The sequence below is a fragment of the Aphelocoma coerulescens genome, chromosome 27, assembly GCF_041296385.1.
Source record: "Aphelocoma coerulescens isolate FSJ_1873_10779 chromosome 27, UR_Acoe_1.0, whole genome shotgun sequence".
NCBI lineage: Eukaryota > Metazoa > Chordata > Aves > Passeriformes > Corvidae > Aphelocoma > Aphelocoma coerulescens.
Window position 1 is genome coordinate 4,219,598 of NC_091040.1, and position 250,974 is coordinate 4,470,571.

The 250,974-nt window shown below is 52.1% G+C and overlaps 11 protein-coding genes, 2 long non-coding RNA genes, 2 pseudogenes and 7 gene segments (V, D, J or C); 7 read left to right on the top strand and 15 right to left on the bottom strand.

The window, feature by feature from the left end:
- Positions 1–4,439: 4,439 nt before the first annotated feature.
- Positions 4,440–6,590, top strand: DAD1 (defender against cell death 1). The gene is made up of 3 exons (XM_068996326.1): positions 4,440–4,696; positions 5,716–5,865; positions 6,404–6,590. Exons 1-2 carry the CDS (start codon positions 4,486–4,488, stop codon positions 5,844–5,846), a joined length of 342 nt encoding a protein of 113 aa, XP_068852427.1. The 5' UTR covers positions 4,440–4,485; the 3' UTR covers positions 5,847–5,865; positions 6,404–6,590.
- Positions 6,591–12,253: 5,663 nt separating this feature from the next.
- Positions 12,254–161,855, bottom strand: LOC138099168 (M1-specific T cell receptor alpha chain-like). The gene is made up of 7 exons (XM_068996258.1): positions 161,804–161,855; positions 161,039–161,332; positions 38,424–38,477; positions 15,336–15,596; positions 14,852–14,899; positions 13,632–13,741; positions 12,254–13,174 (listed from the first exon to the last, which is right to left on the bottom strand). Exons 1-7 carry the CDS (start codon positions 161,853–161,855, stop codon positions 13,169–13,171), a joined length of 825 nt encoding a protein of 274 aa, XP_068852359.1. The 3' UTR covers positions 12,254–13,168.
- Positions 42,696–50,533, bottom strand: LOC138099174 (uncharacterized). Its single transcript, XR_011146684.1, has 4 exons — positions 49,277–50,533; positions 48,434–48,516; positions 47,675–47,776; positions 42,696–43,105 (listed from the first exon to the last, which is right to left on the bottom strand). It is a non-coding gene; the product is annotated as an uncharacterized lncRNA (long non-coding RNA).
- On the bottom strand, positions 54,751–60,239 carry LOC138099173 (uncharacterized). 2 transcript variants are annotated; one of them, XR_011146682.1, is made up of 4 exons: positions 59,764–60,239; positions 56,269–56,442; positions 55,466–55,582; positions 54,751–55,382 (listed from the first exon to the last, which is right to left on the bottom strand). It is a non-coding gene; the product is annotated as an uncharacterized lncRNA (long non-coding RNA). The 2 variants fall into 2 exon arrangements; XR_011146683.1 differs by lacking the exons at positions 56,269–56,442; positions 59,764–60,239 and adding an exon at positions 55,924–56,257.
- Positions 75,834–88,516, bottom strand: LOC138099385 (immunoglobulin gamma-1 heavy chain-like). Its single transcript, XM_068996580.1, has 7 exons — positions 88,444–88,516; positions 87,355–87,680; positions 80,426–80,549; positions 77,731–78,006; positions 77,009–77,101; positions 76,551–76,667; positions 75,834–76,467 (listed from the first exon to the last, which is right to left on the bottom strand). Exons 1-6 carry the CDS (start codon positions 88,499–88,501, stop codon positions 76,552–76,554), a joined length of 993 nt encoding a protein of 330 aa, XP_068852681.1. The 5' UTR covers positions 88,502–88,516; the 3' UTR covers positions 75,834–76,467; position 76,551.
- Positions 89,865–90,691, bottom strand: LOC138099171 (Ig heavy chain V region 6.96-like). The segment is given in 2 exon segments: positions 89,865–90,228; positions 90,616–90,691. Coding segments are annotated over 2 exon segments (387 nt in total).
- Positions 101,190–116,297, bottom strand: LOC138099167 (Ig heavy chain Mem5-like). The gene is made up of 7 exons (XM_068996256.1): positions 116,222–116,297; positions 115,706–116,011; positions 107,602–107,685; positions 103,060–103,335; positions 102,337–102,429; positions 101,879–101,995; positions 101,190–101,795 (listed from the first exon to the last, which is right to left on the bottom strand). The coding sequence occupies exons 1-6, from the start codon at positions 116,277–116,279 to the stop codon at positions 101,880–101,882; spliced, it is 933 nt and encodes a 310-aa protein (XP_068852357.1). The 5' UTR covers positions 116,280–116,297; the 3' UTR covers positions 101,190–101,795; position 101,879.
- Positions 129,506–130,507, bottom strand: LOC138099172 (Ig heavy chain V region 6.96-like). The segment is given in 2 exon segments: positions 129,506–129,967; positions 130,432–130,507. Coding segments are annotated over 2 exon segments (378 nt in total).
- On the top strand, positions 135,400–137,968 carry LOC138099068 (feather keratin Cos1-2-like; annotated as a pseudogene).
- LOC138099169 (T cell receptor alpha variable 1-2-like) lies at positions 141,147–143,302 on the bottom strand. The segment is given in 2 exon segments: positions 141,147–141,610; positions 141,953–143,302. Coding segments are annotated over 2 exon segments (420 nt in total).
- LOC138099069 (uncharacterized) lies at positions 145,590–148,098 on the bottom strand. The gene is made up of 3 exons (XM_068996130.1): positions 147,762–148,098; positions 146,541–146,911; positions 145,590–145,919 (listed from the first exon to the last, which is right to left on the bottom strand). Exons 1-3 carry the CDS (start codon positions 147,808–147,810, stop codon positions 145,590–145,592), a joined length of 750 nt encoding a protein of 249 aa, XP_068852231.1. The 5' UTR covers positions 147,811–148,098.
- Positions 157,571–158,746, bottom strand: LOC138099170 (T cell receptor alpha variable 1-2-like). The segment is given in 2 exon segments: positions 157,571–158,015; positions 158,358–158,746. Coding segments are annotated over 2 exon segments (408 nt in total).
- Positions 161,856–166,793: 4,938 nt separating the features above from the next.
- Positions 166,794–169,409, top strand: LOC138099083 (feather keratin Cos1-1/Cos1-3/Cos2-1-like). Its single transcript, XM_068996146.1, has 2 exons — positions 166,794–166,863; positions 169,105–169,409. Exons 1-2 carry the CDS (start codon positions 166,794–166,796, stop codon positions 169,407–169,409), a joined length of 375 nt encoding a protein of 124 aa, XP_068852247.1.
- An 11,026-nt stretch (positions 169,410–180,435) lies between these two features.
- LOC138099084 (uncharacterized) lies at positions 180,436–182,200 on the bottom strand. Its single transcript, XM_068996147.1, has 3 exons — positions 182,096–182,200; positions 181,395–181,753; positions 180,436–180,765 (listed from the first exon to the last, which is right to left on the bottom strand). Exons 1-3 carry the CDS (start codon positions 182,142–182,144, stop codon positions 180,436–180,438), a joined length of 738 nt encoding a protein of 245 aa, XP_068852248.1. The 5' UTR covers positions 182,145–182,200.
- Positions 182,201–190,229: 8,029 nt separating this feature from the next.
- LOC138099085 (uncharacterized) lies at positions 190,230–191,991 on the bottom strand. The gene is made up of 3 exons (XM_068996148.1): positions 191,887–191,991; positions 191,178–191,544; positions 190,230–190,533 (listed from the first exon to the last, which is right to left on the bottom strand). Exons 1-3 carry the CDS (start codon positions 191,933–191,935, stop codon positions 190,230–190,232), a joined length of 720 nt encoding a protein of 239 aa, XP_068852249.1. The 5' UTR covers positions 191,936–191,991.
- Positions 191,992–196,016: 4,025 nt separating this feature from the next.
- On the bottom strand, positions 196,017–198,326 carry LOC138099086 (T cell receptor alpha variable 1-2-like). The segment is given in 3 exon segments: positions 196,017–196,122; positions 196,696–197,062; positions 197,917–198,326. Coding segments are annotated over 3 exon segments (522 nt in total).
- Positions 198,327–206,238: 7,912 nt separating this feature from the next.
- LOC138099087 (T cell receptor alpha variable 1-1-like) lies at positions 206,239–207,786 on the bottom strand. The segment is given in 2 exon segments: positions 206,239–206,597; positions 207,452–207,786. Coding segments are annotated over 2 exon segments (408 nt in total).
- An 8,935-nt stretch (positions 207,787–216,721) lies between these two features.
- On the bottom strand, positions 216,722–218,543 carry LOC138099224 (T cell receptor alpha variable 1-1-like). The segment is given in 2 exon segments: positions 216,722–217,204; positions 218,059–218,543. Coding segments are annotated over 2 exon segments (408 nt in total).
- Positions 218,544–234,297: 15,754 nt separating this feature from the next.
- Positions 234,298–234,624, top strand: LOC138099088 (feather keratin Cos2-2-like). Its single transcript, XM_068996151.1, has one exon. The coding sequence runs from the start codon at positions 234,298–234,300 to the stop codon at positions 234,622–234,624; it is 327 nt and encodes a 108-aa protein (XP_068852252.1).
- Positions 234,625–238,449: 3,825 nt separating this feature from the next.
- LOC138099281 (feather keratin Cos1-2-like) lies at positions 238,450–238,755 on the top strand. The gene has a single exon (XM_068996443.1). The coding sequence runs from the start codon at positions 238,450–238,452 to the stop codon at positions 238,753–238,755; it is 306 nt and encodes a 101-aa protein (XP_068852544.1).
- Positions 238,756–240,681: 1,926 nt separating this feature from the next.
- Positions 240,682–243,970, top strand: OR6F1 (olfactory receptor family 6 subfamily F member 1). Of its 3 annotated transcripts, none has more exons than XM_068996445.1 (3): positions 240,819–240,981; positions 241,105–241,180; positions 242,472–243,970. In XM_068996445.1, exons 1-3 carry the CDS (start codon positions 240,941–240,943, stop codon positions 243,414–243,416), a joined length of 1,062 nt encoding a protein of 353 aa, XP_068852546.1. In that variant the 5' UTR covers positions 240,819–240,940; the 3' UTR covers positions 243,417–243,970. The 3 variants fall into 3 exon arrangements, with proteins under 3 accessions (XP_068852548.1, XP_068852546.1, XP_068852547.1); XM_068996446.1 differs by having other exon boundaries at positions 240,819–240,956; XM_068996447.1 differs by lacking the exons at positions 240,819–240,981; positions 241,105–241,180 and adding an exon at positions 240,682–240,754.
- Positions 243,971–246,990: 3,020 nt separating this feature from the next.
- LOC138099314 (feather keratin Cos1-1/Cos1-3/Cos2-1-like) lies at positions 246,991–247,794 on the top strand (annotated as a pseudogene).
- Positions 247,795–250,974: the final 3,180 nt, after the last annotated feature.

Consider the following 250,974-nt stretch of genomic DNA (forward strand, 5'->3'; position numbering starts at 1 on the left):
CAGGGAATTTCCAGGAAAAGCAAGCGCATCTTATTTACCTCATAAGCCACATCAAACAAGACACTCAAATTTCCTTCTCCAAATGCTCAACAAAAAGATAGATATAAAATAGGATGCTACAACCCTTCTTAATGCACTATTCCCATCAAATCTTTCCGCTTAGTGCCCCTTTTCCAGCAAAACACAGGAGTCTATTGGCATCATCTTATGGTTGTTTCTCAAAAAACACCAATACAAAACAACCTCCCTCTCATAAATCATATAAAATATAGGACATATTTTTCAATACCACAGATGGACAGTTATTATCTGGAAGTTGAGAGTGGTCCTCTAAACCAAGAAACTCTCTCAGTAACAGCTAAAGGCTTTTACTTTAGTTTGAAGACTAAAAGTTCAGTTTTCCAAGTCAATGCCCCTTTAAACTTTCCCTATTCTTCAAAAAACTGCACCCAAACTCTAAGAAATGCTCCAGATAATTACCAGTATAATCACAACAATCCAGGATGGTACAAAAAGGATTCTGAGTCTGATTCTGTTTCTCCTTAACTTAGTTTGACAATTGATTTTTGGCAAACACATTTCCTCTCTCTTCAGCTCCTTTTTATAATAGTGGCAGTGCATTGTAGCCTTGTGTTTTCTCACTGTGTCAAACCTCAGGGACCAATTAGGTATCAAAATCTGAAAATAACCTTGTGGGAAAACACTTGTGAAAAACGGCAAGAGCACAATCAAACCATGGAGAAATGAGATTGGGAAGGACCTCTGGATGTCCAGTCCTTGCTAAAAGCAAAGCTGGACAAGGTTGCTCATGACCTTCTCTCAGTAAGTGTGGATTCCCTGCGGTGCCACAACTTCCCTTGTGTTTTCATTGTGAATATTTATTTTTTCACACACACTGAAGATTTACTTTAAGCCATGCCCTACACCTCTTGTTCTGAGAGGTCTGGCTCTAACATGGCTCTAACTCCTGCTCAATGGACAGTTCAAGCAGATCCCTCTCCTCTCCTCTCCTCTCCTCTCCTCTCCTCTCCTCTCCTCTCCTCTCCTCTCCTCTCCTCTCCTCTCCTCTCCTCTCCTCTCCTCTCCTCTCCTCTCCTCTCCTCTCCTCTCCTCTCCTCTCCTCTCCTCTCCTCTCCTCTCCTCTCCTCTCCTCTCCTCTCCTCTCCTCTCCTCTCCTCTCCTCTCCTCTCCCCTCCCCTCCCCTCCCCTCCCCTCCCCTCCCCTCCCCTCCCCTCCCCTCCCCTCCCCTCCCCTCCCCTCCCCTCCCCTCCCCTCCCCGTTCTCTGATCAACTTGCTTGTCCTCCACTGGACTCACACCATTCTAGTAACATCTCTGGGGGTTTGTCATAGTGTGCACAGTTGTCCTGATACAGTCCCACAAGTGCCAAGCAACAAGAATTTAGTGCCCAGCCATAACAGGCTGTGGATGCAGCCCGGGATGCAATGACCCTTCAGTGTCCCAGAGGCACTGCTGGTGTGCTCAGCATGTCCAACCCCAGGAATCACGGGTCTACCCAGAGCTGCTCCACAGCCTGCACCTACAGATGGGGTTATCCCATCCCATGTGCAGGACAAGTGAGGGAGCACAGTCCCCTGCACTTAGCACAGCTGGTCCCCCAGCTGCCGAGGTTACAGCCAGAGGCTGAGTTCAAAGCACCAATGTCAGACAGGAATCAACAACCAGTGAGGTTGAAAGAGACTCCCAAGATCAAGTCCAACCTTCATCAACACCACCATGCCCACTAAAGCATATTACAAAGTGTCACATCCACCCAGTTTTTGAACACTGCCAGGGATGGTGACTGGAGTATTAGAGCAGCCTTTGGTACTGTTGATGTTCTCTCTTCAGTATTAGAAATGAGGTGACTAACATGGATTCCTAAAGCAGAGACCTGAAGTGAGGAGGAAACACACCCTTGTAAGAACTTGTAAGCCAAGTTCATTTGCATCAGTGAGGAGTACCCCAGATTCTTACTTAAATTAGGACTCCCTCATCTCCATCAGCTCATTTGTGGTTGTGGAGAGGAGGAAAGGACACACATTAGTGTCTCACTAATGAGTGAAAATGTCACTTCTGTAGGATCAAAACTCCACATTTGACAGTTAATACTTTCCCTCTTCCTGAGGGAATAATTTCAGAGGTTGGGTTTAATTTCATCACCACACACCAAGAACAAATAAACAAAAGTACCAGTAACCATTTAGTACAGGAGGAAAGACAGGGACTCCAGGCTACAGCCCATCTCTTTATTTGTAACATGCTTTCCTCTAGTTTGCTGATGTTTCCAGAGCTAGTGATAAGTCAGTAGCATACGATGTTTAGTGATGAGGAAGTCCTGATGCAGGAGTGGGAACTCCAGGATGATATTGTGAAATGTGTTTCCAGCAGGTTCATGTGTAATTCTGCCAGTTGTTAATCTATGGTCTGTACCAGGGCTCATCACCCTCAGCTCATTTACTGTCCTGTCTGCCATGGTTCATCTGAGGTCGGGGTGTGCTGCTCTCACTGTGTTCTACCCCTTTGCCTTACCACCATCTAGCAAATACGTGCAATATAGAGATGCAGTTATATTTTGATTTGCATCATACATCATTAGAGGGCTTAAGTTTTCACAGGTGTGTGCACTCAATACACAAAAATGGTGATAAAACTAGTATGGTGCAAGCTAATCAATGGTGATCAGGTCCTAGAAACCTTAACTCTATTCATATTGTAAAAACTTCTTCTATGGAGATAAGAGCTGAGGAGTTTCAATAGATAACTCAAACTTTAGAGGTATTTGTCACTTCTTGCAGCTACATCTGCTGCTGGTGATGTGGCTCACCGAGAGTGAGATGTCACATCACAGATCTCCAGCATCCACCAGCCTAAGGAATACTGGAACTGTAAATTCTGCAAATGCTGTGCTGTTGTGACCACTGCTCTTACCTCTTGCTTTAGAGGGGCGAGTTGGGCCTGGTACCAATGTACAACCTTTCCAGCTCACGTTCTTTGTGTCCACAGGGTCCAGTGTTCCCCCCATATCTCTTACTGGGGATTCATAGTCAAGTGTCTGCACAAGTTGTCAATCCAGTCAGTGCCCAGAGATACCATGGTACAGCTTTCCAGCAGTTTTAGGCACTGCTCTTCTGTCACTTGCTCATTGGGGGCCTCTGTGAAGGCTCATCTCACACAGTTATTGCCATTGTCCTACTGACCACATCCTGTCACATTCATCTATTCAACTTGAGATCGAGGCAAGGGGTTGATACCTATGTGACAACTACAGCCACAGTGAGATGGCAACTACAGCCACAGTGAGGTGGCAGCTATAGCCACGGTGAGGTGGCAACCACAGCCACGGTGAGGTGGCAGCTACAGCCATGGTGAGGTGGCAACTACAGCCACGGTGAGGTGGCAGCTACAGCCACGGTGAGGTGGCAACTACAGCCACGGTGAGGGGGCAACTACAGCCACGGTGAGGGGGCAACTACAGCCACGGTGAGGTGGCAGCTACAGCCACAGTGAGGTGGCAGCTACAGCCACAGTGAGGTGGCAACTACAGCCACGGTGAGGTGACTGCCACCCACCCCACAGCAGACTTCTAGGATGAGACAGCCCACCACCAGAGTCTAATGTCTGTTGTTGCCTGCAAAAGGAGACTTTTGTGATTTGTGCATATTCCCTTATGCTTCCAGCTGACAGGACAAGGAAAGTTGGAATACATCAGTATCAGCAAGAACTTGGGTTACCCTCACCTTCTGCAGCGGGTCGTAACATCCCTTCCAAAGCCGAACCAGTCTGTGGTTCTATGGCAGGAAAATGCCCTGCCTTCACTGCAGAGCCTGTGTGGGAGCATCCGCTGGGCACAGGGAGAGCATCCCTCATTTTGGAGACATCTGAAGGCTGGAATGGTTTAAACAGAATGGATGTAGAGAGAAAAACTCTGCTTTAGTTTATTGAAAAGTGGTTCCGCCCTTCAGAAACCTAAAAGCAGCAGAGTTGTTTTCCTCTCACTTCAGGCTCAGTGTCACGATAGTTTTTAAAGAAAAAAAAAAATAAACGAAAGCAGTGGTTTCCCTTTCCCCAGCTCCAAGCAGGGCGACGCAGGTCAGTTTTCCACCACCCTCGTGGCAGATCCCGGACAATCCCTCAGCCACAAACCCCCGGCCAGTCCTTCAGGCGGAGACCCCCGCCCGCCCCTCAGCCGAGCCGCCTCAGGCAGGCCGCGGCCCGAAGGCGCCGCCGCCGCCGCCCGCAGCGCTGCGCGCTCATTGGCCCTTGGAAGGGCGGGCTCTCTAATCTGCCCAGCAACAGGCGGCTGTGGGCTCCTATTGGCTCTTGCAAAGCACCAGGGGCGCGGCCTCCGTGGAGCCCTCTGCGCATGAGCCAGCCGAAGCCGGCCCCCTATCGCTTACCGCCACGTCGGTGCGCGCGTGCGCAGTGCGGGAGGGCGGCGCGGCGCCTGCGCGGTGCCGGCTGCGGCGCGGGGCTGGGCGCGGCCATGGCGGGCTCGGTGCGCGCCGTCGCGCGGCGCTTCCTGTCCGAGTACGGCGGCGGCACCGCCGGGCGCCTCAAGGCGCTGGACGCCTTCCTGCTCTACGTGCTGCTCACCGGCGCGCTGCAGTTCGGCTACTGCCTCGGCGTCGGCACCTTCCCCTTCAACTCCTTCCTCAGCGGCTTCATCTCCGCCGTCGGCAGCTTCATCCTGGGCGGTCAGTGCCGGCCCCGCGGTCCCCCTCACAGCCATGGCGCGGGTTGGGGTTACCCTGGGCCTCCCCCCGCCGCGCCCGCGGGCATCGCGGGCATCCTTAGGAAGCAGCGGGGGTCCTGGAGCAGCGCTCGGAGCGGCCGGGGAGCCCCCGGTACCCTCAGCACCCCCCGCCCTTCCCCGAGCCCCCCGTTCTGCTCCCGGCGGGGCCGGAGCTCCTCGGCAGCTCTGGACCTGCGGGTCCGGCCCGGATCCTTTTGCCCCCAGGTGTCCTTGCAGCCAAGGGGAAGGGAGTCCAGGAGTGACACATGTAGGGTGCTGCTCGCCAGAATACCCCCCAACCCACCCTGTTTCTGTGCAGCCCTCCCCAGCACGGGGGTTGACAGGCTGGGGGTGCTCAGCCTGGAGGGGAGAAGGCTGCAGTGAGACCTGAGAGCCCCTTCCAGTGCCTAAAGGAGCTCCAAGAGAGCTGGAGAGGGACTTGGGATAAGGGCCTGGAGTGACAGGACAAGGGAGAATGGCTTCCCACTGCCAGAGGGTAGGAATAGGTGGGAAATTGGGAAGGAGTTGTTCCCTCTGATGGTGGGGAGGCCCTGGCACAGGGTGCCCAGAGAAGCTGTGGCTGCCCCAGTTCCTGAAAGTGTCCAAGACCTGGTTGGACAGAGCTTGGAGCAGCCTGGGATAGTGGAAGGTGTCCCTGGGGTTGGAATGAGATGATCTCTAAGGTCCTTTCCCACCCAAATAATTCTGTGTTTCTGACACGCCCAATGGAGGACATAAAAATATCCACACTTTTATGTGAATCCAATCCTGCCCTGAGCCTGTTCCCCTCAGGACTCACTTGGGCACCCTGTGGTGTGGTGCTGTGGGAGCACTGACCCCATGCAAATTCCCTGCCAGTGTCCTGTTCATCTCTAGTAACGATGGAGTAACTTTCCCCTGGTGGAACAGTGGCCCTGACTGGGCTGGGCTGCCCCAGGAAGGCTGTGCTCACTGTTGGCTCATTCTTTCTCTGCTGTGCAGTTTGCCTCCGGATCCAGATCAACCCCCAGAACAAGGGCGAGTTCCAGGGCATTTCACCGGAGCGGGCATTTGCTGATTTCCTCTTTGCCAACACCATTCTCCATCTCGTTGTCATCAACTTTGTTGGCTGAGCTCTGGGAGAGGAGCCAGGTACTGATCTCTGGGATCACAAAAGGGGCAACCACAGGACTGCAGTAAATTTGGGGAGAACTAGGAGAAGACTGAATCCAGGAGTCCCCTGAGCTCCCAGCTTCCTCATGGCCAGGCATAACTGAGCTGTTGTCCTCTGGGTTGGCACAGAGTGAGGATTTATGGCTTTCTGGTTTTGAGCATACGCTTTTTGGCTTTTATAAGTTAAGAGTTTAACTAGGACTGTTACAGAAACCTACCCACATTGCTCTCTTACGAGAGAGACTCCCCATTCTTCTTTGCAGGAGAAGCTTTGGGAGCTCAAAATCCTGGGCTCTGTGAGGGTTGTCCTTTTCAGAGGCCATGGTATGGCTGGGGTCCAAGTCTGGAGTTTCTTTGCACATGAGGCAGCTGGGGACAGGGACAGTTGGGTGTTGGGAAGTGGAGGACATGCCCTGTTGTTGCTGTTGCAAGGGGCCACAGGATCACTGGGGCTTGGGGGAATTTCATCCCCTCTGCTTTGCAGTAACATTGCTCCTGTTGCCTGCTCTCTTTCCAGGTCTTGAACTGCTCCTGATGGCAAAGCCTGGCATAGGGAAGTGCCCAGCACACTCTCACCTTCCTTGGTGGAGGAAGGGGACGCAGGGCTCAAGATTTCCCCCTCCAGAGTATCCTGTGGAGGAGTCTGCAGCCTCATTGTTGTAACAGTGATCCTTTCCATCAATAAAACCCTTTATGACACTGCAGCCTTTTCCATATTGGTGACAAATGCAGAGCATCTCCTGCATCTAAGTTCCCTCTCAGGCATGACTCTGGTTTTACCTCTCTCCCTTCCTTTCTACCCAGCAGGCTTTATTTCTGTGCCCCAGTTTTGGAGGGAAGCAGGAAACAAGTGATCATGGAAACTCAGTTGTCATGCACCCTTTTCATCTCCCTCTTTCTTGCCTTTGGATCTTACAGGTGTTTCCAATGTACCCCTGGGCTTCAGAGCTGTGGAAAATTCAGATGAGGCTGTGGTTAGTGGTCACAAAGGGAAGGAAGTGTCCTCCAGCACATCCCCAGGTGTACCCAGCTTTCCACAGACCCTCCCACTTACCTCAGAGACACGTGGGCCACATCTGGATGTCCCAGCTGGACTTACAGGCTCACTAGGACCTGTGGGTGGTACAGGCATCCCACCACGGTGTCAGTGTCCCTGCACTCCGATGTGCTGGTAAACTCAAGGATGCTGGGATGGACTGCTGAGCTGTCAGGGCCTCAGAGCAGCACTTGAGCTGCTCTGGGGCCACAGAGAAGCTCCCCCCTCAGAATCACAGAATCAAGGTTGGAAGAGACCTTCAAGATGATCCAGTCCAACCATCTGCCCAGCACTGCCACTGTAACTAAAGCACATCTCCCAGTGCCAGATGCAGGTGCCTCCTGAACACCCGAGGGGTGGTGACTCCACCACCTCCCTGGGCAGCCCCTTCCAGTGCCTGACCACCCTGATCTAATCTGAATCTCCCCTGTCTCAGCTCAAGGCCATTTCCCCTGGTTCTCTCACTGCAGGCACAGCAGAAGAGACTGACCCCACCTCACTACACCCTGTCACAGATGTGATGTGACCCCTCTGAGCCTCCTCTTCTCCACACTAAACAGCCCCAGCTCCCTTGGCCATTCTTCAGAAGAGAAATGTTTTCTAGTCCTTTCATGAGCCTTGTTGCTCTTTACTGGACACACTGCAGCCTCCCAAAGTCCTTTTTTGAAGTGAGGGGTCCAGAACTGAACGCAGCACTCGAGCTGCAGCCTCACCAATGCCGAGTGCGGGGGGATGATCGCTTCTGGCTGCGCGATTCCGGATACAAGCCAGGTTGCTATTGTCTTTTTGGCCACTTGGGCCCACTGTTGGCTCATGTTGAGCCAGCTGTCAACCAGCACTGCCACGTCCCTTTCTGCTGAGTAGTTCTTGAGCCACTCCTCCCCCAGCCTGGAGCTGCAGGGGGTTGCTGTGACCCCACTGCAGGAGCAGCACTCGGCCTTGGACCTCATGCCATTGTCCTTTGCCCATTGATCGAGCCTTTTCAGGTCTCTGTAGAACCTTCATGAATGAGGTTCTGTCTTCACACTGATCCTGCTTTGTGCTTCTCTGGTTTTCTCTGCAGCTGAAACACTGGAGAGGTAAAACCTTGAGAGCCTTGAGGCTCCGTGGCATGGAAATGTTCATGTGCTGCACTGAGGAGATGGAACTTTGGGTCTCTGATGGCTTCAACATCTCAGAATTCTATTCTGGCTCCTGTTTACCACCTTTTTAACATTTCCAGCTGTGCTGCAGCCATTAAACCTGTAAAAGTCTGAAGCCTGGGGCTCCCAAATCTCTTGCCTAACACGGGCTGTGAGGTGTGAGGGAGCAGGGTCTTCACTGTCCTCAAGGATGGAGTCTGGGTCTGTGTCAGGAACAAAGAACTCATGCCAGCAGCACCACTTGTGGACTTGTTTGCAATGGCAGCAGCGTTGGGAGAGCAGGCAGGGACTCACAGGGTGCAGGGATGGTAAATGATCTTCTTTCCCATGAGAAGGGCCCTGAGCCGTGCCCGGGCAGCCGGAGCAGCAGGGAGCAGCAGTGCGGGGGTGGTGATGCTCAGGTCGGGCACGGAGCCGCTGCCTTTGCTGGGCCCGGGCTGGGCCCTCCCCTGGCCGCTGCTCGGAGCTGCACGGGGGCTGAGCGAGAGGACACGCAGGGCTTTGCTGTGAAGGATCTTTTTGTTTCTCCCCCTTTTTCCTGCTTCTAACCTGCTTGATGTTGGGGAAGATGAAACAGGAAAGCCTTATAAATATGATTGCCTGACAAAAGATTTTGGGAATATGAAAACTATAAGCGACATCGAAATGAAAGCCACCTTTGAGATATAAAGTCTTAGTTACTGAACAACTGGAAAACAATGGTATAGCCGGCTGAAGATAATCCCCTTTTGATTGAACAATACCCTGTGCTTGCAGACAGGTCCAAGGGTCAGAGCAGACCCTACTAGCTCAGCTGAAGGGGTCCAAGGAGTAGTTTTTAGAAGTTAAAATGTAACACTCTATGGTAATGTAATAACTCTTATAGGCTGTATGTAAATGCTATAGGATTTGTACCTTGTACTAGATTGGCTAGTGAGAATTAGAATATTCAGTACAGAAGAGGATTTATTGTATTGTAACGAGGACTTCGTCTCTCTCTCTCTCTCTCCCCCTTACTTACTTCCTCTTCGCTCACTCTTACTCTGCTCTTACCTACTTGCTCTTACTTTTACATTCTTGCTCTCTTGGGCCTGCTCCGAGCTGCAGCTGGCAGCTCCAAGCAGTGCCCCTGTACCCAGGCCCTTTGCAATGAACAGCGTGTTCCAAGATCTGACTTCAGAGATCTCTCGTCTCCGTCTGTCCCGACCGTCCAACCCACCCCAGCTCCTGCACTTACGATTCCTCCAGCCACCATTAGCTCGACAGTAGAATTCTTGAGGGGAAAGTAAAATTGCAGAGGGACTTTTCACAAAGGATGTAGTGACAGGACAAGGTGGAATGGTTTCAAACTGCGAGAGGGCAGGGTTAGATGGGATATTGGGAAGAAATTCTTCCCTGTGAGGGTGGTGAGGGCCTGGCACAGGGTGCCCAGAGAAGCTGTGGCTGCCCCTGGATCCCTGGAAGTGTCCAAGGCCAGGTTGGATGGGGCTTGGAGCAGCCTGGGATAGTGGAAGGTCCCTGCCCATGGGAGAGGGTGGGACTGGTTGTTCCTTAAGGTCCCTACAAAATCAAACCATACTGGGATTCCATGAATCTATGATAAATCCAAGTCCTGTCAGAGCTCCTCCCACATTGGAATAAGCTTCAGCAAGTCCATTGATACCTTCAAGCTTTGGTCCTTGTAAAATCCACACTCGGGTCCCTGGTTGCACAAGGAGGAGGAGGAAAATAAGAGAGGATGGTTTGTGCACCGGGTCGTGTTTGATGAGAGATGACAAATATTGAGCAGGATATTCTCTCTAACAAAACCCTGAGAAAACACACAAGTTCATCTCCTACCCATAGCAGGACAGGCAGTGACAGAGGGGAGAGGATGCTAAAGTTGGACCGTGCAAAGCCTCCTTCTATGACAGTGTCAGAGGACTCTGGCCTTCATCCTTCCTTCTCATCTGGGTCAGGAGAAGCAGAAGGATTTTTCTGCACAGATTCAATCTGTAAAAGTGGTGCAGAGATCTATCAGCAAATTCAGAAATCTGACACAACTCTAAGAGCTCTCCCCACCACACTTTATAAAGCATTTCTCCCCTCCTTTCCGTGCCCACTCTATACATAGCTCAATCCTTCCTGCTGTACCCAAAACAACTCCCCAAGTGCAGGCTGTGGTGAGGGGTAGGAGGAGAGAATGTCTTAACCTCATTCCACTTTGGCTTGTGGTCTAACGTCTGCTGTTCTTTTCCACAGCTTCTCCCCCTCCCTGCCACGTGCCACCCCAGCCCTGCACCCCCTCCCCATTTGTGCTCCACTTTCCAGAGGAAGTGGTTTTTGTGGTCAGGCATAGACGAGCATCAGTGGTGACCCAGATCTCGATTGTGGCGTCATGGAACTCATGCTGTGGCCTCTTCCTGCCCCACCTGGGCCATGAGCCCCTTTCCAGCTCCTGTCCTGCTGTGTTATTTCCTTTGCTTTGCTCTCTGGTTTTCATATCTCGAAATAAACAAGAAAGTGCAGGGAAGGGGGGGGCACGTTGTGGTGGTGGGAGATTGGCAGCCTGATATCTGAAAGTGTCTTTGAAGTAGACCTTGCAAATCCAGTGCTTTGCAAGTCACATGCCAAGAGCCACTTCAGTCAAACCATTTAACTCATGTCCCACTTGGCAAATCCTGTCCCTGGGATCAGTTTAACCTGGAAGAGGAAAGACCAAGATGTGGAAACAGAGGCAGCACAGTCCTTAACTCTTGCCCTTTCATTTGGGAGTGGGTTTGAAGTGCAACATAAAAAATTTAAAATGGATATTAATTTTAAAAGTAATACTAAAGGTAAATGAGTATGGAAAGTTTTCTTCCACATCCCTAAAAGTTTCTGGAAGGAGGGTAATCAGTTGGAAATCTGTGAAATGCAGTGACTTGCTTTATAGTTCAAATATGGTTTAGGCAGCTTCTTCAAGCTGTTTCCCAGTGACATGGCAGATTTCATCATGAGTGAAGTGTAGGCTCCAAGAGCTGCCTGGAATCCAGCACTTAAGGAGCCCTGGGCTTCCTACAGCTGGAGAGATGTGAGAATGGTGGTTGTGTCAAGGAGAGAAGAGAAGAGAAGAGAAGAGAAGAGAAGAGAAGAGAAGAGAAGAGAAGAGAAGAGAAGAGAAGAGAAGAGAAGAGAAGAGAAGAGAAGAGAAGAGAAGAGAAGAGAAGAGAAGAGAAGAGAAGAGAAGAGAAGAGAAGAGAAGAGAAGAGAAGAGAAGAGAAGAGAAGAGAAGAGAAGAGAAGAGAAGAGGAGAAGAGAAGAGAAAAGTCCCTGAATATCTGTACTATAAAATAATCAGGGCAATAGACATGGAAAGTTTAAAGCTGCTCCTTGGCAGGAGGGGTCAGTAACTCTGTCACCCTGTGACAGGTCACCTGCTCAGTGGTCAGGTGCAGGACCAAGGCAGGAGACATGGGAGGCTTTGTGGTGTTGCTGCTCAGCAGTGTGGGGTCAGATCCTGGCATGGTCCTCCCACATGAAGCACCAGGGCTTTTGGCTAAAAGTGTTTGACTCATGACCCTTTCCAAACCAGCTCTTTGTGAAGTCTGTGAGTCCAGCTGGGTGAGGGACAATCACCCCCACTGATCCAGTGAGGCTTTTCCTGCCACTGGGTTTGGGCATTGGTGTGAGGTACAGGCAGGGTTCAAGCTCTGCAGGGAGGGTGTGTTTCTGTCAGAGCATACCTCTCATTTCTCCCTCACAGAGAAACCTCTGGGGCTTCAGAAGACGTTGGAGGAATTGATGTCACAAACAGAGAACATTTCCCTTCCAGACTTGCCAGGACAGACAGAACCTGGAGGCAAAGAGGGTCCATTGGTGTCATCACTGCAAAGCAGGTGCCTTGTGCTGCAGTGACACTCGGGAGGGGGGGACTTGGGGACAGGACACCTCGGGGTCCTGTGTGCCCCACAGCAGCAGCAATCTGCCTCCAGGGACCTGGAGCCCCCTCACTGTGGCCAAGCCACGTTTGATGTTGTCTTCACCCAGCACAGGGTCTGCCCTTGGGGGAGAGGGGCTCCCCCCTTTCTCTCCCTCCCCACTGTCCTCACAGGGACACACCACAGATGTCCTGGAGAAGGACTTTGTTCCCACCCTCCAACCCCTTCCCTCCTCCACCCCAAAGCTCAGCTGAAAGGGTGAATCAGTGCCTCGAACAACAAAAGACAAACACGTTTCTCATTTTTTGGTAAGAATTGTTTGATAACAGCCTAAAGAAATGCCAAGACTTCTTCTGGGTGCTGGTACAGTTCATGAATTAGCAGCATACAGATATCACAACAAGCACTGTTCCAAGGTGGGCACACATGGATGGGTAAATATTTCAGTATATTTTTATGCAGTTGTTATACAGTGAACTTGGGAAATCTCAGGTTGTTAGAAGTAAACAAAAAGAACAAAAGTGGTTCGTATTTTTACTAAGCACAAAGCCAAATCTTAAACTGGTTTAAATTAAGAAGATATTAAGATCAGATAGACTTAAAAAAACCCAAATATTCTTTTTTTTTTTTTTTTCTGAGATAATGAGGTGACAGTTTCACTGAACTTGGGACTTCTGGGAGACCTGCAGCATATCCTTTAGGAAAAAAAAGGGATATCTTGCTCTGATCTAGCAAAGGGTGGCAGGACAGGGCATCCTGAGTCAGTCTCCCTTTGCTTTTCAAAGTGTTTCATTTACACCTGAAAAGGTGAACCCTAGGAGACATGAATACCCTAAAGCTACCAAAATAGGAAAAAATCATGTTCAGGTGATATTTAGCTTGCAGTTTTTAACAAACATCACTGCTCCAGGCAGAAGTTGTCATTTTAATGCAAGTAACAAGCATGTTTGGCAATGTATAATTATAGCAAAGTCTGCTTCATGCAAAAGAAACGCTGTATGGTGAATGACCCAGGCATCTGGAGGGCAGAATGCTGGAAATGTTTCGTTTTGAGTACTTTTATAGCAATGCAAATCAAGCAAATTAGAATATAATGGCTGGTGTGATATATAAGAACAGCAGGTGATGTCCCTTGCACAAGGAATGTCCCTGTGCTCCCTCTTGCTCACGATGGTCTCTCAAAGCAGATGGTTTTGGTACTTCAGGACTGCACCACCTGGTTACTTTCAGTCCTGTAACAAAAACAAAGGGATGTTAAATCATTATTTGGGTTACAGTCACAGCTGCACAGTTGTAGAGCTGAAGTGTCCAGGCAAGAGAAAGAGAAGAAAGAGACACTGGGCAAAAACTAATGTATTATGACTTATAGTAAAGTCAATAACCATGAAACTTTCCCAGCTGGAGACAGATGAGGGGATAAATCTGATGGATGAATGCAGGCAAGGGAAGGGATGGATGTAGAAAGAGAAGGGAGAAACGTCTTGAAAGAAAAAAAATTGCATATGGACAAGGAAGAGTACTTGAGGAGCAGATGAAAACGGTATGGCCAGAGGAATAGAGGGATTTTACTGTTGGCAGACAAAAGAAGTATGGACAGACTGCAGAAACAGCTCTTCCAGAGAGAAGGAGCACTCATAGCTGAAGAAACAATCCAGATGTTTTCAGACCGGCCCCCCCAAGCATACTCACTTTTTTTTTCTTCCACATAAGCATCGTCATGAGCACATTAAAAATTATTCCCTTCATTAAAACTATTTTGAGGCCCAGCTGTGATAAAGACAGTGTGTTCAAGTGTTCATCTGGAAAAAAACAGAAAATGAGAGTCACAAGAGCACTGAGACACCCTCGTGTTCCAGACAGACTTAAAAGCCCTTCTTGATGAAGCTGCTCCGTTGAGTGGTGGAGTCAGCTGGTAGGACAGGAAGGGAGATAAGGAGCAGGACTGAGAGACTTTAATTTCTTCTGTTCAATAACCACTTAATTATCCAATATGCCAGTCTGCCAGCCATCTAACTGGTTTTAAGTACTCTGCATTGTCAGCCCTCCTTCCTCTCTCTAAAATTCTTAAAGATGGGCAGGGGGAAAGCAATTTTGATTTTAATCATAGAACACAATTGTACTTGAATTTTATACTAATCCGAAGTTACAAAGCCATTTGTATTTGAAAATACATTGATCTGTCCTGGAGAAGTAGGGAGCTGTCAGCAAAACCTCATTGTATGTTTATCATTGAAAACCTTTCAGAGAGCTGAAAGGCTGATCAAATCAGCCGTGTTTACTGATGAGTGTTTTCCTGAAATGGTGTTTTGGAAAGATTTGCAAGAGCACAGCTGTTCTGTGAGCAGGGCAGGCTCAGGCACGGGCTCTGCTCTTTGAAGTGGCACCAGCAGCAGATCCTTGGGCTGCAGCCCTGCCCTGACCCCTCCCCAGCCATGAGCTGAGGCAGAGCTGGCTTAGATGCACCCCAGCTTTAGCGAACCCCGAGCACAGCTGCAGAAACCACCTCCTTAGCTATTGCTTCATTAGGTGCTTCTGCACCCAAAAATAACCCAACTCTTCTAAGGTCTGAAATGTGGCAGTGCTGACTCATCCCAGTACCTGGAGTCACTCTGTGGTGGGCAGCAGCTCTGTGATGAGTCAGAGCAAGAGCATGTGGGCACTAGCTACATTGGTTGCATAAAATTATGCATATTTTGATATTAATTATCATGAAAAATGGATCTGGGAGGCTGTATTAACACCACGACTTTCAGCCTTGATATTTAAAGCCTGTGGGGGCCCTTTTGGAAATTTCCAGTCTGACCTTTTGCTTCAAAAAAATTCTGCAAGTGGGGAAAATCAGCAAAAACGTGGGAAGGCATTTACTTTAGTCAGGCCAAACTTTTCTCCTAAAATGGTGAGTTACATACCTGTCCTGAAGTGCATGGACAGCCCCGTGACACAGACAGCACTGGCACCTGCAGAGAGTAACAATAAATTTGATTAGCAGCAAAAATGTACTTCTCCAGAGGTTTATAAAGATAACTCTGCTTAGAAGGACTAAATTAGAGTTTCTGGCCAACAAACCTCCCATGAGCAGTCTTTTCTCCTTTTTTCAGGGCAAGCATAAAATATTACCTAACTAAACTTCAGTGTCCCATTGGACAGAGGAATTTCAAGCTTTCTATCCCCCTCAGTGTGTTTTAAGATCTCTCTGCTATGACTGTACCAATCTTTTTTCCACCAAGGATGAAAGAGAGAGAAAACAGAAGAACAAGGCAACATTCCCATGTCTTGTGGGACCATAGTGGAGCACGGCTTGCAAGGTTGGGAGCTGCAACCCAGTCTTGCTCAAATCAACAACACAGAGCCCAGAATGCCTCCAACCCTTCACACGCCCAGCAATGCCATTACCACTCTCAGGATCCTCGCCCTCCAGTTCTCCAAAGCCCTCGTGGCTGGCACCACACTGCATCTCATCCCTCTTGGCCCAGTAGGTTGACAGGTAGCTGGATTCCTCGTGGTTCTCAGTGTTTGCCACCTCCACAACAGCGGATGTGTGCTCAGCTGAGTTAAGAACGAGCTTTTCAGGGGAGTAATCGGTGATAAGGCACATTTCCAAATCCTGGTCATCTTTAGAGGTCAGCCTGTAGACTGAGGGAGATGGAGTGACTTCTGCAAGTGGAGAAAAGAAGAGTCATTAGGTGAGACTATACATTCATAGTTCCTTCGGTGTTAACATACAGTCACTTAGAAATGCAGGTTTCTCCATTAGTCCAGTGGGAAGTTGCCTGATCATTGGGACCTTGTGCCAGGACACCTTTAGAGAACCAAAGCATCTACAGCAGATGATGCAGAAGCTACTTCTTTTGACTTATGTTGTGTGGGAGGCACAGAGTGGCCAGGCAGAATTCCTGGAGCATCTGAAAAGTCTCGTGGACATCCACACCCTGGATGTCCATATCTCACCCAGCCCTTCCTCTTGGTGACAACTCACTGAACCCTGCTCTGCAGCCTGGCCTCTTGTCCTGGGTGCACCCAAGGATGTGTGTAACAGGTGGAGAGAGCACGAGAGCAACCTGGCCTAGCAGAAGGTGTCCCTGCCCATGGCTGGAACATGGTCTTTAAGGTCCCTCCCAACCCAAACCATGCTGTGATTTTGTGATTCTTGAGGCAGCCCAGGGCCAGTCTGCTTTTTCTGCAAATGTTCTGTCAAATCCACCAAATGCAAAATCCCACTTCCTCCCTGTGTCCTGAGGGGCAGTGGATAAACCACTAAATCTGAAGGCTGTCCACATTTACCACCAGTCTACTGATGGTGCTCCTACAGCAGAAGCTCGAGAAGCCATGGCAAAGTAGGAACAGAGGGTTGCATTCAGGGAAAGAGGGGAAGCAAACAAACATTTCATTATGTTCCACTGCTTGACAGTGCAGTACCAAATTTTTTTACAGAATTTTACCCTGCAGAGAGGGGTTTGAGGCACTGCAGATACAAGACACCTGGGGCTCAGTACTGTTTTTTTGCTTCAAACTCTGCTAGCAAGTCAGTCAGACTGGGATTTTCCACACATATCAAAACACAACCTGTGGTTAAACCCTTTTTTGCATATTTAACTTTATAAACTTGTACTCTAAAGACACACTTCATGTGATTCTATGAGAAGGTGTGTTCCTAAATCTTTGTTCATAGCTAACAGTAAAATGTTCCAGACACTGCAGCGCTCTCATTTCTGGATGAAATATCATTACAGACATAGTATAGCCACAGTGCAGATTTGGGGCTCTCAGCAACCCTGTGGCTGCATTTCCCATTGGCCTTCACAGATTTCAATGAGAACTTCAGTTCACATTTGTAAATTGATTAAGTGTTCTTGTGTAGGATTGAGAGTTTAGATTAATCTTTGCTCTCTCCTTGTTCACACACCTCATTGATAATTGTATTGTACCTCACTAAGTGTTGTAGAAATACTGAAGACAGCTTAGCTCCCAGATGAAGATATTTTCATTTCTTCCCATGGGGAAAGCCTAGAAAGTGTCTCAAAATCTTCTGTATCACTGAAATAAATGTTCTTCATCTGTTCCATTCCCAGCTGTTGCCACCTTAGAGAAATAGCCATACTTCTCTATTAGTAAGATCTCAGAAAAAAACTAATCCACAAAGCCCAAGGGTTCATTCTCTGGCCCATCTCCTGAACTGTAATTCATCCATTCTAGCTTTGTCCTGGCTTTGAAGAACCTGATGAGACTCTTTGCAAACTATGAAGAAATACAGCCTAATGTATGTTGGGACTCCCTTGATCCCACTTTCCACCTCCCATACTCCCAGTCAGTGTTTTGGAAATAGGTTTCAGTGATTGTTTTTTAGGGAGAGGAAGGCAGGAGCTGGTAAAAAGCTGGCTGATATATCCCTGTATAAAATGCAGATGAGCCAGGGTAGATCATTGCCATGGGTACAGGGAAATGAAAGAGGAGAGGAGGAATTTATCAAGCTGCTCTGCTTCTTTCTCATAATGAGTACTGTGCTTTCTGAAGAGAGAAGTATCCACCTCTCTCCAAATTAGGGTGTTTTTCTCCCTTTCAATCCGTGCAATGCTTTGATCTTGAACACATAAAACAATAAAGTCTGTTTTCCACAGGAAGTGTCAGCAGTTTTGCAAAATATTAGTTTCCTGTTCTTACTCAGTGGTGGCTGCCTCTGTTCTGGTGCTGCAGTTCAGTTCCTGTAAGTTCCTTTGTGTATTTGCCCACAGCTGTGAAAGTTTGCAGATAGTTTTGGTAAATATCATCCACTCTAACCACAGCACTGGGACCTGTTATTCTGTCTTAATGAGCTGGTGCATGTGCTGGAGGTGTTGTATATTTATGCCCTCTATTTACAGAAGTAAATAATGGTACTCTGAGCTTTCCATGCTCCTAATTTTATCTTTACTAAAGGATGTCTTCCAGGTGGAAGAGCAGGAGCTGTTGGAATGCTATTCCTGCCCAGTATACAGAGACAGCCAACTAGAGGCTGATTTCAGGGAGAGAGCAGTAGAACCCTGCTCCAACATCAGACTGAGACCTGTGCCCTTTTTTTTTTCCCCTCCAACCAAGCTGCAGTAGAAATCCTGAACTGGTTTAATTCCCAGCTGGCATTGTGCAGAAAATGATCACATTCTCCATTCCTTCCAAAGCAAACCATCTGCATCTCTGGTCAGACTGGAATTGGTGTGACAGAATCTTTGGTGCTCTTACCACTCCTCAGCCATGATGTTCCACATCTAGAGTCAACCTGGAGCTATTGCCCCACTCTGGGGCCACCTGTACCCCCTGCACACTCATACAGGCCAATCTTGCCCCCAGAGGAGCAACTCCAATGAATTAACAAGCACTTTAGTGATGTTTCCTGTCTGTCCTCCAATGCATGCTCCAAAAGGTCTACCAGAAGTCCTCTGTGAAGTCTGTCATATTGTAGAAATACTGAAGACAGTTTAGCTCCCAGATGAAGAATTTCTTTCCATGGGGAAAGTCTAGAAAGTGTCTCAAAATCTTCTTTATCACTCACAGATGAGGAAATAAGAGTTCCTCATTTGTTCCATTCCCAGCTGGATGCTGGGGTGACTACAGCAAGATGGGATGAACACATTTAGGACTGGAACTCTTCCTAGACTGTCTAGACTCTGTCTGGAGACAGGTAGCAGAAGCAGGTCCTAGTCCAGCATTAGCCAAGTCATCCAAAGTGCAGAGACTGAGGAAAGATTCAGCGTCTGCAAATGTGAATATGCTGCTTCACTGGCACAGTTCAGGCATCATTCTGATCTCCTTCCAAAAAATGTGTTTGTTTTTGTCTCTGTAATTACACGTGGGGAAGTCAAACTATCAAAACCATCCAAAGTCTTTCTCACAAACCTTTTAAGGGAAAGATTTCCCACTGAACCAAAAGTAACTAAATTAATAGAGGAAGATAGCCAGTATATGAGGAGAAATCAAGTGCTCAATGGAATAAATAGTTCTCTAGTATCAAACCAGGACAAATCCTGGGCTTTTAGCATGTGTTTACATATAGAATAAAATGAGATTAATTTTTCTTAAATTTCTTATTGGGAAACTGTTGAGCTTTTGATGGGATACCCTTCCTTTTCAGACGAGGGTGAAAGAGCAGAGGAGGCTCCTATCCTGCTAAGTTCTTTCTTTCATAGTCTCATAGCTTTCTGAAGGCAGAGTTCAAGGGGGTTACACGATAAGGCCAAGCAGTGACAGCAGCAGCAGCAGTCAAACAGCAAGCAGAAAACAGCTTCTTCTTCTTCTTCTCTAAACTTACAGAAGTGTGGATTATATTTGTTAACTGACCAATAAGACTAACACATTAGTCTAGTTTTTCTTTTCTTAACCTATCCCGGTCTAATTCGAGCAGTCGTGAATCTTACACAACCGTTACATAGGTATTACCCAGATTTGCATTTACAGTTTCTACCAGCTCTTATTGTTCATGTGAACACTCTATCTAAAAAATGTGAAGCACATAGTTCTATCTGTATTTTGTCTAAAGTAAAGAAATTCTGTGAAAAGGCAACACTGCTGTAGAAAACACTAAGTTTAAGGTGTCTGCTGCAGCTTTTCAATGTTTAAGGCACTCAGCATATATTTCTACTAAAAGTTAAAAATCTGTATTTTTATTTCACTTTGGTGTGGCTTCATGTATCTCAGCTTATCCAAAGGTTTTAAATCAACCCTTGTGCTTTGGCTTTCCTCTGGGCCTGGGTCCAGAGGAGCTTTCACTCCAACAGGAAACAATACCCTGTTTGTGTTTATGTATGGATCTACTCATGCACCATCATAAACCACAGGAGAGAATTGCTACAATCTCCTCTGCTACTCCTTTCAACAACATTAAGAAAAGATTTTTGGGAGTGAGAAGGAGCAATTCTGCTTATCTAATCCACTCTCTCATGGGTGACTGAGATGGATTAACCCATCTGTGTGACAATTTCCTGGAAACAAAAAGACTCGAAGTGGCTGCTTATGCACCTCCTGAGAACCTTTGTCATTTTCACAAAATGCTTTTCCGTGCATTTTCTTCCAAAATCAGACCAGTTTTCAATTGCCAGATCAAGTTTTCAATTATATATGGCAGAGGTTTTGTTTCTAGAAAAAAAAATTCTTAGAGTTGTATAATGGTTATGGATTTTAGAACAGAAAGATCACTACATATTCTCTTAGGCTAAGACTTAGAAAATGCAGTCTCTAAGCCCTTAGTCAGAAGAGCCTCCAGTCACCATGCCATGACTATTAAACGTGGACATCACCACCTTCTCTCACTGTTCTGTCCTGCAGTGGGTCACTGCCACACCACAGCCAAACCCTCCTTGCATTGCAAGACAGCATCTCTATTCCAACTGGCTTTTGCCAAGGGAAGCTGAAAAGCTGGAATATGCTCCCATGAAATCCCTGGTCCATCTACCCAACAAACAAATGATTTACCAGTCCTGGCGTTAATATGGAGCAGAAAGCTCAAACTTACTTGGGGTAACAACAAGTTGGGTCCCAGTTCCAAACGTGGGTTTCGTGTAGCCCTGGTTGGCACACTGGTGCCAGCCTCTACAAAAATGTGGGCAGGTTTTTGCAATGCATGCTGGCAGCCAGGTCAACACACAGTCCAGAGCAGGGGATAACTTAAGGGAGCAATGATGAAACTTGCTGACTTAAGACACTATCAAAGTACCAAATAAATCTACTAGAAAATTATCAGGGTCAGAAACACAGAGATCAAAATTTTTAAAAATGTTCATTCGTTCCCTGGTTACAGTTGTGTGGTGTTATATATTTTGGGGCAATACAAGGAATTATCTGCTTTTCCACCTGTGACATCACCTAAAATCCCAGTTCCCTCATCCGTGCAGTTAAGGGCCACAGCCTTTTAGTCCAGCTTTTCTCTTGGGAATTTACTACCCACGTGCCTTGATCACCAACAAGGCTCTTTTTCCTAATGTCAGTTATATCCCTCTCCATCCCCATAACTCATGTGACCCAGGAAACCTTTGTGAGGACCCTGCTGGCCTTGGTTACAGCTTTGTCCTTACACGTTTCCGTGGCACACTGTGTCCCTGCCTCGGGCTTGGAGCCTCACAGGCAGCCTGGTAACTCTATTTCTTGGGAATTCACACTCTGTCTCTCAGCTGTGCAGTGCCTGGAGCATCACAAATGGTCCTGCAGCTGTGACAGCTCAGCAAACCTGCAAGTCCCAGCAGCGAACAGAATCCCCTTGCAGTATTTGTGGGTAATACAGTGTCTGTACATCAGATAATCCAGCTAAAAGGCAGTCAAATCCATTCCAAAGCTGGTATTAAAAAGGTTACAGTGCAATGCTCCTTGGTGGTATTCTGATACAAGCAAAGACCAGCTAAAATGGTGATAGTCACCCTAAGTGGGTATGTTCTAAATCATAGAACCACAGGGTGGTTTGGATTGGAAGGGAACTTTAAAGGTTATCTAGGTGAACTCTCCTGCAACGACCAGGGACAACTTCAACTAGGTAAGATTGCTCAGAGCCTCATCCAGCCTGACCTTGAATGTTTCCAGGAATGGGGCATGTACCTCCTCTCTGGGCAACCTGTGCTGGTGTTTCACCACCCTCACAGTAAAAAAAAAATTCTTCTTTAACTCCAGTTTGAATCTACCCTCTTTTGGTTTAAAACCATTACTCTCTGTCCTGTCACCACAGGTTGTTTTAAAAACTTAGTCTCCATCTTCCTTTTAAGTCTGAAAGTAACTCTGAAGAACTGAAAGGCTGAAATAAAGTCTCTCTGGAGCCTTGTCCAGGCTAAACCATCTAAACCATCCCTCTCAGCCTGTGCTCACAGGAGAGCTGCTCCATCCCTCTGAGCATTTTTGTGGCCCTCCTGTGCATCTACTCCAGCAGTTCCTTGTCTTTCCTGTATGGGGACCCCAGAGGTGGATGCAGCTCTGCAGGTGGGGTCTCACCAGAGCAGAGCAGAGCAGAGGAGGAGAATCAATCCCTCAATCTCCTGGGCAATGTTGCTGGGGATGCAGCCCAGGATGGAGTTGGCTTTCTGGGCTGTGAGTGCACATCCCTGCCTCTTGGCCAGCAATGTAAATATCATAAATATCCTTGTTTTTCAATGCACTTCCATCTGACTTATATAATCTATTACTTTTCTTGAGGCCAATGGAAGTGGCATGGATAGATCCTTTAGGAGACAACAAATCCCCATGACTGACTTTGCAGAGGAGCAGAACCAGGCTTTGTCTTAGCTGATCCCAGGAATGCAATTGGAGGAGGAGCACTGGAAGCATGTCCCTGCCAGCTTGGACAGCTGCCCTGAGCTAAATGCCACTGCTTGAGGTGGGCTACAATGCCTATGACAGCTGGCATTCCCAGATCTTGGTGTGTGTTAACAAACCTGCTAATTAGTAAAAAAATCAGGGTAAATGTACCTGGCAAAACCAGAAGTCTCGTCCCAGATCCAAATGCGAGTTTGTAATTCCCTCCATAGCCACACAACAGCACAGGCCTCTACAATATCCAGAGCAGTACTGAATGGAGCCTGCAGCAATTAAATACCCCACCAAAAGAAACCCACCCCCTACAGTTACAGCTCAGGAGAGACACAATATGTGCATTTTTTGTGTTCACATACAATTACGAGTCTGGTTATCTCCAACTATTTCTATCCACATACTAGAAAAGTCCTTTTTACCTATATGAAACCAGTTTCATCCCTCCTCATTTTCCTGGTCTGTGCTGGCTTTCACCATTTCACTTCGCTTCTCCTCTGCTAGAGGAGCTTGATTTAGGAGCCCACTTCCTGCTGACTTTCCAAGAAAATTCCTGTTGGCACACGTAAAACCTCTGCTATGTTCTTTCTCAGGAGTAGGGAGGGGAGAATATACCTGCAGCCATGGAAATCACTCTTAATACCAGTTGAAAATTCATAGTCCTGTTGCTAATATATAGCGGGGTGGCAAAGTAGGCAAAATAACTTGTGAACTGAAAGAAGTACTTCCACCTGGGAATCCAGACATACCTGGAGAAACCACGAGTTTGGTTCCAGCTCCAAAGGTAAGCTTGCCATAAGTCCCAGAATAGCACTGTGACACAGTGCTTTGCAAAATGGTGCACTGGAATGTGCACTTACTGCATGAAGGCTGGAGAACATGGCAATGCAAGGTTTTATTGGAAGCAGCTCACAGAATCACAGAATGAACTAGGCTGGAAAAGACCTTTGAGATCATCAAGTCCAACCTGTGACCTAACACCACCTTAGCAACTTCACCATGGCACTGAGTGCCACGTCCAGTCTTTTTTAAAACATGTCCAGGGACTCCACCACCTCCCTGGGCAGACAATTCCAGTGCCCAATCACTCTTTCAGTGAAGAATTTTTTCATAGTGTCCAGCCTAAACCTCCCCTAGTGCAGCTTGACTGTGTCCTCTTGTTCTGTCAGTGGTTGCCTGGGAGAAGAGCCCAACCCTCACCCGGCTACAACCTCCTGTCAGGGAGCTGTGGAGAGTGATGAGGTCACCCCTGAGCCTCCTTTTCCCCAGGATAAACAACCCCAGCTCCCTCACCGTTCTTCACAGGGCTTGTGCTCAAGACCCCCCCACCAGCCTTGTCACCCTCCTCTGGATATGTTCAAGCATCTCCATGTCCTTCCTGAACTGAGGCGCCCAGAACTGGACACAGCACTCGAGGTGTGGCCTCACCAGTGCTGAGTACAAGGGAAGAATCCCTGCCCTGGTCCTGCTGGCCACTCCATTCCTGGTCCAGGCCAGGTGGGCACGCTGCTGGCTCATGTCCAGCCTGCTGTCCATCAGCATCCTCAGGTCCCTTTCTGCCTGGCCCCTGTCCAGCCACTCTGTCCCCAGCCTGTGGCACTGCAGAGGTTGTTGTGGCCAAAGTGCAGGACTCGGCACTTGGACTTGTTAAACCTCACACTGCTGGACTCAGTCCATCTATCCAGCCTGTCCAGGTCCCCCTGCAGAGCCCCCCTGTCCTCCAGCAGATCGACACATGCCCCCAGCTCATCCTTACTGGCTGCCAGCTCAGCATAAATAAGCACTTCCTTCAGCCACTTCCTCCACCTGGTTAATTCATTGTCTCTCTATTCTGTCCTCTGTGTCCACACAGCAGCAGCCTCTGTCCATCACTGTGTGCACATAAAACCTCCCAGATTGTGTTTGGAGCCTCCTGACTGCTGCTGTTGAGTCTCACCACCCTGTGTCACCTTTCTACTCTCTTCTCCTGCAGCGTCCACCCTCCTTTGCAGGCCACACTTCATGTTGTAATGATTCACACTTAGAATCATGGCAACATGGAATTGTTTAGGTTGGAAAAGATCTCTAAGACCATCAGGTCCAACCCATACCCCAGCAGTGCCTTGTTCACCCCTAAACTGTGTAATTTAGCCAAGAGTGTCCAAATGCATCCTCCCAGTCCCCACAACCAACAGGAAAGATCCACAGCTTGTGTCATTCCCATGTCTGCTCTCTGGATCGTAGCTCCCATTCTACACTTCCCAGCAGACACAGCAGTAACCCAGAGATCACTGCTCTTGCTTGTTGCCAACAGCTTGAAGTGCGTTTCTCTCCTCCTTTGCAAACATTAACCCTGGCTTTGAGTGGACTGAAGTTTTCCGCTGGGTTCAGTGTCCCAACTCTCAGAAATCTTATTTTGCCTTACACATCCCTGCTCTTGCATTTCACGTACTCGTTGTCACTTTTCCAATACTTCATTTCCCCAGCATGTAACCTAATCTAGTGCACACTGGTTAAGCACAGAATCTCAAATTATTGCCTGAGAACACTAAAACCACCCCAAATTTCTCCACAAAGCCCCTGCACTGCTCCTGGTGCAGCTGGAGAACAACATTGTCTGTATTGAGCCCACCCTGGCTCAGAGGGGACACAACTCACCTGGGGCAATGAGAAGTCTGGTTCCACTCCCCCAGGTCAGTTTTCCCCAGCCTGCAGAGCTCACTGTGTGAGAGCCCTTTACAAAATGGGCCTCTCCATCCAGCCCCCTCAGGGGCTGTTGCAGGGCTGGGATACATTCAGTGCTGCAGCTGCCCCTGCAAGAGCCTCTGAACACCCCCACAGATTTCCACACATCTCCTCTGGCCTCTCTTTGCCCAAAGCCAATTTCTCTGTCCACATCCCTGGGGATAACTGCATTTGTTTATGGCCACTGAACACGTCACAGATGGGAAGCAGCAACCCCTCCGTTATCAGGGACCAGTTTGGGATCCCTGCCCCAAAGGCTGCTTGCACTGGAATGGCAAAAGGGAAGGGAAGAAGCACCTGGAGCCAGCCTGGCCTCAGGGTCCCTGACACAGCCCACAGCCCACCTTCCCAGCAGCCCAGATTTCCAGCTCCAGGAGGCATCTGTGCAATGGCAGAGCTGTCCCAGCATTTCAAGCCTGGCTCTACATTTCAGCTGGGCCATTCCTTCAATTGCCCAGCCCCAGCACAGCCCCGGGACAGAAGTGCTGGGTGAGATTGCAGCAGTCAGGCATTGAGCTGCTTCCTTGGCCACATGGGCACTGAGCCCCTGAGCCCAAGGTGAACTGGGGCTGGTGGCACAAGCCCAGAGCACTTGGCACAAGCCCAGAGCTGGCACTTGCCACAGTCACACACAAGCACTGAGCACCACTTAATCAATGTGTCTCTCTCTCCTAAACCTCCCCTCTGTTCCTCTGCACTGATGGACGAGCAGCATGTCATTGCCATGGCCACAGCACATCCCATACAGAGCAAATCCTGCTCCTGGAAATGCTTCCAGGCACAAGAATCTCTAGGAAAACGTATCTTGATGCTGGAACAGAGCAGAAGGCAGGGAAAAGTGTGGGAAAAGCAAATGCAAGGGACACCTGGGGAAAGGCAGGGGTGCAAACATTGTGCTTCCCAAAACTGTGGCACTCCAAACAACCAAGAGCAAGAGAGAAATGAAGCAATTCCACTTTCCAGGACGAGGGCTTGCTCACCTGGCAGCACTGAAAGCACCGTCCCCTTCCCAAAAACGACTCTGGCTGCGACATTTACACCCTGACACATCTCATTGCAAAAACGCCTCTGTCAGCCCTGCACTTGATCTCAAGCACAAAGCACCTGCAAATCCAGGCCCCAGCAAAGCTTCCTGACACAACAGGCTCCAGTCTGCTGACATTCCCTGCAACAAGACAACATCTCTTCCCCAGCTCTTGCCTGAAAAGCCCGAGTGCCCTTTGCCTTTCCTCATTTTGAGCTCCCACGAGAGACAAGCCCCAGCCACGGCAAGGCTTTCCCAGAATCAGGGGGAGCTGCTGCTGTGCAGGGACCTCCTGGCCATTGCCCAGCACTGGGTGTGGGTGGGTTTCAAAGGGGGCTCTGAGAGCCGTGGTTGCCCCTGGAACTGGGCACACTTTGTGCAGCCCAGAGCCAGATCCACTTGCTGGGGAAGAGGAGAGCAGGGTGGGAAAGAAAGGCCAAAGCAGCAGATTCTCTTGCTGTCCCGGGGATGCCTGCTCCAGTCTGCTCAAGGGAAGTGCTCCGGGAGCTGCAAAGGGAGGACAGGGATAGCAGGGCCAGGAATTCCCCCAGCTGGGCAGCACTTGTACTCACTGGGCTTCACAGCCAGGCGTGTCCCTGTCGCCAGGACCAGTTTGTAGCCCCCTGAGGTCACACAGTCCTTCACACCCTAACAAAAACCATCGGCTCTGCTGCCACTTCCTCCTGCAGGGCCCTGCAGCCGATCAGCTCCTGCCAACCAACACCAGGTATTGGCAGCCAAGAATCCCTGCAGCCTCCAAAGGAAGGCTCTGGGCAATGCCACCCTCAGCAGGGATGGCAGCTGGGATTGTGGTGCAAACAGGAGCATTGCTCATTCCTCCTTTCCTCTGTGGAGCAAAGGAGCAGCTCCCTGGGCTGGGCCAGACAGAGCCATCAGCGTCCCACCCTCATTTCCAGAGGGCTGCATGGCCATGGGATGAACTGTCTCTCCCTGAGCAAGAGGGCTCAGGACCTCTGTCTGCTCAGGTGAAAGGAGAGAGCAGGGGCTGGCAGGGCTCAGTGAAGGAGGAACTTCATGGCCTTGCTGAGGCAAGGTCCCTTCTGTAGCCAGAGAAAACACAGCAAAAATTCTCCACAGATTGAATCTCTCTCATTCACCATGTCCTTCTCAGCTCTGTCTGTCCTGTCCCTCCATGCACACACACAGACTCCATCCCCTGCAAACGAGTTTCCACCACAGTCCAGGAGGATTTATCAGAGCAGTGAATTAAACTTTCCTGTCCCTACTGCTCCAGGCTGGGTTCTCCCTCTCAGGGCACACCCCCCCATCACCTCCTGCTTCCAGAGGCAACCTTCTAGGTGAATGCTGAGGTCACAGAGCAACTCATCCCCTCACAACTCCACCACAAGCCTTCATTCCTGATCACTGATTCAGTATCAGCAGCCTGGGCCTCTGTATTCCCTAAGGAGCAGAAGTCCTCCAGCCAGAAATGTTTCCAAGCACGGCATCATCTCTGGGCAGTGCTGGCTCACTTGGGTGGGCACCTCCTGCCAGTTCACTCTCTCAGACTCTCCCCTGTGGCTTTCACTGTCTGCAGGACATTAAGCCATGCAAATGGCCCTTTAGTAATGAAGCTGCTTGAGATCCTCATTAGAAAAACAAGGAGCCCAGGGACTTTCCAGTCAGACCTGGCACACCAGGCCCTGCCAAGACATTCCCAGATGTGATCCCTGCCCCAAAGCCTTGCTGTGCTGCAATGGCAAGAAGAGAGGGCAACAACATGAGCATGGTCTGGGGGCAGAGTACCTGATGAACTCCTGCTTCCAGAGGGTCCAGATTTCCATCTGCTCTTGGGGTTGTCTCCAGCTGCCACCATACCCCAGATGCACAGACAATCCAAGGAGGATTATAGCAATTTAGATCAGAATGGTGCATTTCACCCAGCTGATTCCTTGGGTTCCCAAGGCACGGCGCTAAAAGCCCACCTGCTGTTCAAACCTATGTCCACCATAAATGAGGTAAATACATAGAAACATGTTTCTTACTTGGTTTCACAAGCAGCTTTGTCCCTGTCCCAAAGACGACTTTGTAGCCATCATTCACACAGTGAGAAAGCAGCCAACAAAAACCACCCTTGAGGCCATCGGTTACACACCCACAAATACAGGTCGTCTGATCCAGTCACTGGAAACGGACCAAAAAATGCAGCACTTGCTTCATGGAAAGATGGGGCTATGGGTATTTAAGTGCCAAATCTGGCTGCTACTTCTTCATGAGTTGCTCTGCAGTCTGGGATTTTCAGAGGAAGAGAAGAGAAGCCTGGCAGTCTTTCAAGCCTGTCTAGAGCAGTCATTACACCACAGCATTCCTCTCCTGTAGTAATGACCTAACGTCACTGAAGGATTTAAAAAAAAAACAAACCCCAAAGAAAAGAAAGGTAAATTCCCTAGATTTTAAAGCAAGGAAACCATATTGTGTTCCCTCTAGGTTTGTCTAATCCCTTGCATATATTCAAAGCATGAAGCATCCAGAAAATTTGCCAACACACAGAGAAACTACATTTAAGATTTCATCCCTTTCTAAGTGCATTTAGCTTACATAAGTTTCTATTTGAACCTCCAAGTCTAAACCTGTGCTCCTAATTTCTTTCCATTTACTATTGTGTGCTATGTAAAAAAATTCTTTAATGCCCACATTTTCAGTGCAGTGACAACATTTTATCAAACGGGCTGTTGGTTTCATGAAGATTGATATGTGGGGCTCCCTCCTTTGTACATGCTCTGATCATCCCTCCACCCACGTTTGAATAATTTCCCTCTTCTGCATCTGTGAACCTGTGCCGATCCCTGCAGCTCCCAGAGCTGCTGCAGCAGAGACAGAAACCGGCCTGGAATGGATAAGGAGTGGCACTGCCTGCAGCACAGCCCCGTCTCAGTTCAGAGTGAGGGGCAACTCCCTCATTTACGTTCACATGGACACTGCAAAATACCTCGAGGAAGCCAAAGCCACGGGACAAACGCAAAGACAAGACCTGGGGGCTTCTGGAGAGCTTCATTGTTACATTCACGGGATTTTTAAAGCTAAACCATAAGCAAAAAGAGAAAAATGAAGGAATTCCAATCCCCATGCCACTGGCCGCCTATGGGATCCCACTGAAAGCACAGTTCCCTTTCCACAGGAAAAGGGTTGCTTTCTCTGCACAGTATAATTTTTGACACGCTTAATCACCAAATGTCCCTGTCAGCCCTGCAAATGTCTTTGGACAAAGCTCTTGCACAGCTGTCAGATTCAACAGGCTCAAAGGCACTGCTGTAAGCCAGAACAAGGGAAAATCCATACCTGAACCCTTGTTTCAAGGACAGTTCCTTGTGCAAGCAGGAACTTCTGTGAAGTTCCACCATCTCAGAAACTCCCCTGAAGGTTCATATCAGCAGCATTAAATGAAGGAGCATCTCTGTTTCCCTTCCAATCTGCTTTGTCATTCACAAAACACCAGTGTCTACAGGGTGCTCCAGGGGGAATTCAAGGATTTTTGATAGAGGAGATACAGGAAAGCGGAACACTCACTGGGCAGGATGGACAGTCTGGTCCCTGAGCCAAAGGTCAGCTTTTTGTAGCCCGCATCCCCACAGCATTTCCTCCCTTAACAAAAAGCTCAAGGAGCCTCCTCAGAGCAGCACCTCTCTGCCAGCCTTTGCCCAGCCCTGCCAGAGCTGGGGAAACTCAAATTATCCGTGTCTGTATCCCACAGCCCTGACTGCTCTTGATGATCTTAAGGTGCATAAGGGCAGCAAGGCAGCAGGAGGAGAGAGCCTGGAGGGAAGAAGCAACAGCAGCAAAGGGACTTGGCACAAGATGCAGCTTTGTCCCTGGCCCCAGCATGTGAGACACTCCTGCAGGAAGCCAGGGCTCAGGCTGCCTCTTGCCTGCTCTGGGCTCCTTCTGGGAGGACAGGGATGAGCCCCTGGGACAGGAGATGCCTTTGGAACTGCAGGAACTGCAAGGCCGAGAGGAGGCAAAGAGAAAAGCTCAGGGCTGCCTTTCTCGGGCTGTTTGCACAATACCTGTCCTTTCCTGGCACGGAGACTTGCCAGCACAGGGCCCTAAGGGCTTCTCTTGCTCTGCTGGGCATCCCATTGTGGCCAGGGCTTTTCCAGTTCAGCACCAATGTTCCCTTTCCCTGGGAGCTCAGGTTCCCTTTCCTCTCCTGGGTGCTCATCCTGTGATGCTGCTGCTGCTGCTGGAGCCCAGCCCCCAGACAGAATTGCTGGGTGAAATTGCAACCAAATTCCTCCACAAAGCCCCTGCACTGCTCCTGGTGCAGCTGGAGAACAACATTGTCTGTATTGAGCCCAGCCTGGCTCAGAGGGGACACAACTCACCTGGGGCAATGAGAAGTCTGGTTCCACTCCCCCAGGTCAGTTTTCCCCAGTCTCCAGAAGCAGCACTGTGTGAGAGCCCTTTACAAAATGGGCCTCTCCATCCAGCCCCCTCAGGGGCTGTTGCAGGGCTGGGATACATTCAGATCCATTTGCTGGGGAAGAGGAGAGCGGGGTGGGAAAGAAAGGCCAAAGCAGCAGATTCTCTTGCTGTCCCGGGGATGCCTGCTCCAGTCAGCTCCAGTCTGCTCAAGGGAAGTGCTCCGGGAGCTGCAAAGTGAGGACAGGGATAGCAGGGCAGGAATTCCCCCAGCTGGGCAGCACTTGTACTCACTGGGCTTCACAGCCAGGCGTGTCCCTGTCCCCAGGACCAGTTTGTAGCTCCCTGAGGTCACACAGTCCTTCACACCCTAACAAAAACCATCGGCTCTGCTGCCACTTCCTCCTGCAGGGCCCTGCAGCCGATCAGCTCCTGCCAACCAACACCAGGTATTGGCAGCCAAGAATCCCTGCAGCCTCCAAAGGAAGGCTCTGGGCAATGCCACCCTCAGCAGGGATGGCAGCTGGGATTGTGGTGCAAACAGGAGCATTGCTCATTCCTCCTTTCCTCTGTGGAGCAAAGGAGCAGCTCCCTGGGCTGGGCCAGACAGAGCCATCAGCGTCCCACCCTCATTTCCAGAGGGCTGCATGGCCATGGGATGAACTGTCTCTCCCTGAGCAAGAGGGCTCAGGACCTCTGTCTGCTCAGGTGAAAGGAGAGAGCAGGGGCTGGCAGAAGGAGGAAATTCATGGCTTTGCTGAGGCAAGGTCCCTTCTGTAGCCAGAGAAAACACAGCAAAATTCCCACACATTGCATCCATCTCCCTCCACTTCCCTCACTAAGAGGTGACCACAGAACTGTTCCACAGGGTGAAGCAGGAATAAGCTTTCAAACTTACTGGGGTTTACTCTTAGCTGAGTTCCACCTCCAAAGACGACCCTGTTGGCATAACCACTCACACAGTGTTTGCCTTCACAACAAAAACCCTGCCAGTCTCCTCACAGGCTGATTCCCTGGAAAGCTGTGTTTGCTGCCTGCAAAGCAGTTCTTTGACAGAATGACAGCTGGCAGAGATGATCCCTGGGGGCCAATTGGTCCCATGGAGAGAAGAGATGGACAGTGGGGATCAGAGCTCCTCACTCAGTGCTGGGAACCCGGCCCTAAATGAGAGATCTTCTCTTGGACCTTCCTGCTCACTCTGCACAGTCAAAACACCTTGCTTGCTCATAGCTGCTCCCTGGCTCTCCCCCCCTCCCATGCTCCAGCTCCAGCCCTGTGCAGAGCACTTTCCAACACAAGCCAGGTGGGTTTTCTCCAGCTGAGGGGTGGCACTTTGCTATCCCCACTCCTTCCAGCTGCGTTCCCACCTACCAGGAGGCACCTTCAGTTCTCTGCCATTCCCAGAGGCAGTTTTCCACTGGATGCTCAATTCCCACACACTAACAAAACCCACACACCATTTTTACACCAGAGAAAAGCACCAGGTTTCCCAGTGAGATCAAGGAGGAAATGAGTATTGCCCTTGTCACCTGCGTCCCCCACACAGCAATGACTTTCGTGTCCCATTCCTCTGAGCTCTCAGACTGTAAAAACAACCCAGAAATCCCTGGAGATGGAATCCCAGCCCCGTGCCCACGTGAGGCAGATGAGAAAGAGCCGCTCCCAGTGCCAGGGGTGACCAGGTCCCTCTTCCTTCCCCGTCTTTCAGCCCCCAGCACAGTGAACCTGGACCTACTCAGTGGCTTTCACAGAAGCTCTGCTGCCAGCCCCAAAGCTGAGCCTGCCAAGCCCTGCCCCTGCCAAATGCCACAGCCAGGGCCAGCTTTAGCAAAACCCCAACAGCCCCCACCAGAGAGCAAACAGCCAGAAGACAGTGACACTTGTCTCTCTCAGCAGAGGTTGGAAGAAACAGGGAAAGGCAAGGGAAATCACAAATTCCTGAGCTGGGACAACATCCTGCCCCACACACCAGGCTCCCACAGAGCTGCCCACAACGGTCTGGAGCCCCTTCAGGAGCAGCCAGGGCTGCTCAGGGCACAAGCACTTGTCTCCATCTCACAGATTTATGTGTCTTTGAGCTTTCCCCCCTTCCCAAAGACAACTTTGTGCCCGGAGCCCTCCTCCCACAGCAGCTCAGAGCTCTTCCATTGCCAGGGAGAGGACACAGGGTTCTCTGTGCTTCCAGGAAGGCTTCCCAACATTCCCACCCCGACTTTATTGCCTTGCACATTGCTGCATTGCCCTCTAAGGCTGAAAGGGAATTCTGACAGGAGACACGAGGTCTCACACCTCGCTTTGTCCCAGCTCCAAGGGAGGACCTGATCCCACGGGACTCACAGCACAAAAGCCACCCCAGCAGTGCTCTCCTGTGCCCGGCGCTCGGCAGCTTTTAGTGTGCCGGACAAGGAGCGTCCCAGCAAGGCACGGGGGACACTTTTCCAAAGATCACACAGAGCCTGAGCTGAGGTTTCCTCTGTGCAAGCACAGCCCCCCTAAAGAGCACACTGAGGGCATTCTCAGAGCCGGCGCTGGCAGAGGAGGCGTTTCAGGGGTGCAAAGGGGGAATGAAAGGAGGGATATGAAACATTCCCATTGCAGGAGAGGAATTTGGAAGATGACACACAAGCTGCTCACTCACTGGGCAGGATGGACAGTCTGGTCCCTGAGCCAAAGGTCAGCTTGGTGTAGCCTGTATTCACACAGCATTTCCTCCCTTAACAAAAAGCTCAAGGAGCCTCCTCAGAGCAGCACCTCTCTGCCAGCCTTTGCCCAGCCCTGCCAGAGCTGGGGAAACTCAAATTATCCGTGTCTGTATCGCACAGCCCTGACTGCTCTTGATGATCTTAAGGTGCATAAGGGCAGCAAGGCAGCAGGAGGAGAGAGCCTGGAGGGAAGAAGCAGCAGCAGCAGCAAAGGGACTCGGCACAAGATGCAGCTTTGTCCCTGGCCCCAGCATGTGAGACACTCCTGCAGGAAGCCAGGGCTCAGGCTGCCTCTTGCCTGCTCTGGGCTCTTTCTGGGAGGACAGGGATGAGCCCCTGGGACAGGAGATGCCTTTGGAACTGCAGGAACCACAAGGCCGAGAGGAGGCAAAGAGAAAAGCTCAGGGCTGCCTTTCTCGGGCTGTTTGCACAATACCTGTCCTTTCCTGGCACTGAGACTTGCCAGCACAGGGCCCTAAGGGCTTCTCTTGCTCTGCTGGGCATCCCACTCTGGCCAGGGCTTTCCCAGTTCAGCACCAATGTTCCCTTTCCCTGGGAGCTCAGGTTCCCTTTCCTCTCCTGGGTGCTCATCCTGTGATGCTGCTGCTGCTGCTGGAGCCCAGCCCCCAGACAGAATTGCTGGGCGAAATTGCAACCAAATTCCTCCACAAAGCCCCTGCACTGCTCCTGGTGCAGCTGGAGAACAACATTGTCTGTATTGAGCCCAGCCTGGCTCAGAGGGGACACAACTCACCTGGGGCAATGAGAAGTCTGGTTCCACTCCCCCAGGTCAGTTTTCCCCAGTCTGCAGAAGCAGCACTGTGTGAGAGCCCTTTACAAAATGGGCCTCTCCATCCAGCCCCCTCAGGGGCTGTTGCAGGGCTGGGATACATTCAGTGCTGCAGCTGCCCCTGCAAGAGCCTCTGAACACCCCCACAGATTTCCACACATCTCCTCTGGCCTCTCTTTGCCCAAAGCCAATTTCTCTGTCCACATCCCTGGGGATAACTGCATTTGTTTATGGCCACTGAACACGTCACAGATGGGAAGCAGCAACCCCTCCGTTATCAGGGACCAGTTTGGGATCCCTGCCCCAAAGGCTGCTTGCACTGGAATGGCAAAAGGGAAGGGAAGAAGCACCTGGAGCCAGCCTGGCCTCAGGGTCCCTGACACAGCCCACCTTCCCAGCAGCCCAGATTTCCAGCTCCAGGAGGCATCTGTGCAATGGCAGAGCTGTCCCAGCATTTCAAGCCTGGCTCTACATTTCAGCTGGGCCATTCCTTCAATTGCCCAGCCCCAGCACAGCCCCGGGACAGAAGTGCTGGGTGAGATTGCAGCAGTCAGGCATTGAGCTGCTTCCTTGGCCACATGGGCACTGAGCCCCTGAGCCCAAGGTGAACTGGGGCTGGTGGCACAAGCCCAGAGCACTTGGCACAAAACCAGGGCTTTCAGCCAGCTGGGAGCTACATCTCCTGCAGTGGACACTCAAGGACTCTGGACAAAGAACACACAGGAAAGCTGCTCACTCACTGGGCTGGATGGACAGTCGGGTCCCCGAGCCAAAGGTCAGCTTGCCGTAGCCAGAGCTATAGTCACACAGCATTTCCTGCCCTTACAAAAAGCCCAGCAAGCCCCTGCAGAGCAGCACCTCTCTGCCAGCCTTTGCCCAGCCATGGCCACACTCAGATGGGCAGCAGAAGGGAGACAGTGCCTGACACTGGATCCTGTGCCTCACGGGGATGCAGGGGCACAGGACAGGCTTGCCACGGGCAGCTGGCACCTTTGGGAGCTGCGTGTGGCCACTTTGTGCATCCCGGTCCCACGGAGAGCAAGGAGGCTTGGTTTGGACATTCCCTGAAAGCAAAGCCCACCCCTGGCTATGGACACACATAGATGACCAAAGCCCCAGCCAGGCTGCTGCTCTCAGCCCCCCAAAGAATGACCTCAAACAGAACAGAAGGCGCAGGAGCAGCCTTGGACTTACGTGGCCAAACGGTGAGTCTCGTTCCAGAGCCAAAGGCAGGTTTATAAGCACCCGATCCTGTGTTCACACAGCATTTCCTCCCCTGACAAAAACCTTCCCCACCACCTGGTACCACTGGTCACCCACAGCCCAGATGGACAGTGCTGAATGTCACAAGGATTCAGCCACAGCGTGAAGTAAAGATCTCCCATGCTCTGATTGAAGCATCACGGGCACTGTTGCACCTACAAGCACAAGCCCCTGCCTGAATGGCTGCTGCTCACACCCTGGGCTAAACGAGAGGGTATCTTATGCAGGTTCCCCATCTCAGAGACTCCTCTGCATCATCTGCATTCAATGAAGTGCCAGCTGTCTTCTCCCTCCCCTAGCAAACATGACTCTGACACAACAAGTCTGTCTGGAAGACTCTCCAGTGGACACTCAAGGACTCTGGACAAAGAACACACAGGAAGCTGCTCACTCACTGGGCTGGACGGACAGTCGGGTCCCCGAGCCAAAGGTCAGCTTGTAGCCAGAGCCATAATCACACAGCATTTCCTGCCCTTACAAAAAGCCCAGCAAGCCCCTGCAGAGCAGCACCTCTCTGCCAGCCCTTGCCCAGCCATGGCCACACTCAGATGGGCAGCAGAAGGGAGGCATGAGGCAGCAGGTCCCTGGACAAGAGCAGTGCTTGACAATCTGACTGCAAGGAATGAGGTCAGGGCTTGGGCAGAAGCCATCAAAGCTCCTTCTGCTCCTCTTCCTCCCCCTCCTCCTGTGCCCACAGTGCCTCCAGGCTGTTCCCTGGGTTGCTATTAGAGTGGGAAATCTCTGCCATGGCAACAGAACCCAGTCTGATGGTCCAGGGCTCAAAGAGATTTAAGAGAATGAGGCACTTGTGCCTGCTCAGCCAGCACTTCTTGGCCATCCCCAGGAGCCTTGTCTGACTCCCTGAGGTGTCCTGGTGGGCAGCACCATTGCTCACACATTGCTCACACATTGCTGCTGCCACTGCGACACAAACTGTGCTGCGTGCAGTGACGCTGGAGAGCCAGGGGAGCCCTGGATCCACTGCAGGGTGGGTGGGAACAGGTGTGCCAGGTGAAGTGCCAGTTCTCTGTGACACCCATCCATGCTCAGAGGGAAGAGGGGAATGGGGACGGGCAGGCAAAGAAGCTTTGACTCTGTAACACAGTACACAGGAGCAGAAGGCAGGGGGACATGTGGGAAAAGCAACTCCAAGGCACACCTGGAGAATGGCAGGAGTGCAAACATTGTCCTTCCCAAAACTGTGCCCTTCCAAACAAGCAGTGGACACTCAAGGACTTTGGACAAAGAACACACAGGAAGCTGCTCACTCACTGGGCTGGACGGACAGTCGGGTCCCCGAGCCAAAGGTCAGCTTGTTGTAGCTATAATCACACAGCATTTCCTGCCCTTACAAAAAGCCCAGCAAGCCCCTGCAGAGCAGCACCTCTCTGCCAGCCTTTGCCCAGCCATGGCCACACTCAGATGGGCAGCAGAAGGGAGACAGGGCCTGACACTGGATCCTGTGCCTCACGGGGATGCAGGGGCACAGGACAGGCTTGCCACGGGCAGCTGGCACCTTTGGGAGCTGCGTGTGGCCACTTTGTGCATCCCGGTCCCACGGAGAGCAAGGAGGCTTGGTTTGGACATTCCCTGAAAGCAAAGCCCACCCCTGGCTATGGACACACATAGATGACCAAAGCCCCAGCCAGGCTGCTGCTCTCAGCCCCCCAAAGAATGACCTCAAACAGAACAGAAGGCGCAGGAGCAGCCTTGGACTTACGTGGCCAAACGGTGAGTCTCGTTCCAGAGCCAAAGGCAGGTTTATAAGCACCCGATCCTGTGTTCACACAGCATTTCCTCCCCTGACAAAAACCTTCCCCACCACCTGGTACCACTGGTCACCCACAGCCCAGATGGACAGTGCTGAATGTCACAAGGATTCAGCCACAGCGTGAAGAACTCCCAGGATGTGCGTGTGGGATCAAGAGCTCTGTTGGACCTGTGGATGTAAACCCTGTTTGGGAGCACTGCTGTTTCTGCCCAAAGCCAAAGCCTGTCTTGGGGAAGAGAAGGTGACCTGTAACCCCATAACTGAAGGACCAGCAGCCCAAGAAGGGCATCCTGGAGATCTTGCTGGACATGGGTCAGTTTTGCCCCACATGGAATGATTTAACAAGAAAGTGGGTGCACTCATCAGCTGAAACTTGAAGCCAGGTCCCCTTGCCAGTGTGAGCTTGTGCCACAGCTCACACAGCAGTTTTCAGCTCAGCCAGAACACAAGCTCATCCTCATGCTGAGAGAGAAAAGTAACCCCTGCTGGCATGACCATGGCACAAAATGCCCTGAGCAAATGCGGCCAGGACCCCACACTGCATATCTGAAAGGAAGGACATGGATCACTGCCAGGGCAATTGAGGACATACCTTAGTAGATCTCTCTTAGTTCATATCACTAGTATGACTTTTTGTATCTTTCTTCTTTATATATACAATATTGAGCAAAAAAAAATGGTTTAAACCTTACTTGGTTTTACACTTAGCTGCACTCCACTTCCAAAGGTGATTTTGTTTCCATAGCTATTCACACAGTGTTTGCCCTCATAACAAAAACCCTTTCTTCCCTCCAGTACCTAATTAGGCCCTACTTGACATTCTTTTTAATGTTTTAACTCCTTGGCAACTTTAACTTACATTTCCTGTAAAGACTTTTCCTAGTTTACGGTCTCGTTCGGTTTGGACAGAGATGGCCACTGACTGAAAGTTTTCTCCTTCATTCATGCAAAGAAATCACACAGCAAAATTCCTCCCTCATCATTAGATCAGCATTAAAAGCAGAGATCTCCTCCTGGACCTTCCTGCACTGCTTCAAAACACATTTCTTGATTCCCCAAATAAAAATGTTTTGCCTGTTCCAACCTCTTTCCATGACAGCCCAGCTTTTTTTTTGTTGTCAAGGAGTGCAAACCTGGATGGAAATCTCTCTGCAGCCAGAATTCGGAGCAACAGAGCAAAGGCTAAGACAGTTTTCCCAGCAGAGAAGGAACTGCAGCTTCTGGGAATTAATGAGGACCTTGTCTGGGTTCTGGACAATGGAAATAAAAGGACAGTGAGAGGTCCACAGGCCTGGGAGATTTCTGGGAAGAGGCAGTAATGAAGACAACCACTCACAAATGTCACAGCTCTCAATGACACACACAGCACAGGAAAATCCAGCCCCCCAAGTAGGTATTTATAATGATATAGGCGTTATAATGAGTTTTTTTTTCCTCTGATGGAAGGTCAACCTGTGACCTTCAATTGCTCTCAGAAGGAAAGAACAATGGAATATTAATGGCTGTTTTAATGCTTTCCTGGAAAGAGGAATTAGGCTTTCCTATCCTTAACTGCCTTCAGGTTTTCACCTACCTGGTTTCACTATCAGTTGTGTCCCACTTCCAAAGGTCACTTTCCAGCCAGATCCTGAATTCACACAGTGACACACTCACTAACAAAAACCTCACACAACTTTGGGTCCACACAAGTAAGTGTGTTTTTCTGAAGAGATCAAGAGGGAAAACAGATGTCACCCTTGTTACATACATTTGAGTCTAATTTAGGATGTTTTGCCAGCTGCATACCTCTGATCTTTCCAGACAGAAACAATTCTGAATGCAGTAGAAAACCCAACCCTGTTAGCATAACATAGTTGAAGTTCTCGGGCAGTTTTTAAGTTGAACAATTTTTGTAATGTTTAGGAGAGAGGAAAATCTCAGGCTTGCACTTAAAATGTGAAACAGCTATTTGTTTTTAGATGTACCTGATTTCAGAATTAGTTTCGTGCCTCTCCCAAAGGTGAGTTTCCAGGAAGACTCAGTTATCCCACAGTAATCAACCTTTATACAAAAATGCTAAAGGAGAGAAGCCTCAGCCTTTAACAGCCAGAACACACTGTTGGACATTTCAAAAGGGGATAAAATTTCCACGACTTATAAAAACATCTAACAGAGCTGTTTCTAAAACTTCTCATGACCTAAAGAAGGAGCCAGGCAGATCAGGAGCTAATCAATCTCAGAAGCTAAGCAAGGGACCAGACCCATGAGAGAAAGAGTCAAAGAAAATTTAAACAGACAGAAACTTCCAGAGAAAACCAGTCTGAGGTCCTAAATTTTCTTGTTTGTTTACCTGACAAGGAACCCAGTAAGGGATCCAAACCCAAGCCCTAGAAACCAGCTCTATTTAATCTTCTGAGTAAATAAAGGCTTTTTGTATGCTAATCTCAAATACATTGTCCTGAAGGGTTCCTCTAACTGAGGTGCTCCTCAACACAAACACATTCACTGAACAGGAGCAGTTTCTGAGCTGTTCCACTCACAGCAACATGGCAAAGCAGTTAGAAGCTAATTGCTCAGAATATGCTCTCCTCCCCCTTGCCATCTTTCCTTCATGTTAAAAAGAAGCTTTTCCCTCTGTATTTTAAGGAAGATCTAACAGAAAACCTAAAAGATCCAGTCTGTCCTTGGTGAAGAGATACCTACTGGGCTTTACCAGGAGCCTGGTTCCACTTCCAAAGGTCAGTCTGTTTACATTTCCTGAATACCCACAGCCAAACACTCCCTTACAAAAACCCCACACTCTTCTGCACATTTCAGCTTCCAGGGCAGGAGACTCTATTTGTCATCAAAATAAAACTGCATGTGCACAGTGCCTGTTAGAGATCCCCATAAAATGGACCTGGGTTGTCCCTTCTCTGTCTCCTTGCAGGTTATATTTCAACACAGATCACAAAAGATGAAGTGCCCTGATCGTGGGAGGCTTTGACACAGCCAGGAATCAACTCAGGCCCTCCCTGCAGAAATCATAGAGCTGAAATCTATTTTCAAAGCTGTGCTTTGGAAGGACAGACATTCCCAGGAGCCCTGCACTCCCCAGTCCTGAGCAGTTTTGCAGGGGAAGATGTGACTGGGGACAGTATCTGGCCCAGTATTTGATGCAAGCAGAACTTCTACAGGCTCTTCTGTATCTGTTAACACATATTAAATCACTTTTTCATAGGACAGAGACTTGCCAGTTCTCTGAAGAGCCATCTTCTCCTTTCTTGCTCATGTAATTCCACACTTGGGGAGAACTTGTGGTGCTCTTCAAAAGGGATAAATGTGAAAAGCACAAGGAAAATCCATTCTTTTACAGTGTTTGCAGTATCTCCTTCTACCAAGGAATACCATGAAGGTCAAGCAACTTGAGAAATGAGATAGCTCTGTAGTTTGGTGAAAGATTTGTCATCTCTCTAGCACTCCACACTGAATTACATGATTTCCATTTCACTGGGAATTTAGTCCTTGCATCCATTGTGTGAGTAGAAACTTACTGTAAGTCCTTGAAGGACTCCCCTCATAACAGCTACTCTCCATGAGCTCTCAGACCTTACAGAAAAAAACCCCCTGACTTCTTCTTGCTGCTCTGTTTCCAGTAAATGTTCCAGCCACACTCTCATTGCAGCCCTAGAAGCAGTAGATATGGAAGCAGATTCCCCTCACGGGGTAAGTACATACTACCAGTTCCAAGCATCTGATTCTCCAATACTTCTCAAAACACTCTTGTTCAGATCATGCACTTACTTGGTTTAACACTGAGCCTCGTTCCTTTGCCAAACTGCAACCTTCCATAGTTGCTTCCTGAATTCACACATCATTTAATTCCTTTGCAAAAACCCTTCCTGTTCTGCAAATGCACACAAAACAGGAGAACTCCTGCTCTCTGATGATTTCTGGACAGGAGTGAACTCAGATAATCCCATCCCAGACTTCTTGAACCTGACAAAGAAAATCTAGGCATATATTTGGCATCTCAATAAAATGTTTCCATTCTGCAAGCTACCTGGACAGGAAAACACTTCCATCCTAACTGCAAGCCTCCATTCCTTGTTCCTCACTAAGAATTCAGAAAATATCTGCTCACTGAAATATAAAGAAGAGAAAGAGCTCTTGCCTTGCAGTCAGGTAATTAAGCACCCTCCTAATGAGTTTCTGTGATGGATATGCCCCTTTCAGCTGTTCCTTGCATATCCTCTGTGGTTCCACACACATTTAAGTGGGTGACTTGCTTATGAGAGGTTTTCAGAAATGCAATAATGGAGATGGCCTGATTGCAACCCCATGCAGTTCTCCTGCCTGCATCCAATCAGGGCACAAATCACTCACTGCATCCTGAATAAGATCCAGATCAAACCAAGCCTGTAGCTGAATTAACACATTGTGTTGCTCACTCAGGTGAGCCTTGGGTTTCCTCCTGTCATTTTCTCCCTACAACTTTGCATTACCAGCACTCCCCCCTCCTCCAGTACTTCCTGACACTTGGAAAAGAGAAATGCTTGTCACAGAATTCAGCAGAACCACAGATTCTCACCTGTGAATCTAAGGCAAAATCTGACAGAAACCCCATGCTGATCATAAGTCAGGAATCAGGACTTACTAAGATATTTAGCCTGACCTGTACATAACACAGGCAGGAGAAGTGAGTGTAAGACTGCTGCAGTGTTTGAGATTGTCACAACTGAAGAAGAACTACGCTCTGTGGATCTGCATGATGGGCCAATAATTTGAGCTGAGTACATTTGCAAAATATCTGGCAGAGTAGGAAGGTAAACAGGGAAGAAGAGCTGCTTCCTTAACCAGACTGCACTTACTTGTCACAACTGTCTGTGCTCCCTGTCCAAATATCTGCTTTCTTCCTCCTACAGTTGCACTGCTTGAGAGTTCTCTACAAAAATAATCTCTGAAGTTTGAACTTTATAATTTCTCAGCTAAAAGCATGCTGGTGAGTCACAGGACCTGCCTATAAAGAAAAAGTCGTCCCTTTAACAGTTCAAAATGGGAAAAACCCCAGAACCAACCGGCCAGATATACATAAATATTTTACAGGAAATGCTGTCTGGACTGCTTTTCTTCCTTTCTTCCTCAGGAATTTTATTTAAATTTTGACTGCAAATTGGAGATTTTCCTATGAACAAAGGTTTGTTCTGATTTTTTTCTACAAGGTGAAAAGAAAGTTCATTTTACTTAACTGTTTTCTGTTTCTTAGGTATATCTGCCTCACAAGTGCCCATTTTATCCAGGATATTCAACAGACAATGAAGTCATTCAACCTGGTAGAACGAGATGACTTTTAAGTAGCTCGAATATCTAAGCCTCAGAGGGAGGTCCATTAGACTTCCAATTGCTTCTTGATTGTTGAACTTGCCCAAACAATGCAGCAGTTTCGAACTAGCACAGCCAAGAGCTGTAAATGGGCAGGAAAGGAGTAGCTACTTGTGTCATAGCCCCTGGAAAAGTCTGTGGGCTTTGTCAGACATTAGCCTGGAGGTGAAAATCTGGCGCTGGAGATTTGAGTACAAACTGCTTTATAAAAAGCACCTCACTGAAATTGCAAGGGCAGGACAGAATTTAACAGACCCTTGCAGTTATCCTGTCTGTTTATACTGCTGCGACGCTCTAGGAGGAATCCGAATTAAACATTCCACCTGAATCTTCGGCAGAAGATCCCTAGGACCAGAGCACAAGAGCATTTCTGCCTCCAGCTCTGCTGAGCACTCAGGAGTCGCACGGAACGGGCTCTCGCTGGCTCTGGGATGTGCCAAAACACTATTTTTGAGTGAAAACAAATGCTGAAACACCGCTTTTCCTGGAAGACTTACTTGGAAGCACAAAGAGTCGAGTTCCTCCACCAACAATCAATTTCCTGCTCCCATCAGACACACGGTGACAAGGCACTTTATAGAAACCACTGCAGGATGAGATGCTGCTGAATGACAGAGTTAACTCTCTCCCAAACCTGCGGGAGCCCCTGTGAAGCAAATGTTTCGCTGTGCTGGTGATGGTCTCCACAGAAATTTATTTCTGTTGCTTAAGATTTTGCTAAACTAAATCTTATCATAAATGGCAGTATTTAATACTTCTCTGTCCACATCACTACATATTTTGGGTCTGTAAAAGCAAACAAGGTTTCTATTTCACTTTTTTCCTCCCATTTAAGGTATTTCAGATGAAGCATGAGTATTAAAAGACAGTATTTAGTATCACGACTTTTCTCTGCAGCCTGTGTCAATATATCGACTATAAAAGAGAGAAAAAGATTTGTCTGAATCATTCCATGCCACTTGTAACACAGTACATTTGAGAAGGGTTGAGAAAGGTTAAGAAAAATCAATAATGAAAAGGGTTTCAGTCTTATGGATGCTCAGCAGAACAGAGACAAGATTTCCTAAACCTTCAAACAAATTAAATGCTTAGAAAAAAAAGAACACAGAAGTGTAATTATTAAATTATCCCTCTTCACTTACCTGGTTTTACAATAATTCTTGTTCCTTGTCCAAAAGTTAATTTCCCTGTGTTTCCTGCATTCGCACAACCAGAAAGTGCTTTGCAAAAACCATTCAAAGAAATATATTTGCCTTTTTAACTCCTCCTTTCCTGAAGAGAAGACAACTAAGCAAAATTGGGAGTAGTAAATGATAATACCCATAGTTTATTATGGAATGAGACTCATGGCTTAACTAAAGACATTCCCATCAACCTGTTACACCTATTGGGATGTATCCCTTCCTTTTCTTTCTCCTTTAAACTGGAAACTGATTTTTTTCACCAAGGAGTAATTATCACTCCATCTTAACTGTATGTCTACTTTCAGCAATAAAAACATGCACAAGGCAATCCTTCACTAGGAAAGAAACCCCACCTATCAATAGATTTCTGGGATCAGGGGCAGGTAAGGACATGCATCATTTCTTCCCAGCCTTTGCTATCCCACTGATTTTAAAACCTACGTTATAAATAAATTAAACATTAAATTCTTTGGCATATTGAAATGTAAGTGTTCACACATCATCCCCCACCTCAATTATGGAAACTTAGATAAAGGAATTTCCCCATCCATGGGGAAGTAGGGCTGGACATCTTTGCCCAGAGCTACCTGCATGCAATCCTCAGAACCACAGGCACTTGCTTCCTAAAGCCTCTCACGATTCTTTCTGGCTTTACTTTTCTGTACATTCCTCATCCACATTTAAGCTCTTGATTTTCACCTCCAAAGTTACACCTTGGCAGACCTTTACCATAGAAACTTCTGATCCATGACAGATTTTCTCTCTACTTATTAAAAAAGGAGTAATTACTAAATGCTTTTTCAATTTCTAAAAGTAAAACTTGTAAAAACCTTAATTTGAAGAGAAACTGACACTCTGAATTACATGTTCAGGGAAATGAGGTATCACGAGAGACCAGAAACTTGTCCTACACATGTGAGCTGTCTAAACTTACTACAGTCCTAGTGGTCCCTATAACCAGTAGGAAAACATGGACATTTTTCAAGTACAGTTCTCATCTTGGGGATATTAACTCTGAAAAAAAAACCCACCTCAAAAAGCACTGAAGAAGATGGAAGCAAAATCCCCTTGGGTTGGCAGATTTGAGCTCAAATGTTTTGCATGAAAGAAAGTAAACTGGACTCACAAGTCCAACAATTTCAAGATGAATATTCACTTATTCTATATCTGAAAGGTGACACATCCACTAACTCTTGGTAGTTGGAAAGATTGTAATTTAGGGGAAAAATTATCTTAAACCCCTGATTCACAGATATAAAACACAGCTTGGGTTGAAATGGACCTTAAAGGTCCTCTCACTCCAACCCCTCTGCCATGGGCAGGGGTCACTCACTAGATCAGGTTGCTCAGGGCCCCACATCCAACCTGGTCTTGAACAATTCCAGGGATGGGCCAAAGCTCAGCTCAGCGTTAGAAAGCTCAGATTTTGATACGCTTATTTCTGGCACTTACTTGGATAAACAGAGAGCTTTGTCCCTTCTCCAAAAGTCAGCTTGTTGTAGCTACCTCCGGAGTTTCACTGTGACAAAGAGCTTTACCAAAACTTCTGGCAGTAGCTTTTGAGTAAAAGGAGATTTTAAGCTTTGATGTGTGTTCAAAGATCTCTCAGGGCATTTCTTCTGAAGCTTCCTAGGTCAAAACTGAGCAACCTGATCTAGAGAAGGTGACCTGGTCTAGAGAACGGGGCTGGAATTAGGTGATCTTTAAGGTCCCTTCCAACCCAAACCATTCTATGATTAAAATGCTTGAAAAAATTCTCATGGCAGTTCTGTACAGTGACCCCCAGAGCTGTGGGACCCTATTTCAGCAGCCCAGCTCACATCTATCACAGAGCAGATTGTGGTCCATCCTCCTGTAATAGCAGCAACTGTAGAAAGCAGAATAATTAACTGGGAGCAGGAAGATGAACAAGAAAAAGCAAGACAGGAGTGAAATTTTCCTGCAGCACTTTGTCCATCCACCTCAGTTAGTGCTTATCTTATCCCAAATTACACCAGCCTGCAACATCAGGCATCTCACATCAAAACTGTATAAACTCCTCACCCAAGTGTCCCCCATGCCCTGAACAGCACCAAAATGATGATGAACCTTTAAGGATTTATTCCTCTCTAAGATATGAATTTGCCTTTGTTCTCACATTTCCACTTTTGGGGAAAAAAACCCCAAACCCAAACAATGAAACAACAGCTAAATCCCAAAACCAAACCAAACTAAACAACAACAAAACCACAAACACTTCTATAATCTTCTTGTATAACTAAAATTATAGACGGACAATCCACAGGGCAACTCAGTCCCACTTTCTGCCTCTATTTTTATTCCAACAGATGCATAGAGATTTCTAGAAACTGGCATTGCAGCCCCCAAATTCAGTGTTTTCTCTTTCTGGCCTGCACGAGACCAGCTGCACCTCAGTAACTCTGATAACTTACATGCAAAGAGAAGAGTGGAATATACTCAGCCAATTCTTTTGCCTTCACGTGTTTTTTTCCTTATTCTTCTTCCATTATACTCACTTGGATTTACCTTCAGAGGAGGTGAAGCTTGTGCCAAAGCTGAGTGCATTGCCATTTCCAGCATTCCCACTTCCAACATTCCCACTGCTGTGGAAGTTACCACAAGACCACCTCAAAATCCCACTCTGAACTCTGGTTTAAAAACCTGTGGAAGCCATCCAGTTCCAGGAGCCTTTTACTGTTGCTTTGTAGCTACTCTGGAATGATCAGGATCTTTACTGTTCTTCAGAATTCCTTGGATTTATTATTAAGCTCTTCCTTGACCAAAAATTATTTTCTCAAAACTGGTGTATCACAACTGTAAGAAACGTCACAAAAATCTAAGAAACTTTACAAAAACCTGAACTTGAAACTTGCTGAGTTCTCACAACTAAAACATGGACAATCACTTGTTTCAGCCTGGTGTAAAACCCCCTGTTCTTTAAGGCACTTCTGAGTATTCATTCCAAGATCTCCAAGGAGAGCAGCTGTTTGAGAAAACCACATGCTTCTTCTCCAACCACTTTCCTTCTCAGAATTCTCCATGAGACTTTCACTATAAAACTACAAAAGCACATGTTTTTCACCTGACAGGGCTGTAGGGGCTGCTCTAATGCTGCTGAGAGATAAACCACTAACCTGTGCTAAAAGCAGTGTAAATTGGTCTCTTTGGCTTCAGGGACACTGGATTATTGCTGAGGATTTACTGAGGACAAGAACTGATTTGCTCCTGTCTGTCTAGCTCAGATGTAAAGCAAGAGATTTCATGGAGATGTTTCCCCATTTGGGCTTGGTCTGTGTATTCCTCATATTTAAGGAGAAATAACCTTTTAGACAAAAAAAACCCAAATCCCAAAACAGGGTAAAACAAGCTCAGAAGTTCTTATGCTGAGTGGATTTTAGTGTGAGATATAAACCCTTGAGAAAAGCAAGCTGCTCTTTGCCACGTGTTTTCAGTACCATAGAAAGGTTTGTTAAAAAAAGAAAAGAAGCAAAGCAAAGCAGACTGATGCATGTCATTCATTTTTCATCTCATGCACCGCTTCTAGATTTTTTTCAAATTGCTGATGTACACAAAAAAAAAAAGCATCATAGAATTTTAATCCCAATTTTCTTTTCTCAAATGTAACTTCAAACCCTTTCACACAGGACAAACCATTCTGCATGGCGCCTCTGTCCCTGAACAGGCTGTAGCTTCCCAACCCTTCCTCATGTAACACTGGACTGGCAAGCACAACCAGTTTGTCCAGTCAGAAACAGGCCTGAATTTGCAGAATGACATTAAACTGAAAACACATGATTCAGTAGCAAGGATCTCAGTTGATACCAGCCTTCAAAAGCTAAATGAACTTGAATTAAAATAAAATGTAAATAATTAAAGGCAAAAGACATTTAAAATTAATAAGAAATTTAAGTAATACAAAAATGAAGTAATTATAATTAAATTAAATTGGCCATCTCTGTGTATTAAGTTCATTTAAATGCACACAGAATAATACGATATAATTTGCTCATATCCATCCATTTGCAGTGTTTCTTTCCACTCTTTCTTACTCAGCTGCAATTTTTGTTCTGAATGGCATCTCTGGGGAGATGCCTCAGTGCTGTATTAGACTAAAGCTTTGAAAGCAATTGCTGTAAGCAGAATCTTACTGACTTTATTTTCCTTTCACTTCCCCTGCTGGAGTGGGCAGGGAAGTGATTTGTGCTTCTGTCATTTATTTCACATTTTGGAATTGTAAATGGGAGTAAGGCCCTTGGAAATATCATCCCCACATTCCCCCAGCCAAAGAGGAGCAGCTCACCTGAAAACACTGTCAGCTGAACTCCAGACAGAAACTGGAGCTTCTCAATGAACAAGCCCACAGCAGCTCAGCCCTTTACAAAAACACCACCTCCGTCCTCTCCTGAAATTCAAGATGTTTCCATGGCACATTATCATTTTTAACTATTCCTTATCACACAGAAGTATTGATAATGTTTATTTTAAAGCGATTTGATAATTATAGGCAGGGATTAAATATTTAAAGCCGTGAAAGATCCATTAAAATATCAGCACCTCTAAAACCAGCCACACCTTTCTCAGTGTGGTAACTGTGCTAACTGACATGATTGTGATGAAACCAATAATTCTGTACTGGTTTCTGAAATAACTGAATACATGCAGACTTTCCTTGGAGCAAAAAGAACATTTATTCAAAACTTTTACTTTTCCCAGGAATGCAATCTCTCTTTCTGTGCCCCACTCTATACAGAAGAAAAACATTCTGAATGGATATTCAGGATCAGATTAAAAAACCAAACTGGGCATCCCTTCCAGAATAGCTCAGCCCACCACTTCCACTGCAGTCAAGCAGTCTCAAGCACATTTACTTGCAGAAAATAAGAAAAAGGAAAAAATCAGAACCAGCAGCTGACGATATTTCCTTCTTGGCTGGCAAGAACAGCCAGAATTTTGTCTTTACTCAGGGTTATCATGACTAAATTGAAGTGTTTGTGGTTCCTGCACAGCAGTAACTCCCAGTGTCAGTGTAACAGCACTTCACAAAATAATCCCTTCTTACCATGTCCAGAGGAGTTTTTCTCTGTAGGTCAGCCACAGCAGAACTGGCATTTGGAATTTTCCTGAATGCCATTCCCAAAATTACTGTACAGCATAGCGAGGAAGGAAGGAAGTAAAGGAGGGGAGGGAGGAATGATAATTGTTCAAATTATAAATTGATTGGAAACCTTTGTACCTGCCCATACAGAAGTGATTTCTATACAAATTCATTACCTTTCCAAGCTAACTGTACTGTATGTGCAATCCCTACCAATATTTTCAACTAAAAGCTAGCTGAGAGGAGGGAGGAACAACTGCTGGAAAGCAGCAGATCACATCACTGAACAGTTTTAAACATCTCACCCGGATTTCCAAATACACAAACTTGTTCAACAAATGGAAGCTCTCCCACTGATGGTACTATAGCATATAAAATTGGAAAATTTTATATATTTCTATAAAATAGAACAATTTTCATTAATTCAAATTAATTTAAAAACAAAACCAGGCCGATTCTTTGTATTTAAGTAATTCCATCCTTTTCCAAGTCCCTGCTGCATTTTGGTACAGAACAAGATTTAAGGACTTTAATTTCTTTCTCCAATTTCGCAGAGTGAATTACCCACCAAAGGATAAGGCATTTTCCCAGAGTCCCACAGCAAGTGACCATGTCTAAGGCTGGTCCTTTGAGACCCACCCTCCCCCTGTTTCCTGTTCCATCCACCCCTTACAGGTGTTCAAAGCACACCCTCGGTATTGTGATGCCTGAAGGAGACAACTCCAAAGCACAGCCCCCCGAATTCCCAGCTGGATTAAATTAAAGAAGTATTATATCCACAGGTTTGTGCCATGCAAACAGACTCACCTGTTGGCAGAAAGAGCCAGGTCCACAGGCAGAACCTGATGTGAGAAACCCCAGTGAGAAACCCCTCAGCAGACTCTACACGGTTCCAAGGACTGGAGCTGTTGAGGGCACCTCAGCTGCAGCCTTCCTGCAGGAAACAACTTCCTCACAGCATGCTTACCCCGGGGCACCAGGCACTCTGGCACTTGCATTTGTTCATTTTCTTATCAGCCTCTTCATCGCCTGCAGCCAGAAAGCTTGGGCTGCATTCCTTGCTGGTTCAGACTTGCTCCTTGCTCAGCCAGACATCCACACCTTTGGAAGACCTGACTTAGGCACAACAGCTTTTTGGAGCACAAATGAACCTCTTAATCCCATCAAGACGTCTTTCCTCCAGCCCAGGACATTTTGACCACCAAGTTTCTTGAATAATTTACAGTTTAAAACTTCTTTAGAAATCCTAAGGATTTTGAAAGCAGTGCTGCAAGTGCTTCCCATATTCTACTCCATTCCTGCTGTTACAAATCACTTCCAGCTGTAACCCTGCTGTAGTTTGCACCTTCCAATGAAGCTTCTCTGAATCTCCCTTCAGTTTTTCAGCTCTTTCAGCTTCCTGGCCCTGGACTTTCTAAAGCCTCTGTATCACTTAGCAAGAGTTTCCAACTGCACCTGCTGGCACGGCCAGAATGCAAATGAAGAGCAAAGAAGTTTAATTTGTGGCATGTGCAGACACAACACTTCTTGTGGGGTTTGGGTGGTTTCTTTGGTTGGTTGGGGTTTTTTTTGTTTTTTTCTCCTGTTTGAGCTATTTGCTGGATTTCATGAAGGTGAAAATGTTGTGAGAACAATAAACGCTTTGGCCAGAAGGTAGCAGGAGAGATCAGAGAAAGAAGTTCAGTTCACACCAATAGATCTCATTTTATCAGGAACCCTTTAGTATTTGGGGGAAACAGAACACACAGGTTAGAATATGCCCAGCAGATGCAGGAATATGATTATTACATTGTATTTTAATGCTGTATAAGACAGCAGAAGGATTCAGTGGTACAAAAAGCTATTTAATATTGCACATTCTCATGGAGTTTGATACTATTTAAATTAAAACCGAGAAAATAATACATTTATCATCTTATCAAAAGGTTATGTGACCAGAGAGTGAAGCAGTCTGTTTTACCCTCTCAACTGTGAAGTTGAAATTGAAAATAATATTATGACGAAATCTGATTTAAAATAAAGGAAACCAAGGAATTTTCTTAACCTCATCCCATGTATTTTAATTACTTCATGCAAATTAAAACTCACAGAAGTTTTGAGGTTTGCTTTGAGTATCCTTTTAAATACATGCCTACTCTTCTTCCCAAACACAAGCCTTGCACCCGGGGATGCAGCAGCTGCAGTGATGGGCACAAGCAGAGCTCGGACACCCAGCCCTGCCTTACTTCAGGAAGAAAGGAGCAGCATCAGCCACAGCCCATCCAGACCCATCTGAACTGCAACTGGCTGCAACCTTCCCTGAGCTCCTTTGGCAGGTAAATAAACCCCAGGTCAGGTTGCTGTGCTGTGCCCAGAGGCAGCCAAGGGCCTGCGGGTGAGGAATTCTGGCCCTAGAACACTGTGGGACACCACAAGGGAAAAGCCCCAAGGATTTCTGTGAGGGCAAGGCTGAGCCTTTGATATGTGGGGGTTCAGGGGGCTGAGGTGCAAAGGGGTCAGGTAATGCAGAGATGTTGATATTGTCCTGAACTTCTCCTTCTGTCACATTCTTGCTGGCTCTGGGAAAGCCCCTCCACTGAAGGGATGAGTCTGGGAGTCTGGTCTGGTGCTGCCAGAGCTGTGAAGCTTTACCATCCTTTGTGTCTTGGGCACAGAAACCTTTCAGATATTGAACCTTGCTTGGGTCATTCCCATACATTTCTGCAGAAGCAAGAAAGGTGTGGACTGGAAGCATAAACACTCCTCTCCCTGGATGTAAATAAAAACGTGAGAGAAAATGCAAAATATTCTCCCTGCTATTCAGATTTCCTTGTTCCTCATGATGCTTTCCCATGTAACCTCTTAGAAAGAGATTTATTCTTTCAGGATGCTTTTAATGTTCTCTGCCACAGGAGAGAGCTCTCTCCATTTTGACTTGCTCAGCGGGACAGATGTTCCATACCACACTCTATGTGTGAGACCAACCAAGGGGGAGGAAAAATAAATATAATGTGCAGGAGGTGAAGATGTTCCTAAAATTAGTTTATAAGTTTTAATGCAGTTCACTTTGTGGGTGGTCTTGTCACAGAAACTCTGGAAAAAAACAAAAACTCTCCAACAGCAATTTTTAGTGTTAGAGAATCAAGGCATTACTTTATTCTGGCCAGGATGTTGTTCTGGCCAGGATGTGCAACAGAAATCATTTCATCCACACATAGCCCGGGTGTGCAGAGAAAATCCTTCCATCACACAAGGTTTTCACTGATTTTTCATGTACTTATATGCGGATACAAAAATGCTGCTAGCAAGGATTTTCTTGCTATTTTCTAAGCCCGTGAGAGACTTTTCTCTCTCACAGAAGAGGTAGCAGAATTCTGTAAACAACCAAACACCTGCAACCTTGAAAAGTCTTGTTTATGGTCTAGTAGAAAAATATTTTGACAATGGATGTTTTAGGATTTTAGCCAATCACCCCCAAGGGGTGGCTGGCCCTTTGTCCAATTAGACTATGAAGAAAAAAGTCTATAAAAGAGTTTGTAAAATAATTAAATAAATCAAACTTGCAGCACAATTCCTGCCTGCTGGATCTTCTCTCCTCCTCCTCCCTATGGCTGCGGGACACAGTGATATACCCTAGGGCATTTTAATACTTATACAGTCAAAACCCAGAGAAATTCATTGGTTCGATGTTCATCGGTCCCAAGTTACACAGTTCTTAGTATTTGGTTTCCTATTGATCCCTTCACCTTCAATGTTAATTAGTTAATTCTTCATTCTCTTATCTTCCCTTGTTGCAATATTATTAAAGGATCAGGGGCATGGATCATTGATAGAATTATGGGATCAATAAAAGAACTGTAGCAAGAGCCTGCAAGCAAAAGGCCTGTGTGAGAAAAACCCTCCATGAGAAAATTCTTGTGTGAGAAAAGGCCTGGGAAACAAAGAGGGAGTTTTGAAATGGTGCAGCTGTGCAGATAAGGTGTGCTAACCGGGAGAGAAGGGAGGTGAACTCTGAATTCTTTTAATCACAACATAACTGTAGAAGCTTGCCAATGTAAGTCCAATTATGTAGAAGCAGAATTGCACTTTGATAAGTTTTAAGCCACTTAAGAGTTAACAAGCTGGTATAGTATATAAGTGCCTCTGGATTGCTAATAAATGGAGCTTGCTCTTACCAACCACATTGGTTTTGGACTGCAATTTCTCCCCCGGCCGGAGCCGCCAGGCCTTTTACTTTCCAACATTCCCTTATTGATCTTCTCCCAGACCAGGTGTCTCTGACTATGCCAGGGGTGATGTTTGGAGGTGATGCTCTTTAATTGTCATTTATGCCTTGTGCATCCCCTGGCAGCTCCCAGTCTGCTGATATGTGAAGCTCATCAGGCCTCCCCTGGTGAAACAGTCCCCTGAAAAGAAACTTCAATTCCCTTCCCTCAGGAAAAGCAAACAAAACCCATGACTAAAGTTACATAAAAAATTTTAAACTTGGTATCATTTCCAGCAACTCTGCAGCTTTACTGCATGGATGGAACAGACACAGGAACATCGAACTGGAATTCATTTAGAAGGATTGATGCTGAGACTGGGGGCAGGAAAGGGGTAGAGCTGTAAAAGGACCCATTGAGTCATGAGGTGCAGAAAAGACACCCCTGCTTTCTCAACTCCTTCTCAGAGGAGGTGCAGATGGATCCAATCTCAATCCCAGACTTCATCAACACTTTATGACTGAGGGATTATAGCAGCACTTAATCATGGGCCTTTCCCTCCTGTCCATCTGATTCCACTGGTTTTTGTCTAAGGGACTGTTCTCAAAATAGGAATCTGCCTGAGAGACTGGGAGAAGGTGTGGCAAGAAAATGTGTCACAGGAAAATCAGGGTAAAAATGCTGATGCACAGCTCCCCCTGATTTACATTAGGGTGGTAGAATGCACTTATTGAGCGTTTTAATGTTTCTGGGTTTGCCATGCAAATTGCATGTAGCTTCTGCAAGGGCTGAGGGTCTTCTCTGGGTGTCTGCAGGGCCTGAGGGTGTGACCTGAGCAAGCCCAATGCAGCACACCTTGCTCTGTCCTCTGCAGAGGCTCTCTTGAAGCCAGCAGGAGCTGAGCCAGGGGGAGAAAAGCCTTAATTCTCCTTCAGGATGTGGTTAACTTGTTTTGTCAAAAGCAGGGGAGGCTTGATCTTGCCTGGTGTAACTGAGTCAGAAATGGTGACCACAGCGTCCTGCCTGTTGCTTGTGAGAGGGGGGTGAGCTGGGGAAGGTGTGTGCTGGGCTCCATTAGGTAAGAACCAAGTTGCTGTGGAAACTATCACTCCATCAAACCGCCCGACATGATTTCCTGGTGGCCCCTTCCTCCTTCCTACCCCTGAGTGCAAAACAACTGCAGGGTTTCTTCTCTGCTCAGATGAGCACTTTCCTCCCTCAGGCCTTCAGCGAGGTCTCTCCTCACTGAAGCTCTTGAATGTGCCAGAGACACTTCCCTGCATGTTATAAACATATAATATTGACTTCTCGCAAAGTATAAAGGTAGATATTATATAATGTTAGAAATGCTTTTTTTGCTGTGTGGATGTAGTTTTCTCTCTTTTTAGCAAGAATGTTAGCAAGTGTGAGCAAGTAAAATAACCTCCAAACGAACAGAGGATGAGGCCCGAGAAGCTGCTAATCAACACTTTGTCCAGGGAACAAAAGGGCCCAAAGGCTGCTCCACCCGGAGAATCGGCGGCCAGGAGAGTCCAAGAGCCGTTATCACCACTCTGCCCGGGGGGCAAAGAGGCCCAAAGCTGCAATCAGCCCTGACTGTCTGGAGAATTAAGAGATCCACCCTACCATCGACTCTTACCTAGCGGGCCCAACCCCAAGAATCAAAAGAAATAAAACCGCAAGACAGAAGACTACGCATGCTCTAAAAAGGCGGAACCAAGGAGTGGCCATGCAGAACAGCTCCGGGAAAAGTTTTAATATGAATAAAGAACAGACAGTAAAAATGGTATAAAAAGGACTATCCCTGAGTGCATCAGGTGTGCTCTTGGCAGAGCGCCAAGGCACCCGGCCGTTACCCCTTTGCTTTATTTGATGTGTCTCTTATTGTCTTTATATTAAACCCTTTAAATTCTCACAGGAGAGTGAACCTCGTTTTTCACATGCACAAAGTCTGGAAAAGACAAATTCAGCCAACAGGAAATCTACATTATCAAAGCTGTGTTTCCAATCCCACTGGGTATTAGGACAGTTGGATTCCAGCAATCTCCAGGCCAGCTTTGGAAGAAAAAGCACAGAAAACCCACAGCATTTTGGCCTCATAAAACTTTATTTTCATCACTACTATAGGAACCTAAAATGCACGAGATACATTTGGCAGAAGAAATGTGTCTTAATAAATAAATGTTTCTCTGGTTAAACATTATCTGGTTGAATTGAATCACTTCAGATCCTACACAGCTCTTCTCATCTGCAATACACAAAAGCTATCTGAAATGCAATGCTAGAAATGGCAACTGCTGGGGGTGAATTCCCTCAGCAGTAATACTCCAGGTCTCCAGGCAGTAACACAACATGCCTGGGAAAGGTGCTTCTAAAAGGCCATTTATCTAGGGTGAGCCCTGGAGTTTTCAGAGCTGGTGAAGCAGGCAGGACACTTGTATGCAGATGCCAGAAGAGTGGGGAGATCGACTTAGCAGGAGCATGAGGATAAATCCACTCTCCTCCATTCTCAGGGAAGAGGAAACAGCAGAAGCACTTAAAGCTCTTCAGTGTAAATCACCTGGCCAGGCAGGAGTGAACAGTATCCAGTGTCTGCAGGGGAAGGCGCTGCCTTGTGTCCTGGGTGGTCACTGTCAGCAGCTCTGCCACTGCTTGTTCAACCCCTCGTGCTGCTGGTTGATGTTCTTTCCTGCTCTTCCTCGGGTTCCTCTTGCCTTCATTCCCCATGTCTGGAAGAGCAGAGGGGGATTTGAACTCCATTTGATGAAATTGGGCCTATGAACCACAGTTGGACAGCTGGGTGCTCCCTTACCTCAGAAAAGAAACAGCTTGATACTCAGGAGGGTATTGAAGGCGATGCTCTTTGCCAGCAGGACTCTCAGGCCCAACACAGCCATGGACAGCATGTTCACTCTCTGCCCTTCAGGATCTGCTCAGAGACCAGAAAAGAGGGGAGAGATCATGCTCTACGTTTGGATGGCGTGCTCGTGGCAGAAAGTGGAAAAAATCCCAGGTGGTGGTTTTGGGGAAAGGAAGAGCAGGAAAGGAACAGACGATGGAGAACATGGCAACAGCAGGGGAGCCCAGGGTCTGTCTCTGTTGCTTTTGGCTTCCTGGGGCTTGTGTGTTAGTGCAGGAGCAACCTTGGAACAGCAGCTTGTGTCTGGTGAATATGTTGTGTTCTGACTCCTCTGCCCTGGAGAAAATACATTTCCATGCCTTTATCCCCCAAACAGCAACGTAACTTCACAACCTGTTTGGGTAACTCACCTCGTGCTGAGGGCTCTGTGCTGTTACAAACCCTGTAACTGGCCCCTGGTTCTTCAGCCTCTGGTACTTCAAGAGGCTCTTCAGCCTCCTCTTCTGTAGTATCATAAGGAAATTCACATTTTAAACAAATAGATTGTGTCTTCCCTCTTCCTCACAAAGTTATTAAACAGTTGAAATAATTTCTTTCAGATGCTTTGAAACATCTTTCATCTCTCCCTGCTGAAGAACCCAATGTCTTTCTCATTTCTGCTGACTGCCCTGGGCAATGCTGACAAGCAGGAGAACACCAAGCCCCACAGGCCACTGTCCCTAGAAATAAGTGACAGCTGTGCCACCAAACCATACCTGGCAGTATTGTTATCATGCTGCTGTCGAACTTGTCCGTGCAGGGCATCTGTGTTATCAAAGAGGATCTGTTCTGTTCATATATGTCCTCCAAGTTCTTTGTAAGGAAAATTGTTGGCAGAGGTGTTGTTTTCCCAATGCTGCCATCTTCCGATTTAGTTGTTTTCTCCACCTCTGGAACAGAAGTTTTTGGACCATATGTAAAAAACCCATGGTTTGGGCATGACTGCAGATTTTACTGCAGGCCTGCCCAAGTGCTGAGTGAGTGAAAATTCACATATACTCCAGCTGTGACTAATCTGTAACATTCTCATTTACTGTCTTTTATGTCATTATTCCTTGCCATAAGACGTACAAGTAATGAAATAAGATTGCTTAAAGTTGCAGCAGCTGTCTTACAAGGAAACGGTGTCAAAAGAATTTAGCAGCCAACAAATCATTGTGGTACCATGGTTTCTTTTATAAAGAAATGATCTTTGCCTCTAGGTCAAGTCATACATGGAAAATCAAGGGTTATCTCAAAAACCAATGTCAGGACTTAACTGAGATTACAATTTGAATTAGAGTAAAACCATGGAACTGAAAGGAATCCTCCAGCATCCTTCCTTGCCAGAAAGGGGTCAGCTTATGAAAGGCTGCCCGACATATCCACAAAGATTTATGTTGGAAGCCGTGCGGGACGAGGAGCCTGGATCCCCGGCAGGGGGAGCGAGAAACAGAAATCCAAACCAATATGGTTGATAAATTAACTCGGTTTTATTAGCAGTCCAAAGGCACTTATATAGTATAACAGCTTGTTAGCTCCTAAGTGGCTTAAAGCTTATCAAGACACATTTCTATTTCTACATAATTGGACTACATTGGCAGTTTTCCACAGTCTTGTTATGATCAGAAGAATTTTGTGCTTGCCTCCTGGATCACTCCCGGATATCACACCTGCAAGTTCTTTACTCCCTGAACTTTCTTAGGCCGAAACTGTTTACTTTCACACAGGGACTTTCCCACGGAAAATGTCCTTCACACAAACAAGCCCAAAAACCTCCAGCCCAATAGCTTGCACAGTTCTTTTACTGATCCCAATAATTCTATTCCCCAACAGATTTACGTGTCTGCTTTGACAGGAGCTTTCTGAGGGGTCTCTTGGTAAAGGGAAGGCCATTAGGCTTTCTTGTTGCCTGGGGCCTTTCCTTGCAGGCAAGTCAAGAGATCCCTCAGCTCGAACATTTTGTTCATCACAGGGTACTGATCGAAGTTTGATCAAGGGGCTCTGATTTTCCACCCTTTCCCCATCAGCCCTATGCCACCTCTGAGGAACTGAGGTCAAAGCCAAACCGTGCTCTGCCAGAACTTCCTGGGTCAGCTCTCCTGATCCAACAGGCAGAACTACACACTTGTGCACACCTACAGCAACCAGACACCCAACAGAAATCAAACTTTTCCTTCCCAGGTGTTGTGCCGTGGTTTGCCAGAGCCTGTCAGCCCTGTGCATTCTGTGTTCTCTGAGAAGACCTTGAAAGGCTTTTCATGTGGTCTCCTCTCCAGGCTTTCCAAACAGCCAGAATACAAACAAGCTGCTTCTCTGCAAGAACTCCCTGGGCAAGATCTCCAGCAAGAAATAATGTACACAGTGCAATTGTAGTTCTCAGAGCAGAAGATTTGTTTTGTCTGCCTAACCCCAGAGGCCTCACCTGAGTCCCATGAGTTTACGTTACCTGACAATACCATGTCAGGTAACAAAGCCATGAATTCCTACCACTGCTTGGCTGTGGAAGGGATTTGTGGTTTATGTTCTGGCATTTTATAAGGAAAAAGTTGTACTGCTCGTTCACTTCAGTCTTATAAAGTCTCTGGAAGAAACCTATATTCCACAAAGAAATGGGGCTCAGCATTCTTAATGAATGTTTAATCTGGAATAATCCAACCCGAACCAAAAGAAAAGCCTTCTCTGTCCTTAACTGACCCCTCAGGATGATATGCCTGGAGTATCCCACAGTGACACTAATGGCTGTTATTTTATGTCATTTTGACTTGGGGAAATTCTCAGAATGACTAAACCCAACATTAATAATAATAATAATAATAATAATAATAATAATAATAATAATAATAATAATAATAATAACAAGAATGACAACAACAATAATATAGTATATAATATATAATACATAACAAAGATGAAATATAATAATGTATATCTTCATGTGTATATCTTAAAATGCATAATAGTATCTCCCAAAAGAATTCAAAACCAAAAGGGGGAGATTGCTCAGATCCTGGAAATTTTTGGCTTCAACTTACTAAGTATTTCAGCAGTCTCAAGAGGGACTTTGATACTTAAGGTTCAATATCTTTTACTGTCAAACAGAATCCCAGAGTCTCTGTGCAGCTCTGAAAATATCCTGTCTTTAGCTAGAAGAAGAAAATCATTGAAGGATGGAAGGAAGAGATGGAAGGAAGAGATCTTTCTTCAGAATGATATCTTTGCATTTCTTTGTCCCTATGGAATTGGAAGTGTACCGAGATTGTTCCCATGCAACATATCCTACAGACATGGACAGATCTTAGGCAGCACCCAAGGGAGTCCCATGCCCTTCTGGAAGGAGAGCAGGAGGTTTTAGGGATGTAAAATAACATGGGACATTCTTGCCGCACTTTCAAGACATGCAGACCTCTGAAAGCACTGCAACAATTCCTAAGGGATGCCCCTGGATCTTTAGGATAACACAGATCAACATTACAAACTTCTCTGCCACCCCAATATTCACATTCCCATAGAAAAGCTTGGGGTGACATCCACCTTTTTGTACAGCAGGGAATTCCAAATAAAGATAGGAATAACTAAGGCTTCCTATAATCCCTGCTCCCCACATTGGTCTTTGCAGAGCCCACACAACTTGGGAGCCAAGGGTCTTCCATTCCAGGAGCTCTTGGATATCAGGCAAGAGGTTTAAATTCTTGTGAGAATTTAAGCCCAAGGCTATTTAATCTCCTTCCTTCCTCACTGTCCCCTTGGCAGTGGAATCACTTACCTGGGGACACTGTTGAGTGTAGTGCCGGTGTCAAAAGTTCTCAAACCAGAGGCAGGTACAGACCTGTCTCAAAACTCCTCACCCCTGGGAGCTCTTCACTGAGCTCTGCATTCCTGCCCCAAGTGAGTCAGTGGAAGTCCACTGGACAACTGGACACTTCACAGTAAATTTGGGCCAGCGGGCTGCCCAAACTGGGAATAAGTTATCACATGCCAAGTAGGGCCCTGCTGGTGTTTGGGGATCATGGAATAAAGGTGCTGTGCAGAGTCAGCCCAGTGGTTCCTGGGAAACCTTCCCCAGCAGATGCAAGCCGAGCATTTGGTTTGAAAGCCTGGCTGCAGAGCGAGTGCACTCAAGGGATTATTGCAGCTGAAAATTCTTACAGTGAACGCAAACCTTTACATTCCTTTGTCTGCCCCCACCTTAATTTTAAATGAAGTTTTAGAAATAAAGAAATGGCACTTACTTGGTTCAACTGTGAGAGTCGTCCCCGGTCCAGTTGCTGCTCACACTGCTAAGACTTATTCCAATAACTCCTTCTTTCCTCAGGTGTTCAAAAGTGTTGTAAAACAGGAGATGAAAAGCCAGATATTAGTCCTAATTATCCATGGGTGCATGTCCATGAGGGGATCCAGAGGTACATTTACTTCCAAAACTGGAAAGGGAAAATAGTTAATTGAATAGTTCCATGATTTCAAATCACTTGATTGAGTACAGAAGTTCCAAGTTCTCCCTTTCTTCCATCGTTTAGAACCCCCACGAGCTCTTTATCTTTCCAGGGTAAAAGGAAATATAGAAAGAATGTTCTATTTGTCTCTTTAAGCATTACAGCCACCCATCTTCTTTCTTTCCCAAAATATCTCACTTTTTTTCCTTCTTTGGGCTTTTGTGCAGGTCCCTATGCTGTTTATATCACTGTGTATACTCCCGATACCCAAAAACACTGTGATCTATTTCATAGCAAAAACTGTCTCTGTTCCACTACACAGAATTTTGGACTATACAGGCAGTCACATGACTCCTTCAGTGGTTTAAGACCCAACGTACCACATGAAGAAACACCATATGGCTTTCAAGGAAGGATCTAAAATAATATCCAAAAGGTTGAGATGTAAATGAGAACTTGGGGATGACATGACAGCTCTGCAAAGTCTGAGGGACTTAAGCTGGATAGAAAGCAGGAAAATAATCAGTACTTTTGGTGCTATTTCAAAGCATTTCTGAAAATTCTTCTGCTTTGCTGGAAGCTGTCCTCTTTTTCTCCTTTGTTTCAATGCTCAGAAGCTGGAGGAATGTGCCCTCTGGGCTCTTGGAATTGGCATCTGGGGGTCCTTTGGTACCTTAGAAAGTCTTTATGCTGTTTTAGGTAAGAGGAGAAGGTGGGCAAAATGATTGTTCTTTGTTATGCAGAGGTGCTGTACCCTTGGGAGTAAGGATCAAAGAGTAAAGGAGGTGCTGCACATTGACCAAATCCTTCATGATATTCAAGTTCTGTATCAGAACCCCTTGATGGCCAGAGACAGACTCAGCTTCCGAGACTCTGCAGCTTCAAGAGCCCAGCCCTGCCTTTTGTAACAAAGGAAGGGCTCGCTGAGTCTGTGCCCATCAGGATGGGAAATGGAGGTTCTCATGATGACAAAGGCTGGGAGCTTCTGGCACCAAGGTGAAGGCTCTTGCTTCACATGAAGATTTGCAGCTACAGAGTAGACTCAGAGCTGTCCTATCAAATGAGGAATTGGGAGCTCTGTCAAATGAGGTGTCTGAGCCCATCACCCCTAAGCCACAGAGAAGAACCTGAAAAAGTGGTGAGTGATAGCAATGGAAGGCTCTGTGCTGCTGGACCAGCCGTCACCTTGCCATGGACTTGAACTGGGGCCACTTTCAAAAGACTTGCAGAACTTATTGCAACTGCACTCCATTACCCCTACTTCTCTTCCTAGTGGTACTAATGGTAGGGCAACGGGAGACCTGGGAAGCAGCAGGATGGCTCTGGGAGCGATGCCTTAAAGACCTAGAAATAAAACAACACGCTTTTGAGACAGTATTAGTATAGGAAGTAATATAAAGGCTGGTCTTTACTGGAGGCCTCCAAAGGGCAGACATGGAAAAATGCCCACGCCTCAAAGATTTAGTACAGTTTTATAAGTTTAGCAAATTAGCATAATTGAAAAGGTCCCCAGTTAGAAGCACAAGTGTTGAAGTAATTGGTTCCCTTTTTGGTTCCACCTCTTCTGTAGCCCCCCTTTAGATAGGAGCTAAACTTTGTTTATGAAAATGTGTCTGGGGAGGGTATTTCATCCTTGTCTCCCAGGAAGAACCAAGATAGGATAGGAGCCTTGGACCTCCAGGGTTTGGAGCCTCCGGAATGTGTTTTGTCTTTCTGCCTGTGAGGGTAGGGAAAAGGTAGGGAAAAATACTGGGGGTAGCTAGGAACTCTATACAGCAATAGTCTATAGAGCTATAAATATATATGAAGGATATATAAAAGCAAAAAGCATTCTGACATCAGAGTGGTTGGAGGAATGGGCTAAAAGCAGAAGTGAGAACTGTAATCAAGTGAGAAAGCAGTGGGAAATGGGGGTAGGAAATGTGATGAATGGTATGAACAAGGCAGGCTTAATAATAAAAAACCCCAAATAATTTGTATATAATGATGTTGGGGTTTTAGTTTAGTCCTAGTTTTTTTCCTGTTAAAGGAATTTTTTCCCATATGAATGTTGCTAGGGGACAAATGGCCATACTTAAGAGAAGACAAAAGACCTGGCTACTCTTTTGTTTTCACTTGGGTGTGGGGTCAGTTCGCTCTCCATGTTCTCGGGGAGAGGAGCCTGGTTCTTTTCGGCCGTTTTTTTCTTTCCGCGGACAAAGATCCCAGGACCCCCAGCCCACCTTCCCTGTCCTGCTGGAGGCCGGGCTGTGGCTGCCCTGCCCCACCGCTGCTTCGAGCCTTCGCTGCGTTGTAGCTGTGCTCGCCCTGCCTGCCTGGACCTCCGGGGGGTTCCCCGCTTGGATACATCACGTCTGCCACCCGGGATCTGTGCTCACCCCTGCCGCTTCAGCTTGCCGCTCCAGCCTGCTATTCCAGCCTGCCGCTCCAGCCTGCTGTTCCCGAGGCTCCAGCCAGACCCTGGGCCAGCCGTCTGGGGTTTGTGAAGCCTTTGTTCCATCCCTTCCCGGGATCCCAGGGCACCAGAGCAGCCGCGTGCTCCCCGAGCTCGCTCCGGAGCGCCCCCTGCAGCCGCGGGGGAACCATCGCACCTGCCCTGCTCACCGGGAGCCGCCAGCGCCCCTGCCGGCTGCGAGCGGAACTGCACCCGAGGGGAAAGGGCCTGACAGCCGAGAAGGCTGGGACTGGGTTTGTGTTTGCTGTTACTGCCATAGTTGTTGTTGTCTCTGCTTGACTGGTTATCTATCTATCTATCTATCTATCTATCTATATATATATATTAAAAAACTGTTATTCCTATTTCCCACATCTTTGCCTAAAGGCCCTTGATTTCAAAATTATAGTAACTCGGAGGAAAAGGGGTTATATCTGCCACTTCAAGGGAGGCTTCTGCCTTCCTTAGCAGACACCTGTCTTTCAAAACCGAGACAAATGACAAGAAACCAAAGGGCTGAAAGGGGTGCACTTTGAGAGTGTGCACATACACTAGGAATATCTATGGGGGAAAAGAAAACAGTCTCACCTTCTGGGAAATCACCGTGGCTGGGGGTCTCTTTACAGCACCTGTGCAGAAACACATGGAGTATGGGGAGCAAACACGAGACTTTAGAGCTCCAGCAGTAGGTGCAGGGCTATGGCCTCATGGACAGCAGAGAGAAGTGGTGGGACAGCTCACGTGAGCCAGGAAGGGAAATGAGAGGTGCAGTGCAGGTCAGGGGACATGGCCTGGGCTCCTCTCCAAGACAGGACCCTGGCTTGGGTTGGGTTGGGTTGGAGGGGTCCATAAAGATCATCTACTTCCAATCCCTCTGGCATGGGCAGGGACACCTTCCACTATCTCAGGTTGCTCCAAGGACAGTCCAGCTTGGCCTTGGACACTTCCAGGGAATGGGGATGCTCTGGGCAACCTGTGCCAGGGCATCACCAGCCTCACAGCCAAGAATTCCTTCCCAATATCCCATCTCACCCTGCCCTCTGCCAGTGGGAAGCCATTCTGCCATGTCCTGTCACTCCAGGCCCTTTTCCACAAGCCCCCTCCAGCTCTCTTGGAGCCCCTTAGGTGCTGGAAGGGGCTCTAAGGTCTCCCCAGAGCCTTCTCCTCTCCAGGCTGAACACCCCCAGCTCTCTCAGCCTTTGAGCTCTAACTCTGTGGGCTGGATGCAGAGCTGTGGGATCATGGAGAGGTGGTGGGAGAGCTTCCAGGAGTGTTGTAGTGACTGAAGCCAGCCTCCAGGAAACGCAGGCTGGGAAGGCAAGGAGTGGGCATTGCCCTTGCTCTGAGAGAACAGCTGGAATTTGTGCTTTGGGATGTGCAATGAGCCAGCTGACAGCGGATGATGGGTCAGGATTAGAGGCCACAGCAGCAGGGGGACACTGTGGTGGGCGGCTACTGCACATCACCGGATGGGAAAGAAATAGGTGAGGCCTTCTTGGGACAAATGGGACATTGCTGGGCTCCGGTCCTCATGGGGTGCTTGAAGAGTGTCAAGTGTCTGTTGGCAGGACAGCACAGCTGAGCACACACAGTCAGGGAGTTTCTGGAGTGTACTGGTGCAAGCTTGCTGACACAGGTGCCTGGGGAGCTGGACCTCCACTGGCCAGTGAGGAAGAATTGGTGGTGCATGTGAGGTGCTCGGGGCAGCCTTGGCTGCAGTGACCATGCACCCTTTGAGCTCAGGATCCAGGGAGAAGAGAGCAATGCAAAAAGCAGGCCTGGAGCCCTGGGCTTCAGGAGAGCAGAATCTGGGCTCTTCAGGGATCTTCTGGGAGGAATCCCAAGGGTTATGGTCCTGGACACAGGACGGGTCTAGGAGAACTGCTCATTTTCAGAGATTAGCTCCTTGAACCTCTTGAATGGTTCCTCTTGACAAAGCAGTAAGTCAAGCATTGTGTCAGAAGGCCAAAAGGATGAACAAAGGGCTCCTGAATAAACTCAGAACTGGCAAATACAAAGCAACCACAGGTTACAGTCCCTGTTCTGATGTCTATAGTTGAGAGATTCCTTGTGGGAAGTGCCATTTCTGGTCTCCAGGTCTTGTTCTTCATCTGCATCTGCTTCTGGCCATTGTTGGATCTGAAGTTAAAAGGATCTTTGTTCTTACCAAAATCCTCCTCTGTGCACTGAGACAAACATAATGCTGAGCTAAAATGGAAACATCTAAATACAGAAGGTTCCTGCCCACTTGTTCAACTGGAGCTGGTGATCAAATGTCTAAAGTGACCTATTTGCAAGAGCCGAGATCTGAGGTTGAATGTTGAAGAAATCGGTCCTGGGAAAAAAAGGTTTTTCTGCTGTTTGAGTAATTCTGGGAATCAAATCTGTGTATGTGCACACAGCTGACTGGGGAGAAATAGGCGAGGTAGGGGCACCATGTTTCCCCCTTCAAGAGAAGGGAGGGCAGTTTGTGTGTGGTGGTTCAGTTGTTTTCAATCGCTGTGGAACGTACTTCACACTGTGCTGGATGGTTCTACAAAAACATTTGGGGTTTTTTTCAGTGCCAGGTGATGTCTCCTCTTTCATGTCTTTGAAGAGCTGCCTTTTGTTTTCCTGTCCCTCTACACTGCTCTACTTCTGAACATCTAACACTGTTCCAGAGGGTTCTGTACACTAAAAATAACATTATCATCTTGCTTCTTTAGGCAAGTTGGGTAGTTAGTATTAATCTCATTAAAATATTGTCCCTACCTGTATCTGGGAAGAAGTTACCCAGGCTTGATAAGTTTAAATTTATTTTGCTCAGTTTTTTCCTTCCCCCTCTCAGGCTCAGTTTAGAGGCATAGAAAGACACAAAAAATTAATTTCTGGGCATAGGCAGCAATATGGGATACACATCATAAGGTCACCCCAAGACATTTCCATATTTCCTAAGCCTTTCTGGACCTTCAAGCATATTTGTCTTCAAAGCCTATTTGTATGCCAAAGAAAAAGTCATGCCATGTTTAGAAATTTTTCTGAAGATATTTTGCTTGAGCTGATGGTGCTTTAATTGACTCTGTTTCTTTTAATGTCCTAAAGATGCTTATTTACTCAGCTATTTAATTTTTAGTATTCCTTATTTGAGTTCCATTTTTATAAGGGTCATATGAGCTTTGTTCCAATTATATCAGCACTTTTCCCCCTTCAATTTCTTTAATCTTATGAATGGACTATTTGACCACTGAGCTGGCCATTGTTTAGAGTTTTGATTTATTTCTTTGTGCTTTTCAATGAGTTTCTAGGTGGGGAACATCTGGTTATAGTTGAATGAAGTTGGCTTTTCATTTGATTTTTATCTTACCTCAGTCACTTTGAATAATGGTAGTCTGGAATTGGGGAGCATTTTCCTAATTCTCAGATGCAGTTCTAAGACACAAAAAGCAAATTGCATTATTTCATCCCATTTGCACTGTTGTTGTTCCCCACGACAGAGGTGTGTTTCTCATTTTTAACCACTGGTTCTACAGCAGTGCTGCTATTTCCCGTTGGTAACACAGGCATGTTCATCTGCTGTTCCCCTGAGTGTGTCAAATTGTTTTTTCCCCTTGTTGGTCGAGTCCTGCAGGAAAGCTGTGGAATGGGCTGCTGTGATGCTGCCAGTCTCTTCAACCCTTGGCATGACAAAGAGAACAAGCCCTAAACACCTCCTGCAACAGGCCTGGGAACACAGGTGCCTCTCACACATCCTGCCGTGGCTGGCAAATCTTCCCAGAGCAGTGAGACCTCACTCTGCTGTTCCTCCTTACTGAGATCTCCCTGGCTGTTAAACAGCCCCTTTCCATTTGAGTGGCCACAGAGACACCCTGTGCTCGCAGTCCCCCTCAAGCCACACAAGCTTGCATTTCTTTGCTTTAAAAGCTCGGTTCTGTCTTTCTTTTTGCCACCAATGTCCTGGTGCAGGCTTTCCCCAAACTTACAGGAGGTACTCCAATACCGTCAGTGATGTGTTGGAGAGAATGTTTACACTGTGTTCCACCAGGTGATACTGAACACTCCTTCTGGAGTTCTGCTTCAGAGAAGCCTTGGTTTGAAAGACAGGTGTCTGCCAAGGAAGGCGGGAACCTTCCTGGGATGGAAAATCATTATATTATTATAATAATAAATTATTAAATTATTAAATTATTAAATTATTAAATTATTATAACTTTGAAATTAAGGGGCTTTCAGGCAAAGATATGGGAAAAGGAATTACAGTTCTGTGCTAGTATATATAACAAGGCAAACAAACCACAACAGCAGCACCAACAAACAGAAGCAGACACCCGGTGCCAGCCGCTCCCGGCCGCAGGCCCTTTCCCCTCGGTGCAGTTCCGCTCACGGCCGCCAGGGGCGCTGGTGGCTCCCGGCCGGGCAGGGCGGGTGCGGTGATTCCCCCGCGCCTGCAGGGGGCGCTGTGGCGCGAGCTCGCCGCCTCACTGCGCGTGGCAATGGCGGCTCAGGCGGCGGGGGAGCGGGGAGGTGGCTCCCTTTGCAAAACTCAGCCGGTCTCAGTGCCATTCCGGGGAGCAAAATGGGCTGTAGCAGAAGCCTCAGAGCAGCGGGCTGGAACAGCAGAGGCGAGCACATCCAGGGTGGCAAAGTGTAGCAAAAACTCTGAAGCCGTGGCAGGAGTAGCAGGGGATCTGAGCGGATGTGAGGTGTCGAGTTAAAGTGTAGCAAAAAACCCAAAGCAGCAGCAGAAAACAGCGGGGCAGGGCAGCGGCAGCCGGGCCCCCACAGAGCTCCATCACTCTTAATGGAAATACAAATGCCATCACTCAATATCCCCCCCTTCCTTCATCTTCCCCATCTATATGCTGAGCATGATGTCCTATGGCCTGGATGAACCCCTTTAGTTAGTTGGGGTAAGCGGAACCAGCTGTGTTCCCTCCCAGCCACCTCAGCTACCCCCTGGTGGGTGGAATGAGGAGCAGAAGAGGCCTTGACTCCATGTAAGCACTGCTCAGCAATAACTCAAACATCCCTGAATTACCAACACTCTTTCCAGTACAGATTCAAAACACAGTCCCATTCTAGCTACTATGAAGAAAATTAACTCTACTCCCCGCCTTTCTCCTGTCCCTTTCCAGCTTCTGACCCTGTCCTTGCATGTCCCTCTCCCCTCCTGGGCTGACCTTGTGTCCGGCTGCCGCTGAGGCTCCACAGGAACTGCAGAGCAGCTGAGCGGAGCCGCCCTTCCAGTGTTTTGTCTTTGCTCCAGGGTATTCTGAGCTGGGAAGAGCTGGCATAGTTTGGGCCTTCAGAACAATGAATGCTGAGGTAAAAACTTGTAGTCTCAGGCAGGGCTCATTTTTCTAAGCATCAGTATTGCAATCAGCAGGGAGGAGGATTTAGGAAGGAGGGGCTGGAGGTGCTGCAGAGACCAGAGCAGATATTCCCCAGATGCCCAAGGTGAAAACCATGGTTTGTCCCTCTCAGCTGGTGGGGATTAGTGGTGAAGCAGATACTGACTCTGCAGACACCACGCAGGAGCAAGGGCATATGGCCTGAAATAATCTGTGACTCCATGTAGAGCTGACATTGGAGCAGGCTCCTGACAGGAGCTGCGGTCCCATGGAGTGAGTTGCCCATGCATGAGGAGGTTTTCTGGGAGAACCTGTATCCCACAGAGGAGCCACAGTGCCACAGTCTGTTCCTGAAAGGCTGCACCCCATGGAAAGGACCCACTGGGCTGGAGGAGTTTTTGAGGAACTGCAGCCAGAGGCAAGAACCTGCATTGGAGAAGTTCTTGGAGGAATGTTTTCTATGGCTTGGACTCCACACTGAAGCAGAGGGAGAGAATGAGAAGAAGACAAGGCCCAGAAAACATGTTCTGAACTGATTGCAAGCCACATTCTCCATTCCTGTGCAGGGGTCAGGTGGAGGAGATGTTTAATTATTTGTTCTGATTTCTCATTATCCTACTCTGATTTGATTGGCAATGACTTAAATTCCTTTCCCCAAGTCCACGTGTTTGCCCATGGTGGCACTGCTGGGACATCTCCGTGTCCTTATAACAACCCACAAGACTTAATTCCATATTTTCCCCCTGTCCAGTAGAGGAGGAGCTCTGAGACAGCAGCTTGCTGAGCACCTGGAGGGCAACCAAAGTCACCTCACCACCCCTTCTCAACTCCTTCTTCCTGATCAGGTGCTCTGTAGCAGCCACCCAGAGCAATGTCATCCCTGCTGATGTGCCTTTCCTAAACAGCCTGGCTCCATCCACCACAGCACTCTGGAAGCTACAGCAACACATCTCCATCATCCCATGGCTCTGCAGCCAAGGCACAGAGGGAGAATGAGGCTGTGCTGGACAGGAGCCCAGGCAACGTGCACTAAAGCTGCCCTTGCCCAAACAGCCTCTGCAGTTCCCAGAACAGATCCCCCTGCACCATAAATGCTACCAGCCCTTCTACCACCCTCCCTGCACTGCCTTTTAGTGCCACCAAGGCACAGGGATGTTTCCTGCACCTGCCATTGCCTGACAGGATCCCCGGGGAGCAGCTGCTAGAAAGAAATGCTGAGACATCTGTCTTCCCCATCTGTTGGTTTTTGGTCCACTCTGCTGCAGAGCTGCTCCAGGGTGGCACTTGCTCTACAATAATATGTTGCGGAATCCCCTTGCTTTGCTGCCAGGATCTGCAGTGGGAATTTGTTCTTGAATCTCTCATCTCTTATCTTAAAGCGATCCCTGAAACCTTCTCCATAGGTACCACCCTCTGTGTAAATCCATTCCTGAGTTCCACTTGGACCCAGACGGTACCACGACATCAAGTAGTTCCTCATAGAATCTCCTTTCATGCTGCACTGGAAGGTGACTGCCTTTCCCTCCTGCACGGTCAGTTCCCTGGGGTGCTGCTCCAAGGTGGCTGCACCAGCAAGCGAGACTGCTGCAGAGAGCAAGAACAAGGCACAGTCAGTCCAAGAGTCAGCAAAGGTCAGGGCAATGCTGGTGGGGCTTTGGAATGGCACTGGACCAGTGGGAGGACAAAATCGTCCTCTTTGAAGCCAGCTGACACAGATGGGCAGAGCTGGTAGCAGCTATCAAGGCTCACAAGGAAGGAGACACCACATTTCCCTCCCTCCTTTTCCCTGTGCGACAGGAAGCTTTTTCTGATTTCCCCCAAAGAAGCAGGAAGGATTTGCAGCATGGGGGGACAAATCCCTTTGTGTTTGCCAACGGAGAATGGTGAGGAAGCCACTCTCCTGTGCCTGGAAGTGCTCCAGCTGAGCACAGGAAAGACAAAGGCCTGTGACGGGCAATGGGCTTGGGCCCTGTGCTGCCGTCCTCAAGCTGCTCTTTGCCAGAGGGGCCGCAGGGCCCCAGGAGCAGAGTGCCCAGTGCCAGGGCAAAACGCTGGGCCCCAAGATGTGAGTGCAGCAGGGAGGTGCCCTGCGTGTCCCCAGGCTGCAGAGGAGGCAGCTTGGCTGCAGGTGCCGAGCTCACAGGCAGAGGAGGAGCAGGGCTGCTCTCGCCGTGCTCCACAGGCAGGGCTGGGAGCTCGAGCCGGGGAACAGGTCCGGCTGCAGGCGCTCAGCACAGCTCCCCAGAGCCCTGCGGAGCTCAGGGCCACGCTCAGCTGCTGGGGGCATCAGCCCTTCCCTTCACTCACCTACAATGGGCAGTAAGGCCACGCACAGGGCACTCCACATGGCCAGGCCCGCTCTGTCTCGCCTCTCTGCACCTTCTCTCTGCCTGCAGAACAGCTCTGCCCACACCTGCCCTGCCTGCGCCTCTGTCACTGCACTCAGGCCCAGTCCCTCCTAGTCCCTCCCTCTGGCTATGACAACACTGAGGGTGAGAGGTGGGGCAGGAAGAGCAGAACTTGAAGCTGTTCGTGCCTCCTGGATGTCTCTCACCCTGCATGATCCCCATCTTTCTTTTAAGCCCTCTCTGTGTATGTGAGGCCTCTTCCACATTCACCCCTTCTGTGATCCAGTGAAAGACTCTCAGAGACATTCACGTCTCTGCATCTGATATGGACCAGGGAGAAAACGGACTTTGCCATCTCTGTCAGTTGTTTGTAACCTGAGCAGGGACACAAGGACACTGAGCATAGAAACACCAAGGGAATTGATTCTTTTACACTTTAGCTGAGCACAGGGCTGTGCCCTCGCCTAGTGCATGGCAGGTCCTGCTGCAGAGGACAGCAGGTCAGATCTGAGCCTGATCAGCAGCTCTTGCTCACATAATCCCTGAGTGCTTGTCCCGTGCTGGATCCGTGCAGCCCTGTCCCATGGAGGTGGTGCAGATGAGTGGTCAGTGGTGTAGGAAACTCCATTCTTCTAAACCCAGGCCCCATGCAGGGGGTGGAATTTCTCCTGGATTCTGGCTGATTCCACTTCTGGATATGGTTCAGTGTCTGGTTTCCTTGAAGGATAAATCATCTAGTGCTTTTCTGTGGGGTTATAGGTTATTCTGAGCTGGGAAGAGCTGCCTGGAGGTGGCTTTTCAGGACAAACCAACTCAGGTCAGAGCTCCCAGTCCCAGGCACTGTTTGTTCTTCTACAAAAAAGACAAAGGACAACTGTGTCCCCTTCAGGCTGCAAGTTTCAAAGCACGAAAGGAACAGAGAAACAGGCAAGTGATACAAAAGTAATTTGTTGTGGGTAAAGCAGAGGCACACAGAGGAGTGAGGAGAGCTATTCAGTGTGGGGTTTTGTCTGTATTTCTGTAGTTTGCTGTATCTGTGGTGTGTGTTCTTCTGTCAGAACTTAGGGTGTGTTGTTCTTCTGTAAGGCTGCAGACACAGGTACAGGCACATGTGATGGGGTTGCACAACTCTGCAGACAAGCCCAGAGCTTGGCTTTGGAAGGATGGGGAAGAACGCTCATTGTGGACTGGCTGCTTTCTGGAGCACCTGTTCATGTGGCTGTGGTGCCTAGCCCTGTGTATGTTCCCAAATGTGCTCCTCATGATGATATTGTGCGGGGCTGTGGGCATTGACAGGGGCATTGGGAAGAGGCCAGAAACTTTCAGCCTCTGGAGGTGACTCCTGTCAAGCGTGAACAGAAGGTGTTCTCCCAAGGAAGATCTAGCAGTGTGCCCAGGCAGGTGGAACCCCATGGCCAGAGAGTCTGTTTGTCATCAAAATAAAACTGCATGTGCACAGTGCCCAATAGAGATCCCCACAAAATGAAGCTGGGTTGTCTCTTCTCTGCCTCCTTGCAGGTTATGTTCCAATACCTTCTACAGATCACAAAAGATGAAGTGCCCTGATCGTGGGAGGCTTTGACACAGCCAGGAATCAACTCAGGCCCTCCCTGCAGAAATCATAGAGCTGAAATCTATTTTCAAAGCTGTGCTTTGGAAGGACAGACATTCCCAGGAGCCCTGCATTCCCAGTTCTGAGTGGTTTTGCAGGGGCAGATCAGGTTCTCCAATACTTCAGTTCAGACCATATCTGCTGACTGAAATATAAGGGAGAGAAAGAGAAAGAGCTCTTGCCTTGCAGTCAGGTAATTAAGCACCCTCCTAATGAGTTTCTGTGATGGATATGCCCCTTTCAGCTGTTCCTTGCATATCCTCTGTGGTTCCACACACATTTAAGTGGGTGACTTGCTTATGGGAGGTTTTCAGAAATGCAATAATGAAGATGGCCTGATTGCAACCCCATGCAGTTCTCCTGCCTGCATCCAACCAGGGCACAAATCACTCACTGCAACCTGAATGAGATCCAGATAAAACCAAGCCTGTAGCTGAATTAACACATTGTGGTGCTCACTCAGGTGAGCCTTGGGTTTCCTCCTGTCATTTTCTCCCTACAACTTTGCATTACCAGCACTCCCCCCTCCTCCAGTATTTCCTGACATTTGGAAAAGAGAAATGCTTGTCACAGAATTCAGCAGAACCACAGATTCTCACCTGTGAATCTAATGCAAAATCTGACAGAAACCCCATGCTGATCATAAGTCAGGAATCAGGACTTACTAAGACTGGGGTTCCATCCTTCTGTGATGGCAACAAATGTACAAGTTCAAATAATTACCTGTGGGCATGAAAATGAATAAGAAAAAGCAAGGCAGGAGTGAAATTATCCTACAGCATTTGTTTGACCAAGCTTCCCGAATAATTTACAGTTCAAAACTCCTTTAGAAATCCTAAGGAATTTGAAAGCAGTGCTGCAAGTGCTTCCCATATTCTACTCCATTCCTCCTGTTACAAATCACTTCCAGCTGTAACCCTGCTGTAGTTTGCACCTTCCAATGAAGCTTCTCTGAATCTCCCTTCAGTTTTTCAGCTCTTTCAGCTTCCTGGCCCTGGACTTTCTAAAGCCTCTGTATCACTTAGCAAGAGTGTCCAACTGCACCTGCTGGCACGGCCAGAATGCAAATGAAGAGCAAAGAAGTTTAATTTGTGGCATGTGCAGACACAACACTTCTTGTGGGGTTTGGGTGGTTTCTTTGGTTGGTTGGGGTTTTTTTTGTTTTTTTCTCCTGTTTGAGCTATTTGCTGGATTTCATGAAGGTGACAATGTTGTGAGAACAATAAACGCTTTGGCCAGAAGGTAGCAGGAGAGATCAGAGAAAGAAGTTCAGTTCACACCAATAGATCTCATTTTATCAGGAACTGTTTAGTATTTCAGGACACAAACCAGACAAGTCAGATTGTACCCAGCAGATGCAGGAATATGATTATTACATTGCATTTTTAATGCTGTATGAGAAAGCAGAAGGATTCAAGGGTACAAAAAGCTATTTAATATTGCACATTCTCATTGTGTTCTTCCCCATGCTTTCCATGTAACCTCTTAGAAAGAGATTTATTCTTTCAGGATGCTTTTAATGTTCTCTGCCACAGGAGAGAGCTCTCTCCATTTTGACTTGCTCAGCGGGACAGATGTTCCATACCACACTCTATGTGTGAGACCAACCAAGGGGAAATATGTTGTGCAGGAGGTGAAAATGTTCCTAAAATTAGTTTATAAGTTTTAATGCAGTTCACTTTGTGGGTGGTCTTGTCACAGAAAAAACCAAAAACTCTCCAACAGCAATTTTTAATGTTCGAGAATCAAGGCATTGCTTTATTCTGGCCAGGATGTTGTTCTGGCCAGAATGTGCAGCAGAAATCATTTCATCCACACATAGCCCGGGTGTGCAGAGAAAATCCTTCCATCACACAAGGTTTTCACTGATTTTTCATGTACCTATACAGCCAAAACCCATAGAAATTCATTGGTTCGATGTTCATTGGTCCCAAGTTCCACAGTTCTTAGTATTTCCTTTCCTACTGGTTATTGATGCCTTCACCTTCGATGGTAATTACATTCTCATTCTTTGTTCTCTTATTGATCTTCTCCCAGACCAGGTGTCTCTGACCATGCCAGGGGTGATGCTTGGAGCTGATGTTTGTTATTGGTCATTATCTTTTGTTTATCTCCTGTGCTGCTCCCAGTCTGTTGAGATGTAAGCTCATCATTGCTCTCCTGGTGAAACAGTCCTTTGAAAAGAAACTTCAATTCTTTCCCCTGGGCAAAGGCAAACCAAACCCCTGACTAAAGTTACATAAAAATTTTCAACTTCTTGTCATTTCCAACACTATGAGAAAGGTATCACAGAAATACAAACAATTGAGGTTGGAAGGGACCTGTGCTGGTGATTGGGTCTCCCCTGCTCTAGCAGGACTGTCTGGAGCTGTTGGCCAAGGAACATGTCCAGGTGGCTTTTGAATATCTCCAGGGGCAGTGGCTCAACCCCTGGAGATTTGCAAAGGCTGTCTGAGCACAATCAGATATGCACACAAATTAATCTGTAGGAGAATAGAGACAGCACTGTTAAAATGTATTGTACCAAAGCCTTCTGCTTCTAGTCATCCTCCCTTATTCCACTGCTGTAGCATCCCTTAGAGAATAATAGGTTTTCTTCAGATTTCAGGATAATTCCAAATGCAAAGGTGCTTTTAACAGAGGGAGGACAATTGCTGTGGAGCACAGGTTCTCTACAAAGCTTTCCTCAGCTGATCTCAGCTGGGAGAGCTGCAGATTCTGTCCCCTTCTGTGGAATTAACCCCACTAAGTCAATCTCACTATTGGACCCCACAGAAGCTCCCAGTTGTGGGGTTCCTTCTGGAAACAATTCTATTCTCCTGTTCTCCTGAGCTGCATGCTCTGCATTGCAAATGCAAAGTGAAAAGGCACTGCTTGGTGGGGGCAGTCAGGAAGCCTGTCATGAAGGGAGGGCTTTAGGCCCATTAAACACTCACTGTCAGAGGTGTCAGCAAAAGCAGGTTTAATACAAATTGGCCAAAGCGTGGCACAGTCCAACAGCAACGCTCACTGTGCAGCTTTACTGCATGGATGGAACAGACACAGGAACATCGAACTGGAATTCATTTAGAAGGATTGATGCTGAGACTGGGGGCAGGAAAGGGGTAGAGCTGTAAAAGGACCCATTGAGTCATGAGGTGCAGAAAAGACACCCCTGCTTTCTCAACTCCTTCTCAGAGGAGGTGCAGATGGATCCAATCTCAATCGCCGACTTCATCAACACTTTATGACTGAGGGATTATAGCAGCACTTAATCATGGGCCTTTCCCTCCTGTCCATCTGATTCCACTGGTTTTTGTCTAAGGGACTGTTCTCAAAATAGGAATCTGCCTGAGAGACTGGGAGAAGGTGTGGCAAGAAAATGTGTCACGGGAAAATCAGGGTAAAAATGCTGGTGCACAGCTCCCCCTGATTTACATTAGGGTGGTAGAATGCACTTATTGAGCGTTTTAATGTTTCTGGATTTGCCATGCAAATTGCATGTAGCTTCTGCAAGGGCTGAGGGTCTTCTCTGGGTGTCTGCAGGGCCTGAGGGTGTGACCTGAGCAAGCCCAATGCAGCACACCTTGCTCTGTCCTCTGCAGAGGCTCTCTTGAAGCCAGCAGGAGCTGAGCCAGGGGGAGAAAAGCCTTAATTCCCCTTCAGGATGTGGTTAACTTGTTTTGTCAAAAGCAGGGGAGGCTTGATCTTGCCTGGTGTAACTGAGTCAGAAATGGTGACCACAGCGTCCTGCCTGTTGCTTGTGAGAGGGGGGTGAGCTGGGGAAGGTGTGTGCTGGGCTCCATTAGGTAAGAACCAAGTTGCTGTGGAAACTATCACTCCATCAAACCGCCCGACATGATTTCCTGGTGGCCCCTTCCTCCTTCCTACCCCTGAGTGCAAAACAACTGCAGGGTTTCTTCTCTGCTCAGATGAGCACTTTCCTCCCTCAGGCCTTCAGCGAGGTCTCTCCTCACTGAAGCTCTTGAATGGGCCAGAGAGACACTTGCCTGCACAAAGTCTGGAAAAGACAAATTCAGCCTACAGGAAATCTACATTATCAAAGCTGTGTTTCCAATCCCGCTGGGAATTAGGACAGTTGGATTCCAGCAATCTCCAGGCCAGCTTTGGAAGGAAAAGCACAGAAAACCCACAGCATTTTGGCCTCATAAAACTTTATTTTCATCACTACTACAGGAACCTAAAATGCACATGAGATACATTTGGCAGAAGACATACAGGATTAATACAGAAATGAACATTATCTGGTTGAATTGAATCACTTCAGATCCTACACAGCTCTTCTCATCTGCAATATATACTTAACTGTTATTAAAGCTATCTGAAATGCAATTCTAGAAATGGCAACTGCTGGGGGTGAATTCCCTCAGCAGTAATACTCCAGGTCTCCAGGCAGTAACACAACATGCCTGGGAAAAGTGCTTCTAAAAGGCCATTTATCTAGGGTGAGCCCTGGAGTTTTCAGAGCTGGTGAAGCAGGCAGGACACTTGTATGCAGATGCCAGAAGAGTGGGGAGATCGACTTAGCAGGAGCATGAGGATAAATCCACTCTCCTCAGTTCTCAGGGAAGAGGAAACAGCAGAAGCCCTTAAAGCTCTTCAGTGTAAATCACCTGGCCAGGCAGGAGTGAACAGTATCCAGTGTCTGCAGGGGAAGGCGCTGCCTTGTGTCCTGGGTGGTCACTGTCAGCAGCTCTGCCACTGCTTGTTCAACCCCTCGTGCTGCTGGTTGATGTTCTTTCCTGCTCTTCCTCGGGTTCCTCTTGCCTTCATTCCCCATGTCTGGAAGAGCAGAGGGGGATTTGAACTCCATTTGATGAAATTGGGCCTATGAACCACAGTTGGACAGCTGGGTGCTCCCTTACCTCAGAAAAGAAACAGCTTGATACTCAGGAGGGTATTGAAGGCGATGCTCTTTGCCAGCAGGACTCTCAGGCCCAACACAGCCATGGACAGCATGTTCACTCTCTGCCCTTCAGGATCTGCTCAGAGACCAGAAAAGAGGGGAGAGATCATGCTCTACGTTTGGATGGCGTGCTCGTGGCAGAAAGTGGAAAAAATCCCAGGTGGTGGTTTTGGGGAAAGGAAGAGCAGGAAAGGAACAGACGATGGAGAACATGGCAACAGCAGGGGAGCCCAGGGTCTGTCTCTGTTGCTTTTGGCTTCCTGGGGCTTGTGTGTGTGTGCAGGAGCAACCTTGGAACAGCAGCTTGTGTCTGGTGAATATGTTGTGTTCTGACTCCTCTGCCCTGGAGAAAATACATTTCCATGCCTTTATTCCCCAAACAGCAACGTAACTTCACAACCTGTTTGGGTAACTCACCTCGTGCTGAGGGCTCTGTGCTGTTACAAACCCTGTAACTGGCCCCTGGTTCTTCAGCCTCTGGTACTTCAGGAGGCTCTTCAGCCTCCTCTTCTGTAACATGATAAAGAAAAGGCATTTTTTAACCATATCCATGTTTTATAAGGGATTAAAATAATGTTCATGTGACATTTCCCACTGGAGTTTGAGGAAAGTACAGACTGGGGCTGAGATGATCAGCATTAATTCCAACATTAATTTGAGGGGACAGTTTCTCCATGCACTTGCAGGAAACAAAAGGATTCCTGCATTGCTTTGGTTTTCCTATTTGAATGGCCTTCAGGAGTACAAAAACAATTTCAAAATTATATAAAAAGTGATTTATTAAAAGCCCCTGAACACCCCTCCTTTATCTCTTTGTAGGTTTTAGAAAGGCTGTTTCAGCTTGTGCTGCATGAGGTTTGCTGCTACAGGGTAAAATATTCAGTCATAAGGAAATCCACATGTTAAACATAGATTGTGTCTTCTCTGTTCTCCCCAAGAAAAGTTATTTCCATGTAACTAAACAGTTGAAACCTTTCTTTTAGATGCTCTGAAACATCATTCATCTCTCCCTGCTGAAGAACCCAATGTCTTTCTCATTTCTGCTGGCTGCCCTGGGCAATGCTGACAAGCAGGAGAACACCAAGCCCCACAGGCCACTGTCTCCAGAAATAAGTGACAGCTGTGCCACCAAACCATACCTGGCAGTGATGTTATGTTTCTGTTGTTGAATTTGGCTGTGCAGGTCAGCTCTGTGTCTTTTGTCACATTGACCACTTTAATTGCATTGTACAGCCCCTCTGATGTCAAAATGGACGTGCTCTGTTCATATACGACCTCCTTAGAGGGCATCTCCAAGCTGATGTCCTTTGTAAGGAAATTCCTTGCCAAACAAGCTGCTTTCCCAGTGCTGCCACCTTCTTCCAGTTTCTTTGAATTCATCACAATGACTTGAGGGACAGAACTGTTTGGAATATCTGTAAAAAAAGCATGGTTTGGACAGGATTGATTTTACTGCAGGCTTGCCTGAGTGCTGAGTTACTGAAAATTCACATATATTCAAGCTATGACTGATTTGTAGCATTCTCATTTACTGTCTTTTTGTCTTTATTTTTGTAAGCTGCTGCTTCCAAAAGATCAAATGAAAGACTGAAAGGGGCATGGGGGACATATTTTTAAGGGAAGGCCATTAGGCTTTCTTGTTGCCTGGGGCCTTTCCTTGCAGGCAAGTCAAGAGATCCCTCAGCTCGAACATTTTGTTCATCACAGGGTACTGATCGAAGTTTGATCAATGGGCTCTGATTTTCCACCCTTTCCCCATCAGCCCTATGCCACCTCTGAGGAGCTGAGGTCAAAGCCAAACCGTGCTCTGCCAGAACTTCCTGGGTCAGCTCTCCTGATCCAACAGGCAGAACTGCACACTTGTGCACACCTACAGCAACCAGACACCCAACAGAAATCAAACTTTTCCTTCCCAGGTGTTGTGCCGTGGTTTGCCAGAGCCTGTCAGCCCTGTGCATTCTGTGTTCTCTGAGAAGACCTTGAAAGGCTTTTCATGTGGTCTCCTCTCCAGGCTTTCCAAACAGCCAGAATACAAACAAGCTGCTTCTCTGCAAGAACTCCCTGGGCAAGATCTCCAGCAAGAAATAATGTACACAGTGCAATTGTAGTTCTCAGAGCAGAAGATTTGTTTTGTCTGCCTAACCCCAGAGGCCTCACCTGAGTCCCACGAGTTTACGTTACCTGACAATACCATGTCAGGTAACAAAGCCATGAATTCCTACCACTGCTTGGTTGTGGAAGGGATTTGTGGTTTATGTTCTGGCATTTCATAAGGAAAAAGTTGTACTGCTCGTTCACTTCAGTCTTATAAAGTCTCAGGAAGAAACCCATATTCCACAAAGAAATGGGGCTCAGCATTCTTAATGAATGTTTAATCTGGAATAATCCAACCTGAACCAAAAGAAAAGCCTTCTCTGTCCTTAACTGACCCCTCAGGATGATATGCCTGGAGTATCCCACAGTGACACTAATGGTTTTCATTTTATGTCATTTTGACTTGGGGGAATCCTCAAATATTCCAATAATAAAGCATACATGCTCTAAAGATCTTAAAATGCATATTAGTATCTCCCAAAGGAATTCAAAACCAAAAGGGGGAGATTGCTTATAATCTAGAAATTTTGGCTTCAACTTACTAGGTATTTCAGCACTCTCAAGAGGGACTTTGATACTTAAGGCTCAATATCTTTGACAAGATTCAAGTTCAAACAGAATCCCAGAGTCTCTGTGCAGCTCTGAAAATATCCTGCCTTTAGCTAGAAGAAGAAAATCATTGAACAGCATGGAAGGAAGAGATCTTTCTTCAGAAGGATATCTTTGCATTTCTTTGTCCTTATGGAATTGGAAGTGCACCGAGATTGTTCCCAAATTCACATTTATTCCCATGCAACATATCCTACAGACATGGACAGATCTTAGGCAGCACCCAAGGGAGTCCCATGCCCTTCTGGAAGGAGAGCAGGAGGTTTTAGGGATGTAAAATAACATGGGACATTCTTGCCGCACTTTCAAGACATGCAGACCTCTGAAAGCACTGCAACAATTCCTAAGGGATGCCCCTGGATCTTTAGGATAACACAGATCAACATTACAAACTTCTCTGCCACCCCAATATTCACATTCCCATAGAAAAGCTTGGGGTGACATCCACCTTTTTGTACATCAGGGAATTCCAAATAAAGATTGGAATAACTAAGGCTTCCTATAATCCCTGCTCCCCACATTGGTCTTTGCAGAGCCCACACAACTTGGGAGCCAAGGGTCTTCCATTCCAGGAGCTCTTGGATATCAGGCAAGAGGTTTAAATTCTTGTGAGAATTTAAGCCCAAGGCTATTTAATCTCCTTCCTCCTCTGTCCCCTTGGCAGTGGAATCACTTACCTGGGGACACTGTTGAGTGTAGTGCCGGTGTCAAAAGTTCTCAAACCAGAGGCAGTTACAGATCTGTCTCAAAACTCCTCACTCCTGGGAGCTCTGCATTCCTGCCCCAAGTGAGTCAGTGGAAGTCCACTGGACAACTGGACACTTCACAGTAAATTTGGGCCAGCGGGCTGCCCAAACTGGGAATAAGTTATCACATGCCAAGTAGGGCCCTGCTGGTGTTTGGGGATCATGGAATAAAGGTGCTGTGCAGAGTCAGCCCAGTGGTTCCTGGGAAACCTTCCCCAGCAGATGCAAGCCGAGCATTTGGTTTGAAAGCCTGGCTGCAGAGCGAGTGCACTCAAGGGATTATTGCAGCTGAAAATTCTTACAGTGAACGCAAACCTTTACATTCCTTTGTCTGCCCCCACCTTAATTTTAAATGAAGTTTTAGAAATAAAGAAATGGCACTTACTTGGTTCAACTGTGAGAGTCGTCCCCGGTCCAAATATAAGCTTAGCTGTCCTCACAGTGCTAAGACTTATTCCAATAACTCCTTCTTTCCTCAGGTGTTCAAAAGTGTTGTAAAACAGGAGATGAAAAGCCAGATATTAGTCCTAATTATCCATGGGTGCATGTCCATGAGGGGATCCAGAGGTACATTTACTTCCAAAACTGGAAAGGGAAAAAAAGTTAATTGAATAGTTCCATGATTTCAAATCGCTTGATTGAGTACAGAAGTTCCAAGTTCTCCCTTTCTTCCATCGTTTAGAACTCCCCAGAGCACTTTTATCTTTCCAGGGTAAAAGGAAATATAGAAAGAAGGTTCTATTTCTGTACTTAATCATTACAGTCATCCATCCCTTTTCTTTCCCAAAATATCTCACCTTTTTTCCTTCTTTGGGTTTTTGTACAGGTCCCTATGCTGCTTATATCACTGTGTATACTCCCGATACCCAACAACACTGTGATATATTTCATAGCAAAAACTGTCTCTGTTCCACTACACAGAATTTTGGGCTATACAGGCAGTCACATGACTCCTTCAGTGGTTTAAGACCCAACGTACCACATGAAGAAACACCATATGGCTTTCAAGGAAGGATCTAAAATAATATCCGAAAGGTTGAGTTGTAAATGAGAACTTGGGGATGACATGACAGCTCTGCAAAGTCTGAGGGACTTAAGCTGGATAGAAAGCAGGAAAATAATCAGTACTTTTGGTGTTATTTCACAGCATTTCTTACTATGCAGCCTATTACTCCTACTTCTCTTCCTTGTGGGCACTAGTGACAGTGTGACGGGAGTCTTGGGCCATAGCAGGCTGGCTCTGGCAATGGTGGGAGTAATGGATTAAAAGCAGAAGACTCGGGAGGATCATAAATTGCTTAGGTGGCCTTGCAGCTGGGAATTACCCGTGACAGTCTAGGGTGAACTGCATCCAGACATCCTCTAGCATGGACCCAGTTTAGGTGCCGGTGTCTCTCTGTGCCTCTCCCTGACTGTATCTCTGGGATCCCCCCAGGTTAGCAAGGTCATGGAAATAAATGTGCTCTTTGTGAGTTTGTGAATTTTTCAGCTGCTGTCTGTGCTGCCTCACACAAGGGGTGGTGGTTGTCTTAGTCTGAAAGACACGTGTCTGCCAAGGAATGTGGGAACCTCCCTTGGAGAATATGCCCCCCTTCCCTCCAAATTATTATAACTTTGAAATTTTGGGGCTTTCAGGCAAAGATATGGGAAAAGAAATAACAGTTCTGTGCTAGTATATATAACAAGGCAAACAAACGACAGCAACAGCAGCACCAGCAAACAGAAGCAGACACCCGGTGCCAGCCGCTCCCGGCCGCAGGCCCTTTCCCCTCGGTGCAGTTCTGCTCACGGCCGCCAGGGGCGCTGGTGGCTCCCGGCCGGGCAGGGCGGGTGCGGTGATTCCCCCGCGCCTGCAGGGGGCGCTGTGGCGCGAGCTCGTCCCTTTCAGGTGGGAAATGGCGGCTCAGGCGGCCGGAGAGAGAGAGAGAGAGAGAGAGACAGAGAGAGACAGAGCCAGAGAGAGAGAGACAGACAGAGCCAGAGCCAGAGCCAGAGCCAGAGAGAGAGAGACAGACAGAGCCAGAGCCAGAGCCAGAGCCAGAGCCAGAGCCAGAGCCAGAGCCAGAGCCAGAGACAGACAGAGACAGAGAGAGACAGAGCCAGAGAGAGCCAGAGAGAGCCAGAGAGAGCCAGAGAGACAGAGACAGAGACAGAGACAGAGACAGAGACAGAGACAGAGACAGAGACAGAGACAGAAACAGAGACAGAGACAGAGAGAGACAGAGACAGAGAGAGCCAGAGAGAGCCAGAGAGAGCCAGAGAGACAGAGACAGAGACAGAGACAGAGACAGAGACAGAGACAGAGACAGAGAGAGACAGAGACAGAGACAGAGACAGAGACAGAGACAGAGACAGAGACAGAGACAGAGACAGAGACAGAGAGACAGAGACAGAGACAGAGAGAGAGAGACAGACAGAGAGAGAGGGAAAGAGAGAGAAAGAGAGAGAGAGAGAGACAGGGCTTTCTTCACAAACCCCCAGTGCAGCCGATCCCAGTGCCCTCCAGATGGTGAAATGGGCTGTAGCAGAGACCTTGGAGCAGCAGGTGGAACAGCAGAAGTGAGAGCACACACGGTGGTAAACAAAGTGTAGCAGAAACTCCGAAGCCATGGCAGGAGCCACAAGGGTCTCGGCAGACATGGGGTGTCAAGTTAAAGTGTAGCAAAAATCCCTGAAGCAGTGGCAGAAAACAGTGGGGCTGGGCAGGGGATTGCTCCTTTGGACAGGTCACTGGTGATGGCTGGTCACAGGGTCACGCCAACACGCAGAGGGAGCAGCCTGGTGTGCTCCCGCCTCCCAAGCACAGAACGCACCAGCTCTGGGCTCCCAAGTGACAGAGGAGCAGAGAAGCATGCCAGCAAGCGCTAGTCAAAGTGCCATAGGAAAAGAAAATACAGGACAACAATATCTCCAGTCAGACACCCATGATGCGTGGGTCCTTCAGGAATTCCATTTCCAGCGGTCCAAGGGGAGAGGCTGGAGCATGGAGTATCTGCCCTTGAAAAGTCCTTGTAACTGAGCTGTTTTCTAGTCCATAACAAAGGACTTTGTCCAGACGGCTTCCAGGGAAGTCAGTGCTGAGACCACAACTGAATGAAGAATGCACAACATCCACTCTCTCCTCACCCACCAAGACCCTGTGTCTCACAGTAGAAGGCTGTAAATGCAGCTAAGCACGACTCCCACTTCCCAAAGCCGTGCTGAGTGTCCCTGAGGAAGGAGGGCCAGGAGCTGCTGCAGAGGCCAGAGCACAGATAACCCTGCTGCCCACGGTGAAGCCCATGGTGATGCAGCTGATGTCAACTGATGGTGGAGCAGATATTGGCCCTGCAGCCCTGAGAGTTCCCCACCCAGAAGCAGCAGGGTATGTCCTGGAAAGGTCTGTGACTCCATGCAGAGCTCACGTTGGAGCAGGCTCCTGACAGGAATTGCGGTCTCACAGAATAAGTAGCCCATGTCATAGCAGGTTTTCTGGGAGAACCTGCAGGGACCCACACTGAAGCACTCTGTTCCTGAAGGACTGCACTGGGAGCTATAGACCCACGCTGGAGGAGTCTGGGAAGAACTGCACTCAATGTGAAGAGCCAAAGGCGAAAAATTCCTGGAGAAATGTCTCCTGTGGGCTGGACTTCACACTCTGGAGCAGGGGAAGGGCATGAGAAGGAAGAAGTGGCAGACAAAATGTGTTATGAACTGACTGCCTCTGCAGTTCCCAGAACAGATCCCCCTGCACCATAAATGCTACCAGCCCTTCTACCACCCTCCCTGCACTGCCTTTTAGTGCCACCAAGGCACAGGGATGTTTCCTGCACCTGCCATTGCCTGACAGGTCCCCGGGGAGCAGCTGCTAGAAAGAAATGCTGAGACATCTGTCTTCCCCATCTGTTGGTTTTTGGTCCACTCTGCTGCAGAGCTGCTCCAGGGTGGATGTTCTCCCACAGTAATACGTTGTTGCATCCCCTTGCTTTGCTGCCAGGATCTGCAGTGTGAATCTGTTCATGGAGCTCTGCACTTTTCCCACAAAGCGATCTTGGAAACCTTCTCCATAGATATCACCGTCTGTGTAAATCCATTCCAGAGTGCCCCGTGGGCCTTTACGGTACCAGTACATGTAGTAGTCGCTCATGGAATCTCGCTCCATGCTGCACTGGAAGGTGACTGCCTTTCCCTCTTGCACGGTCAGTTCCCTGGGGTGCTGCTCCAAGGCCATCTGGCCAGTGACTGCTGCAGAGAGCAAGAATGAGCCATGACCAAGAGTCAGCAAAGGTGAGGGCAATGCTGGTGGGGCTTTGGAATGGCACTGGACCAGTGGGAGGACAAAATCGTCCTCTTTGAAGCCAGCTGACACAGATGGGCAGAGCTGGTAGCAGCTATCAAGGCTCACAAGGAAGGAGACACCACATTTCCCTCCCTCCTTTTCCCTGTGCGACAGGAAGCTTTTTCTGATTTCCCCCAAAGAAGCAGGAAGGATTTGCAGCATGGGGGGACAAATCCCTTTGTGTTTGCCAACGGAGAATGGTGAGGAAGCCACTCTCCTGTGCCTGGAAGTGCTCCAGCTGAGCACAGGAAAGACAAAGGCCTGTGACGGGCAATGGGCTTGGGCCCTGTGCTGCCGTCCTCAAGCTGCTCTTTGCCAGAGGGGCCGCAGGGCCCCAGGAGCAGAGTGCCCAGTGCCAGGGCAAAGCGCTGGGCCCCAAGATGTGAGTGCAGCAGGGAGGTGCCCTGCGTGTCCCCAGGCTGCAGAGGAGGCAGCTTGGCTGCAGGTGCCGAGCTCACAGGCAGAGGAGGAGCAGGGCTGCTCTCGCCGTGCTCCACAGGCAGGGCTGGGAGCTCGAGCCGGGGAACAGGTCCGGCTGCAGGCGCTCAGCACAGCTCCCCAGAGCCCTGCGGAGCTCAGGGCCACGCTCAGCTGCTGGGGGCATCAGCCCTTCCCTTCACTCACCTACAATGGGCAGTAAGGCCACGCACAGGGCACTCCACATGGCCAGGCCCGCTCTGTCTCGCCTCTCTGCACCTTCTCTCTGCCTGCAGAACAGCTCTGCCCACACCTGCCCTGCCTGCGCCTCTGTCACTGCACTCAGGCCCAGTCCCTCCTAGTCCCTCCCTCTGGCTATGACAACACTGAGGGAGAGAGGTGGGGCAGGAGGAGCAGAACTTGAAGCTGTTGGTGCCTCCTGGGTGTCTCTCACCCTGCATGGTGCAAGAACAGAGTTTCTTTGGCAGGAAATGCTGTGGTGGGCAAAGGTGACGTGTTTCTGTGGGACCAGCCCTGGCCTTTCTCTCAGGAAGTCTTGCAGGCTGCTGCTGGAACTTTGCAGCTCACCAGGGAGCCTTTCAGCTTGTCCTTCCCCTGGCCCCCTGGCCCCCTGGCCCCCTGGCCCGCTGGCCCCCTGGCCCTTGCTGCTGCTGAGCTGCTGCTCACACACGGGATGCCCCAGGATCCCAGCTCGGCTTGGCCAGGGCACCCCTAAGCCAAAGTGCTCCTCACCCTGCTCCCTGCACTCTGGCCCAGCACCCTACTCCCTCCCCAGTGATGACGCTTCTCCAGCTGCCTCTTCCTGTCAAAGCCCTCCCGGGCCCCTGTCCAAGCAGGAGAGGCAGCGCAGGACTCTGCAGGGACCAGGCTGCTCAGCAGAGCCAGGACACTCCCTTCCCTGGGTCCTCCTCCTCAGCAGGAACCCAGGGCTCTTCCTTGGACCACAGGAAGGGACAGCTCTGAGCCCTGACAGTGTCATTGTCCTGACTGCCACCACCCTTCTGGGGAGCATTGCCCACTCCACACTATTCATCCACCGACTCTCTGGATCCTCACCCTCCTCCCTCTTTCCCTGGGTGATTGGACATGGTGCCTTGTGGAGGGGATCATTAGGACAGGGGTAGGAAAAGGAGTTGGAGAGGGTAGAGAAGCCCACTGAGAATGGGGGCTCAGGGCTGGGAAAAGAAGCAGTTGGGTGCAAGGCCAGAGAGATCTGTGGTGCCTGTGGGAAACCTGGGGATGCTCCAGCATAGTAGGACATGCCAGATACCCTGTGGTCCCAAGGCCATGGAAGATTTTTCTAGTCTGGAAAAAAGGAAGCCGAGGGCCTCATCCTTCTCTCAGCCTCTTTAGGAGGGGAAGTGGAGAGGGATGTTCTCCCTGGTACACAGTGATTGGCCGTGTGGCAATGGTCAAGAGCTGCACCAGAGGCGGTTCAGGCTGGATATCAGGAAGCATTTCTTTACTGAGAGAGTAGTGAAACATTGACACAGGCAATCAGGGAGATGGCCAATGACTTCAGCCTGTCAGTGTTTCAGAGGCATTTGGACAATGTCTTTTGAAACATGCTGCAACTTTTGTTCAGCCCTGAATGTGCTCAGGCAGTTGGACTAGACAGTCATTGCAGCTCCCTTTAAATTGAAAAAGTCCTCTTTTCTCTTCCCCCTGCCCTCCCCATCTCACCTCTGAGTGCACACAGGTGCAATGAGACCCCGTTTCCCTGAGCCCAGGCACAGCCCACGCAGGCTCTCCCCTTGCACGGGCTGTGACCCACGTGAACATGCAGGAGGGGAGGCAGCTGATGTTTTTCACGCACATCCCCAGTGTCTCTCGCTGTGGTTCCTCCAGGGTGCAGTAACAGAGTGCACTGTCCCCCAGCTCCAGCCCGCTGATGGTCAGTGTCCCGGAGCTCCTGCCAGCCTGGCAGCAAAACCTCCTGAGGGCAGAAGGGGCTGTGTGGCTGTAGGAGCCTCCACGGCCCTGGCACTGCAGCAGCTACTGCAGGGGTCCACCAGGACGCTGCCGATACCAGGCCACGAAAATACAGGAGGCTTTGGAGCTGTAAGTGCAACGGAGGGTCCCAGTGTTCCCTGCTGGCCACCACACTGCAGAGCTTGTTGCTTGGATCTCATCACCCTGAAATGCAGCTGAAAGAAAAGCAGGCCCATTGCATCACTGCTTTGCTCTCAGTGGTGCAAGGAGATGGCCCCCAAAAGGGTCAAAGGAAGCCAGCAAAGGTGTTGTCAAAGCCCAGGTGCTTTGAGTGCCCTGGGGAAGAAGGAGACCAAAGGAAGGCAGAGACGGGCCACAGCCAGGCAGAGGGAGCAGGCTGCTTTGTGCTTTGAACAACCTCTACAGGATAAACCACTGTACTTGGGATTTTGGTTATGCCACATGTCACTGTGGTGAAAGGAGCTCTGGAAGGAAGGCCAGAACCAGCTGCAGTGCACAGTGGTGGCCCCTGATTCCTCGGGAACAGCTCTGAGTTACCTCAGAATTCTCCATCTCCAAATCTCATGGACCCTGCTCCAGGCCTCATCAGGTTTGAGTTAGAGCACAGCTGGATTTCCTGTCCCCGTGTGAACAGCACAGAAGTACCAGGCAGAGTCCCGGGGGCCCAGGGCCTGCAGGGACAGGGATGACTCGGACCGGGAATTGTCTCTGGACACCAAGGCTCGACCCTCCATTGCCGGCTCGCTTTTCTTGACCGAGGAATCAGGGCTGATAAAGGAAACCCACTGTGGGCTGCCTCCAGGTGCCTGACGGTACCACCAAACATAACCCCAAGTGGTGAAGCCGGACCCGCGGCAGGAGAGGGTCACGGAGTCCCCGGCTGCTCGCAGCCCTCCGCCGGTCTCCTGCAGCCTCAGCTGTGCCCAGAGCCCTGCGGAGGGAGAGCGCAGGAATGGGGCAGGGTGCGACCACGGACCGAGGGTGTTGTCCCGGTGTCCCAGTGCCCCCAGCCCAGCACAGCCACAGCCACCACCCCCAGCCCACAGCCCCAGTCCCTGCATCTGCCCTGACTTCTTCCCATCTTCCCTACCCTACCTCTGTGGCACTTAAGTAAAACCTTTCTAAAATTAAGGCCTTGTTGCCTTTGTAAAATTATGGCTCAGGCCTGTTACTTTGGCAAGGGAAGGACTATGAGAAAATTCCGTGAGAAGATAAACAATTAGTTCTTACCCATGAGAATGTAGTATTAACAGAAGCAACAAAGTTAAACAACAAAAGGAGAAAAACAGCAACATATCCACACCTGTTATTTTTTCTGAGTGCTTGAAGGCTTATGCTATAGGTAGCCAATGGGCAGTACGTTGTAGTTAATAGCCAATGAGTCTATTGTAGTAGTTTAGCAGCCAATGAATACGTAACACAAATGGTAACATGCAAAAGGTGTATAAAGAGGCTGCTTTGTTTAATAAACGGCTTTTTGTTTCCTGGAAGGGGCACTGTCTGTGCATGTTGTGACCGCCCCAACAGCGACATACCTCTGTTCATCTCCTTTCCCCAGTCTCTGCCTTTGTCCCAGTCCCTGCACCTGCTCGGGCTCCTGCCGCTCCCTCTCCATCTCCCTGCCCCTGCCTGTCTCTCTCCAGCTCCCTCCTTCCCCCGCCCCGGGCTCGCTGCCCTCCCCGCCCGCCTCTCACCTGCCGGCCACAAGGCCAAGGCCAAGGCCAGCAGCCACGGCCCCAGCCCGGCCGACATCGTGCCCGGCCCCGGCTCCGCCGCAGCCGCACAGGAGCCGAGCGGAGCCGCGCTCGGGCCGCTCCCGCCCGGCCCCGCCTCGCCGGGGCAGCGCCGGCGCCTCTGCCCGCCCCCGGCACACCCGCCCCGGGCCCCGAGCAGGACAAGGGGCGGTGCAAGAAGGGACGAGACACAGCAGCGTGCGAGGCTTTGTTTTCTCTTTGGGAGCAAACAGCGTTATATACGAGGCTCTTTAACCTCTTCCTCAACAGTGCTCAGAGGCCTTTTTTGTTTCTCCCACAGTCTCGCCAGCGAGTGCCTGGTGGTGGGCAATAAGCTGGGATGGGACGTAGCAGCACCACTATTGCCAACCAAGCGAAGGAGCATTCCGCACTGTAAGAAATGGTTCTCAGAAATAAAGCTCAGGGAAAGGAGGAAAGGGGACATTTGGAATGACAGCCTTTGTCTTCCCAAGGAATCATTCTGTGTGAGAAAGACCATCTTTCCTAGAAATGGCTAAACACCTGCCTATTGATGGAGAAGTAGGGCATGAATTCTTCATTTTGCTTGTCTTGTAGACTCAGCTTTTTTGTTTTTCATCTGTTGAAGTGGAACATCTCTCCAAGTTAAAAAGACTGTCAGAGGTGGCCCTGTTTACTTGCCCTGGGGATACAGAAGCTGGTTGGGGTTGTCATAAATATACAAAAAACACGAGGAAACATGGCCAGGCTCTTCTCAGTGCTGCCCATCGACAGGACCGTGATCAATGAGTACAAACAAAAAAATCACGGGAGGTTCTCACTGAACATCGGGAAACACTTTTTCACAACATGAGGGTGACCAACCAGTGGCAAAGGTTGTCCAGGCACCTTCTGAAGTCTCCGTGTTTGGAGATATTCACAAACTATTTGCTCATGACACTGGGGAAGTGGAGCCTGTGGAGAACCCAGGCTGGAGAGGGTTGATTTTGAAGGACAGCAGTTGTTGTGAAGGAACCATGGTGGAACCATTTGACTGCAGACTGAGGTAGGGAGCAGAAACAGTAGAGATGAAGGCCAGTGATCAAGTGTTAAGAAATGACCCCACACCTGATTCCTCCTTTTCCCTTTGATTTTTGGGGAGAACAGGTAGAGAATTCAGGAATGCAGCACTGAGGATGAGGCTGGGAAGAAACAGGAACAAAGTGGGGATAAGATATTTTAGAGTTGCTCACAATTCTACTCTTAATCAGATTTGCAATAAATCAGAATCCCTGCAGTGTGCAGTGACGGCCAGGAACGTCTGTGGTGCACAGTGATGGCACCTGACTTCTTGGGAGCGGACCTGAGACCCATGGGCTCCCGGCCCCCGGCAACTCTCACCTTCCCGACATCTAACGCAACCTCTGCCAGACCCCGGGAGGTTTGTGTTAAAGCTCATCTACATTTCCTGTCCCCGTGCGACGGCACAAAAGTACCGGGCAGAGTCCTGAGGTTGCAGTGGCCGCAATGACAGATAAGCCTCGGACCGGGAATTGTCCCGGGAAATCTTGGCCCGACCCTTCACTGCTGCCCCATAGTTCACTCTACTGCCCGTGGGCTGGCTGATAGAGGATATCCACTGCGGGCTGCCTCCGGGTGCCTGACGGTACCAGTAAATATAATAATCCTCGAAGGTGAAGCCGGACCCGCGGCAGGAGAGGGTCACGGAATCCCCGGCCGCTCGCAGCCCTCCGCCGGTCTCCTGCAGCCTCAGCTGTGCCCAGAGCCCTGCGGAGGGAGAGCGCAGGAATCGGGCAGGGCGCGACCACGGACCGAGGACGTTGTCCCGGTGTCCCGGTGTCCCGGGGTCCCGGTGCTCACAGGCACCGTGCGCAGCGCACCCAGAGCCCGAGGATGTTCCTCTGCCGTCCCGGTGCTCCTGGCCCAGACACAGCCACATTCGCCACCCCGCTTCTCGGGGGAAAACACCCGTGCCCGGGGTGATGCCCTGCGAGTCCTCCCGGGGCTGAGCCGCACCTGCTTCAGATATTGCGGCCGAACTCGCGGGCAGAGCCTGCCCCTGTCCCTGCGCCTTCCCTAGACCCTGCCCCTATCCCTGTCCCTGTCGCTCCTTCCCCCGCCCCGGGCTCGCTGCCCTCCCCGCCCGCCTCTCACCTGCCGGCCACAAGGCCAAGGCCAAGGCCAGCAGCCACGGCCCCAGCCCGGCCGACATCGTGCCCGGCCCCGGCTCCGCGGCAGCCGCACAGGAGCCGAGCGGAGCCGCGCTCGGGCCGCTCCCGCCCGGCCCCGCCTCGCCGGGGCAGCGCCGGCGCCTCTGCCCGCCCCCGGCACACCCGCCCCGGGCCCCGGGGCCGCGGCCCCGCCGGGCAGCGCCAGCGCCGGCCACGGGCGCGCCGCGTCCGCAAAGCAGCGCTGCGCACTTGGAGAGCGCGTTCGCCCGACGGGACCCGAGGGCTTCGTGGGCAACGCGCCCACGAGTTCGCCCTTCTGGAAGCACAGAGGGTCACTGGGGTGCTGGGCTGCCCGAGACAAAATGCTGCCAGCGGCTCAGGGACGGGATGGCTCCTCTCTCCTCGGCACTGCTGAGGCCGCACTTGAGTACTGGGGGCACATGTGGACTCCCCCTTCAAGAGGGAGTTGGATCTGCTGGAGAGAGGCCACTGAAGGGCCATGAAGATGGTAATGGGACTGGAGGAGCTCTTGCATGAGGAAAGGCTGAGAGAGCTGGGACTGTTTTCCCTGGAGAAGAGAAAGGCGGGGCTTGAGGAGGGGGAGATGTTCCCTCAACAATGGATAGAAATACAGGGAGGTTTGGAACTACACTATGGTTTGGGTTGGAAGTGAAATTTAAAGGTCGTCTAATCCAGCCCTCATGCTATTAGCAGAGATACTTGCAAGTTGATCCGACTGTTCAAGCCCTGCCTAATCTGTTTTTAGGTTTGGAACAGATACAATTTCTCAAGACCATCTTTTCTATAATCCTAAATTTAAACAATTTCTTCCTTGTATCTTTTTTGCATCTATTTTCTTTTTGTGTCAAACTGTTACCCTTCGTCCCATTGCTACAGGCTGTGTTAGAAAGTCTGTCCTTGTCTTTCTTTGAAGCCCTCCTTGTAGAAGTGAGGCATCTTCAAAATTCACCCATTCTGTGATCCCTGGAATGACTCTCAGGCACATTCACGTCTCTGCAGCAGATATGGGCCAAGGAGAAAAGTGACTCATCAATGTGTAGAAACGTAGAGAGGTTTGGAATCACAGAATAATTCAAATCGGAAGTGGAATTGAATGGTCATTTAGTGCAAACCTCCTGCAATGATCAGGGACATTTTTGACTTTAACAGATTGCTGAAGCCACACTGAATCTGACCTTAAATGTTTTCAGGTTTGGAGCAGATACAATTTCTTGGTGCAGTCTTATTTCATCACTGTAATTAAAAAAAAATTCTTCCTAGTATGGTGTCTGAATCTATCCTCTTTTTGTGTAAAACTGCTACTCCTCATCCCATCACTCCAGCCTGTATTAAGAAGCTTTTCCCCATCTTTTTTTAAGCCCTCTTTGCTTCAAAGAAACATTTTTCACTTTCACTCTTTCTGTGATCCTGTGAAAGAGACACTCACAGGCTCATTCCCATCCCTGCAGGAGATATTTGCCCCAGGCAGAGGAGAAAACTTCCTTTGCAATGTCTGTCAGTTCCTTGCCACAGGAGGACGCTCCGAGCAGAATTACCAAGAGAAGTTACTTTTTTATCATTTAGCTGAACACATGGCCTGGGAGAGATGGGGAAGAACAAGCATTCTCGCTTGACCGCTCCATTGGCTGCTTCCTGGAGCTTGAGAAGTCTATTGCTGGCCATGGCTTGTAGGCTGCAATCCTGGCCAGAGTGGATGGGAGGAACTTCAACTGGGAAATGATGAGCAGCAGCTCTCCCTTTGTCCCTTACAGAAACCAAAGGCCAGTGCTGGAGGAGTGCAAGAGGCTCCTGTGACAAATTTCCACCCCAGCAATTTCTTGTCTGTTCTAAATGAACCCAGTTCTCCCAGGCTCTCCTCTGTCAGTGTCTCCATTCCTTGTGTTCATGGCCCTTCATTGCGTTTGTTCCCCTCTGCCCATGTCCTTCCCAGGCTGGGGAGCCCAGCGGGGGCCACAGTAGTCCACAGCCTCAGCAGGTCTGAGCTGAAGAGGATTCATCTCCAGTGAGCAAGGGGTCAGGTCAGCATGCCAGGAGATGGCACGGACAAACGAGGCTGGGGAAAATGTGGGCCCACTGCTGAATGGGATGGGGACCAGGTGACACAGGATATGGGAAAGGGCTGAGGTCCTGAATGCTTTATTCACCTCAGGCTTCAGCAGCCAGATCAGCCTTCAGGAATTCCATTTCCAGCGGTCCAAGGGGAGAGGCTGGAGCGTGGAGTATCTGCCCTTGAAAAGTCCTTGTAACTGAGCTGTTTTCTAGTCCATAACAAAGGACTTTGTCCAGACGGCTTCCAGGGAAGTCAGTGCTGAGAGCACAACTGAATGAAGAATGCACAACATCCACTCTCTCCTCACCCACCAAGACCCTGTGTCTCACAGTAGAAGGCTGTAAATGCAGCTAAGCACGACTCCCACTTCCCAAAGCCGTGCTGAGTGTCCCTGAGGAAGGAGGGCCAGGAGCTGCTGCAGAGGCCAGAGCACAGATAACCCTGCTGCCCACGGTGAAGCCCATGGTGATGCAGCTGATGTCAACTGATGGTGGAGCAGATATTGGCCCTGCAGCCCAGAAAGTTCCCCACCCAGAAGCAGCCGGGTATGTCCTGGAAAGGTCTGTGACTCCATGCAGAGCTCACGTTGGAGCAGGCTCCTGACAGGAACTGAGGTCTCACAGAATAAGTAGCCCATGTCATAGCAGGTTTTCTGGGAGAACCTGCAGGGACCCACACTGAAGCAGTCTGTTCCTGAAGGACTGCACTGGGAGCTATAGACCCACACTGGAGGAGTTTGTGAAGAACTGCACTCAATGTGAAGAGCCAAAGGTGAAAAATTCCTGGAGAAATGTCTCCTGTGGGCTGGACTTCACACTCTGGAGCAGGGGAAGGGCATGAGAAGGAAGAAGTGGGAGACAAAATGTGTTATGAACTGACTGTTCCGTTCTCCATCCCTGTGCAATTATTGGGTAGACGAGCTGTTTTTAGATGTGTGATTTTTTTCTCATTATCCTACTCTTATTTCATTCACAATACACTAAATTATTTTATCCAAGTCCATGTGTTTGCCCATGGTGGCATTCCTGGGACATCTCCCTGTCCTTATAACAACCCACAAGCCTTAATTCCATATTTTCCCCCTGTCCAGTGGAGGAGGAGCTCTGAGACAGCAGCTTGCTGAGCACCTGGAGGGCAACCAAAGTCACCTCACCACCCCTTCTCAACTCCTTCTTCCTGATCAGGTGCTCTGTAGCAGCCACCCAGAGCAATGTCATCCCTGCTGATGTGCCTTTCCTAAACAGCCTGCCTCCATCCACCACAGCACTCTGGAAGCTACAGCAACACATCTCCATCATCCCATGGCTCTGCAGCCAAGGCACAGAGGGAGAATGAGGCTGTGCTGGACAGGAGCCCAGGCAACGTGCACTAAAGCTGCCCTTGCCCAAACAGCCTCTGCAGTTCCCAGAACAGATCCCCCTGCACCATAAATGCTACCAGCCCTTCTACCACCCTCCCTGCACTGCCTTTTAGTGCCACCAAGGCACAGGGATGTTTCCTGCACCTGCCATTGCCTGACAGGATCCCCGGGGAGCAGCTGCTAGAAAGAAATGCTGAGTGATCTGTCTTCCCCATCTGTTGGTTTTTGGTCCACTCTGCTGCAGAGCTGCTCCAGGGTGATTGTGCTCCACAGTAATACATTGCTGCATCCCCTTGCTTTGTTGACAGGATCTGCAGTGTGAATCTCTTCATGGATCTGTCCACTTTTCCCACAAAGTGATCTTGGAAACCTTCTCCATAGATATCACCCTCCATGTAAATCCATTCCTGAGTGCCCCTTGGGCCCTGACGGTACCAGTACATGAAGTACTTCCAAGAATCTCCTTTCATGCTGCACTGGAAGGTGACTGCCTTTCCCTCTTGCATGGTCAGTTCCCTGGGGTGCTGCTCCAAGGTGGCTGCACCAGCAAGCGAGACTGCTGCAGAGAGCAAGAACAAGGCACAGTCAGTCCAAGAGTCAGCAAAGGTCAGGGCAATGCTGGTGGGGCTTTGGAATGGCACTGGACCAGTGGGAGGACAAAATCGTCCTCTTTGAAGCCAGCTGACACAGATGGGCAGAGCTGGTAGCAGCTATCAAGGCTCACAAGGAAGGAGACACCACATTTCCCTCCCTCCTTTTCCCTGTGCGACAGGAAGCTTTTTCTGATTTCCCCCAAAGAAGCAGGAAGGATTTGCAGCATGGGGGGACAAATCCCTTTGTGTTTGCCAACGGAGAATGGTGAGGAAGCCACTCTCCTGTGCCTGGAAGTGCTCCAGCTGAGCACAGGAAAGACAAAGGCCTGTGACGGGCAATGGGCTTGGGCCCTGTGCTGCCGTCCTCAAGCTGCTCTTTGCCAGAGGGGCCGCAGGGCCCCAGGAGCAGAGTGCCCAGTGCCAGGGCAAAGCGCTGGGCCCCAAGATGTGAGTGCAGCAGGGAGGTGCCCTGCGTGTCCCCAGGCTGCAGAGGAGGCAGCTTGGCTGCAGGTGCCGAGCTCACAGGCAGAGGAGGAGCAGGGCTGCTCTCGCCGTGCTCCACAGGCAGGGCTGGGAGCTCGAGCCGGGGAACAGGTCCGGCTGCAGGCGCTCAGCACAGCTCCCCAGAGCCCTGCGGAGCTCAGGGCCACGCTCATCTGCTGGGGGCATCAGCCCTTCCCTTCACTCACCTACAATGGGCAGTAAGGCCACGCACAGGGCACTCCACATGGCCAGGCCCGCTCTGTCTCGCCTCTCTGCACCTTCTCTCTGCCTGCAGAACAGCTCTGCCCACACCTGCCCTGCCTGCGCCTCTGTCACTGCACTCAGGCCCAGTCCCTCCTAGTCCCTCCCTCTGGCTATGACAACACTGAGGGAGAGAGGTGGGGCAGGAGGAGCAGAACTTGAAGCTGTTGGTGCCTCCTGGATGTCTCTCACCCTGCATGATCCCCATCTTTCTTTTAAGCCCTCTCTGTGTACGTGAGGCCTCTTCCACATTCACCCCTTCTGTGATCCAGTGAAAGACTCTCAGAGACATTCACGTCTCTGCATCTGATATGGACCAGGGAGAAAACTGACTTTGCCATCTCTGTCAGTTGTTTGTCACCTGAGCAGGGACACAAGGACACTGAGCATAGAAACACCAAGGGAATTGATTCTTTTACACTTTAGCTGAGCACAGGGCTGTGCCCTCGCCTAGTGCATGGCAGGTCCTGCTGCAGAGGACAGCAGGTCAGATCTGAGCCTGATCAGCGACTCTTGCTCACATAATCCCTGAGTGCTTGTCCTGTGCTGGATCCGTGCAGCCCTGTCCCGTGGAGGTGGTGCAGATGAGTGGTCAGTGGTGTAGGAAACTCCATTCTTCTAAACCCAGGCCCCATGCAGGGGGTGGAATTTCTCCTGGATTCTGGCTGATTCCACTTCTGGATATGGTTCCGTGTCTGGTTTCCTTGAAGGATAAATCATCTAGTGCTTTTCTGTGGGGTTATAGGTTATTCTGAGCTGGGAAGAGCTGCCTGGAGGTGGCTTTTCAGGACACACCAACTCTGAGGTCAGAGCTCCCAGTCCCAGGCACTGTTTGTTCTTCTACAAAAAAGACAAAGGACAACTGTGTCCCCTTCAGGCTGCAAGTTTCAAAGCACGAAAGGAACAGAGAAACAGGCAAGTGATACAAAAGTAATTTGTTGTGGGTAAAGCAGAGGCACACAGAGGAGTGAGGAGAGCTATTCAGCGTGGGGTTTTGTCTGTATTTCTGTAGTTTGCTGTATCTGTGGTGTGTGTTCTTCTGTCAGAACTTAGGGTGTGTTGTTCTTCTGTAAGGCTGCAGACACAGGTACAGGCACATGTGATGGGGTTGCACAACTCTGCAGACAAGCCCAGAGCTTGGCTTTGGAAGGATGGGGAAGAACGCTCATTGTGGACTGGCTGCTTTCTGGAGCACCTGTTCATGTGGCTGTGGTGCCTAGCCCTGTGTATGTTCCCAAATGTGCTCCTCATGATGATATTGTGCGGGGCTGTGGGCATTGACAGGGGCATTGGGAAGAGGCCAGAAACTCTCAGCCTCTGGAGGTGACTCCTGTTAAGTGTGAACAGAAGGTGTTCTCCCAAGGAAGATCTAGCAGTGTGCCCAGGCAGGTGGAACCCCATGGCCAGAGAGTCTGTTTGTCATCAAAATAAAACTGCATGTGCACAGTGCCCAATAGAGATCCCCACAAAATGAAGCTGGGTTGTCTCTTCTCTGCCTCCTTGCAGGTTATGTTCCAATACCTTCTACAGATCACAAAAGATGAAGTGCCCTGATCGTGGGAGGCTTTGACACAGCCAGGAATCAACTCAGGCCCTCCCTGCAGAAATCATAGAGCTGAAATCTATTTTCAAAGCTGTGCTTTGGAAGGACAGACATTCCCAGGAGCCCTGCACTCCCAGTTCTGAGTGGTTTTGCAGGGGCAGATCAGGTTCTCCAATACTTCAGTTCAGACCATATCTGCTGACTGAAATATAAGGGAGAGAAAGAGAAAGAGCTCTTGCCTTGCAGTCAGGTAATTAAGCATCCTCCTAATGAGTTTCTGTGATGGATATGCCCCTTTCAGCTATTCCTTGCATATCCTCTGTGGTTCCACACACATTTAAGTGGGTGACTTAGCTTATGGGAGGTTTTCAGAAATGCAATAATGAAGATGGCCTGATTGCAACCCCATGCAGTTCTCCTGCCTGCATCCAATCAGGGCACAAATCACTCACTGCATCCTGAATAAGATCCGGATCAAACCAAGCCTGTAGCTGAATTAACACATTGTGGTGCTCACTCAGGTGAGCCTTGGGTTTCCTCCTGTCATTTTCTCCCTACGACTTTGCATTACCAGCACTCCCCCCTCCTCCAGTATTTCCTGACATTTGGAAAAGAGAAATGCTTGTCACAGAATTCAGCAGAACCACAGATTCTCACCTGTGAATTTAAGGCAAAATCTGACAGAAACCCCATGCTGATCATAAGTCAGGAATCAGGACTTACTAAGACTGGGGTTCCATCCTTCTGTGATGGCAACAAATGTACAAGTTCAAATAATTACCTGTGGGCATGAAAATGAATAAGAAAAAGCAAGGCAGGAGTGAAATTATCCTACAGCATTTGTTTGACCAAGCTTCCCGAATAATTTACAGTTCAAAACTCCTTTAGAAATCCTAAGGAATTTGAAAGCAGTGCTGCAAGTGCTTCCCATATTCTACTCCATTCCTGCTGTTACAAATCACTTCCAGCTGTAACCCTGCTGTAGTTTGCACCTTCCAATGAAGCTTCTCTGAATCTCCCTTCAGTTTTTCAGCTCTTTCAGCTTCCTGGCCCTGGACTTTCTAAAGCCTCTGTATCACTTAGCAAGAGTTTCCAACTGCACCTGCTGGCACGGCCAGAATGCAAATGAAGAGCAAAGAAGTTTAATTTGTGGCATGTGCAGACACAGCACTTCTTGTGGGGTTTGGGTGGTTTCTTTGGTTCCTTGGTTGTTTTTTTCTCCTGTTTGAGCTATTTTCTGGATTTCATGAAGGTGACAATGTTGTGAGAACAATAAACGCTTTGGCCAGAAGGTAGCAGGAGAGATCAGAGAAAGAAGTTCAGTTGACATCAATAGATCTCATTTTATCAGGAACTGTTTAGTATTTCAGGACACAAACCAGACAAGTCAGATTGTACCCAGCAGATGCAGGAATATGATTATTACATTGCATTTTTAATGCTGTATGAGAAAGCAGAAGGATTCAGGGGTACAAAAAGCTATTTAATATTGCACATTCTCATTGAGTTCTTCCCCATGCTTTCCATGTAACCTCTTAGAAAGAGATTTATTCTTTCAGGATGCTTTTAATGTTCTCTGCCACAGGAGAGAGCTCTCTCCATTTTGACTTGCTCAGCGGGACAGATGTTCCATACCACACTCTATGTGTGAGAGCAACCAAAGGGGAGGGAAAATAAATATAATGTGCAGGAGGTGAAAATGTTCCTAAAATTAGTTTAGAAGTTTTATTGCAGTTCACATTGTGGGTGGTCTTGTCACGGAAACTGCGGGAAAAACAAAAACTCTCCAACAGCAATTTTTAGTGTTAGAGAATCAAGGCATTACTTTATTCTGGCCAGGATGTTGTTCTGGCCAGGATGTGTAACAGAAATCATTTCATCCACACATAGCCCGGGTGTGCAGAGAAAATCCTTCCATCACACAAGGTTTTCACTGATTTTTCATGTACCTATACAGCCAAAACCCATAGAAATTCATTGGTTCGATGTTCATTGGTCCCAAGTTCCACAGTTCTTAGTATTTCCTTTCCTACTGGTTATTGATGCCTTCACCTTCGATGGTAATTACATTCTCATTCTTTGTTCTCTTATTGATCTTCTCCCAGACCAGGTGTCTCTGACCATGCATGGGGTGATGCTTGGAGCTGATGTTTGTTAATGGTCATTATCTTTTGTTTATCTCCTGTGCTGCTCCCAGTCTGTTGAGATGTTAAGCTCATCATTGCTCTCCTGGTGAAACAGTCCTTTGAAAAGAAACTTCAATTTTTTTCCCCTGGGCAAAGGCAAACCAAACCCCTGACTAAAGTTACATAAAAATTTTCAACTTCTTGTCATTTCCAACACTATGAGAAAGGTATCACAGAAATACAAACGATTGAGGTTGGAAGGGACCTGTGCTGGTGATTGGGTCTCCCCTGCTTTAGCAGGACTGTCTGGAGCTGTTGGCCAAGGAACATGTCCAGGTGGCTTTTGAATATCTCCAGGGACAGTGGCTCAACCCCTGGAGATTTGCAAAGGCTGTCTGAGCACAATCAGATATGGACACAAATTAATCTGTAGGAGAATAGAGACAGCACTGTTAAAATGTATTGTACCAAAGCCTTCTGCTTCTAGTCATCCTCCCTTATTCCACTGCTGTAGCATCCCTTAGAGAATAATAGGTTTTCTTCAGATTTCAGGATAATTCCAAATGCAAAGGTGCTTTTCATAGAGGGAGGACAATTACTGTGGAGCACAGGTTCTCTACAAAGCTTTCCTCAGCTGATCTCAGCTGGGAGAGCTGCAGATTCTGTCCCCTTCTGTGGCATTAACCCCACTAAGTCAATCTCACTATTGGACCGCACAGAAGCTCCCAGTTGTGGGGTTCCTTCTGGAAACAATTCTATTCTCCTGTTCTCCTGAGCTGCATGCTCTGCATTGCAAATGCAAAGTGAAAAGGCACTGCTTGGTGGGGGCAGTCAGGAAGCCTGTCATGAAGGGAGGGCTTTAGGCCCATTAAACACTCACTGTCAGAGGTGTCAGCAAAAGCAGGTTTAATACAAATTTGCCAAAGCGTGGCACAGTCCAACAGCAACGCTCACTGTGCAGCTTTACTGCATGGATGGAACAGACACAGGAACATCGAACTGGAATTCATTTAGAAGGATTGATGCTGAGACTGGGGGCAGGAAAGGGGTAGAGCTGTAAAAGGACCCATTGAGTCATGAGGTGCAGAAAAGACACCCCTGCTTTCTCAACTCCTTCTCAGAGGAGGTGCAGATGGATCCAATCTCAATCCCCGACTTCATCAACACTTTATGACTAAGGGATTATAGCAGCACTTAATCATGGGCCTTTCCCTCCTGTCCATCTGATTCCACTGGTTTTTGTCTAAGGGACTGTTCTCAAAATAGGAATCTGCCTGAGAGACTGGGAGAAGGTGTGGCAAGAAAATGTGTCACGGGAAAATCAGGGTAAAAATGCTGGTGCACAGCTCCCCCTGATTTACATTAGGGTGGTAGAATGCACTTATTGAGCATTTTAATGTTTCTGGGTTTGCCATGCAAATTGCATGTAGCTTCTGCAAGGGCTGAGGGTCTTCTCTGGGTGTCTGCAGGGTCTGAGGGTCTGACCTGAGCAAGCCCAATGCAGCACACCTTGCTCTGTCCTCTGCAGAGGCTCTCTTGAAGCCAGCAGGAGCTGAGCCAGGGGGAGAAAAGCCTTAATTCCCCTTCAGGATGTGGTTAACTTGTTTTGTCAAAAGCAGGGGAGGCTTGATCTTGCCTGGTGTAACTGAGTCAGAAATGGTGACCACAGCGTCCTGCCTGTTGCTCGTGAGAGGGGGCTGAGCTGGGGAAGGTGTGTGCTGGGCTCCATTAGGTAAGAACCAAGTTGCTGTGGAAACTATCACTCCATCAAACCGCCCAACATGATTTCCTGGTGGCCCCTTCCTCCTTCCTACCCCTGAGTGCAAAACAACTGCAGGGTTTCTTCTCTGCTCAGATGAGCACTTTCCTCCCTCAGGCCTTCAGTGAGGTCTCTCCTCACTGAAGCTCTTGAATGGGCCAGAGAGACACATCCATGCACAAAGTCTGGAAAAGACAAATTCAGCCAACAGGAAATCTACATTATCAAAGCTGTGTTTCCAATCCCACTGGGAATTAGGACAGTTGGATTCCAGCAATCTCCAGGCCAGCTTTGGAAGGAAAAGCACAGAAAACCCACAGCATTTTGGCCTCATAAAACTTTATTTTCATCACTACTACGGGAACCTAAAATGCACATGAGATACATTTGGCAGAAGACATACAGGATTAATACAGAAATGAACATTATCTGGTTGAATTGAATCACTTCAGATCCTACACAGCTCTTCTCATCTGCAATATATACTTAACTGTTATTAAAGCTATCTGAAATGCAATGCTAGAAATGGCAACTGCTGGGGGTGAATTCCCTCAGCAGTAATACTCCAGGTCTCCAGGCAGTAACACAACATGCCTGGGAAAAGTGCTTCTAAAAGGCCATTTATCTAGGGTGAGCCCCGGAGTTTTCAGAGCTGGTGAAGCAGGCAGGACACTTGTATGCAGATGCCAGAAGAGTGGGGAGATCGACTTAGCAGGAGCATGAGGATAAATCCACTCTTCTCCATTCTCAGGGAAGAGGAAACAGCAGAAGCCCTTAAAGCTCTTCAGTGTAAATCACCTGGCCAGGCAGGAGTGAACAGTATCCAGTGTCTGCAGGGGAAGGTGCTGCCTTGTGTCCTGGGTGGTCACTGTCAGCAGCTCTGCCACTGCTTGTTCAACCCCTCGTGCTGCTGGTTGACGTTCTTTCCTGCTCTTCCTCAGGTTCCTCTTGCCTTCATTCCCCATGTCTGGAAGAGCAGAGGGGGATTTGAACTCCATTTAATGAAATTGGGCCTATGAACCACAGTTGGACAGCTGGGTGCTCCCTCACCTCAGAAAAGAAACAGCTTGATACTCAGGAGGGTATTGAAGGCGATGCTCTTTGCCAGCAGGACTCTCAGGCCCAACACAGCCATGGACAGCATGTTCACTCTCTGCCCTTCAGGATCTGCTCAGAGACCAGAAAAGAGGGGAGAGATCATGCTCTACATTTGGATGGTGTGCTCGTGGCAGAAAGTGGAAAAAATCCCAGGTGGTGGTTTTGGGGAAAGGAAGAGCAGGAAAGGAACAGACGATGGAGAACATGGCAACAGCAGGGGAGCCCAGGGTCTGTCTCTGTTGCTTTTGGCTTCCTGGGGCTTGTGTGTGTGTGCAGGAGCAACCTTGGAACAGCAGCTTGTGTCTGGTGAATATGTTGTGTTCTGACTCCTCTGCCCTGGAGAAAATACATTTCCATGCCTTTATCCCCCAAACAGCAACGTAACTTCACAACCTGTTTGGGTAACTCACCTCGTGCTGAGGGCTCTGTGCTGTTACAAACCCTGTAACTGGCCCCTGGTTCTTCAGCCTCTGGTACTTCAGGAGGCTCTTCAGCCTCCTCTTCTGTAACATGATAAAGAAAAGGCATTTTTAACCATATCCATGTTTTATAAAGGATTAAAATAATGTTCATGTGACATTTCCCACTGGAGTTTGAGGAAAGTACAGACTGGGGCTGAGATGATCAGCATTAATTCCAACATTAATTTGAGGGGACAGTTTCTCCATGCACTTGCAGGAAACAAAAGGATTCCTGCATTGCTTTGGTTTTCCTATTTGAATGGCCTTCAGGAGTACAAAAACAATTTCAAAATTATATAAAAAGGGATTTATTAAAAGCCCCTGAACACCCCTCCTTTATATCTCTTTGTAGGTTTTAGAAAGGCTGTTTCAGCTTGTGCTGCATGAGGTTTGCTGCTACAGGGTAAAACATTCAGTCATAAGGAAATCCACATGTTAAACATAGATTGTGTCTTCTCTGTTCTCCCCAAGAAAAGTTATTTCCATGTAACTAAACAGTTGAAACCTTTCTTTTAGATGCTCTGAAACATCATTCATCTCTCCCTGCTGAAGAACCCAATGTCTTTCTCATTTCTGCTGGCTGCCCTGGCCAATGCTGACAAGCAGGAGAACACCAAGCCCCACAGGCCACTGTCTCCAGAAATAAGTGACAGCTGTGCCACCAAACCATACCTGGCAGTGTTGTTATGTTTCTGTTGTTGAATTTGGCTGTGCAGGTCAGCTCTGTGTCTTTTGTCACATTGACCACTTTAATTGCATTGTACAGCCCCTCTGGTGTCAAAATGGACGTGCTCTGTTCATATACGACCTCCTTAGAGGGCATCTCCAAGCTGATGTCCTTTGTAAGGAAATTCCTTGCCAAACAAGCTGCTTTCCCAGTGCTGCCACCTTCTTCCAGTTTCTTTGAATTCATCACAATGACTTGAGGGACAGAACTGTTTGGAATATCTGTAAAAAAAGCATGGTTTGGACAAGATTGATTTTACTGCAGGCTTGCCTGAGTGCTGAGTTACTGAATATTGACATATATTCCAGCTATGACTGATTTGTAGCATTCTCATTTACTGTCTTTTTGCTGTCTGTATTTCTTGCTGCTGCTTTTGAAAGACCAGATTGAAGACAGAAAGGGGTATGAGGGGCATATTTTACAGGAGATTTAATCCCACAGGATCTCAGCTTCATTTTGCCGAAGCTCATGCCTGTAAGTGAACTCATGATTTTATAAGAGACCTACAAACAAGAAGGGAACGTTTATGAATGCCACTCCAAGAGTCCACTTATTCTGCTTCCTCAATAATTTAATTCCAAAAAATAACAATTCTAGTAGGATTGCCTTGCATATTCTTGAGACATGAGGGAATAACTGTGCTTTCCTTTACTCTCCCTCCCCTCCCCTATCCTCTTCCTACTGTGGCTAAAGGGTCTAAGCACAGCAAGAGTTGCAGGGAGAGCAGAAGTCAGTTTGTTGCTTCAGTGTTGTGCAAAGTTCCTCCTGTGAGGGATGTTACTTGCAGAAATGAAGTCCTGCTGCTGGAGCACGGGACAAGGTGGAGCTTTGCAGTGACAACAGCTCAGGTGCAAGAAGGAGTTTTGTCTCTAAGATGGGAGAGTAGGAGAGAAGCAATCAGAAACCTGTGAATTGCAACTCTCCCCACAGAATCAGAGAATCATAGAATGGTTTGGGTTGGAAGGGTCCCTGAAGATCATCTCAGTCCAAGCCCTGCCATGGGCAGTGATGCCACTCACTACATCACTGCTCCAGGGCTTTCTGACAAGGTCAAGAACTTTCCATTGTGGGGGCGGTTTTCCCCACTAGAAACTGCACAAGGTGTGAGACATTCCAACCAGGCTGCATGTTCATGGACAAATTTTGCAATATTCCCCAGGTTAGTGCCATAACCTTCAGCGGTGCTCCTTTAGCACTAAGATACCAACAAATATCAAGACAGCAAAAGAGGAGCTTTGAAAGAATTTAAAAGGTGCTGACAAGTTTTCACTGGATTTGAGATCACTGCTCTCACCTGTCAGTTTCTCTGAAGGTTTTAGATGTATTTTTTTCAGTTTGGTAAGAATTGTACTTTTGAATTCCCCAGGAAATACATGACAAAGGGTTAACAACCACAAAGGACTGAATTTCAACGGTAAAGCAGAAGCCTTCTCTGGGAATTTGCCATAAGACGTACAAGTAATGAAATAAGATTGCTTAAAGTTGCAGCAGCTGTCTTACAAGGAAACGGTGTCAAAAGAATTTAGCAGCCAACAAATCATTGTGCTACCATGGTTTCTTTTATAAACAAATGATCTTTGCCTCTAGGTCAAGTCATACATAGAAAATCAAGGGTTATCTCAAAAACCAATGTCAGAGATTAACAAATTGAATTAGAGTAAAACCATGGAACTGAAAGGAATCCTCCAGCATCCTTCCTTGCCAGAAAGGGCTCAGCTTATGAAAGGCTGTCTGACACATCCACAAAGATTTACATGTCTGCTTTGGCAGGAGTTTTCTGAGGGGTCTCTTGGTAAAGGGAAGGCCATTATGCTTTTCATTTTGCTTGATGTCTGCCTTGCAGGCAGGTCAAGAGATCCCTCAGCTCTATCATTTTGTTCATCACAGGGTACTGATCGAAGTTTGATCAAGGGGCTCTGATTTTCCACCCTTTCCCCATCAGCCCTATGCCACCTCTGAGGAACTGAGGTCAAAGCCAAACCGTGCTCTGCCAGAACCTCCTGGGTCAGCTCTCCTGATCCAACAGGCAGAACTACACACTTGTGCACACCTACAGCAACCAGACACCCAACAGAAATCAAATATCCATTAACTTGGTTTGACCCAAACTTGAGTTGAACCCAGACTCTGAACAATTTAGTAAGATTTAATTAGTCCAGAAATGTTGCATAAGATTTTATTTTACGCTTTTGTACGTTACCCTTCTCTGCCATCACTGTTGTATTTTTAACTCTGACACAAGAGACAGTCTTAGGAACATACATGCCAGCCTCTGCAGACACTTTATTTCCCTTTAGAGTGTCCAAGCATGACTTTAAAACCCAACAACTACTATGAAAATCTTATTAAGAAGCCTGACTAATGGAAAGATATATGTCCCAAAGAAATACAGAATGATAGCAGACAGAACTTCTCTTTGTGGAGCTCAAGTTCTTTGGCAAAACTGAGAAGTGGGATCAGAATTTTTCTACATATAAATTGTTTAGTTGCATGCAAAAGGTTACTCATAGAAAGTCTAGTAAGTGACTGAAAAACATGAATGAGTGTCTGCATGAATTTTTTAAAAGGATAAAAATTTTTAAAAAGTGAGAAATGAAAGAGTAACAACTCAGAAAATGGTAATGTATAAAGGATACCTACTTGGCTCCACGGTCAGTTGAGTTCCTTTCCCAAATACAAGACCAGCAGTAACACACAGTTAAAATACGTAAATCAAAAAGGGCTCATTTTGCTGTTCTTCCTATACACTTTTCCTTCCCAGGTGTTGTGCCGTGGTTTGCCAGAGCCTGTCAGCCCTGTGCATTCTGTGTTCTCTGACAAGACCTTGAAAGGCTTTTCATGTGGTCTCCTCTCCAGGCTTTCCAAACAGCCAGAATACAAACAAGCTGCTTCTCTGCAAGAACTCCCTGGGCAAGATCTCCAGCAAGAAATAATGTACACAGTGCAATTGTAGTTCTCAGAGCAGATTTGTTTTGTCTGACCCCAGAGGCCTCACCTGAGTCCCACGAGTTTACGTTACCTGACAATACCATGTCAGGTAACAAAGCCATGAATTCCTACCACTGCTTGGTTGTGGAAGGGATTTGTGGTTTATGTTCTGGCATTTTATTTGGACAAAACATTGTACTTCTCCTTCACTTTATAAAGTCACAGGAACAGCCCTATATTCCAGAAAGTAATGGGCCTTAGCATTCTTAATGAATGTTTTATCTGGAATAATCCAGTCCGAGCCAAAGCAAAAACCTTCACCATCCTTAACTGACCCCTCAGGACAATATGCCTGGAGTATCCCACAGTGACACTAATGGCTGTTATTTTATGTCATTTTGATTTGGGGGAATTTGCAAAAGATTTGGATAATAAAGTATTTGCGCTCTAAAGATCTTAAAATGCATATTAGTATCTCCCAAAGGAATTCAAAACCAGAAGGAGGAGGTTACTCACATCCTGGAATGTGGATGCTAAAAAGCTAGGAGCAGAGGAAATTTTCAGCTAGCTTGCATGAGAAAGAAAAACTTCACAGAACTGTACAGCAGCTGGAAGATTCCTCTGCTCTTAGCATTTTAGCATCCACACTGGAAATTATGGCTTCAACTTACTAAGTATTTCAGCAGACTTGGAAGGGACTTTGATACTTAAGGCCCAATATCTTTTACTGTCAAACAGAATCCCAGAGTCTCTGTGCAGCACTGAAAATATCCTGTCTTTAGCTAGAAGAAGAAAATCATTGAACAGCATGGAAGAAAGAGATCTTTCTTCAGAATGAGAACTTTATTTGGGGTGACATCCACCTTTTTTTGTACATCATGGAATTCCAAATAAAGATAGGAATAGCTAAGGCTTCCTATAATCCCTGCTCCCCACATTGGTCTTTGCAGAGCCCACACAACTTGGGAGCCAAGGGTCTTTCATTCCAGGAGCTCTTGGATATCAGGCAAGAGGTTTAAATTCTTGTGAGAATTTAAGCCCAAGGCTATTTAATCTCCTTCCTCCTCTGTCCCCATGGCAGTGGAATCACTTACCTGGGGACACTGTTGAATGTAGTGCCGGTGTCAAAAGTTCTCCAACCAGAGGCAGGTACAGATCTGTCTCAAAACTCCTCACCCCTGGGAGCCCTTCACTGAGCTCTGCATTCCTGCCCCAAATGAATCAGTGGAAGTCCACTGGACAACTGGACACTTCACAGTAAATTTGGGCCAGCGGGCTGCCCAACTGGGAATAAGTTATCACATGCCAAGTAGGGCCCTGCTGGTGTTTGGGGATCATGGAATAAAGGTGCTGTGCAGAGTCAGCCCAGTGGTTCCTGGGAAACCTTCCCCAGCAGATGCAAGCCGAGCATTTGGTTTGAAAGCCTGGCTGCAGAGCGAGTGCACTCAAGGGATTATTGCAGCTGAAAATTCTTACAGTGAACCCAAACCTTTACATTCCTTTGTCTGCCCCCACCTTAATTTTAAATGAAGTTTTAGAAATAAAGAAATGGCACTTACTTGGTTCAACTGTGAGACTCGTCCCTGGTCCAAACACAAGCTTATCTGTCCTCACACTGCTAAGACTTATTCCAATAACTCCTTCTTTCCCCAGGTGTTCAAAAGTGTTGTAAAACAGGAGATGAAAAGCCAGATATTAGTCCTAATTATCCATGGGTGCATGTCCATGAGGGGATCCAGAGGTACATTTACTTCCAAAACTGGAAAGGGAAAATAGTTAATTGAATAGTTCCATGATTTCAAATCACTTGAGTGAGTACAGAAGTTCCAAGTTCTCCCTTTCTTCCATCGTTTAGAACTCCCCAGAGCTCCTTTATCTTTCCAGCATAAACAGAAATATGAAAAAGAATGTTCTATTTGTCTCTTTAAGCATTACAGCCACCCATCGTCTTTCTTTCCCAAAATATCTCAGCTTTTTTCCCTCTTTGGGTTTTTGTACAGGTCCCTATGCTGTTTACATCATTGTGGTACTCCAGCCCCTGTACACTGTGATCTATTTCATAGCAAAAACGGTCTCTGCTCCACTACACAGAATTTTGGGCTATACAGGCAGTCACATGACTCCTTCAGTGGTTTAAGACCCAACGTACCACATGAAGAAACACCATATGGCTTTCAAGGAAGGATCTAAAATAATATCCGAAAGGTTGAGTTGTAAATGAGAACTTGGGGATGACATGACAGCTCTGCAAAGTCGGAGGGACTTAAGCTGGATAGAAAGCAGGAAAATAATCAGTACTTTTGGTGCTATTTCAAAGCATTTCTGAAAATTCTTCTGCCTTGCTGGAAGCTGTCCTCTTTTTCTCCTTTGTTTCAATGCTCAGAAGCTGGAGGAATGTGCCCTCTGGGCTCTTGGAATTGGCATCTGGGGGTCCTTTAGTACCTTAGAAAGTCTTTATGCTGTTTTAGGTAAGAGGAGAAGGTGGGCAAAATGTTTGTTCTTTGTTATGTAGAGGTGCTGTACCCTTGGGAGTAAGGATCAAAGAGTAAAGGAGGTGCTGCACATTGACCAAATCCTTCATGATATTCAAGTTCTGTATCAGAACCCCTTGATGGCCAGAGACAGACTCAGCTTCCGAGACTCTGCAGCTTCAAGAGCCCAGCCCTGCCTTTTGTAACAAAGGAAGGGCTCGCTGAGTCTGTGCCCATCAGGAAATGTTGGTACAAAACGGGCGAGGAATGGTATGAACCGGACAGGCTTCATAATGATGGAAAACCAAAGGGCTGAAAGGGGTGCACTTTGAGAGTGTGCACATACACCAGGAATATCTATGGGGAAAAAGAAAACAGTCTCACCTTCTGGGAAATCACCGTGGCTGGGGGTCTCTTTACAGCGCCTGTGCAGAAACACATGGAGTATGGGGAGCAAACACGAGACTTTAGAGCTCCAGCAGTAGGTGCAGGGCTATGGCCTCATGGACAGCAGAGAGAAGTGGTGGGACAGCTCACGTGAGCCAGGAAGGGAAATGAGAGGTGCAGTGCAGGTCAGGGGACATGGCCTGGGCTCCTCTCCAAGACAGGACCCTGGCTTGGGTTGGGTTGGGTTGGAAGGGTCCATAAAGATCATCTACTTCCAATCCCTCTGGCATGGGCAGGGACACCTTCCACTATCTCAGGTTGCTCCAAGGACAGTCCAGCTTGGCCTTGGACACTTCCAGGGAGTGGGGATGCTCTGGGCAACCTGTGCCAGGGCATCACCAGCCTCACAGCCAAGAATTCCTTCCCAATATCCCATCTCACCCTGCCCTCTGCCAGTGGGAAGCCATTCTGCCATGTCCTGTCACTCCAGGCCCTTTTCCACAGGCCCCCTCCAGCTCTCTTGGAGCCCCTTAGGTGCTGGAAGGGGCTCTAAGGTCTCCCCAGAGCCTTCTCCTCTCCAGGCTGAACACCCCCAGCTCTCTCAGCCTTTGAGCTCTAACTCTGTGGGCTGGATGCAGAGCTGTGGGATCATGGAGAGGTGGTGGGAGAGCTTCCAGGAGTGTTGTAGTGACTGAAGCCAGCCTCCAGGAAACGCAGGCTGGGAAGGCAAGGAGTGGGCATTGCCCTTGCTCTGAGAGAACAGCTGGAATTTGTGCTTTGGGATGTGCAATGAGCCAGCTGACAGCGGATGATGGGTCAGGATTAGAGGCCACAGCAGCAGGGGGACACTGTGGTGGGCGGCTACTGCACATCACCGGATGGGGAAGAAATAGGTGAGGCCTTCTTGGGACAAATGGGACATTGCTGGGCTCCGGTCCTCATGGGGTGCTTGAAGAGTGTCAAGTGTCTGTTGGCAGGACAGCACAGCTGAGCACACACAGTCAGGGAGTTTCTGGAGTGTACTGGTGCAAGCTTGCTGACACAGGTGCCTGGGGAGCTGGACTTCCACTGGCCAGTGAGGAAGAATTGGTGGTGCATGTGAGGTGCTCGGGGCAGCCTTGGCTGCAGTGACCATGCACCCTTTGAGCTCAGGATCCAGGGAGAAGAGAGCAATGCAAAAAGCAGGCCTGGAGCCCTGGGCTTCAGGAGAGCAGAATCTGGGCTCTTCAGGGATCTTCTGGGAGGAATCCCAAGGGTTATGGTCCTGGACACAGGACGGGTCTAGAGAACTGCTCATTTTCAGAGATTAGCTCCTTGAACCTCTTGAATGGTTCCTCTTGACAAAGCAGTAAGTCAAGCATTGTGTCAGAAGGCCAAAAGGATGAACAAAGGGCTCCTGAATAAACTCAGAACTGGCAAATACAAAGCAACCACAGGTTACAGTCCCTGTTCTGATGTCTATAGCTGAGAGATTCCTTGTGGGAAGTGCCATTTCTGGTCTCCAGGTCTTGTTCTTCATCTGCATCTGCTTCTGGCCATTGTTGGATCTGAAGTTAAAAGGATCTTTGTTTTTATCAAAATCCTCCTCTGTGCTCTGAGACAAAGAGAAGAACATAATGCTGAGCTTGAATGTGTTGTCCACAAAAATTAGTTTTGTTTTCTGGTGTGTAACAAGCCAATAATTACACACTTGAAGAAGACCTCATTTTTTTATTTCAGAGTTGCACAAGCCTGAGTGCTCGGTGGAATTCCACAACTCAGGCACATCAACTATGAAAATCTTTGAGTATTTATACATTTTAGCAAACAAAGGAATTAGTGTTCATGGCCACAAGAACACACTTCTATTATTAATTAATAGTCTATATTCTATTGGTTAATGATTCTCTCGTTTCTCATGCTAATTAGTCTCCATGCTCAGTCCTTCTCTTCTTTTGGGTCAGGGGGTTTCTTGGGTCAGTGGTCCGTGCATTGGTGGCCATGATCTGCCCCTGCCAGAATTACCTTTTACTGACTTGGAGCTGATTTCAACACAATTGCTGAGTTGGCTTTGTTGGTTTCTTCCTTATCTTGGGAGTTCTGCCAGATGTCCTTGTGGCCCAGAATTCTGGATTGTTTGTGTCTGCTACCAGTGGTACATCTTTCTCCCCAAGCTTTGTTAGCCTCCCATTAGGACTGAGATCACTGAAACGTTGTCATGGCTTAGGAATGGCACTCCCCAAGTCAGTGTCCCCACTGAGACCCTCCAAAAAACCACTGCTGCTCTCTTTCACTTCCCCACTGCTCTGTTTCCCCCTCCACTTCCTTCTGCAGTGGGATGGAGTTAAGAACTGGAGGCACAAAAGGTGAAGAGGATGGGTTGAGAAGAGAACAATTTAGTGGAAACAGCAGTGAGATAAGAAAACAAACAGTAACAGCAAAAATATTAATAACGAAAGGTTTATGAAAAAGAAACTACTCAGAAAACTCACAACAACAAAAAAATACAGGATGGCTTCCCCTGCTACATTTTCGGGACTGGAAGGAACACCTGTGAAGAGAGGAAGAGTCCCTTCCCCACCCCCAGAAATGAAGAGAGGTAATATAGAATGACATCCGTATCTTAGCCATGCCGCCTCCTTGCTTCTGCAAAAATTAACCCTGTTCTTGCAGGAACCAGGACAGATGTCAAGCCCTAAACCTTAACAAGGCAATTCCAGGAACAAGTCATTTGTCTTTCTAACACTTGGACATAATTTAGGGCTTGTTGGCTGCTCTCTGTTTCACAGAATAAATCTCTCTTCTTGTTGATTAGTCTTGAAAGTACACAAAGATCAAACATCATACTTAAGAAAAGTTTACATCTTCCACATTTTGCAACAAATGGAAACATCTAAATACAGAAGGTTCCTGCCCACTTGTTCAACTGGAGCTGGTGATCAAATGTCTAAAGTGACTTATTTGCAAGAGCCGAGATCTGAGGTTGAATGTTGAAGAAATCGGTCCTGGGAAAATAGGTTTTTCTGCTGTTTGAGTAATTCTGGGAATCAAATCTGTGTATGTGCACACAGCTGACTGGGGAGAAATAGGCGAGGTAGGGGCACCATGTTTCCCCCTTCAAGAGAAGGGAGGGCAGTTTGTGTGTGGTGGTTCAGTTGTTTTCAATTGCTGTGGAACGTACTTCACACTGTGCTGGATGGTTCTATAAAAACATTTGGGGTTTTTTTCAGTGCCAGGTGATGTCTCCTCTTTCATGTCTTTGAAGAGCTGCCTTTTGTTTTCCTGTCCCTCTACATTGTTCTACTTCTGCTCCAGAGGAAGGCTCTACACAAAAAATAACAGCTGGTCATGGATTCCTTGGAGACACTACAAGTGATCATAGAAATAGATATTGAAGGTGAAACAGCAAGTCACTGTCCATCCACTATGGACAGGACAGCTAAAAGCAGTGATTTGAAGTGAGCTGGAATATCTGCTTGGGGAAATCCCTGGGCTGCTGACACCGACAAGGAAAGAGGGAGGTGACAGAAGAAATCAAGTGGTATTATCTTTGTGCTTGTCCCTTTTGGCAGTGCTGTGTTGAATGGCTCTGAGATTAATCCACTACAGCAATTCTTCCATAGAGCTAAAGGTGGGAACGAGGGCAAAGTCTGCAGACAATTGCCTGACCCTCTGGCATCCGTAGCTCCTGTATAGGATGCCTTGGGCACTATGCTCAGGAACACAAGCCCAAGGATGCACTTACAGAGGTCTCCTTATGTCTTCCATGATATCCTACACTTCTAAATAAAGAAAGGAATGCTCAGTGCTCAAAAGAAGAACACCTGTGTTTATTCACATGGAGCCAAAGCTGGGACTACAGCAAAGGAGTTTTTCATCATGTCCCGGTGTTGGGGTTTTAGTTTAGTCCTAGTTTTTTTTCTGTTAAAGGAATTTTTTCCCATAGCATGTTGCTAGGAGATAAATGGCCATACTTGAGAGGAGATAGCCATACTTAAGAAAGGACAAAAGGGCCCGTCCAGGCTTTTGTTTTCACCTGGCGGGCAGTGCAGTTCGCTCTCAGCGTCTGGAGAGAGAAGCCGCGGAGAGAAGAGCTGCTGGTTCCCGTTTTCGGCGTCTTTCCTTTCTGCTGGGAACAACACCGGGGATCCCAGGGCTGCTTTCCCTGCCCTCCTGGAGGCTGGGCTGTGGCCGCCCGCCCCGCTGCTGCTTCGAGCCTTCGCTACGCTGTAGCCGTGCTTGCCCTGCCTGCCTGGAGCCCCGGGGGGTTCCCCTTTTGGATACATCTCGTCTGCCACCCGGGATTTGTGTTTGTGCCTGCCGCTCCAGCCTACCAGTCCAGCCTGCTGTTTCCGAGACTCCGGGACCAGCTGCCCACCGGTTTGTGAAGCTCCTTTGTTCCACCCTTCCCCGGGATCCCAGGGCGCCAGAGCAGCCGTGTGTTCCCCGAGCTCGCTCCGGAGCGCCCCCTGCAGCCGCGGGGGAACCATCGCACCTGCCCTGCTCACCGGGAGCCGCCAGCGATCCCTGTCGGCTGCAAGCGGAACTGCACCCGAGGGGAAATAGCCTGACAGCCGAGAAGGCTGGGACTGGGTGTGTGTTTGCTGTTACTGCCATAGTTGTTGTTGTTTTGTTTGACTAGTTATATATATATATATATATATATATATAGTAAAGAACTGTTATTCCTATTTTCCCACATCTTTGCCTAAAGACCCTTGATTTCAAAATTATAATAACTCAGAGGGAAAGGGGTTACATCTGCCACTCCAAGGGAGGCTTCTGCCTTCCTTAGCAGACACCTGTCTTTCAAACCCAGACACCCGGGAAAGTCCATCTTGGCAGTGCAGTTCCTGGTGCAGTGCCACTCTCCTCTGATATAATGAATTGACTCCCTAAACATCATGAAGTATCCAAATGCAGTTGAGTTCCACTTTTCCGTGTTAAAACTTCAGCTCTTTCAGTGCCCATTGTGTTTCTTTGTCACGGTTTAACCACAGATGGTAACTAAGCACCACACAGCTGCTTGCTCCTTTCTCCCTTCTTGGATGGGGTAGAGAATTGGAAGGGTAAAAGTGAGAGAATTCATAGGTTTAATAAATAACTCGAGAGTTTAAGAAATAAAGCTAACACTGCATGTGTGAGCAGAGCAAAACAAAGCAAGGAATTCATTCACTACTTCCAGTTGTTAGGCAAGCGTCCAGCCTACTCCAGAAAAGCAGAGCTCCATCACACATAGTGGCTACATGGAAATAAAACGCTCAGTGTCCACCCCCTTCCTTCTTCTTCCCCATCTTTACATGCTGAGCATGATGTCCTATGGCCTGGAATAACCTCTTTGGTCAGCTGGGGTCAGCTGAACCAGCTGTGTTCCCTCCCACATTTTGTGCACCCTGAGCTACCCACTGGTGGGTGGAATGAGGAGCAGAAGAGGCCTTGACTCCATGTAAGCACTGCTCAGCAATAACTCAAACATCCCTGAATTACCAACACTCTTTCCAGTGCAGATTCAAAACACAGTCCCATTCTAGCTACTATGAAGAAAATTAACTCTACTCAAACTAAAACAATCACATTCTTTGAAATATAAATCCACCCTCTTTCCCTGGCTCTTTCTGCCTGTGGGAGATATTGAGAAGCAAGGAAGGAGTTAACATGTTAATGGTTTGGGGTTTGCTTGTGGGAGACTGCTGTTGTTATTGCTGTAGCACCTCTGCATCTGTTTCTGCAAAAGACAGCCCAGACTAGTCTTGAGAAGTCTGGGAAGAGCCTTGCCTTGCAGCAACCACAAAAGACCTGGGTGAATTAAAACCCTTTCTTCCCATTCTGCCCTGGCCTTGCCTGCATTTCAAGCACTGTGCCCTTTTCAAGTTCTCTCATGCTGCAGAAATAGGTGGCTGTGTCTGCAGCTGCTGGCGAGAGCAGTCGCAGCCACAGCTGGTTCCTGGAGGGGTCAGCTGAGCTGGTGACTTGGGTCTGGAAGGATGAAGCAGTGTGCTGGAGTCCTGTGAAAGGATACTGCATCGCTATGTGCTGCAGCTCTTTGCCAGGAGTCTGCCGGATCCAGTCCCATGCATAGCTGCTGTCGGTGATGGCTACACCAGAGATGTGACAGGAGAGCAAGACAGATTCCGAGATCTTCCCTACTGTGGGGCCTGAGGCCTCTGTCTTCACCCGAGAAAGGCCACCTGCAGCCCCAGGAGACAAGGATAAACAAACAGCAACAGTTTAAGCAATCAGTCTGTTCCCCCATGTCCCTGTGTTTCTGCTTGTGATGTTCAGGATCCAGCAGTTACAAACCCATCTGCTCAAAAACCCTTGCTCCCTTTAGAATCTCAGATCTGGGAGAGACACACACAGCCTTCCCCATTCTCCCAATGAGCTCCCAAATGACCCTCTGGAATTCCCCATTTCCTCTGCTCACCCCTCAGGCAGCAAAACCCATGGGCTGGACTGAGTGGACATGAGCTGTGCCCAAAAGCATAGCAGGGCTATTCACACACCACACCACTTGGACTGGGTACCCGTAATACTGGAAACCAAGGGAAACAGGAAAATTGCTTCAGAGCTGGGGAGTGAGAAGCAAGTTGGCATGACACGTGGGAAGAAGAAAAGCATAAAGGTTAGAGCTCATTTGGGGACAGCAAAAGATAGGAAGTCCCTGTTCGAATCAAACATTTGAAAACTTTGTGCTGTGTCTACCCGAGTCTTTGGGAGCAACTCTGAACATCTGGGCAACACAGGCCCCTTCCAGCTCCGAGGCAGAGAGCTGGGATGCTGACGGGTGGTTTGAGTTCAACCTCAGCTGGATTTTGTGTCTCTGTGCGAACAGCACAGAAGTAGCGGGCACAGTCCCCAGCATGGAGGAGGTGCAGGCTGAGAGATGCCACAGAGTGGGAATTGTTCCTGAAGGCTGTGGCTCGACCTTTCACTGCTGGCCCAAACTCAATCTGAGATGAGTAATGGCTTATCCAGGACACCCATTCGAATCTGCCTCTGGGTGCCTGACGGTACCAGCGAACATAATGATTCTCGAAAGTGAAGCCGGACCCGCGGCAGGAGAGGGTCACGGAGTCCCCGGCCGCTCGCAGCCCTCCGCCGGTCTCCTGCAGCCTCAGCTGTGCCCAGAGCCCTGCGGAGGGAGAGCGCAGGAATCGGGCAGGGCGCGACCACGGACCGAGGACGTTGTCCCGGTGTGCCGGTGCCCCCGGCCCCGGCACAGTGACAAAACCTGCCCTCCTTCTCCCCCCCGCATCTGCATTTGCCCATGTCCCTGCGTCTCCCTGTCCCTGTCGCTCCTTCCCCCGCCCCGGGCTCGCTGCCCTCCCCGCCCGCCTCTCACCTGCCGGCCACAAGGCCAAGGCCAAGGCCAGCAGCCACGGCCCCAGCCCGGCCGACATCGTGCCCGGCCCCGGCTCCGCGGCAGCCGCACAGGAGCCGAGCGGAGCCGCGCTCGGGCCGCTCCCGCCCGGCCCCGCCTCGCCGGGGCAGCGCCGGCGCCTCTGCCCGCCCCCGGCACACCCGCCCCGGGCCCCGAGCAGGACAAGGGGCGGTGCAAGAAGGGACGAGACACAGCAGCGTGCGAGGCTTTGTTTTCTCTTTGGGAGCAAACAGCGTTATATACGAGGCTCTTTAACCTCTTCCTCAACAGTGCTCAGAGGCCTTTTTTGTTTCTCCCACAGTCTCGCCAGCGAGTGCCTGGTGGTGGGCAATAAGCTGGGATGGGACGTAGCAGCACCACTATTGCCAACCAAGCGAAGGAGCATTCCGCACTGTAAGAAATGGTTCTCAGAAATAAAGCTCAGGGAAAGGAGGAAAGGGGACATTTGGAATGACAGCCTTTGTCTTCCCAAGGAATCATTCTGTGTGAGAAAGACCATCTTTCCTAGAAATGGCTGAACACCTGCCTATTAATGGAGAAGTAGGGCATGAATTCTTCATTTTGCTTGTCTTGTAGACTCAGCTTTTTTGTTTTTCATCTGTTGAAGTGGAACATCTCTCCAAGTTAAAAAGACTGTCAGAGGTGGCCCTGTTTACTTGCCCTGGGGATACAGAAGCTGGTTGGGGTTGTCATAAATATACAAAAAACACGAGGAAACATGGCCAGGCTCTTCTCAGTGCTGCCCATCGACAGGACCGTGATCAATGAGTACAAACAAAAAAATCACGGGAGGTTCTCACTGAACATCGGGAAACACTTTTTCACAGCATGAGGGTGACCAACCAGTGGCAAAGGTTGTCCAGGCACCTTCTGAAGTCTCCGTGTTTGGAGCTATTCACAAACTATTTGCTCATGACACTGGGGGAGTGGAGCCTGTGGAGAACCCAGGCTGGAGAGGGTTGATTTTGAAGAACAGCAGTTGTTGTGAAGGAACCATGGTGGAACCATTTGACTGCAGACTGAGGTAGGGAGCAGAAACAGTAGAGATGAAGGCCAGTGATCAAGTGTTAAGAAATGACCCCACACCTGATTCCTCCTTTTCCCTTTGATTTTTGGGGAGAACAGGTAGAGAATTCAGGAATGCAGCACTGAGGATGAGGCTGGGAAGAAACAGGAACAAAGTGGGGGCAAGGTATTTTAGAGTTGCTCACAATTCTACTCTTAATCAGATTTGCAATAAATCAGAATCCCTGCAGTGTGCAGTGACGGCCAGGAATGTCTGTGGTGCACAGTGATGGCACCTGACTTCTTGGGAGCGGACCTGAGACCCATGGGCTCCCGGCCCCCGGCAACTCTCACCTTCCCGACATCTAACGCAACCTCTGCCAGACCCCGGGAGGTTTGTGTTAAAGCTCATCTACATTTCCTGTCCCCGTGCGACGGCACAAAAGTACCGGGCAGAGTCCTGAGGTTGCAGTGGCCGCAATGACAGATAAGCTTCGGACCGGGAATTGTCCCGGGAAATCTTGGCCCGACCCTTCACTGCTGCCCCGTAGTTCACTCTACTGCCCGTGGGCTGGCTGATAGAGGATATCCACTGCGGGCTGCCTCCGGGTGCCTGACGGTACCAGTAAATATGATAATCCCTAAAGGTGAAGCCGGACCCGCGGCAGGAGAGGGTCACGGAATCCCCGGCCGCTCGCAGCCCTCCACCGGTCTCCTGCAGCCTCAGCTGTGCCCAGAGCCCTGCGGAGGGAGAGCGCAGGAATCGGGCAGGGCGCGACCACGGACCGAGGACGTTGTCCCGGGGTCCCGATGTCCCGGGGTCCCGGTGCTCACAGGCACCGTGCGCAGCGCACCCAGAGCCCGAGGATGTTCCTCTGCCGTCCCGGTGCTCCTGGCCCAGACACAGCCACATTCGCCACCCCGCTTCTCGGGGGAAAACACCCGTGCCCGGGGTGATGCCCTGCGAGTCCTCCCGGGGCTGAGCCGCACCTGCTTCAGATATTGCGGCCGAACTCGCGGGCAGAGCCTGCCCCTGTCCCTGCGCCTTCCCTAGACCCTGCCCCTATCCCTGTCCCTGTCGCTCCTTCCCCCGCCCCGGGCTCGCTGCCCTCCCCGCCCGCCTCTCACCTGCCGGCCACAAGGCCAAGGCCAAGGCCAGCAGCCACGGCCCCAGCCCGGCCGACATCGTGCCCGGCCCCGGCTCCGCGGCAGCCGCACAGGAGCCGAGCGGAGCCGCGCTCGGGCCGCTCCCGCCCGGCCCCGCCTCGCCGGGGCAGCGCCGGCGCCTCTGCCCGCCCCCGGCACACCCGCCCCGGGCCCCGGGGCCGCGGCCCCGCCGGGCAGCGCCAGCGCCGGCCACGGGCGCGCCGCGTCCGCAAAGCAGCGCTGCGCACTTGGAGAGCGCGTTCGCCCGACGGGACCCGAGGGCTTCGTGGGCAACGCGCCCACGAGTTCGCCCTTCTGGAAGCACAGAGGGTCACTGGGGTGCTGGGCTGCCCGAGACAAAATGCTGCCAGCGGCTCAGGGACGGGATGGCTCCTCTCTCCTCGGCACTGCTGAGGCCGCACTTGAGTACTGGGGGCACATGTGGACTCCCCCTTCAAGAGGGAGTTGGATCTGCTGGAGAGAGGCCACTGAAGATGGTAATGGGACTGGAGGAGCTCTTGCATGAGGAAAGGCTGAGAGAGCTGGGACTGTTTTCCCTGGAGAAGAGAAAGGCGGGGCTTGAGGAGGGGGAGATGTTCCCTCAACAATGGATAGAAATACAGGGAGGTTTGGAACTACACTATGGTTTGGGTTGGAAGTGAAATTTAAAGGTCGTCTAATCCAGCCCTCATGCTATTAGCAGAGATACTTGCAAGTTGATCCGACTGTTCAAGCCCTGCCTAATCTGTTTTTAGGTTTGGAACAGATACAATTTCTCAAGACCATCTTTTCTATAATCCTAAATTTAAACAATTTCTTCCTTGTATCTTTTTTGCATCTATTTTCTTTTTGTGTCAAACTGTTACCCTTCGTCCCATTGCTACAGGCTGTGTTAGAAAGTCTGTCCTTGTCTTTCTTTGAAGCCCTCCTTGTAGAAGTGAGGCATCTTCAAAATTCACCCATTCTGTGATCCCTGGAACGACTCTCAGGCACATTCACGTCTCTGCAGCAGATATGGGCCAAGGAGAAAAGTGACTCATCAATGTGTAGAAACGTAGAGAGGTTTGGAATCACAGAATAATTCAAATCGGAAGTGGAATTGAATGGTCATTTAGTGCAAACCTCCTGCAATGATCAGGGACATTTTTCACTTTAACAGATTGCTGAAGCCACACTGAATCTGACCTTAAATGTTTTCAGGTTTGGAGCAGATACAATTTCTTGGTGCAATCTTATTTCATCACTGTAATTAAAAAAAAATTCTTCCTAGTATGGTGTCTGAATCTATCCTCTTTTTGTGTAAAACTGCTACTCCTCATCCCATCACTCCAGCCTGTATTAAGAAGCTTTTCCCCATCTTTTTTTAAGCCCTCTTTGCTTCAAAGAAACATTTTTCACTTTCACTCTTTCTGTGATCCTGTGAAAGAGACACTCACAGGCTCATTCCCATCCCTGCAGGAGATATTTGCCCCAGGCAGAGGAGAAAACTTCCTTTGCAATGTCTGTCAGTTCCTTGCCACAGGAGGACGCTCCGAGCAGAATTACCAAGAGAAGTTACTTTTTTATCATTTAGCTGAACACATGGCCTGGGAGAGATGGGGAAGAACAAGCATTCTCGCTTGACCGCTCCATTGGCTGCTTCCTGGAGCTTGAGAAGTCTATTGCTGGCCATGGCTTGTAGGCTGCAATCCTGGCCAGAGTGGATGGGAGGAACTTCAACTGGGAAATGATGAGCAGCAGCTCTCCCTTTGTCCCTTACAGAAACCAAAGGCCAGTGCTGGAGGAGTGCAAGAGGCTCCTGTGACAAATTTCCGCCCCAGCAATTTCTTGTCTGTTCTACATGAACCCAGTTCTCCCAGGCTCTCCTCTGTCAGTGTCTCCATTCCTTGTGTTCATGGCCCTTCATTGCGTTTGTTCCCCTCTGCCCATGTCCTTCCCAGGCTGGGGAGCCCAGCGAGGGCCACAGTAGTCCACAGCCTCAGCAGGTCTGAGCTGAAGAGGATTCATCTCCAGTGAGCAAGGGGTCAGGTCAGCATGCCAGGAGATGGCACGGACAAACGAGGCTGGGGAAAATGTGGGCCCACTGCTGAATGGGATGGGGACCAGGTGACACAGGATATGGGAAAGGGCTGAGGTCCTGAATGCTTTATTCACCTCAGGCTTCAGCAGCCAGATCAGCCTTCAGGAATTCCATTTCCAGCGGTCCAAGGGGAGAGGCTGGAGCGTGGAGTATCTGCCCTTGAAAAGTCCTTGTAACTGAGCTGTTTTCTAGTCCATAACAAAGGACTTTGTCCAGACGGCTTCCGGGGAAGTCAGTGCTGAGAGCACAACTGAATGAAGAATGCACAACATCCACTCTCTCCTCACCCACCAAGACCCTGTGTCTCACAGTAGAAGGCTGTAAATGCAGCTAAGCATGACTCCCACTTCCCAAAGCCGTGCTGAGTGTCCCTGAGGAAGGAGGGCCAGGAGCTGCTGCAGAGGCCAGAGCACAGATAACCCTGCTGCCCACGGTGAAGCCCATGGTGATGCAGCTGATGTCAACTGATGGTGGAGCAGATATTGGCCCTGCAGCCCAGAGAGTTCCCCACCCAGAAGCAGCTGGGTATGTCCTGGAAAGGTCTGTGACTCCATGCAGAGCTCACGTTGGAGCAGGCTCCTGACAGGAACTGAGGTCTCACAGAATAAGTAGCCCATGTCATAGCAGGTTTTCTGGGAGAACCTGCAGGGACCCACACTGAAGCACTCTGTTCCTGAAGGACTGCACTGGGAGCTATAGACCCACGCTGGAGGAGTCTGTAAAGAACTGAACTCAATGTGAAGAGCCAAAGGCGAAAAATTCCTGGAGAAATGTCTCCTGTGGGCTGGACTTCACACTCTGGAGCAAGGGAAGGGCATGAGAAGGAAGAAGTGGCAGACAAAATGTGTTATGAACTGACTGTTCCGTTCTCCATCCCAGAGCAATGTCATCCCTGCTGATGTGCCTTTCCTAAACAGCCTGGCTCCATCCACCACAGCACTCTGGAAGCTACAGCAACACATCTCCATCATCCCATGGCTCTGCAGCCAAGGCACAGAGGGAGAATGAGGCTGTGCTGGACAGGAGCCCAGGCAACGTGCACTAAAGCTGCCCTTGCCCAAACAGCCTCTGCAGTTCCCAGAACAGATCCTCCTGCACCATAAATGCTACCAGCCCTTCTACCACCCTCCCTGCACTGCCTTTTAGTGCCACCAAGGCACAGGGATGTTTCCTGCACCTGCCATTGCCTGACAGGATCCCCGGGGAGCAGCTGCTAGAAAGAAATGATGAGAGATCTGTCTTCCCCATCTGTTGGTTTTTGGTCCACTCTGCTGCAGAGCTGCTCCAGGGTGGTTGTTCTCCCACAGTAATACATTGCTGCATCCCCTTGCTTTGCTGCCAGGATCTTCAGTGTGGTCCTGGATCTGTCCACTTTTCCCTTAAAGCGATCTTGGAAACCTTCTCCATAGATATCACCCTCCATGTAAATCCATTCCAGAGTGCCCCTTGGGCCCTGACGGTACCAGTACATGAAGTACTTCCAAGAACCTCCCATGCTGCACTGGATGGTGACTGCCTTTCCCTCTTGCACGGTCAGTTCCGTGGCGTGCTGGAAAAAGGCGGCTGCACCAGCAGGCGAGACTGCTGCAGAGAGCAAGAACAAGGCACAGTCAGTCCAAGAGTCAGCAAAGGTCAGGGCAATGCTGGTGGGGCTTTGGAATGGCACTGGACCAGTGGGAGGACAAAATCGTCCTCTTTGAAGCCAGCTGACACAGATGGGCAGAGCTGGTAGCAGCTATCAAGGCTCACAAGGAAGGAGACACCACATTTCCCTCCCTCCTTTTCCCTGTGCGACAGGAAGCTTTTTCTGATTTCCCCCAAAGAAGCAGGAAGGATTTGCAGCATGGGGGGACAAATCCCTTTGTGTTTGCCAATGGAGAATGGTGAGGAAGCCACTCTCCTGTGCCTGGAAGTGCTCCAGCTGAGCACAGGAAAGACAAAGGCCTGTGACGGGCAATGGGCTTGGGCCCTGTGCTGCCGTCCTCAAGCTGCTCTTTGCCAGAGGGGCCGCAGGGCCCCAGGAGCAGAGTGCCCAGTGCCAGGGCAAAGCGCTGGGCCCCAAGATGTGAGTGCAGCAGGGAGGTGCCCTGCGTGTCCCCAGGCTGCAGAGGAGGCAGCTTGGCTGCAGGTGCCGAGCTCACAGGCAGAGGAGGAGCAGGGCTGCTCTCGCCGTGCTCCACAGGCAGGGCTGGGAGCTCGAGCCGGGGAACAGGTCCGGCTGCAGGCGCTCAGCACAGCTCCCCAGAGCCCTGCGGAGCTCAGGGCCACGCTCAGCTGCTGGGGGCATCAGCCCTTCCCTTCACTCACCTACAATGGGCAGTAAGGCCACGCACAGGGCACTCCACATGGCCAGGCCCGCTCTGTCTCGCCTCTCTGCACCTTCTCTCTGCCTGCAGAACAGCTCTGCCCACACCTGCCCTGCCTGCGCCTCTGTCACTGCACTCAGGCCCAGTCCCTCCTAGTCCCTCCCTCTGGCTATGACAACACTGAGGGAGAGAGGTGGGGCAGGAGGAGCAGAACTTGAAGCTGTTCATGCCCTCCTGGGTGTATCTCACCCTGCATGGTGCGAGAACAGAGTTTCTTTGGCAGGAAATGCTGTGGTGGGCAAAGGTGACGTGTTTCTCTGGGACCAGCCCTGGCCTTTCTCTCAGGAAGTCTTGCAGGCTGCTGCTGGGACTTTGCAGCTCACCAGGGAGCCTGTCAGCTTGTCCTTCCCCTGGCCCCCTGGCCCCTGGCCCCCTGGCCCCCTGGCCCCCTGGCCCTTGCTGCTGCTGGGCTGCTGCTCACACACGGGATGCCCCAGGATCCCAGCTCGGCTTGGCCAGGGCACCCCTAAGCCAAAGTGCTCCTCACCCTGCTCCCTGCACTCTGGCCCAGCACCCTACTCCCTCCCCAGTGATGACGCTTCTCCAGCTGCCTCTTCCTTTCAAAGCCCTCCCGGGCCCCTGTCCAGGCAGGAGAGGCAGCGCAGGACTCTGCAGGGACCAGGCTGCTCAGCAGAGCCAGGACACTCCCTTCCCTGGGTCCTCCTCCTCAGCAGGAACCCAGGGCTCTTCCTAGGACCACAGGAAGGGACAGCTCTGAGCCCTGACAGTGTCATTGTCCTGACTGCCACCACCCTTCTGGGGAGCATTGCCCACTCCACATAGTCCCATCAGAGACTATTTGAATTCATGGCCTCCTCTCTCTTTTCCTGGGTATTTAGATACAGTCCCTTGTGGAAGAGATCGCCAGGACAGGGGTGGGAAAGAGGAGTTGGAGAGGGTAGAGGAGCCCACTGAGAGTGGAGGCTTGAGGCTGGGGAAAGAAGCAGTGCTATGCAGGCCCAGGGGGAACCAGGTTGTCCTGGGACACATGGGGCTGCTCCAGCATGTCAGTGGTTACCCTGAGATTAGCTCAGTTGTTTAGAGCATGGCGTTAATAGTGCCAAGGTCACTGGGCTGGTCCCTGTACATGGGTCATGCACTTAAGAGTTGGACTCAGTGATCCTTGTGGGTCCCTTCCAACTCACAATATTTTGTGGTTCTTTGACATGCCAGGTTCCCTAGAGACCCAAGCCCATGGAAGATTGGTCTGGTTTGCAGTAAAAGAGACTGAGGGGCTGCCTCATCCTTCTTCAGCTTGGTGAGGAGGGGAAGTAGAGAGAGAGGTCCTCCCTGGTACACAGTGATGGGACACGTGGGAATTGTTCAGAGCTGCACCAGAGGAGGTTAAGGGTGGATTATAGGAAGTGTTTCTTTACTGAGTGGTCAAACACTGGAACAGGCATCCGGGAGAGGTGGTCAATGCCCCAATCCAGACAGTGTGTAAAAGGCATTTGAACAGCACCCATACAGTACAACAACAAGCTTTACATTTGGTTGAGGCCTGGAATAGTCAGGCAGTTGGGCTAGGTGGTTGTTGTAGCTTCCTTCCAATTGAAACAGCCTTTCATCTCCCCTCCCCCCAATCTCTTCCTCTCCTCTGCAAGCCCCAAGGACCAATGAGACCCCGTTTCCCTGAGCCCAGGCACAGCCCACGCAGGCTCTCCCCTTGCACGGGCTGTGACCCACGTGAACATGCAGGAGGGGAGGCAGCTGATGTTTTTCACGCACATCCCCAGTGTCTCTCGCTGTGGTTCCTCCAGGGTGCAGTAACAGAGTGCACTGTCCCCCAGCTCCAGCCCGCTGATGGTCAGTGTCCCGGAGCTCCTGCCAGCCTGGCAGCAAAACCTCCTGAGGGCAGAAGGGGCTGTGTGGCTGTAGGAGCCTCCACGGCCCTGGCACTGCAGCAGCTACTGCAGGGGTCCACCAGGACGCTGCCGATACCAGGCCACAAAAATACAGGAGGCTTTGGAGCTGTAAGTGCAACGGAGGGTCCCAGTGTTCCCTGCTGACCACCACACTGCAGAGCTTGTTGCTTGGATCTCATCACCCTGAAATGCAGCTGAAAGAAAAGCAGGCCCATTGCATCACTGCTTTGCTCTCAGTGGTGCAAGGAGATGGCCCCCAAAAGGGTCAAAGAAAGCCAGCAAAGGTGTTGTCAAAGCCCAGGTGCTTTGAGTGCCCTGGGGAAGAAGGAGACCAAAGGAAGGCAGAGACGGGCCACAGCCAGGCAGAGTGAGCAGGCTGCTTTGTGCTTTGAACAACCTCTACAGGATAAACCACTGTACTTGGGGTTTTGGATATGTTACATGCCACTGTGGTGAAAGGAGCTCTTGATGAAAAGCCAGGATCACTTGTGGTGCACAGAGATGGCCCCTGATTTCTTGGGAACAGCCCTGAACCACTTCGGAATTCACCATCTCCAAATTTTGTGGGTGATGTGCCAGACCCCGGAAGGTTTGTGTTAAAGCTCAGCTGGGTTTCCTGTCCCCGTGTGAACAGCACAGAAGTACCGGGCAGAGTCGCGGGGGTGCAGGGCCAGCAGAGAGAGATAAGCCTCGGACCGGGAATTGTCCCGGGAAATCTTGGCCCGACTCTGCACTGACTGGTCAAAATAAAAATATGTCGGATCGTAACTAATAAAGGAAACCCACTGCAGGCTGCCTCCGGGTGCCTGACGGTACCAAAAAATTCCATAATTCCTAAAGGTGAAGCCGGATCCACGGCAGGAGAGGGTCACGGAGTCCCCGGCCGCTCGCAGCCCTCCGCCGGTCTCCTGCAGCCTCAGCTGTGCCCAGAGCCCTGGAGGGAGAGCGCAGGAATCGGGCAGGGCGCGACCACGGACCGAGGACGTTGTCCCGGGGTCCCGGTGCCCCCGGCCCAGCACAGCCACAGCCGCCACCCGCTCCCTCCCGATAAAGCCCCGCGCCAGGAGCAATGCCCCGTGAGCCCTCCCAGGGCTGAGCTGGGCCTGCTCCCACACTGCGGCTGAACCCGGGGTAGAGCCTGTCCCTATCCCTGTCCCTGTCCCTGTCCCTGTCCCTGTCCCTGTCCCTGTCCCTATCCCTGTCCCTGTCCCTGTCCCTGTCCCTGTCCCTGCCTGTCTCTCTCCAGCTCCCTCCTTCCCCCGCCCCGGGCTCGCTGCCCTCCCCGCCCGCCTCTCACCTGCCGGCCACAAGGCCAAGGCCAAGGCCAGCAGCCACGGCCCCAGCCCGGCCGACATCGTGCCCGGCCCCGGCTCCGCGGCAGCCGCACAGGAGCCGAGCGGAGCCGCGCTCGGGCCGCTCCCGCCCGGCCCCGCCTCGCCGGGGCAGCGCCGGCGCCTCTGCCCGCCCCCGGCACACCCGCCCCGGGCCCCGAGCAGGACAAGGGGCGGTGCAAGAACGGACGAGACACAGCAGCGTGCGAGGCTTTGTTTTCTCTTTGGGAGCAAACAGCGTTATATACGAGGCTCTTTAACCTCTTCCTCAACAGTGCTCAGAGGCCTTTTTTGTTTCTCCCACAGTCTCGCCAGCGAGTGCCTGGTGGTGGGCAATAAGCTGGGATGGGACGTAGCAGCACCACTATTGCCAACCAAGCGAAGGAGCATTCCGCACTGTAAGAAATGGTTCTCAGAAATAAAGCTCAGGGAAAGGAGGAAAGGGGACATTTGGAATGACAGCCTTTGTCTTCCCAAGGAATCATTCTGTGTGAGAAAGACCATCTTTCCTAGAAATGGCTAAACACCTGCCTATTGATGGAGAAGTAGGGCATGAATTCTTCATTTTGCTTGTCTTGTAGACTCAGCTTTTTTGTTTTTCATCTGTTGAAGTGGAACATCTCTCCAAGTTAAAAAGACTGTCAGAGGTGGCCCTGTTTACTTGCCCTGGGGATACAGAAGCTGGTTGGGGTTGTCATAAATACACAAGAAACACGAGGAAACATGGCCAGGCTCTTCTCAGTGCTGCCCATCGACAGGACCGTGATCAATGAGCACAAACAAAAAAATCACGGGAGGTTCTCACTGAACATCGGGAAACACTTTTTCACAGCATGAGGGTGACCAACCAGTGGCAAAGGTTGTCCAGGCACCTTCTGAAGTCTCCGTGTTTGGAGCTATTCACAAACTATTTGCTCATGACACTGGGGAAGTGGAGCCTGTGGAGAACCCAGGCTGGAGAGGGTTGATTTTGAAGAACAGCAGTTGTTGTGAAGGAACCATGGTGGAACCATTTGACTGCAGACTGAGGTAGGGAGCAGAAACAGTAGAGATGAAGACCAGTGACCAAGTGTTAAGAAATTACCCCACACCTGATTCCCCCTTTTCCCTTTGATTTTTGGGGAGAACAGGTAGAGAATTCAGGAATGCAGCACTGAGGATGAGGCTGGGAAGAAACAGGAACAAAGTGGGGGCAAGGTATTTTAGAGTTGCTCACAATTCTACTCTTAATCAGATTTGCAATAAATCAGAATCCCTGCAGTGTGCAGTGACGGCCAGGAATGTCTGTGGTGCACAGTGATGGCACCTGACTTCTTGAGAGCAGACCTGAGACCCATGGGCTCCCGGCCCCCGGCAACTCTCACCTTCCCGACATCTAACGCAACCTCTGCCAGACCCCGGGAGGTTTGTGTTAAAGCTCATCTACATTTCCTGTCCCCGTGCGACGGCACAAAAGTACCGGGCAGAGTCCTGAGGTTGCAGTGGCCGCAATGACAGATAAGCTTCGGACCGGGAATTGTCCCGGGAAATCTTGGCCCGACCCTTCACTGCTGCCCCGTAGTTCTCTATACTGCCCGTGGGCCGGCTGATAAAGGATATCCACTGCGGGCTGCCTCCGGGTGCCTGACGGTACCAGTAAATATGATAATCCCTAAAGGTGAAGCCAGATCCACGGCAGGAGAGGGTCACGGAGTCCCCGGCCGCTCGCAGCCCTCCACCGGTCTCCTGCAGCCTCAGCTGTGCCCAGAGCCCTGCGGAGGGAGAGCGCAGGAATCGGGCAGGGCGCGACCACGGACCGAGGACGTTGTCCCGGGGTCCCGGTGTCCCGGGGTCCCGGTGCTCACAGGCACCGTGCGCAGCGCACCCAGAGCCCGAGGATGTTCCTCTGCCGTCCCGGTGCTCCTGGCCCAGACACAGCCACATTCGCCACCCCGCTTCTCGGGGGAAAACACCCGTGCCCGGGGTGATGCCCTGCGAGTGCTCCCGGGGCTGAGCCGCACCTGCTTCAGATATTGCGGCCGAACTCGCGGGCAGAGCCTGCCCCTGTCCCTGCGCCTTCCCTAGACCCTGCCCCTATCCCTGTCCCTTTGCCTCCTTCCCCCGCCCCGGGCTCGCTGCCCTCCCCGCCCGCCTCTCACCTGCCGGCCACAAGGCCAAGGCCAAGGCCAGCAGCCACGGCCCCAGCCCGGCCGACATCGTGCCCGGCCCCGGCTCCGCGGCAGCCGCACAGGAGCCGAGCGGAGCCGCGCTCGGGCCGCTCCCGCCCGGCCCCGCCTCGCCGGGGCAGCGCCGGCGCCTCTGCCCGCCCCCGGCACACCCGCCCCGGGCCCCGAGCAGGACAAGGGGCGGTGCAAGAAGGGACGAGACACAGCAGCGTGCGAGGCTTTGTTTTCTCTTTGGGAGCAAACAGCGTTATATACGAGGCTCTTTAACCTCTTCCTCAACAGTGCTCAGAGGCCTTTTTTGTTTCTCCCACAGTCTCGCCAGCGAGTGCCTGGTGGTGAGCAATAAGCTGGGATGGGACGTAGCAGCACCACTATTGCCAACCAAGCGAAGGAGCATTCCGCACTGTAAGAAATGGTTCTCAGAAATAAAGCTCAGGGAAAGGAGGAAAGGGGACATTTGGAATGACAGCCTTTGTCTTCCCAAGGAATCATTCTGTGTGAGAAAGACCATCTTTCCTAGAAATGGCTAAACACCTGCCTATTGATGGAGAAGTAGGGCATGAATTCTTCATTTTGCTTGTCTTGTAGACTCAGCTTTTTTGTTTTTCATCTGTTGAAGTGGAACATCTCTCCAAGTTAAAAAGACTGTCAGAGGTGGCCCTGTTTACTTGCCCTGGGGATACAGAAGCTGGTTGGGGTTGTCATAAATATACAAGAAACACAAGGAAACATGGCCAGGCTCTTCTCAGTGCTGCCCATCGACAGGACCGTGATCAATGAGCACAAACAAAAAAATCACGGGAGGTTCTCACTGAACATCGGGAAACACTTTTTCACAGCATGAGGGTGACCAACCAGTGGCAAAGGTTGTCCAGGCACCTTCTGAAGTCTCCGTGTTTGGAGCTATTCACAAACTATTTGCTCATGACACTGGGGAAGTGGAGCCTGTGGAGAACCCAGGCTGGAGAGGGTTGATTTTGAAGAACAGCAGTTGTTGTGAAGGAACCATGGTGGAACCATTTGACTGCAGACTGAGGTAGGGAGCAGAAACAGTAGAGATGAAGACCGGTGACCAAGTGTTAAGAAATGACCCCACACCTGATTCCCCCTTTTCCCTTTGATTTTTGGGGAGAACAGGTAGAGAATTCAGGAATGCAGCATTTAGGATGAGGCTGGGAAGAAACAGGAACAAAGTGGGGGCAAGGTATTTTAGAGTTGCTCACAATTCTACTCTTAATCAAATTTGCAATAAATCAGAATCCCTGCAGTGTGCAGTGACGGCCAGGAACGTCTGTGGTGCACAGTGATGGCACCTGACTTCTTGGGAGCAGACCTGAGACCCATCGGCTCCCGGCCCCCGGCAACTCTCACCTTCCCGACATCTAACGCAACCTCTGCCAGACCCCGGTAGGTTTGTGTTAAAGCTCATCTACATTTCCTGTCCCCGTGTGACGGCACAAAAGTACCGGGCAGAGTCTTGAGGTTGCAGTGGCCGCAATGACAGATAAGCTTCGGACCGGGAATTGTCCCGGGAAATCTTGGCCCGACCCTTCACTGCTGCCCCATAGTTCTCTCTAATGTAGCTGATAGAGGATATCCACTGCGGGCTGCCTCCGGGTGCCTGACGGTACCAGTAAATATAATAATCCTCGAAGGTGAAGCCGGACCCGCGGCAGGAGAGGGTCACGGAGTCCCCGGCCGCTCGCAGCCCTCCGCCGGTCTCCTGCAGCCTCAGCTGTGCCCAGAGCCCTGCGGAGGGAGAGCGCAGGAATCGGGCAGGGCGCGACCACGGACCGAGGACGTTGTCCCGGTGTGCCGGTGTCCCGGGGTCCCGGTGTCCCGGTGTCCCGGTGTCCCGGTGTCCCGGTGTCCCGGTGTCCCGGTGTGCCGGTGCTCACAGCCCTGCGGAGGGAGAGCACAGGCACCGTGCGCAGCGCACCCAGAGCCCGAGGATGTTCCTCTGCCGTCCCGGTGCTCCTGGCCCAGACACAGCCACATTCGCCACCCCGCTTCTCGGGGGAAAACACCCGTGCCCGGGGTGATGCCCTGCGAGTCCTCCCGGGGCTGAGCCGCACCTGCTTCAGATATTGCGGCCGAACTCGCGGGCAGAGCCTGCCCCTGTCCCTGCGCCTTCCCTAGACCCTGCCCCTATCCCTGTCCCTTTGCCTCCTTCCCCCGCCCCGGGCTCGCTGCCCTCCCCGCCCGCCTCTCACCTGCCGGCCACAAGGCCAAGGCCAAGGCCAGCAGCCACGGCCCCAGCCCGGCCGACATCGTGCCCGGCCCCGGCTCCGCGGCAGCCGCACAGGAGCCGAGCGGAGCCGCGCTCGGGCCGCTCCCGCCCGGCCCCGCCTCGCCGGGGCAGCGCCGGCGCCTCTGCCCGCCCCCGGCACACCCGCCCCGGGCCCCGGGGCCGCGGCTCCCGGGCAGCGCCGCACGACAAGGGGGGGGGGCTCAGCAGAACGGGGGGTCGGCGAGGGCGGAGGCAGCTGGAGCAGAGGCGCCCCGGGAGGTGAAGGCTGCGGTCCCGGGGCTACCAGCGCTCCTCCATCGCTGTCCCGGTTTCTTGCCCTCTGAGCCCTTTCGAAAGTGTCAACGCCTCAGTGCTTCTAAGAAACCTCTACCAAAAGTCTAAATACTGCAACAGCACAAAACATCATCAGGGTGGGGATCTGTGCAGTCTTCTGTGTCCTGAGTAGAGTCCCACCTGAGGCTGTGACAGTGTGGGGTTCCTAGCATGAGCCCACATGTAAGATTTCATAACTTCCTATCACCTTTCCTGGGATATTAATAAAATAGTCTCTATTCTGAGAGATTCATGCAGTATCTTCTAGCCTTAGAGAGATCCAGCACCTCCTGGGGCAAAATGTCATGCATCAGGGAGGGTCTTCAGGAATTAAAATCAGGGGAACAGTCTGGCGAAAGGAGGCTCTCAAAAAGCTTTGAAGGATCATGGTGTTTTGGGGAGGTACCTGAGGACTGCTGGAGGAAAGCACTGCTATCTTCAAGAAGGACAAGAAAGAGAACCCAAGGAACTTCCTTCAAGCCCTGAGATGCTGACAGAGCAACTAATCCAGGAAATGATTTCCAGGCACATGAAGAACAAGAATGTTTGCAGGATTCACCAAGGGGAACTCATGCGTGACAGACTTGATAATGAACTTCTATCCTGAAATGATTTGCTTTGTAGATGGGGGGAGAGCAGTGTGTATTGTTTTCCTTAACTTCAGGAAAGCTTTCAACACTGTCCTTCAAAATAAGGTCCTCCTAAGAGAAGCTGATGAAGTCTCAACTGAATGAGTAGATGGTGATCTGGACTGAACAGTTGACAGACAGATGATCCCCAAGAGCTGTGATAAGTGGCATGAGGCCTAGTTGGAGGTCAGTTCCTAGCAAGGCACCCCAGGGGTCACTGTTGGGTCCAGCCCTCTTCAGCATCTTTAGCCATGATCTGGAAGATGGAAATAAAGATGAACCCAAACAAATTCTTTCATGAAACAAGAGTAGTAAGAGAGGCTGCTACACGACAGGGTTGTGCTGCCACCCAGAGGGACCTCGGCAGGCTTCAGAAATGGAACCTGAGGCAGTTCAAAAAGCTGTACTAATTTTCGGTGGGATAAAGTTAATTATTTTTCACAGTAGCTTGCACAGTGCTGTGTTTTCTATTTGTGATCAAGCAGTGCTGATGACACAGACAGGGGGATGTTTTAGCTGTTGCTCAATTGTGCTCACAGAACATCAAGGCCTTCTCTGATTTGCATACTGCCTCAGCAGTGAGTAGGCTCGGGATGGACAAGATGCTGACAGGAGAAACAGCCAGGACAGCTGATGCCAAATTAGAAAAGGATTATTCCATACAATAATACATCATTTTCAGAAATAAGACTCAGAGAAAGAAGGAGGAAAGGAGCTGTTTGGAATTATGTTATATGGCACCCACAGTTCAGCCTCACAGTGCGAGGGTAACCAAGCACTGGTGCAGGTTCTCCAGGCAAAAGCTGAGAGCTGATAAAGAGAAACCAGCCAAATTTCCAGGGCACCCTTGATGCCTTTTCCTGCTCTTGCCAGGACAAAAGAAGGTATCCTTCAGGTCCCGGCAGTACAGTGATGCCCAGTGTACTGCAGTTAAGGTTTTCTGGTGGGAAAACCTCTTGTGAGCAACAGAAACAATGCAGCTCTGGGAGTTCTCCTTGTAGAATAGGCCAAGATGAGTTCTACTTGAGCTCTGGGATGCCCAGATCAACTCACCTTTGAGTTTCCAACTCTACCAAACAGTGAGCCCAACCCAGGGGAAACTCCCATCTTGGTCATCATCTTCCCCTTTGTCTTCAATCAGTTTTCATTATCTGATGATCTCAAGGCACTGTTTAAAATATACAGCACCTCTTGCCTCATGGACAGCAATGCTATTGGTTGCACAGGTATTTCGTAGTTTTACTAGGCTTTCCTTAGTTTTTCTCTTCATTAGTATCTTCCAAAGAAGCGGACTTTGTGCTGACTGGGATGTGGGAGGATCTCATCATTTAACCATGTGCAGCACAGAGAAGGTTACCCTGCCCAGTGCTGAAGGCATTAAGGTAAAAGCTGCTTTTGTCTTCTTTTGCTGCTCTGCAAAGAGGAGCAAGATGAGGGTCTGTGGTCTATTGGGTTCTTGTGCTAAGGGCTAGGGCTGGCCAGGAGCAAAGCAGAGACATGCATCCCCTGGCTCTGCCCACAGCCTGGTCAAGGCTTTGGACAGGATGCCCCAGCAGCACTGGATTCTGCAGTGTCAGCTCCCTGGAAGTGCAGGTAAGGATTGACACTGTAACTGGATGTTATGTCCAGATGTGTTGATTGTTTCTGCATGAGGAAGTGAGAAAAGTCACATTTCAGCTCATCTGCAAAGAGTCCCATGGTCCTGCCTAAGTCACTGCTCTGAATACCTCTGCTTAGATGGGGACTTTGAGAAAAATAGGGAGGAGTTGGGATGGGAGATGTTGGAAAGGCTGATATAAGAAGAGAGGATAATTTCAGGCATGAAAGCACAGCCAAGGCTGGAGGATGTAGAGCCTCACCCCTCCTGCGCTGTTGGTGACACAGATTTTGTACGAACGGAAATTTGGCTTAGCTTAAGGTGGTGCCTCAGAGCGCAGTAATAAATCGCAGTGTCCTGAAGAGAGACACTTGCTATTTCTAAGGGGGCTGTTTTATTTTTGTAGACCACCATAGAGAATTTGCCACTGCGGTACCTCTCATTCTCTGAAGTTTTTAGCGCTTGCAGGAGAAATGTAAAAGTTCTTTCCGAGAACTGGCGGTACCAGAAGAAATTCAAAGTGGTGACACTGTCCTCAGTGGTGGACTGGCAAGGCAGAACCACTCGCTGCCCAACTTTGACTAGCACCTCAGAGAAGAATTGCTTCAGGGGGTCACCTCCAACAAGACCTGCAACACAGGCACAAAGGTTTCTGCAGAGAAGTTTGCTTCCTTCTCTCACTTGCTCTCTGTTTAAGACTTCCCCAATCTTTGCTGTCTTTCCAAAGAAATGGAAAGTTCAGATATCTACGTCCATCCCCCTTCTATATTTCTCCCTGACCTCATCGTCTTGTCAGTAGAGACCTCCAAGTAACTTATTAAAAACCATGAGAGACAATAGGAAGGACGTGAATACACCCACCTGACTGGATTAGCAGGACACATGCTGGCACAGCCATTGTGAAGATCATTTTTCCCAGCTCAAGGGTTCTTTTCCTTTGAGAGACTCTCAGCACAAAGCAGAACACTCTTGGTAGTACAATGAAATGGCTGCACCCTGCAGAGAGTGCAGAGCATGTGTGACATAGTCACGCCTCTGGGAGGGCTGGAATGAGGCCCTTTTGCCTTTGCTTGTCTCCACAGCAGAGAGTGGACAGTCTCAGTGGCTTCCTGTACTTTTCCCTTGGCTTCCTTCTCTGTTCATAACATTTACTGTACGAGATAATGTCTCTACCTCGCTGCAGAGTGTGTCTGCTTTTGTCTGCTCCTTGATGGTGGGCGGGCTTCTAAAAGCACAACAGCTCCTCAGAGCGTCCTCAGAGCATTCAGGGGTCTGGGAAACACAGGTGTCATGTTCTTTTCAAACAGTTTTGGGTTTCTCTTAGTTTAGCCTATGGTATTTTGGAAGCAGCTGTTCAGTGTTTCTCCACACTTGACAACTCAGGAGACAAGGGAGGAAGTTGATTGGTGGGGAAAAGTTATCTTAATGGGTGAACACAAATGTTTCTAGAATAGGGTGATGGAGTCCTGGTTCCAATGGGTTGGCTTAGTGCTGGCTGGGGGAGAGCAAACTGAGGGGATAGTGGGGAGGGGAATCTGCAGCCCCATCCCCAGTGCAGTTCTTTACCTGTGCAAGGCATAAGGGCAGGACTTGGGCCTTTCCAGCCACTGTTGGCACAGTGAAAAGGAAAGGGACTGAGGCTGGGACAGGAACAAGAGGCAAAACCCTGGTGAGCAGAGAAGTGCCAAAGAGCAGCTCCTGAGCAGCCCCTCTCCCTCTCCAGGCTCCTGGCAAATCCTGAGTATTACTGCAACCCTATGGTATATCACCGTGTCCTGCAGCTGTAGGGAGGAGGAGAAAAGATCCAGCAGGCAGGAATTGTGCAAGTTTGATTTATTTAATTATTTTACAAACTCTTTTATAGACTTTTTTCTTCATAGTCTAATTGGACAAAGGATAAGCCACCCCTTGGGGGTGATTGGCTAAAATCCTAAAACATCCATTGTCAAAATATTTTTCTACTGTACTATAAACAAGACTTTTCAAGGCTGCAGGTGTTTGGTTGTTTACAGAATTCTGCTACCTCTTCTGTGAGAGAGAAAAGTCTCTCACGGGCTTAGAAAATAGCAAGAAAATCCTTGCTAGCAGCATTTTTGTATCCACACCTGACCCTCTGCTGTTTCTCTTTTTGGTGCATACTTTGACTACAAATAGAGAGAGACCTTCACTGCTGGGCATCTGATTCTGCAGCAATGTACTTTTTATCAGCCAAGGCTGCAAGGTGGGGTTGGCCTTGTAAATCAAAGACCCTCAGCTGAAATCTGCCCAGGTGGTGAACATCCCCTGGCCAAAGCAGCCACTGTTCCTCGAGGACCCAGCAATGCCTAGAAGGTGCCCGGGCTCACTGCTCCTCAATGACCCATATGACCAGTGATTTCGGTGAAAGGGGGTGATGGTGCAGATGTTTGTGACAGACTGCCCAGCCAATGTGAGCACTTTGAAAGCTTCAGTGGGAAGGAGCTGGTTTGGTGCCATGCCTGTAGGAGGGCAATAAAGGTACTCAGGTTTCTGCCTTTGGACACAAGGACAGTGTCCTGCACCTGGGGAGGAACAACCCCATGCACCAGTATGTGCTGGGAACTGCCCAGCTGTTAAGCAGATTTGCAGAAAACAGCCTGGGGGGTCCTGCTGGATACCATGCTGACAATGAGCCAGTAATGCTCCCTTGCCTCAAAGAAGGAACTCATAAGGCAAACCCTATCCTTATGTACTCTCTAGCACGTGGGACAACAGCTGTGTCTTGTGCTGGTGAGGAACAGAGATGTGGCTTCCAGCTGTGAGGATGCACTCCAAATACTTTCACATTGAATTGAGCTAAGAATCCAAACTGATATGAAGACATCATTGTTGGGGCCTGAAATGAGCAGGAAAACTGAGCTTTGCAGGTGCAGGATAGAGACAGCTGAAGATACACAAGGTTTCATTTCAGTGCCTCTGCTGTGGGCAGATCTCTGCCAGGTTTGATCTGTTGCTGCTCAGCTGCACTGAGTCTCCTTCTGGGCCTGGCTGCTTTGTGGAACCTGTGGGCAGAGGAATAGATGGAGTCCCTGCTGTGAGCAGCATGTTCCCGTGTGAGGAGGGACACACAAACACACACATGCTCATGTGCCCTGACTCATGTCACTCATGCAAAAATCTGCACCCAAAACCACTTCCAGAAATCTAGCATGCAAAGAAATCCAGGCAAGAGAACACATGCAGAAACATGGCAAACTGTGCACTCAGCTGGGGATGCCCTGGGGTAACCCCATCAGGGATTCTGGAACATTCTGGACAAGGGCAAGGCCCCAAATGGGCTAATTGTGTTGTTTGAAGACTGCAGAGGGGAAGTAAATTGGGAGCTTTGAAGAAAACTTTGTATTCAAGGAGTCAGTGATCATGGGCAAGACACGTCTGCTCTCTTAGGCCTTGCACTGAATATTTGGGAAGCCCCTACAGTGCCCTGTGCCAGCCTGTGGGTGGGTGTCATGGCAGAAAACCTTTCAGCATGTAAGGAGAAAATGTATGATTTTTTGTTTGTTTGTTTGGGGGTTTTTTGTTACACCAAATAAAAGGCACCATGGTGTGGGAGGGAAGCAGAAGCTCTTTCTGGTTGGGGTCTTTCTGGTTGGTTGTCTTTGGAAAATCCACCAGGGTCTGTATAATGCTGTATGAATGCAGGATTCCTAGCATCTGGAAGGATGAAAGGTTTAATTCCTAGCTATCTCCTGGTTTTAGTCTGTATTATTAAATTTAATATTACTAATTTTACTAATACAACCTCTTTATTATGACATATGATCAGGGAGGGACCCTGCACTCCTTCTTCTGCCATGCCACCTCCCTGATGCAGAAGAGGAAAATAAAAAACAGGACAGCAGAATTTTACTGATACAATGTTAGGTGGGATATGGTCAAACCCAGGAACCGGCCACTTCTTGCCAACAAGATCCCAAAGGAGTGGCCCAGACTGACAGAATTTGCCTTTTCCGGACTCTTCCAGTGTGTGATCTGAGTCCTCTGCCCACACTGATGTGTTTGATCCAGAAATGTTTGGGCCTCTCATCCTATCACATGAAAAAAAGTCTTCATACAGGAAGCCAAATCCCAGCCCTAGATTCAGCTGGGATGTTTTGCATTCAAGATGAGTTTGTCAGAAAAAGATCACCTCTACAAGGGATGCCTCTGTCAGCCTGGGACAGTAAAAGTCCATGATAAAAACCAGCCCAGTTCTTTGCTCTCTCATCCCCTTCTCTTGCTTCATTCTCCTTGGGATTCAGGTGAGTCTGAAACCCTTTCTCCTCTGCTTTCTCTAAAAGGAGGTCTCAACTCAAAGCTGTCTCAGCTGAGACTGGCTTTTTCCTATGACAGCTCATGGGGCTTCTTGTCATGGGAAGGGCAGAAGGTTAGACATGGAGGGAGGCTGGGACTGTGATCAGGTGGCATCTGAACTTGGGGCTGGGCAGTGGCTGCATAGGAGCTGGTGGCTTTCTTTGAGCCCTGGCAGGATGAGGCCAATGAGCCCTCATACATCTCTGCAGAGCCTCTACCTCCTGGCCCTGCATGTTCTTTGACTCACTCCTGATGTGTTGACAGGCTGCTCCTCAGGTATCCCCATGCTTTTCTTCCTCCCTGTCCTCTCTTCAGCTGCCCCTCGTGCCTTAAGACATGTCCTGCACAGAGAAGTGCCAGCCCTGCCAGCCCTGCGGCCCCACCCCGCTGGCCAACAGCTGCAATGAGCCCTGTGTCAGGCAGTGCCAGAGCTCCACCGTGGCCATCCAGCCCTCCCCAGTCGTGATGACCCTGCTCGGGCCCATCCTCAGCTCCTTCCCACAGAACACCGTGGTGGGATCCTCCACCTCCGCTGCCATTGGCAGCATCCTCAGCTCTGGCAGAGCGCCCATCAGCTCCGGGGGCTTTGACCTCTCCTGCATCACCAACCGCTATGGTGGCAGAAGGTGTCCTCCATACTAAAGCCACTGGTGCAGCCCTCACAAGGACCCCCAGGAATCCAGAAGCTGATGCTGGACTGAGGACAGAGCTCCTGGCCATTAAATTCAGAGGTGCTGAGCATCTAGTGCTGCCCTTCCAAAGGAGGGCATGTGGGGTTCTCTGAAACCATGGCCAGTGTTTGACTTCCCTGTCTTACTCTCTCTTCCACCTCTTTCTTGTCTTTTGTACTTTTGTGCTGAAGGAACCCCAAAGCCAGAGTTACCAAGCCCAGCCAGGGAAGGGGAGCAGAACCAATCCTTCACTCTCTTCCTTGGAAGTCTCTGACCATGGGCTTTGAACAGTTCAGACAGCTACTGGAGCCACACAGAGTTCCTTGGGGACCTGCTGAGGGGCACAGCCTCTTCCCACACACCTCAGACCACCAGCCCCTTGGGGCAATTTAGCAAACCTGATGCCCAACCACTCATCAAGCAGGAACCTCACAGCCTTTGAGGCTGGGTGTTAGCATGTTCAGTCCAGCTTTTATCCTGTCTCCTGGGGTAACTCCAATGATTCTGAGTTCTGTAAAAGAAGTTCATAGTCTCAACACTGAGCCACTGTGAGGAGCACTTGAAGATGCCCATGACCACTACATTCCCTTCTTTTATGGGTGGGGAGCTTGAACTCCTGTTGATGTCAGTGCCGGTTCCAGTGCTGGTGCCAGTATCGGTGTCAATGCCGGTTCTGGTGTCGGTGTTGGTTCGGGTGCTGGTGTCGGTGTCACTGCCACTATCAGTGTCAGTGCTGCTGTCGGTGCCAGTGTCAATGTCAGTGTCGGTGCCAGTTTCAGTGCCAGTGTCTGTTTCAGTGTCAGTGTCTCTGTTGGTGCCAGTGCCAGTGCCGGTGTTGGTGTCAATGCCGGTGTCGGTACCGGTGCTGGTGTCAATGCTGGTCCCAGTGTCGGTGTCTCTGTCGGTGTCAATGTCGGTGTCGGTGTCTCTGTCGGTGTCTCTGTCAGTGTCTCTGTCGGTGTCGGTGTCTCTGTCGGTGCCGGTGTCTCTGTCGGTGTCAGTGTTGGTGTCTCTGTCGGTGTCTCTGTCGGTGTCGGTGCCGGTGTCTCTGTCGGTGCCGGTGTCGGTGTCTCTGTCGGTGTCTCTGTCGGTGTCTCTGTCTCTGTCAGTGTCGGTGTCTCTGTCGGTGTCTCTGTCGGTGTCGGTGTCTCTGTCTCTGTCTCTGTCAGTGCCGGGTTCGGCGTCGGAAGCGCCCCGGCCCAGCCCGGCACGAGCGGGGCGAGGCGGCCCCGGCGGCCGAGCGGCAGCGCCCCCTGCTGGCCGCGGGCGGCGCTGTGGCCCCGGCCCCGCCCGGCCCCGCCCGCGGCGGTTCGTGCCCGGCCGCAGCCCCGGCTCCTCTGCCCGTGTCCCCCAGCGCGCAGTAATACACGGCCGCGTCCCCGCGCCGGGGCCGCCCGAGCCACAGCGCGCTGCTCCGCCGATCTGCCGACACCCACAGGCGACCCGCAATCTCCGGCAGCTCCTTGGACACTTTCACAGTGAGCGCGAGGAGTTCGGGTCCTTGGCCCGGGAGATGACGGTACCACTGGATGAAATCGCTGGACTGAATTTTGGGATGTGAGCAGCTGATGTTGATGCCGGTGTCCTCGGTGGTCTCCAGCCGTGGTTCCTGCTGTACCTGGGCTCTGACTGCAGCCACTGCCGGGAAGAAAAAAAAAGTACAAACCTCAAACCCTATAATCGCCCCAGACCTGGCCAGAACAAAGCCCGCAAAACCTGTCCGGAAGATCTGAAGGTGATGAGGAAAACAATTCCCAGAAGATATCAAGGTATACAGGGACGGAAGTGTCCATTAATCCTTTGCGCAGAGATGAATGCGTGAATGACAGGAGGATTGGGGAACTCACTGGAGAATGGGAGGATGTGGGAGAAAGAAAAAAAAGGTAGAAAGAAAAGTAACAAAGCGGCGGGACTGACTGCGTGAGTTATATAGAAGGAATGTTTGTGCAGGGTTAGACAAAGAAGAGAACCCAGAGATTTCTTAGGGAGTATGGGATGGAGAAGAGGGAGGGATGAACGGGAGAATAGTTCGCGGGGAGAGGTCTGTGAAGAAGCCAAGCAGGACCGCAGCCTCCAGGGACGTGCGGAGTCACCCCGGCCCCAGCCGCGGCTCCCTTCGCCTCCACCCCCGCGCACCGAGCAGCACCGCGGCCAGCGCCGCCAGCCCCGAGACCCGGCACCGCCGCATCCCGCCGCTCCGCCGCCCGAGCATCGCCGCTCCCGCCAGCCCCGGCTCTCTGCTGCGGCCGTGCCGCCTCCTCTCCGCCGCCTCCAGCTCCGCCCCGGCCGGGCTCACACCCCGCCTCTCACAGCACCACCACAATGAGCCACACAAGGACGTTTGCCATTGCCAGCGACAAGACACAGCTGTGTCCCATCCCACACACCACCGACACGGCATCGGAAGCAGATCCGCTCCGCGACTGGCAGCCCACGGGCGGCAGCATTGCCGAGCCTCTCGCCATGGCCCCGAGGCACAGCTCCTCCTTTTGCCCTCTGCAGCGCTGCTGAGAGCGGCTGTGGCCCGGCTGCGGCGGAGGGCACGGCGGCTGCCAGCCGTGCTGAAGCCCCGCCCGTGCAGTTTGTCCCGAGTTCAGCTGATCCTCCGAGCTGCAGTGAAACCGTCCTTGTTGAGCCTGAAATCAGCATCAGCGGAGCGTGAGCTTTGGAGGGGCAGGAAAGGGAGCGCTCAGGAGACAGGGGCTGCAGTTCAGTGCCTCTTCCCTTGAGACATCTGTAGCGGCAGCTGCCGTCCCCACTCAGCTGCACTCAGGCTCCTTCTGACCCTGGCAAGCTGCTCTCTGTGCTGCTCAGGGCCAGAGCAGTGCTCGCTATCCCTGGCCCAGTCAGGAAATTCCCTCCCGGTGAGGGACACACATGCACAGACACGGCTTCGTGCACTCCAGTGTGGAGCCACACACAAATCTGTGCTTCACGTGTGTCCATGCAAACGGGGCTGCTCCAAGAGCACACGAGGCAGGGACACAGAACCAGCCCTGGGCTCTGCTGAGGACCTGTGGGGCAAAAGCAGCAGGGCTGGAGTGTGGAAGGACAAGGTCCCAGACAAGCACAAGGGCAATTTTTCTTTACTTAGAGACTGTGAAATGTAGAGATGAGTCAAAACAGTCCAGAATATTTTCCCGATGAAAGTGCTAGGATGGATGGGGTGAAAACCATCAGGCCATTGTGCAGACATGGGGAGGTCCCTTCTGGTGAGCATCGGGGCGACCTCAGGGTCCCTTCCCCGAGCTCACACTCTCACAGACACATCCCCTCCCTCCCTCCTTCCCCTGGGTTCTTGCACAGCCGAGGAAGTTCCCTGCACCAGGGTGTCTTGCACAGCACAGAGGTACAAGGCACTGTCAGAGACCTCCACTTCCTCCACCTGCAGGACACTGTATTTCCCCGTGGTGTTCAGGTGCGTGGTGATACGGCCGCTGTGCTTGGCGCCAGGCCCTGCGTGATAGGAGACCAGCTGTGGGGCTTGGCCTTTCCGCAACTGGTACCAGAGCAAGGCATTAAAGCTACTGGTCTGGTATGTGCAGGTGGTCTGGAAGGGATGTCTCTGCTTCACCATGACTTGTCCATCTTTCTGGGTGACCGGGATCTGCTCCGTGGTGCCTGGAAGAAAATCAGTGTCAGCAGCTCCACACAAAAGGACTACAGACAGGAAGAGCAAATTGGGTGCAAAACCCGGGTGGAGAAAGGTCAGATGCAGATGGACTGAAGGCAAGAGGAATGACACAGAAGGACCCTGAGGTTTCTCTTCTCTCCCTTCCCTTTTCCTTTACAAATCTAAGAGCTTCTTGAGCAAACACTTGTGGCAAAACCACAAACAGAAGCAGAGATTTCGCAGCCTTTTCCCTCTATTCACTGATATTTCCCCACACCGTCCTGGTAAGGCTCTTGAGGCTTTCCTGGGGAGAAACAAGAAGGCTGCCTCGGGGAAAAGCCAGGACTTACCCAGGAGCTGGCCCAGGAAGAGCGTGAGGATGAGATAGGCGAGGTGCATGCCGAGAGCAAGCCGCGTGTTTGCTGAGTGAGGGAGAGTCAGAAAGCACCTGCCAGCCCCGAGATAACAGAGCTGCCGGAAACCACTCTCTGCGGGCAGCAAAGGAAGGAGCGGAGGCGGGGCAGAGAAATGACCTGTCCTTCCAGTGCCTGAAATGCTCCTTCTGGGTGTCTCCCTCCTCCAGCAGCTGCCCCCGTGCCTCCCTCAGCCACCGGCATTCTGACCATTCCGTGCCTCTGGGGCCTCAGTCAAGGGAAGGGGCTGTTCCCGCTCAGCTCGCAGTGGAGTCCTCACCTCCCCAGCTGGAATCACCAGCTCTGCTGCACACCCAGTGCTGGGCATCTGGGAGGTCAAGGGCTTCTTCCCCAGTGAGCTTCCTCATCTTCCCGTGGTGTCCTCAGCTCTGTGGGGTCATTGTTATTTCCTCTGGGAACTGAAGACTTCTCTGTCTCTGTTGCTTCTCCCCTGCCTTCCTTCAACTCCCTGGGATAAACGCCCCTGTCCCTTCCTCCCAGCCCCTTTTCCGAGTCAACTCCAGAGTGATCCCATACTGGTCATTTTGGTTTCGTCTAAAACGGGTTTGTCACAAAAACCACTCGAGAATGACGTAATTAATAATACAGGTAATGATAATGGTTATATTAGGGACATTCTCATGAAACTGTTGCACCTCCCCATGGATTCGAAGGAGGTTTCTAGAGATGTGGAGGGCCCTGAGGCTGTCACAGATTTTCCAGCTGAAAGAGCAGGATCAAGCTTACCCTGTTATGGGCTCCTTTGATGGTTGTGCCTTCTTAAGCTTCAGAACAGAGATAAGACAATAAGACACGTACAGGGAGATGAGGATTCTGCACTTGTGCTGGGAAGAGATACCAGGGCCACATCACTGCAGTCTGTCCTTTCCTGGGCCTTGTGTGTCCTCTCTCATCATCCCTAACCCTTTGTCTTGCTTGGCTGCACCTGCCTCCACCTCAGTGTCAGCCTTCACAGCTTCTCCAGCACATCTGACTCCCTTCCCTCTTCATCCTCCAAGTAACTCCTAGAAGATTCAAATCTCTCACTTCTCCTTTGAAGGCTCGATCATTCCTCTCATCCTCTCCTCATGTTTTGGAATATTGAATCACATCATGGTTTACTTTGCAAGGGACCTCTTCTGGGCTCACTTGGTCCAAGCCCTTGCTTGGAAGGGATTGCATGGAGCAGTTTGCCCAGGCCACGTCGAGATGGCTTTTGGAGAACTCCAAGGCTGGAGGCTCCACGACCTCACAAGCTTTCCTTGGTGACAGCTCCCTAATCCCACAAGACCCCCTAAAACCTCCATTCTCGTCATGTTCCTCTTGTCACTTCTTGTCACTGACAAAGCTCAGCCTGAGCCACTTCACAGCAGTTTCCTAATGACCCATCAATTAGACGCTGATGAGCTCTGAGCTCCCTCCTCCTCTCCCTTATCACCTACTGCCAGATTGGTGTCATTGTGGGCTTTGTTTGTCACTTTCCCTTTTCCTTGTTCTTCCCTTGGAAAGGGAAATGGACGTGATGTGAGCCTTAGAGAACCAGACACCCTCGCCTTGCACATGCCCTGACAGTGGCCTCTGCTGAACTTGCTCAAGTGAGGCAGTTCCTGAACATGCTGAAAGGCTCCTGTCCCCAAAGGAAATGGGGTCCCTAGAGCAAGTCTCTGCAGGGAAACCTCATGTGCAGCTCGCTCTTTCAGGTGTCTCCCTCCAACGCTTGCAGCATTGCTAAATCCTGGCATCTGCTTTTCAGGCTGCCTGAGAAGTGACAAACGGGAAGGAAAAGGGACCAATCCGTTCCAGGTGGAAGGTGGGTGTGACAGAGACCTCCGATGATGTGAAATCCTCCCCTAATCCAACACATTCCTTCTTTTCCCTCCGAGATGTTCTACTATTTCAGGACGATGCTGAATGCTCATCCAAGGGTGCTTGGGGAAAAACTCGAGGATGAGAACAAAATGTAGAGAAGCGAATTGCAGCCTCAGGTGGGATTCAAAGTACACCTTCCTTACACATCGAGATGGGAAAGTGGCTTCTCATCCACGTTCCACTACGTGGCAGAGACTTTTCCCCAGGGACAAAGAGGGAGATTTCCCTGTCCCCTCAGAAAGACTCCCTGCAAACATCTCTCTCCTGCTGTGACCTACTGAGGTGACAGCACTCCATTGATTAGACCATGTGTGCCTGCCAGCGCAGCTGCTCTGTCAGCTCCCAGCACAGGTGCTGGCCTGAAGGAGCAGCTCTGCTTTGCAAAGCAGGCCGAGAAGAGCAATGGACGCGCCCAGAGGGCCAAAGGCCGTGGCAGAGGCGCAGCCCGCAGCAGTTTCCTGCCAGGCAGAGGAGGCAGAGGGGCGGAGGGGAGGCCGGGCAGTGCGTGCCGAGTGTGTCAGCGCAGGGGGCAGGCTGTGCGAGCCGTGTGTCCGGCGGCCGTGCAGGGCTGTGGCGGGCGCGGTGTGCGCGGGCTCGCTGCGCACGAAGGAGCTGCGGAGCCGCCTGAGGCCCGGCGGCCGAGCGGCAGCGCCCCCTGCTGGCCGCGGGCGGCGCTGTGGCCCCGGCCCCGCCCGGCCCCGCCCGCGGCGGTTCGTGCCCGGCCGCAGCCCCGGCTCCTCTGCCCGTGTCCCCCAGCGCGCAGTAATACACGGCCGCGTCCCCGCGCCGGGGCCGCCCGAGCCACAGCGCGCTGCTCCGCCGATCTGCCGACACCCACACGCCACCCGCAATCTCCGGCAGCTCCTTGGACTCTTTGTTAGTGCTCACGAGCAGTTCGGGTCCTCGGCCCGGGAGATGACGGTACCACTGGATCCTGTCGCTGGTCTGGATTTTGGGATGTGAGCAGCTGATGTTGATGCCGGTGCCTTCGGTGGTCTCCAGCCGTGGCTCCTGCTGGACCTGGGCTCTGACTGCAGCCACTGCCGGGGAGAAAAAAAAAGTACAAACTTCAAATCCTATAATCCCCCCCAGACCTGGCCAGAACAAAGCCCGCAAAACCCGTCACGAAGATCCGAAGGTGATGAGGAAAACAATTCCCAGAGGATGTCAACATATGTAGGAGTGGAAGTGTCCATTAATCATTTGCAGAGAGATGCATGCGTGAATGACAGGAGGATTGGGGAAGTCACTGGAGAATGGGAGGATGTGGGAGAAAGAAAAAAAAGACAGAAAAGTAGCAAAGGGGCGGGACTGACTGCGTGAGTTATATAGAAGGAATGTTTGTGCAGGGTTAGACAAAGAAGAGAACCCAGAGATTTCTTAGGGAGTATGGGATGGAGAAGAGGGAGGGATGAACGGGAGAATAGTTCGCGGGGAGAGGTCTGTGAAGAAGCCAAGCAGGACCGCAGCCTCCAGGGACGTGCGGAGTCACCCCGGCCCCAGCCGCGGCTCCCTTCGCCTCCACCCCCGCGCACCGAGCAGCACCGCGGCCAGCGCCGCCAGCCCCGAGACCCGGCACCGCCGCATCCCGCCGCTCCGCCGCCCGAGCATCGCCGCTCCCGCCAGCCCCGGCTCTCTGCTGCGGCCGTGCCGCCTCCTCTCCGCCGCCTCCAGCTCCGCCCCGGCCGGGCTCACACCCCGCCTCTCACAGCACCACCACAATGAGCCACACAAGGACGTTTGCCATTGCCAGCGACAAGACACAGCTGCGTCCCATCCCACACACCACCGACACGGCATCGGAAGCAGATCCGCTCCGCGACTGGCAGCCCACGGGCGGCAGCATTGCCGAGCCTCTCGCCATGGCCCCGAGGCACAGCTCCTCCTTTTGCCCTCTGCAGCGCTGCTGAGAGCGGCTGTGGCCCGGCTGCGGCGGAGGGCACGGCGGCTGCCAGCCGTGCTGAAGCCCCGCCCGTGCAGTTTGTCCCGAGTTCAGCTGATCCTCCGAGCTGCAGTGAAACCGTCCTTGTTGAGCCTGAAATCAGCATCAGCGGAGCGTGAGCTTTGGAGGGGCAGGAAAGGGAGCGCTCAGGAGACAGGGGCTGCAGTTCAGTGCCTCTTCCCTTGAGACATCTGTAGCGGGCAGCTGCCGTCCCCACTCAGCTGCACTCAGGCTCCTTCTGACCCTGGCAAGCTGCTCTCTGTGCTGCTCAGGGCCAGAGCAGTGCTCGCTATCCCTGGCCCAGTCAGGAAATTCCCTCCCGGTGAGGGACACACATGCACAGACACGGCTTCGTGCACTCCAGTGTGGAGCCACACACAAATCTGTGCTTCACGTGTGTGTCCATGCAAACGGGGCTGCTCCAAGAGCACACGAGGCAGGGACACAGAACCGGCCCTGGGCTCTGCTGAGGACGTGTGGGGCCAAAGCAGCAGGGCTGGAGTGTGGAAGGACAAGGTCCCAGACAAGCACAAGGGCAATTTCACTTTACTTAGAGACTGCAAAGTGTGGAAATGAGTCAAAATAGTCCAGAATATATTCCCGATGTAACTGCTAGGATGGATGGGGTGAAAACCATCAGGCCATTGTGCAGACATGGGGAGGTCCCTTCTGGTGAGCATCGGGGCGACCTCAGGGTCCCTTCCCCGAGCTCACACTCTCACAGACACATCCCCTCCCTCCCTCCCTCCCTCCCCTGGGTTCTTGCACAGCCGAGGAAGTTCCCTGCACCAGGGTGTCTTGCACAGCACAGAGGTACAAGGCACTGTCAGAGACCTCCACTTCCTCCACCTGCAGGACACTGTATTTCCCCGTGGTGTTCAGGTGCGTGGTGATACGGCCGCTGTGCTTGGCACCAGGCCCTGCGTGATAGGAGATCAGCTGTGGGGCTTGGCCTTTCCGTGCCTGGTACCAGAGCAATCCTCCAAAATTACTGATCTGGTATGTGCAGGTGGTCTGGAAGGGATGTCTCTGCTTCACCATGACTTGTCCATCTTCCTGGGTGACCGGGATCTGCCCCGTGGTGCCTGGAAGAAAGTGAAGGTCAGCAGCTCCACAGGGAAGGACTGTGTGTAGCAAAACAAAATGGGGTGCAAAACCCTGTTGGAGAAAGCTTTCTGCCTTGTAGAGGAGTCCTGGGTGATACTGGGCAGGAGTTGGGATCTCTTTGCACTGCATGACCCAAACGAGAGCTGTGTTATGTCTGTCTCCTCCTCCTACTGCTCAGAGGATTAGGGAACAGCCTGGCATGCCTGAACTTTGTGTGCTGGAAGCAGCACCCCTCCAGCAGCCTGAGGAGCCCATCGAGGTGCAGCAAAAGGATTCATCCTGCTTCCCCATTCCTGTCACCTCTGAGGGCTCCTAGATCCCTGAGTACACAAAATGCTGAGCTTGGAAAGAGGGAGCCCTGGTTGTGGTGCCAGCCCAGAGAACACTGGAAGCCACGGCAGAGCTGGCTCAGCCTGGAGGCAGAATGGGACACCCTGTTATTGTAATGAAATGGGAACTTTGAGGTACCTGGGACAGGTTTGACAGGATCTCAGAATTTACATTAAAACAGGAGCAATACACAACTGCAGAGACAGCTGAGATTTCCTGTGCTGACTGCAGGAGGATCAGAAGAGAGGCAGAGGAGGTGGATTGAAGGAAAAAGAAAACACAGTGAAGGACTCTGAGGTTTCTCTTCTCTCCCTTCCCTTTTCCTTTACAAATCTAAGAGCTTCTTGAGCAAACACTAGCAAAACCACAAACAGAAGCAGAGATTTCGCAGCCGTTTCCCTCTATTCACTGCTATTTCCCCACACCGTCCTGGTAAGGCTCTTGAGGCTTTCCTGGGGAGAAACAAGAAGGCTGCCTCGGGGAAAAGCCAGGACTTACCCAGGAGCTGGCCCAGGAAGAGCGTGAGGATGAGATAGGCGAGGTGCATGCCGAGAGCAAGCTGCGTGTTTGCTGAGTGAGGGAGAGTCAGAAAGCACCTGCCAGCCCCGAGATAACAGAGCTGCCGGAAACCACTCTCTGCGGGCAGCAAAGGAAGGAGCGGAGGCGGGGCAGAGAAATGACCTGTCCTTCCAGTGCCTGAAATGCTCCTTCTGGGTGTCTCCCTCCTCCAGCAGCTGCCCCCGTGCCTCCCTCAGCCACCGGCATTCTGACCATTCCGTGCCTCTGGGGCCTCAGTCAAGGGAAGGGGCTGTTCCCGCTCAGCTCGCAGTGGAGTCCTCACCTCCCCAGCTGGAATCACCAGCTCTGCTGCACACCCAGTGCTGGGCATCTGGGAGGTCAAGGGCTTCTTCCCCAGTGAGCTTCCCCATCTTCCCGTGGTGTCCTCAGCTTTGTGGGGTCATTGCTATTTCCTCGGAGAACTGAAGACTCCTCTGTCTCTGCCGCTTCTCCCCTGCCTTCCTTCAACTCCCTGGCATAAACGCCCATGTCCCTTCCTCCCAGCCCCTTTTCCGAGTCAACTCCAGAGTGATCCCACACTGGTCATTTTGGTTTTGTCTAAAACGGATTTGTCACAAAAACCCTCTAGAATGACGTGGATAATAAATAATACAGGTAATGATAATGGTTATATTAGGAACATTCTCATGAAACTGTTGCACCTCCCCATGGATTCGAAGGAGGTTTCTAGAGAAGTGGAGGGTCCTGAGGCTGTCACAGATTTTCCAGCTGAAAGAGCAGGATCAAGCTTACCCTGTTATGGGCTCCTTTGATGGTTGTGCCTTCTTAAGCTTCAGAACAGAGATAAGACAATAAGACACGTACAGGGAGATGAGGATTCTGCACTTGTGCTGAGAAGAGATACCAGGGCCACATCACTGCAGTCTGTCCTTTCCTGGGCCTTGTGTGTCCTCTCTCATCATCCCTAACCCTTTGTCTTGCTTGGCTGCACCTGCCTCCACCTCAGTGTCAGCCTTCACAGCTTCTCCAGCACATCTGACTCCCTTCCCTCTTCTTCCTCCAAGTAACTCCTAGAAGATTCAAATCTCTCACTTCTCCTTTGAAGGCTCGATCATTCCTCTCATCCCCTCCTCATGTTTTGGAATATTGAATCACATCATGGTCTAATTTGCAAGGGACCTCTTCTGGGCTCACTTGGTCCAAGCCCTTGCTCGGAAGGGCTTGCATGGAGCAGTTTGCTCAGGCCACGTCGAGATGGCTTTTGGAGAACTCCAAGGCTGGAGGCTCCACAACCTCACAAGCTTTCCTTGGTGACAGCTCCCTAATCCCACAAGACCCCCTAAAACCTCCATTCTCGTCATGTTCCTCTTCTCACTTCTTGTCACTGACAAAGCTCAGCCTGAGCCACTTCACAGCAGTTTCCTAATGACCCATCAATTAGAAGCTGATGAGCTCTGAGCTCCCTCCTCCTCTCCCTTATCACCTACTGCCAGATTGGTGTCATTGTGGGCTTTGTTTGTCACTTTCCCTTTTCCTTGTTCTTCCCTTGGGAAGGGAAATGGACGTGATGTGAGCCTTAGAGAACCAGACACCCTCGCCTTGCACATGCCCTGACAGTGGCCTCTGCTGAACTTGCTCAAGTGAGGCAGTTCCTGAACATGCTGAAAGGCTCCTGTCCCCAAAGGAAATGGGGTCCCTAGAGCAAGTCTCTGCAGGGAAACCTCATGTGCAGCTCGCTCTTTCAGGTGTCTCCCTCCAACGCTTGCAGCATTGCTAAATCCTGGCATCTGCTTTTCAGGCTGCCTGAGAAGTGACAAACGGGAAGGAAAAGGGACCAATCCGTTCCAGGTGGAAGGTGGGTGTGACAGAGCCCTCCAATGATGTGAAATCCTCCCCTAATCCTACACATTCCTTCTTTTCCCTCCGAGATGTTCTACTATTTCAGGACGATGCTGAATGCTCATCCAAGGGTGCTTGGGGAAAAACTCGAGGATGAGAACAAAATGTAGAGAAGCGAATTGCAGCCTCAGGTGGGATTCAAAGTACACCTTCCTTACACATCGAGATGGGAAAGTGGCTTCTCATCCACGTTCCAGTACGTGGCAGAGACTTTTCCCCAGGGACAGAGAGGGAGATTTCCCTGTCACCTCAGAAAGACTCCCTGCAAACATCTCTCCTGCTGTGACCTACTGAGGTGACAGCACTCCATTGATTAGACCATGTGTGCCTGCCAGCGCAGCTGCTCTGTCAGCTCCCAGCACAGGTGCTGGCCTGAAGGAGCAGCTCTGCTTTGCAAAGCAGGCCGAGAAGAGCAATGGACGCGCCCAGAGGGCCAAAGGCCGTGGCAGAGGCGCAGCCCGCAGCAGTTTCCTGCCAGGCAGAGGAGGCAGAGGGGCGGAGGGGAGGCCGGGCAGTGCGTGCCGAGTGTGTCAGCGCAGGGGGCAGGCTGTGCGAGCCGTGTGTCCGGCGGCCGTGCAGGGCTGTGGCGGGCGCGGTGTGCGCGGGCTCGCTGCGCACGAAGGAGCTGCGGAGCCGCCTGAGGCCCGGCGGCCGAGCGGCAGCGCCCCCTGCTGGCCGCGGGCGGCGCTGTGGCCCCGGCCCCGCCCGGCCCCGCCCGCGGCGGTTCGTGCCCGGCCGCAGCCCCGGCTCCTCTGCCCGTGTCCCCCAGCGCGCAGTAATACACGGCCGCGTCCCCGCGCCGGGGCCGCCCGAGCCACAGCGCGCTGCTCCGCCGATCTGCCGACACCCACACGCCACCCGCAATCTCCGGCAGCTCCTTGGACTCTTTCACAGTGAGCGCGAGGAGTTCGGGTCCTCGGCCCGGGAGATGACGGTACCACTGGATCGTTTCGCCAGTTCGTATCTTGGGGTGTGAGCAGCTGATGTTGATGCCGGTGCCCTCGGTGGTCTCCAGCCGTGGCTCCTGCTGGACCTGAGCTTTGGCCACAGCCACTGCCAAGGAGAAAAGAAGAATCACTTTCCGTCAGCAGCAAGTGCCGTGCACGCGGATAGCGGATCGAGCAGAGGAGGACAGATCTGAGAATAAAGTATGGAGAGACAATTTCTGCGAGAGTGAATGCTCGGACATTGTATGTGGGATAGTTAGGAGGAGAGTCAGACTGCAGAAGGGGAGATTGGAATGAGGAAAAGGGATTGACTGCAATGAATGGGCGGGTGGATGAATGAATGAACGAATCAAGGAATGCCTCAAGAACTGGAGTAATAAAACCGGCAAGGTCGGAGGGAATGGATTCATTAAGGAGAGAAGGGATGAGGGCAGTGGGTGAAAAAAGGGAGAGGAGGAGTAGGAGTGCCAGAGACGAATCCCGAGCCCAATGCTGATCCCAGGCAGATCCAGACTCAGCCCCGGCCACCGCCACCTCCACTGCCACCCCCGCGCACCGAGCAGCACCGCGGCCAGCGCCGCCAGCCCCGAGACCCGGCACCGCCGCATCCCGCCGCTCCGCCGCCCGAGCATCGCCGCTCCCGCCAGCCCCGGCTCTCTGCTGCGGCCGTGCCGCCTCCTCTCCGCCGCCTCCACTCCTCTTCTGTCCTCTCCGCCGCCGCCAGCTCCGCCCCGCGGCTGAGCCCTGCGCCGGCGCCGCTCGGGCTCTCACCGAGTCCTGGCACGGAACGGAGGCGAGGCGAGCGCGGTGGCAATGGGGCGGCGGTCCGGACTCTGCCCTTCGGAGGCGGCGTGGCCGGAGTGGGTGTCAGGGGATCGGGCTGGTATCGTGGAGCTCAGGACTGACAGTCCATGTGTTCCTTTTACTCCCATGATCTGTTCCTTCGCATTCTCCCTTTGCTGTCACCTGGCGACTCCTGAATTGTCCTTCAGGGCACGGATTTGTAAGAATGGACAAGGGGCACGAGAGGCAGAGCGCCCCGCTGGGCTTAGAACTTCCTCTGGGGGCACAACTCGGTTGGGATTTTGCCAGGGACTCTGGCACGAACCTCCCATGAGGCAGTTCATGGAAGAAGAACCTTCCCCAGAGGAGGCACAGACATGGCACGGCATCTCCCACCTGCTCTGGAGTCATGGAGATGCAGTCTGCATTCATGGAGAGCAGGGGTAACACAGGTGGAAGGTCAGCGATGACAAGGCAGTGTGGTCTGTACACAGACATGGATTCAGAAACATATGTGCTTCCATGGAAAGGATAAGATGCAGGAAAGCCAGGAGAGGACTAGAAGGGTTTCTCCTCTCCAAAATGAGTAGCTCAATTTGCTCAGTCTGTCCTCACATGTCTAGTTTGACAGTGCCCAAATACACTTGGTGGCCTTTGTTGCACACATTTCTGTTGATACATTTTTTGGACTGGAGAGCTCCAGCATGGCTGAAATACTCCAGGTGTGGGCTCAAACGGGCCAGAGGGGCAGGGTCACCTCCCTAGACCTGCTCACAGCACCGTGACTAGCACAGCTAAGGATGCAGTTGCCCTTGCTTGCTGCAAGGGTGCTGCTGTCTCATGTTCTGCTGGATGGCTCCTAAAACACCAGATCCTGTTCTGTGGATCTGCTTCCAGGACAGACAGCTCCCAGCCTGAGGGACCCGTGTGGGAAAAGAGTGTCAAGGGGTCTCACTAATCTCTAGGTGCACACCTTGCCTGCCCTCCCTTCTCCACAGAGATGTGATCTGGGGACAAATGAATGGGGTTTGCTCTTGGTTCCACTCGTCCCTCATTCCAAATGCATCTCCATGGGGGGGGAATGTGGCCTGGCTGATGTCTCCCAGCAGAGCTTCCTGGCAATTACCTCCCCAAGGTCAGTCCATGGAAGAGTGAAAGTCCTTAACTGCTCTGTCTTAAAGCTCAACATAAGCCCAGTGCGACAGGCAGCCAGGCAGGGAGACGGGCTCGGGAACTCTGCACGCTCTGCACAGCCCTTGACAGAAGAGGGTCTGCTGTGGACACGCCTGCGGGGCACAAGGACGTGCTCTGGAATCCAGACAGTTACGAGGCTCTCAGGCTGAGATTCCAAGGTGGAAGTTAAAGGTCCTTGTGGGTTGAGGTCCAAAACAGTCTCCAGGATGCTGGTTTTCCCTGTGCAAGCCACAGGGTATGTCCTTCCTCTCACAGCACAGAGACATTAGGCAAACACACCTTCCATCTGTGTTTGGGACAAAATCTCAGCCTGTGCTTCACTCAGCACCTGCTCACTGGGCTGCACAGGTACACTTGGCATGAGGTTAGACAAGAGAGGGGCTGTGTCCCAACCCTAATGCCACCAACAGTGCATTGAAAAGAAATCCACTCACATGGATACAGGAGGTGGAAAGGAACCTTCAGTCTTTCTCCCTGGCCACGAATCCAACCTGATGCAGCACAGGGGAGAAGCAGCTGTGCACTGGCCTGGAGACACATCTGTCTGTCTGTGTGTGTGTGTGTGAGCACTCGCAGCCATGCTGAGGCACTCTCAGCATTCCAAACAGAATTAAGCTAAGAATCCAAACTTGGGTGAAACCATCCTTGTTGGGGCCTGCAATTGGCAGAAGCAGAGTGTGATGTTTAGAGCAGCTGGAAAAGGAGGCCTCAGGAAGCAGGGACTGCATTTCAGTGCCTCTTCCCTGGACAAATCTCCTGTAGGCTGCTACATCCTTGTTCAGCTGCACTCAGGCTCCTTCTGAATCTGGGAACCAGCTGAGTCGGAAGCCCCTTCCCTTTCTCTTTCTCTTCCAGAATGATCCACTTGACAAACATCTCAGCTGATGTTGTTTTCTTCTGAGCCTGCTGCCGTGGCAAAGTTATGGGTGGACACTGTGTATTAGAGAGGCTGAAATGTGGTTGCAGGGGCTCCTGCTTAGGAAATTAGGAGAGACACCCTGTAGCCCAGGCTGCTCTTTGTAGGGCAAGGAAGAAAGTGGCTCCTTGCCAAGGCTCCAGCTCCCAGCTCAGGAGTGGCTTTGGTTGCTCTCATTCACCCTTGTGCTCGGTTTCCTGTCTGCTCCCTCTCCCAGGTGCACCTCTGATTTTTGAGACGTGTCCTGCTACACCCCGTGCCGGCCCTGCCAGCCCTGCGGCCCCTGCCCGCTGGCCAGCAGCTGCAATGAGTGCTGTGTCAGGCAGTGCCAGAGCTCCACCGTGGCCATCCAGCCCTCCCCAGTGGTGGTGACCCTGCCCGGGCCCATCCTCAGCTCCTTCCCACAGAACACCGTGGTGGGATCCTCCACCTCCGCTGCCGTTGGCAGCATCCTCAGCTCTGGCAGAGCGCCCATCAGCTCCAGGGGCTGTGACCTGTCTGGCATTTCCAGGTGCTACTATGGCAGAAGGTCACTCCCCTGAAGAAGATGCTGGGAAAGCCCCATGGAGATACCTTGAGGAAATCAGAACATGGTACTGGGGAAAGGATAGACATTTTTCAACGTTGGTACCAGGACAGCTGGAAGGCTTTGCCTTTCCCTTTTCTTTTGTCTCCCCTTGGGAGCAAGGTCCCACCAAGGGCAGCCTGGTGGGGACCATCTGCCTCATCTCCCTGTCTGGGGCAGGTAGACAGGCACCGTACAGGAACTTCTCCACTACCAAGGAGGACACACTCTCAGATGCCCCTGGGCTACCAGCACTGCTGTTCTCCGCTTGTGGTGACTTTCCTTCTGTCTTTGTGACTCATTAAATCTTTCTGCTGCATTCAGGCCTGGCCTCTGTGCAATCATTCCTCCCCTGTAGACACTTTCCAAGCTGTCAAAGGTAAAGGGAGCCTACCAAGGCTGGGGCCCCAGAAGACCTGCTGTTTACAAGCAGAGGAATGCTGGTGGGAGATGTGGTGGCTGGAAGCCGTCTTGGGCACAGCAACCATGAAATGATGGAATTTTCAGTATTATGTAAAGGAAGGGAAATCGACAAAATCTCTACCCTGGATTTCTGGAGGGTGGACTTTGGCCTATTCAGGACACTGATTTGCAAAGTCCCTTGGGAAGCAGCCCTTTAAAACAAAGGGGTCCCGGAAGACTGGTTATATTTTAAAATAGAAATCTTGAAGGCACAGGAGCAGCGCGGCGCTATGTGCCGAAAGATTAGCTGGTGGAGAAGAAGACCTGCGTGGCTGAGCAGGGGCATTCCTAGGAACTCAGTGAATAAAAAGAAAGTGTATCACCTTTGGGAAAAGGGCAGGCAGCTCAGGAACAGTTGAAGGATGTTATTAGGTCACGCAGAAAGAAAAGTCGACAGGTGAAAGCTCAGTTAGAACTTAATCTGGCCAATTCTGTTAAAGGTAATAAAAAGTGGTTTTACAAACACTTTAAGGAGGGTCGAGGAAAATCACAATTCTTCACTGGATGCTGTGGGGAATATATTCACCAAATATGAGGAAACACCTGAGGTGCTTACCACCTTCTTTGCCTCACTCTTTCAGAGTAGGATTGATTATCCTCAGGACAACTGGCCCCCTGAGCTGGGAGACAGGGAAGGCGAGCAGAATGGGACCTCTGTAATCAAGAAGGAGGAAGATAAAGATCTGCTAAGCCACTTAGACGCTCAAGAGTCTTTGGGATTGGATGGGATTCACGCTAGGGACATCAGGAAGCTGGGGGAAGAGCTTATTAAGCCAGTGCTGAGAAGAGGGGCTGAGCAAGGTCGGTGACTCCAAGCTGGAGTTGCCGGTGTCGTTGTTGGTGCCGGTGCCGATGTCGGTGTCTCTATTGATGTCAATGCCGGTACCAGTGTCGCTGTCGGTGTTTGTGTTGATGTCTCTGTCGGTGTCAATGTCGGTGTCGGTGTCTCTGTCGGTGCCGGTGTCGGTGTCTCTGTCGGTGTCTCTGTCGGTGCCGGTGTCGGTGTCTCTGTCTCTGTCAGTGCCGGGTTCGGTGTCGGAAGCGCCCCGGCCCAGCCCGGCACGAGCGGGGCGAGGCGGCCCCGGCGGCCGAGCGGCAGCGCCCCCTGCTGGCCGCGGGCGGCGCTGTGGCCCCGGCCCCGCCCGGCCCCGCCCGCGGCGGTTCGTGCCCGGCCGCAGCCCCGGCTCCTCTGCCCGTGTCCCCCAGCGCGCAGTAATACACGGCCGCGTCCCCGCGCCGGGGCCGCCCGAGCCACAGCGCGCTGCTCCGCCGATCTGCCGACACCCACACGCCACCCGCAATCTCCGGCAGCTCCTTGGACTCTTTGTTAGTGCTCACGAGCAGTTCGGGTCCTCGGCCCGGGAGATGACGGTACCACTGGATCCAGTCGGTGGTCTGGATTTTGGGATGTGAGCAGCTGATGTTGATGCCGCGACCTTCGGTGGTCGCCAGCCGTGGCTCCTGCTGGACCTGGGCTCTGGCTGCAGCCACTGCCGGGGACAGTAAAAGGACAGACCTCAAATCCTACATTGCCCTACTGCACAGAACAAAGCCCGAGGAAGCACTCAGGAATGTACAGGATGCTGAGGAAAACAGTTTCCAGAAGATTTCAAGACATGAAGGAACGGAAGTGTCCATTAATCGTTTGTGGAGAGATGAATTGTGAATGACAGGTGGATTGGGGAAGTCACTGGAGAATGGGAGAAAATGAGAGAAAGGACAAAAAGTCAAAAAGTAACGCAGCGAGCGGTAAGGACTTGTGACCTAAAAAGAAAGAGAGAAAAGGAATGTTTGTGCAGGGTTGGACAAAGAAGAGAACCCAGACATTTCTTAGGGAGTATGGGATGGAAAAGAGGGAGGGATGAACGGGAGAACAGTTCGCGGGGAGAGGTCTGTGAAGAAGCCAAGCAGGACCGCAGCCTCCAGGGACGTGCGGAGTCACCCCGGCGCCAGCCGCGGCTCCCTTCGCCTCCACCCCCGCGCACCGAGCAGCACCGCGGCCAGCGCCGCCAGCCCCGAGACCCGGCACCGCCGCATCCCGCCGCTCCGCCGCCCGAGCATCGCCGCTCCCGCCAGCCCCGGCTCTCTGCTGCGGCCGTGCCGCCTCCTCTCCGCCGCCTCCAGCTCCGCCCCGGCCGGGCTCACACCCCGCCTCTCACAGCACCACCACAATGAGCCACACAAGGACGTTTGCCATTGCCAGCGACAAGACACAGCTGTGTCCCATCCCACACACCACCGACACGGCATCGGAAGCAGATCCGCTCCGCGACTGGCAGCCCACGGGCGGCAGCATTGCCGAGCCTCTCGCCATGGCCCCGAGGCACAGCTCCTCCTTTTGCCCTCTGCAGCGCTGCTGAGAGCGGCTGTGGCCCGGCTGCGGCGGAGGGCACGGCGGCTGCCAGCCGTGCTGAAGCCCCGCCCGTGCAGTTTGTTCCGAGTTCAGCTGATCCTCCGAGCTGCAGTGAAACCGTCCTTGTTGAGCCTGAAATCAGCATCAGCGGAGCGTGAGCTTTGGAGGGGCAGGAAAGGGAGCGCTCAGGAGACAGGGGCTGCAGTTCAGTGCCTCTTCCCTTGAGACATCTGTAGCGGGCAGCTGCCGTCCCCACTCAGCTGCACTCAGGCTCCTTCTGACCCTGGCAAGCTGCTCTCTGTGCTGCTCAGGGCCAGAGCAGTGCTCGCTATCCCTGGCCCAGTCAGGAAATTCCCTCCCGGTGAGGGACACACATGCACAGACACGGCTTCGTGCACTCCAGTGTGGAGCCACACACAAATCTGTGCTTCACGTGTGTCCATGCAAACGGGGCTGCTCCAAGAGCACACGAGGCAGGGACACAGAACCAGCCCTGGGCTCTGCTGAGGACGTGTGGGGCCAAAGCAGCAGGGCTGGAGTGTGGAAGGACAAGGTCCCAGACAAGCACAAGGGCAATTTTTCTTTACTTAGAGACTGTGAAATGTAGAGATGAGTCAAAACAGTCCAGAATATTTTCCCGATGAAAGTGCTATGATGGATGGGGTGAAAACCATCAGGCCATTGTACAGACGTGGGGAGGTCCCTTCTGGTGAGCATCGGGGCGACCTCAGGGTCCCTTCCCCGAGCTCACCCTCTCACAGACACATCCCCTCCCTCCCTCCCCTGGGTTCTTGCACAGCCGAGGAAGTTCCCTGCACCAGGGTGTCTTGCACAGCACAGAGGTACAAGGCACTGTCAGAGACCTCCACTTCCTCCACCTGCAGGACACTGTATTTCCCCGTGGTGTTCAGGTGCGTGGTGATACGGCCGCTGTGCTTGGCGCCAGGCCCTGACTGATAGGAGACCAGCTGTGGGGCTTGGCCTTTCTGCAACTGGTACCAGAGCAAGCCATCAAAGCTACTGGTCTGGTATGTGCAGGTGGTCTGGAAGGGATGTCTCTGCTTCACCATGACTTGTCCATCTTTCTGGGTGACCGGGATCTGCCCCGTGGTGCCTGGAAGAAAATCAGTGTCAGCAGCTCCACACAAAAGGACTACAGACAGGAAGAGCAAATTGGGTGCAAAACCCTGGTGGAGAAAGGTCAGATGCAGATGGACTGAAGGCAAGAGGAATGACACAGAAGGACTCTGAGGTTTCTCTTTTCTCCCTTCCCTTTTCCTTTACAAATCTAAGAGCTTCTTGAGCAAACACTTGTGGCAAAACCACAAACAGAAGCAGAGATTTCGCAGCCTTTTCCCTCTATTCACTGATATTTCCCCACACCGTCCTGGTAAGGCTCTTGAGGCTTTCCTGGGGAGAAACAAGAAGGCTGCCTCGGGGAAAAGCCAGGACTTACCCAGGAGCTGGCCCAGGAAGAGCGTGAGGATGAGATAGGCGAGGTGCATGCCGAGAGCAAGCTGCGTGTTTGCTGAGTGAGGGAGAGTCAGAAAGCACCTGCCAGCCCCGAGATAACAGAGCTGCCGGAAACCACTCTCTGCGGGCAGCAAAGGAAGGAGCGGAGGCGGGGCAGAGAAATGACCTGTCCTTCCAGTGCCTGAAATGCTCCTTCTGGGTGTCTCCCTCCTCCAGCAGCTGCCCCCGTGCCTCCCTCAGCCACCGGCATTCTGACCATTCCGTGCCTCTGGGGCCTCAGTCAAGGGAAGGGGCTGTTCCCGCTCAGCTCGCAGTGGAGTCCTCACCTCCCCAGCTGGAATCACCAGCTCTGCTGCACACCCAGTGCTGGGCATCTGGGAGGTCAAGGGCTTCTTCCCCAGTGAGCTTCCTCATCTTCCCGTGGTGTCCTCAGCTCTGTGGGGTCATTGCTATTTCCTCGGAGAACTGAAGACTCCTCTGTCTCTTCTGCTTCTCCCCTGCCTTCCTTCAACTCCCTGGCATAAACGCCCCTGTCCCTTCCTCCCAGCCCCTTTTCCGAGTCAACTCCAGAGTGATCCCACACTGGTCATTTTGGTTTTGTCTAAAACGGATTTGTCACAAAAACCCTCTAGAATGACGTGGATAATAAATAATACAGGTAATGATAATGGTTATATTAGGAACATTCTCATGAAACTGTTGCACCTCCCCATGGTTTCGAAGGAGGTTTCTAGAGAAGTGGAGGGTCCTGAGGCTGTCACTGATTTTCCAGCTGAAAGAGCAGGATCAAGCTTACCCTGTTATGGGCTCCTTTGATGGCTGTGCCTTCTTAAGCTTCAGAACAGAGATAAGACAATAAGACACGTACAGGGAGATGAGGATTCTGCACTTGTGCTGAGAAGAGATACCAGGGCCACATCACTGCAGTCTGTCCTTTCCTGGGCCTTGTGTGTCCTCTCTCATCATCCCTAACCCTTTGTCTCGCTTGGCTGCACCTGCCTCCACCTCAGTGTCAGCCTTCACAGCTTCTTCAGCACATCTGACTCCCTTCCCTCTTCTTCCTCCAAGTAACTCCTAGAAGATTCAAATCTCTCACTTCTCCTTTGGAGGCTCGATCATTCCTCTCATCCCCTCCTCATGTTTTGGAATATTGAATCACATCATGGTTTACTTTGCAAGGGACCTCTTCTGGGCTCACTTGGTCCAAGCCCTTGCTCGGAAGGGCTTGCATGGAGCAGTTTGCTCAGGCCACGTCGAGATGGCTTTTGGAGAACTCCAAGGCTGGAGGCTCCACAACCTCACAAGCTTTCCTTGGTGACAGCTCCCTAATCCCACAAGACCCCCTAAAACCTCCATTCTCGTCATGTTCCTCTTCTCACTTCTTGTCACTGACAAAGCTCAGCCTGAGCCACTTCACAGCAGTTTCCTAATGACCCATCAATTAGAAGCTGATGAGCTCTGAGCTCCCTCCTCCTCTCCCTTATCACCTACTGCCAGACTGGTGTCATTGTGGGCTTTGTTTGTCACTTTCCCTTTTCCTTGTTCTTCCCTTGGGAAGGGAAATGGACGTGATGTGAGCCTTAGAGAACCAGACACCCTCGCCTTGCACATGCCCTGACAGTGGCCTCTGCTGAACTTGCTCAAGTGAGGCAGTTCCTGAACATGCTGAAAGGCTCCTGTCCCCAAAGGAAATGGGGTCCCTAGAGCAAGTCTCTGCAGGGAAACCTCATGTGCAGCTCGCTCTTTCAGGTGTCTCCCTCCAACGCTTGCAGCATTGCTAAATCCTGGCATCTGCTTTTCAGGCTGCCTGAGAAGTGACAAACGGGAAGGAAAAGGGACCAATCCGTTCCAGGTGGAAGGTGGGTGTGACAGAGCCCTCCGATGATGTGAAATCCTCCCCTAATCCAACACATTCCTTCTTTTCCCTCCGAGATGTTCTACTATTTCAGGACAATGCTGAATGCTCATCCAAGGGTGTTTGGGGAAAAACCCGAGGATGAGAACAAAATGTAGAGAAGCGAATTGCAGCCTCAGGTGGGATTCAAAGTACACCTTCCTTACACATCGAGATGGGAAAGTGGCTTCTCATCCACGTTCCAGTACGTGGCAGAGACTTTTCCCCAGGGACAGAGACGGAGATTTCGCTGTCACCTCAGAAAGACTCCCTGCAAACATCTCTCTCCTGCTGTGACCTACTGAGGTGACGGCACTCCATTGATTAGACCATGGGTGCCTGCCAGCGCAGCTGCTCTGTCAGCTCCCAGCACAGGTGCTGGCCTGAAGGAGCAGCTCTGCTTTGCAAAGCAGGCCGAGAAGAGCAATGGACGCGCCCAGAGGGCCAAAGGCCGTGGCAGAGGCGCAGCCCGCAGCAGTTTCCTGCCAGGCAGAGGAGGCAGAGGGGCGGAGGGGAGGCCGGGCAGTGCGTGCCGAGTGTGTCAGCGCAGGGGGCAGGCTGTGCGAGCCGTGTGTCCGGCGGCCGTGCAGGGCTGTGGCGGGCGCGGTGTGCGCGGGCTCGCTGCGCACGAAGGAGCTGCGGAGCCGCCTGAGGCCCGGCGGCCGAGCGGCAGCGCCCCCTGCTGGCCGCGGGCGGCGCTGTGGCCCCGGCCCCGCCCGGCCCCGCCCGCGGCGGTTCGTGCCCGGCCGCAGCCCCGGCTCCTCTGCCCGTGTCCCCCAGCGCGCAGTAATACACGGCCGCGTCCCCGCGCCGGGGCCGCCCGAGCCACAGCGCGCTGCTCCGCCGATCTGCCGACACCCACACGCCACCCGCAATCTCCGGCAGCTCCTTGGACCCTTTCACAATGGATGCTAGGAATTCGGGTCCTCGGCCCGGGAGCTGTCGGTACCAGTAGATATACTCGCTGGTCTGGATTTTGGGATGTGAGCAGCTGATGTTGATGCCGGTGCCCTCGGTGGTCTCCAGCCGTGGTTCCTGCTGTACCTGGGCTTTGGCCACTGCCACTGCCAAGGAGAAAAGAAGAATCACTTTCCGTCAGCAGCAAATGCCGTGCACGAGGACAGGGGACAGGGCAGAGGAGGACAGATCTGAGCTAAGTGGGCTATGTTCTAAAAGTAAAGTATGGAGAGACAATTTCTGTGAGAGTGATTGTTTGGACATTGTATGTGGGATAGTTAGGAGAAGAGTCAGACTGCAGAAGGGGAGATTGGAATGAGGAAAAGGGATTGACTGCAATGAATGAGCGGGTGGATGAATGAATGAACGAATCAAGGAATGCCTCAAGAACTGGAGTAATAAAACCGGCAAGGTCGGAGGGAATGGATTCATTAAGGAGAGAAGGGATGAGGGCAGTGGGTGAAAAAAGGGAGAGGAGGAGTAGGAGTGCCAGAGACGAATCCCGAGCCCAATGCTGATCCCAGGCGGATCCAGACCCAGCCCCGGCCACCGCCACCTCCACTGCCACCCCCGCGCACCGAGCAGCACCGCGGCCAGCGCCGCCAGCCCCGAGACCCGGCACCGCCGCATCCCGCCGCTCCGCCGCCCGAGCATCGCCGCTCCCGCCAGCCCCGGCTCTCTGCTGCGGCCGTGCCGCCTCCTCTCCGCCGCCTCCACTCCTCTTCTGTCCTCTCCGCCGCCGCCAGCTCCGCCCCGCGGCTGAGCCCTGCGCCGGCGCCGCTCGGGCTCTCACCGAGTCCTGGCACGGAACGGAGGCGAGGCGAGCGCGGTGGCAATGGGGCGGCGGTCCGGACTCTGCCCTTCGGAGGCGGCGGGGCCGGGGTGGGTGTCAGGGGATCGGGCTGGTATCGTGGAGCTCAAGATTGACAGTCCATGTGTTCCTTTTACTCCCATGATCTGTTCCTTCGCATTCTCCCTTTGCTGTCACCTGGCGACTCCTGAATTGTCCTTCAGGGCTCTGAAATAAATCCACTCACATGGATACAGGAGGTGGAAAGGAACCTTCAGTCTTTCTCCCTGGCCACGAATCCAGCCTGATGCAGCACAGGGGAGAAGCAACTGTGCACTGGCCTGGAGACACATGTCTGTGTGTGTGAGCACTCGCAGCCATGCTGAGGCACTCTCAGCATTCCAAACAGAATTAAGCTAAGAATCCAAACTTGGGTGAAACCATCCTTGTTGGGGCCTGCAATTGGCAGAAGCAGAGCGTGATGTTTAGAGCAGCTGGAAAAGGAGGCCTCAGGAAGCAGGGACTGCATTTCAGTGCCTCTTCCCTGGACAAATCTCCTGCAGGCTGCTACATCCTTGCTCAACTGCACCCTGGCTCCTTCTGAATCTGGGAAAATGCTGCTCTGTGATGGTCAGGGCAGAGCAGTGGACACTGTCTCCAGTGCGATCAACGCATTTCACTTGTTGAATAACACACACACACACAGAGGCTCCTGGAGGCTCCTGCACATTGGTGTGGATTTGTGCATGAATTTGTGCTCCCACATGGATTCCTGTGCACCCTGGCCGCACAGAAGCGCACACAAACCAGGAGCACAGGCAAGAACACAACCAAGCATGGATGCTGCTGAGGACACCTGGGAACAACAACTGTGGCAGGGCTGGAGCCTTGTGGGGAAGGACAAGGAGTCAGTCAAGGCCATGGCACAGTTTGTGTGCTCACAGGCTGAACAGAGGGTAAGATGTCAAACAAGGCCCGAATACTTTCCTGAAGGCAGTTTTAACAGGACAGCGTCAAAACCAGCTGCCCAATGCCCATACGTGGGGAGGTAAAACCCAGTGACCATCAGAGTGAGTTGAGGAGTGAAGAAGGGAGGGCATATACGTAAGTGTGTGGGAATAGATATGTGTTGGAATGTGCTTTATGTGTGCACATCTCTGTACAGGAATATTCATGCAGATGTGTGTGGGAAGACTTGGGTGCAGGACAAGGAACAGGAGTGTGTGTGTTTGCATATCTGTGGGTACATGCCGAAAGAAGTGTCTGTGCCTGGGTCTCCTCTGGCAATGTGTGTGCACACAGCTGTTCGTAAATGCAGAGCAGAGGTATGAGTCACTCTTTGGGTGTAGGCAAGCTCCAGAAATTTTTTGTGGTACCGTGAACTTGTGTATGTGCAAATGGATGTGTGAGTTCTTTAATTACTTCTTTTCTACTCTGGGTGCTGCTTTATTCCCAGAAAGGCTTCAGGGAGGCTCAGGGATGTGATGGAACTGAGGAGGAGCGACACCAGTTAAAATGAGGGCAAATAGGCATTGAGCGTGTCAGCCTTTTCCCTGTCATTTGTCAGCAGGTCCCCTTCGTCAGCGAGCAATGAGCCAGCATCTCCTGAGCCTTCCTTTGGCTGCCAATAGGCTCCGAAATACCTTCCCTGATTCCACTGACCCTGCCTGCGGTGTTCCTCTCCAGCAGAATTGTTTTGTGCACGTTGCAGGGGAGCAGCCTTGCGCTCGGCGGAGTCTCTCGCGGAAGGCCAGTCCGTGTGCTGGGCCCGTGATCGCTCCCGGCCGGGGGCCCGGGGGTCCCGCGCGCGGCTCCGTCCCTGCCCCGCCCGCGGCGGTTCGTGCCCGGCCGCAGCCCCGGCTCCTCTGCCTGTGTCCCCCAGTGCGCAGTAATACACGGCCCGTGGTGTCCTCAGCTCTGTGGGGTCATTGCTATTTCCTCTGGGAACTGAAGACTTCGCTATCTCTGCCGCTTCTCCCCTGCCCTTCTTCATCATGCCTGGTACAAACGCCCCTGTCCCTTCCTCCCACCCCCTTTTCCGAGTCAACTCCAGACTGAACCCACACTGGTCATTTTGGTTTCATCTAAAATGGGTTTGTCACAAAAACCCCTCGAGAATGACGTGAATAATAAATAATACAGGTAATGATAATGGTCATATTAGGAACATTCTCATGCAAATGTTGCACCTCCCCATGGTTTAGAAGGGGTTTCTAGAGAAGTGGAGGGCCCTGAGGCTGATTCAAATCCCTCACTTCTCCTTTGAAGGCTCGATCATTCCTCTCATCCGCTCCCCGTGTTTTGGAATATTGAATCACATCATGGTTTACTTTCCAAGGGACCTCTTCTGGGCTCACTTACATGGAGCAGTTTGCCCAGGCCACGTCGAGATGGCTTTTGGAGAACTCCAAGGCTGGAGGCTCCACAACCTCACAAGCTTTCCTTGGTGACAGCTCCCTAATCCCACAAGACCCCCTAAAACCTCCATTCTCGTCATGTTCCTCTTCTCACTTCTTGTCACTGACAAAGCTCAGCCTGAGCCACTTCGCAGCAGTTTCCTAATGACCCATCAATTAGGAGCTGATGAGCTCTGAGCTTCTCTCCCTTATCACCTACTGCCAGATTGGTGTCATTGTGGGCTTTGTTTGTCACTTTTCCTTGTTCTTCCCTTGGGAAGGGAAATGGACGTGATGTGAGCCTTAGAGAACCAGACACCCTCGCCTTGCACATGCCCTGACAGTGGCCTCTGCTGAACTTGCTCAAGTGAGGCAGTTCCTGAACATGCTGAAAGGCTCCTGTCCCCAAAGGAAATGGGGTCCCTAGAGCAAGTCTCTGCAGGGAAACCTCATGTGCAGCTCGCTCTTTCAGGTGTCTCCCTCCAACGCTTGCAGCATTGCTAAATCCTGGCATCTGCTTTTCAGGCTGCCTGAGAAGTGACAAACGGGAAGGAAAAGGGACCAATCCGTTCCAGGTGGAAGGTGGGTGTGACAGAGCCCTCCGATGATGTGAAATCCTCCTCTAATCCAACACATTCCTTGTTTTCCCTCCGAGATATTTTACTGTTTCAGTAAGGTGCTGAATCCTCTCACGGCTGTTTGTGGACACCTGAGGATTAGAACAAAACGTAGTTAACTGAATTGCAGCCTCAGGTGGGATTCAAAGTACACCTTCCTTACACATCGAGATGGGAAAGTGGCTTCTCATCCACGTTCCAGTACGTGGCAGAGACTTTTCCCCAGGGACACAGACGGAGATTTCCCTGTCACCTCAGAAAGACTCCCTGCAAACATCTCTCCTGCTGTGACCTACTGAGGTGACGGCACTCCATTGATTAGACCATGTGTGCCTGCCAGCGCAGCTGCTCTGTCAGCTCCCAGCACAGGTGCTGGCCTGAAGGAGCAGCTCTGCTTTGCAAAGCAGGCCGAGAAGAGCAATGGACGCGCCCAGAGGGCCAAAGGCCGTGGCAGAGGCGCAGCCCGCAGCAGTTTCCTGCCAGGCAGAGGAGGCAGAGGGGCGGAGGGGAGGCCGGGCAGTGCGTGCCGAGTGTGTCAGCGCAGGGGGCAGGCTGTGCGAGCCGTGTGTCCGGCGGCCGTGCAGGGCTGTGGCGGGCGCGGTGTGCGCGGGCTCGCTGCGCACGAAGGAGCTGCGGAGCCGCCTGAGGCCCGGCGGCCGAGCGGCAGCGCCCCCTGCTGGCCGCGGGCGGCGCTGTGGCCCCGGCCCCGCCCGGCCCCGCCCGCGGCGGTTCGTGCCCGGCCGCAGCCCCGGCTCCTCTGCCCGTGTCCCCCAGCGCGCAGTAATACACGGCCGCGTCCCCGCGCCGGGGCCGCCCGAGCCACAGCGCGCTGCTCCGCCGATCTGCCGACACCCACACGCCACCCGCAATCTCCGGCAGCTCCTTGGACTCTTTCACAGTGAGCGCGAGGAGTTCAGGTCCTCGGCCCGGGAGATGACGGTACCACTGGATCGTTTCGCCAGTTCGTATCTTGGGGTGTGAGCAGCTGATGTTGATGCCGGTGCCCTCGGTGGTCTCCAGCCGTGGCTCCTGCTGGACCTGAGCTTTGGCCACTGCCACTGCCAAGGAGAAAAGAAGAATCACTTTCCGTCAGCAGCAAATGCCGTGCACGCGGATAGCGGATCGAGCAGAGGAGGACAGATCTGAGAATAAAGTATGGAGAGACAATTTCTGCGAGAGTGATTGCTCGGACATTGTATGTGGGATAGTTAGGAGGAGAGTCAGACTGCAGAAGGGGAGATTGGAATGAGGAAAAGGGATTGACTGCAATGAATGAGCGGGTGGATGAATGAATGAACGAATCAAGGAATGGCTCAAGAACTGGAGTAATAAAACCGGCAAGGTCGGAGGGAATGGATTCATTAAGGAGAGAAGGGATGAGGGCAGTGGGTGAAAAAAGGGAGAGGAGGTGTAGGAGTGCCAGAGACGAATCCCGAGCCCAATGCTGATCCCAGGCGGATCCAGACCCAGCCCCGGCCACCGCCACCTCCACTGCCACCCCCGCGCACCGAGCAGCACCGCGGCCAGCGCCGCCAGCCCCGAGACCCGGCACCGCCGCATCCCGCCGCTCCGCCGCCCGAGCATCGCCGCTCCCGCCAGCCCCGGCTCTCTGCTGCGGCCGTGCCGCCTCCTCTCCGCCGCCTCCACTCCTTTTCTGTCCTCTCCGCCGCCGCCAGCTCCGCCCCGGGGCTGAGCCCTGCACCGGCGCCGCTCGGGCTCTCACCGAGTCCTGGCACGGAACGGAGGCGAGGCGAGCGCGGTGGCAATGGGGCGGCGGTCCGGACTCTGCACTTCGGAGGCGGCGGGGCCGGCGTGGGTGTCAGGGGATCGGGCTGGTATGGTGGAGCTCAGGACTGACAGTCCATGTGTTCCTTTCACTCCCATGATCTGTTCCTTCGCATTCTCCCTTTGCTGTCACCTGGCGACTCCTGAATTGTCCTTCCGGGCACGGATTTGTAAGAATGGACAAGGGGCACGAGAGGCAGAGCGCCCCGCTGGGCTTAGAACTTCCTCTGGGGGCACAGCTCGGTTGGGATTTTGCCAGGGACTCTGGCACGAACCTCCCATGAGGCAGTTCATGGAAGGAGAACCTTCCCCAGAGGAGGCACAGACATGGCACGGCATCTCCCACCTGCTCTGGAGTCATGGAGATGCAGTCTGCATTCATGGAGAGCAGGGGTAACACAGGTGGAAGGTCAGCGATGACAAGGCAGTGTGGTCTGTACACAGACATGGATTCAGAAACATCTGTGCTTCCATGGAAAGGGTAAGACGCAGGAAAGCCAGGAGAGGACTAGAAGGGTTTCTCCTCTCCAAAATGAGTAGCTCAATTTGCTCAGTCTGTCCTCACATGTCTAGTTTGACAGTGCCCAAATACACTTGGTGGCCTTTGTTGCACACATTTCTGTTGATACATTTTTTGGACTGGAGAGCTCCAGCATGGCTGAAATACTCCAGGTGTGGGCTCAAACGGGCCAGAGGGGCAGGGTCACCTCCCTAGACCTGCTCACAGCACCGTGACTAGCACAGCTAAGGATGCAGTTGCCCTTGCTTGCTGCAAGGGTGCTGCTGTCTCATGTTCTGCTGGATGGCTCCTAAAACACCAGATCCTGTTCTGTGGATCTGCTTCCAGGACAGACAGCTCCCAGCCTGAGGGACCCGTGTGGGAAAAGAGTGTCAAGGGGTCTCACTAATCTCTAGGTGCACACCTTGCCTGCTCTCCCATCTCCACAGAGATGTGATCTGGGGACAAATGAATGGGGTTTGCTCTTGGTTCCACTCGTCCCTCATTCCAAATGCATCTCCATGGGGGGGGAATGTGGCCTGGCTGATGTCTCCCAGCAGAGCTTCCTGGCAATTACCTCCCCAAGGTCAGTCCATGGAAGAGTGAAAGTCCTTAACTGCTCTGTCTTAAAGCTCAACATAAGCCCAGTGCGACAGGCAGCCAGGCAGGGAGACGGGCTCGGGAACTCTGCACGCTCTGCACAGCCCTTGACAGAAGAGGGTCTGCTGTGGACACGCCTGCGGGGCACAAGGACGTGCTCTGGAATCCAGACAGTTACGGGGCTCTCAGGCTGAGATTCCAAGGTGGAAGTTAAAGGTCCTTGTGGGTTGAGGTCCAAAACAGTCTCCAGGATGCTGGTTTTCCCTGTGCAAGCCACAGGGTATGTCCTTCCTCTCACAGCACAGAGACATTAGGCAAACACACCTTCCATCTCTGTTTGGGACAAAATCTCAGCCTCTGCTTCACTCAGCACCTGCTCACTGGGCTGCACAGGTACACTTGGCATGAGGTTAGACAAGAGAGGGGCTGTGTCCCAACCTTAATGCCACCAACAGTGCATTGAAAAGAAATCCACTCACATGGATACAGGAGGTGGAAAGGAACCCTCAGTCTTTCTCCCTGGCCACGAATCCAACCTGATGCAGCACAGGGGAGAAGCAGCTGTGCACTGGCCTGGAGACACATGTCTGTGTGTGTGTGTGTGAGCACTCGCAGCCATGCTGAGGCACTCTCAACATTCCAAACAGAATTAAGCTAAGAATCCAAACTTGGGTGAAACCATCCTTGTTGGGGCCTGCAATTGGCAGAAGCAGAGCATGATGTTTAGAGCAGCTGGAAAAGGAGGCCTCAGGAAGCAGGGACTGCATTTCAGTGCCTCTTCCCTGGACAAATCTCCTGTAGGCTGCTACATCCTTGTTCAGCTGCACTCAGGCTCCTTCTGAATCTGGGAACCAGCTGAGTTGGAAGCCCCTTCCCTTTCTCTTTCTCTTCCAGAATGATCCACTTGACAAACATCTCAGCTGATGTTGTTTTCTTCTGAGCCTGCTGCCGTGGCAAAGATATGGGTGGACACTGTGTATTAGAGAGGCTGAAATGTGGTTGCAGGGGCTCCTGCTTAGGAAATTAGGAGAGACACCCTGTGGCCCAGGCTGCTCTTTGCAGGGCAAGGAAGAAAGTGGCTCCTTGCCAAGGCTCCAGCTCCCAGCTCAGGAGTGGCTTTGGTTGCTCTCATTCACCCCTGTGCTCGCTTTCCTGTCTGCTCCCTCTCCCAGGTGCACCTCTGATTTTTGAGACGTGTCCTGCTACACCCCGTGCCGGCCCTGCCAGCCCTGCGGCCCCTGCCCGCTGGCCAGCAGCTGCAATGAGTGCTGTGTCAGGCAGTGCCAGAGCTCCACCGTCGTCATTGAGCCGCCTGCTGTGCTGGTGACCCTGCCCGGGCCCATCCTCAGCTCCTTCCCACAGAACACCGTGGTGGGATCCTCCACCTCCGCTGCCGTTGGCAGCATCCTCAGCTCTGGCAGAGCGCCCATCAGCTCCGGGGGCTGTGACCTGTCTGGCATTTCCAGGTGCTACTATGGCAGAAGGTCACTCCCCTGAAGAAGATGCTGGGAAAGCCCCATGGAGATACCTTGAGGAAATCAGAACATGGTACTGGGGAAAGGATAGACATTTTTCAATGTTGGTACCAGGACAGCTGGAAGGCTTTGCCTTTCCCTTTTCTTTTGTCTCCCCTTGGGAGCAAGGTCCCACCAAGGGCAGCCTGGTGGGGACCATCTGCCTCATCTCCCTGTCTGGGGCAGGTAGACAGGCACCGTACAGGAACTTCTCCACTACCAAGGAGGACACACTCTCAGATGCCCCTGGGCTACCAGCACTGCTGTTCTCCGCTTGTGGTGACTTTCCTTCTGTCTTTGTGACTCATTAAATCTTTCTGCTGCATTCAGGCCTGGCCTCTGTGCAATCATTCCTCCCCTGTAGACACTTTCCAAGCTGTCAAAGGTAAAGGGAGCCTACCAAGGCTGGGGCCCCAGAAGACCTGCTGTTTACAAGCAGAGGAATGCTGGTGGGAGATGTGGTGGCTGGAAGCCGTCTTGGGCACAGCAACCATGAAATGATGGAATTTTCAGTATTATGTAAAGGAAGGGAAATCGACAAAATCTCTACCCTGGATTTCTGGAGGGTGGACTTTGGCCTATTCAGGACACTGATTTGCAAAGTCCCTTGGGAAGCAGCCCTTTAAAACAAAGGGGTCCCGGAAGACTGGTTATATTTTAAAATAGAAATCTTGAAGGCACAGGAGCAGCGCGGCGCTATGTGCCGAAAGATTAGCTGGTGGAGAAGAAGACCTGTGTGGCTGAGCAGGGGCATTCCTAGGAACTCAGTGAATAAAAAGAAAGTGTATCACCTTTGGGAAAAGGGCAGGCAGCTCAGGAACAGTTGAAGGATGTTATTAGGTCACGCAGAAAGAAAAGTCGACAGGTGAAAGCTCAGTTAGAACTTAATCTGGCCAATTCTGTTAAAGGTAATAAAAAGTGGTTTTACAAACACTTTAAGGAGGGTCGAGGAATATCACAATTCTTCACTGGATGCTGTGGGGAATATATTCACCAAAGATGAGGAAGCACCTGAGGTGCTTACCACCTTCTTTGCCTCACTCTTTAAGAGTAGGATTGATTATCCTCAGGACAACTGGCCCCCTGAGCTGGGAGACAGGGAAGGCGAGCAGAATGGGACCTCTGTAATCAAGAAGGAGGAAGATAAAGATCTGCTAAGCCACTTAGACGCTCAAGAGTCTTTGGGATTGGATGGGATTCACGCTAGGGACATCAGGAAGCTGGGGGAAGAGCTTATTAAGCCAGTGCTGAGAAGAGGGGCTGAGCAAGGTCGGTGACTCCAAGCTGGAGTTGCCGGTGTCGTTGTTGGTGCCGGTGCCGATGTCGGTGTCTCTATTGATGTCAATGCCGGTACCAGTGTCGCTGTCGGTGTTTGTGTTGATGTCTCTGTCGGTGTCTCTGCCGGTGTCGGTGTCTCTGTCGGTGTCAGTGCCGGTGTCTCTGTCGGTGTCAGTGTCGGTGTCTCTGTCGGTGTCGGTGCCGGTGTCTCTGTCTCTGTCAGTGCCGGGTTCGGTGTCGGAAGCGCCCCGGCCCAGCCCGGCACGAGCGGGGCGAGGCGGCCCCGGCGGCCGAGGGGCAGCGCCCCCTGCTGGCCGCGGGCGGCGCTGTGGCCCCGGCCCCGCCCGGCCCCGCCCGCGGCGGTTCGTGCCCGGCCGCAGCCCCGGCTCCTCTGCCCGTGTCCCCCAGCGCGCAGTAATACACGGCCGCGTCCCCGCGCCGGGGCCGCCCGAGCCACAGCGCGCTGCTCCGCCGATCTGCCGACACCCACACGCCACCCGCAATCTCCGGCAGCTCCTTGGACTCTTTGTTAGCGCTCACGAGCAGTTCAGGTCCTCGTCCCGGGAGATGACGGTACCAATAGATGAATTCTGTCCTTTGTATCTTGGGATGTGAGCAGCTGATGTTGATGCCGGTGCCCTCGGTGGTCTCCAGCCGTGGCTCCTGCTGGACCTGGGCTCTGCCCCCAGCCACTGCCAAGAAAGGAGTAAGAAAGTCCAAAGCTCAGCTATGGTCGTTCAGCTTTGCTGCTTCTTTTCCCACAGAGACAGTCAGGAGCAGGGGCAGTGAGACAGAGCCAGTCTTTTAAAAAATGGGGAGGAATGCACCATTTCAGGCATGGAGAGTGGTGCTGGTGTGGGTTGGAATTTGATGCATGGAGAAATAGAAATGTCGGCTGCATGGAGGGATGGACAGCAAGAGGGAAAAGGGACAGGAGGGCTGGGTTTGCAACAGTCAATTATGACAGGCTGAATTCAGAAGAAAAAATAACTTTTGATGCACAGGGGTATGTGCAGATGTATGGAATAACGGAGACATGCAGGAGATCAAAGTTATGGATATGAAACAATCAGAGGGGGATATGAGAAAGTTTTCCGAGTAGAAAGACAGGCAAGGGATGATGCTTGGAAGGAAGGGTGATGATGTGTGGGTGGATGGATGAAGAGTAGACAGGGAAAGGAGTTGTTACAATGAAGGGTAGAGGGCTCTCTGATCAGGGCAATAGAAGCTGAGCATGCAGGGGAAGGAGAAGAGTGCATTGCAAAGCAGGCACAGACACAAGCAGGCTCATGCCAAGAGAGATGGGGACTTGGAGGGTTCGGAAAGGGGGATGAGATATGACAGAGATATGACCAAAGAAGGGGGTAGGAGACGTTGAAAGAGACAGAGGTGCTGGCGCCGGGATCCCTGGGGAACATCCCAAACCCAGCCCCGACCCTCATTCTCTGCCGCTACCCCGCGCACCGAGCAGCACCGCGGCCAGCGCCGCCAGCCCCGCGCCCCGACACCGCCGCATCCCGCCGCTCCGCCGCCCGAGCACCGCTGCCCCCGCCCAGCCCCGGCTCCCCTCGCCTTCCCTTTCCTTCTCTCGCCTCCCTTCCCCCTCGCTGCCAGCTCCGCCCCGGGGCTGAGCCCTGCGCCGGTGCCGCTCTGCCTCTCGCCCGGGCTCAGAGCACTCAGGGGCTCTGCACGGGCACAGCTTGGTGTCTTGGCAAATGGACTCTCCCCCTGCTCCAGCAAGGACATCCCGGCGACAATCAGCCTGCACAGAACCAGCTGCAGCCTGAGGCAGCAGCAGCAGCAGCGCCCCGGCCCAGGAGATGGAGCAGCTTCCCGGAGCTGCTTCCGAGCACAGGGGCTGGAAACACCCTGTAGATGGCAGAGAACCTCCCTTCAGCTGCAACCCCAGGACGATCACTCCGAGCTGTGTTGTGGCCACAGGAGTTTGAGGAAAGAGGTGCACATGGGCACGTGGGCATCAGGGGCAGGGATTATTACTTGTTCTGGACTATTGCTTAATAAAACTCCCCATAAACGTCCATCTCATGAGCACTCCAGAGAGCAGGTCCATCTTCTCTCTTTCCTCTCACAAAGTCGTGCTAGAAAGCAAGAAAGTCAGCCTGAGACATCTCTTCTCCAAGAGAAGCAGGCCAACCCATTGTCCTCTCCTTGCATGTCATGTTTGTCAGGCCTCTAATTGACTTGGTGGCCTTGGATGGACTTGCTTCAGGATGCCAATTTCCTTCTTGGAACAAGGATCTCCAGCATGGATGCAGTACTCCCAAGGGTTACATTTTCTCTCAAGGGCTGAAGGGACAGGGTCACCTTCTTGGACCTGCTGACAACACTTGGACTCATACAGCTCAGGGCACAGTTGGCCTCCCTTGCTGCAAGTGCTCATTGCTGTCTCATGTTCTGCTGGGTGTCTCCTGAAATCCCTCACTCTTTTCTGGGAGGGGTCTGTCCATGTCTTCTGAAGAAGAGCTGTGCCTGACAGTCAAGGCCTGTTCCTCTCACTGTGTGTTATCCATGGACTTCTGAGAGCTCCCCACTTTCCAGTACTCATGGTGTTCATGAAAACATTAACAGTATTACCATTAACAGGGTCTTCCTACTAACTTCTCTTACTAGACCCGGGATTTGCATGAAAATGACAATTCTGAGCCTGGTAGGACAGGCACTTTTCCACACACCTTATGCCTGAACCCCTTTGGCACTAATTTGGTCATAAAGGAAACCTGAGGGAAGCTCTGTTAGGTCTTGTGAAATTCTCGGTACAAATCTCCCCTGCTCTTCCCTTCTCTGCAGTGCCCATGACCTTGTGATAAAGGGATGAGGTTGGCCCTCAGCTACTCCCAAGCTGCAGCTCAAAAGCACATCCACGAGGAAAAGAGTCAGCCCTGGCTGAGCTTGCCAGCAGAACTCCCTGGCACTGATGCCGCTGAGGTCACAGAAGGACAGGAAGAAGCCCTCAGCTGCACCAGCTGCACACTGGATCTGAGCACCACCTGCACGTTGGATCGATGCCCAGCCAGTCCCGGGGCAGTGATTGGCACCTCCTGGACCACTCCCCCCCAGTTGATACACTGAGCATGCCATCGTATGGTATGGAAGATCTCTTTGGCAATGTGGATCAGCTGTCCTGGCCATGATCCCTCCTATCTTACTGTGCACCTTGTCATCGGCAGGACATGAGGCACTGGAAAGCCCTTGACTGAGGGTAAGCACTACTGAGCCAGAACTAAACCATCAGTGTGTTACATCATCATTCTCAGACTAAGTCCAAAACACACCTCTGTGTCAGCTTCTAAGAAGATGCAGCAGGATGTTCTGTGTTGGGAGGGGTAAAGCAGCTCAAACTTTGCCCTATTTGCAAAAGTGAGCAGTGATGGGCGGGGAAGGGGGGGAGTCCCACTGGTTTTGGTGTTGCACAGTGCTGAGACATCTCTCTCCTTCTGTGACCGACTGAGGTGACAGCACTCCATTGATTAGACCATGTGTGCCTGCCAGCGCAGCTGCTCTGTCAGCTCCCAGCACAGGTGCTGGCCTGAAGGAGCAGCTCTGCTTTGCAAAGCAGGCCGAGAAGAGCAATGGACGCGCCCAGAGGGCCAAAGGCCGTGGCAGAGGCGCAGCCCGCAGCAGTTTCCTGCCAGGCAGAGGAGGCAGAGGGGCGGAGGGGAGGCCGGGCAGTGCGTGCCGAGTGTGTCAGCGCAGGGGGCAGGCTGTGCGAGCCGTGTGTCCGGCGGCCGTGCAGGGCTGTGGCGGGCGCGGTGTGCGCGGGCTCGCTGCGCACGAAGGAGCTGCGGAGCCGCCTGAGGCCCGGCGGCCGAGCGGCAGCGCCCCCTGCTGGCCGCGGGCGGCGCTGTGGCCCCGGCCCCGCCCGGCCCCGCCCGCGGCGGTTCGTGCCCGGCCGCAGCCCCGGCTCCTCTGCCCGTGTCCCCCAGCGCGCAGTAATACACGGCCGCGTCCCCGCGCCGGGGCCGCCCGAGCCACAGCGCGCTGCTCCGCCGATCTGCCGACACCCACACGCCACCCGCAATCTCCGGCAGCTCCTTGGACCCCTTCACAATGGATGCTAGGAGTTCGGGTCCTCTGCCCGGGAGATGACGGTAGAAGTAGATATACTCGTTGGTCGTGATTTTGGGATGTGAGCAGCTGATGTTGATGCCGGTGCCCTCGGTGGTCTCCAGCCGTGGCTCCTGCTGGACCTGAGCTTTGGCCACTGCCACTGCCAAGGAGAAAAGAAGAATCACTTTCCGTCAGCAGCAAATGCCGTGCACTACGACAGGGGACAGGGCAGAGGAAGACAGATCTGAGCTAAGTGGGCTATGTTCTGAGAGTAAAGTATGGAGAGACAATTTCTGCGAGAGTGATTGCTCGGACATTGTATGTGGGATAGTTAGGAGAAGAGTCAGACCGCAGAAGGGGAGATTGGAACGAGGAAAAGGGATTGACTGCAATGAATGAGCGGGTGGATGAATGAATGAACGAATCAAGGAATGCCTCAAGAACTGGAGTAATAAAACCGGCAAGGTCGGAGGGAATGGATTCATTAAGGAGAGAAGGGATGAGGGCAGTGGGTGAAAAAAGGGAGAGGAGGAGTAGGAGTGCCAGAGACGAATCCCGAGCCCAATGCTGATCCCAGGCAGATCCAGACTTAGCCCCGGCCACCGCCACCTCCACTGCCACCCCCGCGCACCGAGCAGCACCGCGGCCAGCGCCGCCAGCCCCGAGACCCGGCACCGCCGCATCCCGCCGCTCCGCCGCCCGAGCATCGCCGCTCCCGCCAGCCCCGGCTCTCTGCTGCGGCCGTGCCGCCTCCTCTCCGCCGCCTCCACTCCTCTTCTGTCCTCTCCGCCGCCGCCAGCTCCGCCCCGGGGCTGAGCCCTGCACCGGCGCCGCTCGGGCTCTCACCGAGTCCTGGCACGGAACGGAGGCGAGGCGAGCGCGGTGGCAGTGGGGCGGCGGTCCGGACTCTGCCCTTCAGAGGCGGCGTGGCCGGAGTGGGTGTCAGGGGATCGGGCTGGTATCGTGGAGCTCAGGACTGACAGTCCATGTGTTCCTTTTACTCCCATGATCTGTTCCTTCGCATTCTCCCTTTGCTGTCACCTGGCGACTCCTGAATTGTCCTTCAGGGCTCTGAAATAAATCCACTCACATGGATACAGGAGGTGGAAAGGAACCCTCAGTCTTTCTCCCTGGCCACGAATCCAGCCTGATGCAGCACAGGGGAGAAGGAGCTGTGCACTGGCCTGGAGACACGTCTGTCTGTCTGTCTGTCTGTCTGTGTGTGAGCACTCGCAGCCATGCTGAGGCACTCTCAGCATTCCAAACAGAATTAAGCTAAGAATCCAAACTTGGGTGAAACCATCCTTGTTGGGGCCTGCAATTGGCAGAAGCAGAGCGTGATGTTTAGAGCAGCTGGAAAAGGAGGCCTCAGGAAGCAGGGACTGCATTTCAGTGCCTCTTCCCTGGACAAATCTCCTGCAGGCTGCTACATCCTTGTTCAACTGCACCCTGGCTCCTTCTGAATCTGGGAAAATGCTGCTCTGTGATGGTCAGGGCAGAGCAGTGGACACTGTGTCCAGTGCGATCAACGCATTTCACTTGTTGAATAACACACACACACACAGAGGCTCCTGGAGGCTCCTGCACATTGGTGTGGATTTGTGCATGAATTTGTGCTCCCACATGGATTCCTGTGCACCCTGGCCACACAGAAGCGCACACAAACCAGGAGCACAGGCAAGAACACAACCAAGCATGGATGCTGCTGAAGACACCTGGGAACAACAACTGTGGCAGGGCTGGAGCCTTGTGGGGAAGGACAAGGAGTCAGTCAAGGCCATGGCACAGTTTGTGTGCTCACAGGCTGAACAGAGGGTAAGATGTCAAACAAGGCCCGAATACTTTCCTGAAGGCAGTTTTAACAGGACAGCGTCAAAACCAGCTGCCCAATGCCCATACGTGGGGAGGTAAAACCCGGTGACCATCAGGGTGAGTTGAGGAGTGAAGAAGGGAGGGCATATACGTAAGTGTGTGGGAATAGATATGTGTTGGAATGTGCTTTATGTGTGCACATCTCTGTACAGGAATGTTCATGCAGGTGTGTGTGGGAAGACTTGGGTGCAGGACAAGGAACAGGAGTGAGTGTGTGTGTTTGCATATCTGTGGGTACATGCCGAAAGAAGTGTCTGTGCCTGGGTCTCCTCTGGCAATGTGTGTGCACACAGCTGTTCGTAAATGCAGAGCAGAGGTATGAGTCACTCTTTGGGTGTAGGCAAGCTCCAGAGATTTTTTGTGGTACCGTGAACTTGTGTATGTGCAAATGGATGTGTGAGTTCTTTAATTACTTCTTTTCTACTCTGGGTGCTGCTTTATTCCCAGAAAGGCTTCAGGGAGGCTCAGGGATGTGATGGAACTGAGGAGAAGCGACACCAGTTAAAATGAGGGCAAATAGGCATTGAGCGTGTCAGCCTTTTCCCTGTCATTTGTCAGCAGGTCCCCTTCGTCAGCGAGCAATGAGCCAGCATCTCCTGAGCCTTCCTTTGGCTGCCAATAGGCTCCGAAATACCTTCCCTGATTCCACTGACCCTGCCTGCGGTGTTCCTCTCCAGCAGAATTGTTTTGTGCACGTTGCAGGGGAGCAGCCTTGCGCTCGGCGGAGTCTCTCGCGGAAGGCCAGTCCGTGTGCTGGGCCCGTGATCGCTCCCGGCCGGGGGCCCGGGGGTCCCGCGCGCGGCTCCGTCCCTGCCCCGCCCGCGGCGGTTCGTGCCCGGCCGCAGCCCCGGCTCCTCTGCCCGTGTCCCCCAGTGCGCAGTAATACACGGCCCGTGGTGTCCTCAGCTCTGTGGGGTCATTGCTATTTCCTCTGGGAACTGAAGACTCCTCTGTCTCTGCCACTTCTCCCCTGCCTTCCTTCAACTCCCTGGCATAAACGCCCCTGTCCCTTCCTCCCACCCCCTTTTCCGAGTCAACTCCAGAGTGAACCCACACTGGTCATTTTGGTTTCATCTAAAATGGGTTTGTCACAAAAACCCCTCGAGAATGACGTGAATAATAAATAATACAGGTAATGATAATGGTCATATTAGGAACATTCTCATGCAAATGTTGCACCTCCCCATGGTTTAGAAGGGGATTCTAGAGAAGTGGAGGGCCCTGAGGCTGATTCAAATCTCTCACTTCTCCTTTGAAGGCTCGATCATTCCTCTCATCCGCTCCCCATGTTTTGGAATATTGAATCACATCATGGTTTACTTTGCAAGGGACCTCTTCTGGGCTCACTTACATGGAGCAGTTTGCCCAGGCCACGTCGAGATGGCTTTTGGAGAACTCCAAGGCTGGAGGCTCCACGACCTCACAAGCTTTCCTTGGTGACAGCTCCCTAATCCCACAAGACCCCCTAAAACCTCCATTCTCGTCATGTTCTTCTTCTCACTTCTTGTCACTGACAAAGCTCAGCCTGAGCCACTTCACAGCAGTTTCCTAATGACCCATCAATTAGAAGCTGATGAGCTCTGAGCTCCCTCCTCCTCTCCCTTATCACCTACTGCCAGATTGGTGTCATTGTGTGCTTTGTTTGTCACTTTCCATTTTCCTTGTTCTTCCCTTGGGAAGGGAAATGGACGTGATGTGAGCCTTAGAGAACCAGACACCCTCGCCTTGCACATGCCCTGACAGTGGCCTCTGCTGAACTTGCTCAAGTGAGGCAGTTCCTGAACATGCTGAAAGGCTCCTGTCCCCAAAGGAAATGGGGTCTCTAGAGCAAGTCTCTGCAGGGAAACCTCATGTGCAGCTCGCTCTTTCAGGTGTCTCCCTCCAACGCTTGCAGCATTGCTAAATCCTGGCATCTGCTTTTCAGGCTGCCTGAGAAGTGACAAACGGGAAGGAAAAGGGACCAATCCATTCCAGGTGGAAGGTGGGTGTGACAGAGCCTTCCGATGATGTGAAATCCTCCCCTAATCCAACACATTCCTTGTTTTCCCTCCAAGATGTTCTACTATTTCAGGACAATGCTGAATGCTCATCCAAGGGTGTTTGGGGAAAAACCCGAGGATGAGAACAAAATGTAGAGAAGCGAATTGCAGCCTCAGGTGGGATTCAAAGTACACCTTCCTTACACATCGAGATGGGAAAGTGGCTTCTCATCCACGTTCCAGTACGTGGCAGAGACTTTTCCCCAGGGACAGAGACAGAGATTTCCCTGTCACCTCAGAAAGACTCCCTGCAAACATCTCTCCTGCTGTGACCTACTGAGGTGACGGCACTCCATTGATTAGACCATGGGTGCCTGCCAGCGCAGCTGCTCTGTCAGCTCCCAGCACAGGTGCTGGCCTGAAGGAGCAGCTCTGCTTTGCAAAGCAGGCCGAGAAGAGCAATGGACGCGCCCAGAGGGCCAAAGGCCGTGGCAGAGGCGCAGCCCGCAGCAGTTTCCTGCCAGGCAGAGGAGGCAGAGGGGCGGAGGGGAGGCCGGGCAGTGCGTGCCGAGTGTGTCAGCGCAGGGGGCAGGCTGTGCGAGCCGTGTGTCCGGCGGCCGTGCAGGGCTGTGGCGGGCGCGGTGTGCGCGGGCTCGCTGCGCACGAAGGAGCTGCGGAGCCGCCTGAGGCCCGGCGGCCGAGCGGCAGCGCCCCCTGCTGGCCGCGGGCGGCGCTGTGGCCCCGGCCCCGCCCGGCCCCGCCCGCGGCGGTTCGTGCCCGGCCGCAGCCCCGGCTCCTCTGCCCGTGTCCCCCAGCGCGCAGTAATACACGGCCGCGTCCCCGCGCCGGGGCCGCCCGAGCCACAGCGCGCTGCTCCGCCGATCTGCCGACACCCACAGGCGACCCGCAATCTCCGGCAGCTCCTTGGACTCCTTCACAGTGAGCGCGAGGAGTTCGGGTCCTCGGCCCGGGAGATGACGGTACCACTGGATCCAGTCGTTGGTCTGGATTTTGGGATGTGAGCAGCTGATGTTGATGCCGGTGCCTTCGGTGGTCTCCAGCCGTGGCTCCTGCTGGACCTGAGCTCTGGCCACAGCCACTGCCAAGGAGAAAAGAAGAATCACTTTTCTTGAACAGAAAATGTGGTTCAGGGGGAGATGGGAGAGGAGGACAGATCAGAGCTAACTGGGATATGTTTTGAGAAGAAAGTATGGAGAGATTATTTCTCGGAGAGTGTTTGGGTGAGGACGAGAACGTATGAGGGATGTTTTGAAGGAAAATCAGAAGGAAATGACAAAAGCACACTGGCTGAGAGGGATGGATGGATGGATGGATGGATGGATGGATGGATGGATGGATGGATGGATGGATGGATGGATGGATGGATGGATGGATGGATGGATGGATGGATGGATAAAAACATGGAGAAAAAAGGCAAACTGGGAAGCAATTACTTCAGAGAGGGAAAAAAGTATGACAGCAGAGGAGGAGACAAAGAGTAAATAAGAAACGAAAAGGAACAGGAGGGTAAGAGATGAATCTTGGGCTGGGGACGGTCTCACACAGCCCGCCGACCCGGACGCCCCGACACCACCATCCACACACACCGAGCAGCACCGCGGCCAGCGCTGCCAGCCCCGCGCTCCGACACCGCCGCATCCCGCTGCTCCGCCGCCCGAGCATCCCTGTCCTGTCCTGTCCTGTCCTGTCCTGTCCTGTCCTGTCCTGTCCTGTCCTCTCCTCTCCTCTCCTCTCCTCTCCTCTCCTCTCCGCGCCTCCAGCTCCGCCCCGGCCGGGCTCACACCCCGCCTCTCACAGCACCACCACAATGAGCCACACAAGGACGTTTGCCATTGCCAGCGACAAGACACAGCTGTGTCCCATCCCACACACCACCGACACGGCATCGGAAGCAGATCCGCTCCGCGACTGGCAGCCCACGGGCGGCAGCATTGCCGAGCCTCTCGCCATGGCCCCGAGGCACAGCTCCTCCTTTTGCCCTCTGCAGCGCTGCTGAGAGCGGCTGTGGCCCGGCTGCGGCGGAGGGCACGGCGGCTGCCAGCCGTGCTGAAGCCCCGCCCGTGCAGTTTGTCCCGAGTTCAGCTGATCCTCCGAGCTGCAGTGAAACTGTCCTTGTTGAGCCTGAAATCAGCATCAGCGGAGCGTGAGCTTTGGAGGGGCAGGAAAGGGAGCGCTCAGGAGACAGGGGCTGCAGTTCAGTGCCTCTTCCCTTGAGACATCTGTAGCGGGCAGCTGCCGTCCCCACTCAGCTGCACTCAGGCTCCTTCTGACCCTGGCAAGCTGCTCTCTGTGCTGCTCAGGGCCAGAGCAGTGCTCGCTATCCCTGGCCCAGTCAGGAAATTCCCTCCCGGTGAGGGACACACATGCACAGACACGGCTTCGTGCACTCCAGTGTGGAGCCACACACAAATCTGTGCTTCACGTGTGTGTCCATGCAAAAGGGGCTGCTCCAAGAGCACACGAGGCAGGGACACAGAACCAGCCCTGGGCTCATCTGAGGACGTGTGGAGCAAAAGCAGCAGGGCTGGAGTGTGGAAGGACAAGGTCCTAGACAAGCACAAGGGCAATTTTTCTTTACTTTGAGACTACAAAGTGTGGAAATGAGTCAAAATCGTCCAGAATATTTTCCCGATGGAAGTGCTAGCATGGATGGGGTGAAAACCATCAGGCCATTGTACAGACGTGGGGAGGTCCCTTCTGGTGAGCAGCGGGGCGACCTCAGGGTCCCTTCCCCAAGCTCACCCTCTCACAGACACATCCCCTCCCTCCCTCCCTGCCCTGGGTTCTTGCACAGCCGAGGAAGTTCCCTGCACCAGGGTGTCTTGCACAGCACAGAGGTACAAGGCACTGTCAGAGACCTCCACTTCCTCCACCTGCAGGACACTGTATTTCCCCGTGGTGTTCAGGTGCGTGGTGATACGGCCGCTGTGCTTGGCGCCAGGCCCTGATTGATAGGAGATCAGCTGTGGGGCTTGGCCTTTCCGCGCCTGGTACCAGAGCAAGGCATTAAAGCTACTGGTCTGGTATGTGCAGGTGGTCTGGAAGGGATGTCTCTGCTTCACCATGACTTGTCCATCTTTCTGGGTGACTGGGATCTGCCCCGTGGTGCCTGGAAGAAAATCAGGGTCAGCAGCTCCACACAAAAGGACTACAGGCAGGAAGAGCAAATTGGATGCAAAACCCGGGTGGAGAAAGGTCAGATGCAGATGGATTGAAGGCAAGAGGAAAGACAGTGAAGGACTCTGAGGTTTCTCTTTTCTCCCTTCCCTTTTCCTTTACAAATCTAAGAGCTTCTTGAGCAAACACTTGTGGCAAAACCACAAACAGAAGCAGAGATTTCGCAGCCTTTTCCCTCTATTCACTGATATTTCCCCACACCGTCCTGGTAAGGCTCTTGAGGCTTTCCTGGGGAGAAACAAGAAGGCTGCCTCGGGGAAAAGCCAGGACTTACCCAGGAGCTGGCCCAGGAAGAGCGTGAGGATGAGATAGGCGAGGTGCATGCCGAGAGCAAGCCGCGTGTTTGCTGAGTGAGGGAGAGTCAGAAAGCACCTGCCAGCCCCGAGATAACAGAGCTGCTGGAAACCACTCTCTGCGGGCAGCAAAGGAAGGAGCGGAGGCGGGGCAGAGAAATGACCTGTCCTTCCAGTGCCTGAAATGCTCCTTCTGGGTGTCTCCCTCCTCCAGCAGCTGCCCCCGTTCCTCCCTCAGCCACCGGCATTCTGACCATTCCGTGCCTCTGGGGCCTCAGTCAAGGGAAGGGGCTGTTCCCGCTCAGCTCGCAGTGGAGTCCTCACCTCCCCAGCTGGAATCACCAGCTCTGCTGCACACCCAGTGCTGGGCATCTGGGAGGTCAAGGGCTTCTTCCCCAGTGAGCTTCCTCATCTTCCCGTGGTGTCCTCAGCTTTGTGGGGTCATTGCTATTTCCTCTGGGAACTGAAGACTCCTCTGTCTCTGTTGCTTCTCCCCTGCCTTTCTTCATCATGCCTGGGATAAACGCCCCTGTCCCTTCCTCACACCTCCTTTTCCGAGTCAACTCCAGAGTGATCCCACACTGGTCATTTTGGTTTCATCTAACACGGGTTTGTCACAAAAACCCTCTAGAATGACGAAATTAATAATACAGGTAATGATAATGGTTATATTAGGAAGATTCTCATGCAACTGTTGCACCTCTCCATGGTTTAGAAGGAGGTTTCTAGAGAAGTGGAGGGTCCTGAGGCTGTCAGAGATTTTCCAGCTGAAAGAGCAGGATCAAGCTTACCCTATTATGGGCTCCTTTGATGGTTGTGCCTTCTTAAGCTTCAGAACAGAGATAAGACAATAAGATACGTACAGGGAGATGAGGATTCTGCACTTGTGCTGGGAAGAGATACCAGGGCCACATCACTGCAGTCTGTCCTTTCCTGGGCCTTGTGTGTCCTCTCTCATCATCCCTAACCCTTTGTCTCGCTTGGCTGCACCTGCCTCCACCTCAGTGTCAGCCTTCACAGCTTCTTCAGCACATCTGACTCCCTTCCCTCTTCTTCCTCCAAGTAACTCCTAGAAGATTCAAATCTCTCACTTCTCCTTTGAAGGCTCGATCATTCCTCTCATCCTCTCCTCGTGTTTTGCAATATTGAATCACATCATGGTCTACTTTGCAAGGGACCTCTTCTGGGCTCACTTGGTCCAAGCCCTTGCTCGGAAGGGCTTAAATGGAACAGTTTGCTCAGGCCACGTCGAGATGGCTTTTGGAGAACTCCAAGGCTGGAGGCTCCACAACCTCACAAGCTTTCCTTGGTGACAGCTCCCTAATCCCACAAGACCCCCTAAAACCTCCATTCTCGTCATGTTCTTCTTCTCACTTCTTGTCACTGACAAAGCTCAGCCTGAGCCACTTCACAGCAGTTTCCTAATGACCCATCAATTAGAAGCTGATGAGCTCTGAGCTCCCTCCTCCTCTCCCTTATCACCTACTGCCAGATTGGTGTCATTGTGGGCTTTGTTTGTCACTTTCCCTTTTCCTTGTTCTTCCCTTGGGAAGGGAAATGGACGTGATGTGAGCCTTAGAGAACCAGACACCCTCGCCTTGCACATGCCCTGACAGTGGCCTCTGCTGAACTTGCTCAAGTGAGGCAGTTCCTGAACATGCTGAAAGGCTCCTGTCCCCAAAGGAAATGGGGTCTCTAGAGCAAGTCTCTGCAGGGAAACCTCATGTGCAGCTCGCTCTTTCAGGTGTCTCCCTCCAACGCTTGCAGCATTGCTAAATCCTGGCATCTGCTTTTCAGGCTGCCTGAGAAGTGACAAACGGGAAGGAAAAGGGACCAATCCGTTCCAGGTGGAAGGTGGGTGTGACAGAGCCTTCCGATGATGTGAAATTCTCCTCTAATCCAACACATTCCTTGTTTTCCCTCCGAGATGTTCTACTATTTCAGGACGATGCTGAATGCTCATCCAAGGGTGCTTGGGGAAAAACCCGAGGATGAGAACAAAATGTAGAGAAGCGAATTGCAGCCTCAGGTGGGATTCAAAGTACACCTTCCTTACACATCGAGATGGGAAAGTGGCTTCTCATCCACGTGCCAGTACGTGGCAGAGACTTTTCCCCAGGGACAGAGACAGAGATTTCCCTGTCACCTCAGAAAGACTCCCTGCAAACATCTCTCCTGCTGTGACCTACTGAGGTGACGGCACTCCATTGATTAGACCATGTGTGCCTGCCAGCGCAGCTGCTCTGTCAGCTCCCAGCACAGGTGCTGGCCTGAAGGAGCAGCTCTGCTTTGCAAAGCAGGCCGAGAAGAGCAATGGACGCGCCCAGAGGGCCAAAGGCCGTGGCAGAGGCGCAGCCCGCAGCAGTTTCCTGCCAGGCAGAGGAGGCAGAGGGGCGGAGGGGAGGCCGGGCAGTGCGTGCCGAGTGTGTCAGCGCAGGGGGCAGGCTGTGCGAGCCGTGTGTCCGGCGGCCGTGCAGGGCTGTGGCGGGCGCGGTGTGCGCGGGCTCGCTGCGCACGAAGGAGCTGCGGAGCCGCCTGAGGCCCGGCGGCCGAGCGGCAGCGCCCCCTGCTGGCCGCGGGCGGCGCTGTGGCCCCGGCCCCGCCCGGCCCCGCCCGCGGCGGTTCGTGCCCGGCCGCAGCCCCGGCTCCTCTGCCCGTGTCCCCCAGCGCGCAGTAATACACGGCCGCGTCCCCGCGCCGGGGCCGCCCGAGCCACAGCGCGCTGCTCCGCCGATCTGCCGACACCCACAGACTCCCCTCTGGCTCCAGCACTGCTTTTGTGCCTCGGACAGCCGTTGCTACCAGCTGGGGTGCTTGGTCTGGGAATTGACGATACCAATGAGTAGAGTCTGCAGTAATTTTGGGGTGCAAGCAAGTGAGGTTCAGGCCGGTGCCCTCGGTGGTCTCTGCCCACGGCCTCTGCTGCACTTGGTCTGTGTCCGCAGCCACTGCTGGGAAAGAAGGAAGAAAAGACAAAGATCGTCAAAACTGTGCCAATCTGAGTCTTCTTTTGCCAGACGGAGTCAGGAACAGTGTCCACAAGGCAGAGCCAGACTGCAAGGGAATGTGAGTGAATTCGAAATTCATGCATGCAGAGATCAGGCAGAAGTCCGGTCCACACATGCACGGATGGATAGAGAAAGGAAGAGTTAAAGTGAAGAAGAGAATGCTGTATTCATGGCAAAAATAAATGCTGAATGTACAGGGCAAAATATAGGCGTATGGAAAAGCAGGCACACATGCAAGCAGGATATACCAACACAAATTATGAAGACTTCTCGGGGTAAGAGAGGGCAGAGAGGCAGGGAGAGGGAAAGACTTAAGGAGGAGAGGGAACAGTCCGCGCCAGTCTCCCTGGAGAATAGCCCAGCCCCAGCTCCAGCCCCAGCCCCCACCGTGTCAAACCCACGCACCGAGCAGCACCGCGGCCAGCGCCGCCAGCCCCGCGCCCCGGCACCGCCGCATCCCGCCGCTCCGCCGCCCGAGCCCCTCTGTCCCTGCCAGCCCCGGCTCTCTTCTCCGGCAGCGCCGTCTCCTCTCCTCCGCTCTCCCCTCCGCCGCCGCCAGCTCCGCCCCGAGGCTGAGCCCTGCGCCGGCGCCGCTCGGGCTCTAGCCGGGTCCTGGCCGGATGCGGGGGGGAGAGGCGAGAGCGGTGGGAATGGGGCGGCGATCGGAGCTGTGGCCCACGGAGACAGCGGGGCCAAGTGCCCGGACCGGGAGCCGTTTGTCCCAGGGAGCACAGGACTGACAGATTATTTTCTCCCTTCTCCCCCATCAACTATTCCTTCCCGTTCCCCCTCCACTGGCACGTGGGGATTTCCGAATTGTCCTTCAGGGCACGTGTTTGTAAGAGCAGACAAGGGGCACAAGAGGCAGAGGGCCCTGCTGGGCTCGAGACCCTGGCCTCATTTCCGGTCCAAGAGAGCATCTGTACTGGCAGAGATTGACAAGGCAGAAAAACAGTTGTGCAATATCAGCGGGAAGAGAGGAGTGGGATTCTGTGAGAGAAACAACTCTGCAGTCAGGAAGGTCAGTGAGGAAGGAGGGAGAGGAGCTGCTCCAGGTACCAGAGCACTGACATTTCTGCAGCCTGTGATGAAGACCATGGTGAGGGGGGTTGTCCTCCTACCGCCTATGAAAGTCCGTGGTAGAGCAGAGATCCATCCTGTGGAAGATCCAAAGCCACAGCAGGTGGATGTGTCGTTAAGGAAGATGTGACCCCGTGGAAAGCCCCCACGGGAGCAAGGTCCTGGCAGGATTATGTCTCCATGGAGAGGAGCCCATTCTGGAGCTGATTTTCTGGCAGGATCTGTGGACACACGGGGGACCCATCCTGGAGGCATCTCTTCCTGAAAGACTGCTCTCCGTGGACAGGACATGTTCTGAAGCAGCTGGTGAAGAGCTGCAGCCCATAGAAAGGACCTGTGTTGGAGAGTTTCTTGCAGGATTTTCTCCCATGGGAGGGACAACAGGCTGGAGCAGGGAAAGAGCATGAGGAAGAATAGAAATTGAATGCATCCCCCATTTCCTGTCCCCTGTGAGGGGTCTAGGCAGAAATTCAGGAGTGAAGTTCAGCCTGGAAGGAAAAGAGGGGAGTTGAGAAAGTGGGTTTGGGTTTGCTCTTATTTCTCCTTATCTTCTTCTAAATTTGTAAATAAATAAAATTCATTTCCCCAAGTCAGCCCAATTTTCCCCATGACAGTAACTGGTGAGGGATCTCCCTGTCCTTATCTGAACCCACATTGTTTTCATTGCAATTTCCCCCCTGTCCTGTTGATAGTGGGGAAGTGATAAAGCAGCTTGGGGGCCGTCTGACACTCTGCCAAGGTCAACCCAAGCCCAACAATCCATGCTCATGATGGAGCAGCATCGCAGAAGAAATGGTCAGCAATGTTTTTAGTGCAGAAAGGACATTTCAGCAGCAGTGACATCTGGAAGGAGATGGCCGCGGAGCCCGCTGCCCACGCCAACAGCACTGGCAGGCAGCTGTCTTCCTTTGTCATGATAGTGCTTTTCACCAAGCAGTTTGCAGATGGTGCCATAATGCCAGAAGGACGTGGCTGAGAGGATCAGGAACTCGGTCATACTCAGGAAGAAGTGGGAGAATGAGATCAGGAAATGCAAATGGTAGTGCTGGTGACAAGGAATGACTCCAGCATCTGAGGCTGGCACAGCAGATCTCCAAGAAGGAAAGCCTAGAAAGGGATAACATACCAGGATCTTCAGGGGCTGCTCAGGACTCAAGGTGGCAAGGATGAGGTGCTTCCCACTACAGTTAGGAGACTCATGGAGAAATAAAAACAACAGGTCCATGCGGCACATGGGGACCTCACCATGTCTGACTGATTTTGTGTTTTCTTTGGCACAATGCACTGTTCTGTTTGGAACAGCTTTTTGAGGTCCAGAAGGAATCAGTTACCCTGGCAGAAGCAGGAAGCAAAAGTGTGCAGGGCTAAGTTCTTTGTTGGTGTCAGAAGAATAAAATCAACCGTGGCTAGAAGGCAAGGGAACTGCTTTACCTGGCCCTGGCTGGGCTGAGGAGCATGTGGCAGAACACAGAAAAGAGAATTTGGCTGAGCTCTGACAAGCATTTCTAGTATGGTGGAATGGACCTTTGTCAGGTAAGGGCTGACTGTGGCCTGTGGCAACTCATTCCGTATCTGGTAACTTCTGTTTCTCTTGGTTTTCAATTGCCCAATTCCTGAATTTAAATGCACAAGGAGTTGCATGAATGGAGAGAGGTATTCTTCTCATTAGAGACAGGCAGCAGTATAATTCATTAAAATAAAACAGAGACTTAACAAAATTCAATGGCAAATGCAAGAGTAGTTTAACAGGATTAGGTGGCAAGGTAGACTTGTTTGTTTACTGCAGAGAATACAGATAAAATTGTCAGGGAGACCTACCGAGTCCCAAGGATCAGAATGAACAGCATTGCACTCTGAACACCTTCTCAGTGGGAAGTTTAGGTGTGACTGCATCCAGATGTAGTTTAAGACACTGTGAACAGTCTATTTTAAAAGAATATTATATGTGTAATGAATCCTATATATGGCCTAGTTAAAATTTCAGTGTAGCATGCTCTTGCCGTGTCCTCACATGAACGACCTTCAGCTGTCACTTGGCCTTCACAAAAGGCAGAAAGAGCTGAGCAGCCTTAGGGAGGAGAAGGACACAGGCAAGAGCAGAACCAGCCTGACATGGGCTGAGTGGCAATGTGTGCCCTCACTGGTGCATTTCTGAGACAACACTGGCAAGCCTTTGTAGACAGGCCAGAGGATGCCACGTTCCCCAGAAAGCACAGAGCCTTTTCTGAAGGAGCAAGCGATGCCATGGGAAAGACCCTGATGCCCTCCCTGCCTCGCACAGGTCATCCCAGTGTGCACATGTAGCTGTGGCTGGGGCAGGCTCTTCGCTGCCGTTACGAGCTCAGCTGCGCACAGCCAGCGCTGAGAAGAGGGGCTGAGCGCAGTCGGTGACTCTAAGTTGGAGCTGCCAGAGTAGGTGTCGGTGCTGGTGTCGGTGTCGGTTCTGGTGTCAGTGCAGGTGCCGGTGTCTCTGCCGGTGTCGGTGTCAATGCCGGAGCTGGCATTGGTGTTGGTGGCTCTGTCGGTGTCAATGCCGGTGCCGGTGTTGGTGTCGGTGTCAATGCCGGTGTCTCTGTCGGTGTCAATGCCGGTGTCTCTGTCGGTGTCAGTGCCGGTGTCGGTGTCTCTGTCGGTGCTGGTGTCTCTGTCGGTGTCAGTGTCGGTGTCAGTGCCGGTGTCAGTGTCGGTGTCTCTGTCGGTGTCTCTGTCGGTGTCTCTGTCGGTGTCAGTGTCGGTGTCTCTGTCCGTGCCGGTGTCGGTGTCTCTGTCGGTGTCAGTGTCGATGTCAGTGTCGGTGTCTCTGTCGGTGCCGGTGTCGGTGTCTCTGTCTCTGTCAGTGCCGGGTTCGGTGTCGGAAGCGCCCCGGCCCAGCCCGGCACGAGCGGGGCGAGGCGGCCCCGGCGGCCGAGCGGCAGCGCCCCCTGCTGGCCGCGGGCGGCGCTGTGGCCCCGGCCCCGCCCGGCCCCGCCCGCGGCGGTTCGTGCCCGGCCGCAGCCCCGGCTCCTCTGCCCGTGTCCCCCAGCGCGCAGTAATACACGGCCGCGTCCCCGCGCCGGGGCCGCCCGAGCCACAGCGCGCTGCTCCGCCGATCTGCCGACACCCACACGCCACCCGCAATCTCCGGCAGCTCCTTGGACTCTTTCACAGTGAGCGCGAGGAGTTCGGGTCCTCTGCCCGGGAGATGACGGTACCAGTAGATATACTCGTTGGTCCGGATTTTGGGATGTGAGCAGCTGATGTTGATGCCGGTGCCCTCGGTGGTCTCCAGCCGTGGCTCCTGCTGGACCTGGGCTCTGGCCACTGCCACTGCCAAGGAGAAAAGAAGAATCACTTTTCTTGAACAGAAAATGTGGTTTAGGGGGAGATGGGAGAGGAGGACAGATCAGAGCTAACTGGGATATGTTTTGAGAAGAAAGTATGGAGAGATTATTTCTCGGAGAGTGTTTGAGTGAGGACGAGAACGTATGAGGGATGTTTTGAAGGAAAATCAGAAGGAAATGACAAAAGCACACTGGCTGAGAGGGATGGATGGATGGATGGATGGATGGATGGATGGATGGATGGATGGATGGATGGATGGATGGATGGATGGATAAAGACATGGAGAAAAAAGGCAAACTGGGAAACAATTACGTCAGAGAGGGAAGAAAGTATGACAGCAGAAGAGGAGACAGAGGGTAAATAAGAAACGAAAAGGAACAGGAGGGTAAGAGATGAATCTTGGGCTGGGGACGGTCTCACACAGCCCGCCGACCCGGACGCCCCGACACCACCATCCACACACACCGAGCAGCACCGCGGCCAGCGCTGCCAGCCCCGCGCTCCGACACCGCCGCATCCCGCTGCTCCGCCGCCCGAGCATCCCTGTCCTGTCCTGTCCTGTCCTGTCCTGTCCTGTCCTGTCCTGTCCTGTCCTGTCCTGTCCTGTCCTGTCCTGTCCTGTCCTCTCCTCTCCTCTCCTCTCCTCTCCTCTCCTCTCCTCTCCGCCGCCTCCAGCTCCGCCCCGGCCGGGCTCACACCCCGCCTCTCACAGCACCACCACAATGAGCCACACAAGGACGTTTGCCATTGCCAGCGACAAGACACAGCTGCGTCCCATCCCACACACCACCGACACGGCATCGGAAGCAGATCCGCTCCGCGACTGGCAGCCCACGGGCGGCAGCATTGCCGAGCCTCTCGCCATGGCCCCGAGGCACAGCTCCTCCTTTTGCCCTCTGCAGCGCTGCTGAGAGCGGCTGTGGCTCGGCTGCGGCGGAGGGCACGGCGGCTGCCAGCCGTGCTGAAGCCCCGCCCGTGCAGTTTGTCCCGAGTTCAGCTGATCCTCCGAGCTGCAGTGAAACCGTCCTTGTTGAGCCTGAAATCAGCATCAGCGGAGCGTGAGCTTTGGAGGGGCAGGAAAGGGAGCGCTCAGGAGACAGGGGCTGCAGTTCAGTGCCTCTTCCCTTGAGACATCTGTAGCGGCAGCTGCCGTCCCCACTCAGCTGCACTCAGGCTCCTTCTGACCCTGGCAAGCTGCTCTCTGTGCTGCTCAGGGCCAGAGCAGTGCTCGCTATCCCTGGCCCAGTCAGGAAATTCCCTCCCGGTGAGGGACACACATGCACAGACACGGCTTCGTGCACTCCAGTGTGGAGCCACACACAAATCTGTGCTTCACGTGTGTCCATGCAAACGGGGCTGCTCCAAGAGCACACGAGGCAGGGACACAGAACCGGCCCTGGGCTCTGCTGAGGACCTGTGGGGCCAAAGCAGCAGGGCTGGAGTGTGGAAGGACAAGGTCCCAGACAAGCACAAGGGCAATTTTTCTTTACTTTGAGACTGCAAAGTGTGGAAATAAGTCAAAACAGTGCAGAATATTTTCCCGATGGAAGTGCTAGCATGGATGGGGTGAAAACCATCAGACCACTGTAAAGACGTGGGGAGGTCCCTTCTGGTGAGCAGCGGGGCGACCTCAGGGTCCCTTCCCCAAGCTCACCCTCTCACAGACACATCCCCTCCCTCCCTCCCTCCCCTGGGTTCTTGCACAGCCGAGGAAGTTCCCTGCACCAGGGTGTCTTGCACAGCACAGAGGTACAAGGCACTGTCAGAGACCTCCACTTCCTCCACCTGCAGGACACTGTATTTCCCCGTGGTGTTCAGGTGCGTGGTGATACGGCCGCTGTGCTTGGCGCCAGGCCCTGCGTGATAGGAGATCAGCTGTGGGGCTTGGCCTTTCCGCAACTGGTACCAGAGCAAGCCATAAAAGTTATTGGTCTGGTATGTGCAGGTGGTCTGGAAGGGATGTCTCTGCTTCACTATGACTTGTCCATCTTTCTGGGTGACCGGGATCTGCCCCGTGGTGCCTGGAAGAAAATCAGGGTCAGCAGCTCCACACAAAAGGACTACAGGCAGGAAGAGCAAATTGGGTGCAAAACCCTGGTGGAGAAAGGTCAGATGCAGATGGATTGAAGGCAAGAGGAAAGACAGTGAAGGACTCTGAGGTTTCTCTTTTCTCCCTTCCCTTTTCCTTTACAAATCTAAGAGCTTCTTGAGCAAACACTTGTGGCAAAACCACAAACAGAAGCAGAGATTTCGCAGCCTTTTCCCTCTATTCACTGATATTTCCCCACACCGTCCTGGTAAGGCTCTTGAGGCTTTCCTGGGGAGAAACAAGAAGGCTGCCTCGGGGAAAAGCCAGGACTTACCCAGGAGCTGGCCCAGGAAGAGCGTGAGGATGAGATAGGCGAGGTGCATGCCGAGAGCAAGCCGCGTGTTTGCTGAGTGAGGGAGAGTCAGAAAGCACCTGCCAGCCCCGAGATAACAGAGCTGCCAGAAACCACTCTCTGCGGGCAGCAAAGGAAGGAGCGGAGGCGGGGCAGAGAAATGACCTGTCTTTCCAGTGCCTGAAATGCTCCTTCTGGGTGTCTCCCTCCTCCAGCAGCTGCCCCCGTGCCTCCCTCAGCCACCGGCATTCTGACCATTCCGTGCCTCTGGGGCCTCAGTCAAGGGAAGGGGCTGTTCCCGCTCAGCTCGCAGTGGAGTCCTCACCTCCCCAGCTGGAATCACCAGCTCTGCTGCACACCCAGTGCTGGGCATCTGGGAGGTCAAGGGCTTCTTCCCCAAGGAGCTTCCCCATCTTCCCGTGGTGTCCTCAGCTCTGTGGAGTCATTGCTATTTCCTCTGGGAACTGAAGACTCCTCTGTCTCTTCTGCTTCTCCCCTGCCTTCCTTCAACTCCCTGGCATAAACGCCCCTGTCCCTTCCTCCCACCCCCTTTTCCGAGTCAACTCCAGAGTGATCCCACACTGGTCATTTTGGTTTTGTCTAAAACGGATTTGTCACAAAAACCCTCTAGAATGACGTGGATAATAAATAATACAGGTAATGATAATGGTTATATTAGGAAGATTCTCATGAAACTGTTGCACCTCTCCATGGTTTAGAAGGAGGTTTCTAGAGAAGTGGAGGGTCCTGAGGCTGTCACAGATTTTCCAGCTGAAAGAGCAGGATCAAGCTTACCCTGTTATGGGCTCCTTTGATGGTTGTGCCTTCTTAAGCTTCAGAACAGAGATAAGACAATAAGACACGTACAGGGAGATGAGGATTCTGCACTTGTGCTGAGAAGAGATACCAGGGCCACATCACTGCAGTCTGTCCTTTCCTGGGCCTTGTGTGTCCTCTCTCATCATCCCTAACCCTTTGTCTCGCTTGGCTGCACCTGCCTCCACCTCAGTGTCAGCCTTCACAGCTTCTTCAGCACATCTGACTCCCTTCCCTCTTCTTCCTCCAAGTAACTCCTAGAAGATTCAAATCTCTCACTTCTCCTTTGAAGGCTCGATCATTCCTCTCATCCCCTCCTCATGTTTTGGAATATTGAATCACATCATGGTCTAATTTGCAAGGGACCTCTTCTGGGCTCACTTGGTCCAAGCCCTTGCTCGGAAGGGCTTAAATGGAGTAGTTTGCTCAGGCCACGTCGAGATGGCTTTTGGAGAACTCCAAGGCTGGAGGCTCCACAACCTCACAAGCTTTCCTTGGTGACAGCTCCCTAATCCCACAAGACCCCCTAAAACCTCCATTCTCGTCATGTTCTTCTTCTCACTTCTTGTCACTGACAAAGCTCAGCCTGAGCCACTTCACAGCAGTTTCCTAATGACCCATCAATTAGAAGCTGATGAGCTCTGAGCTCCCTCCTCCTCTCCCTTATCACCTACTGCCAGATTGGTGTCATTGTGGGCTTTGTTTGTCACTTTCCCTTTTCCTTGTTCTTCCCTTGGGAAGGGAAATGGACGTGATGTGAGCCTTAGAGAACCAGACACCCTCGCCTTGCACATGCCCTGACAGTGGCCTCTGCTGAACTTGCTCAAGTGAGGCAGTTCCTGAACATGCTGAAAGGCTCCTGTCCCCAAAGGAAATGGGGTCTCTAGAGCAAGTCTCTGCAGGGAAACCTCATGTGCAGCTCGCTCTTTCAGGTGTCTCCCTCCAACGCTTGCAGCATTGCTAAATCCTGGCATCTGCTTTTCAGGCTGCCTGAGAAGTGATAAACGGGAAGGAAAAGGGACCAATCCGTTCCAGGTGGAAGGTGGGTGTGACAGAGCCCTCCGATGATGTGAAATTCCCCTCTAATCCAACACATTCCTTGTTTTCCCTCCGAGATGTTCTACTATTTCAGGACGATGCTGAATGCTCATCCAAGGGTGCTTGGGGAAAAACCCGAGGATGAGAAGAAAATGTAGAGAAGCGAATTGCAGCCTCAGGTGGGATTCAAAGTACACCTTCCTTACACATCGAGATGGGAAAGTGGCTTCTCATCCACGTTCCAGTACGTGGCAGAGACTTTTCCCCAGGGACAGAGAGGGAGATCTCCCTGTCACCTCAGAAAGACTCCCTGCAAACATCTCTCCTGCTGTGACCTACTGAGGTGACGGCACTCCATTGATTAGACCATGTGTGCCTGCCAGCGCAGCTGCTCTGTCAGCTCCCAGCACAGGTGCTGGCCTGAAGGAGCAGCTCTGCTTTGCAAAGCAGGCCGAGAAGAGCAATGGACGCGCCCAGAGGGCCAAAGGCCGTGGCAGAGGCGCAGCCCGCAGCAGTTTCCTGCCAGGCAGAGGAGGCAGAGGGGCGGAGGGGAGGCCGGGCAGTGCGTGCCGAGTGTGTCAGCGCAGGGGGCAGGCTGTGCGAGCCGTGTGTCCGGCGGCCGTGCAGGGCTGTGGCGGGCGCGGTGTGCGCGGGCTCGCTGCGCACGAAGGAGCTGCGGAGCCGCCTGAGGCCCGGCGGCCGAGCGGCAGCGCCCCCTGCTGGCCGCGGGCGGCGCTGTGGCCCCGGCCCCGCCCGGCCCCGCCCGCGGCGGTTCGTGCCCGGCCGCAGCCCCGGCTCCTCTGCCCGTGTCCCCCAGCGCGCAGTAATACACGGCCGCGTCCCCGCGCCGGGGCCGCCCGAGCCACAGCGCGCTGCTCCGCCGATCTGCCGACACCCACAGGCGACCCGCAATCTCCGGCAGCTCCTTGGACTCTTTCACAGTGGATGCTAGGAATTCGGGTCTTTGGCCCGGGAGCTGACGGTACCACTGGATCCAGTCTCCGGCCTGGATTTTGGGATGTGAGCAGCTGATGTTGATGCCGGTGCCCTCGGTGGTCTCCAGCCGTGGCTCCTCCTGGACCTGGGCTCTGGCCACTGCCACTGCCAAGGAGAAAAGAAGAATCACTTTTCTTGAACAGAAAACGTGGTTTAGGGGGAGATGGGAGAGGAGGACAGATCAGAGCTAACTGGGATATGTTTTGAGAAGAAAGTATGGAGAGATTATTTCTCGGAGAGTGTTTGGGTGAGGACGAGAACGTATGAGGGATGTTTTGAAGGAAAATCAGAAGGAAATGACAAAAGCACACTGGCTGAGAGGGATGGATGGATGGATGGATGGATGGATGGATGGATGGATGGATGGATGGATGGATGGATGGATGGATGGATAAAGACATGGAGTAAACAAGGCAAACTGGGAAGCAATTACTTCAGAGAGGGAAGAAAGTATGACAGCGGAGGAGGAGGCAGAGGGTAAATAAGAAACGAAAAGGAACAGGAGGGTAAGAGATGAATCTTGGGCTGGGGACGGTCTCACACAGCCCGCCGACCCGGACGCCCCGACACCACCATCCACACACACCGAGCAGCACCGCGGCCAGCGCTGCCAGCCCCGCGCTCCGACACCGCCGCATCCCGCTGCTCCGCCGCCCGAGTATCCCTGTCCTGTCCTGTCCTGTCCTGTCCTGTCCTGTCCTGTCCTGTCCTGTCCTGTCCTGTCCTCTCCTCTCCTCTCCTCTCCTCTCCTCTCCTCTCCGCGCCTCCAGCTCCGCCCCGGCCGGGCTCACACCCCGCCTCTCACAGCACCACCACAATGAGCCACACAAGGACGTTTGCCATTGCCAGCGACAAGACACAGCTGTGTCCCATCCCACACACCACCGACACGGCATCGGAAGCAGATCCGCTCCGCGACTGGCAGCCCACGGGCGGCAGCATTGCCGAGCCTCTCGCCATGGCCCCGAGGCACAGCTCCTCCTTTTGCCCTCTGCAGCGCTGCTGAGAGCGGCTGTGGCCCGGCTGGGGCAAGCACAAGGGCAATTTTTCTTTACTTAGTGTCACGATCCGCTAATGCAAGCGGGAGTTGTGATGGTTCGTTTATTGATCTCAGATTGTAAAAGGACACAAGAGATTTCAGTTTTAATCAAAACAGTGCACCTTTATTAAGTGGCCACAACACAGTAATGCAATAGAAGAGAGAAAGGGAGAGAGAGAAAGAAGCACAAAGTAGAGAGGAAGAAAGAGAGGGGAGGTAATAGCTACCAACGGATGAGACGAAGTCCTCGTAGTCTTCCGCCAATAGATTCGTCTTCTTTCCGTGGGGAGATCTCGGACTTGATTATTTCAGAAAGTCCCTTTATAGTCCTTTTCAGAAGCGAGAGGCAACTGGCCAAGAGGTGGGGAAATCTACAGCCATTGTTAAGAGGTCCCTTGCAAATTGTTATATTGTTTGCTTTGGGAAACAGGTACAGGACAGACGCACAGGACAGGTGTGCAGGACAGGTGTGCAGGAAAGGTTTGCAGGGCAGGTATACAGGACAGGTCATTCCTTTCCACTTCAGCGCAGTCCTTCCCGCCTGGGCAGCAAGAACGGCGCAGTCCATTGTTACCTGCACTAATTTCCTCAGGAATGCGTCCCAGTTCCCAGCGGGCACACCCGCAGGCAACACTTGGCAGACATCCCACCTCAGCCAGGCCAGGACTCCTGTGTTCAGTCTCTGTCCTCGGCGATGATCGTGAGGCAGATGAGGGATCTTTGGACCGTCTCTTACACTTAGAGACTGCACAAAGTAGAGATGAGCCAAAATAATCCAAAATACTTTCCCGAGGGAAGTGCTAGCATGGATGGGGTGAAAACCATCAGGCCATTGTACAGACGTGTGGAGGTCCCTTCTGGTGAGCATCGGGGCGACCTCAGGGTCCCTTCCCCAAGCTCACCCTCTCACAGACACATCCCCTCCCTCCCTCCCTGCCCTGGGTTCTTGCACAGCCGAGGAAGTTCCCTGCACCAGGGTGTCTTGCACAGCACAGAGGTACAAGGCACTGTCAGAGACCTCCACTTCCTCCACCTGCAGGACACTGTATTTCCCCGTGGTGTTCAGGTGCGTGGTGATACGGCCGCTGTGCTTGGCGCCAGGCCCTGCGTGATAGGAGATCAGCTGTGGGGCTTGGCCTTTCCGCACCTGGTACCAGAGCAAGGCATTAAAGCTACTGGTCTGGTATGTGCAGGTGGTCTGGAAGGGATGTCTCTGCTTCACTATGACTTGTCCATCTTCCTGGGTGACCGGGATCTGCCCCGTGGTGCCTGGAAGAAAGTGAAGGTCAGCAGCTCCACAGGGAAGGACTGTGTGTAGCAAAACAAAATGGGGTGCAAAACCCTGGTTGGAGAAAGCTTTCTGCCTTGTAGAGGAGTCCTGGGTGATACTGGGCAGGAGTTGGGATCTCTTTGCACTGCATGACCCAAACGAGAGCTGTGTTATGTCTGTCTCCTCCTCCTACTGCTCAGAGGATCAGGGAACAGCCTGGCATGCCTGAACTTTGTGTGCTGGAAGCAGCACCCCTCCAGCAGCCTGAGGAGCCCATCGAGGTGCAGCAAAAGGATTCATCCTGCTTCCCCATTCCTGTCACCTCTGAGGGCTCCTAGAACCCTGAGAACACACGATGCTGAGCTTGGAAAGAGGGAGCCCTGGTTGTGGTGCCAGCCCAGAGAACACTGGAAGCCACGGCAGAGCTGGCTCAGCCTGGAGGCAGAATGGGACACCCTGTTATTGTAATGAAATGGGAACTGTGAGGTACCTGGGACAGGTTTGACAGGATCTCAGAATTTACATTAAAACAGGAGCAATACACAACTGCAGAGACAGCTGAGATTTCCTGTGCTGACTGCAGGAAGATCAGAAGAGAGGCAGAGGAGGTGGATTGAAGGAAAAAGAAAACACAGTGAAGGACTCTGAGGTTTCTCTTTTCTCCCTTCCCTTTTCCTTTACAAATCTAAGAGCTTCTTGAGCAAACACTTGTGGCAAAACCACAAACAGAAGCAGAGATTTCGCAGCCTTTTCCCTCTATTCACTGATATTTCCCCACACCGTCCTGGTAAGGCTCTTGAGGCTTTCCTGGGGAGAAACAAGAAGGCTGCCTCGGGGAAAAGCCAGGACTTACCCAGGAGCTGGCCCAGGAAGAGCGTGAGGATGAGATAGGCGAGGTGCATGCCGAGAGCAAGCTGCGTGTTTGCTGAGTGAGGGAGAGTCAGAAAGCACCTGCCAGCCCCGAGATAACAGAGCTGCCGGAAACCACTCTCTGCGGGCAGCAAAGGAAGGAGCGGAGGCGGGGCAGAGAAATGACCTGTCCTTCCAGTGCCTGAAATGCTCCTTCTGGGTGTCTCCCTCCTCCAGCAGCTGCCCCCGTGCCTCCCTCAGCCACCGGCATTCTGACCATTCCGTGCCTCTGGGGCCTCAGTCAAGGGAAGGGGCTGTTCCTGCTCAGCTCGCAGTGGAGTCCTCACCTCCCCAGCTGGAATCACCAGCTCTGCTGCACACCCAGTGCTGGGCATCTGGGAGGTCAAGGGCTTCTTCCCCAAGGAGCTTCCTCATCTTCCCGTGGTGTCCTCAGCTTTGTGGGGTCATTGTTATTTCCTCTGGGAACTGAAGACTCCTCTGTCTCTGCCACTTCTCCCCTGCCTTCCTTCAACTCCCTGGCATAAACGCCCATGTCCCTTCCTCCCACCTCCTTTTCCGGGTCAACTCCAGAGTGATCCCACACTGGTCATTTTGGTTTTGTCTAAAACGGATTTGTAACAAAAACCCCTCGAGAATGACGTGAATAATAATTCAGGTAATGATAATGGTCGTAATCGGAACATTCTCATGAAACTGTTGCACCTCTCCATGGTTTAGAAGGAGATTCTAGAGAAGTGGAGGGTCCTGAGGCTGTCACAGATTTTCCAGCTGAATGAGCAGGATCAAGGTTACCCTGTTATGGGCTCCTTTGATGGTTGTGCCTTCTTAAGCTTCAGAACAGAGATAAGACAATAAGACACGTACAGGGAGATGAGGATTCTGCACTTGTGCTGAGAAGAGATACCAGGGCCACATCACTGCAGTCTGTCCTTTCCTGGGCCTTGTGTGTCCTCTCTCATCATCCCTAACCCTTTGTCTCGCTTGGCTGCACCTGCCTCCACCTCAGTGTCAGCCTTCACAGCTTCTTCAGCACATCTGACTCCCTTCCCTCTTCTTCCTCCAAGTAACTCCTAGAAGATTCAAATCTCTCACTTCTCCTTTGAAGGCTCGATCATTCCTCTCATCCCCTCCTCATGTTTTGGAATATTGAATCACATCATGGTTTACTTTGCAAGGGACCTCTTCTGGGCTCACTTGGTCCAAGCCCTTGCTCGGAAGGGCTTGCATGGAACAGTTTGCTCAGGCCACGTCGAGATGGCTTTTGGAGAACTCCAAGGCTGGAGGCTCCACAACCTCACAAGCTTTCCTTGGTGACAGCTCCCTAATCCCACAAGACCCCCTAAAACCTCCATTCTCGTCATGTTCCTCTTCTCACTTCTTGTCACTGACAAAGCTCAGCCTGAGCCACTTCACAGCAGTTTCCTAATGACCCATCAATTAGAAGCTGATGAGCTCTGAGCTCCCTCCTCCTCTCCCTTATCACCTACTGCCAGATTGGTGTCATTGTGGGCTTTGTTTGTCACTTTCCCTTTTCCTTGTTCTTCCCTTGGGAAGGGAAATGGACGTGATGTGAGCCTTAGAGAACCAGACACCCTCGCCTTGCACATGCCCTGACAGTGGCCTCTGCTGAACTTGCTCAAGTGAGGCAGTTCCTGAACATGCTGAAAGGCTCCTGTCCCCAAAGGAAATGGGGTCCCTAGAGCAAGTCTCTGCAGGGAAACCTCATGTGCAGTTCGCTCTTTCAGGTGTCTCCCTCCAACGCTTGCAGCATTGCTAAATCCTGGCATCTGCTTTTCAGGCTGCCTGAGAAGTGACAAACGGGAAGGAAAAGGGACCAATCCGTTCCAGGTGGAAGGTGGGTGTGACAGAGCCCTCCGATGATGTGAAATCCTCCCCTAATCCAACACATTCCTTCTTTTCCCTCCGAGATGTTCTACTATTTCAGGACGATGCTGAATGCTCATCCAAGGGTGTTTGGGGAAAAACCCGAGGATGAGAACAAAATGTAGAGAAGCGAATTGCAGCCTCAGGTGGGATTCAAAGTACACCTTCCTTACACATCGAGATGGGAAAGTGGCTTCTCATCCACGTTCCAGTACGTGGCAGAGACTTTTCCCCAGGGACACAGACGGAGATTTCCCTGTCACCTCAGAAAGACTCCCTGCAAACATCTCTCCTGCTGTGACCTACTGAGGTGACGGCACTCCATTGATTAGACCATGTGTGCCTGCCAGCGCAGCTGCTCTGTCAGCTCCCAGCACAGGTGCTGGCCTGAAGGAGCAGCTCTGCTTTGCAAAGCAGGCCGAGAAGAGCAATGGACGCGCCCAGAGGGCCAAAGGCCGTGGCAGAGGCGCAGCCCGCAGCAGTTTCCTGCCAGGCAGAGGAGGCAGAGGGGCGGAGGGGAGGCCGGGCAGTGCGTGCCGAGTGTGTCAGCGCAGGGGGCAGGCTGTGCGAGCCGTGTGTCCGGCGGCCGTGCAGGGCTGTGGCGGGCGCGGTGTGCGCGGGCTCGCTGCGCACGAAGGAGCTGCGGAGCCGCCTGAGGCCCGGCGGCCGAGCGGCAGCGCCCCCTGCTGGCCGCGGGCGGCGCTGTGGCCCCGGCCCCGCCCGGCCCCGCCCGCGGCGGTTCGTGCCCGGCCGCAGCCCCGGCTCCTCTGCCCGTGTCCCCCAGCGCGCAGTAATACACGGCCGCGTCCCCGCGCCGGGGCCGCCCGAGCCACAGCGCGCTGCTCCGCCGATCTGCCGACACCCACACGCCACCCGCAATCTCCGGCAGCTCCTTGGACTCTTTGTTAGCGCTCACGAGGAATTCAGGTCCTCGGCTCGGGAGCTGACGGTACCAATAGATCAATTCTGTCCTTTGTATCTTGGGATGTGAGCAGCTGATGTTGATGCCGGTGCCCTCGGTGGTCTCCAGCCGTGGCTCCTGCTGGACCTGGGCTCTGCCCCCAGACACTGCCAAGAAAGGAGTAAGAAAGTCCAAAGCTCAGCTATGGTCGTTCAGCTTTGCTGCTTCTTTTCCCACAGAGACAGACAGGAGCAGGGGCAGTGAGACAGAGCCAGTCTTTAAAAAATGGGGAGGAATGCACCATTTCAGGCATGGAGAGTGGTGCTGGTATGGGTTGGAATTTGATGCATGGAGAAATAGAAATGTCGGCTGCATGGAGGGATGGACAGCAAGAGGGAAAAGGGACAGGAGGGCTGGGTTTGCAACAGGGAATTATGACAGGCTGAATTCAGAAGAAAAAATAACTTTTGATGCACAGGGGGAAGTGCGGATGTATGGAATAACGGAGACATGCAGGAGATCGAAGTTATGGATATGAAACAATCAGAGGGGGATATGAGAAAGTTTTCCGAGTAGAAAGACAGGCAAGGGATGATGCTTGGAAGGAAGGGTGAGGATGTGTGGGTGGATGGATGAAGAGTAGACAGGGAAAGGAGTTGTTACAATGAAGGGTAGAGGGCTCTCTGATCAGGGCAATAGAAGCTGAGCATGCAGGGGAAGGAGAAGGGTGCATTGCAAAGCAGGCGCAGACACAAGCAGGCTCATGCCAAGAGAGATGGGGACTTGGAGGGTTCGGAAAGGGGGATGAGATATGACAGAGATATGACCAAAGCAGGGGGTAGGAGACGTTGAAAGAGACAGAGGTGCTGGCGCCGGGATCCCTGGGGAACATCCCAAACCCAGCCCCGACCCTCATTCTCTGCCGCTACCCCGCGCACCGAGCAGCACCGCGGCCAGCGCCGCCAGCCCCGCGCCCCGACACCGCCGCATCCCGCCGCTCCGCCGCCCGAGCACCGCTGCCCCCGCCCAGCCCCGGCTCCCCTCGCCTTCCCTTTCCTTCTCTCGCCTCCCTTCCCCCTCGCTGCCAGCTCCGCCCCGGGGCTGAGCCCTGCGCCGGTGCCGCTCTGCCTCTCGCCCGGGCTCAGAGCACTCAGGGGCTCTGCACGGGCACAGCTTGGTGTCTTGGCAAATGGACTCTCCCCCTGCTCCAGCAAGGACATCCCGGCGACAATCAGCCTGCACAGAACCAGCTGCAGCCTGAGGCAGCAGCAGCAGCAGCGCCCCGGCCCAGGAGATGGAGCAGCTTCCCGGAGCTGCTTCCGAGCACAGGGGCTGGAAACACCCTGTAGATGGCAGAGAACCTCCCTTCAGCTGCAGCCCCAGGACGATCACTCCGAGCTGTGTTGTGGCCACAGGAGTTTGAGGAAAGAGGTGCACATGGGCACGTGGGCATCAGGGGCAGGGATTATTACTTGTTCTGGACTATTGCTTAATAAAACTCCCCATAAACGTCCATCTCATGAGCAGTCCAGAGAGCAGGTCCATCTTCTCTCTTTCCTCTCACAAAGTCGTGCTAGAAAGCAAGAAAGTCAGCCTGAGACATCTCTTCTCCAAGAGAAGCAGGCCAACCCATTGTCCTCTCCTTGCATGTCATGTTTGTCAGGCCTCTAATTGACTTGGTGGCCTTGGATGGACTTGCTTCAGGATGCCGATTTCCTTCTTGGAACAAGGATCTCCAGCATGGATGCAGTACTCCCAAGGGTTACATTTTCTCTCAAGGGCTGAAGGGACAGGGTCACCTTCTTGGACCTGCTGACAACACTTGGACTCATACAGCTCAGGGCACAGTTGGCCTCCCTTGCTGCAAGTGCTCATTGCTGTCTCATGTTCTGCTGGGTGTCTCCTGAAATCCCTCACTCTTTTCTGGGAGGGGTCTGTCCATGTCTTCTGAAGAAGAGCTGTGCCTGACAGTCAAGGCCTGTTCCTCTCACTGTGTGTTATCCATGGACTTCTGAGAGCTCCCCACTTTCCAGTACTCATGGTGTTCATGAAAACATTAACAGTATTACCATTAACAGGCTCTTCCTACTAACTTCTCTTACTAGGCCCCGGGCTTTGCATGAAAATGACAATTCCGAGCCTGGTAGGACAGGCACTTTTCCACACACCTTATGCCTGAACCCATTTGTCACTAATTTGGTCATAAAGGAAACCTGAGGGAAGCTCTGTTAGGTCTTGTGAAATTCTAGGTACAAATCTCCCCTTCTCTTCCCTTCTCTGCAGTGCCCATGACCTTGTGATAAAGGGATGAGGTTGGCCCTCAGCTACTCCCAAGCTGCAGCTCAAAAGCACATCCACGAGGAAAAGAGTCAGCCCTGGCTGAGCTTGCCAGCAGAACTCCCTGGCACTGATGCCGCTGAGGTCACAGAAGGACAGGAAGAAGCCCTCAGCTGCACCAGCTGCACACTGGATCTGAGCACCACCTGCACATTGGATCGATGCCCAGCCAGTCCCGGGGCAGTGATTGGCACCTCCTGGACCACTCCCCCCCAGTTGATACACTGAGCATGCCATCGTATGGTATGGAAGATCTCGTTGGCAATGTGGATCAGCTGTCCTGGCCATGATCCCTCCTATCTTACTGTGCACCTTGTCATCGGCAGGACATGAGGCACTGGAAAGCCCTTGACTGAGGGTAAGCACTACTGAGCCAGAACTAAACCATCAGTGTGTTACATCATCATTCTCAGACTAAGTCCAAAACACACCTCTGTGCCAGCTTCTAAGAAGATGCAGCAGGATGTTCTGTGTTGGGAGGGGTAAAGCAGCTCAAACTTTGCCCTATTTGCAAAAGTGATCAGTGATGGGCGGGGAAGGGGGGGGGAGTCCCACTGGTTTTGGTGTTGCACAGTGCTGAGACATCTCTCTCCTGCTGTGACCTACTGAGGTGACAGCACTCCATTGATTAGACCATGTGTGCCTGCCAGCGCAGCTGCTCTGTCAGCTCCCAGCACAGGTGCTGGCCTGAAGGAGCAGCTCTGCTTTGCAAAGCAGGCCGAGAAGAGCAATGGACGCGCCCAGAGGGCCAAAGGCCGTGGCAGAGGCGCAGCCCGCAGCAGTTTCCTGCCAGGCAGAGGAGGCAGAGGGGCGGAGGGGAGGCCGGGCAGTGCGTGCCGAGTGTGTCAGCGCAGGGGGCAGGCTGTGCGAGCCGTGTGTCCGGCGGCCGTGCAGGGCTGTGGCGGGCGCGGTGTGCGCGGGCTCGCTGCGCACGAAGGAGCTGCGGAGCCGCCTGAGGCCCGGCGGCCGAGCGGCAGCGCCCCCTGCTGGCCGCGGGCGGCGCTGTGGCCCCGGCCCCGCCCGGCCCCGCCCGCGGCGGTTCGTGCCCGGCCGCAGCCCCGGCTCCTCTGCCCGTGTCCCCCAGCGCGCAGTAATACACGGCCGCGTCCCCGCGCCGGGGCCGCCCGAGCCACAGCGCGCTGCTCCGCCGATCTGCCGACACCCACACGCCACCCGCAATCTCCGGCAGCTCCTTGGACCCTTTCACAATGGATGCTAGGAATTCGGGTCCTCGGCCCGGGAGATGACGGTACCACTGGATCCTGTCGCTGGTCTGGATTTTGGGATGTGAGCAGCTGATGTTGATGCCGGTGCCTTCGGTGGTCTCCAGCCGTGGTTCCTGCTGTACCTGAGCTCTGGCCACTGCCACTGCCAAGGAGAAAAGAAGAATCACTTTTCTTGAACAGAAAATGTGGTTCAGGGGGAGATGGGAGAGGAGGACAGATCAGAGCTAACTGGGATATGTTTTGAGAAGAAAGTATGGAGACATTATTTCTCGGAGAGTGTTTGAGTGAGGACGAGAACGTATGAGGGATGTTTTGAAGGAAAATCAGAAGGAAATGACAAAAGCACACTGGCTGAGAGGGATGGGTGGATGGATGGATGGATGGATGGATGGATGGATGGATGGATGGATGGATGGATGGATGGATAAAGACATGGAGAAAACAAGGCAAACTGGGCAGCAATTACTTCAGAGAGGGAAGAAAGTATGACAGCGGAGGAGGAGGCAGAGGGTAAATAAGAAACGAAAAGGAACAGGAGGGTAAGAGATGAATCTTGGGCTGGGGACGGTCTCACACAGCCCGCCGACCCGGACGCCCCGACACCACCATCCACACACACCGAGCAGCACCGCGGCCAGCGCTGCCAGCCCCGCGCTCCGACACCGCCGCATCCCGCTGCTCCGCCGCCCGAGCATCCCTGTCCTGTCCTGTCCTGTCCTGTCCTGTCCTGTCCTGTCCTGTCCTGTCCTGTCCTCTCCTCTCCTCTCCTCTCCTCTCCTCTCCTCTCCTCTCCTCTCCTCTCCGCCGCCTCCAGCTCCGCCCCGGCCGGGCTCACACCCCGCCTCTCACAGCACCACCACAATGAGCCACACAAGGACGTTTGCCATTGCCAGCGACAAGACACAGCTGTGTCCCATCCCACACACCACCGACACGGCATCGGAAGCAGATCCGCTCCGCGACTGGCAGCCCACGGGCGGCAGGATTGCCGAGCCTCTCGCCATGGCCCCGAGGCACAGCTCCTCCTTTTGCCCTCTGCAGCGCTGCTGAGAGCGGCTGTGGCCCGGCTGGGGCAAGCACAAGGGCAATTTTTCTTTACTTAGTGTCACGATCCGCTAATGCAAGCGGGAGTTGTGATGGTTCGTTTATTGATCTCAGATTGCAAAAGGACACAAGAGATTTCAGTTTTAATCAAAACAGTGCACCTTTATTAAGTGCCCACAACACAGTAATGCAATAGAAGAGAGAAAGGGAGAGAGAGAAAGAAGCACAAAGTAGAGAGGAAGAAAGAGAGGGGAGGTAATAGCTACCAACGGATGAGACGAAGTCCTCGTAGTCTTCCGCCAATAGATTCGTCTTCTTTCCGTGGGGAGATCTCGGACTTGATTATTTCAGAAAGTCCCTTTATAGTCCTTTTCAGAAGCGAGAGGCAACTGGCCAAGAGGTGGGGAAATCTACAGCCATTGTTATGGGGTCCGTTGTTTTGGGAAACAGGTACAGGACAGACGCACAGGACAGGTGTGCAGGGCAGGTGTGCAGGAAAGGTTTGCAGGACAGGTCGTTCCTTTCCACTTCAGCGCAGTCCTTCCCGCCTGGGCAGCAAGAACGGCGCAGTCCATTGTTACCTGCACTGATTTTCCTCAGGAATGCGTCCCAGTTCCCAGCGGGCACACCCGCAGGCAACACTTGGCAGACATCCCACCTCAGCCAGGCCAGGACTCCTGTGTTCAGTCTCTGTCCTCGGCGATGATCGTGAGGCAGATGAGGGATCTTTGGACCGTCTCTTACACTTAGAGACTGCACAAAGTAGAGATGAGCCAAAATAATCCAAAATACTTTCCCGAGGAAGTGCTAGCACGGATGGGGTGAAAACCATCAGGCCATTGTACAGACGAGGGGAGGTCCCTTCTGGTGAGCATCAAGGTGAGCTCAGGGTCCCTTCCCCAAGCTCACCCTCTCACAGACACATCCCCTCCCTCCTTCCCCTGGGTTCTTGCACAGCCGAGGAAGTTCCCTGCACCAGGGTGTCTTGCACAGCACAGAGGTACAAGGCACTGTCAGAGACCTCCACTTCCTCCACCTGCAGGACACTGTATTTCCCCGTGGTGTTCAGGTGCGTGGTGATACGGCCGCTGTGCTTGGCGCCAGGCCCTGCGTGATAGGAGACCAGCTGTGGGGCTTGGCCTTTCTGCACCTGGTACCAGAGCAAGCCATAAAAGTTATTGGTCTGGTATGTGCAGGTGGTCTGGAAGGGATGTCTCTGCTTCACCATGACTTGTCCATCTTCCTGGGTGACTGGGATCTGCCCCGTGGTGCCTGGAAGAAAGTGAAGGTCAGCAGTTCCACAGGGAAGGACTGTGTGTAGCAAAACAAAATGGGGTGCAAAACCCTGGTTGGAGAAAGCTTTCTGCCTTGTAGAGGAGTCCTGGGTGATACTGGGCAGGAGTTGGGATCTCTTTGCACAGCATGACCTAGAGAAGAGCTGTGTTGTGTCTGTCTCCTGCTCCTACTGCTCAGAGGATTAGGGAACAGCCTGGCATGCCTGAACTTCGTGGGCTGGAAGCAGCACTCCTCCAGCAGCCTGAGGAGCCCATCGAGGTGCAGCAAAAGGATTCATCCTGCTTCCCCATTCCTGTCACCTCTGAGGGCTCCTAGATCCCTGAGAACACATGATGCTGAGCTTGGAAAGAGGGAGCCCTGGTTGTGGTGCCAGCCCAGAGAAAACTGGAAGCCACGGCAGAGCTGGCTCAGCCTGGAGGCAGAATGGGACACCCTGTTATTGTAATGAAATGGGAACTTTGAGGTACCTGGGACAGGTTTGACAGGATCTCAGAATTTACATTAAAACAGGAGCAATACACAACTGCAGAGACAGCTGAGATTTCCTGTGCTGACTGCAGGAGGATCAGAAGAGAGGCAGAGGAGGTGGATTGAAGGAAAGAGAAAAGACAGTGAAGGACTCTGAGGTTTCTCTTCTCTCCCTTCCCTTTTCCTTTACAAATCTAAGAGCTTCTTGAGCAAACACTTGTGGCAAAACCACAAACAGAAGCAGAGATTTCGCAGCGGTTTCCCTCTATTCACTGCTATTTCCCCACACCGTCCTGGTAAGGCTCTTGAGGCTTTCCTGGGGAGAAACAAGAAGGCTGCCTCGGGGAAAAGCCAGGACTTACCCAGGAGCTGGCCCAGGAAGAGCGTGAGGATGAGATAGGCGAGGTGCATGCCGAGAGCAAGCTGCGTGTTTGCTGAGTGAGGGAGAGTCAGAAAGCACCTGCCAGCCCCGAGATAACAGAGCTGCCGGAAACCACTCTCTGCGGGCAGCAAAGGAAGGAGCGGAGGCGGGGCAGAGAAATGACCTGTCCTTCCAGTGCCTGAAATGCTCCTTCTGGGTGTCTCCCTCCTCCAGCAGCTGCCCCCGTGCCTCCCTCAGCCACCGGCATTCTGACCATTCCGTGCCTCTGCGGCCTCAGTCAAGGGAAGGGGCTGTTCCCGCTCAGCTCGCAGTGGAGTCCTCACCTCCCCAGCTGGAATCACCAGCTCTGCTGCACACCCAGTGCTGGGCATCTGGGAGGTCAAGGGCTTCTTCCCCAGTGAGCTTCCTCATCTTCCCGTGGTGTCCTCAGCTCTGTGGGGTCATTGCTATTTCCTCGGAGAACTGAAGACTCCTCTGTCTCTTCTGCTTCTCCCCTGCCTTCCTTCAACTCCCTGGCATAAACGCCCCTGTCCCTTCCTCCCAGCCCCTTTTCCGAGTCAACTCCAGAGTGATCCCACACTGGTCATTTTGGTTTTGTCTAAAACGGATTTGTCACAAAAACCCTCTAGAATGACGTGAATAATAAATAATACAGGTAATGATAATGGTTATATTAGGAACATTCGCATGCAAATGTTGCACGTCCCCATGGTTTAGAAGGAGGTTTCTAGAGAAGTGGAGGGTCCTGAGGCTGTCACAGATTTTCCAGCTGAAAGAGCAGGATCAAGCTTACCCTGTTATGGGCTCCTTTGATGGCTGTGCCTTCTTAAGCTTCAGAACAGAGATAAGACAATAAGACACGTACAGGGAGATGAGGATTCTGCACTTGTGCTGAGAAGAGATACCAGGGCCACATCACTGCAGTCTGTCCTTTCCTGGGCCTTGTGTGTCCTCTCTCATCATCCCTAACCCTTTGTCTCGCTTGGCTGCACCTGCCTCCACCTCAGTGTCAGCCTTCACAGCTTCTTCAGCACATCTGACTCCCTTCCCTCTTCATCCTCCAAGTAACTCCTAGAAGATTCAAATCTCTCACTTCTCCTTTGAAGGCTCGATCATTCCTCCCATCCCCTCCTCATGTTTTGGAATATTGAATCACATCATGGTTTACTTTGCAAGGGACCTCTTCTGGGCTCACTTGGTCCAAGCCCTTGCTCGGAAGGGCTTGCATGGAGCAGTTTGCTCAGGCCACGTCGAGATGGCTTTTGGAGAACTCCAAGGCTGGAGGCTCCACAACCTCACAAGCTTTCCTTGGTGACAGCTCCCTAATCCCACAAGACCCCCTAAAACCTCCATTCTCGTCATGTTCCTCTTCTCACTTCTTGTCACTGACAAAGCTCAGCCTGAGCCACTTCACAGCAGTTTCCTAATGACCCATCAATTAGAAGCTGATGAGCTCTGAGCTCCCTCCTCCTCTCCCTTATCACCTACTGCCAGATTGGTGTCATTGTGGGCTTTGTTTGTCACTTTCCCTTTTCCTTGTTCTTCCCTTGGGAAGGGAAATGGACGTGATGTGAGCCTTAGAGAACCAGACACCCTCGCCTTGCACATGCCCTGACAGTGGCCTCTGCTGAACTTGCTCAAGTGAGGCAGTTCCTGAACATGCTGAAAGGCTCCTGTCCCCAAAGGAAATGGGGTCCCTAGAGCAAGTCTCTGCAGGGAAACCTCATGTGCAGCTCGCTCTTTCAGGTGTCTCCCTCCAACGCTTGCAGCATTGCTAAATCCTGGCATCTGCTTTTCAGGCTGCCTGAGAAGTGACAAACGGGAAGGAAAAGGGACCAATCCGTTCCAGGTGGAAGGTGGGTGTGACAGAGCCCTCCGATGATGTGAAATCCTCCCCTAATCCAACACATTCCTTGTTTTCCCTCCGAGATGTTCTACTATTTCAGGACGATGCTGAATGCTCATCCAAGGGTGCTTGGGGAAAAACCCGAGGATGAGAACAAAATGTAGAGAAGCGAATTCCAGCCTCGGGTGGGATTCAAAGTACACCTTCCTTACACATCGAGATGGGAAAGTGGCTTCTCGTCCACGTTCCAGTACGTGGCAGAGACTTTTCCCCAGGGACACAGACGGAGATTTCGCTGTCACCTCAGAAAGACTCCCTGCAAACAGCTCTCCTGCTGTGACCTACTGAGGTGACGGCACTCCATTGATTAGATCATGTGTGCCTGCCAGCGCAGCTGCTCTGTCAGCTCCCAGCACAGGTGCTGGCCTGAAGGAGCAGCTCTGCTTTGCAAAGCAGGCCGAGAAGAGCAATGGACGCGCCCAGAGGGCCAAAGGCCGTGGCAGAGGCGCAGCCCGCAGCAGTTTCCTGCCAGGCAGAGGAGGCAGAGGGGCGGAGGGGAGGCCGGGCAGTGCGTGCCGAGTGTGTCAGCGCAGGGGGCAGGCTGTGCGAGCCGTGTGTCCGGCGGCCGTGCAGGGCTGTGGCGGGCGCGGTGTGCGCGGGCTCGCTGCGCACGAAGGAGCTGCGGAGCCGCCTGAGGCCCGGCGGCCGAGCGGCAGCGCCCCCTGCTGGCCGCGGGCGGCGCTGTGGCCCCGGCCCCGCCCGGCCCCGCCCGCGGCGGTTCGTGCCCGGCCGCAGCCCCGGCTCCTCTGCCCGTGTCCCCCAGCGCGCAGTAATACACGGCCGCGTCCCCGCGCCGGGGCCGCCCGAGCCACAGCGCGCTGCTCCGCCGATCTGCCGACACCCACACGCCACCCGCAATCTCCGGCAGCTCCTTGGACCCTTTCACAATGGATGCTAGGAATTCGGGTCCTCGGCCCGGGAGCTGTCGGTACCAGTAGATATACTCGCTGGTCTGGATTTTGGGATGTGAGCAGCTGATGTTGATGCCGGTGCCCTCGGTGGTCTCCAGCCGTGGTTCCTGCTGTACCTGGGCTTTGGCCACTGCCACTGCCAAGGAGAAAAGAAGAATCACTTTCCGTCAGCAGCAAATGCCGTGCACGAGGACAGGGGACAGGGCAGAGGAGGACAGATCTGAGCTAAGTGGGCTATGTTCTAAAAGTAAAGTATGGAGAGACAATTTCTGCGAGAGTGATTGCTCGGACATTGTATGTAGGATAGTTAGGAGAAGAGTCAGACTGCAGAAGGGGAGATTGGAATGAGGAAAAGGGATTGACTGCAATGAATGAGCGGGTGGATGAATGAATGAACGAATCAAGGAATGCCTCAAGAACTGGAGTAATAAAACCGGCAAGGTCGGAGGGAATGGATTCATTAAGGAGAGAAGGGATGAGGGCAGTGGGTGAAAAAAGGGAGAGGAGGAGTAGGAGTGCCAGAGACGAATCCCGAGCCCAATGCTGATCCCAGGCGGATCCAGACCCAGCCCCGGCCACCGCCACCTCCACTGCCACCCCCGCGCACCGAGCAGCACCGCGGCCAGCGCCGCCAGCCCCGAGACCCGGCACCGCCGCATCCCGCCGCTCCGCCGCCCGAGCATCGCCGCTCCCGCCAGCCCCGGCTCTCTGCTGCGGCCGTGCCGCCTCCTCTCCGCCGCCTCCACTCCTCTTCTGTCCTCTCCGCCGCCGCCAGCTCCGCCCCGCGGCTGAGCCCTGCGCCGGCGCCGCTCGGGCTCTCACCGAGTCCTGGCACGGAACGGAGGCGAGGCGAGCGCGGTGGCAATGGGGCGGCGGTCCGGACTCTGCCCTTCGGAGGCGGCGGGGCCGGGGTGGGTGTCAGGGGATCGGGCTGGTATCGTGGAGCTCAAGATTGACAGTCCATGTGTTCCTTTTACTCCCATGATCTGTTCCTTCGCATTCTCCCTTTGCTGTCACCTGGCGACTCCTGAATTGTCCTTCAGGGCTCTGAAATAAATCCACTCACATGGATACAGGAGGTGGAAAGGAACCTTCAGTCTTTCTCCCTGGCCACGAATCCAGCCTGATGCAGCACAGGGGAGAAGCAACTGTGCACTGGCCTGGAGACACATGTCTGTGTGTGTGAGCACTCGCAGCCATGCTGAGGCACTCTCAGCATTCCAAACAGAATTAAGCTAAGAATCCAAACTTGGGTGAAACCATCCTTGTTGGGGCCTGCAATTGGCAGAAGCAGAGCGTGATGTTTAGAGCAGCTGGAAAAGGAGGCCTCAGGAAGCAGGGACTGCATTTCAGTGCCTCTTCCCTGGACAAATCTCCTGCAGGCTGCTACATCCTTGCTCAACTGCACCCTGGCTCCTTCTGAATCTGGGAAAATGCTGCTCTGTGATGGTCAGGGCAGAGCAGTGGACACTGTCTCCAGTGCGATCAACGCATTTCACTTGTTGAATAACACACACACACACAGAGGCTCCTGGAGGCTCCTGCACATTGGTGTGGATTTGTGCATGAATTTGTGCTCCCACATGGATTCCTGTGCACCCTGGCCGCACAGAAGCGCACACAAACCAGGAGCACAGGCAAGAACACAACCAAGCATGGATGCTGCTGAGGACACCTGGGAACAACAACTGTGGCAGGGCTGGAGCCTTGTGGGGAAGGACAAGGAGTCAGTCAAGGCCATGGCACAGTTTGTGTGCTCACAGGCTGAACAGAGGGTAAGATGTCAAACAAGGCCCGAATACTTTCCTGAAGGCAGTTTTAACAGGACAGCGTCAAAACCAGCTGCCCAATGCCCATACGTGGGGAGGTAAAACCCAGTGACCATCAGAGTGAGTTGAGGAGTGAAGAAGGGACGGCATATACGTAAGTGTGTGGGAATAGATATGTGTTGGAATGTGCTTTATGTGTGCACATCTCTGTACAGGAATATTCATGCAGATGTGTGTGGGAAGACTTGGGTGCAGGACAAGGAACAGGAGTGTGTGTGTTTGCATATCTGTGGGTACATGCCGAAAGAAGTGTCTGTGCCTGGGTCTCCTCTGGCAATGTGTGTGCACACAGCTGTTCGTAAATGCAGAGCAGAGGTATGAGTCACTCTTTGGGTGTAGGCAAGCTCCAGAAATTTTTTGTGGTACCGTGAACTTGTGTATGTGCAAATGGATGTGTGAGTTCTTTAATTACTTCTTTTCTACTCTGGGTGCTGCTTTATTCCCAGAAAGGCTTCAGGGAGGCTCAGGGATGTGATGGAACTGAGGAGGAGCGACACCAGTTAAAATGAGGGCAAATAGGCATTGAGCGTGTCAGCCTTTTCCCTGTCATTTGTCAGCAGGTCCCCTTCGTCAGCGAGCAATGAGCCAGCATCTCCTGAGCCTTCCTTTGGCTGCCAATAGGCTCCGAAATACCTTCCCTGATTCCACTGACCCTGCCTGCGGTGTTCCTCTCCAGCAGAATTGTTTTGTGCACGTTGCAGGGGAGCAGCCTTGCGCTCGGCGGAGTCTCTCGCGGAAGGCCAGTCCGTGTGCTGGGCCCGTGATCGCTCCCGGCCGGGGGCCCGGGGGTCCCGCACGCGGCTCCGTCCCTGCCCCGCCCGCGGCGGTTCGTGCCCGGCCGCAGCCCCGGCTCCTCTGCCCGTGTCCCCCAGTGCGCAGTAATACACGGCCCGTGGTGTCCTCAGCTCTGTGGGGTCATTGCTATTTCCTCTGGGAACTGAAGACTTCGCTATCTCTGCCGCTTCTCCCCTGCCCTTCTTCATCATGCCTGGTACAAACGCCCATGTCCCTTCCTCCCACCCCCTTTTCCGAGTCAACTCCAGACTGAACCCACACTGGTCATTTTGGTTTCATCTAAAATGGGTTTGTCACAAAAACCCCTCGAGAATGACGTGAATAATAAATAATACAGGTAATGATAATGGTCATATTAGGAACATTCTCATGCAAATGTTGCACCTCCCCATGGTTTAGAAGGGGTTTCTAGAGAAGTGGAGGGCCCTGAGGCTGATTCAAATCCCTCACTTCTCCTTTGAAGGCTCGATCATTCCTCTCATCCGCTCCCCGTGTTTTGGAATATTGAATCACATCATGGTTTACTTTCCAAGGGACCTCTTCTGGGCTCACTTACATGGAGCAGTTTGCCCAGGCCACGTCGAGATGGCTTTTGGAGAACTCCAAGGCTGGAGGCTCCACAACCTCACAAGCTTTCCTTGGTGACAGCTCCCTAATCCCACAAGACCCCCTAAAACCTCCATTCTCGTCATGTTCCTCTTCTCACTTCTTGTCACTGACAAAGCTCAGCCTGAGCCACTTCGCAGCAGTTTCCTAATGACCCATCAATTAGGAGCTGATGAGCTCTGAGCTTCTCTCCCTTATCACCTACTGCCAGATTGGTGTCATTGTGGGCTTTGTTTGTCACTTTTCCTTGTTCTTCCCTTGGGAAGGGAAATGGACGTGATGTGAGCCTTAGAGAACCAGACACCCTCGCCTTGCACATGCCCTGACAGTGGCCTCTGCTGAACTTGCTCAAGTGAGGCAGTTCCTGAACATGCTGAAAGGCTCCTGTCCCCAAAGGAAATGGGGTCCCTAGAGCAAGTCTCTGCAGGGAAACCTCATGTGCAGCTCGCTCTTTCAGGTGTCTCCCTCCAACGCTTGCAGCATTGCTAAATCCTGGCATCTGCTTTTCAGGCTGCCTGAGAAGTGACAAACGGGAAGGAAAAGGGACCAATCCGTTCCAGGTGGAAGGTGGGTGTGACAGAGCCCTCCGATGATGTGAAATCCTCCTCTAATCCAACACATTCCTTGTTTTCCCTCCGAGATATTTTACTGTTTCAGTAAGGTGCTGAATCCTCTCACGGCTGTTTGTGGACACCTGAGGATTAGAACAAAACGTAGTTAACTGAATTGCAGCCTCAGGTGGGATTCAAAGTACACCTTCCTTACACATCGAGATGGGAAAGTGGCTTCTCATCCACGTTCCAGTACGTGGCAGAGACTTTTCCCCAGGGACAGAGAGGGAGATCTCCCTGTCACCTCAGAAAGACTCCCTGCAAACATCTCTCTCCTGCTGTGACCTACTGAGGTGACAGCACTCCATTGATTAGACCATGTGTGCCTGCCAGCGCAGCTGCTCTGTCAGCTCCCAGCACAGGTGCTGGCCTGAAGGAGCAGCTCTGCTTTGCAAAGCAGGCCGAGAAGAGCAATGGACGCGCCCAGAGGGCCAAAGGCCGTGGCAGAGGCGCAGCCCGCAGCAGTTTCCTGCCAGGCAGAGGAGGCAGAGGGGCGGAGGGGAGGCCGGGCAGTGCGTGCCGAGTGTGTCAGCGCAGGGGGCAGGCTGTGCGAGCCGTGTGTCCGGCGGCCGTGCAGGGCTGTGGCGGGCGCGGTGTGCGCGGGCTCGCTGCGCACGAAGGAGCTGCGGAGCCGCCTGAGGCCCGGCGGCCGAGCGGCAGCGCCCCCTGCTGGCCGCGGGCGGCGCTGTGGCCCCGGCCCCGCCCGGCCCCGCCCGCGGCGGTTCGTGCCCGGCCGCAGCCCCGGCTCCTCTGCCCGTGTCCCCCAGCGCGCAGTAATACACGGCCGCGTCCCCGCGCCGGGGCCGCCCGAGCCACAGCGCGCTGCTCCGCCGATCTGCCGACACCCACACGCCACCCGCAATCTCCGGCAGCTCCTTGGACTCTTTCACAGTGACCGCGAGGAGTTCGGGTCCTCGGCCCGGGAGATGACGGTACCACTGGATCCAGTCTCCGGCCTGGATTTTGGGATGTGAGCAGCTGATGTTGATGCCGGTGTCCTCGGTGGTCTCCAGCCGTGGCTCCTGCTGGACCTGGGCTCTGGCCACTGCCACTGCCAAAGAGAAAAGAAGAATCACTTTTCTTGAACAGAAAACGTGGTTTAGGGGGAGATGGGAGAGGAGGACAGATCAGAGCTAACTGGGATATGTTTTGAGAAGAAAGTATGGAGAGATTATTTCTCGGAGAGTGTTTGGGTGAGGACGAGAACGTATGAGGGATGTTTTGAAGGAAAATCAGAAGGAAATGACAAAAGCACACTGGCTGAGAGGGATGGATGGATGGATGGATGGATGGATGGATGGATGGATGGATGGATGGATGGATGGATGGATAAATCCATGGAGAAAAAAGGCAAACTGGGAAGCAATTACTTCAGAGAGGGAAGAAAGTATGACAGCGGAGGAGGAGGCAGAGGGTAAATAAGAAACGAAAAGGAACAGGAGGGTAAGAGATGAATCTTGGGCTGGGGACGGTCTCACACAGCCCGCCGACCCGGACGCCCCGACACCACCATCCACACACACCGAGCAGCACCGCGGCCAGCGCCGCCAGCCCCGCGCTCCGACACCGCCGCATCCCGCTGCTCCGCCGCCCGAGCATCCCTGTCCTGTCCTGCCCTGTCCTGTCCTGTCCTGTCCTGTCCTGTCCTGTCCTGTCCTGTCCTGTCCTGTCCTGTCCTCTCCTCTCCTCTCCTCTCCTCTCCTCTCCTCTCCTCTCCTCTCCGCCGCCTCCAGCTCCGCCCCGGCCGGGCTCACACCCCGCCTCTCACAGCACCACCACAATGAGCCACACAAGGACGTTTGCCATTGCCAGCGACAAGACACAGCTGCGTCCCATCCCACACACCACCGACACGGCATCGGAAGCAGATCCGCTCCGCGACTGGCAGCCCACGGGCGGCAGGATTGCCGAGCCTCTCGCCATGGCCCCGAGGCACAGCTCCTCCTTTTGCCCTCTGCAGCGCTGCTGAGAGCGGCTGTGGCCCGGCTGCGGCGGAGGGCACGGCGGCTGCCAGCCGTGCTGAAGCCCCGCCCGTGCAGTTTGTTCCGAGTTCAGCTGATCCTCCGAGCTGCAGTGAAACCGTCCTTGTTGAGCCTGAAATCAGCATCAGCGGAGCGTGAGCTTTGGAGGGGCAGGAAAGGGAGCGCTCAGGAGACAGGGGCTGCAGTTCAGTGCCTCTTCCCTTGAGACATCTGTAGCGGGCAGCTGCCGTCCCCACTCAGCTGCACTCAGGCTCCTTCTGACCCTGGCAAGCTGCTCTCTGTGCTGCTCAGGGCCAGAGCAGTGCTCGCTATCCCTGGCCCAGTCAGGAAATTCCCTCCCGGTGAGGGACACACATGCACAGACACGGCTTCGTGCACTCCAGTGTGGAGCCACACACAAATCTGTGCTTCGTGTGTGTCCATGCAAACGGGGCTGCTCCAAGAGCACACGAGGCAGGGACACAGAACCGGCCCTGGGCTCTGCTGAGGACGTGTGGGGCCAAAGCAGCAGGGCTGGAGTGTGGAAGGACAAGGTCCCAGACAAGCACAAGGGCAATTTTACTTTACTTAGAGACTGCAAAGTGTGGAAATGAGTCAAAATCGTCCAGAATATTTTCCCGAGGAAGTGCTAGCATGGATGGGGTGAAAACCATCAGGCCATTGTGCAGACATGGGGAGGTCCCTTCTGGTGAGCATCGGGGCGACCTCAGGGTCCCTTCCCCGAGCTCACCCTCTCACAGACACATCCCCTCCCTCCCTCCCCTGGGTTCTTGCACAGCCGAGGAAGTTCCCTGCACCAGGGTGTCTTGCACAGCACAGAGGTACAAGGCACTGTCAGAGACCTCCACTTCCTCCACCTGCAGGACACTGTATTTCCCCGTGGTGTTCAGGTGTGTGGTGATACGGCCGCTGTGCTTGGCGCCAGGCCCTGATTGATAGGAGACCAGCTGTGGGGCTTGGCCTTTCTGCACCTGGTACCAGAGCAAGCCATAAAAGTTATTGGTCTGGTATGTGCAGGTGGTCTGGAAGGGATGTCTCTGCTTCACCATGACTTGTCCATCTTCCTGGGTGACTGGGATCTGCCCCGTGGTGCCTGGAAGAAAGTGAAGGTCAGCAGTTCCACAGGGAAGGACTGTGTGTAGCAAAACAAAATGGGGTGCAAAACCCTGGTTGGAGAAAGCTTTCTGCCTTGTAGAGGAGTCCTGGGTGATACTGGGCAGGAGTTGGGATCTCTTTGCACAGCATGACCTAGAGAAGAGCTGTGTTGTGTCTGTCTCCTGCTCCTACTGCTCAGAGGATTAGGGAACAGCCTGGCATGCCTGAACTTCGTGGGCTGGAAGCAGCACCCCTCCAGCAGCCTGAGGAGCCCATCGAGGTGCAGCAAAAGGATTCATCCTGCTTCCCCATTCCTGTCACCTCTGAGGGCTCCTAGATCCCTGAGAACACATGATGCTGAGCTTGGAAAGAGGGAGCCCTGGTTGTGGTGCCAGCCCAGAGAAAACTGGAAGCCACGGCAGAGCTGGCTCAGCCTGGAGGCAGAATGGGACACCCTGTTATTGTAATGAAATGGGAACTTTGAGGTACCTGGGACAGGTTTGACAGGATCTCAGAATTTACATTAAAACAGGAGCAATACACAACTGCAGAGACAGCTGAGATTTCCTGTGCTGACTGCAGGAGGATCAGAAGAGAGGCAGAGGAGGTGGATTGAAGGAAAGAGAAAAGACAGTGAAGGACTCTGAGGTTTCTCTTCTCTCCCTTCCCTTTTCCTTTACAAATCTAAGAGCTTCTTGAGCAAACACTTGTGGCAAAACCACAAACAGAAGCAGAGATTTCGCAGCCGTTTCCCTCTATTCACTGCTATTTCCCCACACCGTCCTGGTAAGGCTCTTGAGGCTTTCCTGGGGAGAAACAAGAAGGCTGCCTCGGGGAAAAGCCAGGACTTACCCAGGAGCTGGCCCAGGAAGAGCGTGAGGATGAGATAGGCGAGGTGCATGCCGAGAGCAAGCTGCGTGTTTGCTGAGTGAGGGAGAGTCAGAAAGCACCTGCCAGCCCCGAGATAACAGAGCTGCCGGAAACCACTCTCTGCGGGCAGCAAAGGAAGGAGCGGAGGCGGGGCAGAGAAATGACCTGTCCTTCCAGTGCCTGAAATGCTCCTTCTGGGTGTCTCCCTCCTCCAGCAGCTGCCCCCGTGCCTCCCTCAGCCACCGGCATTCTGACCATTCCGTGCCTCTGGGGCCTCAGTCAAGGGAAGGGGCTGTTCCCGCTCAGCTCGCAGTGGAGTCCTCACCTCCCCAGCTGGAATCACCAGCTCTGCTGCACACCCAGTGCTGGGCATCTGGGAGGTCAAGGGCTTCTTCCCCAGTGAGCTTCCTCATCTTCCCGTGGTGTCCTCAGCTCTGTGGGGTCATTGTTATTTCCTCTGGGAACATCAGATTCCTCTGTCTCTGCCGCTTCTCCCCTGCCTTCCTTCAACTCCCTTGGATAAACGCCCCTGTCCCTTCCTCCCACCCCCTTTTCCGAGTCAACTCCAGAGTGATCCCACACTGGTCATTTTTCTTTCGTCTAAAACGGGTTTGTCACAAAAACCCTCTAGAATGACGTGGATAACAAATAATACAGGTAATGATAATGGTTATATTAGGAACATTCTCATGCAACTGTTGCACCTCTCCATGGTTTAGAAGGAGTTTCTAGAGATGTGGAGGGTCCTGAGGCTGTCACTGATTTTCCAGCTGAAAGAGCAGGATCAAGGTTACCCTGTTATGGGCTCCTTTGATGGTTGTGCCTTCTTAAGCTTCAGAACAGAGATAAGACAATAAGATACGTACAGGGAGATGAGGATTCTGCACTTGTGCTGGGAAGAGATACCAGGGCCACATCACTGCAGTCTGTCCTTTCCTGGGCCTTGTGTGTCCTCTCTCATCATCCCTAACCCTTTGTCTCGCTTGGCTGCACCTGCCTCCACCTCAGTGTCAGCCTTCACAGCTTCTCCAGCACATCTGACTCCCTTCCCTCTTCATCCTCCAAGTAACTCCTAGAAGATTCAAATCTCTCACTTCTCCTTTGAAGGCTCGATCATTCCTCTCATCCTCTCCTCGTGTTTTGGAATATTGAATCACATCATGGTTTACTTTGCAAGGGACCTCTTATGGGCTCACTTGGTCCAAGCCCTTGCTCGGAAGGGCTTGCATGGAGCAGTTTGCCCAGGCCACGTCGAGATGGCTTTTGGAGAACTCCAAGGCTGGAGGCTCCACAACCTCACAAGCTTTCCTTGGTGACAGCTCCCTAATCCCACAAGACCCCCTAAAACCTCTATTCTCATCATGTTCCTCTTCTCACTTCTTGTCACTGACAAAGCTCAGCCTGAGCCACTTCACAGCAGTTTCCTAATGACCCATCAATTAGACGCTGATGAGCTCTGAGCTCCCTCCTCCTCTCCCTTATCACCTACTGCCAGATTGGTGTCATTGTGGGCTTTGTTTGTCACTTTCCCTTTTCCTTGTTCTTCCCTTGGGAAGGGAAATGGACGTGATGTGAGCCTTAGAGAACCAGACACCCTCGCCTTGCACATGCCCTGACAGTGGCCTCTGCTGAACTTGCTCAAGTGAGGCAGTTCCTGAACATGCTGAAAGGCTCCTGTCCCCAAAGGAAATGGGGTCCCTAGAGCAAGTCTCTGCAGGGAAACCTCATGTGCAGCTCGCTCTTTCAGGTGTCTCCCTCCAACGCTTGCAGCATTGCTAAATCCTGGCATCTGCTTTTCAGGCTGCCTGAGAAGTGACAAACGGGAAGGAAAAGGGACCAATCCGTTCCAGGTGGAAGGTGGGTGTGACAGAGCCCTCCGATGATGTGAAATCCTCCCCTAATCCAACACATTCCTTCTTTTCCCTCCGAGATGTTCTACTATTTCAGGACGATGCTGAATGCTCATCCAAGGGTGTTTGGGGAAAAACCCGAGGATGAGAACAAAATGTAGAGAAGCGAATTGCAGCCTCAGGTGGGATTCAAAGTACACCTTCCTTACACATCGAGATGGGAAAGTGGCTTCTCATCCACGTTCCAGTACGTGGCAGAGACTTTTCCCCAGGGACAGAGAGGGAGATCTCCCTGTCACCTCAGAAAGACTCCCTGCAAACATCTCTCTCCTGCTGTGACCTACTGAGGTGACAGCACTCCATTGATTAGACCATGTGTGCCTGCCAGCGCAGCTGCTCTGTCAGCTCCCAGCACAGGTGCTGGCCTGAAGGAGCAGCTCTGCTTTGCAAAGCAGGCCGAGAAGAGCAATGGACGCGCCCAGAGGGCCAAAGGCCGTGGCAGAGGCGCAGCCCGCAGCAGTTTCCTGCCAGGCAGAGGAGGCAGAGGGGCGGAGGGGAGGCCGGGCAGTGCGTGCCGAGTGTGTCAGCGCAGGGGGCAGGCTGTGCGAGCCGTGTGTCCGGCGGCCGTGCAGGGCTGTGGCGGGCGCGGTGTGCGCGGGCTCGCTGCGCACGAAGGAGCTGCGGAGCCGCCTGAGGCCCGGCGGCCGAGCGGCAGCGCCCCCTGCTGGCCGCGGGCGGCGCTGTGGCCCCGGCCCCGCCCGGCCCCGCCCGCGGCGGTTCGTGCCCGGCCGCAGCCCCGGCTCCTCTGCCCGTGTCCCCCAGCGCGCAGTAATACACGGCCGCGTCCCCGCGCCGGGGCCGCCCGAGCCACAGCGCGCTGCTCCGCCGATCTGCCGACACCCACACGCCACCCGCAATCTCCGGCAGCTCCTTGGACTCTTTGTTAGTGCTCACGAGCAGTTCGGGTCCTCGGCCCGGGAGATGACGGTACCAATAGATGAATTCTGTCCTTTGTATCTTGGGATGTGAGCAGCTGATGTTGATGCCGGTGCCCTCGGTGGTCTCCAGCCGTGGCTCCTGCTGGACCTGGGCTCTGCCCCCAGCCACTGCCAAGAAAGGAGTAAGAAAGTCCAAAGCTCAGCTATGATCGTTCAGCTTTGCTGCTTCTTTTCCCACAGAGACAGTCAGCAGCAGGGACAGTGAGACAGAGCCAGTCTTTTAAAAAATGGGGAGGAATGCACCTTTTCAGGCATGGAGAGTGGTGCTGGTGTGGGTTGGAATTTGATGCGTGGAGAAATAGAAATGTCAGCTGCATGGAGGGATGGACAGCAAGAGGGAAAAGGGACAGGAGGGCTGGGTTTGCATCAGGGAATTATGACAGGCTGAATTCAGAAGAAAAAATAACTTTTGATGCACAGGGGGATGTGCGGATGTGTGGAATAACGGAGACATGCAGGAGATCAAAGTTATGGATATGAAACAATCAGAGGGAGATATGAGACACGTCTCCGAGTAGAAAGAGAGGCAAGGGATGATGCTTGGAAGGAAGGGTGAGGATGTGTGGGTGGATGGATGAAGAGTAGACAGGGAAAGGAGTTGTTACAATGAAGGGTAGAGGGCTCTCTGATCAGGGCAATAGAAGCTGAGCATGCAGGGGAAGGAGAAGGGTGCATCGCAAAGCAGGCGCAGACACAAGCAGGCTCATGCCAAGAGAGATGGGGACTTGGAGGGTTCGGAAAGGGGGATGAGATATGACAGAGATATGACCAAAGCAGGGGGTAGGAGACGTTGAAAGAGATAGAGGAGCTGGCGCCGGGATCCCTGGGGAACATCCCAAACCCAGCCCCGACCCTCATTCTCTGCCGCTACCCCGCGCACCGAGCAGCACCGCGGCCAGCGCCGCCAGCCCCGCGCCCCGACACCGCCGCATCCCGCCGCTCCGCCGCCCGAGCACCGCTGCCCCCGCCCAGCCCCGGCTCCCCTCGCCTTCCCTTTCCTTCTCTCGCCTCCCTTCCCCCGCGCTGCCAGCTCCGCCCCGGGGCTGAGCCCTGCGCCGGTGCCGCTCTGCCTCTCGCCCGGGCTCAGAGCACTCAGGGGCTCTGCACGGGCACAGCTTGGTGTCTTGGCAAATGGACTCTCCCCCTGCTCCAGCAAGGACATCCCGGCGACAATCAGCCTGCACAGAACCAGCTGCAGCCTGAGGCAGCAGCAGCAGCAGCGCCCCGGCCCAGGAGATGGAGCAGCTTCCCGGAGCTGCTTCCGAGCACAGGGGCTGGAAACATCCTGTAGATGGCAGAGAACCTCCCTTCAGCTGCAGCCCCAGGACGATCACTCCGAGCTGTGTTGTGGCCACAGGAGTTTGAGGAAAGAGGTGCACACGGGCACGTGGGCATCAGGGGCAGGGATTATTACTTGTTCTGGACTATTGCTTAATAAAACTCCCCATAAACGTCCATCTCATGAGCACTCCAGAGAGCAGGTCCATCTTCTCTCTTTCCTCTCACAAAGTCGTGCTAGAAAGCAAGAAAGTCAGCCTGAGACATCTCTTCTCCAAGAGAAGCAGGCCAACCCATTGTCCTCTCCTTGCATGTCATGTTTGTCAGGCCTCTAATTGACTTGGTGGCCTTGGATGGACTTGCTTCAGGATGCCGATTTCCTTCTTGGAACAAGGATCTCCAGCATGGATGCAGTACTCCCAAGGGTTACATTTTCTCTCAAGGGCTGAAGGGACAGGGTCACCTTCTTGGACCTGCTGACAACACTTGGACTCATACAGCTCAGGGCACAGTTGGCCTCCCTTGCTGCAAGTGCTCATTGCTGTCTCATGTTCTGCTGGGTGTCTCCTGAAATCCCTCACTCTTTTCTGGGAGGGGTCTGTCCATGTCTTCTGAAGAAGAGCTGTGCCTGACAGTCAAGGCCTGTTCCTCTCACTGTGTGTTATCCATGGACTTCTGAGAGCTCCCCACTTTCCAGTACTCATGGTGTTCATGAAAACATTAACAGTATTACCATTAACAGGGTCTTCCTACTAACTTCTCTTACTAGACCCGGGCTTTGCATGAAAATAACAATTCTGAGCCTGGTAGGACAGGCACTTTTCCACACACCTTATGCCTGAACCCATTTGTCACTAATTTGGTCATAAAGGAAACCTGAGGGAAGCTCTGTTAGGTCTTGTGAAATTCTAGGTACAAATCTCCCCTGCTCTTCCCTTCTCTGCAGTGCCCATGACCTTGTGATAAAGGGATGAGGTTGGCCCTCAGCTACTCCCAAGCTGCAGCTCAAAAGCACATCCATGAGGAAAAGAGTCAGCCCTGGCTGGGCTTGCCAGCAGAACTCCCTGGCACTGATGCCGCTGAGGTCACAGAAGGACAGGAAGAAGCCCTCAGCTGCACCAGCTGCACACTGGATCTGAGCACCACCTGCACGTTGGATCGATGCCCAGCCAGTCCCGGGGCAGTGATTGGCACCTCCTGGACCACTCCCCCCAGTTGATACACTGAGCATGCCATCGTATGGTATGGAAGATCTCGTTGGCAATGTGGATCAGCTGTCCTGGCCATGATCCCTCCTATCTTACTGCGCACCTTGTCATCGGCAGGACATGAGGCACTGGAAAGCCCTTGACTGAGGGTAAGCACTACTGAGCCAGAACTAAACCATCAGTGTGTTACACCACCATTCTCAGACTAAGTCCAAAACACACCTCTGTGTCAGCTTCGAGGAAGATGCAGCAGGATGTTCTGTGTTGGGAGGGGTAAAGCAGCTCAAACTTTGCCCTATTTGCAAAAGTGATCAGTGATGGGCGGGGAAGGGGGGGAGTCCCACTGGTTTTGGTGTTGCACAGTGCTGAGACATCTCTCTCCTGCTGTGACCTACTGAGGTGACAGCACTCCATTGATTAGACCATGTGTGCCTGCCAGCGCAGCTGCTCTGTCAGCTCCCAGCACAGGTGCTGGCCTGAAGGAGCAGCTCTGCTTTGCAAAGCAGGCCGAGAAGAGCAATGGACGCGCCCAGAGGGCCAAAGGCCGTGGCAGAGGCGCAGCCCGCAGCAGTTTCCTGCCAGGCAGAGGAGGCAGAGGAGGCAGAGGGGCGGAGGGGAGGCCGGGCAGTGCGTGCCGAGTGTGTCAGCGCAGGGGGCAGGCTGTGCGAGCCGTGTGTCCGGCGGCCGTGCAGGGCTGTGGCGGGCGCGGTGTGCGCGGGCTCGCTGCGCACGAAGGAGCTGCGGAGCCGCCTGAGGCCCGGCGGCCGAGCGGCAGCGCCCCCTGCTGGCCGCGGGCGGCGCTGTGGCCCCGGCCCCGCCCGGCCCCGCCCGCGGCGGTTCGTGCCCGGCCGCAGCCCCGGCTCCTCTGCCCGTGTCCCCCAGCGCGCAGTAATACACGGCCGCGTCCCCGCGCCGGGGCCGCCCGAGCCACAGCGCGCTGCTCCGCCGATCTGCCGACACCCACAGACGCCCTTCAGGGGCCCGAATGTCCTTGGACGCTGTAGCAGTGACAGCCAGGAGTTCGGGTCTTTGGCCCGGGAGCTGACGGTAGAAATGGATGAAATCACCCATCCGGATATTGGGGTGTGAACATTTGATGTTGATGCCGGTGCCCTCGGTGGTCACTAGCCGTGGCTCCTGCTGTACCTGGGCTCGGACCGCAGCCACTGCCAGGGAGACAAAGAAGAACAAACCTCAACTCCTACTTTCTACCCAGCCCTACCTGCAAATCCCCAGAACAAATCCCGTAGAAGCAGTCTGGAATGTACAGACAGTATGAGGAAAACAATTCCCAGAAGATGTCAAGACATGCAGGAACGGAAGTGTCCATTAATCGTTTGTGGAGAGATGAATGCGTGAATGACAGGCGGATTGGGGAAGTCACTGGAGAATGGGAGGATGTGGGAGAAAGAAAAAAAAGGCAGAAATAAAAGTAACAAAGGGGCGGGACTGACTGCGTGAGTTATATAGAAGGAATGTTTGTGCAGGGTTGGAAAAGGAAGAGAACCCAGAGATTTCTTAGGGAGTATGGGATGGAGAAGAGGGAGGGATGAACGGGAGAACAGTTCGCGGGGAGAGGTCTGTGAAGAAGCCAAGCAGGACCGCAGCCTCCAGGGACGTGCGGAGTCACCCCGGCCCCAGCCGCGGCTCCCTTCGCCTCCACCCCCGCGCACCGAGCAGCACCGCGGCCAGCGCCGCCAGCCCCGAGACCCGGCACCGCCGCATCCCGCCGCTCCGCCGCCCGAGCATCGCCGCTCCCGCCAGCCCCGGCTCTCTGCTGCGGCCGTGCCGCCTCCTCTCCGCCGCCTCCAGCTCCGCCCCGGCCGGGCTCACACCCCGCCTCTCACAGCACCACCACAATGAGCCACACAAGGACGTTTGCCATTGCCAGCGACAAGACACAGCTGCGTCCCATCCCACACACCACCGACACGGCATCGGAAGCAGATCCGCTCCGCGACTGGCAGCCCACGGGCGGCAGGATTGCCGAGCCTCTCGCCATGGCCCCGAGGCACAGCTCCTCCTTTTGCCCTCTGCAGCGCTGCTGAGAGCGGCTGTGGCCCGGCTGCGGCGGAGGGCACGGCGGCTGCCAGCCGTGCTGAAGCCCCGCCCGTGCAGTTTGTCCCGAGTTCAGCTGATCCTCCGAGCTGCAGTGAAACCGTCCTTGTTGAGCCTGAAATCAGCATCAGCGGAGCGTGAGCTTTGGAGGGGCAGGAAAGGGAGCGCTCAGGAGACAGGGGCTGCAGTTCAGTGCCTCTTCCCTTGAGACATCTGTAGCGGGCAGCTGCCGTCCCCACTCAGCTGCACTCAGGCTCCTTCTGACCCTGGCAAGCTGCTCTCTGTGCTGCTCAGGGCCAGAGCAGTGCTCGCTATCCCTGGCCCAATCAGGAAATTCCCTCCCGGTGAGGGACACACATGCACAGACTCAGATTCAGAAAGGCTTGTGCACACCAGTGTGGTGTCATACAGAAATTTGTCTTTCACGTCTGTCTGTGCAAAAGGGGCAGCTCCAAGAGCGTACAAGGCAGAAGAACACGAAGGAGCAATGTCAGCTCTTGACTTTGCTAAGGACACATGGTGCCAGAAGCAGCAGGGCAGGAGCACTGTGTGGAAGGTAAAGGTCCTAGTCAAGCACAGAGCAAAGTTTTGTTGTGCACAAAGTGGAGATGAGTCAAAATAGACCAGCATACTTTCCTGAGGGCAATAATAGCACAACAGGCACACACATGGAGAGGCAACCAGAACTGAACCTCGGCGCGAGTTGAAGAGAGAGGGACAGACAAGGCTAGGGGACATCACCCTGCACAACAGCCCCTGAGCGTCCCATCTCACTGGAGTGAGGATGGCTGGAGCTTCTTCCTGAGAATGATACCTCAAATCAGAAGCACCCGGGCAGACACATCACTCTCCTGTTCTGGATCCATCCAGCACTGCAGCTGAGACTTCTGCCTTCACTGCTGCATTCCTGCCCAACATATCCCGGTGCCTTTCATCCCGATATTCAGAAGAAGCCTTCTTTTTGGAATGGGCATGGAACAAACCTGGAAATGAAAAGGCAGTAGTGCCGGAAATGCAAACACAGCCCCTAGGATTAGGTATGCTGGTTTGCATTCAGATGAGCTTGTGGGGAAATTGTTCCCTCTGCAAAGGTGTCTTCTAGTCCTGTGGAAATAAAGTATAAGGTATAAAAGTATAAAAGGCAGCCCAAATCCCTGGGGTCTTACCAATTTTTCTTGCCTTTTTCTATGGCCTACTACAATACTTTGAAAATACTTTGGAAAATCAATCTAGAATCAATACCGAATGATTTCTAGGGAGACCAAACATGCCAAAGGGTAAGGGAGACCTCCCATTGACTCACAATGTTCAGAGTGGAACCCCTTGCTTTCTAAACACCTGACAGAGCTTTGGTGTGGCTTGGTCCAAACTTAGTCTCAGACTGAGACAATCGTTTATGTCTGAAGGAATTAACTGCATGGATTTCATTAGAATGGATCCGTCATGAAATCTTCTGTTGCAAATAAGGACTCTCTGCATACTGGGAAAGGAAAGGGTCTCTCAGTCTCAAGTAAGAAATTTCAAACCCGGAGAGGTGTGTGTGAGTCAGCACAGGCAGACAGCCAGAACAATCACCAACCCACAGCTAAAATGAAAAATGTGTTTCCCTTCCCTCACGTACCGCGGGATCCCTGAAACCACCTCTGGGCAAAACTGCACAAGAAGAGATGCAAGCACACCGGAACTCGGTGCATGCTAAGGGATCACCAGCTGCTCTTCACGCTTCGTTATCAAGGGCTCTTTCCAGCTGCAAGGTCACTTGAGGAATTACAATCCTCCTCACCAGTGCCCCACTTTTAACCCATTCCTCCCAACACCATGGCCACAATAGTCAGGGACAGACACATATCAGGGAAGGGCTTTAGTGTGGGTGAGTGGCTCAAGATGGGCATCTGTCGCTCTCAGCAAACTCAGATCAGTCTTTTCCCGGCCACACTGAAGCCCTGGAAACACGAGTTGCAGAAGCTGACTCTTCCAACACCTGCACAGTGGCCCTGGAAAGTGCAAGCAGCCTCTCTTTGGCTGCCTTGAGTCTCCTCAACGAACTCAAGAGCACTAGAGGTGCAGATTTGTCGATGCCAGTCTATGTGTGCTACCTAAGCAAGCTGTTTGTTCTGTCTTGAGTGTTGTTGAGGATGAAATCCCACACCTGTGAGACAAAAGCAACAACACATTTGATTGATGTAAAGTAGTGAGTGAACAAAGTTAATGAGACGGTGGTTTACCTAGATTTGATAACAAGGTACACTTGATTATTTACAGGGTCAGCTACAGCTGTCAGGGAGACTCTGCCACTGAGTCACAAGGTTCAGAAAGGATCCCCTTGCATTCCAAACTCCTTTTCATATGGGGAGTTTATGTGCAGCTGGATCCTGACTTTGTCCCAGACATGGTCAATGCTTTAAGTCTCAACAATTCTATATGCACCATCCATGCTTTATATCACTTAGCTAAGGTTTCAAAGTTTCAGTGCTCTTCTTGCCAATTAACACACCGAGTATAAGAGGAAATAAGGATTCTCTCAGCCTTGAGGAGCGACCTTGAGAGGTGTCCCTGCTAAAGGGAAGATCCTGGTGTGCAAGCCAGTAGCACACAGGAGAGCTGAGTGAGACCTGGTCTGTCCACGTTTTCTGGAATACGATGGTTGACTGCCAGTTGCACACCACGTGTATTTGAATTGGCCCAGGCTCTAATAGCCCTCAGCTGTTTAGCAGGATTTGTGGCTCTCAGCTGTGGTTGTTATGTGTTTGCCCAGAGTGCAGCTTAAGGTAGATGCAGCCATTGTATCACTGGTGGGAAGGGAAGGGAAGGGAAGGGAAGGGAAGGGAAGGGAAGGGAAGGGAAGGGAAGGGAAGGGAAGGGAAGGGAAGGGAAGGGAAGGGAAGGGAAGGGAAGGGAAGGGAAGGGAAGGGAAGGGAAGGGAAGGGAAGGGAAGGGAAGGGAAGGGAAGGGAAGGGAAGGAGCATTTGCTAATATTAACTTTTATTAGAGTTATCTTGCAGAATACTTTCCTGCAACCTGGATTAATACAAAGTCCTCACAGGGCTTTCCTTAAAGCTCTTTCACCATCTCATTTCCTCTCCTCTGGACATATTTCGCTACCTTTATGTCTGCTCTAAATAGTGGGGGCAGGATCTACACTCCAGAAGTGGTGACATCAACACTGAACATATTAGGATCAGGTAAGTTGTTTTCCCATGAGCTCCCAATGCTTTGGCCTCAGATGAGCACCTGCGCTGAGAAGAGGGGCTGAACGCAGTCAATGAATCCAAGAGCTGCCGGTGTCGGTGCCGATGCCTGTGTAGGTGCCGGCGTCTCTGGCGGTGTCAGCGTCAATGCCGGTGTCTCTGTGGATACTGGTGCCGGTGTCAGTGTCAATGTCGGTGCTGGTGTTGGTACCAATGTCGTTGTCAATGCTGATGCCGGTGTCTCTGTCGGTGCCAGTGTCAGAGTCGGTGTCAGTGTCGGTGTCTCTGTCGGTGTCAGCGTCAATGCCGGTGTCTCTGTGGATACCGGTGCCAGTGTCAGTGTCAATGTCGGTGTCAATGCCGGTGTCGGTGTCTCTATCGGTGTCATACCGGTGTCTCTGTCGGTGTCTCTGTCGGTGTCTCTGTTGGTGTCAATGCCGGGTCCGGTGCCGGTGTCTCTGTCGGTGTCTCTGTCGGTGTCACTCTCGGTGTCTCTGTCGGTGTCAGTGTCGGTGTCTCTGTCGGTGTCGGTGCCGGGTTCGGTGTCGGAAGCGCCCCGGCCCAGCCCGGCACGAGCGGGGCGAGGCGGCCCCGGCGGCCGAGCGGCAGCGCCCCCTGCTGGCCGCGGGCGGCGCTGTGGCCCCGGCCCCGCCCGGCCCCGCCCGCGGCGGTTCGTGCCCGGCCGCAGCCCCGGCTCCTCTGCCCGTGTCCCCCAGCGCGCAGTAATACACGGCCGCGTCCCCGCGCCGGGGCCGCCCGAGCCACAGCGCGCTGCTCCGCCGATCTGCCGACACCCACACGCCACCCGCAATCTCCGGCAGCTCCTTGGACTCTTTCACAGTGACCGCGAGGCGTTTGGGTCCTCGGCCCGGGAGCTGACGGTACCAGTGGATCAATTCTGTCCTTTGTATCTTGGGATGTGAGCAGCTGATGTTGATGCCGGTACCCTCGGTGGTCTCCAGCCGTGGCTCCTGCTGGACCTGGGCTCTGCCCCCAGACACTGCCAAGAAAGGAGTAAGAAAGTCCAAAGCTCAGCTATGATCGTTCAGCTTTGCTGTTTCTTTTCCCACAGAGACAGTCAGGAGCAGGGGCAGTGAGACAGAGCCAGTCTTTAAAAAATGGGGAGGAATGCACCTTTTCAAGCATGGAGAGTGGTGCTGGTGTGGGTTGGAATTTGATGCATGGAGAAATAGAAATGTCGGCTGCATGGAGGGATGGACAGCAAGAGGGAAAAGGGACAGGAGGGCTGGGTTTGCATCAGGGAATTATGACAGGCTGAATTCAGAAGAAAAAAAAATTTTTGATGCACAGGGGGATGTGCGGATGTATGGAATAACGGAGACATGCAGGAGATCGAAGTTATGGATATGAAACAATCAGAAGGGGATATGAGAAAGTTTTCCGAGTAGAAAGAGAGGCAAGGGATGATACTTGGAAGGAAGGGTGAGGATGTGTGGGTGGATGGATGAAGAGTAGACAGGGAAAGGAGTTGTTACAATGAAGGGTAGAGGGCTCTCTGATCAGGGCAATAGAAGCTGAGCATGCAGGGGAAGGAGAAGGGTGCATTGCAAAGCAGGCACAGACACAAGCAGGCTCATGCCAAGAGAGATGGGGACTTGGAGGGTTCGGAAAGGGGGATGAGATATGACAGAGATATGACCAAAGCAGGGGGTGGGAGACGTTGAAAGAGATAGAGGAGCTGGCGCCGGGATCCCTGGGGAACATCCCAAACCCAGCCCCGACCCTCATTCTCTGCCGCTACCCCGCGCACCGAGCAGCACCGCGGCCAGCGCCGCCAGCCCCGCGCCCCGACACCGCCGCATCCCGCCGCTCCGCCGCCCGAGCACCGCTGCCCCCGCCCAGCCCCGGCTCCCCTCGCCTTCCCTTTCCTTCTCTCGCCTCCCTTCCCCCGCGCTGCCAGCTCCGCCCCGGGGCTGAGCTCTGCGCCGGTGCCGCTCTGCCTCTCGCCCGGGCTCAGAGCACTCAGGGGCTCTGCACGGGCACAGCTTGGTGTCTTGGCAAATGGACTCTCCCCCTGCTCCAGCAAGGACATCCCGGCGACAATCAGCCTGCACAGAACCAGCTGCAGCCTGAGGCAGCAGCAGCAGCGCCCCGGCCCAGGAGATGGAGCAGCTTCCCGGAGCTGCTTCCGAGCACAGGGGCTGGAAACATCCTGTAGATGGCAGAGAACCTCCCTTCAGCTGCAGCCCCAGGACGATCACTCCGAGCTGTGTTGTGGCCACAGGAGTTTGAGGAAAGAGGTGCACATGGGCACGTGGGCATCAGGGGCAGGGATTATTACTTGTTCTGGACTATTGCTTAATAAAACTCCCCATGAAGTTCTATCTCATGAGCACTCCAGAGAACAGGTCCATCTTCTCTCTTTCCTCTCACAAAGTCGTGCTAGAAAGCAAGAAAGTCAGCCTGAGACATCTCTTCTCCAAGAGAAGCAGGCCAACTCATTGTCCTCTCCTTGCATGTCATGTTTGTCAGGCCTCTAATTGACTTGGTGGCCTTGGATGGACTTGCTTCAGGATGTCGATTTCCTTCATGGAACAAGGATCTCCAGCATGGATGCAGTACTCCCAAGGGTTACATTTTCTCTCAAGGGCTGAAGGGACAGGGTCACCTTCTTGGACCTGCTGACAACACTTGGACTCATACAGCTCAGGGCGCAGTTGGCCTCCCTTGCTGCAAGTGCTCATTGCTGTCTCATGTTCTGCTGGGTGTCTCCTGAAATCCCTCACTCTTTTCTGGGAGGGGTCTGTCCATGTCTTCTGAAGAAGAGCCGTGCCTGACAGTCAAGGCCTGTTCCTCTCACTGTGTGTTATCCATGGACTTCTGAGAGCTCCCCACTTTCCAGTACTCATGGTGTTCATGAAAACATTAACAGTATTACCATTAACAGGCTCTTCCTACTAACTTCTCTTACTAGGCCCCGGGCTTTGCATGAAAATAACAATTCTGAGCCTGGTAGGACAGGCACTTTTCCACACACCTTATGCCTGAACCCATTTGTCACTAATTTGGTCATAAAGGAAACCTGAGGGAAGCTCTGTTAGGTCTTGTGAAATTCTAGGTACAAATCTCCCCTGCTCTTCCCTTCTCTGCAGTGCCCATGACCTTGTGATAAAGGGATGAGGTTGGCCCTCAGCTACTCCCAAGCTGCAGCTCAAAGCACATCCACGAGGAAAAGAGTCAGCCCTGGCTGAGCTTGCCAGCAGAACTCCCTGGCACTGATGCTGCTGAGGTCACAGAAGGACAGGAAGAAGCCCTCAGCTGCACCAGCTGCACACTGGATCTGAGCACCACCTGCACATTGGATCGATGCCCAGCCAGTCCCGGGGCAGTGATTGGCACCTCCTGGACCACTCCCCCCCAGTTGATACACTGAGCATGCCATCGTATGGTATGGAAGATCTCGTTGGCAATGTGGATCAGCTGTCCTGGCCATGATCCCTCCTATCTTACTGTGCACCTTGTCATCGGCAGGACATGAGGCACTGGAAAGCCCTTGACTGAGGGTAAGCAGTACTGAGCCAGAACTAAACCATCAGTGTGTTACACCACCATTCTCAGACTAAGTCCAAAACACACCTCTGTGTCAGCTTCGAGGAAGATGCAGCAGGATGTTCTGTGTTGGGAGGGGTAAAGCAGCTCAAACTTTGCCCTATTTGCAAAAGTGATCAGTGATGGGCGGGGAAGGGGGGGAGTCCCACTGGTTTTGGTGTTGCACAGTGCTGAGACATCTCTCTCCTGCTGTGACCTACTGAGGTGACGGCACTCCATTGATTAGACCATGTGTGCCTGCCAGCGCAGCTGCTCTGTCAGCTCCCAGCACAGGTGCTGGCCTGAAGGAGCAGCTCTGCTTTGCAAAGCAGGCCGAGAAGAGCAATGGACGCGCCCAGAGGGCCAAAGGCCGTGGCAGAGGCGCAGCCCGCAGCAGTTTCCTGCCAGGCAGAGGAGGCAGAGGAGGCAGAGGGGCGGAGGGGAGGCCGGGCAGTGCGTGCCGAGTGTGTAAGCGCAGGGGGCAGGCTGTGCGAGCCGTGTGTCCGGCGGCCGTGCAGGGCTGTGGCGGGCGCGGTGTGCGCGGGCTCGCTGCGCACGAAGGAGCTGCGGAGCCGCCTGAGGCCCGGCGGCCGAGCGGCAGCGCCCCCTGCTGGCCGCGGGCGGCGCTGTGGCCCCGGCCCCGCCCGGCCCCGCCCGCGGCGGTTCGTGCCCGGCCGCAGCCCCGGCTCCTCTGCCCGTGTCCCCCAGCGCGCAGTAATACACGGCCGCGTCCCCGCGCCGGGGCCGCCCGAGCCACAGCGCGCTGCTCCGGCCGTCCTCCGACACCAACAGCTGTCCTGCAATCTCCGGCAGATCCTTGGACCTTCTAGAAGTGCCCGCGAGATGTTCGGGTCCTCGGCCCGGGAGCTGACGGTAGAAGTGGATGAAATCCTCGACCTGTTTTTTTGGGTGTGAGCAGCTGATGTTGATGCCGGTACCCTCGGTGGTCACCAGCCGTGGCTCCTGCTGGACCTGAGCTCTGACCGCAGCCACTGCCGGGGAGAAAAAAACCCCTCAACTCCTACTTTCTCCCCAGCCCTGCCCAGAACAAAGTCCCACAGAAGCAGTCAGGAACGTACAGAGATTATGAGGAAAATAGTTTGCAGAGGATGTCAATATGTGCAGGAACGGAAATGTCCATTAATAATAATAATAATGACTACATAAAATATACAAAAAGACACAGAGGAAAGGAAGGTACGGGAATGGTTGGACAAAGAGAAGAGAGATGAGTTTTCTGACGCAATATGGAATGGTGCAGACGAAGGGATGGAGAAGAGTATGGTTATGGGACAGAGGCCCGTGAAGAAGCCAAAGGGGACGGTAGTTTCCAGGGACCTGCGGGGTCGCCCCGGCCCCACCCCCGCGCACCGAGCAGCACCGCGGCCAGCGCCGCCAGCCCCGAGACCCGGCACCGCCGCATCCCGCCGCTCCGCCGCCCGAGCATCGCCGCTCCCGCCAGCCTCGGCCCTGTGCTCTGGCCGTGCCGCCTCTTTTTCTCTTCTCTTCTCTCCATCGCCTCCAGCTCCGCCCCGGGGCTGAGCCCTGCGCCGGTGCCGCTCTGCCTCTCGCCCGGGCTCAGAGCACTCAGGGGCTCTGCACGGGCACAGCTTGGTGTCTTGGCAAATGGACTCTCCCCCTGCTCCAGCAAGGACATCCCGGCGACAATCAGCCTGCACAGAACCAGCTGCAGCCTGAGGCAGCAGCAGCAGCAGCGCCCCGGCCCAGGAGATGGAGCCACTTCCCGGAGCTGTCTCACCTCAATGGACCTCTCAGCTGATTCCTGCTCTATTCTACGACGGCTCTTGGGGCTGTTTGTCATGGGAGAGAGAAGTCGGAAGAAGGTTCAAAAAGGAGGGAGGCTGGGATGGTGATCAGGTGGCATCTGGACTCGGGGCCTGGGCAGTAGCTACATAGGAGCTGGTGGCTCTTTTTGGGCCCTGACAGGATGAGGCCAACCAGCCCTCATACATCTCTGCAGAGCCTCTGCCTCCTGGCCCTGCATGTTCTTTGACTCCTGATGTAGTGACAGACTGCTCCTCATATATCCTTATATTTTGCTTCTTCCGTGCCCTCTCTCCAGGTTACCCTCATGCCCCATGACATGTCCTGCACAGAGAAGTGCCATCCCTGCCATCCCTGCCAGTCCTGCGGCCCCTGCCCGCTGGCCAACAGCTGCAATGAGTGCTGTGTCAGGCAGTGCCAGAGCTCCACCGTCGTCATTGAGCCGCCTGCTGTGCTGGTGACCCTGCCCGGGCCCATCCTCAGCTCCTTCCCACAGAACACCGTGGTGGGATCCTCCACCTCCGCTGCCGTTGGCAGCATCCTCAGCTCTGAAGGAGTGCCCATCAGCTCCGGGGGCTTTGACATCTCCTGCATCACCAACTGCTATGGTGACAGTAGATGTCACCTCTGCTAAATCTGCTGTCAATGGCCTCAGATAAGGATACCGAGGAACTCAGAATATGAAGCTAGACAGAGGATCAATCTTTTTGTCATTGTTTTAAGAGCAGCTGATCATTGCTGATTCGCCTTGCCAGGATAAACTTGAAGGGATCAACCTGAGGAAGTTGATACTGCGTTCTCTGAAAACTTGGCCTATGTCTACCTCTCCTTTCACTCTCACCCTTTCTCACTCTTGCCTTTGTTTTCCTATGATTCCTTCAAAACTTGCTGTGAGGACCCCAGAGACCAGCATGCAGGGGCATGCTGGACTGTCTCCTGTTGCTGGACAGGTCAACAGATTCCCTGTGGGAACTCTGCCACAGGAAAAGGGAAGAGATTCTCAGCTGTTTCTGCTCCTCTTCATACTTGGAGCCTCTGCCTAGAGTGACCTCATTTTCACCTTTGGACACATTAAAAACTTGCTGCAGCCTTGCCTGTGTCCTTTAGTTGTCTTTCATCTGTGCACTGAGTGCTGTGCAGAAAAGCCATTGGTTGACAGGCACTAGGAGAGCCCTTCATCATTCCTAGTGGCACTGGGGTGTGGGACAAATCGCAATGAAACTTCTTTCCACCACTGCTTCCAGGCACTGAGGCATCTCAGAATTTCATAGAATTTTAGGCTGGAAGGGTATTCTAAATTTCTGCTGGTCCAATCTCCCTACAATGAGTAGTGACACCTTCCACTAGACCAGATTGTTCAAAGCCTCACCCAACCTGACCTAGAATGCATACAGGGATCTATCATCTCTCTGGGAAACATATTCCTCTGTAATATCACCCTCTTTGTAAAAAATTTCTTCATAGCTAGTCTGAATCTACCAACTTCTAGTTTAAAACTGTTTCTCCTGCCCTATCACAACACACCCTGCTATTTCTTTTAAGCCCCCTTTACATACTGAGAGGCTGCAACAAAGTCTCCTCAAAGCCTTCTCTTCTCCAGGCTGAAGGAGCCCAATTGTCTCAGCCTGTCCTTATAAGAGAAGTGCTCCTGTCCTCAGATCGTTTTTGTGAGCTCCTCTGGGCTTGCTTCAAATGGTCCATGTCTTCCCTCTGCTGAGGACTCCAGAGCTGGAGGCAGTATTTGAGATGGGGTCTCAGTGTAGAGGGTCGGAATCAGGAAACAGTTGGTTTTCTGGGCTGCAAGAGCACATTTATAGCTCATATCCAGCCTTTCATCCATGAAGGAAGACATCCCTAGTTATTCCACTGCCAATTGCTGTCAGTCCTTGCCTGGCTGCATCTCCTTTCAGAAATACCGCTTGGACCTGAAGACATCATACAATCAGGAATCCTGAAAACTGCTGTTCTCTAGAAGAGAACTGCAGGCATGTGGGAAGCCTGAGGAGGTCAGCATTTCCACAAGTTCTTGGGGAAGAGTGCTCCTCTTGCTTTGTGTGAAGCTGTGCTGGGCAAGAAGGCTCACAAGCCAAAGAATGGCAGGAATTGGGAATGGGTTAATAGCCTTGGAATGGCCTAAATTTCCTACTCCACTGCCCCTCTCCTCCATCACCTGATCCAGGGGCCATGGTCATCGTGCCTGGTCATGGGCAGCAGATACAACTTACCCATGCAGCCCTCTCCCCCTGCAGCACAGCATCTGACCTGGCTCACCTGGTGCTCCTTCTGTAGGGCTGAGGTGTTCCTGGGCAGCATTGGGATCAGCTACAGCAGGCCCCACACTGGAGTCTCCTCTCCCTGTGAACCCAACACCCATCAGGTGAAGCCAGCCCCGGGACAGGGAGTGGTGGCAAAACACACAACAGGGCTTTGTTCTGCCTTGTCTTGCCCCAGGACAGAGCAGCTTTCTGGAGGCCCAGGAACTCTAGGGCCCCACAGGTGTCACAACCCAGCCACAAGTGCACTTCTACCCTATACAGGGTCTGTGGGAGTCAGAGCAGAGTTAGCAGGTAACCCTGGGACAGGGAGTATGAGGACCAAGCCCACCTAGACCAAATTCATCCATGGGCTCAGCTCAGCTCTGTGAGAGCCCAGGCCTAGCACAGGCCTGTCCCAGCTCTGCCCTCTCAGTGCCTGGGTCTGGCCTGAGCTACTCTTGTTCTTCTGACCTAGCCAGACCCCTTCACCACCCACCGGAGTCACAGGATGGACCCTTTACATGGGCCTCTCTTGAGTCTGGCCTTGCCCTGAGCCCCAGCACCAGCTCTGGCCCTGCCACTCCTGTCCAGATCTGGCCCTCCTGGGACCTCCTGCACGTCTGTAGAACAGATTAGGGCAATAATCAACAGATACTTCTGGGGCAGAATTATCCCCTAAGACAGAGGTCTGAGATGGAAAAGATCTCTTGCTGTTTCTCAGTAGAGTCCTACACCAAGGATGTATTTCTAGGCACCTCCCTCAACAACTGGCTCCCTAAGGCCCGCGTTTCCTCAGGACTGGTGATGAATACACATCTACCCCCCTTCACTGAGCTTGGTGTCTGCAGGGTTGTTTCTCTCACATCTTCTCTCAGCTCTCTTCTGTCTGCTGTTCCACAGTAGGTGTTTCCTCCCTTCCTAAACATGTTATTCCAGAGCTGCTTCCACCATCACTGATAAGCTCAGCCTTGGCCAGCGGTGGATCAGTCTTAAAGCCATCTAGTATTGGCTGCCCCACAAGCAAAACCCTTCCATGGAACCCAAATCCAGAGGGTGCAAGGCAAACAGAGCCAGGGGCTTCTCTGAGGTCCTGTGACAGGACCACAGGCAATGAGCACAGGCAGGAACACTGGAAGCTCTGTCTGAAACATAGGAAAGACCTTATTGTTGAGGGTGACTGAGCACTGGCTCATATTGCCCAGATTACCTGAGGATTCTCCCTCCTTGGAGATATTGGAAAGGCATAAGGGGAGATTTAGGAGCAAGAGAATGAAACCCAACAGTGCAGCCCAAATGCCTGAGATTCTGAGCAAAAGTGAACATTGGAGCAAGTTGGGAGGCATGGAGGAAAGAAACATGGCATATCATTTTGCAATGGTATCATGGCATATTCTTGGGTGACCAGTCAAGGGCTGAAGTGCCGGGAGCAGCTGGGCCCCTTCCTGTCAACAAGGCCACAGACAATACCACCAGTGAGCTCCAGGCCAACCTCATTTCCCTGCACTGCACCCACCCAGCACTTGAGCTGAGGATTCTGCGGACACTGACACATTCCTGCCCTGGAAATCCTGAGGTGTCTCAATCCCAGCACTTAGAAGAAGCCTCCATGAAGAAATGTGTATGACATAAGCCAGGAAATGAAAAGGTGGCAACACGGAAAACAAGCACCCAGCCCATGTCATTAGCTGGCATGTTTTCCATACATTATGAGGACCTTAGGAAATTACCGCTTTCATAGAAGCCACCTCTGGGCCTGGAGCAACTCAGAGCCACCATAAAAGGCAGCCCAACTTCATGCTCTCTCATCCACTTCTCCTGCCTCCTTCTCCTTGGGATCCAGGTGAGTCTGAAGCTCTTTTCCCCTGTCCTTTTCTGGTGAAGTAGATACGTGTTCCTGTAGCCTGTGAGAGGTCTTAGGGCTGCTGGTGCTGAGGGGTCAGAGAAGAGCTAAGGTCTGACTTAGAGAGTGTCAAGGATTTGGCTGAGGGAGCTCTTTATTGAAGAAATAAGGTGAAACTTTGCAGTACTGTGTCAGGATGAGGCTGAAACCCCCTTTCTCTCACTGCCTAGTTTCTCCCTTCTGGCATAGCAGGTACCATTGAAATTCTTGCAGTGGGATGATGGACTCATGGCCGATGCCTCCTCACATATGCCTGTGCTCTGCTTCCTCCCTGCCCTCTCAGGTGCATCTCCAGCCCCAAGACATGTCCTGCTACACCTCGTGCCGGCCCTGCCAGCCCTGCGGCCCCACCCCGCTGGCCAACAGCTGCAATGAGTGCTGTGTCAGGCAGTGCCAGAGCTCCACCGTGGCCATCCAGCCCTCCCCAGTCGTGGTGACCCTGCCCGGGCCCATCCTCAGCTCCTTCCCACAGAACACCGTGGTGGGATCCTCCACCTCTGCTGCTGTTGGCAGCATCCTCAGCTGTGACGGAGTGCCCATCAACTCTGGCGGCTTTGACCTCTCCTGCATCACCAACCGCTATGGTGGCAGAAGGTGTCCTCCATGCTAAATCCACTGGTGCAGCCCTCACAAGGACCCCCAGGAATCCAGAATCTGATGCTGGACTGAGGACAGAGCTCCTGGCCATTGAATTCAGAGATGCTGAGTAACCAATGCTGCCCTTCCAAAGGAGGGCAGGTGGGGTTCTCTGAAACCATGGCCAGTGTTTGACTTCCCTGTCTTACTCTCTCTCCCACCTCTCTCTTGTCTTCCATACTTTTGGACTGTAAGCCTCTCTGGGGGATCTGTTAACTGCTGCCCACTGTGGGGCAGGCAGATGGATGCCCCATGGGATCTCCAGTGTCGGTGATGGGCAGAGACTTCCGGCAGTTGCATGTGGTATCCCACCACCACCAGCAGCCTCCTCTATAAGGGAACTCATTTCCCACTTCAATGACAATAAAGCCTTCTGCATCTCACCCTCAGCCTCCATGTAATCCTTTTTTGGTGTCCTTGTCTTGAGTTGCTGAAACCAAAAGGCATTGCTATGGGTGGTGGAGGAAAAGGTGGGGACACAAGTGGACCATTGATTATTCCCAGAGGAAGGGGAGGCTGGGAAACACAGCAGTGGGGCCCTTTCAGGCACTGTCCACTGGAGCTAAGGAAGGCATCCCTGACTTCTCCACAGACAGCAGGGATCAGGCTCAGCCTTCCAACATTTCTGCTCAGATACAACTCCTTGGTCTCAGAGCACGTCCTGCAGATGGGGAACACAACCCATCTTCAGGACCAGATTTAACAGACTTTGTAGACTCTTTCCACAGTCAGTGATGGGACATCAGGTCACCCAGGGGACTTATCCCATCCCAAAGCAGATGTGCACAGGAAATGGCACAAACCATCTTTCTGGAGACACAGATCCTGCAGCTGACCAGTGGTGGCCTCTGAACTCCCCAGCTAGGGAGGGAGCTCACAGCAGGGCCTACATACCTGGTCACGTGCTTATGGCTTGCTTCATTAAGTGATCACAAGCGAACACACAGGCTCCAACACCTCCATACCATAGCTAAGCCCCACATCCATGTCCATAGGATAGGACAGCTAGATAGTGGGGAGATGGTTTCATGGTCAGAAAACAGGCTCAAGCTGAGAACTTTACTCCCATTAGCTGCATCTCAGCCTCACACTAAGTACAGGTCAGTTTTCTCTCAACCACACTGAAGCCTGGGACACAGGACTTGCAGAAAATGTCTGTCGAGTCCAACACCTGTGTGGTGATCCTGGACAGTGCAGACAGACTGTCTCTGGAGGTGAATCTAACTCAAGATGCCTAGAGGACGAGAAGTGTGTGTATTTTTGTATGTGTGTGGTCTAAGCCAGCTCTCTAGTTTATCTTGAGTGTCAACAGAAGAAAAATAGGTGTTTGTAAGGCCTGGATTGCCTGATCTGTGAGATACAGCATTTTTTGTAAGAGTTGAACTAAGGCTTGAGAGTGCCTTTTTCTCTTAGCTGATGATAAATGGAGCAAAGATGAGTACTTCAATTGGAGACACCTTCTCTGGAGTCAGGGGAAATAAATTTTCCTCTATTAGTGTCTCATCTGATTTTGAACTTAGATCTTTACTTAGTTCTTCAGCTAAGGCTGAAGACAGAGGCCTTAACTGCATTAAGAGGCTCTGAAATGAGGTAGGTGAACCCCTTACCTTACAGTATCTGTATTCATGTGCCCATAGTTGCCTTTAGTTACTTCCCACCTTGGAGGTTTCACAGCCATCTTGGTATCCAGCACCAAATACTTGAACATGACTATTTCAGACATCTCTATGTCAGCTGAGTTCCTGACAAGGTTCTCATACCACAGCTGCAGGCAGGAGGCAAACACCCAGCCTAGCAGCCACTTAGGGAATTGCATTGCTGTTCTTTAATTGCCCTGTGTGAAGAGAGAGTACTATCCATCTCTGACAAGCCCATAAGACCTCCCAGAGGTCAAACTCCCTGCGGCACACCAGAGGGAAAACAAAAAACAGTCTCCTAGGTGTGGCCAGCTGGAGCTTCATTGTGTTAATGAGGTGGGTGTGGGGATGTTCTTATGCTAATGATGCTGGCGACTCTCTGGTGTATGATCTCGCTGTATGAAGCTAAGCTGAAGAGAGTTTACACTTTGTGTGTGTGCACACAAAGCTCCCTTTAGTGGAATTACAGCCGTGGCTGCGAGAGGGAAAAGATCAGGAGTGCAAGCTGTCAGATCCTACTGGATGGAGAGGAAACAAGGTCAGGCAGCTGCCATCAGCTTGAAGTGAGTCGGCAAGGGGAGAGCTGCTCATCCACACACCTTCATCTGAATCCAGAGCTTCCCCCGCCCCCCCCCCCCCAAAAAAAAAAAAAAAAAAATCTACCTCTTTCTAATGTTCTCCATTAGCCAAGGGGACCATGGCTTCCTCAGGAAGATGGTGCATGAAAAAATGTCATTTGGATCCTTTCCACTGGCAAATCTGGTGAGTGAAGCCTGCCCAAGACATATAGCACAGACTTCCGATGCCTTGCATGTTTAAGGAGAGCTTATTTAAGGGGGATTTCTTTACTCTTTAAGTACATGAGTTTTCTGGTATATATTGCTGTGGAGGAAAATAGGAGAAAAAGAGATGATTCAGATGGTGATTTAGTCCATCTGTCTTCCACATCCACCTGAAGATATGTTCTCCCTAGAGAACTGATCAAGAATCCTCCCTTGCCTACAGGAACAGTTCAGCACAGCTACCTTTAATGGGATAGAACTCAGAGGATTTTGCCTTCAGTCGCTGAGGCTAAATATCTCTGCCTAAGTTGAGATGTCTGACATCCATCTAAAGTGCTCACTAGACTCCTGCCTTAGACCTCAGAGACAGCCGGGCACTTCTAGAGGGCTTTTAGCCATGTATATAGGACAAAGTGAGCCATGTATATAAGACAAAGTGAGACATGTCGCCCTCATGCGTTTTCTCTATCTGTGAAGAAAGAAGGGGGGTAAGCTGAGGAGCTGAGATAGGAGTATTTCACAGTAGATATTTCAGCTTGGTCAGCAGAAATCCTTTCCCTGACTCTGAGAAGGCAAAATTGCAAAGAGGTGAATCGTACCCCTAGTAGCTATGCTGAGAAGCAGACATCAGTGCAGGAAATGGAGGTATTTGCAAAAGCTTCCTGTTCTGAGACTTGAAAGAAAGCAAATTTAGGAGACCTTGACTAGTGACATTCTAACCTGCTTCCCTGTGCAGCTGCAGCTCAGTCTCAATCCCTTGTAATAAGCTGACCCAGAAGAGGTGGGAAAAATCTCTTGCAGTGCCACATTATTCTGACAGTATTTGTATTCCTCAGTTGCATTTGCTGATATCACACCTCAGTATTGCCTGCCTTGGAGAGTACAGGTTATGGTATTCCCTTCCTATTTCTAACAGCTTTTCCCATAGCTTGAGTGCCTCAGCGTGTTGTCCATAGTTTCCTAAGTGGGATTTTCATCCCACAGAAGTGACTACATTCCCCATGTTGTAAAGGAGTTGTATAATCTGATAAATAATTCTCCAAATATTCATTTGTTGGGTTTGGCCTGATTTTCGGGGTTAGATCTAGTTGTCCAAACATGTTTTATCTGGGAAGGATTTCTTAGACAATTTTAATTTAGGATAAATGCCATTTTCCCATGTTGTGAACCAACTGCATTTTCAGGGATGGTGATTTTTTTTCGCTACTTGTAGCATCTGAAGGACCAGCACAGGCATGCAAACTCTCACAGAAGCTTTTCTTTCTCTGCAGATGGACCTCAACATTTGGAAGGACATGGCAAATGGGACAAGTGTGGAAGAATTCATCCTTCTTGGCTTCCCAGGCACATGGCAATCCCGAGTTTCCCTTGTGGTAGTGTTTGCACTGATGTACACCCTGACAGTCATAGGCAATGCATCCATCATAGCCCTTGTGTGGAAAAGCAGCAACCTACACACCCCAATGTACTTTTTCCTCTGTAATCTCTCCTTTCTGGAGATCTGGTACACTACAGGTGTTGTTCCCAAAGCCATAGGGGTCATGCTGGGGACTAGCCAGACCATCTCCTTCAGTGTCTGCATCCTCCAGTTATTCTTTCTTCTCTCTCTAGGCTCCACTGAGTGTTTTCTCCTGTCTGTCATGGCCTATGACCGCTACTTAGCCATATGCTACCCCCTGAGGTACAACTCCCTCATGAACAGTGTCCTCTCTCTTCGGCTGGCACTCAGCTCCTGGCTGGGAGGCTTTTTATCCATCTCCCTGCTGGCCTTTCTGACATCCAGGCTGACTTTCTGTGGGCCAGATGTCATCAATCATTTTCTCTGTGATATAGATTCCTGCCTTGCCCTGTCCTGCAGTGATACATGGCCTGTGGAGCTGGCAACCTTCCTTGTCTCCATAATTGTTGTGGTGGCCTCCTGTGTGGTCACCCTGGTCTCCTACATGTACATCATCTCCTCCATTCTGAGGATTCAGTCAGTCCATGGCCGGAAAAAGGCCTTTTCCACCTGCTCTGCCCATCTCAGTGTTGTCACGATCTGGTACGGCTCCACCATGTTCCTGTATGTCAAGCCATCGGCCCAGAACTCCCTGGATCTGAACAAAATTGTGAATACCTTTAACACAGTGGTAACTCCTTTGTTAAACCCCTTCATTTACACACTCAGAAACAAAGAGGTGAAGCTCGCTCTGGGACGGGCTTTCCAGAAGAAGTGAAGTGACTTTTCAAAGTTGAACAAACAGATTCATCCCCTCCCTCCCATGACTTCTGCCCTGCAGAAGATCCCCGCTGATATGTGTAGGTCTGTGTGGGCATCACAGGCAGTGAGAAGCCACCAGTTCCCCATTGAGCTCATATCAACTTACAGCCATCTCTGGCTGGGCTGAGCCTCAGTTCTGCTGCTCCCACCACCCTCTGTTCATTCCTGGTGAATTCAGAATGCTTCCCAGTCCTCTAAAATGCTGTGCTTGGAAAGGGTCACAAACCCCATCCATAAATGGCTCTGTAACAGAGCTGGAGGAGTGGTACTCCCACAGGTTTCTACCCCAGTTTGCCAAGTGCTTCATTTTGTCAGGGTTCGTCTGAACCTCCTAAAGAAATCCCAGCAACTTCAGGAAACATTGCTTTAGGAAACAGACATGCGTTGCTCCATTTAGCCTGATGTTTTGTGGATGTATCTGTGCCACATTCTTGTAGCTATTTCATCAAATCATACCCTAATTCAAGATAAAATTTGGCAATGTTTGATATCTCTACCTATAGCCATTATTCCTAGCATAAGAATGCAAACAAAATTTACATAATTCCTCTTCCTTCCTTGCCTTAGTATCTGAATCTACTCTCTTATTTTTAATTAAAATTATGCAAAATGGTGTGCTTCATACTAGATGTGTCTGGGCATTTCCACATCTAAAACCCCACATCATTTTTAGCAGTACATTGTTCCACCCATTTTGGGCTTTGTTGTGGAAAAACTTTAATGTGATTGGCAAAGCACTCAAAGTGCAGAGCTGTGGAAGGCTGGCTGGGAAGCAAGTCTCTCTTTATACTCATTGGGAGGGTATTAGCGCTTCCAAACAGCACTTGCTTTTCCCCTCTCAATTTTCATTTCAGAACAGATTAATCATGTTCTCAAAGCTTTTCTTTTTGCACACTGACAGTGAAGATAGTCCATGTAGCCACTTCATAATGAGGAGGCATCAACACAGTAGACAGACCTTTATGGAGAGTGTGGAATTAATTTCACCTGAGGAAGATGATTGAGTCTGAACTGAACATCTACTCCTCCCTTCTAGAAGCAATGGCACTTCTGGAGGAGATTTACAAACCTCCTGCATCCACCTGGGCACTTGGCACTTAGACCTGTATCCAGGCCCAGGCACCATTGCCCAAGGACAGGCTGATTCCCACCCTTTGTCAGCTGTGCTCTTTTTCAGTGGCATTTGGGAAAATGGCTGGGACAGCAGAAAGAGCCTGACACTGTATTTATCCTCAGACAGACATCATTGCTTGTCATTTCTGCCTAGGAATGATGCATTTCAGAGAGAATTGTGTATTTGGAGTGTTGAAGCCCACTGCAGTCCTGGAAAGCAACAAAAAGCATGACCTGACGTCCAAGAAATCCAAGACACAGCAGAGTGCAGGACACTGAGAGCCGCTGTGAATTCCTCGTCACTCTGCTTCAAGCCCTCTGAGATAAACAGGGGCATGCAAAGCCTCACACAGGGCTGTCAGAGCCAGACCCAGGTCACTTGGGAGATGCAGGCTACCTGAGAGAGGAAGAGCAGCAGGAAAACAAATGAGTACCCTGAAATTTCTCAGGCAAAGGGGATGATACTTCATGAGCAACAGACTCCAATTCAAAGGGTGGGATCTATCTGGAAACTCAGCACCCTTGAGTTGAGTTTCCATAAGCAATGCTGTAGTAGGATTGCCTGAAAATAGGTCCCCAGAACCCCTCCTTTAGCTCATGGGAGGAAAGGAGATCACTGAGATCATTACCAGCTGTTGGACAGAGAAACTGGCATGGACTTGGGAACACAGGAGCTCCCTCCAGCACTGGTGACTTCCCTGAAAAGAAGGAGAGCTATGAAAAAGAGTGGTACAACTCTCTGGCAGTGGATGAGTCCAGGAAGAGTCTTGTCCAGAGGCTGGCTGATGGCTGTTTTCCACTTGCTGATGCAGGGTAAGGAAGGGCCCTTCCCATCTTGGGCTAGTGTGACCACAATGGCAAAACCATAAGAGCAGTTGTGCCTCCTACCAAAGGCCTCATTCTCCAGCTGTGGCCATCAGTGGAGGTCCACAGAGAGTAGGAACAGGAAGAAGAGCTGGTAGGCTATTTGCTCTGAGAATCCCAGTGTTATTTTAAGCAGAGGGCATTGACAAGGATGGGTTGGCTTGTTTATGGTGTAGCCTCCAATAGATCTGCCCCAAGTCAGGTTTCTTGAACAGATTTCATCGTCAAAATCCCTGGATTTAGAAACAACTGTAAAAGTTGCAAGAGTATGTGCTTCACAGCAGCACAGCCCTCACTTCCAGGGATGGGTCAGCCAGAGCTTTTCTGGACAACCTGTGCCATGGCCTCACCACCTTCAGAGGAAAGAATTTTTTCTTAGTAACTGGTATGAATCAATCCTGTTTCAGTGGGAAGCCATTCCCCTCGTCTTGTCACTCCATGCCCTTGTAAGAAGTCCCTCTTCGTCTCTCTTAGATCCTCTTTGGGCCCTGGAATGTGATTTAAGGTATCCCCAGGACCATCTCCAGGCTAAACACATCCATCTCTCCCAGCCCTTTTTCCATAGCAGAGGGGCTGCAGCCCTCTGAGCATCTTTGTGGCCTCCTCTGGACTTGCTTCAGCACCTTCACATCCCTCTTATATTGGGGGCCCCAGAACTGGACACAGCACTCCAGCTGGGGTCTCACAAGAGCAGAGTAGTGGGGGAGAACCACCTCCCTAGACCTGGTAGTCACTCTTCTTTTGATGCGATACAATTCTGGGATACAATTGGCTTCCAGGGCTGCATGTGCACATTGCAGGTCATGTCCAGCCTCTCATTCACCAGTACACCCAAGTTCTTCTTGGCTGGGCTGACCTCAGTCTACTCAGTACCCAGTCTGTGTCCATCCTTGGGAGTGACCCAACCCACATTCAGGACCTTACCCTTGGCCTTCTTGAGCTTCATGAGGATTGCATGGGCCCCCCTCTCTTACCCTGTAGAAGTCAAGGTTGTAAGAACAAAACACACTGAGGACTCTGCTGAGGACACCTGGAGACAACTGCATCAGGGTTGGAGCATTGTGAGGAAGGACAAGGAGCCAGACAAGCCCATGACATTTTTTCTGCTGCACAAAGAGGGGATGGGTTAAAACAAGCTAGAATTTTTCCCTGATAGCAGAGTTAGGCAGGTTGGGGCCAAAACCACTTGCACAGTCCGTGGACACAGGGAGGGAAGAAGTGACCATAGGGAGGGAAAGAGAAGGACAGGACATATCCTCATGCACAGGAGCCCTTGGGCACCGAGCTGAGAATTGCTGGAACACAAACAACCCCACCAGAGTTATACAGACTGTTACATCACTTGCCTGGTCTGGGCCCATGCAGTACATAAACTGAGTTTTCTGCCTGCACTGCTGCATTCCTGCCTCAGAAATCCCAGGGCCTTTAATCCCAGGGATCAGAAGAAGCCTTCATTGGGAAACGGGCATGGAACAAACCTGGAAATGAAAAGGCAGCAGTGCAGGAAATGAAAGCACAGCCCATATCATTATGTGTGCTGGTTTGCATTCAAGATGAGCTTGCTGGGAAATTGTTACCTCTGCAAAGGCTGTCCCTGGTCCTGCGGCAGTGAAGGGCAGGTATAAAAGGCAGCCCAAGTCTCTGCTCTCCCATCCACTTCTCTTGCTTCCTTCTGCTTGGGAACCAGGTGAGTCTGAAGCCACTTCTCTTTCTCTTCCAAAGGGAGATCTCCACTTGGTGGACATCTCAACTGATGTTGGCTTTCTTGTATTTGGGGTTTGGAGCATCTGGTCATGAGAGAGGAAAGGAGGGAGGAGGCTGGCATAGAGAGAGGCTAGTGACTGTGGTTCGTTTTGGTTTATGCCCTGGGAGAGAACTTCCTGAGTCGGGCTGCTCTTTGTAGGGCTCCTGGCACAATCTCCAGCTTCCCACTCACAGTGGCCTTGGCTCTTTTGTGATGGGGTAACCAGGCTGCTCTTCACCCACCCACCCACTGTTGTGCTCTGTTTCCTCTCTGCTCTCTCTGCCAGGTGCACCTGCAGCCCCAAGACATGTCCTGCAACACCCCGTGCCGGCCCTGCCAGCCCTGTGGCCCCACCCCGCTGGCCAACAGCTGCAATGAGTGCTGTGTCAGGCAGTGCCAGGACTCCACCGTCGTCATTGAGCCGCCTGCTGTGGTGGTGACCCTGCCCGGGCCCATCCTCAGCTCCTTCCCACAGAACACCGTGGTGGGATCCTCCACCTCCGCTGCCGTTGGCAGCATCCTCAGCTCTGAAGGAGTGCCCATCAACTCTGGCGGCTTTGACCTCTCCTGCATCACCAGGCGCTACGGTGGAAGGAGAGGCCTCCCCTGCTAATGGTGCTGGGCATATACAGGTCTTGGGAGGTGTCCCCCAGATCTCCAGGCATGGTGCTGGACAAAGGAAGAATCTCAGGTCATTTCTTTCAGAGGAACTGACCATCTTTAGTTCCTCCTGAAAATGCTGGCAGGAAGGGCCCAGCTCAGGCACTTTGAAAGCACAGCCTATGTCTTGCCTACATACCTCCTCTTCTCTATTTTCGTTGTGTCCTTCTGCTCCCCTGGGCTGCAAGGCTCCTCTAAGCCAGCCTGCACTCTACAGGCAAGCAAACGGATGCCCTGCATGGACTTCACCATGGCCAAGAGGTGAAGTGTCTTGCTTGTCCCTCCAGATCCCTGCATTGAGTGTCTGTGCTTCTAACAACTTTGATTCCCTCTTTAAATTCAATAAAGATTTTTGCATCTCAGGCCCGGTCTCCAGGTGGTCCTTCCCTCCACATATGCCCTTGCAAGCTGCTGGGAGAGAATGGTGTTGATGCTGGGAGGGGATAAGGTGACAATGTAGTGAGATCCTTCATCCAGAAAAATGTGAGGTTGGGATACACTGCAGAGGGTCCTCCCTGGGGTACAGTCCTGGGGCAGGATGCAAAACATCCCCAGCTACCTGAGGGCAATCAGCCCTTGCCCTTCAGTGTCTCTGCCCAGATACACCCCCAACACCTCCTGCAAAACCTCTGCTGTCCTCAAGTGACAACTAGAATTCTGTCAGAGGTCCTGAAGACAAACCACCCTGCAGGATCATGGGAATGCATCACCTCTTTCTCTGGTCAGTGCTGTGCTGGGGTAGACAGAAAATGTTCCCAAAGGATGTCAGAAGTGTGGTTGTGTGGAATGGCCTCAGGGCTGGCCTCATCTCCATCTTCTCCTCCTCTCCACTGCCCAGTCTCAGACCATGGCCAGCACAAATGACCATGGGCAACTGGGATCTGTTCCTTCTTGAAGCCCTACCACAACACCTAAGGCCCATGGCAGGGCCCAGGTTTTGGCAGGCATGTAGGGCTGGCATAATTCACAAGTTAGTACTGGGATTAACCACACTGGGTCTCACACTGGAGTCCCCGTGAACCCTCATGGGCCAGGGCAGTCCATGGACAGTAACCAATGCCCACAGACCCTTCACTTCTTGGTGGTACCTTGTCACTCCCAAGCACAGATGGAGCAGCTTTGCTCAGGCTCAGGGCCTCGAAGGCCCTGCTGTGTCAGGACCAGTACTGCTCCAGAAAAGCTCTGTGCAAAGTCATTCTGGTCCCCTTGAGTTGTGGAGGTAACAAGGGGACACACTCAGCAGTGTCTGTGAGCTGTCTGTGGCAGATAAGTTTTGTTCACAAACATCCCTTTTGCTCAGTCTGATGCTCTTGGGCACTGTGGTGATCAAAAGCACATCAGAGGCCTCGTTCAGTAAGGGCTGGATAAACAGAATCCATCCATCCATCCATCCATCCATCCATCCATCCATCCATGCATCCATCCATCCACAGTGGAAATTGTGTAAATTGCCCTTTCCCCATCTGAGAGTCTGGAATGCAGACAGATGTCCTTTTCTTCCAGAAAGTGAGGTTGTGAAGTCCTTTGATGACATCACCTCCTCTTGCTTGTTTGACCAACAGTCGGTCAGGGTGACAGAGGTATCAGGGCACTGAACACATCTCTCTTTGCAATAAGGTTGATGGGGACTGCATAAGCCAAGTTCTGCAGGATGCAGTTCTAATGAATGTCTGCACCCTGTGCATACCTGTTGGACATTCCTGCTTTTTAGCCATCCCTTCACTGTTTATAGAAGATGGGTAACAGGGCTGATGACAGCATGGAACCGTGTCTCTACAGAAAGTTGGGCCTACTAGTGTACAACATTCTTCTTCCTTTCCATGACACGGTCATGGCATTAATCTCTGTGTTTCTGTGAAGAACAGCTGGCTTCACTATTAACACAGACATCTAGGGATTTTTTTCCGTGATACTCCAAAATTTCTCTTTCAACTTCCACCCTCAGCTTAAGCAAGTGATTAAAAGGCTGGGACATCACCGATGTTTACAGTTCCCTGAATGCAGGGAAGGAGCTGATGAAGGCAAAGCTAAGTTCAAAACAGGGGCTGAAGCATGAAAGAACCAACAGGGAAAGTTCCCTGCACATTCTTCCTGCTGGAGATTTAGGGAAGAGTCACTGAACTCCTCCACCTCTTTGGCCACGGACATGTTCTTGTGATGATCACACCTCACCTTTTCCCCCACAAGACCTGCACTGCTGTCACTGGATAAATTGCTAATATAGGGGCAGTCTAGCTCCTTGCTCTGCCTGGCACCACTGGAGTCCCCCACTCTCTCTCTGCTCCACTCCTACCTGGACACGGTGACATCTGCTCCACAGAGCAACTGCTGGGGCATCCCCCTCTGGAGCCTATCTGCCCAATAACCCCATTTATTGGCTTCCCCTGTGCAACACACAGTATCTCTGTCCTTCCACTCCAGTGCACACCAACAGCATGTACTGTGATTCTTTAATTCAGTACCTGTTTAGGCCAAGATCTCAACCTGACACAGCACCAGGTCAATGAGCTGCACATTTGACATTGGCTTTGGCACGAAGGAAGGCTGTGTCCCACACCCAGAAGCAGCAACAATTCACTGGAAGCAGATCCATTTGGACATGGCCTGAACAAGGAGAGTAAGTAGGATTCCTTATTCTTTCTCCAGGATAAAGCAAACCCCATCCTTTTGAACTCTCTAGCAGCTGTGTCCTGACCCGGTGAAGCAGGCACAGGGGGACTGCCCACCATGCTGAGGCAGTCCCAATGCTGCTACACTGAACTAAACTAAGGATCTAAATTGGTAGTCCTTGCTGGGGCTTGGCATCATCCTCAGTGGAGTATGAGCTTTGGAGGATCAGGAGAAGGAGGGTTCAGGGTTGATTACAGTGCCTCTTTTTGGAGAGATTTCTAGGAGGCTGATGCCGTTACTTTTCAGCTGCTCTTCAGTTCCTGCTGCTTTGCAGAGCTCATGAACAGAGCTGTGGAGAGTGTTCCTGCCATGAGCAACACAGTCTGTTTGTGAGGAGAGACACAAAAGGACATGTGTTCATACACACCTGTCAAATATGCACCTGTAGTACATTCACAAGTCTGGTTGCACACAAGAGCACCAAGACATGAACACGTCTAGGAACACACCCTACTGTGAACTC

Coding starts and splice junctions, on each gene's coding strand:
- DAD1 (XM_068996326.1), top strand. CDS start 4,486: ATGGCGGGCTCGGTGCGCGCCGTCGCGCGGCGCTTCCTGTCCGAGTAC. Junction 4,697..5,715: donor CGGCAGCTTCATCCTGGGCG/GTCAGTGCCGGC, acceptor TCTGCTGTGCAG/TTTGCCTCCGGATCCAGATC.
- LOC138099385 (XM_068996580.1), bottom strand. CDS start 88,501: ATGTCGGCCGGGCTGGGGCCGTGGCTGCTGGCCTTGGCCTTGGCCTTG. Junction 78,007..80,425: donor GACTCTCACAGTTGAACCAA/GTAAGTGCCATT, acceptor CTTTTTTTACAG/ATATTCCAAACAGTTCTGTC. Junction 76,668..77,008: donor CACAGAGCCCTCAGCACGAG/GTGAGTTACCCA, acceptor GTCTCTGAGCAG/ATCCTGAAGGGCAGAGAGTG.
- LOC138099167 (XM_068996256.1), bottom strand. CDS start 116,279: ATGTCGGCCGGGCTGGGGCCGTGGCTGCTGGCCTTGGCCTTGGCCTTG. Junction 102,430..103,059: donor AAACATAACAACACTGCCAG/GTATGGTTTGGT, acceptor ATCATGTTACAG/AAGAGGAGGCTGAAGAGCCT. Junction 101,996..102,336: donor CACAGAGCCCTCAGCACGAG/GTGAGTTACCCA, acceptor GTCTCTGAGCAG/ATCCTGAAGGGCAGAGAGTG.
- LOC138099069 (XM_068996130.1), bottom strand. CDS start 147,810: ATGCACCTCGCCTATCTCATCCTCACGCTCTTCCTGGGCCAGCTCCTG. Junction 146,912..147,761: donor CTTCCTGGGCCAGCTCCTGG/GTAAGTCCTGGC, acceptor ACTTTCTTCCAG/GCACCACGGGGCAGATCCCG. Junction 145,920..146,540: donor GGGGATGTGTCTGTGAGAGT/GTGAGCTCGGGG, acceptor TGCTGATTTCAG/GCTCAACAAGGACGGTTTCA.
- LOC138099168 (XM_068996258.1), bottom strand. CDS start 161,855: ATGCGGCGGTGCCGGGTCTCGGGGCTGGCGGCGCTGGCCGCGGTGCTG. Junction 38,478..161,038: donor TTACTGCGCGCTGGGGGACA/CGGGCAGAGGAG, acceptor GTGTGAATTCAG/GATCTGGCTGGAAAGTGACC. Junction 15,597..38,423: donor ACAACTGATAGTGAAACCAG/GTAGGTGAAAAC, acceptor CTCCACTTGCAG/AAGTCACTCCATCTCCCTCA.
- LOC138099083 (XM_068996146.1), top strand. CDS start 166,794: ATGGGGCGGCGGTCCGGACTCTGCACTTCGGAGGCGGCGGGGCCGGCG. Junction 166,864..169,104: donor GGTGTCAGGGGATCGGGCTG/GTATGGTGGAGC, acceptor CTGATTTTTGAG/ACGTGTCCTGCTACACCCCG.
- LOC138099084 (XM_068996147.1), bottom strand. CDS start 182,144: ATGCACCTCGCCTATCTCATCCTCACGCTCTTCCTGGGCCAGCTCCTG. Junction 181,754..182,095: donor CTTCCTGGGCCAGCTCCTGG/GTAAGTCCTGGC, acceptor ATTTTCTTCCAG/GCACCACGGGGCAGATCCCA. Junction 180,766..181,394: donor GGGAGGGAGGGGATGTGTCT/GTGAGAGGGTGA, acceptor TGCTGATTTCAG/GCTCAACAAGGACAGTTTCA.
- LOC138099085 (XM_068996148.1), bottom strand. CDS start 191,935: ATGCACCTCGCCTATCTCATCCTCACGCTCTTCCTGGGCCAGCTCCTG. Junction 191,545..191,886: donor CTTCCTGGGCCAGCTCCTGG/GTAAGTCCTGGC, acceptor ATTTTCTTCCAG/GCACCACGGGGCAGATCCCG. Junction 190,534..191,177: donor GGGGATGTGTCTGTGAGAGG/GTGAGCTTGGGG, acceptor GTTTCACTGCAG/CTCGGAGGATCAGCTGAACT.
- LOC138099088 (XM_068996151.1), top strand. CDS start 234,298: ATGCCCCATGACATGTCCTGCACAGAGAAGTGCCATCCCTGCCATCCC.
- LOC138099281 (XM_068996443.1), top strand. CDS start 238,450: ATGTCCTGCTACACCTCGTGCCGGCCCTGCCAGCCCTGCGGCCCCACC.
- OR6F1 (XM_068996445.1), top strand. CDS start 240,941: ATGGAGAGGAAACAAGGTCAGGCAGCTGCCATCAGCTTGAA. Junction 240,982..241,104: donor GCAGCTGCCATCAGCTTGAA/GTGAGTCGGCAA, acceptor GTTCTCCATTAG/CCAAGGGGACCATGGCTTCC. Junction 241,181..242,471: donor CCTTTCCACTGGCAAATCTG/GTGAGTGAAGCC, acceptor CTTTCTCTGCAG/ATGGACCTCAACATTTGGAA.